We start from the raw sequence: 243,842 nt of genomic DNA, 5'->3' as shown, positions 1-243,842 counted from the left end.
CTTCAAAATATCAGTGCACCAAAACCAAATATATATATATATATATATATATATATATATATATATATATATATATATATATATATATATATATATATATGTAATCAGTGCACAAAGGACAAATGAAGGGGAGGGGAGAGCTGTTTTAGATTAAAGGGATTGAAGAGATAGGTTAATCTCGTGCAATCTTGGATTGGATCCTGGATCAGAAAAAAACTTACAAAACAGCTTACAAAGAACATTTTCTGGACTCAGAAAAATGTGAACAGGAACTGGATATTAGGGAATATCTTTGCACAATGTTACGTTTCTTGGATGTGTTAATGGTATTGTTAAATAGGACACTTTCTTCCTGAATCCCAGCTGAGATATCCTGGGATGAAGGGTCATGAGGTCTGCAATTTACTTTGTCATTCAGAACAAAACCAGGTAACAGGTGGGACAAAGTGTTAACCATGAGGGGATCTTGGTGAAGGGCATGTGGATATTCATTGTGTTACTTCTTCAATTTACCTGTGAGTTTAATATTTTCTGTGCTGATTTTTAGCAACATTGGCAAAAATTGCATGGCAGGTATTTATGACAATATTGTTAGAACCGTTGGGACATCAAAGTATTATATAAAGTTGCATAGACATGTACATATACAAGTAGGCAGGTACCCACGGTGAACGGTCATTACTTTTATCATTCAGCTTCCATTCCACCTGCTTCAACTAGCAGCACCCTTATTTACTTTTGGAGCTTACCCCTCCCTCTCTTGGTTCATGAGGTTTGGATGTGGGCCTATGAACCACATCCATCTGTCCCTGGGGATCGGTGGGCACGTCTTCAGTTAGTCCAACCAGAGCCAATGGACATCAACCCCAGGGCTTTTGCTGGACCTATATGGTAAAAGGAGTACTCTTTTCCACAGAGGTTGTCCAGCTGATGGGATGTGTTGTCATCTTTGTTTGGGGAGTAGCTTCCTGTGAATCAAGCTGACACTGAAGAAGAACTAAGAAGGAAGGAAAAAGATACCAGTTTACAGTGTCGGAATACCTGGATTTAAACGTGCCTGAAGTTAGGTGAACCTGTCAATTTCCTTGTTGCTTATACCAGATAGAGCTCGTGTCTGTTGCTTGAACCTAAGGAGTCCCGACCACTACAGTATGGAAATGCATAGAAAAGCGTACTAGCTTTCTATCTCAATATAACCAATTACCACAAGTCTAGTGGCTTGAAACAACACACGCTCATTGTCTCACAATTGCTGTGGGTTAGGAGTCTGGGCACAGTTCAGTGGGGTGCTCTCTTCTGGGTCTTACAAAGCTACAGTTGAGATGTTGGCCAGGGTTATGGTCTCATCTGGAGACTTGCCTGGGGGAAGAATGTACTTCCAATCTCCTTCAGCTTGTTGTCAGAATTCATTTCCTTGAGGTTGTACGACTGGGGGCCCTGGGTTTTTGCTGGCTGTTGGCTGGACATTGCCCACAGTCACCTGTGGGCTTCCTCAACAGCCACAGCCACTCATTTCATCACCAACAAGGTGAATCCAGTCTGCTAAGACAGACTCTTATATAATGTAATATAATCACAAGGCTGACATCCCATCACCTTTGCCATATTCTATTGGTTAGAAGCAAGTCATGAGTCCCACATGCACTTGTGAGGAAAGAATGACCCAAAACCATAGGCAGCAGGAGGTGAGAAATCACTGGAGATAAGCTTAGGGTTTGTCTGCCACAAAGGGGGTGAGGAGAATCCACTTAACAAGTGCCACACGCCATTAAACAGTTATTTACTATTTATGAGTACTAAAGCATCATGTGTATTAACCCATTTCTTCCTAATTTCACAGTGGTTGTCACTGGAAAGGGGCTGGATGGGGAGGTGCTGAAAGGACACCAGAATGTTCTGTATACATTGGTGCTTGGAGTTTTTGCAATGAGCATGGATTCATTGAAAACAATGATTTCAACTATACCCACTCTTTCTCCACTTCTGGATCTTTCTGCATATACACAAGGGGTGGGGGGAAAGACTGGAAGGAAACAGGCCAAAATGTGAAGACTTATTAGTTTGGAGTGATGGGCCTATGGATAAATGATATTTTCTTCTTTATAGTCTTCTGTTTCTCACTATTAAAGGAATATTATTCTAATGATCCGGGGAAAAAGCCCAAGTGATTTGAATGGTTTTTAGGTCCAATTTTACAGTTAAAAATAACACAAACCCTCTTTGTTTACCTTTTGCAGAAAGGCAATTTCCTGCTTGCGTGGCTGATGGAATGTCTGCTCCTGGAGCTGCGGGAAATAAATCAGATGGCAGCAGGGAACACACACCTGCTTCCTTTCATGCTGATGAAGAACAATTAACTCTCATCAGAACATATCTGGCTTAGCCCCAGGACTAAGTGTTATTTGAAAAAATACGGCAGGTTTTCTCCAGCGACTAAAAGCTCTTGGAAGGTTCTAGCCAAGACGGGAAATGGAAGACTCGATACCAGACAGATTTGGTAAGGGGGCATGTTCAGTGACCAACGAGTTTAACCCCATGGCTGTATGAAAACAAACAAGCAAAAGATTCTATTTGATCTCATGTTTGTAACTACTTGGGAGGACCTTGACAGGTCTCCGAACTCATTTGCTTGCAGGTAGAATGAGAGAATTGAATATGGAGGACCTTCTATCAGATAGCCAACTGCTCAGAGCAGCAATGGCTCAGAGAGGAACAGTGCTTGTCGAAGAGGGGAGGTTTAGTCATTTTTGTGCTCCCAAGAATGGCCTTGTCACCATCTTGCTCTAGGAAACATGGTCAACTGGTTGTCGGCAGGGTTGTTTCCCACTTTCTCAGTCCATCCCAACTTTAAAATAAACACACCACCCAACCAAAAAAACTAACATTTGAATACATCTTCAACTTAGGAAATGCTCTTTTTACCTATGGGGAAATTCCGTATGATTCTTTCCCGTGTCTCCATTCTTAAAGATGTGGGAACTGAAGTCAGAGTTGTTTAGTGGCTTGGCCACAGCCAGGTAAGCAAGCCGGAAAGTAGCAGCATCCAATTCTTAGCTTTGTATTTCTTCGTTGTCACACATCACTGTTCCTCCTGTGTCCTACGCACCCTCCGAGGCTCTGAAGACACCACTGACACAAGACAGGTGTATCAAGCGTGGAGTCCAGCTGGAGCGACGGAAAGTGAAGAGGCAGCTCCGTTCTGCACAGTGTGATGAGTGGGGCCTGCGGTGTGCTATGGGAGCTCGTAACTGGGGGGACACCATGGATGTCTGTTGCCACTGTGACAAATGACCACAAACGTAGTGGCTTAAAACATACAAATGACTTTTTACAGTTCTGGAGGTCAGGAGTCTGAAAGGGGTCTCACTGGGCTAATATCAAGGCCTTGGCAGAGCTGCGTTGCTCTGTGCAGGCTCAAGGGGAGATTCCGTTTCCTTGCTTCTCCGGCTTGGAGAGGTCGCTTGCTTCCTCAGCTCACGGCCCCTTCCCATCTGCAAAGCCAGCAACTGAACCCCTCTGACTTCTGCTTCTGCCACCACATCTCCTTCCGACTCTTCTGCCTTCTCCTCCCATCTTCTAAGGACCGATGTAAGATTGCTGCATAATTTAGGATAATCCCCGTGTCACGATCCTTAACCTACTTGAGTCTGCAGTGTCCCTTTTACCGTAACGTATTCACAAGTTCCAGGGATTAGGACATGGACATCTTTGGGGGGCCATTATCCTGCCCACTATAGGCACCCAGCATCCATCTCTTTTCTTCTTTGGGAGGGAGAGGGAGGGAAGTATTTCTTTTTTTTTAATTTTTATTTTTTTTAAAGATTTTCTTTATTTATTTGAGAGAGAGAGTGAGAGAGAGCGAGTACATGAGAGGGGGGAGGGTCCGAGGGAGAAGCAGACTCCCTGCTGAGCAGGGAGCCCAATGCGGGACTCGATCCCGGACTCCAGGATCATGACCTGAGCCGAAGGCAGTCGCTTAACCAACTGAGCCACCCAGGCGCCCAGGGAGGTGTTTAGACTTCGTAGATAAAGTGGCATTTAAACTGACGGCAGGAGGGACGGGGGTAAGAAGGCAAGTGTCGTAAGCAGAGGGGAGGTCTGGAGGTGGAGAGGAGGCATGGTGCATTGGTGGGTACATGTCAGCCATCACTAGGTTATGTTCCCCAACAACCAACCTCCCAAGTCTCAGGGTCCCACAGAAGCGAAGACTTACTGCTCATTTAAGCTACATGTCCCCTGTGGACACACTCCACGTCTGACTGTGCTCCATGTCATCATTCCAGGACCTAGGCTGAAAGAGCAGCACCTATCGGGGACATGCTGGGCTCACGGCAGAGGAACGAGGGGCAAACCACAAGATGATGCTCAAAGCTCTTGCTTTGGGATGACACATATCCCCTCCACTCACATTTCACCAGCCAAAGAAGTCAGTTTATGGCCAGGGCTGACATCGGCGGGACAGAAAGTAAAATCCTCTCAAGGGAAGGGGCCGTGAATAATTGGGGAGGATCGGACTGAAACGGTCCAAGAGACCGGAGTGCAGAGTAAGATGTGTGATGGGGCTTGAAGCTCAGAGGTGGTGAGGACCAGACCATTCATGGCTCCGATGTGCATCAGTTTCCCTTGTTGGGGTGCAGGCTCCATGAGGGCGGGAGCTGGGTCTCTGCCTTATGGTCCAGCCCAGTGTCTCCCAGCCTTTTCTGTCCTCGTCACTCCCCTCCATGAAATCTCAGTGCCAGGTCTCCTGGTATTCACGGCACGTACACCCGGGCTTTACATATGAAAACAGTGTTTTTGCCCTCCTAAGAACCAATTTTCACCCCCTTGCTGGTGATATCGGCCCGTTAGAGAGCATGTTCTAGCTGTGATTCCATTTAAGGTTTTAATTAATTCTTGAATTCAATTGACTTACACCATATTTGTGAGTTCAAGCAAATTGCTAGTGGCTGAAAAGTGTGCACGCACCAACCTTACTACTTTATGCAAACTTCGCCTAAGCATCACTCCTAGAGGGGAGAGGTCCAGTGGGGAAGAGAGGGAAATTTGGTATGAGGAACAAACCTAATTATATGCAGCTGTTGCTTTGCCGAACTTCCAAAAATTGAACCTGAGTATCTTTCTGCTTTCAGAAGTCTTCTCCACTGTCTTTTGGGAAAGTCCATTAGGCATGACTGAAATTTCCCTGATGATTAAAGCAGCAGTATCCTCGGGTCACCTTTTGGTTTTGTTATTGTAAATACTTACGGCCTTTCTCCTTTTGGGGAAACCCTGGCAACCTGCCCAGTCTGAGCTCTCAGCACTGTCAACGTACCCAGCTAGTTAGTTGCTCGTTTTTGGTCTGGTTTTAGGAACCAGACGCACCGCACGAACGGGACAGATGCTGAGCGAAGGTCTCGAAGCACTAGAGGAAATGTGCAGGAGCTTGGTGCTCTGCCTGATGCAGCCAGTGAAGTTCAGTGAACATCAACTCGAGGCCAGTGATGGGCCAGGAATTGGTCTGGGCACCGAGGATACAACAGTGGATAAAAAAGGGCAGTCCTTGCCGTCTGGGGATCAGAGATGTCCAAAGACATTGGGGTTTCTGAGGTCTGACTGTGCGACAGCGGTGGGGCCAGGAAGTGAGTCCTCCTGCGCTTGGTCAGTCAAACCTGGGACACGTTTGTCTTCAGCTGTACTCTTGGATTTCGTTTCATTTTTGTTTGTTCTTGGCTTGAACAAACATGAGGAGTTAACAGTGAACGTGGAGACCGAGAAGTTGTGGGGGAATGCACAAGTTCATTGATCTGGTATTCTTCGTAACTACATAGGACAATGTAGTCACCCGCCTTGGGTTCAGCCTGTCTTCACTGCAACAAAATGAAATCTATACTGTTCATCATTTGCGTGTGGAGCAATTGTAGCCTGTGGATTTTTAAATACAGATTTTTTGAAGTTTTAAAATTTAGAAAAGAAATTTAAAGGAATTGGTGGTTCAAGGTCAGAGGCGGTTACTAAGGAGAAACAAAAGGATTTCACATTCCAAGTCCTTACCTCGGGCTATAGGTCGCTACCACACTGACCGCACTGCTCTCTCTTCCCTCATTCTGCTCCAGCCACGTTGGCCTCCTTGGCCTCACCAAGCCTGCTTCCATTCCAGAGGCTTTGCCCTTATGTAAGCTATGCCCAGGAAGCCCACTGGGTTGCGCACGGCCCACCCCTGCACTCAGGCCCTGTGCTGGGGTCACTTCTGCAGAGGACTCCCCGGTCCCCTCCCCTACCTCTCTCTGTACCTTTACATTGTTCTTCCCAGCATTTATTATCAAGGGTCATGTTATGCATATGTTTGGTCTGCCTTCCCACCAGGGCAGAGACTTGGTCCCTGCTACTCCCAGTTCCTAGAAGGGATTAGCACACAAGGCACTCATAATTTGAATTACTTTGTAGCCTGATTATAGCTTAAAATAAAACTTGAGCACTCACTTTTTTCTTTGAGATATCTTCTATGAATAAGGCTTTGAAGGTAACACACTTGACGCTGACATGTTCTTATAAAAAAAAAAAAACTTACTTATTTTGAGGTCTTGTGTGTTTGAGTCTTAGAAGTGTGAAGTTCATTTACTCTGTGTTCTTCTCACTCAGGAAAGAGTTAATAGGAGTACTAGTTAAACATGTTCAGCATAACTACTAAGACATTTTTCCTCAATCATTTCTTTCCTCTGACCAATCACAGCCTAAAGAGCCTGCCTTAGGCCGTCAGTCCCTGACTATGCTCTTTGGCTTTAACAGTTCTTTCCTTCTACTTCCATCCTACCAAGGTGCCCATACGGGCCTTTTCCAATACAGCCGGCCTCTTGCCACAGACAGCTAGCACCCAGTGAGGCATATTCGAGTAGTTTGGGTTTTTGCCTCCACAGGGTGAGTTGGATTCTTAAGGCTTCTTAAGCTGAGGCTGGACTGCCCAGCTCCAGACAGCCTATCCCCTCCTCCACCAAACAGGCCGTTTAACATGTGTTTACAAAACCCATGCTTTTCCTTTGATGGTTTTGTTTTGTAGCAACCGAAATGATAGCTTTTGGTAAGCACAAAGTTTAGAGAAAGAGAAATATTCTTATAATAATAAAACAATCTTATTTTCTAACTGATAGCTATAAATACAAAGCAGTATAAGAGTTCTGATAATATATGTTAACATACATATATATAATGTATGTATATTATACACTCTATGTATTATATATATGTATATATATATATAACGTCTTTAAATGAATACACTGGATAGAAAAGGAAAACGATTGGCTCTCATGCAATCCTTTTAATTAGGTCAAGGTTTCGTGCTGAGGATAAATGAAAGGGAACACTTTTTAAAATTCCCCAGTTGTTAGTGGCTAAGAATACTGAAACTGAAACTCAGTTAAAAAGTAACTTTAGAAAAATAATCTTGGAAACACTTTGTCAAACTATTTCCAAAGCCAAGAAAGTGCAAAGACTGAAAAAAGATTTAGAGGCATCCCTACAAAAGCCAGGAGGACACACAGAGATGGGAAGTCTGGCAGGACACGACGATGAAGCATGTGCTGTTTTCCATTTTAAGTTACGTAACCTGGTTTTAATCATTTTCCAGGAATTTTTCCAAATTAGAAGAGAGGAAAAATCACCTTTAAAAGATATCAGTAAGACTAAACTTTTACTTTATCCTGTTTGAGATCAACCCTGGCCTCACAGCTCCACTCTGACAGGCCATCGCACCCGAGTTAAGAACGGTGACATAAACCCGCAGACTGAATAATGCGTCTCTACCCCCAATCTCTCATCTCTACTTTTAGCTGATGTGGCATTTCTGCCTTTTTCATTCACGCTAAGTTGAGAAAAAGCTCAAGCCTACATCAGATGACCTTCAAAACTTCATTTTCTGATGAAAAATAAGAAACATATACATTTCCTAGGGTATCAAAACTTTTGAAGAATGTATAGGTCAGTTGAAGTCACAGTACAGATGTCATTAAGAACAGAAACTCTGGTCAGGTTTTCAGTTGGGCACCAGCAGACGTTTTCAACAACATTCCTGATACGAAGAACTACACCCCTGCCCAAGAACTACATGTATTAATCACACGTGAAGAAAGACCACCAGTAATCAGAGGACAAAATAAGAATTCCGACATGTGGAGGAAAAGGAAAGCCAAAAGAGACATTATACTGAATTAAAGCAAAGAAAATGTCTCTTTTTAGAGAATAACTCTGCAATGTCTTTGCACGGAGTGTCTTAAAAGTGCAAAGGTTGATAAAACAGATTTCATTCCTAAATGCGACAAGCAGGGTTGTCTTGAGCTAACCCAAGGTACAGGCTAGAGAAAAGGAGAAGAGGAGGACAGTGAATGGGTGTGTAAGAAGCAGAGGAAGCTGGTACGGTGGGGATGGGAGGGAGAGGTGCATACAACGGAGCAGGGGCAAAGCACCAGGAATCACTTACACGTGACGCCACTGCTGATTTCTGCTCTACTCACTACAGTTCGTTTGGAAAGGTCCTATTTAATGGGGATGAGAAACTATTACTTTAAAAAAGAAAAATGCGGGCGCCTGGGTGGCTCAGTCGTTAAGCGTCTGCCTTCGGCTCAGGTCATGATCCTGGGGTCCTGGGATCGAGCCCCACATCGGGCTCCCCGCTTGGCGGGAAGCCTGCTTCTCCCTCTCCCACTCCCCCTACTTGTGTTCCCTCTCTCCTCGTCTCTGTCAAATAAATAAATAAAATCTTTAAAAAATAAATAAAATAAAATAAAATAAAAAAGAAAAATGCACAGTAAATTTTATTTATGTTTATACGAAAACTTATACCAATCAAGTCTTTAACATGTAAGAAGTAAATCCATATTTGCAAAGCTAAATATATGAAAATACAAAAGCAGACTGAATTATCAAAAAGAAAACATTTTATTTGTATCACTAAATACAATTAGTTTCCCTGATTATAACCCATAATGCGTGTCACCTAAAATAGGATGGTCTGTACAGAGGTGAACAAACCCAGCAGGTCTATGTGTGTACAAATATACACTGAACCTCTGACTTCAGAAAAAGCAGAGCTGAGCTTATTAAATTATTGTCTGTCTGTTTTAGAAACTCTTACCATTTGAAGGCAATGAGAGGAAGATTTAGGTAGCAGAGCACTTGTATAATAACTTAACGAGTTAAAAGGTTGTAGTGATGAAATAACCTTGTGCACCATTCTCAGCAATTTCAGCCAATGGGTCCTTTTGCAGATCCCAAGTCTGAAAAAAGACAACCAATCACTGAAGTAACTGGGCTCAGTTCATTTGCCATGTGGTTGGTCATGGTGCATTTCTGGTGTGTAAGTCAATAGAACAATCATGACCCAGAGGTGAAGCAAAGCCTAAAGAAAGAGAAAACAATTTACAGATTAGCCAATAAATCAACCTTCACCAAAGGCCCACTGTGTCGTACCCTGGGGGCGGGAACCATGTCTTGTCTTTGCAGTCCTGTGGTTAGCACTGGGTCTCTGCAACCTTGCAAGGGCCCAGTACCTGTTTACTGGATAAATAATGAAGAAACAAACATGCAAACAAACGAGCTAAGTGCAATGGAGGGTAACGGTTTGGATACCTACACAATTCTCAGTTGAGAATTATCAAAGTCGTTAGCACATTCATAATATGCATGGGTACACATAAATAACCAATCAGGTGATTACAATGCAGAGTAGATGCCAGGATTAAAATTGCTAGATATACATGAAGTTGGTTGCAAAGGCTTTTTAGAACAGAGTCATGGTGAGTGTTTTTGCAAAAGGGTTTAGCCATGATTTGGTGAAGAGGAGATGGGAAGACATTCCTGACAGGAATAATGTGTCAGGCTTCAGAGGCTGATTTAGGGTCTAGCACAGGACCTACAGTGAGGAACGTGCCCTAGCTCCCTCACGACAGCGCTGAGTATGACACATGGCACAGGTGTTTGTTATCATCTCCAACACCGGGAATCCACCTGTGTGGCGCCTATTCTAAAACCTTCTTGATGCTGTTCCATTTGTTTCTTTTCCTCTCTCCATCCCTCACTTCTTAAAAAACTTTTTATTTGAAGGAGTAACTCTTCCCTCTAGTGGATCACATAGAAATTTCTTTCTAAGTAAGCTTTTTTCTTTTTCAGGAAGACTGCTTGTCTTAACTCAACTAGATGTCCTCACTCAGAACAGTTAGAAGACTTTTTAGGGTCAAAGGACACATGAAACAGTATCCCAAACCATGGTGACCATTGTATTAGAGCTAAGAAATTGGAAAGAATGAAAATCAGCCTTGAGATCCTTTCAGAATATAAAGCAAAACAAACAAAAATAATAAAAAAATAATCAAAGAAACTTTACATCAACATAAAAATGAAATCAATTGTTTTGCACCATATTTTTGTCATTAGAGGGGCTCAGAAGTGGAGGGAACTATTAAACTGCATTCCAGGTAAATTTATTGTAGGACAAGCCTTTGAGCAATTTATATTTTAGATGTAATAACTATAACTCTACTTGCATCCTTGAGAAAAAAAGTTTTAATGACCAGAAACGAGTTCTATTTTCTTTCAAAACTAATTACTGGACTTTTAGTCAAAATGATCAGCAGCTGAAAAAAACTTGTTAAAAATCAACTGTAGCATTATTTTTTCAAATAAGTTTACTTACCATATATATAATTACAAAAACTCGTGCTATGGGGTATCTCCGGAGAAAAATTCCCAGGCGGATGCTGTGCAAATGGAGGTGAGGAGGGGGGGAGGAGAGAAAACAGTTACACTCAAAGCACATCTTCCTGTGGTCACAGCTAATGATGCTTTTTAGCATTTCTCTCATTTAAACTATTTATGTGGCCACCATAAAAGAAAAATCATTTTACAGTAGATTGTTAAATGACTACTTAAAATAACCATATGGAAACATCACAGTAAATACTTTCTCTACTGTTTGTGGCTTGACTGTTAAATACAATCTATTTCCCTTAATTCTTCAGCTACAACTATAGGAGGCAAACTCTAAATAATTTTTCTTTTAGAGACCAAAAAAGTTAGAAGAAAGAGAAGGCAAGCGTCAACACATGAATAGGAAAAAGAGTCTGTTTGGTTAACAAACTTGCAATAGCTAATCTGGAAGCTGGTGCACCGACACATCTTCGAAAAGGCTGAGAACTACAGAAACTCAAGTAAACACTTAACTAAAGTAAATGTGGGAAGAACATGAAGTCCAGACCTGACTACTCATGCCTCTTTGCAACATTTTTTCCCAGTCAAGATAGATACACACACAGGCAAAACACACCTTTCTTCTAGGCCTTTCTGCTTCTTTCACTGCCATCAGAATAATGCCTTGTATCTAGTTTCTCTAAAAATTATAATATAGGTTGAATAAATGAATAGTTGAAATAAATGTGCTTAATAATCTGGACATAACGACTATGGCATCTTTGGTCCATGGCCTCAAGAACCTAAGCAAATCATCCTCTTGATTTTTAACATCACAGCTCTATTCTGACACAAAAAGAAAAGACTGCTCTATTTTGCAACAATTCATTATAATTGTGTTTAATTATAAACACTAAGAAGCAAAAGAGTTTAGTGGATTATTTAAACATGAAGTTTATCAAGGCAAACATATACTGTTAAAACATTTTCTTCATAAGGTGCATATCTGCTAGTGTAAAGAAGTTACACATATACAATAACATGTATACAAATGATACATTACTTACATAGTATATATAAAGTATATATTAAAACGAATACTGTTTACTTGTACATATTGGCATCTTTTATTGTCATCACATGATAAAGTAATGAAAGAAAATATTCCAATGGATGTATTTACATGAGATAGAGGTTTTCTCACTGAAATTTGTAAGAGTTTACTATAGAAAGAAGAGAAATGTGGTTAGGGAGCAAGACGGCGGAAGAGTAGGAGACCTGGATTTCGTCTGGTCCCAGGAATTCAGCTGGATAGGGATCAAACCATTCTGAACACCTACAAACTCAATAGGAGATCGAAGAAAAGAAGAGCAACAACTCTCTGAACAGAAAAGCGACCACTTTCTGGAAGGTAGGACGTGTGGAGAAGTGAATCTGAGGCGATATTCAGGAGAATAGATGGTGGGGGAGGGGGCCTCCGTCGGCCGCTTCTGGCAAGTGACAGAGCCGCGGAGCACAAAATCGGAACTTTTAGAAGTCGGCTCCACTGAGGCACGTCACTCCAGTGACTAAGCGGGGGGTGGAACCCTCGCAGGACAGTGTGGGCTCAGGACCCTCGGGGTCACAGAAAGACCGGGGGTGCCTGAGTGTGGCAGAGCTCCCAGGTATCGGAGTGGGGAAGCCGGCTGCAGAGATGGAGCCGAGGCGCGGGCTCTCAGCTCGGGGTGGCCATAAGCCGTGATCCACGGCACAGTCGGGCCACTGCTCCTCCAGCAGGGACCCAACAAGTGGCAGATCCGGGGAGACTCCCCTTCCTCCCCCAGGAAGAGCGGCGTGGGAGCACACCACAGGGATCTGCTGGGTTTGGAGATTCCACACGGGGTCGGGTGCCAGAGATAGAAACGCGCAGTCACAGGCTGGGTGAGCACGGAGTGCGGCCGGAGACCGGGGAGACGGGAGTGACTGACTGCTTTTCTCTGGGGGCTCACTGAGGAGTGGGGCCCTGAGTTCTCGGCTCCTCCGAGGTGGAGATTGGGAGGACCGCCATTTTCACTCTCGGCCTCCAAAGCTGTACGGAAAGCTCGCAGAGAACAAAAGCTCCCGAGAGCAAACCCGAACAGATTACTTAGCCTGGACCGGCAAGGGCGGGGAAATTCCGCCTCCAGCAAAGACATTTGGGAACCGCGGCAACAGGCCCCTCCCCCAGAAGATCAGCAAGAACAGCCAGCCAAGACCAAGTTTACCGATCAATGAGAACAGAACTCCAGCGCTAGGGGAATACTGCACATTAGAATTCATGGCTTTTTTACCATGATTCTTTAGTCTTTCAAAGTTATTTATTTATTTTTTTTTGAATTTTTCTTTTTCCCTTTTTCAACCAACATCTTATCAATCCCTTTTTTTTTTTAAAGATTTTATTTTATTTATTTGAGACAGAGAGAGACAGAGAGAGCACAAGAGGGGGTAGGGTGAGAGGGAGAAGCAGACTCCCCACCAAGCAGGGAGCCCGATATGGGACTTGATCCCAGGACTCTGGGATCATGACCTGAGCCGAAGGCAGTTGCTTAACCAACTGAGCCACCCAGGCGCACCCTCTCAATCCCTTTTCTAAAAAAACATTTTTATTTTTCATTGTTAGAGTCATATTCTATCCCTTCATAGTAGTTAGCCTTATTTTTGGCATATATATATATAAGTTGTTCTCTCTTTAAAATTTTGAGATACAGTTTCTTCTAACAGATCAAAATATACCCTAAATCTCTAGTGTATGGCTTTGTTCTAGTCTCCTGCCTGATCACATTTTTTTTTTTTAATCCTTTTTCTTTTTTCAAACAACTTATCTTACCAATTCCTTTTATATAATTTTTTATAATTTTCATCTTTACAGTCATATTCCATCCCTTCATCGTATCAACCCTTATTTTTGTACATATGTAAGTTTTTCTTTCTTTAAAATTTTGGGAGGCACTTTCTTCTAACAGACCAAAATACACCCATAATCTAGTGTGTGGCACTGATCTATGTACCAGCCTGATCATATTTGATCATATTCTGTTTTTTGTTTTGTTCTGTTTTTGTTTGTTTTTATCTTTTTCTTTTTCTTTTTTCTTTCTTTCCCCCCCAGCTTCAGGTCTTTCTGATTTGTTTAGAGTATATTTTCTGGGGATGTTGTTAGCCTGTTAGCATTTTGTTCTCTCATTCATCTAGTCTCCTCTGGACAAAATGACAAGACGGAAAAAATCACCTCAACAAAAAGAACAAGAGGCAGTACCAACTGCCAGGGACCTACTCAATACGGACATAAGTACGATGTCAGACCTAGAGTTCAGAATCATGATTTTAAAGATACTAGCTGGGCTTGAAAAAAGCATGGAAGTTATTAGAGAAACCCTTTCTGGAAAAATAAAAACTAAAATCTAACCAAGTCAAAATCAAAAAGGCTATTAATGAGGTGCAATAAAAAATGGGGGTGCTGACTGCTAGGATAAATGAGGCAGAAGAGAGAATCAGTGATACAGAAGACCAAATGATGGAAAATAAAGAAGCTGAGAAAAAGAGAGATAAACTACTGGATCACGAGGGCAGAATTCGAGAGATAAGCGATACCATAAGACGAAACAACATTAGAATAATTGGGATCCCAGAAGAAGAAGAAAGAGAGAGAGGGTCAGAAGGTATATTGGAGCAAATTATAGCAGAGAACTTCCCTAATCTGGGGAAGGAAACAGGCATCAAAATCCAGAAGGCACAGAGAACCCCTCTCAAAATCAGTAAAAATAGGTCAACATCCCAACATCTAATAGTAAAACTTACGGGTCACAGAGACAAAGAAAATCCTGAAAGCAGCTCAGGAGAAGAGATATGTAACCTACAATGGAAATATTAGATTGGCAACAGACCTATCCACAGAGACCTGGAAGGCCAGAAAGGACTGGCATGATATATTCAGAGCACTAAATGAGAAAAATATGCAGCCAAGAATACTACATCCAGCTAGGCTATCATTGAAAATAGAAGGAGAGATAAAAAGCTTCCAGGACAAACAAAAACTAAAGGAATCTGCAAACACAAAACCAGCCCTACAAGACATATTGAAAGGGGTCCTCTAAGCAAAGAGAGCCTAAAAGCAACATAGACCAGAAAGGAACACAGACAATATACAGTAACAGTCACCTTACAGGCAATACAATGGCACTAAATTCGTATCTTTCAGTAGTTACCCTGAATGTAAATGGGCTAAATGCCCCAATCAAAAGACACAGGCTATCAGATTGGATTAAAAAACAAGACCCATCGATATGCTGTCTGCAAGAGACTCATTTTAGACCCAAAGACACCCCCAGATTGAAAGTGAGGGGGTGGAAAACCATTTACCATGCTAATGGACACCAAAAGAAAGCTGGGGTGGCAATCCTTATATCAGACAAAGTAGATTTTAAACCAAAGACTGTAATAAGAGATGAGGAAGGACACTATATCCTATTTAAAGGGTCTATCCAACAAGAAGATCTAACCATTGTAAATATCTATGCCCCTAACATGGGAGCAGCCAATTATATAAGGCAATTAATAACAAAAGCAAAGAAACACATCGACAACAATACAATAATAGTGGGGGACTTTAACACCCCCCTCACTGAAATGGACAGACCATTTAAGCAAAAGATCAACAAGGAAATACTTTAAATGACACACTGGACCAAATGGACTTCACAGACATATTCAGAACATTCCATCCCAAAGCAACAGATTACACATTCTCCTCTAATGCCCATGGAACATTCTCCAGAATAGATCACATCCTAGGTCACAAATCAGGTCTCAACCTTTACCAAAAGACTGGGATTATTCCCTGCATATTTTCAGACCACAATGCTTTGAAACTAGAACTCAATCACAAGAGGAATGTCAGAAAGAACTCAAATACATGGAGGCTAAAGAGCATCCTACTAAAGAATGAACGGGTCAACCAGGAAATTAAAGAATTTTTAAAAATTCATGGAAACTAATGAAAATGAAAACACAACTGTTCAAAATCTCTGGGATGCAGCAAAGGCAGTTCTAAGAGGAAAGTATATAGCAATACAAGCCTTTCTCAAGAAACAAGAAAGGTCTCAAATACACAACCTAACCCTACACCTAAAGGAGCTAGAGAAAAAACAGCAAATAAAGCCTTAACCCAGCAGGAGAGGAGAAATAATAAAGATCAGAGCAGAAATCAATGAAATAGAAACCAAAAGAACAGTAGAACAGATCAACAAAACTAGGAGCTGGTTCTTTGAAAGAATTAACAAGATTGATAAACCCTTGGCCAGACTTATCAAAAAGAAAAGAGAAATGACCCAAATCAACAAAATCATGAATGAAAGAGGAGAGATCACGACCAACACCAAAGAAATACAAACAATTATAAGAACATACTATGAGCAACTCTATGCCAGCAAATGAGATAACCTGGAAGAAATGGATGCATTCCTAGAGATGTATCAACTACCAAAACTGAACCAGGAAGAAATAGAAAACCTGAACAGACCTATAACCACTAAGGAAATTGAAGCAGTCATCAAAAATCTCCCAAAAAACAAAGCTCAGGGCCAGATGGCTTCCCAGGGGAATTCTACCAAACATTTAAAGAAGAATTAATACCTATTCTTCTGAAACTGTTCCAAAAAATAGAAATAGAAGGAAAACTTCCAAACTCGTTTTATGAGACCACCATTACCTTGATCCCAAAACCAGACAAAGACCCCATCAAAAAGGAAAATGACAGACCAATATCCTTGATGAACATGGATGCAAAAATTCTCACCAAAATACTAGCCAATAGGATCCAACAGTACATTAAAAGGATTATTCACCACGACCAAGTGGAATTTATCCCTGGGCTGCAAGGTTGGTTCAACATCCACAAATCAATCAATGTGATACAATACATTAACAAAAGAAAGAACAAGAATCATATGATCCTCTCAACAGATGCAGAAAAAGCATCTGACAAAGTACAGCATCCTTACTTGATCAGAACTCTTCAGAGTACAGGGATAGAGGGTACATACCTCAATATCATAAAAGCCATCTATGAAAAACCTACAGCGAATATCATTCTCAATGGGGAAAAACTGAGAGCTTTCCGCCTAAGGTCAGGAACGCGGCAGGGATATCCACTATCACCACTGCTATTCAACATAGTATTAGAAGTCCTAGCCACAGCAATCAGACAACAAAAAGAAATAAAAGGCATCCAAATCGGCAAAGAAGAAGTCAAACTCTCACTCTTTGCAGATGATATGATACTGTATGTGGAAAACCCAAAAGACTCCACCCCAAAACTGCTAGAACTCATACAGGAATTCAGTAAAGTGGCAGGATATAAAATCAATGCATAGAAATCAGTGGCATTCCTATACACCAACAACAAGACAGAAGAAAGAGAAATTAAGGAGTCGATCCCATTTACAATTGCACCCAAAACCATAAGATACCTAGGAATAAATCTAACCAAAGAGGCAAAGGATCTGTACTCAGAAAACTATAAAATACCCATGAAAGAAATTGAGGAAGACACAAAGAAATGGAAAAACGTTCCATGCTCATGGACTGGAAGAACAAATACTGTGAAGATGTCAATGCTACCTACAGCAATCTACACATTCAATGCAATCCCCATCAAAATACCATCCAATTTTTTCAAAGAAATGGAACAAATAATCCTAAAATTTGTATGGAACCAGAAAAGACCCCGCATAGCCAGAGGAATGTTGAAAAAGAAAAGCAAAGCTGGGTGGCCTCACAATTCTGGACTTCAAACTCTATTACAAAGCTGTAATCATCAAGACAGTATGGTACTGGTACAAAAACAGACACAAAGATCAATGTAACAGAATAGAGAGCCCAGAAATGGACCCTCAACTCTATGGTCAACTAACCTTTGACAAAGCAGGAAAGAATGTCCAATGGAAAAAAGACAGTCTCTTCAACAAATGGTGTTGGGAAAATTGGACAGCCACATGTAGAAGAATGAAACTGAACCATTTCCTTACACCACACACAAAAATAGACTCAAAATGGTTGAAAGACCTAAATGTGAGACAGGAGTCCATCAACATCCTAAAGGAGAACACAGGCAGCAACCTCTTCGACCTCAGCCGTAGCAACTTCTTCCTAGAAACATCGCCAAAGGCAAGGGAAGCAAGGGCAAAAATGAACTATTGGGACTTCATCAAGATAAAAAGCTTTTGCACAGCAAAAGAAACAGTCAACAAAACCAAAAGACAACCGACAGAATGGGAGAAGATATTTGCAAATGACATATCAAATAAAGGGCTAGTACCCAAAATCTATAAAGACCTTATCAAATTCAACACCCAAAGAATAATCCAATCAAGAAATGGGCAGAAGACATGAACAGACATTTTTCCAAAGAAGACATCCAAATGGCCAACAGACACATGAAAAAGTATTCAACATCACTCGGCACCAGGGAAATCCAAATCAAAAGCTCAATGAGATACCACCTCACACCAGTCAGAATGGCTAAAATTAACAAATCAAGCAATGACAGATGTTGGTGGGGATGCAGAGAAAGGGGAACCCTCCTACACTGTTGGTGGGAATGCAAGCTGGTGTAACCACTCTGGAAAACAGTATGGAGGTTCCTCAAAAAGTTGAAAATAGAGCTACCATAAGATCCAGCAATTGCACTACTGGGTATTTACCTCAAAGATACAAATGTAGGAATTCAAAGAGGTACGTGCACCCCGATGTTTATAGCAGCAATGTCCACAATAGCCAAACCGTGGAAAGAGCCAAGATGTCCATCGACAGATGAATGGATAAAGAAGATGTGGTGTATATATATATACAATGGAATATTATGCAGCCATCAAAAGGAATGAGATCTTGTCATTTGCAACAATGTGGATGGAACTGGAAGGTATTATGTTGAGCGAAATAAGTCAATCAGAGAAAGACATGTATCATATGACCTCACTGATATGAGGAATTCTTAATCTCAGGAAACAAACTGAGGGTTGCTGCAGTGGTAGGGGGTGGGAGGGATGGGGTGACTGGGTGATAGACACTGGGGAGGGTATGTGCTATGGTGAGCGCTGTGAATTGTGCAAGACTGTTGAATCACAGATCTGTACCTCTGAAACAAATAATGCCTTATATGTTAAGAAAAAAAAAAAGAAGATAGCAGGAGGGGAAGAACGAAGCGGGGGAAATCAGAGAGGGAAACGAACCATGAGAGATGATGGACTCTGAGAAACAAACTGAGGGTTCTAGAGGGGAGGGGGGTGGGGCGGATGGGTTGGCCTGGTGATGGGTATTAAAGAGGGCATATTCTGCATGGAGCACTGGGTGTTATGCACAAACAATGAATCATGGAACATGACATCAAAAACTAATGATGTAATGTACTATGATTAACATAACAATAAAAAATTTTAAAAAAAAAGAAGAGAAATGATCAGGGTTAATCATCTTCAGTGAGACACAAGCACTGGCCGACCACATAGAGCATCTCATGAGATTGAAATATCGTGAGAGGAAATAGGGAAATATCACTCTAAATATCAGCTCTGTCTGAAGGGACTCACTGTGACTGAAGCCACCAGCAAATGGTACAAAAACAGCTGACAAATCCCTCACTCATCATTACTGCCCTTGCTTACCTAAACTGGTCAATTGAACTAGCAGCTTTTCGGACTTTTCCATACATTCCTGCCAGATTTGTTTCTGTATCATTAAAAAGAACAGGAACATTTCGGAGCCGTGTGCCTGTTTAAACAAGAAAATAATGAATTAATGTACAAACACCAAAAGCAATGTCCTAACAAAATTATAGTTGAATATATTATTGTATTATAAATGGAAGAAATTCTCAAGGCCAACTTTCTAAGCATTACACAAAGAAGACGCAGCCATAAAGAAAAGACAGATAAATTTGTTATATATTTAAACTTCCATATCCACAAAAATAAAAATTAAAAAACTAAAAAAATCATTTCCCCATGAAATTAGCAAAAATTGAAGTTTACAAATACCAAGTGTTGCCAAGAGTCAATATTAATGAGCACTTTCTTCCTGTGCTAGCAAGAGTGAGGCCAGACACCCTTTCTACAATGCTGATGACTCCCAGCTTTGTATCTCCAGCCTGGACCACCAACTCCAGACTCATCTAATCGTCTGTTTTGTTTCCATCTGGATGTCTAACATCACCTGAAGCTCAGGTGCCCAAAACCATGATTCTGACTTCCTGCCCTCCCTGCCAACCTACTCACCCTGCCATTTTCCCCATCTCAGTACATGACAACATTGTTCCATCAGCTCCGGCCAAAACCCTTGACTCCTTTCTTTCTCTCAAACTGCACAACCAATCTACCCGCTCTCCTTTAAAATAAACCCCTGCAAACCCCAATCGGGTTTTAGCTGCCACCATCCCTCACACACATTAATATGATGGCTCCTCTCTGGTCCCCTGCCTCCACTCAGCTCTCTGCAGTCTATTCTGGACACAACAGCCAGAGGCATCTTGCTAAAATGCAGTCAGTCACCCCTCTCCAGATCCTTCAATGGCTTCCTACTTCATTCAGAGTAAAAGTCCGTACACAGGCCAAAACAGTCTCTTCCAAGTTCTCTGAATTCCCCTTTGACTACTCTCCCCCCTCACTCAGTCTTCTCCAGCTGCACTGGCCTCCTTGCTGTTCCTGCAACATGCCAGCACTGCTCCTACCCCTGGGCCTTTGCACCTGCTCTTCTCTTTGCCTGGAAACTCTTCCTGCAGACCTCCTTCTAGTTTACCATCACCTTACCTCATTTGGGACTTTAATAAAGTGCTTTATTTTGCCTTCTTTGGTGTGTGTGATTACTAGTGAGACTGAACATTTCTCTAATCAGAAATACCATAATTTTCTTCTAGTTTTTCCATGTTTCGATTTAATATTTAATTCTTCAATCTGACAGGATTAATTTTGTGTGCAAGTGAAATGAAGGTTTAACTTTACACAAATTCCCCCCAGCTCACCAGCTAGTCTAGCACCATAATGATTCACTGATTTCTGACAGATTATTATATGTTTAATTCTTATATATTAATTAGGATCTTTTTCTGGACTATTTTGTCACAGACCAGAATTTTTTTGTTTTTGTTTTTTAAAGTAAGCTCTAGAGGGCGCCTGGGTGGCTCAGTTGGTTAAGGGACTGCCTTCGGCTCAGGTCATGATCCTGAAATCCTGGGATCGAGTCCCACATCGGGCTCCCTGCTCAGCAGGGAGTCTGCTTCTCCCTCTGACTCTCCTCCCTCTCATGCTCTCTCTCATTCTCTCTCTCGCAAATAAATAAAATCTTAAAAAAAATTTTTTTAAATAAATAAATAAATAAATAAATAAAGTAAGTAAGCTCTAGAGGTGCCTGGGTGATTCAGTCAGTTAAGTGTCCGACTCTTGATTTCAGCTCAGGTCATGATCTCATGGTTGTTAGATCAAGCCCTGCATTGGGCTCCACGCTCAGTGGGGAGTCTGCTGGAGATTCTCTTTCTTTCCCTCCCTCCCTCTCTCTCTCTTCCCCTCTAATATATAAATAAATCTTTAAAAAAAAAAAATTGATTTATATGAAAAGTTAAAAACCAATAAAACATATAAACATATATAGGAAAAAAGTCTAAAAGGAGATATTCCAAAATGTTATCTGAGGGGAACAGATTATTTGGATGATTTTATTATATTTTTGAGATTTCTTTTGACAGCAACCATTTTATCAAAAAATATATATATAAAATAATAAGTTTTTAAAAAATTTAAAAAAACTTCTATTTATTTTTTTAAAAAGATTTTATTTATTTATTTGACAGAGAGAGAGAGCCAAGTAGGGGGAGTGGCAGAAGGAGAGGGAGAAGCAGGCTCCCCGCTGAGCAGGGAGACCAACGAGGGGCTCGATCCCAGGACTGAGATCATGACCTGAGCTAAAGGCAGATGCTTAGCTGACTGAGCCACCCAGGCAACCCTTAAAAAAACTTTTAATTTAAAGCCAAAGAACTGAGAGATTTGCTGAATGACTACTTTGTAGACTTTATGAAGCTCTAAGATTAAATACCTGATCTGCTGAAGCTTATACTGAAATCTAACATTTTTCTTGATTATGTATTTTGGGAATCTACAGATTTCTCTATTGAAATTATAGAGCATGGATATACTTATGTGACTATTAACTTTAATATTCATAATTACGGACTAGAAGATTTTTAAAACAAATCTTCCTTTAAGTTTCCCCCAAAGCCCCTTTCTGCCAAATTATCTGCCTTGTCATCAATATCTTGTTCAATGTCCTACGTATTTCATTATGATCACTGTTCCTCAGGTCTCCCTTCTCCAAGTCCCATACTTGGAGTCCACTGTCCCGTTTGCTAAAGATCATGTCAAACAGTGCATGGCTCAGGCCTCACATCAGGAGAAAAGCAGTGCTTTGCTGGATGGAGCTTCTTTTCAAATAAAAATGGTCTTTCTGTAACTTTTCAAAGTCATGTCTGAATTAGCAAGGTTGGAAATTAAGGCAATGCAATGTTCTTTTCAAATCCTTTTTTTGTTACCTTCGCCATTATCAACTCCAGACATATTAATGGAAGACCCATTGTTGCTACTTCCACTGGCAGAGTTCACCTGCTGCTCGAGGCGCTCCAGCTGGAAGACCAGAGAGTTCTTCTCTGTGCTGAGACTCTCCAGCATGGTCTGCTTCTGGATGAGAGTCTCTGTTAGCTGATGGAGTCGGTTTTCTAACTCGGACTGACTACTGTTGCTTAAAGTTTTGTTAGTAAGCTGAAAGGCAAAGTGTTCATAAAATTATTACATAAAGTAAAAGTCATACAACATAGAATCTACATCCCCACATGTAAATAAAGTGTAGCATCATTCAATTTCTCAAAACTCACTGTCTACAGAAAAGATTTTCAAACTGTATTAACGGGCCACAAAATCAATTTGGTAGGTCACAATCCACATTTTAAAATAGTGACAGAACAGAATAGGACAGAGAGTACACAGCACATAGTATGTAAGAGTACTGTTCTGTGAAACTTTTGTTTAGTGTTGAATTTCTAAGTACATGTGAGTATCGAGACACAAGGTATACTTTACTTCTTACTGTGGCATCATGGTCAAAGATATTTGAAAGCATCGATCCACAGACAGTGTGAACTTCTGGACCGGGATTCAAAACCCTCCATAACTCAGCAGCTGCGGCACAGTGCAAAGGCCACAAACTGAGGTTTTCACCTCTGCTCAGCAGTTTTCTAGCTATCTGACATTGGACAAATTGCTACACCTCTCTGTACATGATGTTCAGGGATACTATTCCATTCTAGTGAGTATCAGTAGAGTGGTATATCCCCCTGAGGTTTTAATTTGCTTCCCCTGATGACTGATGATTTTGAGCACCAACTTACATTCGTATTTGGCCACTCGTTTATGGGTTGTTATTGTTTTTGGCAATGTATGAAGATGCTGATCTCTTTTTAAAATTGTATAAATCAACTTCCTTTTATGAGACAAAGGTTTTCCTCTGTTCTTAGATAAAAAAATCTTTAAGAAATATCCCTCTAAGATTAATTCTTAAGTAACAAAAATAGCACAATATCTTACGCTTAGTAGGCACTCAAAAAACATTTAATAAATAAGGAATGTAAAAGGATTAAACCAATTGGTGGTTTATGGTCCTTTCTTTTGACTTTCTGCTAACAAGTCATGTTACCACTTAAAAGCACTTCACAAAGGTAGGTGAGGGAAGAATGGAACACTGAAATCAGATGTTCCCAACTCTTACAAAAATTAAAATATTTTAAATTATGGACTACTATGAAGTTTGACAACTTAAAAACTAAAATTATTTGACTTTTTATGTTCAAACTAAGTCAGCAACTAACTAAAAAATGAAGACTCAATTTTTATGTAAATTATTTAAATGATCAATGAGCTCATTATTTAGTAAGTCAATAAATATAAGGAATAAAGGACAATGTGAACATAAGGGAGAAAAGGACAAGCTAGAGTTACAGGGTAAGTGGATGCATGATTTTGTCACAATTAATGATAAGCATTGGTAAATCTGGGTGGTGGGCACATGTTCTTTCTCATGTTTTACATTTTCAGAGTTAAAAAGAAGTCTTGGTGCCTTTATGAAAGACCTATCAATTGTTAATAGGAAGATTTATCATTGGATTTTTCTTAGGAAAGAGAAACGATAATTATGAAACTGGCAATCAGCACAACCAAACGTATGAAATTTTGGGGTAAGTCACGTGTCCTCGGATGGCTCTGGCTAGAAGACACTTCTAGATGAAGAAGCCATAGAATACAGCAAACACAGACTAAAATGGCATTAGATGAAAATTCTGTATCAGATTGAAAGTAACATCTCACTGTTGTAACAGCAGAACTCCGTTGAAAATATGGGAAAAGGTCTTTCTATATCCTTTAAAAAAAATTAGCTTTGCAATGGTATCTTTTCCCAAGTTGTGAACACTCATTCATACCTGATTCCTAAGTTTTTGAATTTCTTCTTCTCGATCTTTAATCCTGCTTTGCAATGTGTTCTTTGTTCGATATAGATCTTCTTCTATGTAGTGGAACTCCTACAAAGTGAGACATGAATAAACAGAAGCGAAATCAGTGTTCCCCATTTCATCCCCAGCACCTACAACAGTTCCTGACACACATGAGGCACTCAGCCAACACGTGCCGCATCTATACTGAATGAACAAGTGAACAGACTTGGAAGGGTCTGATGAACAATACTCCAGCATGATGTGTCAAGTCTTTCCATGGTCAGAGGTCTTCATTTTTCTTGGGTAGATATGTAGCGATAGAACTGCTGGATCACATAAGTGTTATGTCTAACTTAAAGGGAAAAACTTGCCAAATTGTTTTCTGAACTGGTTTCATATCCCTGCACCGTTTTGCATTCCCACGGCAATATGAGAGAGGTCCAGTTCTTCCACATCCTTCCCAACATTTGGTATCGTCAGTCTCATTAAGTGTAGCTATTCCATGGGGACGTCCTGATATCTCCCTGTGGTTTCAATTTGCATTTTTCTAACAATTAATGGTGCTGAGCAGCTCTTCATGTGCTTATTTCTATCAGGCAGTATCGTGAACCTGTTTTGTTCTATCATAGATAAAAGAGGAAAAAAGAAATACCTCCGGGTTCACTAACAACTACACAAACCTGCTGCTGGTTTGTACAATGGATGAGTCGGTGTCAGTTGGAATTTAAGAGCAAAGCACATGCCAGGGAAGAAAGAATAATTAGTTAACTAAGAATCTTCAAAAGCATTATGCTTGGGGCGCCCAGTCGGTTAAGTGTCTGCCTTCGGCTCAGGTCATGATCCCAGGGTCTTAGGATGGAGCCCCGCATCGGGCTCCCTGCTCAGCAGGAAGCCCGCTTCTCCCTCTTCCACTCCCCCTGCTTGTGTTCCCTCTCTCGCTGTGTCTCTCTCTGTCAAATAAATAAATAAAATCTTAAAAAAAAAAAAAAGCATTATGCTTAACTGTGCAGATTAAGTAAGTAAAGGGAGCTGTATGAAGAAGTAAACAGAAGACAGGATCAAACTGCTAGACTACTTTAGAACATTTAGTTCAACCTGTTCACTTCACAGATGAAAAAAACTGAGATAAGTGAGAACAGAGAAAATGAGGCAGTAATTAGGGTAGGAGAACCGCAATTTTCAAAAAGGTCCGCATGATTTCTTTTAAATCTCCAGGCTAGCACCAAATTTAAGGTTGAAATTATTTAAATTAATAAAGAGCACTACAGGACTATTTAATCCCAAGACTAAGCACTTGCACCTAGAACATCTGATGACTAAATAAATAGCCTAGAGCTACATTCAGCTGCACTCGCCTCTACTGGACTCATTTTAAAAACAGGCACTGGCAACAGATGTGGGAAGTCTATCTGCCATAATAAAATGAAAATTATCTCACTATCAAGAACATCAAATTTTTGCCTTTCAATATATAATAGCTCCTGGAATAAATTAAAATGCAATTTCTGGAAGGACAGCCAATTTTATAACTAAATTATCTAAGACAGCTTATGATGTATTCTGCAGGTGGCTACTCAATCGTTTTTCCTACCACTCAGGAAACAGATGTAAGTCGTACCTTCGTACTAAAAACAAACATTTCTGATAACAGATCAGTTTCAGAAATGATAAATCCTAATAAAAAAGATCTTAAGAATATAAATACACAAAGCTAAAAATGTCATTAAGTGATACACTGATCATTATAAAATAGTTTTCTGCAAAATGAAGAGAATACAGATTTTATTGTGAGGATAAAATAAGATCATGTATACTAAGTGCCTATAACAGTGTCATTATTCAATAAGTTACAGATGTTATTAACATAAGATGCAGCATCTTGTTCTGAGAATGTGGATGTAAGCATGGTTAACTGTTTTAATAAGAAAACTATTATGTAAGTATACTAAGGTAAACTAATTTGGTTTGGGGAGCAGACAACTGCTAACTGAACAAAGAAATGTAATTTTAAACATGATTTGTAAGAACAGTCTATAAATATTTCTCCTCAAACAGAAAGAGCAGTCTAATTACAGCACTAATGTTGTATTTAATATTTCTATTAAAAAATATTACTGTTGTCCCTAGAAAGTACAAATGTAATAAAATGTGAAAATCAACGGATGTTTTTAAGTTTTCCATACATACACACTGTGACAAAGAGATATAATAAAACACAGACAAGATAGTAGAAAGAACTCTGGGACAGGCATCCGGGTTCTATTCTATTCTCTAGTTAACTGTGTGAGGTTAGGCAAGTCTCATAGCCATCCTGTGGCTCTATTTTTAACCTGTGAAATAAACAGTGAGGGGGGTAGGTAGTAACAAGACAGGAGGGAACTAGAAGGTCCCATTTATCATCACCACTCCACACCCATTCTGTAAGAATTTCAGTAAGTTGCTTCACTGGAGAGTCTCCTCATAGGACTGCCAGCAAAGCATCTTCCTTGGTAATCATCCAACTAAAATTTTTACCCACAAGGTGCCTGGGTGGCTCAGTTGGTTAAGCGTCTGGTCATGGTCCCAGAGTCCTGAGATTGAGCCCCACATCGGGCTCCCTGCTCAGTGGGGAGTCTGCTTCTCCCTCTCCCTCTGCCCCTCTCCCCGCTCATGCTCTCTCACTCGTGTGCATGATCGCTCTTTCTCTCAAGTAAATAAAATATTTAAAAATAAATAAATAAATAAAATCTTTACCTGCTTCTGTCGCTCCAATTCTGCCTCCAGTTCCTGTTTAGATGCTTTCTGCCCAGCTATTTGGTCTTGCAGATCTTGTAACTGTTCTCTTGCTGATTCTGCTTCACTAACCTGCTGTGCCTCCATATCCTAAAACGATGAGCCTTATATGTGAAAGCAATCATTAACTGTTCATTTCAGCATTAATCAAGTAATCACTGTGCGCCATGAACTGGGCTCAGGAGGCACTAGAGGGAAAAAGACGAGTGAGACATGGTCTCAGCCTGAAAGGAGCACATAAACAGATGCTTCACTGTATGATACGGCAAATGGTGAGAGACACGGACAGGACACCGTAGCCGCCACGGCGCATGAACCATATGGTTGAAGGAGTATGAGTCAACAGCGGCTCATTGGGAGATTATAGCTCTATCCAAAAGCTAACAATTTCCAAAGGAACAGAAACATAACATCAAAAAGATGGCCCCTGGAATTGCAGGTTATAGTTAGTTTTTGTGTGTGTGTGTCAAGTAGGAATATAACTTCTCTCTCATATCACCTGAGGTTAGCCTATTATTTCATTTTTAAAGCTTTATTACCATTACCTGTTTTTATATCTTTATTTCTTACTGCTTCACTTAGTGTCATTACTCTCATTTCTTCAAAAAACCACCTTCTAGATTTCCTGTGGAATCTACTAGTAGCAAAGAACATGACTCTAGATTTCTATATTTACCCCCTGTATGGGTTAACCATGTGTCCATCCATACAGTACTACAAGAGATTAAAACAGCATCTTAATTTGCTTTTTATCTTTTGGTACACTGTTTTATATTCATCTACACAAACTCTGGCATTTCATATACGGTTTGAAAGAACTAAAAATTAATGATACTCCAGATAATAATACCAGTGTGATAGTCTATATAGTCACAACTTTGTGGATTTAGAGGAAAGCAGCAATAAGTAGAATGATTTTCCCCTATCCTTGAGTTTTTGGGGTTAGCAGTAGGTAAACTAATCTCTGTCATCAATTTGACTTAATTAGACAAATTCTTGAGAGGCAGACAGTATGAGCAGTGGTTAAGAACACATGTTCTGGAAAAAAAACAAACAAAAACAAAACACATGTTCTGGAAATCAGACAGACTAAGGTTCTAATCCTGACTGCTACTTCACTATAGTTATAGGAAACTACTTTCCTTCTCTGTGACTGAATTTCTTCAAACTGTAAAATGAGAACATACCATCTCCCTTAGAGGATTAACAGTAGGGAATAAATGGAAGACTGTATGCTGAGAGGTTAGTGCAATGCCTGGCAAGTTAAGTGCTTAGCTATTATAGTCATTAACAATTCTCCCATTTTGCTAGATACACTATAATCCTTACTGTAGATTTTATAAGCTTCTTGAGAAATGGTCAATGTCATCAATGATGCTGGGGTAAGGAAATTAAATAAAACAAGTCATATTTTTTATAATCTCACCCCAAATACACAGATGAATAAGACAAGGTATGAACAGGATTAGCATGTATTCAGTTTCTAAGTTCACAGGACTGAATTCTTTGGCATTCAAAATTAATTATAGGAAAAAAAAAATCCAACCATACAGATTATAAGGATGACAGCCTTGAGGACCAGCTCTTCTACTTTACCAGTAAGAAAGAAATCCAGAAGTAACATTAGCTACTATTTGTTGAGGGCCTAATGCATGTTAGGAACAATGCTTGGCCCTTCGATGCATATCCCTTATCCTCAAGAAAACCTGTGTTTATCTCCACTTTACAGATGAGAAAACTAAGGCTCAGTGAGATGAAGTATCTCGTGCAGGTAACACATCTACTAAGTGCCAAAGACGGACTTCTCTCCATATCTGATATTCAAGCCCATACTCCAGACAAGAAACCCTACCTTACAACTTCCATACTTTCCTTTATAGGTCATGCACATCTTACAAACCAATAATTTGCTGAGTTAACACGTTTTTTTTTCTTTTAAAGAAGGGTTGTCAGCCTGCATTTTACCTTCTCTCGTTCTCAGAGACTCCTCCTATGATATTTACGTCAAAGACTCCATGTTTAATCTAAACAAAAGGTCCAACTTACTTTTGGATTAAAAACTGCAATTACACATAAACTATAAATCATAAGATTATTTGTGAAACTATAATTAAGGGACTGTCCCTGTGTCCATTCCAGTATCAGAAAACATCCCAGTTTTATAGACAAGCCCAAATCTCATTTGTGTTTTAACCACTGGATTGTTATAAGATCCATAAATGTGAAGATTCTGTCTGGTTCCTTGCTGTAACTCCAAGCCTACAAGAGGCCTGGCACATGGCAGGCACAGGGTAAGAATTTAACTAGTGCATCTAGTTAGCTACATGCCTGTTATTGCCAGGACTTCACAGTCCGTCGACAGACAGGAAACCAATCGCCTTAGACGCACTGCTGCATGGTGACCACTAACACCCTGCCCCCAAAATACAGACTCCACCGCCGCTCGCCTGCCAATCGCCGGGGTCAGTGGCTGGTCGTGCAGCACAGCCATACCGAATCTTACCTGTAATTCGGATCTCAGCTGATGTATCTGGCCCAGGAGCTTCTGTATTTCCTCCTTTTGCATCTCCTTTTCGTGCCGAAGTTCTTCCAGCTCCATGCTGTTAGCAGTACTGCTATCGAGGCCTTCAAAACCAGATCCTTCCTTTAAGCTGTTAATCAATTTTTCTTTGGACTATTATAAAAAAAGAAATATCTTTAAGCAAAACAGAGATTAACTTGTACACTGAATAGCATCAATCTTACACCAACTAAGCCACTACGGAAATGGTCCAATTATGTTCTCCATCAAAGAAAGTCCACATTGGGATAAGAACGCAGCAGGGCCTTGCTGTAAACCAGCCTTGGATTTTAGTATCCAAGACTATGTTACTGTTGAAAACTTGTTATTAACAAGATTTCCCTCGTATTTTCTTCTCATCCTTTCTCATGCTTTTTATCTCCATCATATGCTACTCAGCAAATATTTACAGAGCACCTACAATGGGTTTGGCATTATGCTCCGAGTCCCATGCAATGAAGAGGTCTCTCATTTGAGATAGTACCCTCCGCCTTACAAACTGGAGGGAAGTTACAAGAGGGCAATAAACAAGTTGAGAGAGGCATCTGCTAAGATTACTTGCAGAGTTCCAAAGAGAAGCCACTTACTGGGGAAGAGAAGGCTTTACCTGAAAGCAGCAGTTATGCTGATCCTGAAAAATGGCTCGGATTTTAACAGGTGTGGAGAAAACAGGACAAAGCATAAAAATGCAAAAGCATTAGGGCGTGTAAGAAAGTACTGTTGAGATGCGCTCGGACAGTATGTTAGGACCAGTCTGTGGGGGGGGGCTTCAGATACCAGGCTAAAATGTTTGACTTTTATCCTAGTGGGCGAAAACAAACAACTAAAAAAGTAGACAGGGAAGTGATATGAGCACAGATGCATTTAAGGAGGGTTAATGTGGCAGTGGTATAAAGCAGATGTTCACCAACTATGGCTGATGGGCCAGATCTGGCCTGTGGCCTATTTGTGTAGAGCCCACAAGCTAAGCATGATTTTTACATGTTTAGATGATAAAAAAAATAAAGACAAAGAGTATGCGATGGAGACCACATAGAACCTGCAAAGCCTACCATATGTACTATTTGGCCCTTTACAGAAAAAGTTTGTGACCCCCAATGGAAAGGATGAGTTGGGAGAAGAGATTCGATGTGGGAAGACCAGTTTAAGAAGTGCTATATAATTCTAGGCCAGCAGTAAGGACTATCAGCTCTTTCACCTTCAATATGAATATCTGAGAGGCACTCTCCTCCATCAAAAATAGTTTTTCTTCTCATGTGGTAGGATTATGGGTGACTTCGTTAAACTTCTCTGCATGTTTCATATTTTCTGTAACACACATAATTCTCTCTCTCTGCTCCCACATGGCTAATGCCCAGACCCATGGGCTGAGCTTCAGGCCTCTACTTCTGATTGCCTTCCTAAAACTTTTTTTTTTTTTTTTTAAAGATTTTATTTATTTATTTGACAGAGAGAGACATAGTGAGAGCAGGAACACAAGCAGGGGGAGTGGGAGAGGGCGAAGCAGGCTTCCCGCGGAGCAGGGAGCCCGATGCGGGGCTCGATCCCAGGACCCTGGGACCATGACCTGAGCCGAAGGCAGACGCTTAACGACTGAGCCACCCAGGCGCCCCTGCCTTCCTAAAACTTTCACCTTGGTGTCACTCGGTGCAGTCAAATTCTGCAAACTCTTTGTCACTTGTCCTAGTGTCCATCAGTGCTAGCCGGATGTCTTTCCTGTGTCTCTGCTGCACTACCCAGGGCGTATCGCTTACATCTGAACCCAGAAAACCGGAGTCCTCCTAAGGTCTGCCTGCAGTTCCCCTTCCTCCAGTTGAAACCCCAAGTGTCACACATCCCACCTCCTACACGTCTCTTAGCTGTCCCATCTGTCACCCTCACTGCCACAAATTAGACCAGGTCCTCATTACTTCACACCATTAATTCCGATACTCTCTTTACCCTCTCACCATCCTATCCTCACCCATCAACGTCCGCAGCAATTTACTGAGCACCGCCTAAGGGCCTGACCCAGTGCCAACTCTCCTCTTCACCGCAAGTCCTCACGCTGCTCAGTCTCTCACCTCTCATCCTTACCACTACCTAGGAGATAGAAATCAAAACTCCTCTGCACAGGATGCGAGGCCCTCCATGGTCTGGCTTTTGCCTGTCATTGAGTTTTCTCTCCCCGCTTTTAGTCCCTAACCCTTCATGCTCCAGCGGCAGGGAACCAGCTGCCATCCACTAAAGATGCTGTGCTCCCGCAGACCCCCTTTGCTCTGGCACAGCTGTTCTATCTGAAATCTCTTCCCTACCACAAGCCCTCCTACTCATCCTTCAAGTTCCTCTTTATACAGCATCTCCAGTCATTCCTGACATTCCCTGGCAGATTTTAAGGGCTTACTGCATCAATAACTTCATCACGTCGATTACCTCAGTGTCTTTCTGCTAACTGAACGCTCTTTTCAGAAAGAAAACACCCCCCCAGCATCTATCATAATGCCTCATTAGAATAGTTAGGTGCTCAATAATAAATTAGAGTGACACAGCAAAAGTAATCAGAACAGTTTGGAGGAGATGGGTATGCTGTCTCATGAAAGTAGAATCAAAATAGTGCTCACACGCAACAGGAGGCAGGAGATAAAGGAAAAAGGTGGAGTCAAAACGTCATCGTGGTTCAAGCTCTACTGCCTGGGAAGGAGGTATAATATTTACCAAAATTAGAGAATGAAGGAGAAGCTGGTGTGAGCGATGGGGAATCCCACACAGAGAAGCCTGGCAGGCACTCAGAAACCGGGGTCAGGAAGTTAGGCTGGGAGACACGCTGGAGTCACATCGAGGTGACAGACAGAAGCAGAGTGAGTATATGATAACGCCAGGTAAGGAGTGAGAGAGGTCTTGGGACTGAATTTGAGAGAACTCTTTGTCTCCGGAGACTCTGGAGCAGTGAAAGAAGACGCAGAGAGAGGGCAGCTCGAGTAGCACCGGAGGCAGGAGTTTAAGAGGGTAGAAGGGCTAATGGTGTCCGATGCTCTATCCACATCAAAGTGGATGGATATTAAGAAAAGGAAGAAAATACATATTCAGGTCATTAAAGATGTCTGGGAAGACAATTTCAGAAATGTATCAGGGACAGAAATGATACGAAGGAGTTAGAGTTAACAGCTCTAAAATAAGGATGGCATATTTACAAGAATTCTATTAAGTCTGATATTGAAAGAAAGAACAGGGAAATGGATCCAAGTGGTCAAAAAAGACAAAGGATTGTTTTTTCCCTAAGCAGGAGTTCCAAGATCTAGTTTTTGATCTTCCACCCAGCAACCATATGCTCTTGAGTAGGCTGAGCCACAAAAAGGAGGCAGAGTGGAAGAAACAGAGAGAGGACAGACTCAGACTCAGGAGGAAGAGCTTACATACAGCGAAGAGGAACCCTCCTAGGGAAAGATGAAAGGATACCTTTCCCTCAGGAGGCAAAGGACAGAGAAGCCCAAGACTACATGAGATGACACGGGGGAAGCTGGCTGAGGCCGAGACCAGCTGTTCTGAAAAACTCAACGGGGGACCAGCCAGGAAGAATAAAGTGGCTGCTTAACGACAAACGTCGATGGTGCCGTGCTTAAGGTGACAGCTGAAGACCTGAGCTAGGCTGTGGCAGAATGAATTTTAAATAAAAAGAAAGAAAAATGGCAGGAACAAGGGACATTTCGGACTTTTGTAATATCTCTAAGTGCAGGAAGGCACCTGAAGCAAGCCAACCCAGCCAAACACGAACAAATCCTCTCGCAGATCTATATGGAGTCGAAAAGTGTCTCCCACCTGGCAAATCTTAACATCCAAAAGACATTTCATGCTTACTTGGAGTATTCTAGTAGCTTTTTGCTTGTAGTCAATTAATTCCTGCTTAGAGGACTCCAAGTTGGACTTGTACACTTTAATTTGCTGCTGTAGCTCATCAACTCTCTTCTTCTCCTCCGCATATTTTCTTTCCACCAGAGTGACTGCTTCTGCCAAATTCTGACGTTCCTCTTCCATTTTATTAAGGCGTGCAGCAAACTCACTCTGTGACAAATTTTTATATCATCTTTACATCATTTCCTCTGAAATATATTTTACAACCATCCAATCAGATGTCTTATGGGATTTTTTTTTTTTTTTAGCTCAGCCCAACAACATAACAGGGAGGTTAAAAACCAAAACAAAACAAACCAAACACTTCATTTGTTAGGAACTGAAGAATAGGGAATCTAAGGCTGTTGGCTCCCAAATATGGCAATGCATCAGAATCAATTAAGAGTTTATTTTTTATTTTTTTTTAAGGATTTTATTTATTTTGAGAGGAAGAGAGCACAGAGGGAGAGTGAGAGGGAGCAGCAGACTCCTTGCTGAGCAGAGAGCCTGATGCAGGGCTCAGTCCGAGGACCCTGAGATCATGACCTGAGCCGAAGGCAGACGCTTAACCGACTGAGCCACCCAGGTGCCCCAATTAAGGAGTTTTAAACAAATACAGCCACCCAAAGCTGTCCCCAGGCTTACTGAATTGGAATTTCCAAGACTATGCTTGGAAATGGAAATCTGTTTAAGAAATTTCCAAGGTGAATCTGGTCAGCCTGATACTAGCTGATTAATGAATAAAACAGAAAGTCTATCAGAAAGCAAATAAAGGGGCACCTGGGTGGCTCAGTCGGTTAAGTGTCTGACTCTCGGTTTCAGCTCAGGTCACAATCTCAGGGTCAGGAGCTCAAGCCGCATGTCAGGCTCTGTGCTCAGCACGGAGTCTGCTTAAGTCTCTCTCAAATAAATAAAATAAATCTTAAAAAAAAAAAAAGGCAAACCACAGAGATAAGTAAACAGCTACATCTTTTTTAATAGCATGACTAACATTTTCCCTTTATTTCAAATTTTCTAATGAACTATTCAATATAATTTTTTAGCTTAAGAAACTTCCAAAGCACACTCTAGAAAAACACATGCCTATCACTTACTAGCCTAACTAGTTCTGAGAATTATTTATATTTTGCTTTATTCTCAAAAGTTCCCATCACCAGAACACTCAGAAGGTGAGGCAAAAGTCCAAAAGCAAAAGTTCACACACCAATAACTAAAGCCACAAACCTTTGACCCAATATTAACTCCTGCTTTGAATAAAAAGAGCAAGAGGACTATGCTAATGTCTACCAAGCATGTGAAATGTGCCTAATGCAACAAGAATTGAATTTTTCTGTTTACTAACTTTAGCTAATTTTTCTGTTAATTAGCTTTAATTAAACATAAAAATACTTAATTCAGGGGTGCCTGGGTGGCTCAGTCATTAAGCGTCTGCCTTCGGTTCAGGTCATGATCCCAGGGTCCTGGGATCGAGCCCCACATCGGGCTCCCTGCTCAGTGGGAAGCCTGCTTCTCCCTCTCCCACTCCCCCTGCTTCTGTTCCCTCTCTCGCTGTGTCTCTGTCAAATAAATAAATAAAATCTTTCAAAAAAACCCACTTAATTCAATTAATAGATTCATTGGGATATAATTCACATACTATAGAATTCACCCTTTTACAGTGTACAATTCAGTGGTTTTCAGTGTATTCACAGAGTTAGCTGTACAACCATTACCACTACCTAATATCAGGTACATTTTCAGCCCAAAGGGAGATCCTCTACCCACTTCTCCCTTCCTCCTAGCCCCTGGCAATGATTAATCTACTTTCTCTATAGATCTAACTATTCTGGACATTTCATGTAAGTGACATCATATAATATGTGGCCTTTAGTGTCTGCCTTCTTTCACTTAGCATAATGTCTTACAGGTTCATCCATGTTGTAGCACGAATCAGTACTTCATTCCTTTTTATGGCTGAATGCTATCTCCTTGTAGGCATATACCACACTTTGTTTATCCATTCAGCAACTGATGGATATTTGTATTAGTTCCAGTTTGGGGCTATTGTGAATAATGCTGCTATGAACATTTGTGTACAATTTTCTGTGTGGACAAATATTTTCAATTCCCTTGGGTATACACCTAGGACAGAGCTGCTAGGCCATATGGTAACTCTATACCTAACTTTTTGAGGAACTGTCAGTAGAAAACTTCTGAGTATGTTTAGAACAACTGGGCATGTGAATTATTTTTTTACCTCTAAATTTTATGAAATCTAAATATAGATCAAGTATTACATAAGCAAATTTATGACTGAATTAAGTATAAAATATATTTTAAAGTATCAGTTTGCAAAAAAGAATGTAAAATATCTCATTAATGATTTTTATTATTAACTATATGTTGAAATGATAGTACTTTGATTTTGTTGTTGTTTTTAGGAGCCCAATGCGGAGCTTGAACTCATAACCCTAAGATCAAGACGTAAGCTGAGATCGAGTCAGATGCTTAAGTGACTGAGCCACTCAGGTGCCCCAAAATGACAGTACTTTGGATATACTGTGTTAAATAAAATACATTCATAAGATTTTCAAAAAGTCCACATTAACTGATAGTTACTTTCAGGGCTCAACTATTTTCACCTGTTGAAAAGATAATCTGAACCAGTGGTTTTCAACCTCACTGGCTAATAGATACATGTAAATCTTATAAAACTCAAACACCACTGCTTATGCCCTACCTCACACCATGGGATCCGACTCCCTGGGAGTAGAGACCTGGCATCAGAAAATATTAAAAGCTACACAAGTGATTCTAATGTATAGACAGGGCTGAGAATCACTGAACTAGATGCAAAAAAATTCATTTAAGTGTAAAACTCTACATTTTACGTACAATTTCCTCTGGAAATAAATCAATCAGATTGAACTAGAATCAGAAAAAGCTTAAATAAAAAAATAAACAAGATGCCCCACATCAATTTTTTCCCTCATTTGGCAGTGTTTTATTCGAAAGTTTCTCAGCACCATCTAATTTTAAGAAAGAGGACCCAAATCAGCTTTTCATCAAATAATGGTAACGTTGGTTGAAAAACAAAATTAAATAAAGAAATATCTATCTCTACTGAATATTCTATTTTAATTGTATTCCTTTTTTTAAGGGGTGCTGAGGGGCTGCTCCCCTTTTATAAGTATAACACCCCTCCTCTCTAGGACCATTGTCCAACCTGTGCATCGTCCCTTCAAATACCATCTCAGAAGAAAAGCCCCCACATTTCTGGTCAATGCCTTGTTGATCATAGAGGATGTTGACATTTATTTTAATTGTATCCCAATACATAAGATTAAGTAAATTCAGCAAGAATCAAGCTAAATTTTCAAATACTTGGTTTCTGTGACAGAAACAGATTTTTCTGAAATGCACTGCAGAATTTTCTTAAAGAGTAAATGTTATCAAACAGCATAAAGGCATTCTTCCTTTCTAACCTGCATTTGTTTACAGCTCTCCTGCTCTCTCTTCCGGGCGGTGTCCGCCTCATGCAGTCTCTCCTGAAGAGTTTGCAAAGCTTGGTTCTGCAGGCTGCTACCTTCGCTGTGATCCTGCATTATTCTAAAAGAAAAGACATCACTTGAAAAGACTTATTTCCACAGTGTACAAGGTGGAATAATTTTTAAAGCATCGGCTTGACAGCACAAAATAGATGATTTGACTGGGGTGCTTAGGTGGTGCGGTCAGTTAGGCATCTGACTCCTGGTTTCAGCTCAGGTCGTGATCTCGGGGTCCTGATATCAAGCCCCCTGTTGGGCTCCACGTTCAGCACAGTCTGCTTGAGATTCTCTCTCTCCCTGTGCCCCTTCCCCCACCCCTCTCTCTCTAAAATTAAAAAAAAAAAAAAAAAGATGGTTTGACTAAAATATCCTTAAAGAAATCTTTTTGCCTTTTAATGGAATGTAACCTATATTTTTAGGCATCCAAATATAAGCACACACATCATTATATGTCAAAAAATTAAGGACACTATATTCTTCAAATATTTTTAAATTCAGAATTTGCTAACAATGCATCTCAAGGTTCAAATAATAAATCAACTTTTAATCGCACACATTTACAACAGTACCGAAAGATAAATTTGCCCCCTCTAAATTTCAAAAGCTAAGTTTTCATAAGGTAGTATACACCACCACAGTATTTATCATTACTTGCATGGGAAAGAATCTTTCTAGTTCCCTTTCTCATGATCACTAGGATGAGCTACCGTGATTTCTCAGTCTGCAAGGCTTCCAGGGCTTCGGTGCGTGTGGTCAGGAGCTGGTCGGCCTCCTGCAGCCTCACTTTCAGCACAGCCAGCTGCGAGTCCTTGGCATCCACCGCTGCAGTCAGGTCATCTACTTGGGCTCGCAGCTCTCGGGTTATTCGATCACTCTTTGAATGGTCGACATTCCACTTTTCAACTCTTGCTCTTGCTTTGGTTAATTCTTAAAAAAAAAAGAGATTTCTCTCTTCAAGCAGACACACTTTTCTCAGAGCACACAGAGACTCTCCTCTGTATCCCTGTAGTAATTTCTGCCAAAATTAAGAGCTTACAAATATCTTCAAATCATTTGCTTCAAATGGGATACCCATATCTCACGGCCAACATTCACATCTACATCACAGTTAATAGGTTGGAAAGGGCACGATGCCAGCTGCTCCCTACAAAAAAAACTTTTTGAGACCTATCATAAAGCATTTGGGAGCCCACCCCAGTATACAGCAGAGTTCAGAACACTCAAGAAATCAGTGGATTTGTTGAGCTCTGCTGGAGACAGGAAGAATGCAAATACAAATCAAGGGTAGATGGTGTACACCCTGGTATAAGACCAAAACAAACAAAATCAAAACCTATAGGTTTCTCTTGATTACTGTAGCAAAAAGATTTTATTTTTTAAACCTAGGACATTGGTGCAGAAAGAGCAATGCAGTGCAGATTTCCACACCCTCACATATCTATAACAGCAGTTTGCAGGCCAAAAAAAAAAAAAAATTTTTTTTTTTTTTTTTAAATTGAAGCAAACTCTACAGGGTCTCAGGAAAAGCTCTATTTCTAGGTCTTTATTAGTCTGGTAAAGCAAAGCTTTTTCTGAAGTCAGTCCAACAAGCCCTAAACTTTCTTCCTCTTTCACTCTTCTGGGCCTCCATCCATATCTTGGCAAAACTTTTCCCACTGTCCCCGCCCTCCTTTCTAATCACTGCCAGGAACCAAGGCAGAGACTTCTCTTCTCCCTTTTGTTTTCCCTCAGCCCACACGTACATTAAGACTAACATATTCCTCCATCACCTCATTCATGAGAGTATTTACTTTTAAATTACCCATTTCTGAGGAATCTAAGAGTTTTCTACTCTAGGGACACTTCACTGCATATTTCGAGAGTGTATTATTCAAACTGAATTCCGTGGTCACTTTACATCTCCTGGAGCAATACAATACTGTGACCTTGTCTACTGGTATCCACTCCTTTGTTTAATCCCACCTTTGGTTCATGAACAGTTCCCCCTGAAGGTTCAGAAGAGAGCAAATGAACCAGATGACTACTAAGGTTCTTAAATTTCTTAAATTACTAAGTTCTTAAATTTCATGACTCCTAGGGAATGACCAAACAAAGGCAATGTTCTGTTTCAGACTGGTAGGAGGATGACTGGTTCTATTTCTAAATCTGGGCCCTGTATTTCTATGAAAACACGATTTTGTAAGTCTTGTGTTTTGTTAAGTTCCGATGTCCTCAAGTTTTCAGTTTATTTTTGAAATGTTAAATTCCTAATCCTCCACAACTTAAATAAGACTCTACCTTCTTGAGTTTCCTTGGATCTTTGAAGTAATGAGGCCATTTCTTGATTTAAAGACTGAACTTCATTCCTCAACAGTTGATTCTCCAATCGAAGATTAGACAGTTCATGTGATTTGCCATCGTGAGTAGGTGTTGGGTTGTGGTCAGCACAGGCAGCACTTGATGATACATTTTCCTTTGAAGAATCCTCTTGAACTTCATGGCCAGAATCTGAATTATTAGACGTTACTATAAAAAAAGGAAAACATTTTTGTTACACTGGAACACTCACTACATACACATTAGCTGCTTACTTTGGTAGAATGCCTTTTGGCTCAAGTTGACTGCTATAGCTAAAATATCATAAAAAAGTAAACTTAAATTCTCAAGAGATTTCCTTCTGATAAAATTTCATTCTCCTACATGGGAGGCTATAGATCTCTAAGGATCTCAAAATTTGGATATACTGAATGGATGGTGGTAAAGGATAGACACAAGAATACAGTTTTGGAAAGAAGAAAATCAAGAGATAATCTAAGCAGTTGGGATTAGGTAAAAAGGGTTTCAGTCCCCCTTTGTCTCCAAAGCATTTTCTTAAAAAAAGATGAAAGTCTCAACAGTGAAAATACTAGAAAGGCACAAAAGAACAGCTGTGGGTTTCAAGGCAAAAGAGTAATAATAGGTCAGAGCCATTTGTTACATACCAAACTGGAATCTAAAATGCCTTATACAAAGAGAGAGAGACTCATAAATTCAGATTCATCTTGTTTTTGGACTAAATGTGATCCAAATGCATTTTTTAGAAGATTTTATTTATTTATTTGGCAGAGAGAGAGAGAGCACAAGCAGGGTGGAGTGGCAGGCAGAGGGAAAGGAAGAAGCAGGCTCCGCTGAGCAGAAAGCCCAACGTGGGGCTTGATCCCAGGATCATGACCTGAGCTGAAGGCAGACGCTTCACCAACTGAGCCACCCAGGTGTCCGCCCAAATGCATTTTTTACTTACTCTAAAAAAAATTAGGTATGTGCTAAAAAGTGAACTGTATCTAAATGATAAAATGCACTAAGTAACTGTATGGGCAAAAGAGTTGACACTTCACAAAGGAAGATAAACAAATGATCAATAATCTTATGAAAAGGTTCTCAACATCTTCAGTGATCAAGGAAATGCAAATTAAAACCACAATGAGAACCAATACACACCTGCTAGAATGGCTAAAATTAAAAGGACAACACCAAATGCAGACAAAGACGTGGAGCAACCAGAGCTCTCATAGATTATTGGTGGGAGTACAAAATGGTATAACCACTGTGGGAAAAGGTTTCCGCAGTCTCTTATGAAATTAAATATGCACCTACCATTTTGCCTAGTGATTCCCTTCCCAGGTTTTCATTTCCAAGAGAAACGAAAACATTTCCCCACAAACAGACAAGTACAAAAATGTTCATAGCAGCTTTATTCACAATAACCCAAAACTGGAAACAATCCACTGTCCATAAAAGAGAATGGATAAATTGTGGTGTATCTCCAGTAGAATACTACAAAATAAAAAAGAACTATTGATATACCCAATAACATGGATGAATCTCACTAACATGGTGAGTAAAAGAAGTCAGATAAGAGAGTGTACATACTACATGATTCCATTTATATGAAACTTTAGGACAAAAACTAAGGTGAAAAAAATCAGAGCAGTGGTAATTGGGGAAATGGGATGGAAAGATTAACTGGAAAGGGATGTGAGGGAAAGAAGTGTTATCATAAAAGTGTGGGTTACACAGGTATAGCCATTTATCTGTATAGCTAAGGTTTGTGCATTTCAACATACAGAAAAAATTATGAGAAATGGAAATTTGAATAATGACTAGGCACTAGATGATACTAAGGAATTATTACATTTTTAGGGTGATGATGGTATGAGTGTTTCTAAAGCTTGCATTTTGGGGCACCCGGGTGGCTCAGGTGGTTAAGCAACTGACTTCGGGTCAGGTCATGACCTCAGGGTCCTGGGATCAAGCTTGGGCTCTCAGCTTAGCGGGGGAGTCTGCCAGTCCCTCTCCCTCTGCCCCTCCCCCTGCTTGTACTCTCCCTGTCTCTCTCTCAAATAAATAAAATCTTTAAAAAAAAATAAAGCTTGCATTTTTTTAGGGTAATAAAATGAAATATTTCTAGAAGAAATGATATGAGATCTGTGATTTGCTGCAAAATAATTCTGTGGAGGGTAGAGGTAAAGGAGGGATGGAAAATGGGAGGTATAAATAAAACAAGAATGGCCATAAGTGTTGATTAATACAGCCAGACAGGTAATATTGGAGGGAGTCATCAAAATCTACTTTGATATGTTTGAAATTTCCAAAACAAAAATTTTTCAAAAGAAATAAAGTATATATCCAATAAAGTAGTATTTAGAAGGACATCTATAGTCTTTAATATTTACATTAAAAATGAAAGTAAGAAAATTAATGAGTTTTCTATCCACCTTAAAGGCTATAAAAACAGCAGAATAAACCCCAAAGCGGAAATTAACAATAAAGACCAGAAATTAACAAAATAGAAAAGAAACTTGCTAGAGAGAATTAAAATGGTATTCAGAGGGACATATCATTAACATTATGCCAATGAATTTTTAAATGTATACTACGTTGAAACCTACCAAATTGTATACTTAAGTATGTATAATTTATTATGTCAGTTATACTTCATTAACACTATTTGAAAAAAAGGCATTTAGCACAGTGCCAGATACTGATATTTTTCTGGTAGTATCTGTGATCAAGCTTTAGTTTCTGCAGGGTTAATATGAATGATTAGGGTCCAAATGGGCTTGTTTCAGCTGTGACACTTTCATTACTTCCTGAAATTAAGTGAAATAAATATAATCCCCCAAAGTGTACATAGAATAGACAAATTCTTAGGAAAAAATGTAACTCACCAAAAAGAGAGGAAATGGAAAGTCAATGCAATCAATAGTTAAAATCTTCCATTAAGAATACCCCAAGGGCCCAGGGTGGCTGTCTGCCTTCAGCTTGGGTCATCATCCCTGGGTCCCGGAATCTAGCCCCACGTTGGGCTCCCTCTCAGTGGGGACTCTGCTTGTCCCTCTCCCTCTGCCTCTCCCTGCCAGCTTGTGCTCTCTCTCACTCGCGCTCTCTCAAATAAATAAATAAATAAAATCTTAAAAAATAAATAAATAAATAACCCAGACCCTGATGGTTTTACCAGTGAGTTCCAGCAAACAATCAGGGAATAAATAATCTTACATCAAATAATTAAGACAACAGAAAAGGAGGGAGCACTTTGCAAATCATTTTATAAGGCTAACATAACTGTAATACCAAAACCTAACAATATTACAGATCAATCTTGCTTATGAAACAAATGCAAAAATCCTAACCAGAACATCAGCAAACTGAAAGTTAAGTTTGGTTTTAGGTTATAAAAAGTCAATTGATTTGTATACCATATTAATACTAAAGAACAAAAATCATATAAAAAAATACGATATTTCATACATAACAGGAAAAAAATGCTGCTAAAATTCAACAGAAAAACTGAAACTAGATATATATAGAAATATTCACCTGATAAAAAGTACCTGTGAAAAACCTAACAAACACTGTTTGGTGAAACAGTTGAAGCCTTCTATTTAAGACAAAGATACAAAATTGGTTTTCCGTCCAAGCCAATGCAGTGAGGCAAAGAAAAGATTTTTTTAAAAAGATAAAAGGGTTAAGAAACCAAATTGTCATTATCCACAGATACTGTACTGTTGAAAATCTAAATGAATGTACAGAAAAATATCAAGATTAAGAGCTATGTAGGTTGCTGTGTGTCAAAAGAAAGCAAAAATTTATGGGGCACCCGGGTGGCTCAGTTGGTTAAGTGGCTGCCTTCGGCTCAGGTCATGATCCCAGGGTCCTGGGATCAAGCCCCTCATCGGGCTCCCTGCTCAGCAGAGAGCCTGCTTCTCCCTTTCCCTCTGCCTGCCGCTCTCCCTACTTGTGCTCTCTCTCTCTGTCAAATAAATAAATAAAAAATCTTAAAAAAAAAAAAGAAAGCAAAAATTTAAAAAAGATACCATTGGGGCGCCTGGTGGCTCAGATGGTTAAGCGTCTGCCTTCAGCTCAGGTCATGATCCCAGGGTCCTGGGATTGAGTCCTGCAGCAGGCTCCCTGCTCCTTGGGAGCCTGCTTCTCCCTCTGTTTCTCTCTCTCTCTCTCTCTCTGTCTGTCATGAATAAATAAATAAAATCTTAAAAAAAAATAAAAAATAAAAAATAAAAAAATAAAATAAAAAAGATACCATCTATAAGTTTCAAAAAAATATAATCTGATAAAAAGTATGCAAGACCTTCATGGAGAAAATAATAAAATCTTAATGAAAGACATTTAAAAACTGAATTGAGATTATACCATGTTAGAATGGGTAAAACCTCAGTATTGTAAAGACGCTGATTCTCACTCAACTAACTGTCCATATAGAAGCAATGGACTCCCAATAAAAAGACCAACAGAATTTTTGTGAAACTTGGCAAGCAAATTCTAAAATGAATATGGATGTACAAAAAAAAAAAAATTCCAAGAATAGCCAAAACATTCTTGAAGGACCAGGTAGGAGAAATTGCTCTAGGAGATATCAAAACACTATAAAACTACATTAATTAAGATAGTGTGGCATTGGCACAAAAACCACCCAATGAAACAGAATTAAGTGCCCAGAAACAGAGCGATGTATAGATGGATGCTTGATAATATGCCAGGGGTGATATTGCAGATTGATAGGGAAAAGGAAATATTTTCTTTTTCTTCTTTTTTTTAAAGATTTTAATTATTTATTTGACAGAGAGAGACACAGCGAGAGAAGGAACACAAGCAAGGGGAGCGAGAGAGGGAGAAGCAGGCTTTCCGTCTAGCATGGAGCCCAATGCGGGGCTGGATCCCAGGATTCTGGGATCATGACCCGAGTCGAAGGTAGATGCTTAACTACTAAGCCACCCAGGTGCCCGGAAAAGGAAATATTTTCAATGAATGATGCTAGATGCTGAGATAACAGATTTCCAACCCTCTTCTTTTTCACTTGGAAAACTTCTACTCATTCTTTAAGACCCAGCTCAAATTACAGACCCTCTGTGAATCCTTACCTGAAGATAAGAGAGTACACATACTACATGATTCCATTTAAATGAAGTTTTAGGACAAAAACTAGGTGAAAAAAATCAGAACAGTGGTAGTTGGGGAAATGGGGTGGAAAGATTTTCCCACATGGGAAAAAATGGAACGAGATGCCTACCTCACACCATTCATTAAAAAAACCAAAAATTTAAATAACCATATAGATATGACAGGTAAAACTATAAAACCCTTAGAGGATAATATAGGAAAATATCCTAATGATCTTAGGATAGGGAAAATTTTTCTAAGACACAAGGAAACATACCATCAAGAAAAGATCGATAAATTCATCTACATTAAGAACTCTATTGAGACACCGTAGAGAGAGGTGGGGGGAAAAACCAAGGTAAAACTGGAGGAGGTGTAGAAAGAGTTACCATCCGGAATACATAAAGAATATCTATAAATCAGTAAGGAAAAAGACAAATGATCCATTGGAAAAAATTAATCAAAAGACTGAACAGGCACTTCCCAGAAGATGAAACCTGAATAGTTAAATATTTGAAAAGATGCTCAACCTCATTAGTAATGAGAAAAGTAAAATATAACAAACTTTTCCACACCTGATTAACAAAACATAAAAAGTTTTTGAAAATATCCAACCTTGGTGAGAATGCAGAGCAAAAGGAATATTAACCACAGTTGGTCAAGTATAAATTGGTACAACCTCTTCAGAAAACTAGTGTACTTGAACACCGTCACACCCTACAACTCAGCAATTCCATTTAAAGACATTTCTAGGCATCCTCGGGCACTGGTTCTCAACCTAGGGTGATTTTGCTCCCCAAGGGACATTTGGCAATAAAGAAAAACATTTTTAGTTGTCACAATTGGGGATGTCACTGGCATCCAATGGGTTAAGAGGCCAGGGATGCTGCTGAACATCCTACAAAGGACAGGACAGCCTCCTACAACAAAGATTTATTCCACCCAAAATGTCAATAGTCCCAAGACTGAGAAACCTTGCCCTAGAGAAACAAAACTTAATCATTATAACTCCCATGTATTAACTGGTTCTAACTCATTTCCCTGTCAACCAGGTTTCCTTTGATCCATCCTTTACAATTAAATCTAAGTAGTTTTCCCTAAAAGTAGAAAATACTGTCAACTTTCTTTGAAAGACCTCTATTAGCATCACATTACTGGGTCACTGACACTTACAAAGGCCTAGCAATCACTTGGAGAACAACAAAAAATAACATGCCATGGCTCCTTCCCCAGAAAAACCTGATTCAAGAAGTCTGGGGAGGCACTCAATGATTCATTTTTTATTAATCACACAAGTACTTTCAATGCAGGTTGTTCAGGGACCACTCTTTAAGAAAGAATGATGTTTACAAATAATAGGTTTAAATATGTAAACAGAGGCATACAAAGGCAGCTCCCAACTTTCTTTGCTAGTTTCATTTTCTTCACTGCTGTCCATCTCATATGCACTGTTCCCAGGACACTCTACCAAACTTTTAAAGAATCTCTGCATTGAATGCTGTCTCCAAACCCTTTTCTTTTTCACCCGGAAAATTTCTACTCTTTTTTTAAGACCCAGCTCAAATTACAGACCCCCTATGAATCCTTACCTGAATACCTTAGACAATTACTTTCTCCTTAGTGCCTCCACAATACTCTAAACATATCTCAATCGCTATACTTACTATACTATATACTAATATACTATATGTAAATTATCTGTTTACATGTCTGTCTCACCCACCAGACCCTGTTGAGAGAAACTGAGGAGTATGTGTACATAGTCAACAGCTACTGCATGATCTGGTCTTAAATACCCCAAACACTTGTCTCTTTACCACTTTATCTCGAAGATACAAGACATATTTTTATTCACCAACAGCCAAGACTGTGGGAGAAGCTGTAACATTTAAGAAAACAACAAGCTTCCATTAATCATCAACTTTATAAAGAATCTCTGCAAGAACCTATCATGTACATTGTTACTTTAAAATGGTTAGTAAGGGGACGCCTGGGTGGCTCAGTCGGTTAAGCGGCTGCCTTCGGCCCAGGTCATGATCCCAGGGTCCTGGGATCGAGTCCCACATCGGGCTCCTTGCTCAGCAGGGAACCTGTTTCTCCCTCTCTCTCCCTCTGCTTGTGCTCTGTCAAATAAATAAAATCTTAAAAAAAAAAAAAAAAAAGATAAAATGGTTAGTAAGGGGACGCCTGGGTGGCTCAACTGGTTAAGCATCTGCCTTCAGCCCAGGTCATGATCCTAGGGTCCTGGGATCGAGTCCTGCGTCGGGCTCCTTGCTCAGCAGGGAGCATCTAGCATCTGCCTGCTGTTCCCCCCTGCTCATGCTCTCTCTCTCTCTCTCTGACAAATAAATAAATAAAAGCTTTAAAATGGTTAGTAGGTACTTGAATTAGCCACATTACCATGTTAACCTCATTTTTGCGGGTGAGAAGATATACACGTAGAGGTAATTTCACGGCAAATTAAACAATTGAATACCAGAATTCTAAACTGTTACTTCACCACCAGGTCAATGCCTTCAACCCTTCAACTTGGATTCAAGTTCGGTCTCTCAGCTTTACTTCTGAGGGATGCAAGGGGGAAGAAAAACACACACAAAAAAATTCTCACAATCCAGAATATATGTAAAGTACAGCCTCCTATTTTATAATCCCAGAAAGAAATGAAATGAGATAGTCCCAAATCCCAAACTAAACTGTTTTCTTTCCGATTTCAAAACTGTCCTTTTTTATTTTAAAATATCTCAGAAAACCATTCTGGACAGAACTTCTTAGATGCTAGGCTGGGTAAAGTTACCCAACAGACAGCATTTAAAGGTCCCTATTATAACTGTATACTGACTAATAGCATGCCACATCGTCTCCCTGGTTTATACCACATGTTTCAGAGACTGCCTTTACACCAGTGGGGAAAGGTAACAAAAGAGAGGATGGGAAACACTACCAAAACGTTTAGACTAGGATAACACATCCAATTTGCTTAACTCTAAAAGAAGCAGAGGGCCGATTAACTACCATCGCTTTGGCTCCCAGAAGGATTTTCCTCAATGGTTTTGACGGCGGTTATGCTGGTGTTCACAGAACTGACACCTGCTGTCCGAGAACCCTGAAGGACAGGTGTCTTGCTCCTTTCTTTTTTGATTTCCACCCTCCCAGTGGGTTCCTTCTGTGAACTGTTAAGAAAGTCAAACAGCAGCTCATCATCCGGTTCTGACTTTTTTCTTCGAACAAACTGGGATGAAGGCCTAGGAACAGATGCGTTTTCAACAGGATGGGAAGCCTCCGCTGATGTCCTAGATCCTACTTTTACATTTGCAGTGCCAGCTAAGATAGTGGCTTTCTGATTTCCTATGTTATCAGCTGCTGAGGAAATATATGTAGCTTTGGATCCAGTCTGATAAGTCAAATCCGTATTTTGCTGAAGTTCAGGATAGTCAGCATTTTTGTTATATGTGATGTTGCTGCTGTTCTCTTTTCTACTGAGAGCTGTTGCAGCCCCTTGATCAACTCGATTTAAAAGATCTTCTGCCTTTCCAGCAAGATCAGCAAACCAAGACATGATGGTAGCAGAATAATCCTATTGGTGAACCTGTAAAAAGGACATAAAGGGATCAGTATGGCCGAACAGCAGAGCATAGCAGTTAAGACCAGTGAGGTCCTGGACTGAAAGCCTAACCCTGCCTCTTACTAACTGTAACCTTGAGCAAACTACTTCACTGAAAGTGAGAAGCTTTATCTAGAAAATGAGAAAAATAAATGTATTTACATTATAGGACAGTTTAAAGATGAAATAATATATATAAAAAACTCTTTGCAAAATGCCTGACACACAGTAGACACTCATTTTAGTAGTTGCTATTAGCATAATAATTACACCTATCACTACTGTTATAACTCCTATTTCAACAAAAGGCAAATGTTACCATAGCAAAAACATTCAAATAGCAAATCATCAATATGGCAAAATTGCAGTACAGCCAAATAAAAACAATTCCCTGGAGTTTGCTTCAAGGTGCTAAAACTTGAAACTTCTGATACTAAATCCATCTTCATGTTAAAATGCAGCACAATTATGGATAATTTAGGTGTGCACATATATAATCTATGTAAAGTACACCTACAATAATTTAAATACTCAGTACCCACTATGTGCACATTGGCTAAGTTCAGAATTTTTTTTTTTTTTTAAAGATTTTATTTATTTATTTGAGAGAGAGAGAGAGCGCAAGAGGGAGTAGGGTTAGAGGGAGAAGCAGACTCCCTGCCGAGTAGGGAGCCCGATGTGGGACTCGATCCCGGGACTCCGGGATCATGACCTGAGCCGAAGGCAGTTGCTTAACCAAGTGAGCCACCCAGGCGCCCTAAGTTCAGAATTTTAAAAAAAATGACTGCATAGCCATTCATCTGATAAATAGACCTAAGTACTTATGGTGTGCCAGAATGAATAAGAATGATGAAGTAATTAGTCCTTATAGATACAGAAGTGTACGATATCATCAGCCCCAAAACATAGCTCTCTTTCTTTCCATCTAGATTAGGTTTGATCATTCTCTGTTCATATGCTATGCTTTTCCCTCACAACCCTTCATGTTTTATATGGTTTTCTTCTGTCTCATTACCTTTATCACACATAATTTTCACAACCACATTATGTGGTTCGTAGTAATATCTTATTTTCCACAAATGGGGAAAAGATTTAGAAAGATCCCCAAGTTTAGATGGCAGCTGAGCAACTCAAATCTAAGTCAGCCAAACCCACTTTTTTTTTAACCCCTGCCTTTCCCATCTAGCCTCTCAGGATCTGAATAACCTCATAAAGAAATTCATCCTCTAAACCTGCTCCTTACAAAATGGGACTATTACATGGCTGTGTATTTCACAGTTTATGTGTCATCAAATGAAAATGGAGGTGCAATGATCTGTAACATATAAAACTCCCTACAGATGTAAAGTATTATTAAAACAAAACTCCGTGCCTTAATATCGATTACCCAATTTAAATACAAACATGGAGCCTTGGCACTGGCTCCAGTGACAAACTCCAGCGGACTTCAGAGGTACAGTGCCCTCAAGTAATTTCTCAAGCACTGCTCCCAGGAAATGGCCCACACGGCGGTGAAGAGAGGGTGACAGTGCGTGGCATGGGGAGGGGTCCCCGACAGCAGTGGCAGGACCTGCTTCGAAGGCCAAGTGTCAACACAGAGGAAGAGAGGCTGGGGTCAGCCGGTGGGCCCCAGGTAGCCGAGTTACAGACCCCCACTTCGCTCCCCACCCCCCTCGCAGAGCCTCTGGAGCGGGAGGAGCGGCCAAACCAGGCTGGGGAGGGAGAAAGGAGGAGAGCAGAGGGCACTAAACAACACCTGCTGAGGTCCCGGGGGGGCTCCCCTCCCCCTCTCTCAGCTCCCCCAAAGGGGAGGGGCCAGAGTCTCCGCGGAGGGGAGGCCAGCCCCTCGCCTAAGGCCGTTAACACACCACACGGACCCGTCCGGCCCACAGGGCTCACGCTACCGCCTCACCTGAGGACTCCAGAGCGGCTGCACCGCCGTCTTGTCGCCCTCCTGGGCCGCCCCCCACCTCAGCAGCCCGCGGCGATAGGGCCCGGCAGAGTAAACGTGGCCCCCGCCCCGCCGCGGCCCCGCTACTCTTCCGGGAGACGTGGAAGGGCGGCGAGGACCCCAAAACAGAGTGGCTTTCGAGTTGCCTGAGCGGCCCGGACCAACAGCAGCCACCTGGAGGCGACTCAGGCGGCGGCGCCGGCGGCTGCGGGGGCCTCGCTCCTGGCCACGCCCTTCTTCCGCCTGGTGCGTGTTGACGTAGCTCTCTTCCCGTGGAGGCGGCCTGCACAACACTGTAGGCCACGCCCACCAGGGGGCGGGACCCCGCTGCCGCCAGCTAGGGTGACAGAGGCGGTGCCCCGCCCCCAAGGAATTGGAGGTCAGTGTTGGGCGGGGCGTGAGACCCAAGTGGACCCGACAGCCTTCACCTCTCCCTCTTCCTCCTTCGCCTGCCAGTTTTACGGATGAGAATGCTGAGGACCCAGGGAGATGGGAATACAGAAAACAAGATCCCTGATTTCACGGAGCTTCCTTTCTAGTGGCAGAGACAGATATTAAATAAACCAGTGATGGAAGGAGTCGATTTTAAGAGGTGGGGGAAGCACTTTAAAAATGGTGTGATCAGGGAAGGTCTCTCTGAGGAGGGGACACTTGAGCTGAGACCCAAAAGATGGAAAAGACCTGTAAAGGGGCTTTCTATCCAGCAATACTGTAGTTATGTTATGCATACAGTTCATTGAATATTTGGAAATTAGTCTAAAATCCACATCAGTAATTAAAATACTCAGCTCCTACTATGGTGCACAGGATCAGGCTAATTTGGCTCTGATGGCAAGCCCACAACATAGTCCCAGGGATCCCCATTTTCAGGTTGATGAAACTAATGCTCAGGGAGGTTAAGTAACTTGTCTAAGATCATCTGTCTTCGTGAGGAGTCCACATTACTCCAAAGCCTGCGCCCTTAGACTCAGTGTTTTATTTTCTCCAATTGAATATTGGGAGTGATTAGAACTCCTTTTTCTCTTCTCAAGTCAGGTTTTAGCCCAGTTTAGTGAATGGGAAAACTTTCAGCAGCAGCAGGAAGTAATAACAATACTATCTAATAGTTGTTGAGCCCTTATTAAGTGCAGACAACTGTCACACACTGGGCGTGCTTCACCTCATTTCATTCTTACAGCAACTGTAAGGAAGGTGCTGTTATTATCCTGTGATAGGTGGTCTTGTTCCCAACCAGTAAGTAGCTCTTCCTGTTAAGGATTATACATCACTACCTGTTGCCAGGCGATTGCAATGCCTCCTATAGGAGTGTCCTTTCCAGCCTCACTGACGTCAAGCTTGACCATGTGACTTGCTCTGGCCGTGGAATGGGAACAGAAGACCTTCCACCACATCTGAGCAAGTGTTAAGAGCTATTCTGTATTTCCATCAGCTTTCTTGATCTTCTTCCTCTCTCATGAGAATGGCTAGTCCAGATAGGGCTGCTCCCACCCCCTGGGTCCTGGAAGGAAAAAGAAATGCAAAGCAGCCCACATCTAGCAGGTCACAGGAGTGAAAAATAAATCTTTGCTTTTAGATGCCACTGAGATTTGGGACTGTATCTTACACAGCCTTACCTAATGAAATATGATTAATACATCCCCCCCCCCCCCCCATTTTACAGGTGAAGACACTGAGATTCAGAGAGGTTTAGTTACTTTCCCATGGTCACTGTATGGTACACACTGGATAGCTAGTTTGTGCAAGCATACCCTGAATGCCCATGTTTATCACTATCTTGAAAATGTAGAGATCTTGTCCTCTGACTATATTCCTATCAAGCAGAATGTGCAGTAGAATGTGTTGTTCAGTGTTCAAGTTCAGGACCTGGGGGCAGCCAACCCAGAGTGTCTCCCTTGTAACGAAGAGTGTCCAGGTGGCAGGCCTCAATCTCCTCGGTAACACTGGTTGTGCAAAGAGGGAAAGGGCCACTGATAATTGCTAAGTTAAGTTGCTATGATATAAAACTCGCTGCATGTAGATCCCAGCAGTGGATGCTTTGTCTGGTCAGTGGCTCCTGGACTCCCCATACATAAGTTATCCCAGTAAACCTACGTCTCAATCACTGTCTCTGGGTCTTTTCTCTGACCTCCCCAGACCATCACCCACCTTAGCTTAGAGTCAGCTAGGGTGCAGCTGCATGGGCATGCAGCATGTAAGCAGTACATCTGGGATTCAAACCAGGTTAGTGTGGCTACAGAGACAATGCTCTTAACCACTGAAGGGGTGAGGATGAAAGAAGCTGAAGCAGAGCCGAAGCTCCATGTCAAATATATTAGCAGTGGGCAGGCCCCCAAAAGAATGTTTCCAGAATTTTCACATATACTCCCTAAGAGAGTCAGCATATAGAGATCTGCCACCCTGAAGTCACTGGGGCCAGGCTGGATTAGCCAGAGAAACAGCAGAGCCAAGAGACAGAGGCTACAACCTTGTCCAATAGGTAAGAAAATGTACTTTTTTCTTTTCCCTTCCTCCCTGTCCTCATGCCACCAGAGGAATTAACTCCTCAAAAAAGAGAGAAGGTATGTGAGGACCAGATGGAGAATCCAGCCTCCACTCTGTCTCTAGTGCAACCAATAGTCTGCTCCAGGGGCCAGGGGGGAGAACTTTGAATAGAGCTTAAGAATAAAATTTTAGGGATGCCTGGGTGGCTCAGTCAGTTAAGCATCTGCTTCTGGCTCAGGTCATGAACCCAGGGTCCTGGGATCGAGTCCCACATCAAGCTCCCTGCTCAGTGGGGAGCCTGCTTCTTCCCTCTGCCTGCCGCTCCCCCTGCTTGTGCTGTCTCTCTCTCTTTCTCTCTCAGACAAATAATAAAACCTTAAAAAAAAAAAAAAAAAGAATACGATTTTAAACAAACCGGGCTGTATTATGACTTTTGGAATGGCAGAGTGAGGAACTCAGCAAATCCTCTCCCCAAATAGCAACGATGAGACTGGACAAAATTGTGATTAAAAAAAAAACCATTTCAACTCCCTGGAGTTGATCCCAGGCATAACACCAATTAAGAAGCATTTATTCGGGGTGCCTGGGTGGCTCAGTCATTAAGTGTCTGCCTTCGACTCAGGTCATGATCTCAGGGTCTTGGGATCGAGCCCTGCGTCAGGCTCCCTGCTCAGTGGGAGGCCTCCTTCTCCCTCTGCCTCTTCCCTCTGCTTGTGCTCTCTTTCCCTCTCTCTCAAATAAATAAAAATCTTTAAAACACAATTTAAAAAAAAAGAACAATCATACAGCATGATTCTGGTTAGTAAAAGAAACAAACCCGGGAAAAATAAAACAAGATGAAATCAGAGAGGGAGGCAAACCATAAGAGACTCTTAAGCATAGGAAACAAACTGATGGTTGCTGGAGGGGAGGGGGATGGGGGGAGGGGGGAGGGGGGGATGGGGTAACTGGGTGATGGGCATTAAGGAGGGCATGTGATGTAATGAGCACTGGGTGTTCTATGCAACTGATGAATCACTGAACTCTACCTCTGAAACTAATACACTAAATGTTAATTAATTGAATTTAAATAAAAAAAGGAAACCCCACCTCCCAAAAAAAGAGAAGCATTTATTCAAGAAAAGTTACTAAGCTTTGAGTAGGAACAATGAGAGTATATGACATTTTATCCCAGAGCAATTCCCAATCTCCCCCTCCAGTTTCACGGAAATTGTCCTACCAGGGCTGGGACAGCTGGGAAACCAGCAGCTTTGCTGCCTGAGAAGGTGACTTGATTTGGAGCGGAGCCAGAAAATCCTCATGACCGAGGGGAAGCCTCCGTTTGGAATGCCAACATTGCAGCTGCCCGAGGTTGCCATATTGGTTGGGTCAACAACCGACGAGAAGGCTTCCTAGAAGTTTAGCAGGGAGATCCCTGCTCAATGAGACAGTTATTATAATGGACTTTGATAAGCTCCCACATACTTTGGTGGTCTGGGAGGTTGTGTGCAAGGCTGTGTAAACTCAGGAGACTCTCGAGAGAGCCCTAGTCATCTACTCATCCTGTCTCAACATGAAGCCTTACACAGATACAGAGGAGACACTAGAAAACCCAGTAGAATAAAAGACAGGGCAGTCTTGTAAACTGCTTGACTTCTGAATGACTCATCACACACAGGGCACAAGAATAAAAGCTGATGTCACGTCAGGAATAATGGAGATGGCAGTGGAAGAGAGAAGGCAGTGGAATGGCATATTGAAAGTGCTGAAGGAGAGAAAAGCTGTCAAACAAGAATTCTCTAATAGAATGATCCCTCAGAAATGAAATCAAGATAAAGACATTCCCAGAGAAACAGACACTGAGAGAATTTGTGGTTAGTAGATCTGCCTTATGAGAAATAAATAATATATAATAATAAATATAATATATAATAAATATTCAAGGAAATCCTGCAACCTGCAGGGAATGATACCAGATGGTAACTCGAATCTAAGTGAAGAATTAAACAGAGCTGAATGTGAAATACCAGGACAAGTCTGTTCTAATAACTGAAAGTGGCTGAAAGTTATAGAATCAGACAGATCATCTCAAGGAAACTATCATTCAAAGGAAAAAAATGGATCTCCTACAAATCAAAAGTAGAGTTGAAGAGAATTAATGGAAGAAATGGAATTATTTCCTGTTGGTGCCCCCAGTGAGTTGGGACTTCCTAATAAACTGGTTACACTAACATATCAGAGTATTTGCCTCCCCCAGCAGTAAAAATGTAAGATCCATGTGGGGAGTGACTCCTCTTCTGTGTCTCCCACTTGACTAGCATCCCACTTGACTGGCATCACACAGCTGTTATACTCTTTCTTCCACCCTATGCTGCTTCTTCATAGCATTTACATAAGTGTGATTACATGAAGGAAGACAGGGACTATCTTTCTTGTCGTGGCTCTATTAGCAGAGCTTAGGAAAGTACAAGGCATGGGCAGATGCTCTGCCATATTGAGTAATGAATGAATGATAATGTACAATGAATTGAGACAGCATGGTAAAAAGGCAGAAATTGGATGATCTGGATTCTTATTTGGCTGTCAATTAGTTTCAAGTGCCTTAATCTCTCTGACCCTCAATTTTATCAGAAAAAAAAAAAAAGACTATAATGAACTAGAATATATTTAGGCTGAAAGTAAGAAAACCTTGGTTCTGATCATAGTTCTAGTTCCTAGCTCTGTGAACTTGGGCAAACCGCCCCACTTCCTAGGCCTCATTTATGAAATGAATAGTTGAACCAGGATTAGTGGTCATAAATTTGCGATCTCAATTAATTGCTTTTGTTTTATTTGTTTTGTTTTGACCACAGCCAAATGTTTAATTTTAAAAACCCACAAACATACACTCATATTGTGTTGGCAAGAGTGTGGAGAAATAGGGGCACTTGGGTGGCTCAGTTGGTTAAGTGTCTGCCTTCGGCTCAGGTCATGATCCCGTAATCCCAGGATGGAGACCCAGGATGGAGTCCCGCATCAGGCTCTCCACTTAGTGGGGAGTCTGCTTCTCCCTCTGACCCTCCCCCCTTCTTGTGCTTGCTCTCTCTCTCTCATTCTATCTCAAATAAAAAACCAAAATCTTAAAAAAAAAGTGTGGAGAAATAGACATTCTTATGTATTATTAATAGAAATGTAAATTGATACAACCTCTATGGGGGGCAATGTAGAAAGTATATCAAAATTTAAAATGTACAAGCCCCTTGCTGAGTTTGATATCCACATGGGAAAAAAATGAATCTTACCCCCTTGCTATAGACTGAATGTTTGGGTACCCCCAAAATTCATATATTGAAATTCTAATCCCTAATGTGATGGTATTTGGGGTTGGGGCCTTTAAGAGGTGATTATGGCCTTAAGGGTAAAGCCCTCATAAATGGGATTATTGACCTTATAAAACAGTCCCCAGAGAGATCCCCTGCCCCTTCCACCATTAAGGTTATAGTGAGAAGACAGCTGTCTATGAACCAGGAGCAGGTTCTCACCAGACACTGAATCTGCTAGTGCTTTGATCTTAGACTTTCCAGGCTTCAGTACCATCAGTAATAAATTTCTGTTATTTATTTATTTATTTATTTATTTATTTATTTTTAAAGATTTTATTTATTTCTTTGAGAGAGAGACAGAGAGAGCAAGTGGGGGAAGGGGGCCAGGGAGAAGCAGACTCCCCACTGAGCAGGGAGCTCGACGCTGGGCTCAATCCCAGGACGCTGAGATCATGACCCGAGCCGAAGGCAGATGCTTAACTGACTGAGCCACTCAGGCGCCCCAATTTCTGTTATTTATAAACCACCCAATCTTTGGTATTTTTGTTATAGCAGCCCAAATGGACTAAGACACTCCTACTTACACCATACATAAAATCAGTTCCAAAAGGATCACAGATCAAAATGTGAAATGGAAAATAATAAAGCTTCTACAAGAAAACAGGAGAACATCTCTATGACCTTGAAGTAGACAAAAAAACCTTTTACAAGACACACACAAAATATTAACTATGAAAGAAAAGATCGATAATTTGGGCTTTGTTAAAATTAAGGATTGCTTTCCATAAAGGAAAAAAAAATTGAGAGTGAAAAGTTAGCCAAAGATTGTGAGAAGATATTTACAATACAAATATTTGAAAAGGGTTTGTATCCATAGTAGGTAAAGCTCTTTTACAAATAAATAAAGAAGGGCAATCAACCTAACAAAAATGGACTAATAAATAAGCACTTCACAAGAGAAAATATATAATTGGTCAAAAGCACATGAGAAAGCTATTAGTCATCAGAGAAATGCAAATTAAAATCACAATGAAATACCTTTATACATCCGCCAGAATGGTTAAAGTGTAAAAGGATGGTAAATACAAAGTACTGGGGTGCCTGGGTGTCTCAGTAGGTTAAATATCTGCCCTAGGCTCAGGTCATGATCCCAGGGTCCTGGGATCGAGCCCCACATCCTCCGCATTGCGGGGGGGCGGTCTCTGCTCAGTGGGGAGTCTGCTTCTCCCTCCACCTCTGCCCCTCCAGCTCGTGCTCCCTCTCTCTCGCTCTGTCTCAAATAAATAAATAAAATCTTTAAAAAAAAAGAAAAAAGAAAATACCAAGTACTGATGAATTCTCGAAGCTGCTAAAACTCACAGGCATTTCTGACAAGAGTGTAAGTGGTAGAACCACTTTGGAAAATCGGGATCTATTAAAACTAAATATAGGCCTGTCACCAGCTAGCCCCCAAGACCTGACCTGAATGCCCACCTGCTTGTATTCACTTCCCTTTGTCTTACATTTTCCCTTAAGCTCTTCTTTCCAGCTTACCTCTAAACTCAGGCAGTGAAACCTGAAACACCCCTCAGGTGATAGTGACTATTTGACAAGACCTCTGGCTGGCCCAGACCACCCAGAGCTTTTGAGCTAAACCACTGACTCACTCACACCTATGCGGATGGACCATCTAGTGACCCCTGGAATGACCTACAATTACCTTTACCTCCTTATAATACTAAAATCTCCACCCAAGGAGGAGCCTCAGACCCATTTACATAACATACAATGTGTATATAGGCATGTTTTCTTAAGGCGCATGCACGACCTTATGCTCATCTCTACATACGATGACAAGGCTTCCCTAACTAAATGTTTATCCTAATCCTAAACAAGAGGTACCCATTCACCTCTCAGGGAGTCACGGCTTTGGAAACTATTCCCTGTGACCTCCTTATTTGCTGCAAGTGAAGTTTACTTTGTATGACCACTCCACCTGGTGTATCTGGGACTCACCAAAGAATGAACTCACGTTGGTTCAGTTACAGGTCTGGTCTATAACTGGGCAAAAAGCCAGTACAATGAAAACTAAGAGACTGTAACTACATGCAACAACGTGGGTGAATCAGACACAACTGAGTTAAAGCCATAGTGTTGAGTTAAAAGAAGCCAGTTCAAAAGACTACATACTTACAATTCCATTTACATGAAGGTGAAGGACACATACAGCTAAACTATGATTATAGAAGTTAAATAATTGTAGTTACCTTGGTGGAGGGGGGCAGATGTTGACTAGAAGTGGTCACAGTGGAGGCTCCTAGGGTGCTCATAATGTTCTACATCTTGAGTTTGGTGTTGATAGGAGGTATGGATACATATGTAAAATTTCATTAAGCATATACTTAACATTTATTAATTTTTTTGTATCTATGTTCTATCTTAATTAAAACAATTAAAAAATACACACTCTCTTTAAGAAGGCAATTTCACTTTTAGGAAATTATACTACAGCTACGCTTACACATAGGCAAAATGACATATAAAAGTTATTAACTACAGTGTTGCTTATATAATAGCAAATACTGGAAATGAGTTAAATGTTCATTGATCTAAACATCTTGGTACATTCAACCAATGGAATGTCATGCAGCTGTTTAAAAAAAATCACAGAAGCTCTTATGTAGAGATAGGAAATGAACTCCAACATCTGAACAATCGATGTTAAGCTGAAAAAAAATGGTGTTCATGTATGTTATCATTTGTTTAAAATATCATTTATGGGTAGAGTCTATCTCTTGAGGGGCACTTTCTTAGCCTCCTGGGAGGAAACATGATTGGGTATCAGGGGTGAGAGGGAGGTCTATTCTTCAATGAATCCTCTTCTGTATGTACCCTTTGCATTCTGTACCATGAGAATCTATTATTTTTTGAAAATAAATAACTTTAATTTTTTTTTAAACTTGGAATACCCTAGGAGGCTGAATGTATTCCCCATGTCCTTGTGGTCCTGCCTCTTGGAATCAAATTATATTCCTCATTTCCATCACCTGCCCAGCTGGTGTAGGCATCCCTTAGGAATTTTGTGACCCTCATTTGAAGATTCCATGTTCCTTCAGCTCTTGGGTTCTGTGGTTGTACTTCCTGGTTGAACAGATCTGAAGAGTGAAATTTGTGCATTTTTATCTTCCAGCAGTAGGAGGCACTGACTACTTACAATATACATATGTGTGTCTGTATGTCTGTATATTCTATCTGGATTGACAGGCAAAAGGGGTATTGCTGTATCCTTTTGTTTATGGAGCACAGCATGCAATCTTTCCATGAACTGACCCTGAATGATGCACAGGAACTCATATTCCCATACTTGTTTGGAAGTTCCTCCGGATGGGGCAGACCAATTCTGTGTTTTCCATGTCATCTGGAATGCTATACTGCTCCGAGCCCCTGATGAAACCTCCTAGGCCCCCATCCATGCCACTCCTTAGCCCGTCTTTGTCCTTGCTGAGAGGTCCCTAGCCCCCATATGACCCCATATTGGCCGTGAGGCTGGGTAGAAAAGAGGCTATGTGTCCTGGAAACAGCCCATGCCTGGGCATCAACAAATAGCATTTTGCGCCTTGCTTTGGCGTCATGGACAGCTCCCTTGATCTCTCAGGGCCTCCTCAATTTCTTCATCTGTAAAATGGGTCATTAGTAGTTTTTAACATTATGTGAGTGATAGTTATGCATAGAATTCTTTCTTTAAAGGAAATCTTATGTCTATGCCCCATATATAAAATGTGTCACAGTGGAGCAGTCCTGATTGAGGATTGTGGATGAAGAGGTTAGGAGTGGGGAAGAGGGTTAAGCAGAGCCCCACCCAATCATTCCCCACACCCCATCAAGAGATAGCTCAGAAGAATCCCAAAGGAGTTAAATGTGTTTGCCCTCAGTCCCTTCCAGCTCTGAGATGCTGGGATTCGGTGGACTCAGGTGAAACTTTCTCCCTCCCTCAGTTAAATAGAAGAATCTAAATTAAAGGCCTTTCCAAGAATAAAGGTTATTACCAGAGATAAATGTTATCGGAATGACCTATGTGTATGGGAGGGCAAACATCTAATTACCTAATGTCTGCTTTTTTTTTACTGCCTCATGAGGTGCATTCCTTCCCTTGAAGCTCCAGACCCCTGCCCTTTTCTTCTTCCTTCAGGATGGACATACAGACCTCATTTTGCCTGACCATCTTCGGAATTCCCATGTCTGTGTGGATTCCCCATACATATGAAATTAAATTTGATTTTCTCCTGTCCATTTCTCAAGTCAAGTGGATTCTTAGCTTAGCTAGAAGGACCTTGTAGGAGACAGGAATTCTTGCTCCCCAACAGAACTGAATCGTGTGCCCCCATGAGTTCATATATTGAAGCCCTGACCTCCAATGTGACCGAATTTAGAGATAGAGCCTATAGGAAGGTAGTTAAGTGAAGTCATAAGAGTGGGGCCCTGTTAAATAGGGTTAGTCCCCTGTTAGGAGAAGATACCAGAGAGCTCTCCCCTCCCCACCAAGTAGGAACACAGTGAGAAGCCTGCCATCCCTGTTTCTCATCCAAGGTTCACCTGCTGAATTTAGCATCCATCGATGTTTCATGCCTGAATTAATGACTGCCAAATGATGATTTTACGATTCCATCACTCCTCTCACATTTATTAGGTAACATTCCACTGCAGGAAGTGCTTTTCTTTCTCCTCACTCATCCGTTCATTTGTGGATATCAATGTAGACTCATGGATTCCTGTGTCATTCAATGGAGCACCATCTGTCACTCCCACTAACTATGGTGATGTTCAAATTGTCCTAGAATCTGGCTTCTTTGTCCCACTGGCATGTCACCCTCATGAGAACACCTCCTTGATTTCTGATACCACAGCATGTTTCAGATTTATTGTATACTTCCTGTGCCTCATTCCTAGAATCAGTAACTTCTCCAAAGGTCCCTTGTTCACTTGGCTAGAAAAAAAAAATGGCATTTAGAAACCAAGGTCTGAGTGCAGGGTTTGTTCATTGTTACTTGCTGTCTATTTCTATAGCTATCTTTTATTTTGAGGAACAGGAGTTCAGCAATACCTCCAATGCCAATCCAACATCACAGGTTTGTTCTAGATTTCTCCCTTATAAGATTTGGAACTCCCGGGCACCTGGGTGGCTCTGTCAGTTAAGCATATGCCTTTGGCTCGGGTCATGATCCCAGGGTCCTGGGATCGAGCCCTGCATCAGGCTCCCTGCTCCTGGAGGAGCCTGCTTCTCCCTCTCCCTCTACCTGCCATTCCCCCTGCTTGTGCTCTCCCTCTCACTCTTTGTGTGTCAAATAAATAAATAAAATCTTAAAAAGAAAAAAAAAAAGTTTTGGAACTCTCTCCCCTGACATTGAGAAATCCGCCTCCCATTATCCATTATCCTCAATATATTTATGTATTTGCCCAATCCCACTTCATGTAACTAATCTCCTAGCTCTGCTGTGTCACTGGCCAACTCGGCCACCTTCCTTTCTGAGACCCCAACTGCCAGGTCGCTGACCTGCTGGGCCTCTTACCTGTCTGGGTTCTAACTGCTGCTGAGGCACCTCCAAACCTGGTTGTCTTCCTCGTCTGGACCTGCCCAATCAATTTTCAGCTGGACTATTAGGGAACTGAACAAAGAAGGAACATGGGGAGCCCATATGAATATCTCACATAAATATAAAAAAATTTAAAAAAGAAATCCCTTAAATCAAAATAAAAAATGAAATAACATCTGTGTATTGAGTTGTGGCATTACCACACAAACGGAAACTATTTCAAGTGACTTTAAAACAAGATAATTTGACTGCACATTCTCATATATACCCTAAGAACAAAAAGAGTTGCAAGAAAACTTAAACAGATTTTAGTAATGACCCAGAAATTCTACTCCTTAGTGTATACCCAAGAGTCATGAAAAAATATGTCCACACAAAAACTTGTACGCGACTGTTTATAGCAGTACTATTCATAATAAACAAGTGGAAACAACCAGAATATCCATCAACTGCTGAACGGATTTAAAATGTGGCATCTTGGGGCACCTGGGTGGCTCAGTTGTTAAGTGTCTCCCTTCGGCTTGGGTCGTGATCCCAGGGTCCTGGTATTGAGGCCCGTGTCGAGCTCCCGGCTCGGTGAGGAGCCTGCTTCTCCCTCTCCTGCTCCTGCTTGTGCTCTCTCCCTCTCTCTCTCTGTCAAATAAATAAATAAATAAATAAATAAATAAATAAATAAATAAATAAATAAATAAATAAATAAATCTTTAAAAGAATGTGTCATATTCATACAATGGAATATTATTCAGCCATAACAAGGAATGAAGTATTGATACAAGCTACAATGCAGATGAACCTTGAAAACATTCTGCTAAGTGCTTAAAAAATCCGGACACGGGTGCCTGGGTGGCTCAGTTGGTTAAGCAGTTGCCTTCGGCTCAGGTCATGATCCCAGGGTCCTGGCATCGAGTCCCACATCAGGCTCCTTCTCAGCAGGAAGCCTGCTTCTCCCTCTGCCTGCCACTCCCCCTGCTTGTGCACTCTCTCTCTGTCAAATAAATAAATAAAATCTTGAAAAAAAAATCCGGACACAAGGGGCACCTGGATGGCTCAGTCGGTGTGGCATCTAACTCTTGATTTCAGCTCAGGTTGTGACCTTGGGGTCGTGGGATCAAGCCCCGAGTTGGCCTCCACGCTCAGCCCTCTCCCTCTGCTGCTCCCCCTGCTCTTACTCTCTCTCTCTCTAATAAATAAATAAAATTTTAAAAAAATCCAGATACAAAAGAACACATATTGCATGATTCCTTACAGCTGACCCTTGATCAACACAGGTTTGAATGGTGCAGGTCCACTTACACACAGATTTTTTTTTTTATATAAATACAGCACAATACTATAAATGTATTTTCCCTCCCTTATGATTTTCTTAATAATGTTTTCTTTTTTCTAGCTTACTTTACAAGAATATAATATATAATACATATAACATACTAAATATTTAATCGACTCTTTATGTTATCAGTAAGGCTTCCAGTCAAGAGAAGTCTATTAGTAGTTAAGTTTTGGGGGCGTTAAAACTTATACATGGAGTTTCAACTGCATGGGAGGCCAGCCCCCCCAGACCCTGCATTGTTCAAGGGTCAACTGTATGTGAAATGTACAGAGTAGGCAAACATAGTGACAGGAAGTAGATTAGTGTTTGCAGGGGGTGGAGGTGGAAGAGATTGGGGAGTGACTGCCAATGGGTATGCGATTTCTTTCTAGGGTAATGGAATTCTATCTAATTCTGGAATTAAATAGTGGGGTGTTGGTTGCACAACTTTGTGAATATGGTAAAAACCACAGAATTGCATATGTTTCAAAGAGTGAATTTATTGTATGTGAATTTATATCAATAAAGCTGTTACTTGAGACGTCTGGGTGGCTCAGTTGGTTAAGCGCTCACCTTTGGCTCAGGTCATGACCCCAGGGTCCTGGGATTGAGTCCCGCATCAGGCTCCTTGCTGAGTGGGGAGCCTGCTTCTCCCTCTGCCTGCCACTCTCCCTGCTTGTGCTCTCATAAATAAATAAATAAATAAATAAATAAATAAATAAATAAATAAATAAAATCTTTTTAAAAAAATAAAGCTGTTACTTAAAAAAGAGAGAGGTAACCAGGCATGAGGTGCTTCCTGAAGAAATATTCTCCTCAAAAATTAGAATCTGAATCTTATTAAGCCTTCAGGGAGGAACATGTTAACACCATAGAGATATAATCAGCAAAATCCAAAATGAGAGACTCTATAGGACAAATTGCTTCCCTCAACAAACACATTTGAAAATAAAAATCAGAAACTATGACAAAAACAAGAAGGAGAGACAGAGATAGAGAGACCTACAGATTCATATGTATCTATGTATGGATCTTACTTGGATATTGTTTCAAACAAACAAAAAGAAAAAGAAATAATGGGAAATTTGAACAATGGCTGGATTTTGGTGATATTAAGGAATTATTCATTTAGGGTGATAATAGTGCTAAGATTATGCTTTTATTTTTTTTCTTGAGAGAGAGAGAAAGTGTGAGCGGGGGAGGGGGCAAAAGGAGAGTAAAAGAGAGAACCTTAAGCAGGCTCCACACTCAGTGTGGAGCCCAATGTGGTGCTTGATTCCACAGCCCTGAGATCATGACCTGAGCCGAAATAAGAGTTGGATGCTTAACCGCCTGAGCCACCTTGGTGCTCCAAGATTATGTTTTCTTTTTTTTTTTTTTTTTTAAGATTTTATTTATTTATTTGAGAGAGAGAATGAGACAGAGAGCATGAGAGAGGGGAGGGTCAGAGGGAGAAGCAGACTCCCTGCTGAGCAGGGAGCCCGATGCGGGACTCGATCCTGGGACTCCAGGATCATGACCTGAGCCAAAGGCAGCCGCTTAACCGACTGAGCCACCCAGGCGCCCCCAAGATTATGTTTTCAAGAGTTCTTTTGTGTTGATGAGATAGTTCTGTATCTTGAAATTTTGATTGTGGTGGTGGTTACATGAATCTATACATGTGATAAAGTTACTCCTTCCCTGAATGATATAAGGGAAAGTAAGGGGCCCCAGGAGTTTATTCTCATAAAGTCTCCTTAAGAGAATGAGCTTTGAGTGTATTCGTGTACTCTGCATAACTTTTCATTGAGTCAGGGCCTGTCCACTCATCTATGAATACATGAAGGTGTCTGAGGTCTTCTTCTTAAATACAGTGCTTTGTTAGCCATTTACTGCTTCCTGTTTTGATTTTTTTAGCTGCTCAGTCAGCAGTTTCTCATTTAACCAAGTGCTTTACTGTAGAGAAAGAAGGAAAAAGAGGAACTCTGGCCTCCTGTTAACTAGTTTTATTTTTTGAATTCACGTTAATTATTGTCTCTGTGTTCTGCTGAACATCACAAGCCAGCCTTACTATTTATGCAATTCAGCCCTGGTTTGGGGAAGTCATGGGTTCTTCCAAATCTGCCAAAGATAACAGTGGCTTTTGCCAATGTCTTTTCATGCTCACTGAGGGCTGAAGATAGACGATGTGAAAAGAGATAATACTGATAGCATTTCTTTGATTAATGAACCCTAAAATTAAAAAAGAAGCTTTAGTTGGGAGAGGAAGTATAAGAAAATGAAACAAGGTGATACTGGGAACTTGATTCGGCAAGTCATTTTGAGGGCATGACCTGAGATCAGCCCATTTAGTCCAGTCTTACTCTTTCACCTGTCGCAACATCTAGAGAGGCATCTGGGCTGAAAAACAGAAGAGCCGTGTTCAAGTCTTGCTTGGTGGCCAACTTGCCGCATACTCTTAGGTGTCATGTTTCCTTCAGTATCCCAGTTCCTTTATTTGCAAAACCAGGGTCCTGGGCCATATCACCTCCAAAGTTATTCCAGTTCCAAAATTTTATACCCAAGGGCAAAAAAGGGTCTTCATCTATTCTGGAAAGAAGATCACCAGAAGTTTGAACCAGAGGTCTCTTCTGGTCAGCTCCCATTCATTTATTTATTTGGTATTCAGCCAACATTTGCTAGGTGCTTAAGAATGTTTTGAGGGACTGGATTAAAACACATAACACATTGCTGTCCATGGACGAAGCAGTGATTTCTGAGCCAGATGTGCTGGAAGGGACTAGAACTGCCAAGAGCTTTTTGGAGCTCCAACGTCTTCCACAGCTAGGAGCTTGGGCAAAGCATTCTTCTCAAAGATAATTCTCTAAGGAGGGGACTTTCTTGAAGCCTTTAGCTTGAGCTCTAGGGCAAACTTGGTCTTAAGAACTTGGAAATTTTAGGGTGCTTTGGTGGCTCAGTTGCTCTGCCTTTGGCTCAGGGCATAATCTCATGGTCCTGGGATTGAGCCCCAAGTCAGGCTTCCTGCTCAGCTTCTTCCTCTGCCTCTCCCCCTGCTTGTGCTCTCTCTTTCTCTCTCTCTCTCTCAAATAAATAAAATCTTTAAAAAAAATTTTTAAAAAGAACTTAGAGATTTTAATTGGCTTGCTGGGAGGAAGAAAACATCTTTTGAAAGGTTTAAGTAGATTTTTCATTTCACCTCTAGGACAGGTTATTATTATTTACTTGGTTTGGGGAAGACCACGTGAGTAATGATAAGAGTAAATTATTCTGTGTAGTGCTTCCCACATGCCAGATGTTATACTAAGTCCCACTCAACTAATTCATTTAATCCTCATAACAGAATGCAAGGGTGGTATTTTTATTAACTCGATTTTATAGATGGAGCAGCTGAGGAATGCACAACCTTGAAGAACTTACTCAAGATGGCATACAATAAGTAGTAGAGCTGGATTTGAACCATTACACCTGGCAAATTGTGCTCTTAAGCCCATCCACCAATGTGTCCCTAAATGAGTCTGTAACATGAAAGTGAAGCTAGGATTACCTTACGATCCAGTGTGTTGGTTTCCTATGGCTGCTGTACCATTAACGTGACCGTTGAAAATAACAAAAACTTATTCTCTGATAGTTCTGAAGGTCAGGAGTCCAAAATGGGTCTCACTGGTTTAAAATCAAGGTATTGGCAGGATTATATTCCTTCTGGAGGCCCTAGGAGGCAACTCCTTGCCTTTTCCAGAGGCTGCCTTCACTCCCTGACTCATGGCCTCCCCCCATCTTCAATAGCCAGCGCCAGACGAGTCTTTCTCATGCTGCATCACCTGACACTTTCTTTTATCTCCCCTTTTCCTTTACAATGACTCTGTGATTACATCGGGCCCACTTTGATAATCCAAAATAATTTCCTCATCTGAAGATCCTTAATCATGTCTGCAAAGTTTCTTACCACATAAGGACACACCCAGACCTGGGAGTGTGGGTGGGAATGGGGAGTGACTGCAAATGAGCATAAGGGATCTTTTGGGGGTGATGGAAATGTTCTAAAATTAGATTGTGGGGATGGTTGCACAACTCTATACATTTGCTATAAATTATGGAATTGTGCACTTGAATGAATTGAGGGGCGCCTGGGTGGCTCAGTTGGTTAAGTGCCTCACTCTTGATCTCAGGGTTGCGAGTTCAAGCCCGGTGTTAGACTCCATGCCCATTGTGGAGCCTATTTAAAAAAAAAAAAAAAGGTTTGATATGCAGATTATATCTCAATAAAGCTGTTTTTTTTTTTAATGAGGAAGACAGAACCAGTATACAGTACTTATGCTGAAGTCTCTTTTCTTAACAAGGACTGTCTTTCATCCTGAGATGATTTTTTCCCTACTTTTTTAAGTTAATGTATCTTTCCTTTCTGAAAATGATGTGATCGAAAATGGCAGTAATAATAATAGTTTTTCATTACCCTTCCTTGTAAAGTAAAAAGTAAACACCGTGTCAATTCTTCTTTTTTTTTTAAGATTTATTTATTTTAGAGAGAGAAAGTGCATGAGCAAGGGGAGGGGCAGAGGGAGAGAGAGAGAAGCCCCAAACCGACTCCCCGCTGAGCATGGAGCCCAACACGGGGCTTGATCCCAGGACCCTGAGATCACATGATCTAAGCGGAAATCGAGAGTCTGCCGCTTAACCAACTGAGCCACCCAGGCGCCCCTAACACCCTGTGTCAATTCTTGAATGTTTGTAAAAACTGTGCTGATCTGTGAAATCCAAGAGTTTGGGAAGCCCTGGACCAGCTCATCTGTTAAAGTAGGAAGAGGTCTGAGGGATCATTGAATTCAACTCTCTCATTTTCAAGATAAGAAGGTATTGAAGGGCGGGGGCACCTGGGTGGCTCAGATGGTTAAGCATCTGCCTTCGGCTCAGGTCATGATCCCAGGGTCCTGGGATCGAGTCCCACATCGGGCTTCCTGCTCCTTGGGAGCTTGCTTCTCCCTCTGCCTCTCTCTCTCTCTCTCTGTCTCTCATGAATAAATAAATAAAATCTTTAAAAAAAAAAAGAAGGTATTGAAGGGCTATGGCGGTGGAGCACCCTGTGCAATGTTGCCTAGCCAGCTTCTGGGTCCTTCGTTTGTTTCCACTCTTACTGCATCCCCCACCAGGGGCCTTTTGATTCCGGAAGCCTAAGAACTCTTTGCCAATCTGCCCATCAGCACACAGTGAGGTATGACATTCTGGGCAGGTCAACATGTTGAGCGGCTTTGCCAAGGACACAGTTTAAAGGAAATGCTTGGCTCCACTGGGTGGATTCATCTGAGTAAGTCACCTGACCCAGACCAGTCCACAGCATCACATGGCAGTCAAAGGTCCTCAAGTGCATCTGCCAAATGACTAAGAAGTGCTTACTGGCCCAAAGGAGATGTTGACTGTGTGTGCTGGTAACGGAGGGCACTTCCCCAAGACGCGCAGCAGAGTGCGACATGTGACTTGTAACCCCTGGGGATGGACCCCAACGTGACATTCTCAGTTTCTCTCTTGCTTCTGAAAATATACTGCAAAGGCACCTGTGAAAATCTCCGGACTCCCAAGGGTCAAGGCACTTGGGGAACGTAAAGGTGAATCAGATATTTCTGTCTTTGTCTTTTTATTTACACCCAGTCTTGTTCCAGAAAGGACTGGAGGCAGTTTTGAAGGATGCATAAAATACAGGGAGCATTAATGAGATGGAGAGTGATACTGAAGTTATGTAAATATGGAAGTCCTATTCTGACCTGAAACCCAATTTTTTATTAAAAATGTCTATGGAAAATATTCAGCTAAAATTTGTATACCGGGGTAGCTGGGTGGCTCAGCTGGTTAACCTCTGCCTTCCGCTCAGGTCATGATCCCTGGATCAAGCCCTGTGACTGGCTCCTTGCTTGGGGGCAGGGAGTCTGCCCCTCCCTCTGCCTCTGCCCTTCCCCCACCCCGGCTCATGCTCTCTCTTGCTCTCTCAAATAAATAAATAAAATCTTTAAAAAAAAATAAAATAAAATTTGTACACCTCTTAGCTCTATAGCACAAACTTTAAAAAAGTAACAATTTTATTATAATTTATATAGCACAAAAATCACTCTTTTAAAGTGTAAAGTGGCTTTTAGTATTTCATAGTTGTGCCTCCATCACCAATATTTAATTTTAGAACCATCTCCCAAAAGAAAACTACATGTTAATGGTCACTCCCCATTTTCTCCCAGCCCCTGGCAACCACTGTTTTCTAACTCTATGATATGCCTAGTGGACATTTCATATAAATGGAATGAGGCAATATGGCCTTCTGTAATTGGCTCCTTTCACTTACCATAGTGTTTTCAAGGTTCATCCGTGTTGAGCAAAACACTTTTAAAAAATATAAATAAATCAAGAGAATGAAAAGACAAGCCATAGACTGGGAGAAAATATGTGCAAAAGACATATTTGATAAAGGACTTATCCAGAATACACAAAGAACTCTTCACATCATTTTCTCAGCAATGAGAAAATGAACAGCACAATTAAGAAAAGAATGGTCAAGGGGCGCCTGGCTGGCTCAGTGGGTGGGGCATGCGACTCTTAATCTCAGGGCTGTGGGTTCGAGCCTGAAGGGTGTGGAGATTACTTAAAAATAAAATCTTTAAAAAAATGGTTAAAAGACCTGGACAGACACCTCACCAAAGGAGATACAGGGATGGTATATAAACATATAAAAAAGATGTTCAATATCATGTGTCACTAGGGAATTGTAAATTAGAACAACAATGAGATACCGATACACGCCTGTTAGAATGGCCTAAAGCACAAACACTGACGACACCACGTGCTTGTGAGGAGGTAGGAGAGAACGCTCGTTCATTGCTGGGGAGGATGCAGGATGGAACAGGTACAGCCACTTTGGAAGACACCGTGGCACTTTCTTTCAAAACTAAACACACTCCTGCCATAGGATGCAGCAATTGCACTCCTTGATATTACCGCTGCGTGAAATCTGCACATGGATGTTTACAGCAACTTTGTTCATAACTGCCAAACCTGGAGACAACCAATATGTCCTTGAGTAGATGAATGGATAAACTAACTGTGGTCCATCCAGGCCATGGAACAGTATTCAGCACTAAAAAGAAATGAGCTATCAAACCGTGAAAAGACATGGAAGAAACGTAAATGCATAGCACTAAGTGAAAGAAGCCATTCTGGGGTGCCCAGCTGGCTCAGTTGGTGGAGTGTGTGTGACTCTTGATCTGGGGGTCGTGAGTTCGAGCCCCACGTTGGGTGTAGAGATTACTTAAAAAAAAAAAAAAAAAAAAAAGAAGCAGCCGGAAGTGTGAAAGGGCTACATACCAGAGGATCCCAACTATATGACATTCTGGAAAAGGCGAAACTGTTATAGAGACAGTAAAAAGATCAGTGGTTGCCAGGGGTTAGAGGAGGGAAGGGATGAATAGGCAGAGTACAGAGGATTTTTAGGGCAGTGAAACTATTCTGTTTGATACTAAAATGGTGGATACATGTCATTATACATTTGTCAAAATCCGTAGAAGGTACAACACCAAAAGTGAAGCCCAATGTGGACTGTGCACTTTGGGTGATGATGATGTATGAGCGTAAGGTCATTGATTGTAATAAACGGACCAAGATGTGGATAGTTGGGGAGGCCGTGCGCACGTGGGGGATAGGGGACATATATAGAGACTCTCTGTACTTTCTGCTCAATTTTGCTGTGAACCTAAAACTGCTCTAAAAAAATAAAGTCTATTAAAAGCAAATAAACAAACATAACAGTACAACCAGCAAACTATTATACATACCTGACTTTAGTATCACACGTAAGTTGTGATGGTCCCAGTGTAGTGGGTAACTCTTGGTGCCCTGCTCCGTTCCCACTCTGCCATTGGCTGAGGGAAGATGTCCCCTGCCAGGAGAGGCCTGGGAAGTCACCCTTTTCATGGCCAATGACTGGCTGATGTGGGAATGAACAGCTCTAGTCCTCTTGCCTCTGGGTAGAAAAACCTCTATGGTACAGTTGTGCTTCAGGGTTCTTGATGGGATCAGGCTGAGGTCTGCTTCTTCCTGAACCCACATCTTTGCAGAGCCTCTTCCTTTGCCCTGTCCCCATCCTACACTCTCCTCCAGGTTTGTCCCCAGAGTGTGCCCTCTACAGCTTATTAGCACAAGAATCGTCTCTCAGGCTTTGCTTCTAGGAAACTAATCTATGACAATTCCTAGGGACATCCCTGTCTTCCTAGGATATTCTGATGGAAGGTCATCTTAAAAGGGTCATGTAATTCATTGTCCACAGTGTTGCCTGCCACAAACAAGACGCCTTTACATATTTTTTCCACATTCATGGCAAGCGCCTGAGATACACAGCATTGCACCGGAACCTGACTTTACAAAATCAAGTCTTTTCTTCCCAGGCACCCATTTTTACATTAAAAGAGTAACTTTGGGGGTGGAGGAGAATTAAAAGTAAAAGAAGAGAGAACAGTGGTGGTGACATACAATGTGGCCAGAAATGAATCTGAAAAAGTGTGGGTTTCCTTTGGGTGGGCCACAGATTTTGCCATAAGCCTTGTAATTATACACACACACACACACACACACACCCCTGCTCATTTATACAATTCACAGTGTCTTCTACTTAGGAACCAACTGTATTAAGGCCAGTCAGAATTTCTGCCTTGGTCCTTCTGAAAAGCATACCCCACCAGGTAATGAAACACAACCTTGACAGCAAACCTGGGGGAGAAAAGTCCCAGCTCAGCTTGATTCTTGAGCCCTGCTCTCTGGGTTTATTTCCCTTCCGAACTTTGGGCCGCCTATTTAATTTCTCTGAGCCTTCATTTTTTTCATCTGTAAAATGGGAATAGTAATAGCCCTACTGCATAGATGTTATTAATTAATCCTTTATTGAGAACTAAGTGATAAAATAATAGTCTGCTAACAGGTCTTGAGTGAGGGTTAAGAAAACATGAAAGCTTTAATGCTAAAGGGGAAAAAGACATTTAAAAATTGGGATTCTGAGGTCCTTGACTTTATTATTTTTTAAAGATTTTATTTATTTGAGAGAGAGGGAGAATGAGAGAGAGAGAGCACAAGGGGGGTGGGCAGAGGGAAAGGGAGAAGCAGGCTCCCTCCTAGGACTCTGGGATCACGACCCCGAGGCGAAGGCAGCCGCTTAACCAACTGAGCCACCCAGGCGCCCTAGTCCTTGACTTTAGACCTGTTTCTGATTACCTTAGAACCTCTTCCTCCTCTATCATTGCCTGGCATTTACTGAGTCCTCACCAGACCTCTGGAGAAGGCTCACATGCCTCTCGCTAGATCTGATACTCTATTTTGGGCCTGCTGTTACCACTTTAATATATCCTATTCAGACGTTTCACCCATCCTGCAGGAGGAGGAGATTATACATGCGTGAGGGTTCTTGGGGGGCCATTCTAAGAATACTGCCTACCTGTTAATAAATAAATGCTTATTGATTGCTTGGAAATCCTTCAAAAACAACCAGGAAGAGATGGTGCCCCTCCCCTCCCGAGTTTAGGACCACAGCAATCTTTATCGTGCCATATCGTGCCAGGATGTCATCTCTCAGGAGCTGCGTGACTGGAAGAGGAAGGATGTGCCAGGAAGAGGGACTTGCATAGGCAGACAAGAAGGCCACGAGGGCTGGAGCGAGTGAGTCTTGTGACAGGAAGTGAGGTCATGGGAATAAGCAGGAGTCAGCTGATGTTAGCCAGGTAGGAGTTTATTCGAGGAAGGACGGAATGATTTTTAAGATGATGAAAAGTTTTAGAAGTAGATTCGTTGCACAATAATGTGAACATGATTAATGCTACTAAACTGTACATGTAAACATGGTTTAAGTGGCAAATTTTATGTTATATGTATTTTACTATGTCAGGGAGCAAGAATTCTGGTCCCCTCAAAGATCTTTCTAGCTGGACTAAGAATCAAATTGACATGAGACCGGTTAACAGGAGAAAATCAAATTTAATGATGTACGTATGGGGAATCCACACAGACATGGGCACTGCAAAGACAGGTAAAATGAGGTATATATGTCATCCTGAACTAAGGAGAAGGGGCAGGGGTCTGGGACTTCATAGGAAAGGAATGCACTTCACAGGGTGAGAAGAGGAGCTGATGTTTGGTTATTAGATGTTTGCCCTACCATGCAGTTGGGTCACTCAGATGAAATTTATCTCTGTTAATAACTCTTATTTGGGGAAAGGCCCTTAATTTAGATTCTTCTGCATTGTTAAGGGAGGGATAAAAGTTTCTCTTGGGCCCACAGTGCTTTCAGCTCAAGACAATCCACGTGCCAAAGTGGCACAATCTGGGGGCCTGTCCTGGACCCCTTCATTTTCAAAGCTGGTCTCCATGTGTGTTTGAGTCTAATTGACTTCTGGCTGAACGTTCCTCTCTTTACATTCCCTGCCCACAAATACAACCTACCCCAAACCCTCAATGCGCTCGCCTGTAGCTTGCAACAGTCTGCTTATCTCAAATTGCAATTCCTCTGCTCTTCCCAAATAAACTCCTCCTTTTTGAGCTTGCCTCAGTTTACCCCTTTATTTAGATCAAGAATATTACATATTGCAGTTGAAATATTTTCATACAAAAGGTTAGTGTGTCTGTGGTGGGAACAGTTGACTGCAGGGATCCTCAGGGCTCGGGTTAGTGCCTAGCACTTCCCATGCACTCGAGAAATAGCTGACACCTGACCAGAATCTGTTCTGAGTTCGTTCATTATATATCAATTCGTTTGAACTTTACAACAACCCTATGAAACACAGATGAGTGAAGACAGTGTCCAGGACCCCACAGCCAGGAAGTGTCAGAGATGGAGTCAAAATCCAGGACGTCTGGAGAGAGTCCATGCCTTTGACCATCATTATCAAACAGAATGAATGAATGAATGAATGAATGAATGAATGAATGTTGAGTCCTGAGAACCAGTGGTTCTCACCATGGAAGGGGGGGCGGGGTGTGCATGCAGATTTTGCCCCTCCTTCCCCCAGAAGGCTTTTGGCAATGTCTGGGGACATTTTTGATTGTCACAACTTGAGGGAAGGGAGCTCCTGGCATCAGGTGGGTAGCCCCCCAGGGACGCTGATGCCACTAGATGTCCTATGAGGTGCAGGACAGCCCCCCAACTTCCTTCACGCAACAAAAAACTACCCAGCCTCCAAATGTCAGTCATCCTGAGGTGCAGAAACCTGCTCTAAACTTAATCAATTTCTTTTCCTACTCTCTCCAGCGCTTATTGCTTTATGATCTGAACCTCTCACTTAGTCTCTCGCCATTAGATAGAAAAAGACGGAATCTGAAATGGCTCCTCAGGGCTCTTATCTCTGGTGGTTGGGTTATCTGCCACAGTCTTGTGGTATCACAGATTTGTATCTGGCTTGAGCCTCACTAACCTCTGAGCCCCACACTGTGACTTTCCTGGTGAGAATTTCACTGGGGACATTTGAGGGGGGGGGGCTGTCCTCATGCCTATATGTTTACAGGGAGCCTGCCACCCTCCTGCCGCCCTGGGGTTTTTTCTGGTGCCTTGGCTCCTGGCCCCCCCACTGGTGCTGCCCTTCCCACACCATGCCGCCATTCCATTCTGTGTGTAGTCTCAGAGCACAGCAGTGCCCAAGGTCAGAGATTCCTATCTTCCTTTTCTCATCATGCTCTTAGCCCTGCAGGTAGCTGCTATTCATGGGGCACTTACTAGATGCTAAGCAGTGTGTTTCATTCAATTTACCGAGAGAAGTAGGTGCTGTTCTATTTTACAGTTGAGGAAACACAGGCACTGAGAAATTAAGTAACTTGCTCAGGTCCCACAGCTTGTACGTGCTGGAGCTGGGATCGGAATCCAGGTAGCTTGATGGCAGAGCCCACCATGTGCACCCACTTCTCCCTCCAAGCCCCTCTCATCTCAGCCTCCTCCTTGTGGCTGGCCTACAAGTGCAGTCTCTTCTGAACTAAGGAGAAGGAGCAGGGGTCTGGGACTTCATAGGAGTCTCTTCTGAGGCTCTCCTGAGTCTCTTCTGAGGCTCTCCTGACCATTACCACGGGAACTCCCTGCCAACTCCCAGCCACCCACCGGTCCTTATTTTTCAGCCGCCTTCTCTTGTCCCATACTCTCAGCTCTCAGCTCACCGTGCTGCTGAGGGAGTCTGAGGGGGCTATCCCTGGACCTCATTTGCCTAAACATGCCTGGCATCAGGCCACCACTTCTGTTCCATTTCACCTGTGAAAACCCAACCAAAGGCCACCATTTATTCTGGGTGAATTGAGGAAGTGGTTAAGGACACCCTGTTCCTCTCTTATTAGACAGTGAATTCCCAAGGGAAAGAACAGAATCCCACTTCTCTCGGGACACCTGGGTGGCTCTGTCGGTTAAGTGTCCGACTCTTGATTTCAGCTCAGGTCATGATCTCAGGGTTGGGAGACTAAGCCCCATTTGGGGCTCTGCACTGAGCGTGGAGCCTGCTTGAGATTCTCTCTCTCCCTTGCCCTCTGCCCCTCCAACACTGCCTCCCCCCGCTGGCTCTCTCTTCTCTCTCTTAAAAAAAAAAAAGGAATCCAATTTCTCTCAATAATCAGCTGCACTTGGCACATAAGGGACATCCACTAAATGTGTTCTTGAATAAATGGTTGAATGAACTCCTACCACTCCCCACTGAGGAAGACTGTGAAAGTATACTGGTCATGAGACTTCGCTATGGACTTGGACAGAGGTGGGTCTGAATAAGACTATGGTCACCTCCCAGCTAAGAGTGTGGAGAAGAACTTAACTCAGGGTTGGCAACTTCTTTGTGTAAATGGTCAGACAGTAAATATTTTCGATTTTGTGGGCCAAAATCTTGTCTCTTGTATAACTACTCAACTCTGCCTTGTTGGTAAAAACAGCGAGAGATAATACCAAAACCCGTGGGCATGGCTGTGTTCTCACAGACGTTATTTACAAAAATAGGGAGCAGGCTCAGGGCAGTATGCTCTCGCTTGACCTACTGTAAAAAAAAAAAAAAAAAAAAGAAAGATTATAAAAGAAGATCAAGTGAGACAACCTGTGAATGCAGCCCTTACATCTTACACTTGATGTGCTTGGGCAGGACGGCACTTAATTCTCTCACATCAATTGCACTCAGTTCAATTTACTGTGCTCTACCCCACGGCACAGATACGTATAGTTTCCCCATTTCCCTGTGAGATAATAATACCAAACATTTGAAAAATAGCATTGCATAGGGATGAAGAGGACAGGATTCTGAACTAGATAGACTGCCTGGGTGTGGGTTCTGGCCCCGCCACTTCAGAGCTAATGCGGTCTTCCGAAGATTAATTTACTTTCCACGGCTGACTCTCCCTCAGTCGTCCTAACTGTAAAGCAGGGACCACAATAAGAGTGCGTATTTCTCATAAGGTTGTCTCGAGGATTAAATGGACCTGCACATTCGATCACCGGGGGATCCTTAAAGATTCCAAGACCCAGAACACGTGCAGACCAAGGAACTCACCGACACAGGGACATCGGGATTTTTGAAGTTTCCCTAGATGATTCCAAAGTGCTACAAGTTCGGAAACCAGTGGGTTAAAGTGCCCCGCGCGCTGATTTTGATCCTTCGGTGGACACTTCTGGAATTGCTGCGTTTCCAGGCAAGCCCCACGTACCCCGGGCCCCCTCACCCGCATTTCATTGCTCAAGCGGCTCCCAGGGTCCGCAGGGCTGTGGGCCCAGAAGCTCTGGCTCTTGCATGCTGGGACTTGTAGGCCCTCTGGCTCGCCGGCCCCGCCTTGCTCGTTCTCCCATTGGCTTTTGCAGATGCCCGCCCCGAAGTTCCACCAATCAACGCAGCGCCCTAGGCCATTAAGGCCTGGAGCCAGGGGAGGCTCCGCAATCACTGCAGGGCGGACATCACGAGGAGGCGCGTTTGAGGCTGCGCGTCGCGACGAGTTCCCACGGTCCTGCCGCCTCGCGCCGCCGCCGCGGTCTTCCGCCACAGGTAACCGCGAGCCCCAGCCGGGGGTCCGGGCCAGGGCTGCCTGTGTGCCGCGGCTCTGGGCCTCACCGGCGGGGTTTTCAGCTCCCGCGGCCCTGAGTAAGCCGCTTCTCACCCTGCGAAAGAGCATTCCGGGAAACGGTGAATCCCAAGGGAAATGCTGCGACCTCTCAGCCCGCCCTCCCGAGGGGTGGTCGTGGGCTGCTGGGGGCTCTCTTCTGTTGGCGCGAGCTCGGGCTGGAAGCCCAGGCGCTTCCTCCGCGCGCAGGGGAGACGGGCGCGGGGAGAGGGTATTGGCTAAGGTCCCACCGCCAGGGCGTGCCGGGCAGGGTCTGGCGCTTGGTTCCGACCTTCACAACCTAGGAGCAGTTCAGGCTCTAGGTGCTTGTAATGTGTAGGATTGCACCCATTTCCACTCAGTCCTCCGTAGCCAAGGGGAAAAGCAGGTAACTACAACAGCAGAAGTACCCAAACGTGTAAAAAGATCCCTTCTGAGAAGTTAGGGATGCTCTAGTTCTCAGAGGCTTGAGCTGGTGGGACTCACAGGGTGATTCACTTAAAGCGTGAAAGTGAAAGTTTGATTAGGCCCCCTGCCCCTTAACTATTAGAGGGGAGGTTAGATGTACATGGGTTATTCCATGCCAAGAATTGTAGAATCTGGGGCCTGGAAGAAGGAACTTTGTATCATGGGCTTCATTTTATAGATGAAAATAAATGCCCGGAGTTTGAGACTTGCCCTGTGGTACGTAGAGAGTGGAGGAGCTCAGCTTTTTTACTGTAGGGTTCCATTCGTTAACAAATGTTCATTGAGCCTTACTTACTGAGCTGGGGTTTTTTTAAAGGGGAGAGACAGTCTATAGAGAATCATTCCAGTTACAGGTTTGCGCAGGGGCAGCATCTAACCCTGTTGGAAGCATCTAATCCTTATTTGTGGGAAGAGGTAGAACTTTGCAGAGAAGCGCCTGAATGGAGTTTGAGGGATGGGAGGAGCTAGTGTGATGGAGAAGAATGTTTCACCTGGAAAACAGCATGGTGAAGGCATGGAAAGAGCCACTGATTTTGGACCACGGTCTTGGAGCCTGGTTGGAACAAGGGATTTCATGTGGGTGGTGAATTTCATGAGCTCTCTTTCATAAGAATAGAGTGGTGCATCTTGCAGGGCCTTCTGTGCTGCTGTAGGAAATTTAGATTTTGTCCTGAAAGCTTGGGAAGCTGCATTTATTTTTTTAAAAATATTTTTATTTATTTACTTGAGAGAGAGAGAGAGCATGAGCAGGGGTGGAGGCTGCAGAGGGAGAAGCAGTCTCCCCACTGAGCAGGGAGCCCGACTCGGGGCTCAGTCCCAGGACCCTGAGATTAGGACCTGAGCGGAAGGCAGACGCTTAACCGACTGAGCCACCCAGATGCCCCCGGAAAGCTGAATTTAGTAGATGTGTATCTTAGGTAGTTGTGTAGTGTGGAAAAGTATTGGAGAGAGGTCCCAGTAGGGAGCACCTGCAGTAATTCCCAGGAGAATTGCTGAGCCTTTTAAAGGATTTTAAAGACGTTGCGGTGGGAAAGGAGAAGAGAGGAGAAAAAATTTTGAACTGTTAGGGAGATAATATACACCATACCTAGTATTGTTCAGTAAAAGTATATTGAAGTGAATACTGTTTTTCTGACCTATGACTATCTTTTGAGGAACTGCCCAGCACTTTTTTTTTTTTTTAACTGCAGAAGTTGCTTTGTAGACCATAATTCAAATCCCAGATTATGATGGGGGTAATTGTCACATGTATTGAGGTGTTGAAATCTGAATGGTTAAGCATATGAGAAGACTCAAATTCTCTTGTAATCCAGGAAATGCAAATTGAACCCATAATTAGGTCACTTTATATCCATCAGGTTATGAATTGTAAGTTCCATACTATTAAGAGATGATAGGTATTTGAGGAAAAGATTCACTACTGGTAGAAGTGTATCATAGAACTATATAGCTACTAGCAAAATGGGTATGTATAGGGGCGCCTGGGTGGCTCAGTCAGTTAAGCTTCTGCCTTTGGCTCAGGTCATGATCCCAGGGTCCTGGGATCGAGCCCCACATCAGGCTCCCTGCTCAGCGGGGAGCCTGCTTCTCCCTTTCCCTCTGCCTGCCGCTCCCCCTGCCTGTGCTCTCTGTCTGTCAAATAAAATCTTTTAAAACAATGAGTGTGTATATCTTAGGATCAAGTGGTTCCACTTCTAGAAAGTAGCCTAGAGAAACAGAGACATTTGTTTGTGAGGAGAGGAGTATTAGGATGTTTACTGCAACGTTATTTATAATGATAAATTTTTGAAACTGCCTAAATGTCCCTTAGAAGGAAATGTTTATAAAGTGGACATATATGTTTTAAAAGTATAATAAAGTGAATGAAGAGAAATGCTAACTTATGCAGCTCTTTCTGCCCATGGGTCCTGTCCCCATGCTTTAATAAAATCACCTTTTTGCACCAAAAAAAAAAAAAAAAAGAAAAGAAAGAAAGAAAAAGAAATGTTAACTTATTTTTTTTTTTTTTTTTTTTAAAGATTTTATTTATTTATTTGCAAGAGAGAATGAGAGACAGAGAGCATGAGAAGGAGGAGGGTCAGAGGGAGAAGCAGACTCCCTGCCGAGCAGGGAGCCCGATGTGGGACTCGATCCCGGGACTCCAGGATCATGACCTGAGCCGAAGGCAGTCGCTTAACCGGCTGAGCCACCCAGGCGCCCAAGAAATGTTAACTTATGATCATGGTTATTTTCTGGTGGTGGGGAGAATGGGACGGGGCATGGGAAGGAATTTCATCTAATATTGTATTTGTTTTATGGGGAGAGAGTTCTCAGATTTGCAAAATATTAACAGTTCATGGGCTCGATGATAGGTAACAGGTGTTTTACATTGTACTTAGTACATTTCTATAATTTGATGTTTACCTTTCAATTTCTTGAATAACTTATAACAAAATTTAGCTTAAGAATTCACATCTAGCTAGAAAAGTCATTCAGTCATTGTGGGAAAATATTACAAACTACATTGAAACCAGGTTTCAAAAATAGTAATTGTGGTAAAAGGGATTCAAGTGTCAGATAACTGAAAATAAAAATGTGGAAAAGCTGTTTACCACTGGGCAAATTTTACTTTGCTAGATTCCAAAATTCTTCTAACCATTAGGAGATTTTAAAAGTGTTTATCGATTGTGTCTATTTGGAAAAATGATTTAGTTACTTATACTTTTTGTAATGTTAAAAGATAATTGTAAAAAGATTTATTTATTTAAGAAAGAGTGAGGGGGAGGGGCAGAGGAGAGACTCTTCAAGTAGACTCCCCGCTGAGTGTGGAGCCCAACCCCAGGGCTTAATCCCATGACCCATGAGATCATGACTTGAGTTGAAACTAAGAGTCAGTGCTTAACTGACTGAGCCACCCAGGCGCCCAAAAGATAATTTTTAAAAAAGGTAAAGCCATCACTCGATACAGGTATAAAAGTGAGCAAGTACTAAAGATTACATTTAACTTATAATGAGGAAATGTAGTGTGATGGTTGCAGCCAGATCAAAGGAGACTCCAGGGTCAGAAATAATGAAATGAATGGGCAAATGGCAGGCAAAACTGGCTTCTTTCTACAACCGGAAATCAACCCAGCCTCCGCTTTACAGAATTCATTTGTATGTCTTTAGATAAGAATTGTTTGCATTGCTGTTACCCAGTTTACAGAGATGTAAAGAAAAAAATTGCATAGAGTCAAAATTAGGTACCTTAAAGGACATGCTATAATCTAGAATCCAGTTTGCCACTGAATCAGAAATTTTCCCTGTAGGAAAAATATTGATTAACCTTAATAAAATAGTTTTCATTTGCGATAAGAGCTAGTTGGATTTTGTTTTTCCTTTTTTTTTTTTAAATTTTTTAAAATTTATTTTTGTGAGAAAGAGAATGCGCATGGGCGGGGGGGTAGAGAGAGAAGCAGATTCCCCGCTGAGCAGGGAACTGGATGCGGGACTCGATCCCAGGACCCTGGGATCATGACTTGAGCCGAAGGCAAAGGCTTAACTGACTGAGCCACCCAGGCGCCCCTGGATTTTGTTTTAATCTCAGTCGTAAAACAGGAAGTTAAAAGGTTTGAGAACTGAATCTGCCCTTAATAATTCAGTTCTACCATCCCATTGCACAGACAATTAAGGCCCAGAGAGGGAAGGGTCTCCCCTGACTTAGCTGTGTGTCCTGTGTTAGAGAAATTGCACTAGACCCTTGTTAAAAACAGCAAGACAGGTTTTATTCCAGCCATTATATTAGGGACAGATACTTCAGTGTAGATCTGAGTTCAACTCCGAATACAGCAAGGATAGTTGGGATTTATGGGCAGGCTGAGAGGGTCAGTGGATGGAAAATTACAAGGGACCTTGATTAGATATCAAAGGTGGGCAATTCTCATGGGATTCTTGGTAAACTGAACTTAGCAGGCCAAGACCTACTTGAGATGGGGGCTCAGAGGAGCTTGACTCAGTTGGGTCAAGGAGGGGTCCTTATCATCTCTCCTTGTCTCTCTTGCATGTGGTCAGTCAGGGTCCACTTATGTTGATCTTATTGTAAGCCCCTGGAGAGTAAAGAGCAGGATCAAAGACCTTCAGGTTTGGAAGGCTCTCTTCAGATGTCATTTTCTAGCTAGCTGCTTTGCTCGGCTTTGATGGATCCCTGTTCCCAACCCAGAACCAGTAGCAAATCAGGACTGGCAGTGAGAGTTCACACCTGATGGTAGTTAAGATATAGGCTTTGGTGTCAGACCTTGGTTTGAACTTGACTTTGATAGTCCTGTGATTGGGGCCTCATTACTTGTATTGCTGGTGACAGTTTATCTAGAATGGGCATTCTGTCCCAAACCTCTCAAATGAATTGAACCTCACTTGCTAGCATACTTCTTTAAGTCAAGTGGAGTCCTTTAATGGAATTACTGACCTTGTGTAGCCCTGTAGCCTGAGAGGGATGCAGGACCAATGGGAACAGCAGAGGACTTGTCATTGGAGGCTGGCAAAATTCATTCGTAAAGGGTTGGCCGTTGATCTTGACTTGTGTGGTTCAGGTTTTCCTTTGAAGGGCTCTTCTAAGAGGAGAGCTCTTTATACACATTGCACACAAGTGCCTTAAAATAGTAGGGTGGCAAAGAGCCTGGTTGGGGGGTGGGGGGGTGACCTGCTGGAGGAAGGGTTTGGGCCCTGAGTGGGGCGTGTTGTGTGCCCACTTTTGGTTACCTGGTCTCGCAGACCTTCACATGAACAACTCTTTTTGTGACAAGCGAGGGGGTGTAGTAGAAAAAGCAGTCTCTGGAACATTTCTGTGTGTCAGCCCCAGCAGTTACCAGCACATTTCTCTCTGCCCAGACTCTCTTTTCTCAGCTCCGTGAACAGAGCGATGAGGCTGGCTCACTGGCTTCTGTGAGGATTGTGTGAAGCATACATTGCATGGCTTATTGCAGAAACCCGTGCAGCATATCAACACGCGTTGCTGTGGGGGACACCTTTTCTCCCCTGGTTAGGGTCACACCTGTCTGTCATTTTCTCCCCACAAATGGTTAGCAGACTCGGCATACATACTTTACAGTCCCCTTGGAGATCTTTCCACTCTCGGCACATCGAGATCCACCTTGCTCTTCTTAAAGGCTCCACAGTGTCCCATCATAAGGGTGTACCATAACTGATTTAGCTAGACAGCCCTCTGTCGATGACCATGTATATTGCTTCCAGCATTTTGCTGTTAGAGATGGGTGGGCTTCCTCGTCTCCTTCAAGTCTTTCCATTTTGAAAAATGATGCCTCCCACTCCTACTGGACGACTCCTCCTGCCTTATATTTTTCCTTAACACTCATCCCCTCTGACAATGTGTGGATTTAAATGGTGTGTCTCTTCCCGCTGGAATGTCAGCTCAGTGAAGGGTTCTGTCATTTGGTTCCCTGTTGGGTGCCTGTGAGCACCTAGTGGGTGCTCAGGCTGTGTTTGTTGGATGTTGGATGGATGGGTGGGGAGACTGCAGAAATAGCTATCCCGAAGAGCTAGCTCAGCAGGAATCACTTACTTTGTCTTCCTGAACTTTTCTCTTTGATAGAACAAGAATCAAAGGTATGTTATGTTGCAAGATTGTGATTTTGTTTTGAGGCTTTGACTTTGCCAAGAATATTGCTGATCAGGAAATGGCTGGGTGAGGCTGCTTGCTTTGAGACATGTTCTTGCTGAGGGCAGTGGAAAGATTGTATTACTTTCACATCTCAGCTTTACCCCAGGCCCCAATGTTTCCCCAAATGGTATTAACATATGTGTTTTTTAAATTTCATTTATTTTGAGCGGGCTTCACACCCAGCGTGGAGCCCAACACGGGGCTCGAACTCACGAGATCAAGACCTGAACTGAGATCAGGAGTTGGATGCTTAACTGAGCCCCCCAGGCACCCCTTAACATATGTGTTTTTTAAGTGACATTTTGCAATCAGTGTCATACTGTGAGGCTTTTTACTTGCCATTCTGTTCAAGGAACCGTACTCTGTGTTTATAAGAAAAAAAAGGTGATAGACAGGAACCATTGCCAGACGTTAACTGAAAGTATCATTTGTGTTTTAATAGGCACTTTTCCTCACTGAGGGGTAGCATGCTAGCATATTAGTAGAAGAATGACAGATGAATTTGAATTTGTAAAAATAACCTGGCGGTGCTTTTTCAGTACCTGCTGTGGTGTTTGCCCATTTAGGCAGTTAGGCTGGTGGTGTCCTTTCCGTGGTTCACGGTCAGGCCAGCTTTGTGATTCTGGTGTTTTATGTATTCTTTTTGTCCCTAAGTAGGAAGGGGGAAAGTCACATGGCAGGGCCTCCCCAGTAATGAGCCTCTTCATGATTCAGTCACATGAACCAAACTCAGAGACTGGTATGTAAACCAGGGAGCCCGTATAATGATTGCTGATGGAAGATAAGAATCAGCCAGGCTTTACTGGTCGCGTGGGCTGAAGGCATATTCTCGCGCCCTAGGGCGGGCCAAAGAGACCACCTGTCCTGGCCCCACCCACTGGTTTACCTGTGGTCTCCGGCTGCTTTCACAGTACAGCGGCAGAGCCAACAGTCGTAAGGGAGATGGTGTGATCTGCAGGGTAAAATATTTACCGTCCAGCCCTTTAGAGAAAAAGTGTGCCAACTGCCGCCCCAGGGGAAGGCTTCCCAGGGAGGTTCAAGTGCCGTCAGGAGGCCGCCGGTGAGCTCAGAATCAAAGAGCTGCTGGTGGGGTCACCTCTGTAGTCACTGTTGCCCCTGCTGTTACCTCCGAGTCCTACGGTGAGCCCCGGTCACATCAGGAGGACTTGGGAGAGCGTCCTCAGGTGCACGTTAACACGTTAATTAAGGCCAGCTGGTTCTGGCACCGGGGTGGCCTGGGCAGTCCACTGCCTTCGTCTGTTCCCTGACCTCATCTGTCCTGTACTGTACTAAAAAACAAAACACAACAAACAAAAAGCATGGCCATTTCAGAATAAGCTTAAGAACAAACCTAGGGTACCTTATTGTAGTTACCCGTTCATCCATGGGCAGTCTTGCAGTGACGCCAAAGAAATGTGGGTATATATTATACAGTAAGAAATGAGTTCCTGGGTGGGGCACCTGTCTGGCTCAGTGGAGCATGTGACTCTTGATGTCAGGGTCGTGAGTTCAAGCCCCACATTGGGCGTGGAGCCTACTTAAAATAAAAATTTTAAAAAAAGAGTTGCGTTCCTAAAGGGGGTATCGGAGGCAGGTAAGGAGTAGTGTTGGCTCGTGGGGCTTTGGACCAGAGGTGAACAAGAGCCCGCCAAGGTTAATGGAGAGCCCTGCTACATCAAAGTTGAGTGCTGGGCATCGCCTGTAGCCTGTTGGAAATGCAGAGTCTCAGGCCCAGCCCAGACCTACTGGATCAGAATTGCATCCCCAGAGGATGGAGGTCACAGTCGGTTTGGAGAAGCACTGGCCTAAGGCGCTTTTAGGTTTTTAAACTTTTATCAGATTCAGGGCTTCCTGTTCCCTCACCTTTGGGGGGAAACCCACTGCTCAGTCCATTTTGAGTTGGAGCAGTATTAGGCACAGGATGCTAAGGATGGTTTCTTAAGCTTACAGGAGGTTCATCCCTTAGCTGGCTGTGTGCCCGCTGAGGACAGAGGCTTCGTCCTGTCCCTATCCTGTCCCTACTGCGTTCAGAGCATCCAGCGTGTTTTCCGGCAGGAGCCTCTGGCTGGCTGTGTGAATGAATAAGCCAGTGAGTGAGTGAGCACTGTTTGACAAATGACAGAAGAGTCTGAGGTCAGCCTCGTGGACTTTGTTCTGCTGAGTCCCTACATCTCAGAGACTGTTTTTCCTCTTAATGTGACAGGCCTAGCATCTGTCACAGGAAGGCTGTTTTTTTTAGAATAACATATTCAGGATGCGGGGCAGGGTCTGATGTGAGCGATGCAAGGAGGCCAGGACGCGGCCTGAGGACTGCCTTTGTGCTTTAAAACTTGGGACGTTTGGGCAGCGGAGTATACAGTTGGGCATGTGCTTCATTAGGAATGAAGTCTCAGTGTAGGACCATGCAGCAGAAAGACCGAGCTGAGAATTCAGAAGACATGGGTCTCTGACCAGAGCTGGCTAACTGGATATCGGACAAGTTAGCTTCTCTTGCTTTAACCTCCCGTTCCTGTAAAACAAGGAATAAAACTTGTGCTCTGCCTGCCGTGTTAACTACGTGTAGATGGGTTACAAATGTACAAAGACATTAACTTGGGCTGCCACTGTTTGCCTAGAGCGCATCCAGATAACTCGCTTACAACCATGGAATCGCCCCTCAGTATTTATATTGGACACACATAGAATTTTTATACACTTTATTGTGTAAGTAATATCTGTTAATGGTGGTAAAAAAAAATAGGAAGAAATCATCCTGAATTCCACCTACCACCAACCAATAACTACTGTTAAATTTTTATGTCTGCCTTCCACATTCTGTATGCACACATTACATGTATATTCTTTTCTTGCAAACATTTCATACAGTGTGGTAGACGTTTTTCCAATATGGTGAATTTTGTTGGTGAGTTTTATCTGCTGTATTCCAAGCTGTGACAAAAACTTGTTAAAACCTTTTAAGGATGGGACGCCTGGGTGGCTCAGTCAGTTAAGCGTCTGCCTTCAGCTCAGATCACGATCCCAGGGTCCTGGGATCAGTCCCGCATTGGGCTCCCTGCTCCGCGGGGAGCCTGCTTCTCCCTCTGCCTCTGCCTCTCTCTCTCTCTCTCATAAATAAATAAAATCTCTTAAAAAAAAAAACACCTTTTAAGGTTGCCCAAAGACTGTTGCCAGTATTCTTTGCTTTATACCCTTAACTTCAACCTGTAGTGAGAGAGAGCTGGGTGGATTCTTCTCCCCCCTAGGGAAAGGGGCTGCAGAGCCAAAGATAAACTTGTGCTCTGTCATCATTTTTATCCTTAGGCTGTTCCATCTGATAACTAAATGGCCTTATCTTTTTGACCCGTGGGCTGTGATTATAATCTTAGGGGCCAACAGTATTCTGTTTCTGTCATTCCTTTTTTGCTCAACTCTGCTTTTTTCTTCCCAGATTTCTGCCGCTGGACTCTGAGGCTTGGAATGATTTGGCAAGTAGCCGTGTTGCTCAGCGTGGTCCCGGGGGTCGGTGCTGTTCCTGTGGGTGATCCCGAGGATGGGGGCAGGCACTGGGTGGTGATTGTCGCAGGTTCCAACGGCTGGTACAATTATAGGCACCAGGTAAGACAATGGCTAATGCTTTTCTTTATGACCCTGGTATTCTGTAAACAATCCAGGGCATTGTCCATAGAACAGACTTTGTAAAAAGCCATTCACACTCCTGAAGGCTGGCAAAAGTATGCGAGGGGCAGGGATGTGGAGAAATGCGGAGATCATGAAATGGCACGGCCACTTTGAAAAACAGTCTGGCAGTTCCTCAGAATGGCCCTATGGAGGCACCTCAGTCTCACACAGGGTTCCTCAGCCTTGGTGCTATCGGCATTTGGGCCCAGGTAATTCTTTGTTATGGGGGCCGCCCTGTGCATAGTAAGATGTTTGGCAGCATCCCTGACCTCCACGCACTAGATATCTGGAGCATCACCTGCCCACTGTAACAACCAAAAATGTCTCCAGCCTTTGCCAGATGTCCCCAGTTGAGACCCACTGGCCTAACGCCCTCATTCTACAGGTAAGGAAACTGAGCCGTAAATACAGGAGGAGGCTGGCCCTGGCCGCACCGCAAGCTGTGTGCAGACAGGACTGAGGCCCAGGGCTCTGGTACTAGCATCACATGAGGCATCTTTGTTTCTTTTTTTTTAAGAATTTATTTATTATTTAGAGAGAGAGAGTACACAGTGGGGAGGGGCAGAGGGAAAGGGAGAGAGAGAATCCCAAGCAGACTCCCTACTAAGTGTGGAGCCCAGTGCAGGGCTCAATCCCACGACCCTGAGATCATGACCTGAGCCGAAATCAAAAGTCTTACCCTTAACCCACTGAGCTGCCCAGGTGCCCCCTAGCCACACTTTTTTTTTAAGTAAAAAGTATCAGATGAAATTAACTTTGCTGGATCTTGTTTATCCCAGTGTAGGCAAGCTATCATCATTTCACTGTAATCAATACAGAGTTAATGATGAGATCCTTTATGTTTTTGTTTTCACTAAATCATCAAGATTGGGGGCGCCTGGGTGGCTCAGTTGGTTAAGCGACTGCCTTCGGCTCAGGTCATGATCCCGGGGTCCTCCCGGGGTCCTGGGATCGAGTCCCGCATCGGGCTCCCTGCTCAGCGGGGAGCCTGCTTCTCCCTCTCCCTGCCACTCCCCCTGCTTGTGCTCTCTTTCTGTCAAATAAATAAATAAAATCTTTAAAAAAAACCCCAAATCAAGATCGGGTGTGCATTTGCATTCACGATGCATTCGGTTTGGACTGGCCACACTTGGAGTGTGCAGTTGCCACGTGTGGCCGGAGGCCGCCGTATGGGACAGCGCAGGCCTGGAGTCCACGTGACAGCACCGCCTTGCGTGTTTCCCTCCTGGCTGGTGGTTTCCACACTTGTTAAGTAGGGGGTTGGTTTAGAAGAACTCGCTACCAGCTCTAAAATGGGATGATTGTTGAATGACCTATTTCATGTTCGTTAGCTGAACAAGAGATTTGACTTAATTGAAAAGTTGTTGTCGTGGCAAAACGGTCCCTTTACTGTGTAATACTTACCCACAGACCTGACCCGTTTACAGAGGAGCAAGCTGAGTACATAGCTGATCATCTCTCGATTTTCTCCTCCCTCTCTAACCACGAGTTCAGAAGATAAGGTATTAAATACAGGTCACCGAGAGTGAACAGGTTGAGTCAGCAGCTGCGTTGGTTTGTACACAACCGACTTTAAAAAAATATTATTTATTGATTAAACATTATTAAGTATAGGACTCCAGTTACCCTTTGCTCCCAGAAAACCTTTTTTTTTGAAGTGTTGCTAGTTTCCCCGGGTGAAATAATATCAAAATCGATTGAAGGGAAGCAAGGCAAAAGAAGTGGCCCTAGAGTGAAATAATCATCCCGGAATAAGAATGAAGTACTCATCCCAGCCTCCGCGCGGAGGAACTGCGTGTGCTGAGTCATCGCTGGCCTTGGCCCGTGGCACCGCTGACTGCTTCTGTTCTTAGCTGCTGCCAACCTTTCCTTTCTTGACTTTGGAGGCTAATCATTAAAAGAGCATTGGAAAGAACTTTGCTCGTAGAACCTTAACTTAGGTTTTTATGGAGGTTTACCTTTTCCTTGGATTAACATCACTCATTATCACAAATTTCTTTTGTTCAGGGAGGAGAGGTACACCGGGCACAATTAATTTTTTATTTATTTATTTTTATTTTTTTTTAATGTTTGGGCTTTTCAATTTGTTGTTTGTTGTTGTTTTAACATTCTGTTTATTTGTGAGAGAGAGAGAGACGGCACAAATGGGGAGCGGCAGGCAGAGGGAGAAGCAGGCTCCCCGCTGAGCAGGGAGCCTGATGCAGGACTCGATCCCAGGACCCTGGGATCACGGCCCGAGCTGAAGGCAGGCGTTTAACCGACTGAGCCACCCAGGTGTCCCCACCAGGCACGATTTAAATTGCTGCTGAGTGCTTTGTTCTCTGCTCGATGATGGTTATTTGTTTATTTATTTTTAAGATTTATTTATTTGAGGGCGCCTGGGTGGCTCAGTCGTTAAGTGTCTGCCTTCAGCTCAGGTCACGATCCCAGGGTCCTGAGATCGAGTCCCGCATCGGGCTCCCTGCTCTGCGGGGAGCCTGCTTCTCCCTCTCCCACTCCCCCTGCTTGTGTTCCTGCTCTCGCTGTCTCTCTCTGTCAAATAAATAAAATCTTTAAAAAAAAAAAAGATTTATTTATTTGAGACAGAGAGTGAGCGTGCACGTGTGCCTGCCCGTGTGCATGAGTAGGGGGAGGGGCAGAGGGCGAGGAGAGAGAATCTAAAGCTAACTCCCAGCTGAGCGTGGAGCCTACCACGGGGCTTGATCCCAGGACCCTGAGATCATGACCTGAGTGGAAAGCAGGAGTCAGACGCTTAATTTGCTGAGCCACCCAGGTGCCCTAGGATAGTTACTTAAATCATGTTTTGTCTTGATCAGATTGGGTTTCTCTGTTTTCCATCTTTGGCTGGGATTAATGGATGACCGCGATGGGGGTTGGTCTGAGGCTCGGCTGGTGGATGCTTTGCATCCAGTGTCCTGGGGTGGGGGGGAGGTGGTGCGGGGCAAGGCCTTGGGAGGGCAGCTTCCTGCAGTGGCCAGGGCAGAGGAAAGAGGGAGAGGTCCCAAAGTGCAAGCAGCATCTGGGGACAGGCTTGTCCCCAGGCTGCCAGAGGAGGAACTGGGGTTGGAGGAGGGTTACTTTCAGGACAGAGGTCTGAGCATGTGGAGAAGGAAGAGCTAAGGTGGAGCAGCAGGGGCAGCTGCTGAAGTAGATGGCTGGTGAAGTTCACTGTCACACGGGGTCTTTGGGGGTGACAGGAATGGGGAGGAGTGGCACATGTGAGCCAGGGGTCACTGGGAAGCTGGGGGTTGGGAGGGTTTGAGGCCGTGGCTAGCAGTAGGGTTCCCAAGGAGAAGGTTCTTTGCCGTGTGTTGGCAGGGGTGGGAGCTGCAGGATGCTGATGCCCCCCCCCCCCGCCCGGTCTGGAGAGAGAGGGGGCCGCCACCTCATTCTGGAAGCTTTAAGAATACCGTCCTGGGGACCCAGAGGAGGAGAAGTGGGTTTCAGTTGAGGTGGAGAGGGAGAAGCCTAGAAACCCGCACTTGTTAGAATTGGGGGAACAGATGTGATGGAGAGCCAAGTGGCAGAGTCATCACATTTCTGGAAGACCACCTTTCATTTTATAGATTTTTAAAAAGTGTGTGCAGTCAGCACTTTTTAAAAACAGCTTTATGGAGGCATACATTCACATGTCCTACAATTCACCTGTGATAACTGTGTCAAACTCTGTGAGTTTGAGTAAATTTATGCTGTTTTGCAAGCATTGCCACAGTCCAGTTTTAGGATACCTCCATCATTCTAGAAAGTTCCCTAGTGCCTGTTTGCAGTCAGTCCCTGCTCCTCTCCCAGCCCCATGCAACCACTGCTTTCTGTGTCTCTCTCCCCCGCCCCATCTCACTTTAAACCTTTGATTCTCCTGTGGAACATTTGAGTTGGTGGTGGGCTCAGGGAGGCAGCTCTACAGAGAACCCCTGCCTCGCCTCACAGTGCTCAGCACGCGCCAGGAAGTGATAATACGTGTGTATCTGTCTGTGAGCAGACCGTGAGGCCCCCTTCTCAGATCCTTACCTGGCTGGAAAGTGGGCCCCTTTACGGTGACCGTGACCCGAGTGTGGCGATTGAATTTAAGCTTGGGTCCCAGGCGGTTGTCCTCATTTAGCTGATGGTGGGCCTGAGGTGAAGGCAGCAGAAGACAGGGTCGGACAGTGGCTGACATCAGGGGGTCACGGGATGCTTCCGCACGCCCGTCCGAGCGCCTAGCGCCGGCTGTGAAACAAGCTGACTCACAGCAGCGTCTGTTCCCTCGTCCAGAGGGCTTTGCCTTCTTTGTAGTCTTGCTCAACACCCTCTTCCCATGCTGCCTCTCGACTTTTCCCTTGTAACGAGGAAATACGTATCGGCCAGATGTGTTCAAGAGAAGTAATTCAAGGGACCTTTAACACTGTTTCTGAAGTATTTGACTTGGTTTAACCCTACTCTTACTTGTTTTGAGTGCCAGTGAATAGAATTGAGTCTAACAAAGAACCCCTTTGAGGTCACAGAGTTAGAGGCTACCTCAAGTACCTCCACGGACCCAGGGGAGAACCATGACCTGACTTTGAGAGTGCTGCTTGTGGAAGAGGGCACAAGGCGTGGTCGGGGTCAAGAGACCCGTGTCGGAATCTCTGAGCCCTTCCCGAGTTTGTCCCCATTTTCAACACGGAGATAAAAGCATGTGCCTGTCAAGGTTGTGAGGAGTCCAGATAGTGGAGGAGAGCGCCAACACAGGACGCACTGAACCTGCTCTTTCTAAAATATATAGCCTTACCGAAGCATATTTTACATGGCTTATGTAATTCACCCATTTCAAGTGTACAACTCAATGATTTCTTAGTAAATTTACCAAGTTGTGCAAAGAGCGCCATAAATCAGTTTTAGAACACTTCCGTCTACCCAGTTAGATCCTTCCAGCCCCTTTGCAGCCCCCCACCCCCAGCGCCAGGCAACCACTAAAAATATACCTTCCATCTCTGATTTGCCATTTCTGAACATTTCACATAAATGGAGCCATTTGGCATGTAGTCTTCTGTTTCTGTTAATACAATGTTTTTGACGTTTATCGGTGTCGTAGCGTGTCAGTACTTTGTTCCTTTTTATTGGCAAGGAATATTAAATAGTATGTATGGACCACATTTCATCTGTCCATTTACCAATTGATGGACATTTGGGTTGTTTACATTTTTTGCCTATTATGAATAATGTTGCTAAGAACATTTTTCTGTAAATCTTCGTTCGGATAAATGTTGTTTCTCTTGGGCAGAAAGAATAGAATTGCTGGGTCTCATGGTAACTTTATGTTTAGACTTTTAAGAAGCTGTTAAACTGCTTCCCAAAATGGCTGCACCATTTTACATTCGCACAAGCAGTGAGTGGAGGAGGTTCCTCGTTCTCACGTCCTTGCCAACACTTGTTATTGTCTGTCTAGCTGTGAATTGGTGTCTTATGGTTTTAATTGACATCTCCCTAATAATTAATGATATTGAGCATCGTATGTGCTTTTTAGCCATTTGTGTACCTTAGATGAAATGTTGTTCAAAATCTTTTTGATTGGGTTGATCGACATATTGGGGTATTATAGTTCTCTGCACATTCTAGATACAGATTCTCTCAGTACATGTTTTGCAAATGTTTTCTCTTACTCTGTTACTTGTCTTTTCATTTTCTTAATGGTGTCTTTTGAAGCATTCAGGTTTTTAATTTTGCTGATGTCCAGTGTATTAATATTTTTCTTTTATAAACCATGCTTTTGGTGTCATATCTTCAACATCTTTGGCAGTTATAACTCAAGGTCCTGAAGATTTTCTCAGTTACCTTCCAGAGTCTTATTGTATTAGCCCTTACATTTAAGTCTGTGATGCATTTTGGTTTAATTTTTGTAAATGGTGTGAAATGAAGACCCAAGTTCATCTTCTTATGTGGATTTCCAAATGGTCCCAGCACCATTTGTTGAAAAGATTGTTCTTTCCCCAATGTACAGGTGACCCTTGAACAACATGGGTTTGAATTGTGCAGGTCCATTTATATGCGGATCTTTTTCAGTAAATAGAGTACAACACTGTAAATATATTTTCCTTACAATTTTCTTAATAATGTTTTCTTTTCTCTAGCTTACTTTATTTTAGGAATACAGTATATAATGCATTCAATATATGAAAGGAAGTGAAAGTCCTTCAACTTTTTCAAACTGCCTTTGGCTATTCTGGGATTTTTGCAGTTTCCTGTATGTTTAGGATCATCTCGTCCACTTCTGCAAAAAAGCCTGCTGATACATTTTTTTTTTTTTTTTTAAATATGGAACGCTTCACGAATTTGCGTGTCATCCTTGTGCAGGGGCCATGCTAATCTTCTCTGTATCGTTCCAATTTTAGTAGATGTGCTGCCGAAGCGAGCACGATACATATTTTTTTAATTTTAATAGTAATTAAGTCTTCTGATCCACGAATATGAGGTGTCTCTCATTCATTTGAATCTTCTTTAATTTACCTTTGCAACATTTTCGAATTTTCAGTGTACAAGCCTTACACTTTTATTAGATATATTCTTACGTGTTTTTATTTTTTTTAAATGAATGTGGCTTCTGCCAAATCAGTAACAGGATGACTTGTTACCATGGGGAGTGGGTGGGTGTGCCTGCTCACTTCCGCTTTCGTCATAAGGGTAGGTGAAGTCTGACATATTGGTTTGATTTTTTTTTTTTTAATGAAAAACAAAGCAAAGAACTGTGTATATAATGTGTGTGCAAGTTCATAATAAAATGAATTCCTGTGTCAGACTAAAAAACAAAAAAAGAATATGAATGACTAAGGCCTTATCCCCTATCTGATCCAGTCCCCCTCCCTTCCCTCCAGAGGGTGAGGGCCTAAATTTTGTCAGTCATTGCTTTGCTTTATGGTTTCACCATATGAGTGTTTAACTGTAAACAACATAATGTTTACCTTAGCCTGTTTTGGCCTTTATATAACTGTAATCATATTGAATGTATTTTTCTGCGACTTACTCTTTTTCTCATTATGTTCCTGAGATTCATCTGTTTTGAAACATGGATTGTATTTCATTCATTCCTCCATCCACTTCTGTGAGCTTTACGGTATCCCATTATATGAGCACATGAGTTTAATTTTCCAGCTATTGATGGTCCTTCGGGTTATTTCTTGTTGTTTTTTGTTTGTTTTTGTTTTGTTTTGTTTTTTGCTGTGAGTAATCCTCTACTGCGCATGAATTAGTTGCTCTAGGGTTCCGCTAGGAGCGGAATCACTGGGTCGGCGGGGATGAGCTTCAGCTTGATTGGATAATGGGAAGCTGTTTTCCCGAGTGTAGTGCTAATCCCAGTAAACTTCCGTCATTGGATTAGTTTCCTATTGTTGCTGTAACAAATCACTGCAAGCTTCTTGGCTTAACACATTTATTATGTTACAGCTCCGGAGGTGAGAAATCTGAAATGGGTCTTCCATATTAAAGCAGGTGTCAGAAAGGCTGTGTTTCTTTCTGGGGTAGAGGAGGTGCCATGTTCTTACCTCTTCCGACTTTCAGAGGCTGTCCTCATTCTTTGGCCCATGGCCCCTTCCGCCGTGTTCAAAGCCAGCAGACAGTTGAGTCTTTTCTTACATCGAATCCCTGTGACGCCAACTCCTCCTTCTGCCACATGCAAGGACCCCTGTGATCACGTGGGGCCCATCCGTCATAATCCAGGAGACTATCCAGGAGAATAATCCAGGATAACCTCCCTATTTTAGGGACAGCCGATGAGCCATCTTAAATCCATCCACTGGCTTAATTCCCCTTTGTCACGTGGCGTAACCTAGTCACAGGCTCTGGGGATTAGGATGTGGACATCTTTGGGGGCTGTTTCCTTTCCTACCACAGTTGGTGTTGAGGGTTCTCATTATTCCACGGAAATGGAGATTTAAACTTTCTAACAATTTGTGTGTATGTGAAATACTTAGTAATTATTTTAAAATGACTTCTTTAGATTTTCAGCTGCTCCCTCTCCCCAGGCTTCTCTGACTTTCATGATTTCTCTGTGGCCCCCGCGTGAAGCCGTGTCAAGTTCTGGAGTCACAGTGCCGGAGATATGTCACTCTGAGCTGCGTGATTCGGGCCGGTCACCTCACCTCACTAAGCTGCAGGTTCCTTATCTATAAAGTGGGGATCATTACCTTGACCATGTGGGGTTGCTGTGAGAATCAGATGAGATAATGCGGAGAAAGTCCCGGCCCAGTGTCTGACAAGTTCTAGGAAGTTGACACATGCATGAGTTTTTATTATTTATTCAGTCATCCACTCATCCAGCAGCTCCTGAGTGTCGGACCCTGGACTCACCCACCCAACATTCAGTAACTGCCTAGTATCACCCCTTATGGCTGTGAAGTCCATGTGTGTTGCCTGGCTTTAATGCTTGATGTGCTTTACTGCCGTGTTAGGTGATGTGTAGGATGTAATGGGTGTAGAAGGTCCAGTTCCTAAAACTCTCTTCCTTAGAGAGATAGATAGCTGGGCTCATTATTCTCTTCATGTTTGTTTATGTCTTTGTTCTTTTTTTTTTTTTTTTTTTTAAGATTTACTTATTTATTTTAGAGAGCACACAAGCAGAGGGAGAGGCAGGGGGAGAGGGAGAGAGAATCTCAAGCAGACTGCGCTGAGCATGGAGCCACATCTCACGACCCTGAGATCATGACCTGAGTCAAAATCCAGAGTCGGACACTTAACCGACTGAGCCACCCAGGCGCCCCTTATGTCTTTGTTCTTGAAAGACATCATTAAACAGAAGCAGAAAATTGGGGGATATTTTTCCTTTTGTCCTCAAATGATTCCCATGTCCTGGAGTACACCGCGTGTCATCTGAAAAAGGAAGCGAAGAATGTCTTCACCCTTTTATGGACAAGGAGTTACATTAACAATGTAATGTCATGCTCAGGTCATGCTCTCAGGGTCCTGGGATCGAGCCCTGAGTCAGGCTCCACGCTCAGTGGGGAGTCTGCTTGAGATTCATCCCTAATATTGTCACCCTTGTGGTGATTGTTATTTTTTTAAACTAAAGAGTACATTAGTACATTCCTCCTTTCAATTCCTGAGCTGAACTTCCGAGTTTTCACTCAACAGCAGCTTTGGCAGCCAAAGTTATTCGAATCAGAAAAATCCTGTTTGATACAGAAGTAAGCTTTGAATCTGCAGTTCATCATTCTGTTCTTGGGACCCAACTCAGTGCTTTCAGGAGACTTTTATATGCTGTGGAAAAGGGAAATAAATTATCCAGGACCTTTTAAGGCCCTGGTCACCCAAGTGGTGGTGCTGTGTGTGTGTGCATGTCTGAGTATAGTCTACATCCACACCAACTGCCGGATGAATGAGAGTTTGGGTAATGGGCGGGGTGGGGAGTTTTTAAAACTCTGAGTTGAAAAAATACTAATGTATGTGTTTTAAAACAATTTAAATACCTGGCCCATAGGGAATGATTCAAAGCATGTCTTCCATGAGAAAGAATGTGTTGCTCCTTAGAACTCCAAAATTGGCCTCCTTCTGGGCAACATCTAACCCTTGACAAAATCATTTCTCCCAGGCGGATGCATGCCACGCCTACCAGATTGTTCACCGAAACGGGATTCCTGATGAACAGATCATTGTGATGATGTATGATGACATAGCCAGCTCTGAAGAGTAAGTAGGCAGCGTTTTGGACTGGTGGTGGTGAATTCAGGAGATATATATATATATATATATATATATTTTTTTTTTAAGATTTTATTTATTCATTTGAGACACAGAGACACAGAGAGAGAGAGACAGCATGAGCAGGGAGAAAGGGAGAGGCAGAGGGAGAGGGAGAAGCAGGCTCCCCGCTGAGCCAGGAGCCTGATGCGGGGCTCGATCCAGGGACTCCGGGATCATGACCTAAGCCGAAGGCAGACGCTTAACCATCTGAGCCACCCAGGCGCCCCCAGGATATATTTTTTTTAAAGATTATTTCTTTTAGAGAGAGAGTGCGCATGCATGAGTGGGGGCGGTGGGGGGGCAGAGGGAGAGAATCTCAAGCAGACTCCCCACTGAGCGTGGAGCCTGACTCGGCTCGATCCCAGGACCCTGAGAGCATGACCTGAGCCAAAACCAAGAGTCGGACGCTTAACCGACTGAGCCACCCAGGTGCCCCCAAGGATATATTTTTTTTAAATGCATACAGACTCACAGGGATCTTCAGAATTCGTGTTAGAATGCAGACCTTAGAACGTAAAAAGACTCGCAGACGAAATCCCACAGGGCTGCTTCATGTAGAACTTGGAACATAGCTCGGGGCACCTTGCCAGTGGCGGTGGCATAGGAGTTGAGTGCTGAAGGGTGTTTGGGGCCGGTGCTTTGGAAGAGTTTAAAGTGTAAGTTGCTTCTGGGCTTGGAGAACTCACCACTGAGTTCTGCAGTGCTTGTTCCTGACCTCCGAACCGGCGGGCGGCGGCAGGGGGGGGTTGCCTCTGTGGCCCCGCGCCTGGGAGACTCTTCTCTGTAGCTTAGGTCCAACGACCCTTCTTTCTGCGCTTATTTGCTTTTATTATTTGTTGAATTCAGTTTTACAACCAGTTCTCTCACGCCTGCTTCTCTGATTTCTTTTTTTTTTTTATTCTTATGTTAATCCCCATGCATTACATCATTAGTTCTAGATGAAGTGTTCCATGATTCATTGTTTGTGCACAACACCCAGTGCTCCATGCAGAATGTGCCCTCCTCAATACCCACCACCAGGCTAACCCATCCTCCCACCCCCCTCCCCTCTAGAACCCTGTTTGTTTTTCAGAGTCCGTCGTCTCTCATGGTTCGCTGCTTCTCTGATTTCTTAAGGAAATCGGGGGCAGCAGGTTGTGGCTACTACACTTTACTGGTGTGAGTCTCTCCACTCCTTGTTTTTCACTGCTGGAGCCAAAGAGGGGTGATTCCATGATCACCTCATAATCCCTTCTGAGCTTTCACGCCTAGCTCTCGTATCAAAGTCTTGTCTTTTGTCCTGGCTTTCTCTGTAAGTAGTTTTGCTCTGGGAGGTCTTTTGCTCAGATCTTGCCCCCAGGATGCTTTATGGTTCCCACAGGAGGCCAGGCACACCTGTCCTCAGTTTCCGGGACCGCCCTTAACCGCTCCCGCCGAGAACTCGAGGCCTGTGGGCTGCCTGAGACCCCCCAGCTCTAGAGCCCCTGGCACATGGGTGACCGTGCGGGAGATGAGACACGTCTTTGGCAAACACAGTCGCTTATTACTTGTGTACATAACGGGGGCATGTTTTTGAAGACAGATTTCAGAGGCATGTCACACTGCATGCTTCAGAGGTGTCCTTTGGTTTTCAGCAACCCCACACCAGGAATTGTGATCAACAGACCCAATGGCTCGGACGTGTACGCGGGGGTCCTGAAGGACTACACCGGCGAGGTGAGGGGTGCGGGGCTGGAGGCAGCATGGTCTGTTTCCATTCCAGGGATGGCTCTCCCCTCATTCTTGCATTTCCAGGGTCAGAACCTCACTAGACTGGTCTCTGGTCATTGCTTCATGTTTCTAGTAAGATTCGTGCTTGAGGAGTAATTTCTGAGAGTTTTGTAAGAAAGCCAAGGGAAAAAAACGGGGAAAAAAGTTAGAAATAAGTTGTAGTCTACTGATTTTTAGTTTCTAGTCTTCTTATACATTAAGCCTGATAATAGATTTCCTTCAGTAAAACCCGATTTTCTTGAGGTCTTGGTGCTAATCCAATTATAGATCTGTGCTTTTTTTTTGAAAATCAATTTTCTTAGCACTGGCCCTGGTGCAGAGCATCCCTGGATTTCGCTGAGATCATTTTTCATTAATTGTTATTATTGTTTATCACTTCCAAATTATATCCCTCCCAGTCGATTCAAGCTGTATCAATTAACACATTTTTTAAAAACCCTGTAATGCCTTGTGGTTTACACCATAGTCTCTTTCCTGATTTCAGAGAGGTCGTGTAGGAACTAATATTCCTGGTGGTAAAGAAGCATTTATCTGAAATTCAGCAATTCTTTCAGTTTCTTTTAAATTCAAGTACACTTAAATTGAACGCATCATACGTGTAATATCGATGATCCAATTTTTATGAAATTATTTTTATATAGTGAGACAAGGAAATGTCTGGAATCTTAGGTGGTAGAATTTTTGGTGATTCCCCCCCGCCCTTTATACTTTTCTGTTTTGCTTTTTTTAAATGATCAGACATCAATGTTATCTTTTTTTTTTTTTAAGATTTTATTTATTTGACAGGGAGAGAGAGCATAAGCAGGGGGAGTGGCAGAAGGAGAGGGAGAAGCAGGCTCCCCGCTGAGCAAGGAGCCTGACGCGGGACTTGACCCCAGGACCCTGAGATCATGGTCTGAGCCAAAGGCAGACGCTTAACAACTGAGCCACCCAGGTGCCCCCAATGTTATCTTTAATCTTTAAGGACATCAAGTGTCCTTGGGATTTGACCTTGTAGGCAGCATATTGAACGCAAAGGGAGGCCCAGGGCTGATGCTTCTCCTCCCTCTCTGCTGTGCCTCTGTGGGGCTTCACTCTTCCTCTGCTGTTTGTCCCTACCTTCCAGCACCCTTGGGTTTCCCCACATGGACTTCGTAATGGTCAGAAAGGAATGGCAGGCTTGCTAGTTGCCATCAGCCAAAGGCAAGACAATATTTGACAAGGGGTCATGCACAGGCCCCAGAAACACTGGCCTTGCTTTGGGTCTTACTTGGTTCCAAAGTCTTTGCTGTTAAACTTGGAGCCTTGAAGACGTGTGGACCGCTGGCCCAGTTCTGCTACGGACTCCGCAAATCCTCGGATTTGGAACGACAGCTGCGTCTCATTTTGACTTCCAATTCTTTGCAGGATGTCACGCCACAAAATTTCCTTGCCGTGTTGAGAGGCGATGAGGAAGCGGTGAAGGGCAAAGGATCTGGAAAGGTCTTGAAGAGGTAATGGCAGTTTTATGGCTGACACACTTTCCTGAATGACTTGGCACCCGAAACAGTGGTGCTCTTTACTCTTGGCCTGTTCCCTGCTGAGAAGTGACAGAGCCAGGAGCTTCATCCTGACTTCAGACGGGCTGCGCAGAGCTGGTGGCTATTTTGGGGAGCCCGTTTCTGTCCCGAACTCACCCGAGGAGCCAGGGGTCCCTCATTATTGTTAATGAAATGTTCCCTGTCACTTAAACCCACTGCTTTTTTGCTGTCCACGGATCCTCGTGCTGGTATGTTCCACCGCCGGCGGGCTGCACCGAGACAGGCACGGAGCCCCGCAGCCGGTCAGGCTGGAGCCGGTCAGGTTGCCGTGTTCAACGTCAGCCCAGTGGGGAGAGGAGCGCATTCACACGCACAGCGCGAACCTTCGGGCTGGGGAAAACCAGCCCACTGCTTGCCGCTGGCTGTGGGTTAGCGATGTGGGTTAGCGATACTGCAGACCGTCTCAGATGCTTGGCAAGTGACGCCGTTCCTCTGCGGCTAGAGGGCAGGGGCAGGCGTGAGGAGGCGTGTGGGCAGGTGTGCAGGCTGAGGGGCCCGGAAGGGAAGAAGTCTGAGCTGAAGGACTACGTTCCTCTGTGTGTCCTGGCTTCCTTCCTCATTTGGGGGAGATCTGGTTGGAGAGGGTGGCTGCCGACGTGAGGCCCGATTACCAGAGGACCCCACTATTTGCATCACACCTGGTCCATATGACCAGCTACCCAGCAGATGTCCCCTCCTCCCTGGCCATAGTTCATAGCTTTGAAGCTCTCAGTGTGCCTTGTGGCTCAGGGTAACCCTCAGCGGGAGCGGAGAGCAAGAGCTGACAGCAGGTCCTGTGTTCCTCTTTGTGTCTGGTTGGGAGACTGTCGTCCTTGAGCCTCTTCTTCCAGCAGCTTTTGAGAGAAATGGAAATGGGAATAGGAACTGGTCAACTTTGACTCCCCTTGCCTGTCACCCTCTCTCGGCAGCGGCCCCAGGGATCACGTGTTCGTTTACTTCACCGATCACGGAGCTGCTGGTATACTGGTGTTTCCGAATGACGATGTGAGTTTTCCTTCCCATTGTTTTTTGTGTTTTTTTGTTTTTTTTTAACATTATTTATGTATTTGACAGAGAGAGAGCACAAGCACAAGCAGGGGGAGTGGCAGGCAGAGGCAGAGAGAGAAGCAAGCTCCCAGCTCCCTTGCAGGGAGCCCGATGCGGGACTCGATCCCAGGACCCTGGGATCACGACCTGAGCCAAAGGCAGATGCTTAACCGACTGCGCCATCCAGGCGCCCATTTTTCTTAACATTGTGAGGACAAAGTAGGAGAGTGGCAAACAAAAGCTTGGTGTTGATATTCGGCCTGTGATGTGTATTTCTAATGTTCTACCAGGGTTGGTTTCTGTGTGTGGCAGGCGAGTGTAGGGGCCACGCTTAGCAGCTTGAAATCTATCCAGAAGCATCTCAGGTTTTGCCTACATTTCTCTTCATATCCCGGCCTCAGTAAACTGTCTCCAGACTTGGGTACGTGGCACTAGATGCAGTAATAGAACGCAGCCTCTGAATGCTCCAGACAAAGTTATGAATGAGAAGGCTCATTCTCTTCCCCCTTTTAAATATTTGAATAAAACACATGAGGCGCCACTTTGGGATAATGCTCCTGGTTACCGTGATTCTTTCTAAGGGCCGATAACTAAGAATTTACAAAGCAGCATTAGGGCTTTATTAGCGTGTTATCTAGCAAATGGTTTCTCTTGATATGTTGGTCCGAATGTCGATATTCTTCCCTTGCAGCTTCACGTGAAGGACCTGAATGAGACCATCCGTTACATGTATGAACACAAGATGTACCAAAAGGTAACGTCAGCACTTGGGGTGGCCTGGCAGGGAGGAGTGTGAGGAAGGTGGGAGATGCAGAGCCTACCACCCCATGACCACCCCCAACTCCAAATGGCTGTTTCTGGAGAGTGTCCTTGTGATCAGTCTTGCCCGCTGGTTTTCCAGGATTCACCTTTAGTGATTCTAGGGCATTAGCTATTAGTGAGCTCAGAATCACTAGAGCTCTTGTTAAAACAGGGTGTGGACCCCACCTCCAGAGTTTGACTCAGAGGCCCGGGGAGAGGCTTGAGAATTCGCCTTTCTGAGTGGACACCGACGCTAATGATCTAGGGACCACAGTTTGAGGACCACTGTTCTTAGCATTGACTCCAGTATGGGAGCCACTGGGAGGAAAATACCACCATCTTATTTCACTTTGGCCCTTACCCCCCCCACCCTCCAGCCCCCCACCCCCCGCCTTGGCAGCCTTTATACACACTGAATGGCCTGAGCACGTCCGGGATAGAAATGTACAGATTGGCCTGCCGCACTGTCTCCTTGTGTTGGACGGTGGAGCAGTTCTCCTTAGCATTATCTGTGGCACCATTTGCCCTGCATCATGTCAACTGATAGACCATTTTAGTCTGTTAGCGATGAATAGATTGGAGTCCTTCTGGTTTGTATGACAGCAGCTTCTGTAGCCTTCCCAGCAGAGATCTCCCCCAGAAGCAAGAGTCAAAGATCCTTAAGAATGGGTGGGGAGAGTGGCCAGAGCCAGACTGACGTCCCTGTGCGGTCTGTGCCTGGCCAGGGTGTGAGGTCGCCTGTCTCGTTTGCCTCACAGATGGTCTTCTACATTGAAGCCTGTGAGTCTGGGTCCATGATGAGGCACCTGCCCGCCGACATCAACGGTAGGTGGTGGGAGCACTGGCCTCCGAGCCAGGCTGGGTGAGCAGGTTGCTTGGCGGCACAGTTGGTCATTCTCCGATTCTGCCAACGGGAAGAACCAAGTGGTCTATATAAGTAGGGGCATAGGGCAGCCTCGTGCACAAAAGTGGGGGAGAGGGCTTATCTGTGGGCAGCTCTGGACTTCCTTTCAATATTAGTGGTCCAGGAGTAAAGAATCTGATGGGAGCCTCGTGGCCCTCTTCCAGGTTTTGGTGAAGCTACTTAAGTGCAAGGTCACGTGGTCTTTGGACCAGCTTCGGTCCTTTGCGATGCATTGCTTGCTGGCTGTCCGATCATGGGCAATACCCTCTTGGACCCTCCATTATCCCCATCTGTGTAATGGGGCTAAAGACAGTGCCTGTCTGTGGGGAGTGGTGCATTTTAAGTGCTAACATTTGCTCAGCACGATTCGGAGTCCATGGTAGTTAGATAGAAAATGGTAGCTATTATGTATGTTCAAAGTGTTCGTTCAGTACACAAACCGGGGGGCAGGGGCAGGGCCTAACCCTTGCGATGGATGGTAACTTCCTCTGGAAATGAAATTAGGTACATGTTCTTTGAGTTTCCAGAGCTATTAAAATCTCTCCGTGTTATTCTAAAATAGCTTGGCATCCTACTGAGCATGTGTGCTTGCGTATTACTGCAGAAAGTGTCTATCAACCAGCTTCTCTTTCTTCCACGTTTAATTTTAGACAGTTACTGTAACCAAATTCACAGGGCTGGGTACAGTTGTGCCCCCGTGCCCTCCCCGTGCTGGTAGCTTTGATTGCCCTAGGGAAGAGGGAAAGGCTCACCTGCAGGTGGGACCCACCCACAGTTCCCACAGTGGGGAACAGAGCGTGATGGCAAGGTGTCTTGCATCCCTACTAGTTTATGCGACCACCGCTGCCAACCCAACGGAGTCATCCTACGCCTGTTACTATGACGAGAAGAGATCCACGTACCTGGGGGACTGGTACAGCGTCAACTGGATGGAGGACTCAGATGTGGTGAGCCCTCAGGGGTCCGGCTGCACTGCTGAGGCCCAGCCGTCAGCTCTGATGGTCAGAGGACTTCCATGTTTTCCTCTCTGCAGGAGGATTTGACCAAAGAGACCCTGCACAAGCAGTACCAGCTGGTGAAGTCACATACCAACACCAGCCACGTCATGCAGTACGGGAACAAGGTGAGGAGGGCAGCCCCCCGCTCCCGCTGATGGCAGAGCCCCAGGCCGACTCTCTGGGAACGTGCGTCTCTCGGTGAAGAGAGGGGGGTGGCTCTGCATCCTGGGCACTATGCCCGGGCTCTGGAATCAGACCTTGCCAGCTTCACTCTCGCACAGTTGTGAGGTTTGGGACAAGCTGCTTCTCTAAATCTCCATTTCCTCCTTGGTCAGAGCTTTAGCATGCAATTAAAGAAGGTCGTGCATCAGAAACCCTGAGCAGGCCTGGCACATGGGTTACCTTTACCTTTGGGCTAGAATTTAGGGACTTCCACCCCACCCGCCAACTCTGTTCAGAAGGGACCTAGGTGGTTAAATGGGTAAGTTTATCAGGGCTGTTTGGACAGAGGTCACAGCAGGTAGCTGCTGAAGGCTTGGGCCTCATGTGTCACCATGGGGGGCAGGGGCTAACCCTTATGATGTGCAGAGGAGGTGGTTTGTGCACCTGTCCCTGTGACCAAACGCCATTCCCCAGGCGGCTTGCCACCATCTGAGCTCTCAGCGGCTGAAATCGGTTCCTTGGATGCAAGCATTGTCCTTCTAGAAGACCCTTGTGAGCCAGTCAACCCTCCAGCTCTTCAAGGGCAGAGTGTGGACTGGAGCCTGGGAACCAGCAGGGCAGGCACAGGCCATGAGACGTGCCCTCAGGATGCCACGGGCCTGGCCAGGCCTCTTGAGTGGTGGTGGGGGAGCAGGGAGCAGAGAGAAGGCGAGGGAAAGGTGACTCGGAGGAGGCAGGATCAGAGGTGGCACGGCCCTGGCTGCGTGGGGGCGGGTGGGGGGGTGGAACTGAAGTGGGAGAGAGCACCTGGCCGCAGCTCTTTGCCCTGGGCTTCCTGTGCGCCTTGTGATTTCTTCCGCACTGGCTGTTCCTGGTCTTGGTTGACGAGCTATGATGGATCTTTTCCAAACATTACATGTTGCTCTATATTTGTGTGTATTTTATTTTTTGTTTTAGAACTTTTTGATTATTGTTGGTTGGTTCATTCATTTTTTTTTTTAGATTTTATTTATTTGAGAGAGAGAGAGAGGGAGCATAAGAGGGGGGAGGGTCCGAGGGAGAAGCAGACTCCCCGCTGAGCCGGGAGTCCGATGCGGGGCTCGATGCCAGGACTCGGGGAATAATGACCTGAGCCGAAGGCAGACACTCAATGGACTGAGCCACCCAGGTGCCCCAATTGTTGTGTGGTTTAAGAACAGGATCGCTTGTAGCATTTCTTTCCTTCCGATTGGGGTCCAGTCTGGAGTGACCAGCGCGGGCAGACAAAGCCTGGCTGACGTGCCTGTTGGCCCTGACCGTCAGCCAGCCCCACTGTGGCTTTAGCTCTGTGTCCCGCTCAGTGGACCCTGACCGCAACTCTAAGCTGTGCTTTGCGCCTTCCTGCTCCCAGGCGCTGGGGCCCGGCAGGTGAGCACGGGTAGGGCAGCACGACCCAGGGTCGCCCCTGGCTGAAACAACCCTGGTCCAAGCTCTGCGTGACTGGGGAGCGGTGATTGCCTTCCGGAGGTGACAGAATTAGTGGTTCTCCTGCAAAGGAAGCCAGGTATTTTCAAAGTTCATCGTTGGTGGATTTCAGGTGCTTGGATGTGTTTTCTTGCCCTCTACTGAGGGCCAGGTGCATGTTTCCAGGCTGCGCCCGTGGCCCTTCGGTGGTCCTGAAACCACGTGGTGTGCACTGTGAGCTTCGCACGGAGAGGCAGGACCCAGGACACATTTGGCACGTCTGCAACTCAGTCTGGCTCTCTCCTTCTCTCCTCAGTCCATCTCCACCATGAAAGTGATGCAGTTTCAGGGTATGAAACACAAGGCCAGCTCTCCTATCTCCCTGCCTCCGGTCAAACACCTTGACCTCACCCCAAGCCCTGAGGTGCCCCTCGCCATCCTGAAAAGGAAGCTGATGAGCACCAATGATCTGCAGGAGTCCAGGAAATTGGTGGAGCAGATCCAAAGGCATCTGGACGTAAGTAGCGGTCCAAGGAACCGTTTCCCACGACTGCCCCCAGCCTCACCGGGCCACGTGCGTGGCCCTGGTCTCTGCCTGCTGGCGGTTACCCAGCACCGCTCGGAGCTAGGTGACAGCACTCCGGGGCCACCCCTCTTCCTGCCACGTGGGAGTCTGTGGGAAAGGGGACTAGCCTTTGTGCTCCGTGTAACAGAGAAGCAGTGAGCAGAGCAGTGGCTCTCTTCGTTCTCCATTAGTCAGCTGACCTTGACCTCTTTGGTAGCAGGCACCAGAGGACTGGGGGCCGTCTCTCGCCTGTATCCTGCCAGCAAGTCGTGGCATGTGGGCGTTGCCCTCTTTCATACCTGGTTGCTTAGGAAACATTTTAATATTGCCGCTTGGTGAGTTACTAGCTAATCATGGTTTAAAAAAAAAAAATGCAACGCACAAAGTTTCTGCGGCCTTAGGAAATCATAGTCATAGCCTAAAATTCTCCCTTAAAATGTTTGAGCGATCTTTTACGATTACTGAGTTTGTTTTCAGTAGCTCATCCGATTGTTTGGAACTGGCAGAGTCTCGTTTCCAGTTCTTGCTGTGCATCTAGAAGCACCCGGAGAGCGAGCAGTCGGTGGGCTGCCGGGCGGAGGCGGTCTCCTTCAGCGGAGCCCGCTCTGTGGTGACTCGTCAGCCTCACCAGCACAGCACTCGGGCTTTTGGGAGCATTCAGCTGCGTTTGCTAGGAAAGATAACACATCTCTGTGATCCGGTTTAAATTCCTGTCTCTAATAATCCTGGCAGTTGGTGCCCCACGTCTGGTATTATATTTTTTGCTGGTCTTAGTATAATACAGAGGTCCTCATACTTGTGAGTCTGTTAGTCGGGGACCTCTTCATATTCCTACTAAAATTTTGATTCCAAAGCACTTTTGTTTATGTGGCGTTATGGTGAAATGTGCTGCATTAGAAATGACAGTGAGATTTTAAAAATATTAACTGATTTAGAAATAACAATAGTGAACCCATTTTGTAGTGGGGTATTTTTTCACTCATCGTTTGGGAAGGAAACGATGCCCCCCTCTGTGCCCCTCTTTCTGGTGGTTTCTGGAATAGATAGGCAAAGGTGCCCGTGAACACACAGCACCAGTCAGGGGACAGCAATCTACTTTGGAGCTCAATTTCTACACCCACCCCTGTTCTCAGAGTGGGCCAGGGCTGCTCTTCAGGTGGTTAGATTTAAATGTTTCCACCGTGTCAGAAGACCCCGAAAAGGCAGGCTATTTCTAAAGGTTTCTGGCTGTTAGAAAAGTCTCTCCCGCACCTCTCTTGCCTCCTGCAGGATGCCTCTGTTGGCATCTATTTTATCTTATTTTATATTTTGAAAGATTTTATTTATTTGAGAGAGTGAACAAGCAAGCGAGCACGAGCAGGGGAGGGACAGAGGCAGAGGGAGAAGCAGGCTCCCTGCCGAGCAAGGAGCCTGACGCGGGGGCTCGATCCCAGGACCCTGGGACCATGACCTGAGCCGAAGGCAGATGCTTAACGACTGAGCCGCCCAGGCGCCCCTGTTGGCATCTGTTTTAACACACTGGGTTAGAAGCCCGTGAAGAGATCACTTTGAACGAGCTTCTGACTGATCCAGGGTTCCGAGAGAGGCTGCCTGAAATAAGGTATATTTTGAGAAGATGCGCGTCTCCACAGGCGAGGCACGTCATCCAGAAGTCCGTGCAGAAGATGGTCTCCTTGCTCGCGAGCTCGGATGCCGAGGCGGAGGGGCTCCTGTCCAGGAGAGCCGAGCTCAGCGCGCACGCCTGCTACCAGGCAGCCGTGTCGCACTTCCGCTCACACTGCTTCAGCTGGCACTCCTCCACGGTAAGGCCGGGGCCCGGGGCCACTGGCCTCCGCACGCCGCCTTCCCCGGGCCCACGGAGCCCCTCCCTGCGTCTTAAACCCCCAGAGCTAAATTAATACCAGCCGCTGGAAATCACACGTGCCCGGCCTCGTAGAAGGTTCCATTAGGCTCCGAAAACCGCGCACTCATTCAGAGGCCTTGGATGGGGACAAGAGGAGGAGGGTCAGCCAGACTCACGGACCATGAATCCTGGCCCCAGACACACTCAGTTGTCCGGTGGGTAGGAGCTTACCGGTCATGACTCAACTGCCCTGCCACACGCCATCCCTCACCCCGGTCTCTTCTACCCCTCCCCAGGATTTACTGTTGAAGTCAGGCCCTGGTAGGAAGTCAGGTCGGACGGTGTCTGTGGTCAGCGCCGTGTGATGCCGGGAGCCTTCTAGGGAAGGGGTCAGCAGACTGGCCCCCAGGCCCGATCCTGCCCACAGCCTGTTTTTAGAAATCGTTTCATCGGAACCCAGCCATGCTCTAATTGTGGCGTAGTTTCTATGGCCGCTTTCCCACTCTAGCAGAATCGAGTAGTGCATGCAGCCCGCAGAGCCAAAAATATTTCCTGTCTGGCCCTTCTCAGAAGTTTGCCAGCTTCTGCTTTAGAGCTGTGCTCTTCCGTACTGTAGTTACTCGCCTCGAAGGGCTGCTTGAATCCACATTTCAGGTGTTCAGTAGCCACACATGGCCATCGGCTACTGAATTGGAGAATTTGATAGAACATTTCCATCACCGTAGAAAGCTCTATCGGGCCGTGGTCTGGTCGTGCTTGAGTACTTCCAAAGATGGGGTACTGGGCACTTTGGAGGTGGCTCTCCAATATTTGGAAGCTCTCGACTGTATTTTTTCTTTTATTTAACTTTGTAAGGAAAATGCTTTTCTTAGGTGAAAATAAAAAATGTCCCCCATATTTAATCAATGCTTTGTCTTCCGGTGTTAACTCTTTAGCCCTCTGGAATCACACAAAGTGGATCTCTTCCTTCTTCCCACTGAGAGTTCTCATATTCCCCTGGAGGGTTTGCAAGATAAACATTCTGGGTTCTCTCAGTCTTTGCCTGGGGCCATCTGGCTTGGCATCCACTTCCCATCCTCTCTCCTCCCTGTGTCCCTCCCAGCATGGGGTTCCCAGAGCCAAAAGCCAGGTGGGCAAGGTTGGGGGGAGTCCTAGGTAAGAGAGGGGAGCAGGGTCACGGTGGGCCCTCAGTCAGGAGGCCTGAGCTGGCAGCCACATGCTCTAGGAGGCTTGCCAGCCCCCAGGCGGAGGGGCCTTTTTCACAGGAGGGAGCCCATAAATCTCACCAGGTTACTGAAAGGTAGGGAGGGGGAGTCCCTGAGCCAAAGAAAGTCAAGAACCACAGGTCAAGGTGCTTTACCCCCGTAACCATGAAAGTAGGATATTCCCGAGTCAAGAGTGGTTGGTGTGGTGAGATGTCTGACTGTGTCCTTCTGATTGTTCGCCCCTAGTACGAGCACGCTCTGAGACACTTGTACGTGCTGGTCAACCTTTGTGAGCAGCCTTATCCGATTGACAGGTAAACGTGCACGCGGCCTGCGGGCCCGGGGTCCTTTTGCAGGCGGGCGGGAGCGGCATTTCTAGCCCTTTCTGCCCCCGGACAGCATTCCTCCCACCAGCGGCTCCCTCTCGCGGTGGACGCATTCAGACTGGACGCAGCCTCCGTGATCCCCGTTGGGCGGGTCTGCCCTCAACGACCACCTGTTCTGGGTTGGATTAGGTTTGGGGTCATTTCTTCAGATGGGACGCGGTTCACCAACTTCTTGTTCCTGCTTCTTACAGAATACAGTTGGCCATGGACAAGGTTTGCCTTAAGTACTACTGAAACACGCCTTCCTGATGCTTTGCCACGTGTGAACACTGTCCCTCACAGTGTGTGCTCATCCCAGTCGCACGATGGGGAGCCGGCGGGGGCCGCCCCCAGGGGCTCCGGGCGCTGCCGGGGGGTGCGGTCGGGCCCCCCCCGGGCCGCCCACCCTCCAGGGCCCTTCCCTCCTCCCCCAGCCTCCTGCAGGTCCTGTGTGCCACTCGAATAAAACTACACATTGGCCTGGGTAAAGCTCAGTGTTGAGAAAGGTAATATTTGCTTTTTGAGGAGGTTTTTGGGCTCATTCGTTTTCCAGGAGCAAGAAGCTGACGAGGGGCTTCCGCGGACAGTGAGGGGTTCTGAGGAATTGGAAGCTGGAACCTTTATCGAGGAGGGAGGGATGGAAGCCCCAAATGGAGAACTATTTTTAAGAAATACTATGATTGTTTTTGTATCTTATTTATCAACAATGGGCAAGGCTTAAAAAAAAAAAATAAAGATTTATCGCTGAACCTGAGCATTAACTTCAGGCCCCTGATTTGGCACCTGATGCTCCTGCCCACAGCAGTCCCCCCGCCCCCACCCCTGCTTCTTGCTCCTCTGCTCCTGGACTTTTCACCCTCCTGTGCCTTTGCGACCTGCTGGTCCTCTCACCCCCAGAGTGCCTTTCCCTTCATGGGATAGATTCTCAGGATGTGTCTGAAGTGCCACTTGCCCTTGTACCTTCTTCAGCTTCCTTTTGTCCCCCCCCCCACCCCATGGAAAGTCCTCTCCCCCATGTGTCTGCATTGTTTTGCATCCGTCATGGCTAGTGTCAGGGTCTGCCTTTCCTGGGTCGGGGTGGGGGGTGTCTCAGCTCCTGGGGGGCAGAGGCTGCCTGGCTGGCTGTTTCCCTCGGCCCAGTGCCCCACATGGGAACGGACTCACAAGGGGCTAAAGACGTGTCAGTAACACGAGCTACATCCATGCAGTGGAGTATCCTAGAGAAATACAAGGAACGAAGTGCTGATGCCTGTTAGGACATTGAGCCAAGTCACCAGTCACCGGAGACCATGCATTCTAGGATCCCGTTTACAGCTAATGTCTGGAATAAGCCAGTCTGTAGAGACGGAGAGTAGCTGAGGGGCGCCAGGCAGTGGTGAGAGTGGGAAACGGGGAAGCAGTGATTGCTGAGGGCCATGCAGATCTTCGGCGGTGATTGAAAGTGTTCTGAACCGGATTGTGGCAATGCTTGCACAACTCTGAATACACAAAAAGCCACCGAATTGCACACGTTAAGTGGAATTATGTGGTTTGCTCCTTTCGTTTCAGTGATGCTGTTTTTAAAAAATAAGCCATAGAGCCCGATGCTGTTTAGATAGATAGATAGTGACAGAGAAAGCAGGTCACACCACCTAAGCGCTCGCCCTGATGACCGCCTGTCTTTACGTCGTGAAACGTGTCTTTAGCAGCGATCGATGCCTTTGACGTTTGGAGTTAAGGACTAGAAGTTGGGACACCGGCCAGTAGGGTTATGGTCTGTGACAAATTCCAGCTGGTACTTTGGTTTCTAGTGGGTCCACTCTTCATCACAGATTATCCTTTCTCAGTGAGGTGGGCCTTCTGGCTGATCGCATGACTTCAGGGAAAAGAACGCTTACTTGTCCTAGAGACTTGGGGGAGCTCTAGGGTTTTAGGTGACAAGTACAAGAAGCCTACTGTGTGTTATCACTAATGTTCAATGATGGGCGAACCTGAGGGCTGGCTGATGATCAAAGAAAAGCAGGCACTGAAAAGGAGAATTGTGAAAGGAAGCCTTTCAGGAGGCCTCCAGGTACGGTGGCAAAAAGCTCTGGGCCTCTGTTCTTACGAATTGTTAATGACCCTTGTGATCCTGCTTCTCTGGGTCCTCTCTGTAGAATGAAAGTATACTTATCTGTTTAATAAATACAGAAGCTTGAATATTCATGGTTCTAAAAGTTAAGAGCAGCTGTGTTTTGTTTCTCAAATAAATGACAATTTCCTAAGTCACAGTGCCCTGGCTTTTCTTCTCGTCCCGTGGTTCCAGCAGGCCCCCAGTGGAAGTGGGTTCTCTGTCCCTCCTATTAAGTCCTCTTCTGTTCAATTTCTAATCAGGTTGATCTTTCCATGTGTGTCACAACTTGGACCAGCATTTTTTTTTCTGTAATTCTATCCAAAATGTACAGACGTGCTCTCGCACAAAGTCACAACACAGAAATATTCAGAGCAAAACGTGCACATCTCTTCTCCCCGTAAATCCTGAATATCAATATGGTATTCATCAAGAACCCCCTTTTTCTACATTAACATACCTATATGCAAATGATACTTTACTTTTTTACCTTTTCATTATAAAAACAGAAAACCATGCAAAACATACATGTTGCTTAGTGAATTATAAGGTGAACATCCTTGTAACTATCCCCAAAGTCAAGAACTAGAACTTTACCAGCTGTATTAGGTCAAGGTTCTCTGCAGAAACAGACCCAATAGCATGTGTGTACCTATATATATTTGGAGAGATTTATCTTCAAGAATTGACTCACATGACTGTGGAGGCTTAGTTAAGTCCAAAGTCTGCAGACTGGAGACCTGGGTTGGGGGGAATTACAGTTCAAGTACAGAAGCAGTTTGCTGGTAGAATTCCTTCTTGTTCCGAGGAGCTCAGGCTTGGCTCTACGCAGGCCTTCAACTGATTGGATGGGGCCCACCCACGTTATGGAGGATGACCTGCTTTACTCAAAGTCCACCAATTTCCATGTTAATCCCATCCAAAGAACACCTTCACAACAACATCCAGAGGAATCAACCAGATATCGGCACCATGGCTCACTGCACTTTGACACCTAAAACTAACCACACCAGCCACCAGGAACCCCTCCTCCGTCCCAATCACAGCCTTGCCCCTCTCCCTCCGTCCCCATACCCACTCTGCCTGTGTTCTTTGTGGCTTTATCACATGTGCATCCCTAGACACTGGTTCTTAACAAAAATGGTAATGTCTTTCACATGAAAAAATGCTCAAAATCACTTGGCATCAGGGAAATACAAATCAAAACCACAATGAGATACCACCTCACACCTGTCAGAAGGACTAAAATGAACCCAGGAAACAGCAGGTGTTGGCGAGGATGTGGAGAAAGGGGAACCCTCCTACAAGGTTGGTGGGAATGCAAGCTGGTGCAGCCACTCTGGAAAACAGTGTGGAGGTTCCTCAAAAAGTTAAAAATAGAGCTACCCTACGACCCAGCAACTGCACTACTAAGTATTTATCCAAAGGATACAACCATAGTGATCTGAAGGGGCACCTGCACCCCAATGTTTATAGCAGCAATGTCCACAATAGCCAAACTATGAGAAGAGCCCAGATGTCCATCGACAGATGAATGGATAAAGAAGATGTGGTATATATATACAATGGAATATTAACTCAGCCATCAAAAAATTGAAATCTTGCCATTTGCAATGACGTGGTTGGAACTAGAGGGTATTTTGCTAAATGAAATGTCAGAGAAAGACAAATACCATGATTTCACTCATATGTGGAAGTTAAGAAACACAACAGGAACATAGGGTAAGGGAGGGAAAAGTAAGACGAAATCAGAGAGGGAGACAAACCATAAGAGACTTGACTACAGAGAACAAACTGAGGGTTGCTGGAGGGGAGGGAGGTGAGGGGATGGGGTACCCTGGTGACAGGCATTAAGGAGGACACGTGATAGGATGAGCACTGGCTGTTATGTGCAACTGATGAATCCCTGACCTCTACCTCTGAAACTAATATGCTACGTTTTTTAAATTGAATTTAAATAATTTTTTTAAAAAACAGTAATGTCTTTTCAGCTCCTTTAACCTACAGGTTTCCTCCCCATCTCTTTTCTTTCCGATTTCTATTGAAGAGCCGGGGCTGTTGACCCGTGGAGTTTCTCAGTCTGGGTTTTGCTGACTGCACACGATGGTGCCGGTCAGCACATTCCTCTCCGTCCCCCCCACCGTGGGGGCTCCTACAGATCAGCAGCTGGGGCCAGAGGCTCCAGCGAACTCGGATGGGCCCCTCTCTGCAAGGTTGGAAGTGGGCTGTGCTCTCTGCTCAGGAGGTGGGCTGGCTGAGTTTTGCTCCTTTCTGATAGTACTTGTTGATGCTCAATGCCTGGATCCATGAATTCGAGGGGCTGCAAACTGGTGAAATTCTAATTCTAGCTGTTCTCATTTATTAGCTGCAACAACTTCAGAAGGAGTCACTTCCCCTTGCCTGCTATCCCCTTGGCATAGCTCATGTGGGAAAGGCAGGAAAAAGACTCCCTCTGTCCTCTTATTTACCTGGTTTTTGAATTGGTAGAAGGTGACCCAGGAAGCTTTCTAAAGATCATTTTGGAGGAGCCTGGGTGGCTCAGTCGGTGAAGCCTCTGCCTTTGGCTCAGGTCATGATCCCGGGGTCCTGGAATCGAGTCCCGCATCCGGCTCCCTGCTCAGCGGGGAGTCTGCTTCTCCCTCTCCCTCTGCTGCTCCCCCTGCTTGTGCTCTCTCTGTCCAATAAATAAATAAAATCTTTAAAAAAAATAAAGATCATTTTGAACTCATGGATGTAAACACATCTAATGGGCTTCATCCCACTGTGCTCTGTCGAAGCTGAGGCAGTCTGGTCCCCCTCAAGCCCGCGTGCCCCTCGATCTCAGTGGATGGCACGTCCCTCCAGCACCGTGTTCAAGACGAAAATCCCTTCACACCCTCCACCATATCCTGCTGCCTCTACCCCCTCAATGCTTCTCAGGGTTCCCCTGCCCATCCCTGAACCCTCCCAGTTCAGACCTCACCTCCTCTCTCCCAGGTCGCTGCGGCAGCTTCATAGTCCCCCTGCCTCCAGCCCAGCCCCCTCCAGTTCCGTTCCACGTTGCGTGGAGACTTTCCAGACTCCTTGAGCTGCCAACCAGGACTATTCAGGGCTTGGCCCGGCCTCCTCTCTCACTTCTCCTTGCTCAGACTAACTCTTCAAGCCACCTTGAAATGACCCGTTACCCTGCACACTTCTATTTCATTTTTCTGAGACTTCTCACTTTCTTTAACCTCCTTGTCAAGAACTGCCAGGGCCTAAGATTTTTACCCCACTCGCAGGCTAACAAGGTCACCTACCACAGTTTCATGGGCGCTGGCAGGAGATCTGAGACCCCCCGGGACAGAGACAAAGCCCTCGGGATGCATGAGCCTCACATTTGCTTGGGGGGTCTCCCTATCCATCATGTGCCCGGAGGGGGAGGTGGAGGCGGGCCCAGGTGGATCCTGGGCACACCCTGGGCTGGGGGCTCGGCCAAGGAACCTCAAGCCTAGGAAAATCCGGATCTTTTCAAAGAGGATGCTAGCAAACCTGCCCAACTTTTGCCCTGAAGGGAGACACTATCTTCTAAGGTGAGAGAGATTATTTCCTTATTCTGGTCAGGAAGAAAAAAAATTGGCCCTCTTCCCGGGAGGGAGAAACTGTATCTTCTAAGGCTTTTCAGATAGTCTAGAGTAAAAGCTGTGATGTTCACCAGGCATGCAGAAACGCAAGGGCCCATGGGCTGTCTCCCCGAGGTCTTGCAGGTGTTCTATTCCCTTCTGGTCTTGGCCAACGCCTTACCCTTCAAGACCCAGCTCAGACATCCTGGCTCCAGGGTGCCCTCCTTGCTTCATCCAAGTGGCTTACCCTCCGCTCCCTCAAGCCCCACAGCCCCCTTGGCCTACTGTTGTTGCCACGCTGCTCACACTAAGCTGAAAATCGGCACGTGGCTCAGCAACCCCCAGATCTGACCTCACCTGTACTCCCTCTAGACTGTAGAATGCCTTCATACAGATTTGGAAAAGGTGCCCCTTCTTCTGGGTGGACACGGTCCCGTGCCAGGGAGCAGCCTTGACGAGGGGAGCCCAGGTTGGATTTCAGTCCACTTATCACCTTGGCCGTGCAACCTTGGCAGTGAGCGACCTCCCGGCCCAAACGTGCAAGCCCTGAATTTATTTACCTTTTCAAGAAGATCTGAGGCTTCCCCTACCTGTCCCCATCCAAGAGTTGGCATGGTTCCTGCAACAAGCCTGGGAAATCGGGGTAGAAATACTCATTTTAAGAGCAGGGAGAGGGAGGCCGAGATGTTCCGGGACTTGCCTAGGGCTCCCAGCTGGTCTGGAGCGCAGGTCTCGCGCCTGCTACTGAGGTTCCTCCCGCCCGATTGCGGAGCAGGTTTTCTGACTTGAAAGCCACACAGACGTCAGAGGTCCCCTCTGGCTTAGGGGATGGGCATGGGCTGAAAGAGTTGATTCCTGGAGAGCCTTCCTCGGAAAAGAATGTTCCCCGCAAAGTGCGTCCCAGCTGGGGACGAGGGGGAGCCTTTGCTCTGAGTTGGCCCTTCTCCCCCCAGAGCCCTGCTCCACGTAGCCTTCCTGCGGAGGAAGGACCTGCTTCCTGCCACAGCTGCTCCCCACGTCCCCCAGCCAGGATGACACCGCCGAGCAGGGGGCGCCTCGGGTCCCGGAATCCGAAGTGCATGGCCAGTGACCGCATCTCCCGGTGCGTGCAGCCCTCCCACCACACCCTGGGTCTGCCCCGCGGGGTGGCTCTAGGTCTGCGAGCGGGGACGGGCGGGGGTGTCGCTGCTGCCCCCAGACGGCGCTCCTCTCCTCTCCCTGTCTCTCCTCCCTCTCCAGGCCTGTCCCCTGTGCCCCCAGCAGAAAGGTGCGCATAGCGAGGGCAAAGTGGGTTCCCCGCATTAAGGTGTTGGGAGGCCACCACGGGCCAGACGTCTTCAGGGCCCGTTTGAGATTTTTCTTGATGGGCAGGACTGGCAGACCACGGGGATGGAGGAGCAGAAGGGCCAGGGCATGACCCAGTCTCTCTGCGGAAAGCTGGTGGCTTCCCTCATCTCAGCCCTGCCAGCTGCAGCTCCAGCCTCAGGCCGAAGGCTTGCAAACGGAGGGCAGAGGGAACCAGCCTGCCAAGGGGAGGGGGGACAAACGCCAGGGAGGGGACACAGATGAGCCCCTGTCATATGTCACAGCCTTTGTCCCTGTCACTCTCAGACACGCACATACGCACGGTTGCCCAGCTCTGGACTCCTGACCCCTTGCTCAGGGCCCACGGAGAAGCCAGGCCGGTTCAGCCCCATCTTGGGCCTGTCTGCCTGGCCAGCCCTGTGATGCTCACTGCGGCTGGCTGCCTCTGGCAAGTTCGCCCAGAGCTGGGGCCAACTAGGCAAGGCTTAGCTGACTCTGGTTTTCTACACAACAGGTCAACTGGGATGCTGTGGGGGATGGGAAAAAAGAGCCTTAGCTTTTGGTGTCGGTCAGCCCTGAGTTCAAGCCTCACTCTGGCCTCTAACTGGTGCATAACCTTGGGTGAGTCCCCCCCCCTGCCCCGTTATGAGCTGAATCGTGTCCCCCGAAGTTCCTATGTTGAAGCCCTAACCCCTAGTATCTCAGAATGGGACTATCTGGAGACGGGGCCTTTAAGGAGGGGATTAAGGCTAAATGAGGTCAGGAGGGTGGGGCCCTGATCTAGTAGGCCTGGTGTCCTTATAAGCAGAGACACTGGGGTGCTCAGGCAGAGGGAAAAAAGTCAGATGAGGACACAGCGAGAGGCAGCCCTCTGTGAGCCCAGAAGAAACCAAACCCACCGACACCTCCATCTCAGACTTCCAGCCTGTAGAACTGTGAGGAAATAACTTTATTCTTTAAGCCCCCCCGCCCCCCCTCCCAGTCTATGGTATTTCGTGAGGGCAGCCCTAGCAGGCTAATACACCCCCTTTCTCTGAGCCTCCATGTTTTCATCTGGGGACTGTTTTGCTGATTAAAGAAAATAATGCAGGGAAATGGATCACCAGTCGCAGGTCCCCCCCTACCCCCCAGGGCTCAGCATGTGTGATACCCTGTTTTGTGGCCCTGGGTGTGCTGTCCTGTCACACCTCCCCAGGGGCAGAAACATCCAGACAAGGGGCGGGGGGTGAAGCAGGTAGCCCCAACCCTCCTGCCTTCTGGCCTCTGCTGGGTGGATCCCTGCACTGGCCTGAGGATGGTAGGCCCGAGACACACACACACACACATACACACACACACACGTATATGTGCTGATCAGCCCTCTGGCAGCTTCTGCCCACTTCCTGGGAGCTGGACATGGGCCCGAGACACACACACACACACACACACATACACACACACGTATATGTGCTGATCAGCCCTCTGGCAGCTTCTGCCCACTTCCTGGGAGCTGGACATGGGCCCGAGACACACACACACATACACACACACGTATATGTGCTGATCAGCCCTCTGGCAGCTTCTGCCCACTTCCTGGGAGCTGGACATGGGCCCGAGACACACACACACACACACACACACGTATCTGTGCTGATCAACCCTCTGGCTGCTTCTGCCGACTTCCTGGGAGCCAGACATGGGACCCCAGGGCTGGGCTGGGGCCCAATCCACCGTCTGGATCCCAAACCTGCCCCAAATTGGGGGCCCCACTTGGGCAAAAGGCCCCCTCTGACTTTCCCCATCTGTCTCAGGCCTTGCGGGAGGCAGTGGGCACTTGCTTACCTTATGGCTGGGGGTACCAGACTGCATAGCAAGCTCAGCTCAGGGCTATGGGGAGCACTGGAAGCCCAGGTGGGGTGGGGGGAGGGGAGGGGAGCCTGCAGTCATGGCTGGCTCCCCTCAGTTTCTGGGTGTTGGCCTACCTACAGCAACCCGCGGCCTGGGAAGTCCTGCTGCCGGCTGGCCGCATCTCACAGAGGACTGGCCTGGAGCTAGAGACAACAGCTGTTTGCTGACTGGCTGGATGGGCTGGTTGATGGCCAGGGGCTTCATTCAGGAAAGCCCAGCCGCCCTGCCCTGGGCACACTGCTCATCGCCATTCACTGGGGCTCCATTTGAACTTTGTGTTGTTCTCTGCTGTTTCCCGGGGCCTAGAAGAGGGCTGACATTTAACAGGCACTTGACAAATACGTGTTTTTAGTCAATGCTGAGGACACAGACATGAATAGTCCAAATCTGGAGGACAAAGCAGAAGTATCAACAGACAACTGCCATTCGATGAGATGTCTCTTTGTGAGGACATGTGGGAATGTGTACAGGCACTGCCTGGCCGGCCGAGGAAGTCAGAGAAGGCTTCCCGGAGCAGACAGGCTTTGAAGGATGAATAGGAGTCAGACCAGGCAATGACTACGGGGAACGGTATTCCTGGGATAAGCAGCAGAAGCAGGAAGGTGTGAGAGCATGCTTGAAAGGATACAGCGGCGGGAAGGACGGAACCAAGGGCGGTGGGGAGGCAGTAGCTGAGCAGGCTGAGGGGCAGACCGGGGCCAGGACCATGCGAGCTGAGTGGCTGATGGTACCCTGCAGATTCTGTCAAAGGACAGGGCCCTCAGCAGAAAGGAGGGGGGCCGGTCTTCTGAGCCCCACCTGGGAAGGGACTTAGGCATTAATGCGGGGTCTGGCTGGCTGAGCAGAGCTCTAGGCCCTTGAGGAAAACAGAGGACATTTTTAAAAGAGCTTTTATTAAATTCTCCCCACACAGCATCTCTTGTCCCATTGCCACAGCCCCGGGGTGTGTCCACCAGGGAGAGGGCTCCGTCAGTGTTCTCCGGTGGCTGGAGCTGGGCTTGTCCATGCAGGTGCGGAGCTGGCCTTGCTGGGTGGTCCTGGTGTAGGAGGGGCTCAGAAACTGCGGGGGAGGGTGGATGATTGTGGGCACTGGTAGCTGAGGGCAGTCTCCCCTGTCGGGATGGGGGGGCTTGTCTCCTCAATACACACCCTGAGATGCTCCTGAGATGCTGGGAGGGTCCAAAACACCCCAGCTCCATGGGGGGAGGGGTGTGGGCAGATGTGGCCAGGCCGCTCCTCCGAAGGACAGTCCTGGGGAAAGGAGCCCTTCCCGTGAAACAGGGAGGAGTGGGGGGCAGGGGGGTGGGGCGGAAGGACCGGCCTGCAGGGCTGTGAGGGAACAGGGGCCAGGCCGGGGCTCTGTTTGCTGCAGCTGGTGGGAGAGTCCCTTCCCTCTCTGAGCCTCATTTCCCTTTCTGTCTAACGAAGAACTTGGCCTCTGGGTGCTCTCACTCTCCTTCATGAAGGACGCTGCGCCTGCATGCTTCATATTCTCTTCTCGAGTGTTCTGCCCTGATTGTTCTGCCCGCTTGGCCTAGGCACACTCAGGATGTTGCAAGCAAGTGTGACACGGGGGCATGCCCTCCATCCCACCCACCTTGGGACTGTGTGTGTGTGTGCGCGCGCGCTCAGATGGGGGGCTCCTGCAGGCTTGCGGGGGGGGGGGGGCGAGGAGCGGGAGCCCCGTCGGCCCGCTTCTCGGCTTCGCGCGCCGGCCAGTCTTGACATGCGGCCCCCCGAGGGGCCGGGGGGCGCCCGGGCCTCACAGGAAGTTGGGCTCCCGCACCACGAGGCAGGGCGGGCCCCCGCTGCCCCCGCCGCCGTCCAGGGGCCGGTACACGAAGTGGAAGTCGCGCTTGGGCTCGCTCCGCAGCAGGTAGCCCTTGATGCGGTGCGGCAGCGCCTCGTCGGCCAACTGGAAGCAGCGCCCGTCCACCAGCACGAACAGCCGGTGCTCCTGGGGCCGCGGCACCTCGAACTTGTCGGCGCACTGCGCGCACAGCGCCTCGGCCGGCGTGTCGGCCCGCGACGCCAGCGTCCGCGACTGGTGATCGGGCTCCAGGTACGACACGCAGATGAAGTCCTGCGGGGCGAGGCGGAGGGGGCTGGCGTCACCGCGGGGCCCAGCGGGACCCCGACCCTGCGAGCGGGCACCGGGGGGGGGGGGGGAGCGCAGTGGCCTTGGACGAGCCCATTGCCCTGTCTGGGCCCTGGGCTCTTCTCTAGGCACACAGGGGACGGCAGGAGCGGTCGTGGGGTGGGCAGTCGGGGCCCCTGCGGCTGACCCGGCTGTGTGACCCAGGCCGGGGTGCTTCGGTCTCTGAGCCTCACCTCTCAGAGGGCCGACCTTGCGGGGTGAGTCGGCGGGGTTCTCGGCAACGAGGAGCGAGCGCGCCCCCTGGTGGCCAGTCGGCGGCCTCGCCGCCAGTATTCCTCCGTCACCCACTTCTCAACAATTCCTCCCCACGGTCCCCCGGCACCCCCACCCCAGGCCCAGCGCTGGGGCACCGAAGCTGCATAAAGAAAATCGAATGCGCAGACCCCAGGCCGAGCGGCCCACGGTGCAGCTGGGGCTGCTAAGGCTGGCGGAACTAGGGCTGGAGAAATCTGGGGATGGGGCTGGGGGCTCCGAGGAGCAGGGGGGCAGGAGGGGCGGGAGGCTTAGTGAAAGGGGCAGGGGAGCTGGGCCTGAAGGCGGGTTTCGGACGGATGGAGAGGGGCACCGCAGCAGCTAGGCGGACAAGGGTGAGGCCCTGCCTGCGGGGCTGGGGCTGGGAGCACACGCACAAACCTGAACAGCACCTACACCGGCTTCCACCAGCCCCAGAGGGAGGGCCGTATGGTGGAAGGATGGGCCCTCCAGTTCCTGCCTGGCTTTGAATCTGCTCCCACCGTGTGACCTTGACCTCCCTGAGCCTCCACTTTCTCCACTGTAAACTAGGATAACACCAGCCCTTGCACCTTGGCTGCGCGGAAGCAGACTAGCTCCCGTCCCCGGGGCCCCTGAGGGCAGGCAGGAGGCCGTGTGTGCGGGGCTGCCCCCTTGTGGAAGGCTGGTAACAGCACAGCTGTCCGACACGACCGCCGCTTAAGAGTGATTATAATTAGGGGCGCCTGCCTTCCACTCAGGTCACGATCTCAGGGTCCTGGGATCGAGCCCCACGTAGGGCTCCCTGCTCAGCGGGGAGTCTGCTTCTCCCTCTCCCTCTGCCCCTCTCCCTGCTCGTGTTCTCTCTCTAATAAATAAATAAAATCTTTTTAAAAAAAGAGTGATTATAATTATGGCTACAGAGTGGTGAGTGCATATGAGGCGCTGGGAGGAAGCAGAGGGGTGGTGCCCCCCGACTCCAGAGATAGCTGAGGGGGTTCCTCGCCCCCCATCCCGGGCCTCTCTCCTAAGCTTTATCTCCCCAGTGAGCGACCCCGATGCCCTGCCTGGCTTAGCACTGGGAACCTACAAAGTAGAAGCAAGAAGTGAGGAGTCCCGTGGTCAGGCTTGGATCAAGAGTGCCCATATTGTCAGAGTCGGTGGAGGGACACGTGTCCCAGGAGGGGATGGGCAGCGGTGGTGGGCTGGAGCCTGCTCCTCCCAACTTATGCTGGCTCATAACCAGCTTGAGAAAGCCAACTGTGTACATCTCTTCCCAATCTCAAGTTCAGTGATGCCAAGTTAGTAGCTTGAAATTGGTCATGGTGGGAGTATTTACACCATGGAAATTGACAGGAGATCGGAGCTGCTTTTTTTCTCCCCAGAGAGCCAGTTACTAACATTATCAAGACACCACTGAGTAGAGGAGGGGGGCATCATCTTGGTAGCCTAGAACATGTATTGGGGAGGCAGCTCATCTGGTCCCCAGTCGACCTATGCTGATAGGAAAACTGAGTTCCAGAGAGGGGCAGGGACAGCTCAGGGTCACAGAGCAAGCTAGTACAGAGCTGGGTCCAGACCTTCAGCCTTTTGCCTCCCAGACCTGGGTTCTGTCTGTTACAGAGGGACCATCCTGAAAGCCAGGAGTGGGGTTCAGGTCCAGTGTGTTCTGGGTGCCAAGGGAGTGAGACTGAAGAGCTATTTCCAACTCTGGGTTGCTGCCTGGCTTGATGTTTTAATTCTCTCCATTCTGCACACAGCCCAATCCCACTCTGTCCCAGGCCCTGGGTGTGGGGCCCCTGGGACATGTGAGCCACAGGCCCTCCCTTCCAGAGCAATGGCTCCATACTTAGACAGTCATGATATGGTTAGATATGTGCTATAATGGGGGAAGCAGCAGCAAGAAGCACAGAGGAGGGCATCTAACCTGGGCCGCAGGGAGTGGGGGACAGGTCCGGGGAAATGGTTCGAAGAAGGCTTCTCAGAGGGTCTGTCAGACCAACTGAGAATGGGCAGTGGCAGCCAGTGAAGAAGAGATTGAGCAGCACGGGCGGAGGCTGAACACCAGGGACTTGAGCTCAGCATGTTCGGGGAACTGGGGTAGCTTGACGGGATGCAGTGTAGGGGTGTGGGGGATGATGAGAGGGTAGGAGGCAGGAGTCCAGCCACGCATGGCTTGAATACTGAGTGTGTCTAGGGAGAGGTGGGGCGAATGGTGGCTGGATTGGAGGGGCAGGGGACGCTGGCAGCTGCTGCATTTGTCCAGGGACAAAAGGGGCAAGGCTGTAGGTCAGCTCACGGGCTCCGCAAAGGGGAACTGGCAAGACTAGGTCCACATCTCCAGGCATAGTGGGCACTAAGGAATGTGGGATTAAATTATCATCCCCCCCCAAATCCGGTCTTGTCTGCTCAACTCAAATACCCAATGTGTCTGTGATACTTTTCTAAAGCCCTGTCCCCCCCAACCAGCCGGCGTCAGGCTCACTGAGCTGGGGGGCCACGGGACTGGCGGCCCCCTCCCGCTCCGCCAGCCCGCGTCCCAGGCGTCACCTGCACGGAGGAGCGCGAGGCCCGGGCCTTGTTGAGCGTGCGCCGGCGCTCCCAGCGGTGGATGGAGTCCTGCACCTCCATGCTCAGCTGCCGGGTCACCGTGATCTTGTCGTAGTTCTTGATGTGCTCCAGGGCCCCGTAGGTGGTGGTCAGGTAGTAGGACCCTGCGGAGACCAGGGAGTGGAAGCTGAGCTGGGACCTCCTCGCCCCGCCCCCTTCTCCAGGCTCCACCCACCGCCGCTGCCCAGGGCACACCTGCCCCTCGGTCACCTGCACATTCGCAAACTTCCTCAAGTCCAGCACCCCCCCCCCCGCCCCAAAGATGGTCTTTGGCTCCCCTTCAGGATGGAACTTCTTTTTCTTTTTTTTTTTTTTTTTTTAAGATTTTATTTATTTGACAGAGAGAGACACAGTGAGAGAGGGAACACAAGCAGGGGGGAGTGGGAGAGGGAGAAGCAGACTCCCCGCTGAGCAGGGAGCCCGATGCGGGGCTCGATCCCAGGACCCCGGGATCATGACCTGAGCCGAATGCAGATGCTTAACGACTGAGCCACCCAGGTGCCCCTGGAACTTATTTTTCAAATAAGTTTTGGAACGCCTTAAAATTTATTTTTTTAAAAGATTTTTAAATTCATTTATTTGAGAGAGAGAGAGAGACAAAGATAGTGACAGAGAGCACAAGGGAGGGAGGTGAGCGAGCACACGAGTGGGGAGGAGCAGGGAGAAGAGGGAGAAGCAGGCTCCCCGCTGAGCAGGGAGCCCTATGCGGGGGGGCTTGATCCCAGGTCCTGGGATTGTGACCTGAGCTGAAAGCAGAGGCTTAACTGACTGAGCCACCCAGGCGCCCCTGTTTTAAAATTTAAAGGTCACATGAGAAACTGATAATCGTGGATGTCTTTAGCGTGGGGGAAAGGGGTGGCTAGGAGACTTCTCATCTCAGAGTGATATGTGTGTGTGTATATAGACAGACAGACACACACATATGTTCTAGTCTAAAAAGTACTTTTCAAAAGTTGTAGAAAAATGTTAGTTATGGTTAATACTTTTACACACGATTTTTAAAGATTTAAGAGAAATAAAAAATTCAAATTCTTCATTTCTCCACTCCTTTTTTACTTACGTTAATTCACATGTGTTTCCTAAGGTAATTTAACCGTTCAGAGACTTGGACTGCAAAATTTACATGAGGTTTTAAGATAAAAGACAATCATTTGCACAGATGCTTACAAGTTCACTCTTCTTAGCTTGCTAGGGGTTTGAGTTAAAATGTTAGTGAAGCACTGACCTCATTGAGCCTTGTCACTTTATTTATTTATTTATTAAAAAAAATTTTTTTTTTTAAAGATTTTATTTATTTATTTGACAGAGAGAGAGACAGCGAGAGAGGGGACACAAGTAGAGGGAGTGGGGGAGGGAGGAGCAGGCTTCCGGCGGAGCAGGGAGCCCGATGTGGGGCTCGATCCCAGGACCCTGGGATCATGACCTGAGCTGAAGGCAGACACTTAACGACTGAGCCACCCAGGCACCCCGAGCCTTGTCACTTTAGAGAGATGGAGGGTACAGCTCTTCCCTGGGCCTCCCTCCCGAGCCCTTTAGGGGCTGGGACAAGGATTTCTCCTCTTGGTTTTTTGTTTTGTTTTGTTTTATTTATTTATTTATTTATTTATTTATTTATTTATTTATTTATTTATTTGCTGGAGAGTAGGGGGGAGGGAGAGGTTATTTATTTATTTATTTATTTGCTAGAGAGTAGGGGGGAGGGAGAGGGACAAGGAGACTCTGCGTGGAGCCTGATGAGGAGTCTGATCTCAGGACCCTGACATCATGACCTGAGCCAAAATCAAGAGTTGGACGCTTAACCAACAGCCCTGCAGGCACCCCCAGGACAAGGATTTCTGACATGAAGCTGATTCTCCTAGTGACCTGTGCAAATCCCATCTCCTCTTTTTTTTTCTGAATAACTGAACTTGACTTTTGGGGGGAAGGAACAGTTAACTAAAAATGCTCACTTCCCAGACTCTCCTGCAGCTCGGAGGGCAGGAGACCCCATTCTGGCTACTTAGATGCAAGTGGAAATCTGTGGTGGTGGGGGGACCTTCAAGGAAAGGCTTCTGAAAGGGTTGCTAATAGCCTTGGGTTTTTGCCTGTCCTCCTTCCTCCTGCCTGGAACACGGAGGTGAGCCCCGAGGCACAGCCGCTGTCTGCAGATCAGAGGTGACCAGCACAAAGACAGAGGCTCACATCCTACAGAACAATGGAAAGAGATGGGTCTGGGATTTCCTGATGACAGGGCTAAAAACTGCCATTATCATCAGTTGCTTCTCCTAGGTCTTCTTTTCTTTTCTTAAGATTTTTATTTATTTATTTGAAAGAGAGTGAGAACGAGGGAGATCACAGAGGCAGAGGGAGAAGCAGACTCGCCGCAGAGCAGGGAGCCCGATGCGAGGCTCGATCCCAGGACCCCTGAGATCATGACCTGAGCTGAAGGCAGACGCTTAATGACTGAGCCACCCTGGCATCCCCACTCACTTTTAAACCATTATTAGTTACATCGCGAGTTATCTGCAGCCCCAAGCATTCCTGTTAGATTGGATGACGCTGCCTCCATATGCCTACAAATTTCACACCGATATGGAAAGAAGCTCACAGCCTGGCTGGGGAGGGTGTGATGCTCATGTCAAAGCTGACATAGAACTTGGGTTGGTATCCCTTATTGGAGAAGAGCCAGCTTCTAAACCACTCATGTGTCTCCCTTTCCAGTGGAGCTTAAAGCTAGCTGTGCCAGGAACCCTTCCCTGGCGCCGCCCTCCCTGGCGGTCCCGAGAGTCCCTCTCGTCCGGCTGGCGTGCCTCCCAGGCCCTGTGTCCCAGCCGTGATCAAGTCTCCCGGGCTGCTGATGGAGGAGCTGAGGGCAGTGCACGGGCTGACCGAGAGCGTTCAGTTTTGGAGTCTGTGTCCTTCAGCAGCCAGCCCTGGGATCTCGGGGGAGTTACCGTCCTCTCTCTGCCTGTTTCCTCATTTGCTTTTCTGAGGATGTTGTGAAAAGTAAATAAGATGAATACTGTCAAGTGCAGGGCTTAGTAAGGTGTGAGTAACGCAGGTGGTTAGGTGACCTAAGACAGAAAGATGCCCCGGGGTGGCGGGGGGCTGGGAATCTCACCCTCTTTGAGCCAACTTCCCTTTGACTTGGGGGGGGGGGGGGCCATCATGCCATGCAGTACCTGCCAGGACCACTAGGTGGCAGGCGAACCCTCCCACCATGAGTTTGGGAGCTGGTAGTTCCCTTTGGGGAGAGTGTTGTCCTTTGATGAAGAAAACTCAAGACCCCTATTAAGATATTTGTACAGCATGGCCAGCCATCAGTTAGGGTGCAGAAGGGACATGGGCAAAGATGTGCAGGAGGGTGCTTCTAGGAGAGGTTTGGATTTTGAGCCGGCTCCAGCCAGGTGCCCAGAGCTGCCTGGGTCTCCCCGTCTAGCTTTTAATTGCCCAGAGTGGTGGGAGCTGCAGAGAGAGGCTAGAAGGGGGCCTGGGTCCCATCTGCCCAGCCTTCAGGCCCCCTCTACTTCTTCTAGGAAGTCCCTGATCTTCCATGCCTGATAAGCCCATTGCAAACAAAGTGGGACCCGATCACTGGTCTTTTACCAAATTAGCAGCACTCGGAACCAGCTGAAAGAACATGAAGGTCTCAGAGGGCACAGAATCAGACTGTCGAATGCAGAATGCTGGAGCGCCCAGTCAGCTTGAAAACCTCAAATCTAGCCCAGCACATGCACTTTCCCAAGCCAGAGAAGTTAAGTGACTTGTCCAAGGTCTCCAGCCAACTGGAGGCAGCACCGGGATGGAAATTCTGCCTGCAAACCGCTCTTCTTATTACACCTGTGTTAGTTCTGTTAGAATGGAGCAACTGAAGTTCTCTTGAGTGAGGACTCCCCGAGGGCCGGCCCTTGCCCCAGGCATCTCTGAGCATCTCAGAGCACCAAAGGCAGGCAGACTCTTCTTCTTAACCGAGCCTCAGGTGCTTTGGGGATGGAGCACCCTGTGTGCCACCAGCCTCCTAGGACAGGAGGCAAAGCTGGGAAACTCAGGAACATTGTCTCCCCCCCACCCCCCGCCCCGCTGTACCTTGTGCTCTGTCCTTCTGCCCCTAAGCCCAGATACTTCTAGATGGAGATCTGCTAGCTGTCAGACTTGACGGGTGGAAGCCCCTGCCGAAGCTAGAGACCCCCACGTCCTCTCACTACTGGGGGGCCAACACCTGTGAGGCTGGGCCTGTTCTGGGTGCTGTGACTTCCCACTTTGGCTCTCAGGGTAGGAACAGAGAGAGGTGCAGGGAGGCCTCCTGGTTTGTGCTCCATGATATAAAGTATGTCCTCTGGCCCTCAGAGCTGCCATGGGCAGCGTCTGTCACCGCTGTGGCGGGGGGGGGGGGGGGGGAGGAGGGGGCAGGGCTGTGGGGAGGGGCCATGTGCAGTGCCTTGCAAGATACTGCCCTGCCCGCATCTTTACTCCCAGCAAACACCTCGTGGATTCCTTAGAAATCTTCCCATGGGGCCAGAGGCTGACTCCTTGAGTTTGAAAGAGGCTGCAGGGTATTCAGGCAGCCCTGGCTCAGAAACTGTGAGCTAAGACCTTTACATATTTACTTGTACTTGGCTTGTCTCAAAAATGCTCAACATAGGCCAGACTAGACCAGCACTCCTGCCTGAAGGACCTCGGCTTTCCCACGCAAACCCTGTGTAGGCTTCAGGGACAGGAAGAAGATCCTGGGAGGCCATGGCAGGATGGGGGTGGGGAGTGCAGGTCCATAAGGAGAGGGTAGTTGGGCCAAGGATGTCCCTGCCCTGTCCCTGCTCATCACTGTACCTGGCCCGGAGCCCCATTTGGCCACAAGAATTCAGGCTGAGGATGGAGTAGGAGTCACCGTGGCCAGGATGTGACAGACCACCGCTGGGAACAAGCCAGCCAGGCCCATGGCAGAGCCCCATGGTCTCGCTCCACCCCTCAAAGGGCTTTTGTGGACATTGTCTCTAAGACCCTACAACAACCTATGGGGGTTGAGGACAGTCCCTTAACAGGATTTGTTAGTGATTTCTTCCCAGGGAGATCGGCAGCAGTGCCCACTGTGGAAAATTTGAAAAATCAGGAAAAAAGTAAAGAGAAGGCACTCTTTGCTCTGTGCTCTGGGCCTTCCATGGTTGTCTGAGCCATGTCCTGCCCCACTGCGCTATCCCATTAGCCTACTTCATTTCTTCTCAACATCCATCAGATGTGAAATATTTTCATTTGCTTATATGTTTAACTTATTTAAAGTCTGACATCCTCTCTCCACCAACTGGAATAAAGTTTCACAAGAAAGGACACCTGTTGTCACCTGGCATAAATTAGAAGCTCAGGCAATCTCTGTTGAATGAATGAGTATATGGCCTTTTCCCAGGTAACTACTGAGTCTAAGTGCTTTTCTTATTGACTTATAAGAACTTTTTACATATTCAGGCTATTAATTTTTGGTGTGCTAGTTTGTAGAACACTTTTCTCTGGTTTACTGTTACTATCTTATTCTATTATGATAATTTCTGACACATAAAGGTTTTGCCCTTTAGAGGTTACGTGTATGGTAGCCAGACGACAACAGCTAATATTCCTGCTGAGAGCTCTGGGCAGGCTGCTACACTACTCAGGGGCTAGTCCTAGGAAATAGGGTGCTCAGGATTTGGGGCAGGAAGCCAATTCTGCTCACAGCCCCCTGACCCTCCTTGCCTCCCATTCCCTTCTATTTTTTCCCCTTAGACTGTGGGAGACAGATCACTGTTGTCTGGAGGCCTCTGCCCACCCCTTCAGCCTTGTGGTGCTTTCATGTGCATGCTCAGGGCTGGATAAATCAAGGAGGAAGGCTCAGGAAGGCCTGAGGTAGAGGCTCCAAAGTGTGGGGTTCAGAATGAAGCATTCATTCATTCTCATGAGAATATAAGCCTCGCCTGCCTTGTCCTGCATTGTAGCCCAAGTGCCTGGGACACAGTAGGGACTCACTGAGTAGCTACTGAATGGATAGATGAATGGGTGGGTGGATGGATATATGGTAGATGGATGGCTGGCTGGGTGGGTGAGTGGGTGGATAGGTGGATGGATGGATGGATGGATGGATGGATGGATGGATGGATGGTTGAAAGGGTGGATGGATGGGTGGGTGGGTAGGTATACGGGCAGATGGATGGATGGGTGGGTGAGTGAGTGGATGGATAGGTGGCTTGATGGATGGATGGATGGATGGAGAGATAGATGGGTGGATGGGCGATGCATGGGTGGAGATGGATGGATGGATGGATGGATACCCTGGGCAGCAGATAATAACTGCTGAAGGAAGCCTGGCTTCCACTGATTTCCTACATTCTCTGGAAGACAAGTTGTTCTAGCTGCAGAAAATTTTTAACTAACGAGGAGAAAAAAATAGTTCCAGAGGTCCCAGAGCCCAGACAGAGTTCTATGTGGCAACAAACTTCAAGGCTTTACACTCTCCCCTCAGTTTCCAAGAACTCACAGAACCAGCCTCGTCACACTATCACCCCAGAGACTGATACATGCTAAAAATGCAAACAGATGCAAAGAAGACCAGCTTATCTCAAGAACCACAAGGCCCAAAGGGGACACTCGAGCCCTGAGAGTCTCACTCCGTCCTTTGGGGCTGACATCTCAGAGGACAACTCGGGGCCTCCTCGGGGCTGAGATCTGGGGGGGGCCGTAGCTCAGGGATTCTCAGTGGAGGCATGGCCAAGGCTAAGTGGGTGGGGGGAAGTGGTGGGAAGGACGAAAGGGGAAGGGAAACTGACTGGGGTGGAGCAAACCACACCTCTGTCATCATCCTATTGGTGAGAGCAGTGCTCCTTGTCCATAGTATCAAGCTTCTCTTGCTGACAGGGGACCTGGCCAGGGCTGACCGAGCAGGGGGCTGACAGTTCCCAGGACCACCCCTGTCTAAGAATGGATCATTATTCCTTGCTTAGACTCCTTCCCATACATCTGCCCACTGCGCCAGCCTTATCTTTTGTGCTGTTCCCTCTGTGAAGTAATGCCTTTCCCACTTCTTGAACTGGCTGGCTCCTAGCCATCCTTCAATGCTCAGCTTGGGGGTCACCTCCTCCTGGAAGCCTTCCCTAACTGCACAGCCTGGGCAATGTGCTCCCATCCGCTCTGGGCTTCTCATCATTCCAACATTTGTCAAGCAGTGGTGACAGGGTCTCTCTATTGGCCCAGCTCCCCTTCTAGTCCATGAGCCCCCCCCCAGAACGGGGCCTACGTCGGACCCTGAGTCTTGTCCGCAGGGCTCAGTGGAATCTGGCAATCCAGGAAGTGCTTATTGGGCTATGCAGTGTGCCCCGGGTGTGGCTGAGGCCAGTGGCATGCATCGGGCCCCAGTGGCCCAGAGCCAGGCCCGGGCTGGTGACTCACCCTCCCCCAGCTGCAGGGCAGGGTCCATGAGCTCCATCATGTATTCCACGTTGAGGAGCATCTCTGTGAGGTTGCTTCGGGCCAGCACGTACATGAGCACGGGCAAGAAGTCGTCTGCCCCGTAGGGCTTCCCTGGGAGGAGAAAGGATACAGAGGATGGTGAGCATGAGGTTCTCAGTTCCCTGCCCCGGGGAAGAGCACAGTGGTTTGCTGGGTGGGGGATGGTCACTGCTGTAAGAGGAACCTTGCCACTTTCTCGTGACTCAGGACAGGGGAGACCTGGGATCAGCCCTCTCAGGAAGGTATGAGACACGGTCCAGGTTTAGGAAGAAGGAACCAAGAGAGACACCCTCCCCTGGAGTGGGCAGGAGCCAACCCCCCCCCTCTTCCCCAGCTCTTTCCCCTCAATGCCCCTTGCTACTTTTTTTTTTTTTTTAAAGATTTTATTTTTAAGTGATCTCTACACCCAATGCGGGGCTCGAACTCAAAACCCTGAGATCAAGCCTCGCACGCTCCAGCAACTGAGCCAGCCAGGCGCCCCTGCCCCTCCTTGCTGCTTATTTGACAGTCAAGTTCACATCACACTGATTCACGGAGCCACCCAGAAACAGTTGTCTTTCTTTCTTTTTTTTTTTTTAAAGAGTTTATTTATTTATTTGACAGAGAGAGAGACAGCGAGAGAGGGAACACAAGCAGGGGGAGTGGGAAAGGGAGAAGCAGGCTTCCCGCCGAGCCGGGAGCCCGATGTGGGACTCGATCCCAGGACCCTGGGATCATGAGCTGAGCCGAAGGCAGTCGCTTAACCAACTGAGCCATCCAGGTGCCCCGAAACAGCTGTCTTTCTAATAGTGATGTATTCTGGGAAGTTTCCCTGTCCCTTTAACCACACATCTCCCTCTCCACCTGCAAAACAGAAAGCCCTCCCTCAACCAGTACTATGTGGTTGGAAATTCTACCATTCAACCTTCACTCTATTGGGTTAAGCAGGGCCCTTTCCTGAGGGGTTCTTTTAAAATGTAAATACCTCTGAAAGGAATAACCCATCACAGGGCACCTGGGTGGCTCAGTCGGTGAAGTATCTGCCTTCAGCTCAGGTCATGGTCCCGGGGTCCTGGGATGGAGCCCCACGTGGGCTCAGTGGGGAGCCTGCTTCTCCCTCTCCCCGCCTCCTGCTTGTGTTCTCTTTCTCTCAAATAAATAAATACTTAAAAAAAAAAAAAAGGAATAACCCATCATTTCTGCTTTTGTAGGAGACGTTCACATGGCTTAGAGCATTCTGACGGTCATAGATGCCTTGGGGAAGAGAGGAGGGTGGCCGGTGAGCCTAAGAGATGCCTTCCCAGTGTGGCTCTGGGCTGGCTCTGGAGACTGACTGACTGGCAACATAAAGTCAAAGGCTCGCCATGGAAGGGAAGAATTCCTACAAGGACAGAATCCCCTGGAGTCCCTCAGTTGACATCTTGGCATGCCTCTGAGTGCACTGGGGGGAAGGAAAGCTTGGCTGAGCAGCTTTGCATGGTGGGGAATGGCCAAACGGGGTCCCCAAACTCAGCTGGAGGTGACTGTGCCTTTAGGGCCACAAACTTGGCCTTGAGTTTCCCGGTGGCCAAAGTGAAGAGGAAAACAATCAGTTACATCCTTCTCATTGTCTGCGAGAAGAAAACACACCAGTTTCTCAGGGGCACCAAGTCATTTCTCTAATGCTTAGGGCTAATAGAGACATTTCCCCTATGGCTTCATGAGGGGGACACCATCGGCAAGTTCCTTTGGCACACGTGGGGGATTAAGTTGACTTCACGATTTTCATTGCTTTGCCTCGAGATGCCGCTCAGGGGGAAGCGCTTCCGGCATAGAAGCGCGAATTTTATAGCTCATCCTGCAGGCTCTCCTCCAGTCCTTGTAACTATTATGTGAACTAGGCGTTGTTTTGCCCATGCAGAGGAAAAAGCCCTGAGGACGATGAAGGGACAAGAGAGGATTGAAGTCACACCAGGCTGCAGGTACCTAAGAGAAGAATCAACTCCGTTTTGTGTAGATCACTGGTGGGAGCATGTGTGAAGAGCAGTCTGGGCTGTGTCCTAACGTCTACAGAATGTGAGGTGCAAAACCCAGTGGAAAGTGCTCCCAGTGAGTGGTCAGAACGGCTTGGCCATGGCCCACCTGATCGTTCATTCACTCACTCATTCATTCCCTCACTCATTCATTCATTCATTCATTCATCCATCCATTCATCCATCCATACATTCATTCACTCATTCACTTAAACCCTCTTACTAACCACCCTATTCTTTGGGTGTTACGTGCCCAGGTAATAAGATCTGAGTTTTCTGGATTCTGGTGAGGACCAGAACAATGCAAGTAAGAGAAACAGTGTGAAAGAGGTTTTGAAAGGAGTGGGCGAGCTCCATGTTGAATTTAGCAGCTCCTCCAGTGGCATTTGGTCTTGCTGCCTGAGCCCGGACAGGTAGGCACCCTCACGGGGCGCTGGGTCACCCCTGAGGGGTGCGATCGAGCACCACTTCAGTGGGTTCCACGTGTCCACGCCTCTCCAGCACAGGCCAGGCCAGCCCCTCCTCCTGCGTCCTCCGTGGTCCACCCCCATACAGCTGCTGGCACCGCGGGGGCCTCCGATCATGTCTGTTCAAGGGGTGCCCCTTCTGCTCACAACTCATCCTTGCTTGGTTTCCCAGAGAACAGTGTGCCTCGTGGCCTGCTTCCTGGCCGCACTCAGCTCCTACATCTGCAAAATGGGGCCAGCAACACCAACCCTGATGGCCTTTCAGGGTTTTCAAGAGAATAAGATGAGAAAGTACAAACGCATTCCGTCCCTGTGAAGGGCTATGGAAAAGGGAGCTATTACCGACATCTCTGTTCTGCTTTCTCAAGTGGCCTCAGTTTTTCCATTGTGAAATAAACAGGCTGGAGGGGTTGGTAACACACAGCCCTGAAAAGCAGCGTCAGACCCCGAGCATGAGCCTCGGCGCACTTCTTACCAGCTGTGTGACCTGGGGCTAATCGCTTTACCTCTCTGAGCCCGTATTTCTAGTCATGCATGATGTGACACAGATCACGTGACATGCTGTGGGATTTTGGTGAGAATTCTATATGAAGATTCACCCAGACTGCTCCCACATGCTCCCACGGAAAATGCCTGCTAAAAAACATCCATATTTTCCATGCCAGTTCTGTGTTCTGAGGCTCTCTGCTTATTTGTTTCAAGGTTCCTGTCCCTACCCTGCACCAAATGAGTCTGTTTTAAAAAAAGAAAGCTTTGCCCCAAACCTTTATAAGCCTGAGACACAAATTAAGGGTTCTCGGGGCAAGATTTTGTGCCGAGAGTTGTTCTTCATGTTGATAATTTAATTATTAGAATCCTGGCCCACAGGAGATTCTTCTCTTGTTGGAGTTATGCGTTGAGAACTGATGGGACATAGTCCCGTGCCTTTCGGAGTAAGCCTATAACTCATGCGCTGGCTGAGAGCTCACTGAATTTCACTAGGCCTCTAGAACACCAATTTCTTCTTGCTGTTGTGTTAATAACTCACCAAGGAATACAATCAGGCAAGCTAACAGTGCGGTGTTGCCCTTCAGGGGTCACTGGGCCGTGTCTGGAGTCGCTGTTCGGTTGTCACATTAGAACAGGGGTGTTACGGGCCCCAAGGCCAGGGATGCTGCTGAGCAGCCTACAATGCCTGGGACAGCCCTCCATCCTAAAGATGTATTCAGCCCCAGATGTCTACAGTTCCAAGGGCAAGAAGCTCTGCTGGAGGGGACACTGACTTTCAGCAAGAAGGAGGGTCCAGCTCTGGCCCTAGGTTTGGGACTCAGAGGCCCTCTGGACTGTGGCTGTGTGCCTCGTGGGGATGCACAGTCATTCCTTCTTCTCCCCATGCTCTTCCTGAGAATCCTGGCCGACGTTCAGGAAGGGCTTTGGGCCCATCTCCTTGGTTTGCACACATTCTGTTCAGCTACCTCACTGCTGGGCTCCCGTGGTCCCACGACTGTCCCTCCAACTACCCGTGAACATCCCCTCTTTGTCCCTGCAGTACACAGTGGCAGGGCACAGCAAAGGTGAGCAGGAAGCTGAGCTCCCACCACGGTTCCCCGGCTCCGGTGGATCTCTACAGAGACCCTCGAGTCCTTCCCACACCAGGCCCAAGCCAAGTGTTTCATTGTTTCCTAGAAACCAGCCCTTGCTGGGAACCTTCCCAATTCTGTCAAGGAGCCCCCGCCCCCAGTCCCAGGATGCAAGGCCTGGAAGTAGTCCCTTCCTCTGGGGCTCTCTGTTCCCTGTGGCCAGGCAGGCCAGAGCCCCAGGGGAGTCTGCCTTCTGACTGCTTCCTGCCCTCACCCTTGGCTTTTTCCAGCCCTACTCCCCTAAGCCTGTCCTCCCAGCAGGGTCTCTGTCCTTTGATCCATTCTGTCCACTAACTCATCTCCTGGGAGTACGACTCTGATCATGTTGTTTCTCAAGAACCCTCAATGGCTCCCCACTGCTTAGAGAATCAAGTCCAGACCTCTTCGCCTGATGTTTAAGGCCTTCCCCAGTTGCACCCATAAACACCTGTCCAACATGATTGACTCTACCCTCTTCCAGCCACACCATCTAGTCAATGGCCTCAGAATGGGTCACCTGCCTTCCAGGCCTTTGGGATTGGCCACAGTCACCTGGCTGGCATGGCTTCTCCTTGCCTTCCACAGGCCTGAGCCTTCCATCTCCCATCCAGCACCAACATTTGTGGGACACTCTAAAAATGCAAAGCATATTTTATAAACATTTTATCAGTGAATTCCTAAAACAACTCTGTAGGGTGGATTAGATTCATTGTGCCCAGATGAGGGAAGTGAGCCCCAGGGAAGGTAAGCTACTTGCCTAAGGTCACATGGCTAGGATGCGGTGAACCAGGACTTGAATCCGACTTTTTCTTACCCAGGATCCCATGTTCCTGGTACTTCAACATTCTTCCTTCATGTTCCACCTCCTCCACGAAGCCCTCCTGGGCTGCCGTTGCTACTGGTGCTTATTCTACACTCTACTTTCCAACTTCCAACTCAGAACGACATTCTGCCTTCATCACCTTCCCACATAACTTTCCTCCGTGCTGAATCATGGGCCTTTCCCTGAACTCCAAAGGTACTTTCAATCCTTGTGTCTTTGCACACGTAGTTCCCTCTGCCGGGGACATCCCCCCCTCCCGCCCCAACTTTCCCTTACAAACTTCTCCTTGCCCTCTCCCACATCCACAGGCACAGCTGGACACTTCTGGCTCCAGCTTCCAAACACCTTGACTAGTTGAGAGCCCTTTTCCTTGGACTGTGAGCACCCCGAGGGCAGGGACGGAGGCTGGGTGAGCTCAGGCAAGTCGCTTAACCTCTCTGAGCCTCTGCCACATCACTGCCTTTCTAGTCCCCAGCACAGGGCTTGGGATGTTAAGACATTAACAACGGACTGAACTGAGCCACGCGTGTGTTCCCCCTGGCATCCACTCTGTCTTGCCTGGGGCTGGGGCCATGGTCAAGGAGACTAGGATCCACTGTGGGTCTTGGACAGTGGTGTGCTGGGAAATGCCCAACAACTGGCTCTCCGAAGGAAAAAATAAGCTCTGATTTGCAGGGCTTGCCAATGCCTATGGTCTAAATATTTCCACAGTGGCCCATTTCAAGCTACCAGCATGAACATGGAGGGGGAGAGAAGCACACGATTAGCTCTCGTGACACGACCACCGGACTCAGCACACCAACGGCCTTGGATTCACCAAACCCCATCTCACCGCGAGCAAACAGAGGTCCAGAGAAATTTCCTCAAAGCCCCGCAGCTGGAGTCCCAGTAGTGGAGGTGTGATGAGAATCTGGGTCTCTCCTCCCTGATGTAGGTGAGAAATGTCCGCATGGGCTCACGGGCTCTCTGACCTGATAGCGACTTCCGGACAAACAGAAGCTTCAAGCATTTTTGCAATGCACTGGCTCCTCCCTGATATTCCAGGGGGAGTGAGGGCCGCATTCTCCTTCCCGTGAAGCCGGCAGCCCGAGGCATGAGCTCAGCCCTGTGGACAGCAGGCACCAGGCAGGGCCACTGCGATGCGGAGGCACAGTCCCAAAACGACTGTCCTGGGCTCGGAACGCCTGGCTCGCATGGACCAGAGACCATGTCCGTCAGGCCATGCTCCAAAAGCCCTACGGGGCTGTAGCCGACACGTCCTGCTTTCTTTTTGGCCAGAATTGCATCTGTTTTCCATCTGGAGGCATGCGGGGGGCGCCGATCACACTTTCAAGAGCTGGCCGGGCGCCTTATGCCTCTTTCATTGGTGGGCAGGTTTTGGAGGAGAGTTCTGATAAAAAAAAATGAGCTGAACGTGCTCGCTGTGGTCACGCGGGCTGCGAGGAGCACTGCATTAGGAGGCCCCCAACTCTGCCAGCTTCGTGATCTGGGGCCACTCACTCTGAGCCTCAGTGGTCTCATCTGAAAACTGGGAGTAATAATAAAACTCACTCAGAGCATCCCGCGGGGTTGTGGTGAGCATCAAGTGAGCGGCTGGATTAAAAATTAGGTTTTGGGGCGCCTGGGTGGCTCAGTTGGTTAAGTGACTGCCTTCGGCTCAGGTCATGATCCTGGAGTCCCGGGATCGAGTCCCGCATCGGGCTCCCTGCTCGGCGGGGAGTCTGCTTCTCCCTCTGACCCTCCCCTCTCTCATGCTCTCTGTCTCTCATTCTCTCTGTCTCAAATAAATAAATAAATAAAATCTTAAAAAAAAAAAATTAGGTTTTGTCATCTAGGAAGAATTACCTAAAAAGAGGAGTTGGCATATGTTTCTGGAAAGGGCTAAGTAGTAGTGGGTTTTTTTTGTTTTTTTTTTGCGGGCCACTCCATCTCCATCCCAACTACTCAACGTGGCGGTTGTAACAAAAGCAGCAACGCACACCGTATAAGTGAGTGGATGAGGCTGTTTCAATGAGTTTATTTACAAAATCAAGGTGCGGGGGCCAGAGTTGGCCCACAGGCCGTAGTTTGCAGACTCCTGATCTAGATAGAGGAAAGGTGTGTCCTCTTACTGTAATTGCCCCTCCAAATCTATTGATTGGGCTCTTATTGAAAGCGGCGGCTGATGCAACAGTCCTGGGGCAGACAAGGCTCATGACTGCGGTGTGCTTTGGTTCTTATCCTCCTCTGGGATTCCCACTTAGAGCCGCTTCCTTCCTCCAGGATGTATTAACCGAAGACCCCCCACTTCCCACCAATCAGGTTAGTGCCCTCATGATGGGTTTCCCCTGCCCTGTCACTGCATAATGGAAAAACAAATACTCTCCATTAACTCAGAGGGGCCTCCCCAGACCTCCCAACACAGAACGGAGAGCTCCTCTGATACCCCCCAGCCTCTTCACCTGGTCTGATTCAGCCCGCCTGCTAGCAGGTTTCAGCATCTGATGACATAGTTTAAACTTCTGTCTTCTGATTTATTACCTGCCTGTCTTCACCAGAATGAAAGCTTTGTGAGGGCACGGGCCCCCCTCATGTGCACCATTCCTATGCAGTCCTTCCCCAATGCCCGGCAAGCAGTTGGTGTTTAATAAATGTATCTGCTAAGTGAATTTGTGGATATCATTTGTCACCCTGCATGACTGACACTTGCTTCGCTCTGTGTTCCCACTCAAATTGTGACCATCTTAAAAAGAGGGACTTGGGGGGGGCACCTGGGTGGCTCAGTTGGTTAAGCGACTGCCTTCGGCTCAGGTCATGATCCTGGAGTCCCAGGATCGAGTCCCGCATCGGGCTCCCTGCTCGGCAGGGAGTCTGCTTCTCTCTCTGACCCTCTTCCCTCTCATGCTCTCTGTCTCTCATTCTCTCTCTCTCTCAAATAAATAAATAAAATCTTAAAAAAAAAACAAACAAACAGGGACTTGGGGGACGCCTGGGTGGCTCAGTCAGTTAAGCATCTGCCTTTGGCTCAGGTCATGATCCCAGGGTCCTGGGATCGAGCCCCACATCGGGCTCCTTGCTCAGCGGGGAGCCTGCTTCTCCCTCTGCCGGCCACTCCCCCTGCTTGTGCTCTCTCTCTCTCTCTGACAAATAAATAAAATTTAAAAAACAACAACAACAAAATAACAGGGACTGGATTTTCCTGTTGACATCCCTGTTGTCCAGAAAGGTTAGTCGGGACTGTTGAATGAATGCATTTATTCGCTAGAAACACAGGATGGGAGGAAGTCGAGAGCATCGATAACAGGAGGTTTTCAATGTAGGTTTCCAGCTCGAGCCTTTCATGCGGGGGTATTTTTTACAGAACTTGGCTTCTCTGGTTGATTCCCAGTGGGGGCAGCAGGGCTGGCCTGAAAATGGCCCCCAGCTAGGCTTGTGGCCTCTAGAGAGCTCTCTGCAACCAGATTGCAACCCACTGGTCTGGTCTGACCTCCTGGCAGTGCGGTTGGAAGGGCTGGAGCCCACGGAGCAGCGACGATTGGGTGGAGCACCCCACTTGCAGTTTGTGGCTGACATGAAGTGAGAAGCCAGCCATCCACCCACAGAGCCCCCCAGAGCTACCCTCTTGGGTCATTTGGGCTGTCTGCAGATGCTGCCCGAGCGTCAGTTCTGCTTTGAGCAACACCGCATCCCGGAGGAAATCACTCCAGCTCCCCAGGTTCCTCTTTGGGGAGCTCAGCCTACAAGCCAGTCCAGCCCCATGGGCCGTGGGCTTGGAGCCCTGCAGCCAAAAGTCCCAGCCTGGCTGGAAAAGGCATGAGGCTGCCTGTGACTTGGGTCTGACTTCCCTGAGGTCAGCTCTGCCCCCGGATGCCCCAGGGAGGCAGGACAGCACAGGGGTTCAGCCCAGTACCTGGATCCAAGTCCCAGCTCTATACCACTCCCCGGCTCGGGTATGACCCTGCGTGTGCTGCCCGATCTCGCTGAACCTCAGTTTCCTTGACTATACAATGGGGACAATAGCATCCACACCTCGTTAAGTGGTTGGGAGGATTCAGTGACAAGACAGATGGAAAGAGATGAACATGGTGTCTGCCGGGCTCCTGGCATGTGAGAAATGTCCGACACGGCCTGATTCGAGACAGGAGGGTAACGGGTCTCCTCATCCTCAGAGCACGACATCTCAGAGGCCCTGAACCCTATTTTGGGTGTGGGGTATAAAAGCAAGATTATGCAGGGTGCCTGGCTGGCTCAGTCAGTTAAGTGTCTTGACTCCTGATTTTGGCTCATGATCTCAGGTCATGATCTCAGGCTAGTGAGATCGAGCCCCATGTTGGGCTCTGCTTGGGATTCTCCCTCCCTCTCCCTCTATCCCTCCCTCTGCACATGTTCTCTCTTTCTCTCTCTCAAATAAATAAATAAATATTAAAAAGAAAAAAAAAGGGCAAGATTATGCTTTGCTTCCAGGCCTGGCCCTTATGTTCTCTCTCTCTCTGTCACCTGGATGTCAATGCCCAGGAGGATTTACAAAGCCTCCCTCAGCCTGGATCCCTGAATGACTATATGGAGCAGAGCCCAGGCCCACCCCCACACTCCTGCGTTTGACTAGACTGACATGAGTGAGAAGCAAACTTTTACTGGATGAGACTGCAGGGTTTATCTGTTAGAGCAGCAAGTATTTTCCTTAACTAATTATCTCCTTACCTACTTATCTATAGCTATTTCAAAAAGAGCAGAAAGAAATCCACCAAAATACTAATTGTCTTTTTCAACAATAAACATTAGTGACTTCTGTTATCAGCAATCAGGTTAGACTTTTTTAACACAGATTTTTAAAAAAACCAACAGCCTGACTTCCCTCTCCGTCCTCCTGACCCCTGGTCAGTGTCTCAGGCCCCTCGGGGTCCATCCTCCACCCATTCAACTCCCAGCCTCTGCCCCCACCTGAACCACAAGCAGATTCCCAGCTGGCTCTGTGGAGTCTGCCAGGGAGGTGAATGGCCAGGAACCCCAGGGGGCCCAGGACCCTGAGCCCACCAATCTGGCCCTCAATCTAACCACCTGCCTGCTGGGCCCCCTCTCTCCCGAGTCAGGAGCCAGGTTCCCTCTCGTCAAGTGTAGCATCATGGTGTTTACACCAACTCTCGAAGGCACAGAATAAAGGCAGCCCGTTGGCCCTCACTGTCCTCCTCCCATTGCCTGCCCTTTATCAAAAGAAGGTTCTTTATGTTCTTTTAGAAAGAACCCCACATGTGTACCCGCCACACTCCTCCTTCCTTCTTCCCTCTTGCACTTTCGGGAGGGGTTCCCGGGCTTGACTCTATTTCTCCCCAACAGCAGGGCCAGCCCTGAACGTCTGCTCTTGGACACTGAGAACGTGGGAATGACTTGTCTGTGAAAGCAGTGGGAGAAACGATTCTAGAAGTTCTGACTGCTCTCCCCAAGCCTCATGAAGTCCGTGAGCAACCAAGCCTGTCTGCTCCTTGCTGCAGGAGGGAGGGCCAAGCTCCCCCAAAGCCACATGTCTCCGCAAACACCCACAAACACCCGCACTGCCTGACACAGGCCCCTAAACCTGCTACCGTGGAGGAGGGCACCCAATGGGGCTTCAGGAACCCTGAGAACTGGGTACAGTCATCAAAGCATAGGCCTTGGAGGGAGGAAATCCTTTTGTCTCCTGGGCACAGAGAGCATCCGCCCTTCGGGGAAAGACGGCCCAGCCAGTGAACTCAGGCCTGGGTCTCCGAGCTGAGTGCTTTGCTTAGTGCTCCAGCAGGGCTTGCCAGCAGCTAGGCCACGGGGACACCACAGGCTGCTTTCGCCAGCGTCACGTAATGGCTCAGAGGCATGCAGGTGGAGCATCTTCCCTGGAAAGAAGGGGGCTCGTGGGGGTGGGAGTGGGAGGGAAGGGCTGTTTTCTGCTTTAGGTGGGTCAGTGGTAGAGGGAGGCAGGACCCAAGCCCGAGTTCTGCCTCTCCACGGGGGCGCGGATAGCTCCCAGGCCTGCTGGTCTGCGGACCACACTTTGAGCAGCAAGTCACTGGAAGCGTCTGGCAGAAGGGAGGTGTGAGCTGAAGGCCTGGGGTAGAGGACCTGGCCCTGAGATCGCCGAACGTCAAAGTCAGAAGAGAATTTGAGTCAGTCGGTGCCTTCGGCTCAGGTCATGATCCTGGAGTCCCGGGATCGAGTCCCGCATCGGGCTCCCTGCTCGGCAGGGAGTCTGCTTCTCCCTCTGACCCTCCTCCCTCTCATGCTCTCTGTCTCTCATTCTCTCTGTCTCAAATAAATAAATAAAAGAGTCAGTCGGGATCAGGCTGAAAATGCATAACCTCAAACTAATCACACGGAAACATCTGACAAACACAAAATGAGGAACTTTCATCAAAAAGAACCAAAGGTGGGCGGTGGGGAGGGAAACCTGTATTCCTTCAAGATAGCAACGTCATAAAAAACAAAAGCCGTGCGGGCGCCTGGGGGGCTCAGTTGTAAAGCGTCTGCCTTCGGCTCAGGTCACGGTCCCAGGGTCCTGGGATCGAGCCCCGCATCGGGCTCCCTGCTCCGCGGGGAGCCTGCTTCTCCCTCTCCCACCCCCTCTGCTTGTGTTCCCTCTCTCGCTGTGTCTCTCTCTGTCAAATAAATAAATAAAATCTTAAAAAAAAAAAAAAAGCCGTGGAAATGTTTCAGATTAAAGGAAGTAAAAGACACCTGACAACTAATTGCAACACCTGACCCACGCCTGTTTCTCGAACGGGAGGAGGAAAACACCAGCAAGACCCTTATTATCTCCAGTGACAGCCTGGAATACAGATGGCGGCTTGGGTAAAAATATCGTATCAACGTCAACTTACCAAGTGGACAACGTTCCTGTGGTTATGCAAGAGAATATCCCTATTCTTAGAAAAGTGTTTAGGGGTAAAGAACCCAGATGCATGTCATGCACCCTCAGACAATTCAGGAAAAAAACATTATGTATGCATAGAGTGTGTAAATGATAAAGCAAATGAAACAAGATATTAGCAATCCACATAGGGTATGTAGATGTTCCTATTTTAATGCAGTATTTCTATTCTTCAAGTTTGTGAAGTCTGAAATTATTTCTAAATGGAAGGTTTAAAAGCTAAAATATTCATTTACGGGCACGCCTGGGTGGCTCCGTCGGTTAAGCATCCAACTCTTAGTTTCGGCTCTGGTCGTGATCTCGGGGTCGTGAGATGGAGCCCTGTGCTGGGTTCCACGCTGGGTGTGGTGCCTGCTTTAGATTCTCTCTCTCTCCCACTGCCTATGCCCCTCCCTACCCCCTCCCTCAATTAATTAATTAAAAGCTAAAATATTTAGCAGCAGAATGGGTTATTTCAAACAAAATCCCATGTGGAATTCCATGTGTCAAACAGGGACAGGCAGGGGTGTGGCCCAGCCTGTGTTGTGTCCCTATGGTGGCCCCAGGGGTACCTCTGGGAACCCAGCATGGAAACCGCTGAGTGGTGGGGAGGCAGCCGATCCCGCATGCTCACATGTTAGACACTCACACACATTTTGGTTGCATCTGATCCTCGAAACATCCCTGAGAGGCATTCCCAGGCCCATTTTGAGAAAACCAAGGTGGAGGAGATTCACACCTCCTGGGGGCCTCCACCGACCAGATGTTTTCTATGTGCTCTCGCACCTCCTGATGAGCAGGTCTTATCCCCATTTTACACACCTGCGGAGGCCCGTGAGATTCATGTCCAAGGCTACAGCACTGAAGCTGAGGTTCAAGCCCCGGTCTGTGAAGGAGCCCCAAGGCCCCTGCTCTTCTTGGCCAAAGCTGCTTCCTCACAGGTGAAGAAGTTGAGGCTCTGAGTTGGGCATCCCCAGCCTGCTCATGGCAGCAGTGAGATGGGAAGCCCTTGGACTCACAGTCCAGTGCTCCCCCAGCAGTGGGAGGGGAACACAGTGTCCCTTGATGAGACACCCATCTGTTCCCAGTGGGGAATCTTCCCACTGAGCCCTGGCCCCAGCCTGAATTTCTGGGCTGCCTTCTGAATCAGCAGAGAGAGTCCAGCCTCCCTCCCTCCTGCAAGGACAGGGAAACGGAGCCCCCTTGTTCATCTCTGTTCTTTCCTGGTCTTCGCTTGTGCACATCCGCTCTAGGACTGCCTTGCCTTCCTTTCCTCTCCCTCAAAATGAGCCATTCCCTCCCCTATTCCCTGCTTTCTGCTAAGTTTTTAATAAGTCAATTCACCATCAGCAAGAATCATGGTGTTTGAAGTCACTGCCAAGGGACTGGGTGTTTAAAAGAACTGCAGGGGCGCCTGGGTGGCTCAGTCGGTTAAGCATCTTGACTCCTGGTTTTGGTTTACGGTCCTGGGATCAAGCCCCGTGTTGGGCTCTGTGCTCAGTGTGGAGTCTGCTTGAGATTCTCTCTCCTTTTCCCTTTGCCCCTGCCCTCACTCACACACACAATCTCTATCCCTCTCTCTCTCAAACAAATAAATTAAAAAAAAAAAAAAAAAAGAATTGCATGAAGCCCAAGGCTTCTGAGTAAACTAGGACTTACTGAGAATGGAATTGTCCTTTTAGGCCCCAAACTGTCTCCGTGATAATGCCTCAGGGTCCGTGGAGCCCTTGGCCCGGCATGGCCCCAGAAGAAAAGATTCCCCCAGTTAGAAGTTCAGATAGGGAAGGTAAGTGTCCAGATTAAGTACCAGCCGCTGGGCTAGATGCAAATTTGCAGACTCAATTAAATCTCACAATAGCTCCATAAGGTGGGCATGGCTGTGCCCATTTAAGGGGGAAACTGAGGCTCCCCGCACCTAAGTAACCAGAATACAGTCACATAGCTGGGAAGGAAACCTGGATCTTTCCCTTCCACATCCCTCTGAGGTCCCCGGCCAGCCCGTTTGATGTCTCTCTGAGGCTGCTTGCAGCAAAGGGTCTCTCGGGGTTCTGTCTCTTGTCTGGCTCGATCTAGCTGCTCCCTCACTGCACTGTGCAGGACGTCCCGAGCTCCCCCCACCCAGCTGCTGCAGATCTGGCTTGCCTCTCGCTCTCAGAAGGTCTGGAAAGGTCCTGGCCAGCCCTTTGCCACACCACCATAGTGTCTTAACCTTGAGCTTCCCGCTGCTGCTGGGAGGCATGCCGGATGTTGCCCCAGGGCTCCACACCCCTGGGACTGAGTGTGTCGTAAGAGCTTGGGGTTCTGCAGGCTGCTTGAGGCCCCTCATCTTACTTTCTTAGGGGTTTTTAAGGAATATACTTGGCAGTGGAGTTCACATGCTGGACGGCTCTCTGGGGTCCAGATGGCATAAGACCCTAGGTCACAAAGCCTTACATCCGCCCCATGATAACGAAATCTCCACTTCCCCACCCCATCTCCCCTACAAGGCTCTCTCTCCCAATCCATTTCCAACATTCTGCTAAACGGTGATTGGGAAGTTCTAACTTAACATGGGATCTGCTTTCAGGGAACAATGCTCCTTCTAAGACTGCAATCGGATGCAGGTCAGCTTAACCCAAAAGAGTGACTCCAACCTGGAACTGTGGCCAGTACCAGGCCTGTGAGGGAGCTTTCCTGGGGGAGGGGGCCTTGCACCATCCCTCAATTGCTTTTTCCTGGCCTATGGTCAGACGGGCCTGCTCTTCTCCAGGTCAGATGGACAGAATCCCTTGCCTAAAACAGCCAGCATTGGTTGGGCCTGCCATGTACTTGCATTGAGGTTGACGTTTTACATACGTTGCTTCTAATACTCACAAGTGACTAGTATGGCTTCTGAACCATTAGGGGTCTGACTGTCCCCTTTGTAAACAGCTTCTTTAGGTGAGGAAACTGACCTTTAAGGGGTTAAGTAAATCATTCGAGGTCACACAGATAGTGATAGATCAGGAACTGAAACCCAAGTCTGTGTGGCAACAGACGTCACAATCCTTCCACTCTCCATTGCCATCGCTGCCATGTACAGTCACACAGGTTGCTCACCAAACAAGGGCATCCGGCGGAAGAGGTGATCGGGGCATGAAATCCAGCCACCATTCTGTTCACTAAGGTGTGCACCATGGGGCAGTCAGGCCTGTTCTTGTCTGCCTAGAGGAGCCCTGTGGTAAATGGATTATCAACGGTCCCAGTGATTCCCTTCCCTACATCGGTGCCCCTTGCGATGTTAATTCGCAGCTCTTCCCATCAAGCAAGGTTAGTTTCTTGCCCCTTGAATCTGGGCTGGTCTTGTGAGTAAAAACGCCAGTGAAATATGTCCGAGTGTCATTGTGCCAAGTCAAACCCAGGCCTGAGGAGGCCTTCCGGGCTTCACTTGCCCTCTTGGACCCCAACCATGGGTACAGGCCCAGGCTAACCTGCTGGAGAAAGAGAAACATGTGGCCCTGTAGCCCGCATTCCTGGCCAGTCAACTGCCAGGCAACCACCCAACATACGAGCAAGGCCCTCCTAGCCCAGCCTGCCTCCAAATAAGCCCCTCCGGCCGCGGCCCCGCGAGCCAGCCCAGGCAAGCTCAGGCGCAGACAAGCTCAGGCGTGCCTGCCCGGATCAGCATCACTGCCACACCTACAGGGGAGCAACAATAAATGCGGACAGATTTGACCGGAGCTGGAGTGGCTGTTACGCGTTGAAGTGTTTGCCTCTGAAATTCATAAGTTGAAGTCCGAACCCTCGGTGCCTGGGAATGTGACCTTATTTGGAAATAGGGTCATTGCAGATGTTATCAGTTAAGATGAGGTCATACTGAAGTAGGGAGGGGGTTCCTAATTCAATATACCTGATGGCCTCAAAAAATGGGGAAGTTTGGACACAGACACACACAGGGAGAATGCCCTGGTGTTGCCACAAGCCAAGGAACTCCCAGAAGCTGGGAGAGAGGCCTTCCCTCGAGCCGTCTGAGGGATTATGACCCTGTGACACCTTGATCTCCCACTTCCAGCCTCCAGAAGTGTCAGACTATCGATGTGTGTTGTTCCAAACACCTGCTTTGGGGTACTTTATTACACCAGCCCTCAGACACTAATAGAGAACCTTCTCCGAATCAACACGACCGCGCAATGTGCTTGGCCTTCCTCCAGTGTGGAAGCTAATCACGGCCCTTCACCTGATCCCCAGGTAACCCCAGAGAGGTGCGCAGGAATTCCACCCCACCATGCCCCGTCCTGCCCCAACAGGCCTCGGAACCTGGAAAGCCTTCTCTAGTGCCTTCCAGGGGCTCCGGAGTCCTTGCTGGGGAGGGGTCACAGGCCCATTCGATATTGCTGTTCCTAGAGAGAGCCCCTAGCCCAGCCTCCTCCGGCTGCCCGCCTACCTGGGTTGCCGAGGGCCATGGAGTCGTAGATGAGCTTACAGGTCTTGAGCAGGATGGCGATCTTCTTCTCGGGCGAGTAGGCCTTGTGCATGCTGGTGAACTTCTGCAGGATCTTCTCCATGACGGGCACCTCCGGCACGCTGGTAGTCACACCCAGGTCCGTGGTGGTGGTGGCCAGGATCACCAGCTGGTTCTCCTTGAGCTGCTGCAGCGAGCCATCCTTGCTGTGGATCTCATGCAGGCATGAATTGATGGCTTCTTTCAAGGGCTTTAACACACACTTGTACAAGGCCGACTCCACAATGGCTTCTGTAGGGCGGCAAGAGTGGGAGGGTGAGGAACCCAGGCACCCAGCTTCGGTGTCCAACAGTGTGGTTGTCCCCATCTCCCGGTCCCCGGAAGGATATACTCAGTGCCCCAGTAGCTACACCTCGTAGTTCTGACACAGGAGGCCCTGCAGTACATTCAGCAGAAAGCAACGCACAAAGACACGGGTACAGGAGCCCTCTGGGACTGAAACATTGCGTCCTAATGCTTTTCACAGGGCCTGGAACTGATGAAAGCCTCACAGGGCTGCCTACCAATGCATAACTTCAAAGGGCACTATTTACATGGTGTTTGTGCAGTATACAACCTGCACAGTTGTACATGCAGGGCCCGGGTGCCCAGTAAATGTTTGGTAGAATGATTCTTGATGTCTCTCTCTGAATTCTCAAATCCACTTGCCTCGAGGCTCAAGAATACAGTATATCCACAATCTGCCTTCTCACCACTTCCACGGCCACCACCTTGACCTGGGCTGCCATCATCTTTTCCTTGAGTTATATGAGAGGTCTCTTGCCCTGGCCCCTTTTCATCTATTCTCAGCACCCCAACCAGCATAATCCTGTTATGGCATGTTTGACCATGACATTCATAATCCAATGTGCCCAGAATTCTCCAGTGGCTCCCATCTCATGCACAGTAGAAGCCAGAGTCTTCCCCATGGCTTATAAGGCCCCCCCTTGTAGTCTGTTTTCACTTATCACCTTGCCTGCTCCCCTGTGTTCATGCTGCTCCAGCCACCCTGGCCTCCTTGCTGCTCTGTTCCTGCCGCAGGGCCTTTGCACCTGCTATTCCCGTTGCCTGGAGAAGTCACTCCACAGCTATATACATGACCTCTTCCTTCGTTGTTCAGATGTCATCTTATCTGAGAGGCATCCCGATCGGCTAGTGGAACGGGATTTAGTCGGCTTCAATCACACGGCAACTCTGCAACCCACATGCCATTATCCCCACTTTACAGATGGACTAACTCAGGTGTGGGCCTCAGCTAGGTGGGCATGAACAAGAATGTGAACCCATGTCTACCTGACACCATGGTGATACTTGTCCACTTTGGTTGACAGTAGGGAAATGTTCTTGGGAAGTTTTTTTGGCTCTATTCCATCCCCAGGGCAGGGCACAAGTGCTGTCCCTATAGGGACACCTGAGCTGCCCTATCCCTGGGGGGGTAAGGGGGGGCCCATGCTCCCGTGGTTGAGTCTCAGTAGAGATCCAGATAACGTTCCCCTGCCACGCAGGCCTGGGCTTGGCCCACGTCCGGGTTTGGTGCCGGCCCTCCCTGTCCCAGGTCCTCATCCTACCGCCTCCTTCTTCCCCTTGGTTTCTCCAGCCTCTGCAACAGGAGGACATGTGGATGCCCTCGTCTGCCTCAGCCCACCCCCACCCATCCTTCCAGGCCCATAGCCTGACCCCACTGCCCTCAGAGCCTCTGCAGCGAGAGGTGCGGCGACCCGAAGGCAGGGACTCGTGGTTAGTGTCCCCAGTGCCTCTGGCTCCGTGACCTTGGCCAAGTCCTTCCCCCTGACAGGTCCTGTTTCCTCATCTCCAAAGGGAGGGGGCTGCAGCCTGTGCCCTCCGGGGGGCCTGCATCTCTGAGAGCCCCAGGAGCTGCAGAGACCGCTCCGGCCCTCCGCAACCACGCACGGTGGTTGGTATTTCTTTTACCTCTAATTGCTCCCTGCGAAGTGTCTCCCTAATGGAATCAGTAGCATCCTGGGCAGGAGGGGTCGGGGAGGTCCAGCCGGCCTCGCCTGGGGTTGAGGTTCCTCCACCATCTAACTGGCCCAGGGACGAACTTGGAAGTAAGTGGCCGCACAGCAGAGGGGTTCAGTTCGTGGGAAAGGGGGATTTCCACTTCTGGAAATCACCCCTCCCTCCTGCCCACTCCCAGCCCCTCCCCCCTCCCCCCCGGGCCCCAGACTGACCCAGCTCGTCCTCGGTGTGCAGGGCAGGGTCCACCAGGGCCTTGAGCTCGGTGCTCTGCAGCAGGTAGCTCTTGAGCTGGGTCATCATGGTGCGGATCTCCTGCAGCATCTCTGTGCTGGAGGTCTGGCGCACCATCATCTCCAAACTGTACACCTTGTAGTCCTGCACCAGGTTGCCGAAGTACGAGGCCTTGTCCTGCGCCAGTTCCACCACCCTCTTGGACAGCTTGCGGTTGTTGGAGAGGAGCGCGTGGAAGACATTGGTGAAGCTCACGAAGCTCAGACGGTGGCGCGCCTTGCCCAGGATCACCGAGGACTTCTTCTTCCCCCCAGGGCCGCTCAGCTGTTCCAGCTCCTCTTCTGTGCTGCTGGTTGAGTAGGAGTCCTGGTCTGTGGCCGAGGCGGGCACTCCCAAGCTGTCCGAGAGGGAGGCCAGGGAGCCCTTGAACTCTGCCGTGCTCTGGGGCCGGGTGCTGGACGGGGCGTGCGGGCTCTGGGGCCTGGCTTGGGAGGCAGGGCTCTGGCCTTCTCTGGGTGGACCGGGCGTGGGTTTCTCGGGGGCTCCCTCCTTCGTGGACGACTCGGTGCTCTCCAAGGGGCTTGGAAGGCCTGAGGCCAGCTGTTGGGAGATCCGTTTCCTCCTGGGGGGCGGGATTGGGGGTTGTCGGATCTTCCTCGGCGGCTCTGGCAGGCTGCCCGGCTCACTGGCTTTGGCCGCTGCTTCCTGACCTTGTTCTGTTGTCCTCTGAGGCCTGTCCCCAGGACTGTCTGAGGTCCCCTGGGGAGGCAGGCTGAGCGGGGATGCCCTGGAAAGACCTAGCTGGTCCCCCTCTGCGGCCATCCCCCTGTCCACTTTCCCTGCGCTCTGGTCCTCCAGGGAGACCTTCTCAGAGATGCGGCGTCTGGGAGGAGCAGCAGGGAAGTTCTTCTTCCCTGGGACTGGAGGGGCAGGGGTCTGTGGCAAGGGGCCAGGAAATGCCCCTGACTTCATCTCTTCCTCCCTGAGGGGGCCCAGGCCTGTGGGCTGTGAAAGCCTCTCACAGGCTGCCATGGGTGGCTGGCTTGGATGGTCGGGGGGGCCTGGGGCATGGGGTGCTAGACGGGGGGCGGACACCGGGGGTGTGGGAGGAAGGACCTCTGGAGGCAGGGGAGCAGCCACTGGGCGGGTACTGGGCAAAGGACAGGCCAGAACAGGAGAGGGGGGTGGAGGAGGCCGGAGCGGGCCAGAGGGTTGGAGCAGGGGTGCCGGGGGAGGGGGTGCTGGGCGGCGAGGGGCCCACTTGGAGGTGGGTGAGGTAGCAAAGGAGGTGGGAGGCAGCAGGCGCGAGGGGCAGCTTCCAGGGGGTGGCTGGTCGGCAGGCAGTGCACTGCCGCCACAGTCCTCGATGAAAATTGGATTCACAAACCACAGGCGGTCATTTCCTATGGACAGCTCAATTTCACACGAGCAGTTCTCGTAATGGGCGCTGGACCTGAGGCTGGAGGCTGGGGGTGCTCCCGGGGCTGGGTCTCTTGGGGGCTCCGTGGGGCTCCCACCACCTCGCCGGGGGTTCAGTGAGGAGTCCCAGAAGCCTGTAGAGACAAGAGAGGAAGAGGCTGATCAGTCCCCAAACCAGGTTCCCTGCTGCCTGCCCGGCAGGGTGGGGGGGGTGGGGGTGGGGCTGGTGATTGTGGGAGGGGTGGGGGCAGGGCTGTGACCAGCGTTTGCTTCACTGCTCTGAGGGTTATTTCCCCTCTCAGGCTGCTTTAAACCTCTCCCACCACTTCCTGCCTGGAGAGGGGAAGCCCCGTTTGATCGTCTGGGGCTCTGCGGGGGTGGGGCTGGGACCCGTGGTGACAGGGTCAGCTCTAGCTCTGCCCCTTGGCACATGAGAGCTCATCAGAAGGGCACCGATGGCTTGGGGGGGCTGGCAGTCACGTGTTGGGGGGACAGAAGGCAAGGGGTTCTGCAGCTGATCGGCTGGGTGCCCTGGGGCAGGTGACTTGACCTTTCCAGGCCTCCGTCTCTGGTCATCTCTAGAATGGGGATCCCCACAGGGAAAGGTGCTTTGGACCTGTTTTGGCCACCACGGTGGCTGTGTGGGGGAGGAACGAAGTATGCATGTGGCCGGTGAGCTCAGACCTGACCATCCAAATGGGGAACACCAGCCCCACTGCAGAATGCCCTGGACTGTCAATCTCTATGTTAAAACAGGCAAATGTCCCATGCCTCCCGTGTGTGTGTGTGTGTGTGTGTGTGTGTGTGGTAAAGGGGGGTGGGTCAGAAAGTGGGGTAGGAGGACCCTGCACTGTTGGCTCTCGGTTCTAGCACAGACCTTTCTCCTGACCCATCCCTCACAGAGAGCCCACGGCTGTGGCCACCAATGCAGGCCTGTCCCTCTCCAGACAAGCTTGGTCAGTGCCAGGCTTGTTCTGGGTAAGGGCCATGGGACATTCCAGCTGAAAGGGCACAGGTCGTTGGCTAGCTCAGGAATTCTTGAGCTCCTGACCTCTGGGTACCAAGTACTATTGAGGAGCTGATGGCAGCTCAGGATCCTCCAAAAAGGGCGAAAAGTTTTTGCGAATCATTTCTTTTTTCTTTTTCTTTTTTAAAGATTGTATTTATTTATTTGACAGAGAGAGAGATCACAAGTAGGCAGAGTGGTTGGCAGAGGGAGAGGGAGAAGCAGGCTCCCTGCCGTGCAAGGAGCCCGATGCAGGACTCGATCCCAGGACCCTGGGATCATGACCTGAGCCGAAGGCAGATGCTTAATCGACTGAGCCACCCAGGCGCCCTTGTGAATCATTTTAGATGGTGTATAGGCCACCCTGGGCTCACTCCAGCAGTTCCTCCTAGAGAGCAGCAGGGACACCAGTCTCCTCAGCTTGTTAATTTTAGAGACTGATAGTGCAGGGTCCCTTGTTAACCATGGGGCCAGGCCTCCAGCCTCTCATCCTGAGCTCCTTACTTCTGGGAGGGATTCGCCACTAAGAAAACTGCCAAAAATAATGTCAGGAACAAACACGCATTGGATTCTGACTGTGTGGGCAACTTGCTTTACATGGGTCATCTCATCGACCCCTGACCACAGGCCTTTGGTGTAAATCCTAGTATTGTCCCCAGAGGACATGAAGATTAGAGACCCAGACAGATTAAACAACCTGCCCAAGGTCACAGGTTGGCGAGTGGAGGAACCGGGATTTGAACCCGGTTCTAAAACCTGTGTGCTCAGCCCCCAGGTTCTGTGTCTTCCTTCATAGGAACTTGCAACACTTCCCATCCGAGTTGCTTTCCCAGGGTCGGAGTGACAGCGTGGTGTGCGCCCCAGAACTGGGGATGTTGTAAGAACACCATAGGCTCTAGACGTTGAAAGAAAGGGAACATCACAAGATGGTCGACCCCCAGAGATGGGGGCCTTTTCCACCTTGCTGGCCAGGGGTGGCAACTTCAGTCACGGGGAGCGGGGTGTAATCCAGGACGACGGGGCTGCTGGGACACTGACTGAAAGTGAGTGTGTGCATCCCCTCCCCCACTCCGCAGTGTGTGCCCCTCCAGGGAAGGAGAGTGGGGCCACCGTTCAGCCCTGTCCTGGGCAGAGCCCCTGTGTGGGGCAGCCTGGGGCAGCTGGCCAGTTGTTTCCATAGTAACAAGGATGACAAACTTTCACGTGAACTGTTCCAAATTCGCAAAGCTCTGCGTGCCTCACAGCCCCTGCTTGTGGACGTGCAGAGCCTGGCGTGGGAGGGGAGCCTCTGGGCTCTCTCACGTCCAGAGCAGACTGTTTTTCAGATTGTCCGGGCCCTGCACTTTGCTCTCTGGGGCAGCTACTGACCTCTCCATGACTGATCCACTCTCCCAGGTGCTTCACACCAAGCACACAGATGTTCTGGGCCCAAGGAGTAAGCACCTGAAGCACCATCTGCCCTGTCTACACAGGACCAGTACCAAGTTGTCTCCTTGGAAGTATTCCCAGCAAGGAGAAGCCAGTCTGACTCAAAGGTGGACTGGCAGCAGCCCCATGTGTGAGCCGAGGCCCCTGATGCTCATCTCCAAGTTCTCTTAAAACCTTCTTTAGGGTAAAGATGAAGTCATGGGGCAGATGATGAGAGGAACTGCCCACCTACGCCTGGACATTCTCATTGCTCACTTAGACCCTGGCCTTAGCCTGCCCACACCCCCATCCAGTCTCCTCCTCGTGATGCTGCGCACAGAGTAGACCCTTGGTTGCTCTTTGTTCAGAGTCAAATCACTGCCAACCTTTTAGCCTGGCATTCGAGGCCTGTGGGATCTGGTCCTGCACATCTTTTCCAGCTTCACCTACTGAGTAGTTACCTACTCATTCCTTCCTGAACATGTCATGGGGCTGTCCCACCTTAAGGTCTTGGCTAATGCTGTTCCCTCTGCTTAGACTCCTTTTCCTACCCTCTCGACCTGGCAAACTCTTACTATCTCTCACAACCCAGGTCAAATGTTACCGTTTGGTGGAGCCTTGCTGACACATTCAGACCTCCCGTATACTCCTCTGAGTTCCCCCAGCTCTGGGGCACACCCTGACCCACGTGACTAGCCCTGGGACTGGAATTCTTGGGTTTTGTCTGACTCCCTCCCACCCCTTCCAGGCTGTGAGCTTCCATAAGGCACAACAATGCTTCATTCATCTAAGTATTTGCAGAACCTAAGGCATTCTGGCCCAGAGCAGGAGCTCAGCCCCTTGGCTCACACGAGTGCATGAGCTTCACCAGAGTGGACAGTCAGGTGGAGTTCTGAGCAGGGACACTTAGGCAAGGGTCATTTTGATGGTAACGTGGGTATGACCTGAACCAGGGAAGGATGGCTACAGGCAAGAAGAGACAAAAAAATGGGAGGAGGAGGGCAAAAAGAGGGCCGAGGAGCTCCAGCCAGCCCCACAGCCTGCCTCAGGATAGCAAGGTGGGGCCATCATGTACAGAAAAGAAAAAGAACACGTTTTCCATCGCTTGCATGTGGCTTCTGGCAGGACCAGCACAAACAATGGGGTTCAGAGCAATGGCCCGGGGCCTGGGTGACTAGGAACTGCTCCCCGGCCCCTAAGATAAGCCTGGTGGTTATGTTCTGGCAGGCACAGCCTCAAAGCCAATGCCACTCTGAGGGGTGGGGGAAGCTGGGACCGAGGAGCTGCATCCTAGGATCTGGGGACCTGTCAGGGAACCACAGTGGCAGTGCGGGCCTTTATGCTTAAAAAAAAAAAGGGGGAAGTAGGTAACTTTCTCTGCAGCCTGCAGTATGCCAAGGCCAGGGGAGAAGCGGAACCCAGTCATGCAATGCTAGTGGTTGGCAAAGCGGGGGACGCCCGGGCCCACGGGCATCACGCCAAGCCTCGGCTCAGCTGCCGGAGACGCCCAGAGCAGCCGTGTCTTCCCTGCCTCTGCGCTGTCCCCAGACCGAGGCGGACGTGTCACTGGCCCGGCAGCGTCCTGCAACTCGGCCGGGGATGCCTCTTGCCGGGTGTCCGCTCCTACAATCCTTGAGGGCCAGGGCCGGGCCAGGTACTAGACTGTGGGCTCGGAGGGCCAAGGTGATGAAGGTTTCACGCTTGGGGAGCCCCGGGTTAGCGGAAGGGACAGAGAGGGGATGAGTAAATGCAGCCAAGTATTCCAGATGCCATGGAAACAGCTTGAAAGTCCAATGAGTTTAGTGAACATGTATTTTTGTGGCATCCCAAGGACGGGCAGTTGGACCCTTGAGTTGTCATTCACACTTGGGTTGTCGGTGGGTGTTTAATAACTAGGAAAATTCTCATTGTAGAATGTAAAGGAAAAAGCAAATTCCATGCAAACTGGCTACAGCTGCAGAACAGGTGCTTTCTCCAAACATGTTTTAAACATATTAAGCGTATATATACCTCCAATGCATCTGAGACCCTCTGCAAATCTAACCCTTATTTACCATCGCTTTCTCTACGTTCCTCTTGCACTTAGAATCAACTAACTGCATGTAATTTCGTGCTGGATTGCTCCCTGTGTTAGTTTTATGGCCCCAAGATGATACCTCTATAGAGTGCCCCCTGGAACACTGGCTCCCCAGGGCCAAATCTGGACCTTCTGAGGTCCGCTCATGAGCCATGAGCAACCCCTCTGGGTTATCACATGGTGCTAACCCTGCAAAGAAATATCTCTGTTTCAGCAACATCATCCCTGCCCGAGCACCCAGGCTTTGCAATGATTTGGATATTTATTACATTCTGCTCGTTTTGTAAAAAGTGAGTAGAATGCCAGAAAAAGTAAATTGCAGACACTACTGATAGACACATAAGCTTCACAACTTATTCCAAGGGCAAGGTCAGCGGGTGGGGTGGGGCTGGCTTTAGAGCCGGGAGGGTGGGGGCGGAGGGGAGCGGGGCCGGCAGTGGGGGGGGCGGGCGGCCGTTGCTACCCACAAAGCCCGGCTGACCTTTTGCCCTGTTTCTTGGAGATTCCCCAGTGTCCCTTCACGAAGTCCCCTTTTATCTATGCTAGTTCGAGGGGGTTTCAGTTCTTTGTCAGGAGAACGCCTCGTCTGGAACAATGAGAGATGCGCAGGGCACAATGCCTAGTGTGTTCGGGGACCCTGGGCATATTTTCTTTGCCTTTGCGTATTTCCTATCAGTGCTATAGGTGAAGGTCAGTCCAGGGACACCTGCCTGTAGTATAATCCCTCCCAGTTTTTTTTTTCTTTTTGTTATGCAAGTGACTTAAGCTTTGATGGAAGAGGCATCCTTCATTATCTTGAATAAACATGTTGCTAGTCCCAAGACTAGATTACGGCAGGCTGCCTTCCTCCACCAAAGCTCCTCTGCTTTAGAGATCTTGGTAGGTTTAGATTAACTGACCATTTGGGCCACTTGTTGTTGTTGTTGTTGTTGTTTTCCTCTCTTCCGGCATATTAAATTCCCCTCCCTTGTTTTCAGTTCACCAACTGAGAGTGAGCCTCCGAAACCCTAGGTCCCCACTGTCAGCCCCAATAAAAGCAGAACCCCAGGCCCGCACGATGAGGGAGCAGAAAGCAGCTGAGGACAAAACACAAGCTGACACCCTGCAACCCCCTCCCACCCCTGCACTCCCAGGTGGGATACGTGAGACAATCCTCAGGCCCTCCCAGCTGCCCTAAGACTAAGGGAAGGGAGAAACAAATGGTTCACGGGTCGAGATCACAGTCCTGCAGGACAGGAGTCTCCCTCAGTTTACCAATGCCTTACTGATTTACAAGGAAAATGCATTCCTATCAGTAGCCTAACTTCCAGAGACCCATAGACTCAATTTCCTGGAGCCCTAACCTCCCTCTCCCTTCCATGAGTGATGTGGGAAACTGAGGCAGAAGGGAAAGGAAACAAAATTAATTTCTTTATGACCTGCAGCCCACTGCCTGAGATAGGCAGAGCGTGACATGCCTCCTGGAAACTCCCAACTGTTTAATGTTAGTTCCTTACTAGAAGGAAAAACCACGTTAGCTTGACAATAGCCGGGCCCCCAGGATCCTGAGAGTCTACTTTAGCATATGAAAATCCTTTGGGACGCCTCCCTGTGTCCTGACCTCCCCCAACTCTCAAGTATATGATTAGTCACTCCTCATATCCCCAGTGCGGCAGCCCCTTCTGCCCAAGGATCCTGTCCCCGTGCTTTAATAAAACCACTTTTTTGCACCAAAGGCGTCTCAAGAATTCTGTCTTGGCCGACGGCTCTGGATCTCACCCACATTCCAGAACTATACTTGCGCTTTCTCCCCGCGACCTTACCGTGAGGCCCCAGGGGGGCTGTGTAGTTTCCAGGTCGTGTGAGCAATAAAACTTTATTTTTTCAAAGTCTCCTGACGCTTGTTGCAAACGTAGGCCATCTTGCAAACGTCATAAGAACCACGAGGGCCAGTCCAACCACAACATCGGGCATTGATGGGCTGAGACCAGCACACAACACTGCCTGAACCCCATGGCGGGGCCAAGGGCTGAGGCAAACAGACCCCTCCCGTCAGAAGTAAACCTCCCCAGACCCCTTCCCAGACGGAGCCCATGCATCTCAAGTTCCCGGCTGACTTGGCTTCAAACTGGCCCCTGACCTCTGCAAAACAACAGAGAAGGTTGTGAGGTGTAGCCGAGGGGCAGCGGGGAGGCCCTGCTTGGTGTCAGAAAGCCCTCGGCGCAGATCTGGCCCACCCTGGACACGCTTCTCAGCTGTGCTCAGACGTGATTTTGTATATTGAAAATGGGGACACGAGGATGACACAAAGACAATGCCAAGCAAGTACGAAGCACCAAAAGTATCATTATGCCACTTTAGACCTCAGGGGAGAGGTCACTGGGGCTGCGTGAGTTACTAACCCATCCCTCATCCCATATCCAGTTCACAGTCATGTTCCTGTTGCTTTTCCTTCTGACGAGGGTGGGACTGGAGCCAGGGCTGGGGTCGTGCTGGTGCCCGGCTCTGGTCAGCGGACAAAGACCTGGGGGTTCCGCTCAGCCTTTCCCAGAGCCTCGGCCCTGCATTAGGTCAGCCTGTGCTGGCCCTGACCGGCCCCCGGTTCCTCCAGACCCCTCGAGGCTGTGCGTCAGACCTTCTGGGTGGCTGTAAAACGTGCCCCTTTGAAAACTGGGAGCATCTCCGGGCTACAGGGGCTCGGCAGCCTGGGGAGGGAGACGGTGGTCCCGCAGGAGCTGGGACTCAGCCCGAGGGGCTGCCCCTGCTGGTCAGCAGTCCTGAGGCCCCACGTCCTAAAGCCCTGGCCCCTCCCCTGAATCTCGGAGGGGACTTACCCAGGCCCAGGTTGGAGATGGTCTCGAGGTCTGTGAAGCTGCTGGCCTCAAGGATGGCCTGGGGCAGCCTTAGCGTGAAGGGCAGCAAATCTCTGTGGAGACAGCAAAGGCCGGAGGTCATGTCGGGGAGAGGGACCCGTGTGTCCATTCCCTGGCCCCTGCAATCCTGCTGGCTGCTGGGGTCTCCAGGCAGACTGGAAACTTCTCTGGGGCTGAGGGGCTGAGCCCTGTGGCTGAGGGAGCAACCAGTCAGATCTAGTTCTGGGCCAGCACTGAGGGACCCACAGAAATGGGAGACTCTTCTCCCTGGCCCCTGGTTTTCCTGGCCCTCGGGAAGCCTAGGTAGCTACCCTAGGTAGCTTCCTCTAAAGGTGCCATTCTGGGTAGAGGGCCCTTCCTGCCTGCTCCACATTGCTACTCCACACTGAGCCGGGCAGGGAGTGCACCGTCAGACTTCCCGGACAAGCACACAGTCAGACTTCCCCAGGGAAGGCTACCAGTCGGCCCTTCCAGGCTGGTCAGGCCCAGACCCAGACTGCGCCCTCAGCACTCATCCCACCTCAGGCCACCACTACCTCAATCTCTAACTTTGCAGGATGGTATGATTTAGTCCCGTGTTGCCTCAGTTTACCTGGTTGGCTGTCTGGCCTGCCGGCTGGGTTTCCAGTGGCTCCTGGGTCTCTGTGTATGTTGCCATGGGCAGTAGGGTCACTCAGCTCCTCTGCTGCCCACCCCTAGCCACCAGGACCATCCCCCACACCCCCTCCGCCACCTGCTCCGTGCGCTGGTCAAGACGCTGCTGCAGGGCTGGCTGGGGACTGGTTCCGGCCGGGACTGCTGTATCCAGCGCCTTCCCGGGCCTGGCCCCTGCTCTGCCTCTCCCGCCAGCTCCTCCCTTCTGCCCCCTTAGACCCTTCCCTTGCCCTCAGGGGCCTCCCGGCTGCCTCCCCAGACAGCATGCTCATTTTCCTATAGTGCGTGTGCCTTGCTCATTCCCACCTCGGACGGAGCTCATCCCTTCTGACGACATCTACTTAGATTCTACAGAGCCTTTGAGGCTGCACCAGGGACCTCCTCCTTCTCCATGACCCAGTTATGTTCAAGGATTTCATCTGTCCCTGCTCCCTGCCGCATCATCCAATTCACCACTTCATCCAGGGGCCGCCTCTTCCGATCCAAGGGAAAGTACCCACAGGAGGGGGTGTTTGCTGGGCAACCAGTATGTGCCCAGGTACTGGGCTGGGTGTTTGCAGGCCTTATGTCACATTTTTAAAGCTTTATTTATTTTAGGCGGGGAGGGGCAGAGGGAGAAGCAGACTGCTGAGCAGGGAGCCCCAACTCGGGGCTCGATCCCAGGACCCTGAGATCATAATCTGAACTGAAATCCAGAGTTGGACACTCAACCGACTGCGCCACCCAAGCACCCTGATATACAGTAATCAGCTATTACTATATCGCAACAACCCTATCGGTAGGCATCAATACCTTTGTATCACTTAATTAATTCCGGATCAGAATCCCATGGGGGAGCTGCTAAAAATGCAGATCCCCAGAACTATGCACGTAGGTTCCCAGGGTTGGGTCTGGGGGTGGGCCAGGAATCCATATTTTTCACCAGCTCTCAGGGGGATCCTGATGGACACAGCCTGGGATGGGAATCACAGCCCCGAAAGCAAGGGCTATCGATAACAATAAAAATTAAGGATCTCTCCAGGTGTGTGTGTGCGTGTGTGTATTCTCATATTTATATTCTCATATACATACATACATATATATTCTCATGAATATGAGAATATATATAATATATTCTCATTCTTCTATTTTTCTTATGTTATGGACAATTAAGTCCATTAAAAAACATTCACAAAAACAGAAATTTGTAAAATGGAATATTGCTCCAATGGAATAAGAATGAATGCTCTAACATTTGCCCCCCCACATGCTGGTGAGTGGGCTTGTGTACCTCCCGGGGTGGGAGATGCCCCTCCCTAGAGGCCTCTGTTCTAGCCAGTGTTTTTCGAACCTTTTTGACCATGACTGCCAGTAAGAAACACATACATACTCTCTCACACACACTCATACACATAACTAAAGCAAGAGTTTAGCAAAACAAGACTTATTCCACAAAACAAGACTTATTCCAAGTTACATGAGACACATTCTGATATTTACCAGTTTAATAAAAATTTTCATTTAAAAGGAAAGCAGTCATGGGGCGCCTGCATGGCTCAGTCGGTTAAGCATCCCACTCTTGGTTTCGGCTCAGGTCCTGATCTCATGGGTCGTGAGATTGAGCCCCGTGTTGGGCTCCGTGCTCAGTGTGGCGTCTGCTTGGGTATTCTCTCCCTCTGCCCCTTCCCCTCTGTGTAAGCTTGCTCTCGCTCCCACCCCCCTCAAATAAATAAATAAAATCTTAAAAAAAAAAAAGGAGCGCCATCATGATCCATTAGACTGACGTTATGACCCCCTCCAGGGTGTTTTCTAACACTAACCGTCAATTCTCCGATTCTCCGCACACCAACAGGGTGTCCCACAAGTTCATTCAGTTCTGGTGCTACCTACCTAGAGTGAGTGCAGACCCCACAGGCTCGGGACTCCGTCCCCCCTTCAGATGCCTGCTGCAAGTCCCAGCCCACCCCTACTTCCCCCACGGACCCCTCCTCACATTTAACTGTTTGCCAGAATGGTGCACAAAACTCAGGGGAACACCTTCCTTACATCTACCGGTTTATTATAAAGGACACGCCTCAGGAGTCAGTGTGAAGAGGCGCGTAGGCAAGGTAGTTTGCATGCCTCTCTGGGTGCGCCATGCCCCCCCTTCACCCCGCACCTCAATGTGTTCACCCAGCGGGAGGTCGGTGGGTGGGGCTGAAAGTTCCAGCCCTCTAAACACCGGGTCTCCCTGTGACCAGCCCCTCCCGAGGGTGCCTAGGGGCCCTGCCTGTGTCCATTCTGGCACTAACTCAGGTAGCTCATTATGACTAACAACCCCCCCAACACTCAGGAAATCCCAAGGGGGTTTTAGGAGCTTTGTGTCAGGAATGGGGACAAAGACCAAACCAAATATAGTTTTGTGTTATACTCCACTCACTAATTGGCTTTTACCCAGGATTGAAAAACACCACATACCAATGATACTCTCTAGTTAATGCTCGTTCTCTCTTCCCCTGAGGGCTCAGCGACCCCACCCGGAGGCTAATGGCCCCCAGTTCACAAGGCTACTAATTCCTGACCCCTGGGTGTGCTGAGGATTTGTCCTCACAATCTTTCTAAGGGGCTTAGTAGAGTGCCTGGTGCTTACTAAGTGTTCAAGAAATGATCAAGTGCGTTCATGCCTCTGTTGCTGAGGAAAGCAGCCCCAGCATCTCCCTGGCTCCTCTGTTCCCCCACTCCTCTCTGCAGTGGCTGTCCCCACCCCTCTTAGTTCCTCCAGCCACTGCTGAGGCAGAGGCCTCCTCATAGTGCCGGCATGGCTGCTGTGGCCCCGGGCTTGTCTCCCCTCTCCCCTTGTCTTGCTTGATTCCACCCCCTGCTGCAACCATGCAGCTCTGTTACAGTGCACACGGACAGGGAGCAGCAGTGCGGCTAATAGTAGCTGAGGAACGATGTCCCCACAGCTCCTGGGCATGGCATTCAAGGCCTCCTCTCTCATCCCTGCCCATGTGTCTGGTTCTCCCCGTGCTGCCATGCCCGAGCTTCCCGCCACTAAGTGCTCTTTCCTCTACCTAGAGTTCTCTTCCTGCCCTTCCGTGCCTGGCTTCCGATGGCACCTCTTCCACAAGAAGGCCCAGAGCCTCCCATACATGGAAGGGGAGGGCTGCATGGGAACAGCACGTGCATCGTCTTAGCCCCAGGCCTGTACAGGGGGCTGGGAAGAAGCAGCCGGGGCTCTGGAGTCCAGACAAGCTTGGGTTCAAATCGACTGAGAACTTAGCTGTGCGACCCGAGCTGGAGACACCCCCAGCCTCAGTTTCCTTGTCTGTAAGAACACACGTGATGGCTATTGGAGTGCTTACTTCATGCCAGGCCCTCCGGCAAGCCCCTTGCAAGGATCTTCGTGTCCAACCCCTAGCACAACCTGGGGGCAGGGGCATCAGCCCCTGAAGTGGGTCTCCAGATGAGAACACCTGCCCCGCAAGGCCGTGGTAGGGGCTAGAAAGGACTCGGTGGGCAGAGCGCAGACCAAGCCAGACTCAGCACAGACGTCGGGTCAGGGAGAGCTGATTTTTGCAGTCACCGCCGCTGCCCTATCCGGACCCTGGATGCCTCTTACCGGCTCTGCCCACCCACAGCCCGGCCTCAGCCGGGCTTGCTCCTGAGGGCCTCAGTGGCTTGTTCTGGCATGCTGGAGCCTCACTGCCTGTCCCACTGGCCCTAGGGAGAGCCTCAAATGCCTCTGCCGTGGGAGCTGGCTGGCTGGCCGGCTTGGGGGTACAAGAGCCCAGCCTCGTTGGCTTTAATGACCCCGAGGTCTCTCTTATGCTCCTGAAAGCCCCCAGGGACCCTGCTGAGGCTGGGATGCCTCCTGCAATCACACCCTTTCTGGGCTTCTCTCCCTGGCCCATCCTGCTCCCCCTTCCTCTCCGCTGCTCTCTCTTTGGGGGCAAGTCCTCTCAACTCTTGCCCCTAAGAGTGTCCCGGCTAAGGGGCTATTACTGTGCACCACCCCCGAGCTGCTGAATCAGAGTCTCAGGGGTGGGGGGGCACGGGCAGGAATCTGTATTTTTAACCAGCTCCCTGGGCGACTATGGGACCCTGTCTGGTCTGGGAAGCCCCTCTAGTCCTCACACCGGACTACCATCCAGCCTGGAGCATTAGGGTGAGCACCCTGAAGCAGGACCTGTATCTTCCTGAGCCGGGGGTGGGGGGTAGGGGGTGGGGGGGGAGGCATGCCTCCAATGAGCGCTCTGGAGCTGTGTTGTTCCTTCTTGGCTACCATCCCTTTGACAAGTGAGGTAACCACAGGCAGGAGAGGCCAGCTGACAGCCAGGTAACCGTCTCCAGCTCCTAGCCTGGGGTTCTTCCTCCCACGGCACCTCACCCCTGACAGATGGCATTGGCACTGACACCAAATATAACATGTTGACACCCAAACACATGGGCTCTGTGCCCTGTGATCTCCTCGTGGGTTCCCTGAGCAATCGAGGGCGGGCAAACAGGTACCTGCTTCTCTGGAACGTAGAGAAATAGCCTCCAGAGGCGGAAAGATTGGGAGGTGACGGTGTGAGCTTGGTGAGTATGGCTCCAGATCTCCCTGGACAGACAAAGTCACTACCCCCCATGGAAACGGAACTAGGACACCTTCTGGCTGGTGGGCAGCATGCTGCTTCTTTATCCTCTCTTTCCCCAGCACCTGTCTAACGGGTATTATTTCCATTTCACAGAAGAGGAAGTTGAGCCTCAGAGAGATTAGGTAGCGAGCTCAAGTTGTGGGCTCTGCAATTATGTCATCATTCAATTTTTTTTTTTAAAGATTTATTTATTTGACAGAGAGAGACACAGCGAGAGAGGGAGTACAAGCAGGGGGAGTGGGAGAGGGAGAAGCAGGCTTCCCGCGGAGCATGGAGCCCAATGCGGGGCTCAATCCCAGGAACCTGGGACCATGACCTGAGCTGAAGGCAGACGCTTAACGACTGAGCCACCCGGGCGCCCCTGTCATCATTCATTTATTCATTTAAAGCACCTGGCGTGTGCCAAGCGCTACGCTGGGCACCCCTCCTGAGATAGGAACCTCTAAGAGCAGGAACGGGCCTGTCTGCCTGAGAGCTTCGCATGTTGCAGGACACCACAGCCCTGGGGGCCTCTCGGCTGCTTTGCCTCGCAGGCCCGGAGGAACATGCTACGTCATCCAATTATCGTGGGAGGCACACAGTGGGGCGGTCGTAGCAAAGCTCACGGACCTGGGAGCTTTACGTACTTTGAATCTCTACCCCATCATTGGCCAGCTGCACAACCTGAGCAAGTTCCTTCTCTTAGTCTCAGCTTCCTCATCTGTGAAATTGGAACTTTTGCAAGATTTATGAAGGTAATGGATAGCACAGCGCTGGGTACCTGCGAGCCCTCGACAGGCGTCAGCGGCTAGCAGCTGCTGTTCCCAGCATCACCCTTCCAGCCCGTCCAAGCCCAGGAGGGTCCCGCTAGGTGGGAGGGCTGTTCTGGGATGAGCACGGTTTTCACTGAGCGGCAGGAAGGATGGGTCTCTCTGGAGCATGAAGACGTGGGCCTGGAGCCCTGAACCCCGAGACACCCCGTCCAGCCCTCATCAAGGCCCTGCAGTTTAAGCCATTATGGCACCAGGGTGTATTTTTACGTTCCTGTTGACCTGAAACCATTCTGAGTAAACAGAGTGGCTCTGAGGGTGGCGACCAGTCACCCACCCCACCCAGCAGCGACTTAAGAATCACAGGCTCTGTCCCGCTGAGGGGTATCAGCCCTTCCTGTTGTCCCCACAGGAAGTGCCATCTGCCTGCAACAGGGCAGGTCAGGTCGGCTCGGTCCCCAGCTGTCCTGGAAGCTGGGGTGAGGGGCAGTGAGAGCAGGGGTGGGGGGCAGGTGGTGATGAGGGAGGGGCCCTGCATGGCCAGACCAAGATAGCCTCAGAGCGCACACCTCCCCTCATGGTTACCAGGGCAAAGCCAGGGACCGTCCCCTCTCTCTGCATCCTCTGGGCTGCACCTTTCCCTCTGGGGGCCCCTGCCCTCGCCCCCATCCAAGGGTGCAGGAACATCTGTTGCACCCCGATGCCCTTCCATGGGGCCAGGTGTACTCACCTACTGACACAGTAGAATGCAATCAGTCTGAAGATGTCCTCAAACACAAGAACTGAGCCTTCCAGGTACAATACTGGGGAGAGATGACAAAAGCCTTGGATGAGTGTCCCTGCCAGACAGAAGGAGGCTCTCTGCGGGTGGGGGCTGTGCCTGCCATCTTCATGGTGGGTCTTGGCATCCCAAAGCCCCCTACACATGGGCTGCCAATCAGACTGAAGGGAAGTGGGGACTGAACTTCTATGGTGTTAATCCACTGAGATCCCGGGGGATTATTATAGCAGCTGGTGTTATCTTTAATATACAGTCATCATTTGGGGCAAAATGACACAGAAGACTCCAGATTGTAAAAGCAGAATTAAACATTTAATGGATCGGGGTCATCTCGGCCTGACGAGGAGCTGTGAGGGACCAGCAGGAGGCAAGTTGCCCAGATCTGTCTTGGCCTCCAGGAGATGCGGGGATGCCGGCCCAGGGCCACTGGCTCTTCACCCAAGAACCCTTGGGCCTATTAGAACCTTACTTGATTTGGCTGCATGGGTAACCCAAGAGTGAGGGTGACCCCGATATTTTCCAGCTCTCACAACAAAGAGGGATCAACACATTTGCCCAAGATCTCATCCCATGGTGGATATGGCTCCTTGGAGGGGTAGGGTGCTGGACTGTGCCTGAAAGGGGAACATGGTACCACACCACACCCTGCTTTGGACCCTCAGGGCAAGGGGCCCAGAGAAGCTAAGCGGTTTGGTTGAGGTCCGCTGCCCATCTTGGCTGCCACCCACCCTCATGACTCCTGTCATCCCAGGGTTCCATATGCCCAATAGGTGAGGCTCCCTGTGCTGGGGACGCGCACAGTGAACTCTCTTAGGCATCGGAGCCACTGAGAAACTGAGGGTGTCACACTTCAGTTCCAATTTCCTAAGGTTCTTCTCGCATCCGTGTGGGGGAAGGGAAGGCAGGACCTGGGTCCCAGGCATGGCTCCAACCATGAGCTCAGTTCCTCCCCCTGCAGAAGGAAGTAGCCTTTCCCACCCTAAACACGCCTGTATCTAGTTGACAGCAGGCTGTTCTGCTTTCAGAGCCCAGGACAGTATTTCACTGCATCGGTGATCTGCGAGATGGGCATACACGAACCAACATGTTTTGTTCCAATCGCTTTATTTTTATATTTGCCTTCTTTCAACATACTACACTGTGCTCAACAGTTAACATGATTTTTTTTTTTTTTTTTTTGACAGAGAGATACATAGCAAGAGGGGAACACAAGCGGGGGAGTGGGAGAGGGAGAAGCAGGCTTCCCACCGAGCAGGGAGCCCGATGTGGGGCTTGATCCCAGGACCCTGGGATCAGGACCTGAGCCGAAGGCAGACGCTTAACGACTGAGCCACCCAGGCACCCCAGTTAACATGATTTTTAAAAAGAAGTTCACATTCATCATCTATTTATGGCAAAGATGTAATGGTTTCCCATTAGGGTAGATATAAACACTTTAAAAGGGAGTTTCGTCGATTACAGGACCAGTGGTACTTGGAAAAGTCAGAAACATCAGTTCAAGGAATTAGCACCCTCTGCGAATGAATAGCGGTGGGGCGGCCCACAGCGCCACCTAGTGCTGGCATTTGGTGCCTCACTGACTCTTTCAAGAAAGTGGGCCAAGGGAGCCTGGGGCCAAAAAGACATCCTGTAGCCTCTAGAGGTAGAGAGAGCTCCATCTATAAAGTGGGATCCCTCAAGGCAGGGTTAGTGGTGATGCATGCAGGAAGCCAAGCCTAGCACACTGGGAGGCCGTGCTCAATAGTTAGCCGCTTTCGGGGCACCTGGGTGGCTCAGTCGTTAAGCGTCTGCCTTCGGCTCAGGTCATGATCCCAGGGTCCTGGGATCGAGTCCCACATCGGGCTCCCTAAGCAGGGAGCCTGCTTCTCCCTCTCCAGCTCCCCCTCTGCTTGTGTTCCCTCTCTCAGTCTGTCTCTGTCAAATAAATAAATAAATAAATAATCTTTAAGGAAAAAAAAAAAGCCACTTTCGCTTGCCATGGGGACTTTTCTGACCTTTGCAGTGCACACCTGAAACCTTTAAGATAAAGTCAGCCACTCCCCCTTCTGTGCCCCAGGCACTTTATGTAAAGCCATACCTCCTTTAAACTCAGTTTACCAACTGTCCCCTTGCTGGTCTGCAAATGGGGTGCAGGCACCAGAGCTCATTCCTTTTTGTGGCCTAGGGCCCAGGGTCTAGACATAGTGGCCCAGTCACCTTTTTACTGTTAAACTTGCGGATCTGTAAAGTCATGAGCAATGATGAAAGCTCTTGTTTGTTTCTTTAGAACCTGACCTCTTCTGCCCCAGCCCCAGGCGCCTGCCACATCCCTCCACGCTATACATACACTGATGATGTGACCTCATTTGGAAACAGGGTCTTTGCAGAGGTCATCGAGTGAACGTGCAGTCAGACTGGATTGGGGTGAACCCTACATCCCATGAATGGTGTCCTTATAAAAACACGTAAAGACGTGGGACACAAACACACAGAGAGGAGAAGCCAAGGAAAGACGCAGGCAGAGACTGGAGTGAGGTTGTCCCCGGCAGCTGGGAGAGAGGCGTGGAACGGATTCTCCCTGATCTGCAGAAAGAACCAACCCCGCCCACACCTCGATTTCAGATTTCTGGCCTCCACAAGGGCCAGAGAATCGATGTGTGTTGTTTTTGGCCCCCCAGCCTTTTGGCCCTTTGTCACAGCGGCCCTAGGAAACTCACGTGCCCGCTCATAAGCAATACTCATCCGCTGGAGCTGCTAGAAGGTGCACAGCACGCTCAGCCAGCGAGGATACAGGATTACCAAACCCTAACTTTAAACAAGTAAGCCACGGGGCGCCTGGGTGGCTCAGTTGGTTAAGCGTCTGCCTTCAGCTCAGGTCATGATCCCAGGGGTGTGGGATCGAGCCCCCGCATTGGGCTCCCTGCTCAGCGGGGAGTCTGCTTCTCCCTCTGCCTGCCACTCCCCCTGCTTGTGTTCCCTCTCTCTCTGACAAATAAATAAATTCTTAAAAAAACCAAAAAAACAAGTAAGCCAGTCATGGCGTGAGGTAGGCATGTAGCTTTGGCTTGGCATTATTATGGCTCCTCAATAGAAAATTTGTCCCTTGGAGGGGGGGCATTTTCCTCACTTTGTCCCTGTCAACGCAGTCCACATTCCACCCTCCAGGTGTTTGCTCGTGCTCTTTCCCCATGGACGAGGACCCCCTCTTTGACCTTCACTGCCTTTAGGATCCACCTTCCGCCCCAGAGCCTTTCCCGAGTATTCCGACTTCTCCCCTGGGAAAGCTGCACACAGGAGGTGCTCAAGAGAGCACACATTTTCCCAGCAGGGAAACGCCGTCTGGGTGCTCACCTTGTGATCTGAGGCTGTGAGACTGTGGGCCCACTGGGAGCAGGAACAGGTCTCACTTTCCCTGTCCCCAGCACCGCACCCAACCCTGTGCCAGGCACACATGAGGACCCCAAAAAGGACAGGTGACCCAGCCCTCTGGGGCCGGGATCAAGAGTGGACCACATTTACGGAGACAAAAGTAGGTTAGTGGTGCTTAGCACTGGGGCTTTGGGGGGAGATAGGGAGATGATATTAAAGGTATGGGTTTCTGCTTTTTTATTGTGTTAAACTATAAAAAACATATAATTTAGCTTTTTAACCATCTTAAAAAGCCACTCCCCCTTAAAAAGCCACAAAACTGCTGTGGACATGTGCGTACAAGTTTCTACGTTTCAACTTAATTCAGTAGCATTAAGTACATTCGCATTGTGCAGGATGGGGCTTCTTTTTTGAGGTGATGAAATGTTCTCGGACCTACTATGGTGAGGGATGGGCCACTGTGAACGCACCAAAAGCCACTGGTGGGTTTTTGCATCCTAAGTGGGTGAATTGTAGGATATTGAATATATTATATAAATACCTCTCAATAAAGCCATTATTTAAAAAAAAGAGAAACCCATACACCAAGAGTGGACTGAATTTCCCTGCCTATAGTATGTTTATCTGGGATTTTTATAATGAGCATATATGACTTCAGAAAGCAGAGAAACTCTAAAGCGTCTCTACATTTTTCGCTAATCTTCCAAAAGTCTCGGTAAATTTTTCTCTAAAGCTGATGGGTTGCCAGTGTCCTCTCAGCTGAGACCACTTTAGAGACCGGGCACAGCCGACAAGCCCCTGTGCCATCCACCACCAAGGGGACCACGCTGCCCCTTCCCCTGCGAAGCCAGCTTCAGAAAGAGCCTCAGGAATGCCTGGCAGGTGCTGTGCCCTTGGCAGCAGCTGGTGGCCGGGAGCCCAGCCAGGGGGCCCCCTCTCAACAAAGATGCTGGTTCCAGCTGGTCACCTTGGACAAGCGCCAGCAGCGAGCCCTCCACTGTGTACGGTCTCCGGGGTCCTCAGCTGCAGCCTCGGTGGGCACATGCCAGACCCGTCTAATGCGTTTCTCCCTCAAAGGGTAAGACAGGAGAAGGGGTCCCCGTCAGTCACACCTGGCACATCTGGAGGTGACAATAGGTGACAACGACCGGACACCACTTCTGCCTAGAGAAAAGGAAATATTTTACCTAACCACTCACCATCAAGATGGGACAGGATAGAGATGCGGGGTCCACGCACGCCGGCCCGGCCTCTAGCATTTACAACCTCAACATCAAAGTGAAATAGTCACCAAGACCAGAAAACTAGCAGAAGATTTTTTTTTTTTTTTTAAGAAATTCCATTCATTTGAGATTGGCTTTTTCCTAGCATAATTTCCTCTAGGGTCCTCCAAATTGCTGAGTGAATCAATAGCCTGATCCTTTTCACGGCTGAGTACTATTCTTTGGGTCGGGCGGACCAGTTTGCTTGGCCATTCACCCACTAAAGGGCTTCTTGGCAGTTTCCAGTTTTTAGTTACTTTTTTTTTAAAGATTTTATTTATTTAGGGGCACCTGGATGGCTCAGTCATTAAGCGTCTGCCTTCGGCTCAGGTCATGATCCCAGGGTCCTGGGATCGAGCCCCGCATCGGGCTCCCTGCTCGGCGGGAAGCCTGCTTCTCCCTCTCCCACTCCCCCGCTTGTGTTCCCTCTCTCGCTCTCTCTGTCAAATAAATAAATAAAATCTTTAAAAAAAAAAGGAAAAAAAGACTTTATTTATTTGACAGAGAGAGAGAGTGCATGAGCATGAGTTGGGGGGAGGGGCAAAAGGAGAGGGAGAAGCAGACTCCCCGCTGAGCACGGAGCCCCGACTCAATTCCAGGACCCCCAGATCATGACCTGAGCCGAAGACAAATGCATAGAGCCACCCTGGCACCCCTCCAGTTTTTAGTTATTATGCACAAAACTGCTGTGGACATGTGCGTACAAGTTTCTATGTGAAAGTGCATTTTCCTTTCCCTAGGGTTCCCAAGAGAACAATTGCTGGGAATATGGTTAAGTCCATCATCACGTTTCAAAGGAACTGCCAAACTATTTTCCTGAGTGTACCATTTTACATTCCCGCCAGCAATGTGGGAGTGACCCAGTTTCTCCCCATGCTTGCCAGCTTGGTGTTTTCACCGTTTTTTATTTTAGCCGTTCCGAATGGTGTAGAATGAGATCTCACTGCCGTTTCACTTTGAATTTCAAAAGGACACGAAACATCCTTTTGTGTGATTATTTGCTATCTGTATATCCTCTTTGGTGAAATGTCTATTCACGTCTTTGGCCCATTTTCTAATTGGACAGGTTTTTTTTTTAACGTTGAGGGTTTTTTTTTTTTTTAACTGCTTTATTAAGAGATCATTCACATACCATACAATTTGCCAATTGGAAGCGCACAATTCAACAGTCTTAGGGCATTTAAAGAGTTGTGCAACCATCACCACAATCAATTTTAGAACATTTTCATTACCCCAGAAAAGAGACCCTGGACCCACCAGTGGTCACTCTCCACTCCTCCCTTCCCCGTGGCTCCTGGCAACCGCTAATCTAGGTATCTGTCTTTATGGATTTGCCTCTTCTAGACATTTCATGTAAGTGGAATTATACAGTGTGTGGTCCCTTGCGTCTGGCTTTTTTCACCTAGCACAACGTTTTCAAGGCTTGTCCATGTGGTAGGATGGGTCAATGCTTCATTCCTCTTTATGGCTGGATAATCTATTGTTTGGATGGACCACATTTTGTTTATCCATTCATCACGGATGGGTGTTTGGGCTGTCTCCACTTTGTGGCTACCACAAGTAATGCTGCCATGAACATGTATGTACGAGTTCTTGTGCAGACATACATTTTCATTTCTATTGAGTCCAGACTTAGAAGTGGAGTTCAGGGTCATGCAGTAACTACGTATGTTGGAAGAAACTGCCGACTATTTTCCCAAGTGACTGCACCATTTTACATTCCACTGGCAACATACGAGACTTCCAATTTCTCCATCCCTTTGCCAGTCCTTTTTGATTACAGCCATCCTAGTGAGGATGAAGTGGTATCTCATTGTGGTTTTGATTTGCATTTCCCTGATGATTGGTGATGCTAGTCTCTCTCCTTGGGCTTACTAGCCTTTTGTGGAACTTCTTTGGAGAAGTACCTCCTTACGTCCTTGGCCCATTTTTAAATCAGGTTGTTTGCTCTTTTGTTTTGAAGGGCTCGATCAGAGTCCCTCTTTAGCTAGGACATTTTCATTACGTATTCATTTATTGACAAATATTTATTGTGCTCATCATCTTTTTTTAAGATTTTATTTATTTATTTGAGAGAGAGAGAATGAGAGACAGAGAGCACGAGAGGGAAGAGGGTCAGAGGGAGAAGCAGACCCCCTGCCGAGCAGGGAGCCCGATGCGGGACTCGATCCAGGGACTCCAGGATCATGACCTGAGCCGAAGGCAGTCGCTTAACCAACTGAGCCACCCAGGCGCCCTATTGTGCTCATCATCTTGATAAAAAGGGTAGACGGATATAGAAATTGAGAGGAAGCCTCACAGGTAGAAGGGTGACAGGGAATTTGCCAATGGTCTGGCCACAGGACCTATCTAGGACATCCTGCTGAAGGATAGAGATTCAAACAACCAGCTCATTCTCTTTTGATGATTCAAAGTTTGGTTGGGTGGGGATGGGCGAGGTGTAGTTGATTTTACCTAAGAGAAAACCTTGCATGTGGCAAGGCCTCAATATGCGTGTTTATGGAATGAGCATTGGATGGATGAGAACTTCCCCAGGAGGAAAGTGTCCCCAGAGGAAGGCAGGAAGGACCCTGGGTTGGCAGGAGAGGCAGAGTCACAGACCTCTCCCAGGGCTCACCCTTGGAGAGAAAAGGCCATCACTTCCGGCCGGGGGGGAAGCCAGGAAGTGGCCCTCCTCCCAAGCCTTATGTGACACTGCTAAGCCAACCTTCCCTGAAACCTATCACCTAGAATGGGCTGGAAGACTGATCCTAATGGATTCTCATCCTGCTTCCTAAAAGGCACACTAGATCGTCAAACTGGGTCCCCAACAGGAAAGGCCAGGGGTGCAGACCCTGAGAATAAAAAGCCACTGTGCCAAGAGGCTGGGGAGTGGTTCACAGCTGGGCAGCAGGAGGGTGTCAGCTGCAGGCCTGGCAGGTGCAGCCGGGCCCACCTGTCCAGGGGCCTCCCACCCCTCTCAGCTCCTTCCCCTCTTGGGAGGTCACAGTAGCCTTCTGGTGGCCTGGCCCCAGTCCGGTTGCCATGGGAACCCCCACCTGGCCCGGTTGCAGCTGAGGCGGGAAGAGGACTGTTTTCTGTCCAAAGGCCCAATTTGCTGCAGTGGATGAAAATGATCTCCCCTGTTCCCGGGGCTGAAAGTGGGGGGAAATAGCAATTTCTCAGTCTGGGGGACCCCGTGGTTCCAGGCCCAGCTCTGGCAACCCCCTGCTTCCAGACGATGCTGCAATGCAGCTGCCTCCCCTGTGAAATGGGAGAAGAGCCCACTCCCTGCCTGAAGGAAGGATGCTGCTAGACTAGGGCTTCAGGAATGGCTGGATCCAGCAGAAGGAGAAGCTGCCAGGAGATAGAACAAACAATCTCCTGCTGGGCAGCAGATCTCCTGTGCTCTCTGGGCAGCCCTGTTGCCTGACCATACAAGGACTGGAGTACGAGGTGGTGCAAACTCTCCGTCCTGCTCCAGGCAAAGCCCAAACGTGGACAGTACCGGCCAGGCACGGGCTCCTGGTTCCAGCGGCCACGTGCCCAGAGTCCAAAGCCCTCTCTCTCAGAGACTTGCTTTCTCTGTCAAGTGAGCATGAGATACCTGAGGCCCTCCTTGGCCCTCTGGCTTCTCGTGCAGAGGTTGGTGCCCCACAGCCCCTGCACCACAGATAACACAGAGTCTGAAGGTCTGTGGAGGGAGGGCGGGGACCTGGGAGAGGACGACAATTTGAAAATGTGCTGGAGACAGATCCCTTTCTCTTTCCTTGGCTGGCCGGGGTGGTCCAGGGTGGACACCTTGGTTTCTGGCTCACTGGCTGGCCTGGAGCCCCTTCACTGTCTATTTACCAGCCTGCTTGAGCCTCCCTCTGTAAAACCCCCAGCCCCCCTAGCCCCGAAGTTTCTCAGTGTAAGATCATCCTCCCTTAGCTGCCCCCACACATCTCCTCCATCAACCACAGGCCCGCAGGGGGAGCGTATGAGCTGCAGGGAGGCTGACAGGGAAAGGAGCAGGAGGGCCTGCCAGCCATGGTCAGGGGTCCAAGCAGAGGGCTGCTTCCAAATGCTCCTAATGCCCCACTATAGGATCTCGCAAGGGAGCAGAGAGGTGTCTCCTCTTTTAGGTAGCTGCAGCCCTGCACTAAACTGCGCAACTTGACAAGCAGAACACCAGCTAGACTTCAACTCCCATTCAATTCACCAATGAAGCACTTTTGGGCAGTGCACAAGCTATGCAACGGTCCATGGCAGCCCTGGTTATGAGTCATGGCCATCTTTGCTGGTTGCGGTTGGCATAAAGAGCAATTTCCTCTTGATTTCATCTTAAGAATTTTAAGATGAAAAAAGTACAGCAATGTTCTTTTACTGAGTTCTATACCACACCCCAAATTTGCTTAGAGACCTGACCTACCCAAATGTTCCTCCTAGTGGATGGGGAACCACTGAAAGCCAGAATGGAAGGGCCCTTAGAGATGACACTGGTCCAAACTTCCTCATTGCTTCGATGGGGAAACTGAGGTCCAGAGAAGGTATGTCATCATGCTGTGAGAGAGATTAATTTGGGTGCTTTCCAGAGTTTAACTGTGGTGCTCTCTGGAATCTAGGTTTTGATTCTGATTACTGTCATTCTGCCCCTTTCTCCCAAATTCCCAGCACAGGCTTTGAGCCTCCTGATTAATAATGGAAGGGTATTGTTTTCAAGGTTTCAATAATAATAATAATAGTAATAGTAATAATAATATTATCTACCATTTATTAGGTGCCGACTGCATGCCAGCCTTGGACAAACTCCATTATCCTCCTTTTATAGGCAAGAAAACTGAGGCTCAGGGAGGTTAAACAAGTGGCCCACAGGCCACAGTCACGACGAGGTGCCAGCAGCCTGGGAACCTGGTATATGAGGCACCTTTTGTTCCAGAGAGGTGGCGTGGGATGGACGGAGGGCATCCCAGTACTTCCTACTGGAATGCACTCAATGTGTCCCTGCTTTAAGTAAGTCAGCTAGCAGAGACACCTTCCCACGGGCCACAGATCCCCACCCCCCAATCACCAGGCAGGCCCCATGTCACCCTGGGGGAAGCCTTCCCAGGAGCAACTACGGCCTCCCTCCCGGTGGCCCCGGCTCTGGGTTCACACTCCGCCAGAGAGCATCATTCCACCACATCCTGCTATGTTCCCAGGCCCGACTCCAGCCCAGAATGAAGCTCCCGGGAGGGCGGGAGTCAGGTGTCCCTTCTTCTCGCCGCCCCAGAGCCAGGTCCTTGCCGGGATGATAGGACACAATTAGCAGGCTTTGTGAAGAGCACTCCCTCTGAGCCCCAGCTGCATCCGCTGTAATGACGCTGTCCAAGCTGGAATGAAAGATTCCTTTTCTTGGAGGGTGCTCTTCCAAATTTAGCAACTGTGTGGATGAGGCTTTAAGTCTGGGGAAAGGAATATCGCCCAACTGTCACAACGCAGATGGGACTTTGCCTGGAAACTATGTGTAGGTTCAGATGCCAAAACAGAAGGGGAGACATTAGACAGATGAGTGAACTGCCAAGTGTCAGGGGAGACTACAGAGTAAGCAGACAGGGAGGTGTTTGGGGAGAAGGGGCAGGGAGGGGTGGGTGGAGGAGAGTGGAGCAGAGGCACGGCTGTCCGCCATCAGGGGGTCTAATTACTCCCCCGGAGAATGAGCTGCAAGTCTGGAAAAGCCATGGCCTGTTCCTCTGCTCACACTCAGGAACAAGGAGGTGTCTTTGACGGTCCCCATCAAGAAGAAAGGCTTGGAAGAAAAGGAGGTGGCCCACGGCACCACCCTGCTGGTGAGAACAGTCCCGAGTTCAGGAGAAGGACCCATCAAGAAACAAGCCAGCTCAGAAAACAACCAGCTTCGACTTCAGGATCTTACCCCTGAGTCTGCAAACTTTCATCTAAGCTCCAGAAGAAAAGTGACCACCACTTATGGAAGCGGGGAGGCCCAGAGAGGTTCGGTGGCTTGTCAGAGGTCCCAGAGCGAGGAAACGATACCAGGATGTGACTCTGCAGTCCATGCTCTCACACAGCACACACCCGTTGGTTCTCCAGACCAATGCACACGACATGTGCAATTTTAAAGTTTCCCCCAGTCACATTAGAGATGGTAAACAGAATCAGATCACACGAATCCTAATACTATATTCTATTTAACACAAAATATCTAAAATATTATCAGTTCGACAAACCATAAATATAAAAAATTACTGGTGGGCTATTTTACTTTTTTTTTTTTCATACTACTCAAAATCTCGTGTGAATTTTATTTTTCTTCTTCTTATTTTTTATTTTTGAGAGAGTACAAGCAGGGCGAGCAGAGAGGGAGAAGCAGGCTCCCCGCTGAGCAAGGACCCTGGGATCATGAACTGAGCCGAAGGCAGACGCTTCACCGACTGGGCCACCCAGGAGTCCCCAAAATCTTGCGTGAATTTTAACTGACAGCCCATCTCAATTCAAACTGGCCACCTCTCACGTGTTCCACAGCCACGTGTGGCTCATGGCCCCCCCATGGGATGGCAGAGCCAGAAGCAGTGTTCTCAAGCGGGAGCAAATTTGTCCCCCAGGGCACGTTTGGCAATGTGTGGAGGTACCTCAGGTTGGCACATCCCGAGGGTGGGGAGGTGGTACTTCAGACATCTAGCGGGGGAGGCCAGGGATGCTGCTCAACCCCCCACAGAGCATGGGACAGCGCCCCCAGCAAAGAATGATCGGCTCCAAATGTCAAGTGTGCCGAGTTTCAGAAATCGGGCTGCAGAGGGAGAGGCAGTCCGTGCTCCCGGAACGACTGGCAGGAGCCCAGGGGCGCTGTGGATGCCTGCACCTAGCGTGCTGCCGGGGGCCCGACATCCGTGCTCGCAGTGCAGCGGAATGGAAGACAGGAGTGCCCCCTGGGACTCTGAATCACAGGAATCACCCCCCTATCCTCTTCACCAGCACTGCCACAAACTGAATCATGGACTCAAGAACTAGGGACCAGTCTCAGGGCAACTGACATTTCACTCGCTTCCAGATGCTTCGAGTGAATACCGGCTTGCAAATACCCAGCCCAGGGCTCAGGATGTCACTTACTTCTCTGCTGTCCCTGGGGGAAGTGTCCCGGGCAGCCTCAGCCCTTGCCAGGGGGAGGCCTACAGTTCTGGGGAGCAAATTCAGTGGGGGTGATACGGCACTGGATTGTGGCTGTAGGTCAAACTACATCCCCAAATCAGTCCATCAGTGGGCAAGTGGGTGTTCTTACCTTTTCTCTAGCTCCTCGCTGGTTCTGAATGTGGGAGTGGAAGAAAGGGGTGTTTTTATAGACCTCGCAGCCCTCCAGAGACATAGGGCCGGGTGCCCTCCTGAATCACCATAAATGCCCCTGCTCAGGACAGGGGACACACTTGCGGCACAGAGAAGAGTCTCTGCTGACACAGGGAAGTTCCTATGACCTCCCAGGGATCAGGGTTCCAAATTCTCAGGCAGTTCCTCTAGCCTTACGCTCCTCCAGCCCGACATCTCATTCAGATTCTCCCTTAGCTCCCAGCTGGCAATTCTACAGCCCAGTAAGAACAGAGATGGAAACGGGCACCTTGACCAAAACAGAGGGAGCCTGCAGAGTTACCATCTCATGCTCCAGAGACTCTCAAAGCTCTACCTTGGGCTCTGCCCTCCCTCCTGAGTCCTGGACCCATGGGTTTATTCCATTTTCATTCAGCAAATATTTGCTGAGCAGCGACTATGTGCCAGGCACTGTTCCAGCCACTGGGGTGATGGCGATGGGCTTCTTTGTCCCAGGCACGGTGGCTCCCCGTGTCCCTTGCTGTCACCCCCACCAACCACTCTTGCCCTGGACCTTGGGTGACGCTGCCACAGATCCCTAACACCGGGTGCCTACCGGCCCCTTTTCCTTCTCAGCCATTTCTGCCAACCTGTGATGTCAGTCCTCCTCCTAAGTATCTCTATGCCTCCTCCTTCTACACCTGCTGTAGGAGCTGGGTGCAGGCCCCACCGTGCTGCCCCTGGATCAAGCCAAGTCCCCTCTGGTCGTCATCCTGGGGGGTCTCCCCTGCACTCCAGCCTCCACACTGCCCTCCAGCAGTGAGGAGCATCTGTCTGTCTGTCTATCTATCTAAAGATTTTATTTTTAAGTAATCTCTATACCCACTGTGGGGCTTGAACCCACAACCCCAAGATCAAGAGTCACATGCTCTACTAACTGAGCCAGTCAGGTGCCCCAAGGGGCTTCTGTTTAAAAGGCCCATGAGAGCATGTCCCCCCCGTTCTTTTTTTTTTAATTTGCGAGAGAGACAATGAGAGACAGAGAGCATGAGAGGGAGGAGGGTCAGAGGGAGAAGCAGACTCCCTGCTGAGCAGGGAGCCTGATGTGGGACTCGATCCCGGGACTCCAGGATCATGACCTGAGCCAAAGGCAGTTGCTTAACCAACTGAGCCACCCAGGCACCCTGTCCCCCCCATTCTTAATGTCCCTCTGTCAGAGGTTCTTCCCCATGGCCTTCTAGATAAAGGCCAAACATCAAGACCTGGGTGCACACTGCCCTGGGATTGGCTCTGGTCAATGGTCCGCATCCTGCGACTCCATGTCCTTGCTCGTACTTCTTGCTGCCTCCCGTGATCTTCCTCTCTCACCCAACAGGACTCACTCACATGTCCTCACTCCTCGGAGGCATCCCCATGGGGTTTCACTCACCCTCCAGTGTTGGGGATCTTTCCTAATTGCAGTAAAATCCTAACACCTTCTTAATAACATCGTCTGTGTATCCCTATGGCCCCGTGTCCTTAAATCGAGTAGATGAGTAAGTGCATGCCTTCTATAATTCTCTAATTATGTAGTGTGCATGATCTTTGCACCCCAGAGTAGGTAGAAGTTTCCTTGAGAGCAGAACCATGTTTTCAACTCAAGAGCAGTACAGCCTAGTGTGAAGAACACGTGCTAGGGAGCCAGGCTACTGGGTTTAAACCCTGGACCCACCACTTACTAATGCATGACCTCAAGCTAGCCACTTAGCCTCTCTGTGCCTCAGTTTCTTCATCTGTAAAATGAAGATCATACCTGTCCTGGTTATCTGTGGCTGTATAACAAACTGCTTGCAAAATTTGCTGGCTTAAAACAACCATCTTTGTGTAGCTCATGGTTTTATGGGTCAGGAATTTGGGCAGAAATCTGCTGGGAGATTCTTCTGCTCCTCATGGCACTGACTAGGTCACTGGCACGCAGCTGGGGACTGTCCTGGCCCAGAGGATCCAGAAGCCTTCACTCCTGCCAGTGCCTTGGCAGGAGCAGCTGAAAGGCTAAGCTCAGCTGGGCCCTCTTGGGCCTTGCTCCTTCTCCATATGGTCTCCAGGTGGTCTCTCCAGTATGGTGGTCTCAGGGTCATCAGATTTCTTACATGGCAATCCAGGGTTCCCAGAGCCCAACAGAAGCTGCCAGTTCTCTTAAAAGCTACATATGGAACTGGCAGAGTGCCCCTACTGCTTTACTCTGTTGGCTGAAGCCATCCCGGGCCAGCCCAGATTCAAGGGGAGCAGCTGTAGCCCTTGATGGGAAGAGGGTCAAAGAAAGTACCGCCATCTTGAATCTGCCACAGGGTAGTGTTTCTATCCTAGGGTTGATCTGCACATTAAATGAGTTAATTCACATAAAAAGCTCCACAAATGATTTCTATCGGTGTCTTACATCTGTAGTCTCTTCCTCAGTAAATATTTTGTGTCCCCACTCAGTAGAGGAAGAGGCACATGGAGAACATTCTAGGTTGGGCGGCAGAGAGGGAGCTTCTTGTACCAGCTGCTGAACCACATTCTGCACACCAGGGGTCCCCTGGAGTCCTAAGACTGCACAGTGAAAATGGAGTTGTGAGGGAGCATGAGAGAGCAGAACCAACACCAACCCAGCGCACAGCTACGTGGTCCAAGCCCCCACAGGCCCCTCTCTCAGGCGCCCCCCAAACCCATATGTTACAGATGAGGAAACGGAGCTCAAACGGGCTCCGGGGCCTGTCCAAGTTCAACCAGGTAGTGAGCGACAGGCTTCAAATCCAGGTCTGCTTGTCTGTCGGCTCTTTCTACTACAGCCAAGAAAACCATGGACTGATGGGACTTCGGTCCTGGGGACCCTGACTCCTGTAAGAAGGAAGCTCTCAGGCTCCCACTAGAAGGTACCTCATGATTTCAAACGCTATCCCGTGACCAGCTGACCGACTCCCATTATCCATGCGGTTTCTCTGGGAATCCGTGTCACACCTGTAGTGTCCACCCGGATGCATCGCCTGTTTCTGCAAATGTCCAGCACACATGCACCCGCCTTTTTAAAAAAAGACACAGCTCTTCATGTAAGCATTGTAAGCGGTTACACGTAAATACACACTTCATATCTACAGGCACACACATCAAGCTTTAGTTGGCAAGACATGTGCATACATACATGTCAGCTCCCAGTGGTTCTGGAAGGGAGGCACTGGAGTCCCCATTTTATGGTTTTGGAAGCTGAGCCTCAGCGTGCGGCTCCCCTTGAATCTGGGCTGGCCTGGGACTGCTTTGGCCAATAGAGTAAGGCAGTAGGGACACTCTGCCAGTTCCATATGTAGCTTTTAAGAGAACTGGCAGCTTCTGTTGGGCTCTGGGAACCCTGGATTTCCATGTAAAGAAATCTGATAGCCCTGAGACCACCATACTGGAGAGACCACCTGGAGGTACCACCTGGAGACCATATGGAGAGGGTATGGTAAACGTGTAACCATCAGCCCCCCAGGCAGAAACCTCGATTTCACAGCCTTTGCCAGCTTCCATAACGTAAATACTCCTACCACGCTGGTTTCAAGCGCCGAGCTGGGAAGAGATGTGAGCGCCCTGGTCTCACGAGCTGGAACGAGCTGGCTCCCGCACGCCAAAGCCACTGTCTGATGGTCATTAGGAGGCAGAACCATCAAAAGGCCTGGGACTCACGTGACCCACTGACCCCATCCTCAGCACAGCTGTCCTTGCTGAAAACCACCTACTCCCCGTCTGCTCCCTTTCTGTAGGCTCTGGGTCTGTGCAATGAACATGGAGCGCTTGGATATAACTTAGCTCAGGCCTCAGATTTGGAGGGTCACTCCAAAGTTCCTAAGTATACTTGATGATTGTCTGCTCCTCCCTTCTTCTCCTCCAACTTCCCCTGACTTGGAGAGCCACAGGCCTGAGGACCATGGGAGACAAGACAAGAAACAACCTGGCCCAGGTGAAGGTACCGTGAACTTGGAGTTGACAGCCTAGGCCCAACCCCAGCTCCATCCTTGGGCACAATTTCCTCAGCTGCAAAACGAGGGTCCCAGCATCTGCTTCCTAGGGCTGTGGGGAAGGCAAGAGGAACAATTTCTCTCTTAAAAAAAAAAAAAAGATTTTATTTATTGATTTGAGAGAGAGAGAGAGAGAGAGAGAGATGACATGACTGGGAGGGGCAGAGGCAGAGGGAGAGAGAGAATCTCAAGCAGACTCCACACTGAGCATGGAGCCCGATGTGGGGCTCGATCCCAGGACCCTGACATCATGAAACCAAGAATCGCAGGCTTAGATGACTGCACCCCCCAAGAGAAACAACTTCTATGAAAGCTGATGCAGTGACTGGCACACAGTGAGTCTGGTACGGTGCCCGGCACATGCTGTCCCTAATAACTGGGGGCTAACAGCTATATGAGATTTCTTGGGTAGGGCCTCATTATTGGGGAACTGGGTCTCACCTGGGGGCTGCTCAGGGCAGTCTTGGACTGGGAACAATGACTATATTAAAGAACATTCCAGCAGGGGAAGTTGTGCTGGGGCAAGTTCCTTAAAAGTTTCCACTGTGAAAACCAAGACCAAGACAAACAAAAAGCACAACAAAACATACTCGATAGGATCAGGACTGCTGATGAAAGCAGTGCAAATGATTTGTTGATTCTCGACAGATAAAGGGAGATGGACACAAAGAGCCACGGAAGACACCAGTCCATTTCTATAGAACTTTCCAGAAGGTCCCACCTCTGACTTCTTCCTTAAATAGTTTGGGCAGAAAGAAGAAGTTGGTGGGACAGGCATAATCACGTGGCTTCCCAAGAGGCCTGCCCGGCTGCTTGGACACTGAGCGGCACGTATCTTCCTCAGCTGTGGCGAGGCTTTATAATCCAGGTGCTCGGGACGTCTGGGGTCAGGCAAATAAAGAACAGCACCTCCTCTCTACGTGGGGCTCTGCCCTTCCAAGGTATTTCGTATCCATCTCATGCCAGGTGAGGTGAGGGGTCCCTTCTCCTAGCAGTCCCAGAGGCACTGAGTGACTTGCTTAAGGTCACACAGCAAGTTACTGGGGGAGCCAGATTAGATCCTGGTTCAATGACACCCACCCATGGCTTTGCACAGGCTCACACTGGCCCTTTAGCTGCTCCCTCTTCCTAGGGGTGAAGACGCCTGAGAACTTGCAGAGGAAAGCAAATCTAGGAGGTGCTCCAGAGGTGTTCAGAGGTAGCGACTGGCTTTCTCTTTCAGGAGAAAACCCCAAAGCTTATAGGAGTATCTCCTTATAAGTCCTGAACATGGGATAAACCTTCCAGAGCAAGCCAAGCCTCTGCACTGGGTCGCTGGGAGAGCCACAAAGCACTTGCAGAAGTACTTTGCTTTGTTTCTTCCACTCTTGCCCCAACGAATCAGCTTCCCCAGTGATCCTTTTAAGAGCAGAATCTGGGGCGCCTGGGTGGCTCAGTCGTTAAGCGTCTGCCTTCGGCTCAGGTCATGATCCCAGGGTCCTGCGATCGAGCCCCGCATCGGGCTCCCTGCTCAGTGGGGAGTCTGCTTCTCCCTTTTCCCCTGCTCATGCTCTCTCTCTCTCAAATAAATATATAAAATCTTTAAAAAAAAAAAAAAGCAGAATCTGGCCTTATGATGACCCTCAGTAGATGCTAGCTACATACATACATGAATGAATGGATGGACAGATGGACAGTCCCTCTTGCATTCCTGCCTGGTGTTAGGTATGTTCACATATGTTTTCTTATCTGTTCCTCATAACAATTTCCTTAGAGGCACAGTTCACTCCATTTGTGGTTGAAAGTGAGGCCCAGGAGTCAAACATCTTGCTTCAGTTCACAGAGCTAGTTAAGTGGGAGAATGGAACACAAATCCAGATTTTCTAACCCTAAGACCCAGGCCAACGGGGAGGGCAGGCAGTCAGGGAAGGGGGAGGGCAGTTAACTTTTTGTGGGCACCTCCTGTGCATAGTTCTGGTTCACCATCACTGTGAACCCATTTCACAGTAGAGAAAACCCAGGCTTAGTGAGGCCGAGTATTGAGCAGCATTGCCAAGACTTCACAGCTGATGAAAGCACAGGGGTAGGATTTGAATCTGGGACCACTGGGTTCCAAAGCCCAGCCTCCCAGTCCTCCTGGGACCAAGCCATCTGTCTATTCAAGCGTAAGGTGTTATAAAGCAGTTGATCAATGGCCCCGTGTTTGCTGAACACTTGCTATAGCCTTGCCCCATGCCAGGCTCTGGGGACCACAGATACTGTATCACAGCCTGGAAGCTTCCAGGCAGCGGGGTGGGGGGGTGGCTGGGTGGAAAGGAGATAGGAAAACATGGAACAGACAATGAAGGCCTGGAGGAATGGGGAGAGCACCCAAGCATAGGCAGAGAGGGCTGAACCTGGTGAGTACAAGGGAGGGGGGAGAGTAGAGGGCGGGGCGGTTCCAGATGGGGGTGCAGGGATTAGTGCTCTTCTGAGGGGGCTCCACACTGTGATAACCTGGGGGAAATTGCCCCCAATAGGCAAGATCAGGCAAGGGCACACTGGGAAACTTCACCGTCTACCCAAGTAGAGGCCCCTGGTGAGCGGTGGGCCTGGGGAGAATGTGGACAGTCCGAACAGGTGGGTGCCTCCTCCCCTGCTATTTCAGGGCAGCTGGGACAAACGAACGGCCACTCCTTGCTGGCTGATGCCTGACCCTCCCCCACTGTCGCATCAGTGCTATTGCTTTTATTCCTCTTGAGAACTGCGATGCGCACCCTCATTGCATACTTTACGGTGCTGTTAAGTCTTTCACATGTTAGTATAAATCTGTTTATTGGCTAGAGAGTTTCCAGACAGCAAGTCGTCATGGAAGGTGGCAGAGGGAGGCAGAAACAGCTCAAAAGGACGGCGGAAGCCCCAGACGCAAATGTTGAGCTAAGATAATCCACACCTCCTGCTCTCCAGTGACGGAAAGCCCGAGACACCGGGGCCTGGACCCTGCCTGACCCCTGACACTTCTGTAGTCACCCCTAAAAGAGGGAGGGCTGCACAGAGGCCCCTGGCTCTCTGAAACACTTGAGTTGGACTGTTTTCCCTTAGACATATTTTTGGAAGCTGCCCCTGAAGGTGGCGGTCCCTGGACACACAGGCCACCCACTCAGGCCTGCCGCTGGCATGGGACCCTCACCCCCACAAACCCATTTCCCGCATCTTCCCCTTCTCTTGCCGCCAATGCCCTGTGTTCTAGATCTTTCTCCCATCTTTGTCAAAACTTCCCCTGTGTCCTACTTGCTCAGGGCAAAACAAACTCCTGGCAGTCCCTGTGTTCCCGCGTCCCAGAGAGGTGGTACAGCACCCCCACCTCCTCGAAGCCTCACCCACTGAAAAGGCCTCCCCCCCTTCCCCTTTTCTTGGCCTCGCGGGCCTGTCCCAGATCCCCCACCACCGAGACCCTTCCCTCAGGCAGGTCTCCCAAGCCCTCCCTCCTCCTGCTCGGGGATGCTCCTGGCAGGGCGGACAGTCCCATCCTCACCAAAAACAGCCAGCAACCTTCAAAAGCACCAGTCTCGCCAGAGCACCTCCTGCTCCAAGTCCCGTCAGCCTTCCCCGGACACTGCAAACGAAGTCCCTGACTCCTGGAGGTGGTCAAGGCCCTCGGTGACCCAACCGAATCCCACCTTCCCAGCCTCATCTTTGATCTGGTTCCCCACCACCTCACACCCAACACAGCACCCCCCCCCCCCGCACCCCCCACCGATTCTCCTTCCTGCCTCCGAGCCCGATGCATCCTGTGGTCTCTGGTAAAGAGGACTTGTCCTGTTTCTTGTTCTCAATGATTTCCCAACCTCCACGGCCCAAGGAGGTCTGGATGATCTCCTTCAGTCAAAAGTCATCAACTTTGATGCCCCCAAAGCACACACTTAACATTCGAGCACTTATGACAGTCTGGCTTGCACTTCTGGTGAGGTGTGTGTGTGTGTGTGTGTGTGTGTGTATCCATCTGTCTGCCCTATGGATCCAACGTCAGGAGCCATGACTTATAGAGCCCATCGTAAGTGTCTTCCTTCAGAACCAATTGGCACATATTCCGTTGGTTGCAAAGTTGTCAAAATGTTTAATAACTCAGAGAAAGCTCATAATAAACTGCTTAAATAAATAAAGGGAGGCTAAAAACTATATGCACCACCATGATTCAAAATACACTGGGGTGGGGGCGGGCGAACTAGGCGAAGGGGATGAAGAGGACACTTACTGTGATGAGCACTGAGTTATGTATAGAATTGCTGAATCACTATATTGTACACCTGAGACTAACATAACACTGTATGTGGACTATACTGGAATTAACATTTTTAAAAAATGCATTAAGAGAAAGGAAGAAATAAAGAAAGAAGAGAAAGAAAGAAAGAAAGAAAGAAAGAAAGAAAGAAAGAAAGAAAGAAAGAAAGAAAGAGAAAGAGAGAAAGTTAGTTCACCTGAGTTTTACAATAAAGTTCTTGGAGTTAAATTATCCGACGGTGTATTTTTTTTCCTGGGCCAACCCCAATTCTGGAGGCCAAAAAGGGAATGGCTGAAACCAGAAAGAAACAAACTGTGGTTAGCTTTTAGCCCAAATCTCCCTGGGTAACAACCACTGCTCAATAAGAATGAATCAGCTTGTTAGCAGAGTTCTCTGGGAGCGAGGCATTGCAGGAAACAATGGTTTTGAGGTGTAAGTTGGTGTTACTCAATCCCCATAGCGAATTATAACTGCTGGTCTTTCCTGAATGCTTCTTCCACGCGGACGTGGGGATAGGTTTTCCCCAGAAAAGCTATCCCCACGTCCAGGAGACAACATGATGATGTTAGGAAGTTACTCCAAATCTCGGTCCAGGAGACAACATGATGATGTTAGGAAGTTACTCCAAATCTCGGTCCCAATGCGTCTTTTCCCCAACAACACCAAGCAATTCTCCTCCACCAGCTGGGCAGCCATACAATCCACCCCCATCCTGGCACCATCCACCTGCAGGTAGTGTGGACCTCGCAGGTTAACGGCTCGGCCCCACAGGATAGCCCCCTGCCCCTGCCCCTGCAGATGCCAATTGCAACTCCGGTGGTCACCTGCGCTGGTGACCCAACAGGGAGAGGTGGGATGTTCTGATGACTCCCTTCTTGTGCTCAATGAGTTTGCCAGAGCAACTCACAGAATCCAGAGAAAGGTCTTACATACTAGGTCACCAGTTTCTTATAAAATGATATAGATGGAAGGGGTTGCCCAGGGCAGGGGACGGGGAAGGGGAGGGGAGCTTCCCCACCCTCTCTGAGCATCCTACTCTCCCTCAACCTCTACATGCTTACCAACCCCAAAGCCCTCTGAAACCCATCCTTTGGGGTTTTGTGGTGGCTTCAGTATGTGATGTGGGTATGATTGACCTTGGAGGTTGGTTCACCCTCCAGCCCTTCCCGGCTCCCTGGAGTCCAGGGTGTGGGATTGAAAGGTCCAACCCTCGAGTCATGTGGTTGGTTCCCTGGGCAACCAGCCCCCCCCCACCCCCCGCCGTCCTTGTATGGAGTCTGGTATGGTTCAAAGGGGTTTGTCATGAGTATCGAGACACCTTTATGGCTCCTACTGCTTAGGAAATTCCAAGGGTTTGGGGAGCTCTGTGCCCGGAACTGGAATGGAGACCAAACATATATTTCTTTTTTTTTTTTTTTAAAGATTTTATTCATTTATTTGAGACAGAGAGAATGAGAGAGACAGAGAGCACATGAGAGGAGGAAGGGTCAGAGGGAGAAGCAGACTCCCTGCCGAGCAGGGAGCCCGATGCGGGACTCGATCCCGGGACTCCAGGATCATGACCTGAGCCGAAGGCAGTCGCTTAACCAACTGAGCCACCCAGGCGCCCCCAAACATATATTTCTTATTATAAATCATGGTAACACAGTCACGACGCTGTTGAGTGCTTCCCACGCACCAGGCAATACTGTCCCCTGTCCCTGCCTGTATTAGCTCTTCTATCCTCCAGCAGTGGTGCTGCAGGTGTTCCCGTCTTGCACAAAACCGATGCACAGATAAGTCGCTTGTCTGATGTCGCAAGGTGACAGAGACAGAAGAACGCTGTAGGACTATCTGCCTTCCCAAAGCACATGCTCTCAAAAGAGGGTTGCTTTGACCAGCGTGTGAGACTCACCACAACCCAGCACCGCCTCCCTGCTAAAATAGCAAGAGCTTGTCTTGTTCGCTCTGACCTCGAGGCTAGTAATAACTGTTCCTTACCTTTTTATGGACTTAATAAATACACTGTGGCCCAAACCCAGGAGCAGCAATGCAAATCTCCTGTGTGGACCTCAAAGGCATTCTGGGTGACATTCTGACCTGCCCATACATATGGATCTCTGCTGCCCAGGAAAACTCATCTAGAATATCTCTCCTCCTTGGTGTAACAGTTCCCCCGGTCCAGTGGTGATAACCATCAGCACCAATTAGCATGACACCCACCACATTTACCCATGAGGTGGGCTCCGCTCCTAATCACAAGTGCATCTATCAGCTTCAGCTACCTGGCCTAAAACCTCAGACCTCAAACTGAGAGAGCTGCTCAGGGCAAGAAGAAAGAGCAACTGAGCTCGGCAGGCCAGCTTTTCTAAAGCCAGGGGGTCAGCCGGGGTGGCAGGGAGTAGGCAGGGAAGACGGTGGGGGCCGAGTGCCAGGCAGTCACTTTCTGCAGGGGCCACACCACATTATGTGTCACTGTCTGATGGTTCCCCTTCTGGAGATGGGGCCAACTGGTTTTCTTTCTTTCTTTCTTTTTAGCAGCCAGCAGAGAAAATGCCATCACGTGACTGTGTCCATGTCACCATCTTCAAGGGTGCAGATGAATGAAAAAGTAGCTCGCGTCCCCTCTGCCGGGTGGTTAACTTTGGCCATAAAGGGGCAGCTGGCCTAGCCTCCATCCATCCTATGCCCTGCTCCTTTGTCCCCTGGGTCCCCTACCCCAGGGCCTCTTCTGCTGGCTCTCCGCCCCCACCTGCCACACACAAACATCTGACCTCTGAGGGTCCCTGTGAAGCTAAGTGGCGACCCAGACCCTGCAAAGCCGTCTTTTCTCCTCCGTGCAGCAAGAGGAGGGCTGAGGATGTAGCAGCTGGTGACGCTCATTCAAAGGGTTGGCTGCCCCGCCCTGCGGTCCCCCAGCCGAACAGAGGACAGCACTGCAGTTCAGGACTGTTTGTCCCCACAGCACCAGTAGCCCCAGCTACCGGTTTGGTGTTTGGCAAAGAAACTCTCAACAAGGAACCAGAGGACCATCCAAGCACACAGAAGCACAGAAGGGGCTGAAGTGAGCCTTTCTGGTTGAAAGCAAACAGAGCAGGGCCACAGATGAGGCTGACCACCCACATTCGGGGGATTCCCTTGTCTCCCTCCTTCGCCCGAGTGTGGGGGAATCCCAACAAAAGGCCCCAGGTCCAGGCCTGGGCCTTCCCCTTGCCCACTTCCTCTCAGGCTAACCCCCACTGTGGCCACCACAGCCACAGGGGACTCAGAAGGCTGGTGGCTCCCTCTTCACATAAGGGTCTACAAGACGGGTGCACACGGCGGTTGGGATTTACCCAGAGCCTGGAACCCTCTGTGTAGGCTCATTCCACTCTTCCTTTTGGCTTCATCTTGCAGAAGGATTAATAATAGTATAATAATAATTATAATAATAATAATAAAAACATAATTATAACCCTCTGTTGTGCTCCAGGTACTGTCCTAAGTACTTCATTGTTTTTAAAAAATATTTTATTTATTTATTTGAGATAGAGAGAGTGAGCATGAGCAGGAGGGGGCGGTAGAGGGAGAGGGAGAAGTCCCAGGACCCTGAGATCATGACCTGACCTGAAGGCAGACGCTTAACCACTGAGCCACCGAGGTGTCCCTGTCCTAAGTACTTAGACACACTAACTCCTTCAAGCACCATAAGGGAGAGACACCATTATCCTCTGTATCATAGAGGCCTGGAGAAGTTAAGTAAGGCCTAGAGAGGTGACACAGGTGGTAAAAGGGAGAGCTGGGATTCAAACACAGGCAGTGTGGCTTCCACAGTCTGTGCTCAATCACCATGTGAAGGAGGAAGGTATGGAATGAGGAAGAGGGAGCAAACAGGTCAGAGCAGCGAATCAACATGGAAAAAGAAACACATTACCTGGTACTTTCTTGATGTTGTCCGGGTTCAGGGGTCTGAGGTTTGGGGAGCAGTGGAATAATATAAAGAAAGAGCAAAATAAAACACATGCAAACTTATAGAGAACATCTGTGTAGTCACAGGGAATAGACACGAATCGTGATTGAAAGAGTTACATTACATCAAGCAATTTTGGTTTGAGTTTTGATGGTCTTTTCAGCAAGTTGAGCACTGAATGTTTAAAAGTTTAAAAGTGGGAGGGGCACCTGTGGGTGGCTCAGTCAGTTAAGCCTGCCTTCAGCTTGGGTCATGATCCTGGAATCCTTGGATGGAGTCCTGCATCCGGCTCCCTGCTCAGCAGGGAGTCTCCTTCTCCCTCTGCCCCTCATCCAGCTCGTGCTCTCTCTGTCTCACTCTCTCTCTCTCAAATAAATAAATAGAAATCTTTACAATATAATTAATTAATTAATTAATTAATCAAAAGTGGGAAATGAGATTCTACCACATGGTCCTGGGAGGAAGATATGCACGGGGGAAGTAAGCTGCCTCCATGACCAGGTGCCCTGGGTTGTCCCCTGGGCTCCTAATTGGAAATGACGCACTGCAACCAAACACGAAATCCTGGTTCCACTGGGTAGGACTTGTGCATCCTTTCTGACCAAGTCCCGAAAGGCCAGGGGGTGTATTTGGGTTGGAAAGACCTAGAAGTGATTGCCCTGGAGTCTAGGATGGGGAAGTGGGACAGAAGCGTGGGGCAAAGGAGAAAAGCACATCTTCCACACGTTCTGTCAGTCCAGCTTGGTTCCCTTTTCCTCCGGGAAGCCTCCCCTATCAGCCTGCCCTTGAACAAAGCTCCCTCCTTGCACTTCTAGAGCATCTGTGGATGCATGCTCAGCAATCACCACTGCTTACCTTTAGCTACTTGCCAGAGGCTGGTGTTGAAATTCACGAGCACAACTGGCCCTCAGGTTTCTAAAGGGACTGTAGGTAAGTAGGGCCTGGGCAGGCAGGTCTTTGAACCTGGTTGATGGCCAAACTTGCACCCAGGGGTCTGTGTATCCCCCAGGCACCTGCTGAGAACGTCTGAGAAAGGGCCCAGGTTCTTGGAGAGCACTAGGCGCCCCAAACAACCTCACCCTTCTGCAGTCATTAGAGGGCGCTGTATATTGGTTTGGGAAAACTATGACCCTCCTTCTTCTTTGAGATACCTACATTTTCTTCCCTGCTGGACACTGCAGGTCAGGGATCACTGAGGTTTGCTGTCTAAAGTAACAACCCCACATACTCTACCGCCTTACAGACTCGCAACAGTTCACCGGGATCCAGGTCCTCTGCTTCTGCCTGTGCACAGGCCTGGACCACATTTCCCAGTCTCCCTTGCAGTTGGGTGTGGTCATATGACCGAGTTTTAGCCAATGGAATGCAAGCACAGGTGACACACCCACTTCCTGGACAAGACCTTGGTAAGACCCTCCCACAAGCTTCCGGCCTCCTCTTGGCTGGAGCCCACCCTGGGAGCCCGGAGTCCACCTGCTCAGCCGCAGAGCCACTGTCGGCCAGGGTCCCTGGAAGAGCCCTTCCCACTGATGAGGAATCTTGCACAGGAGCAGGGCACTAGCCTTTTCTGGGCTTAATCCATGACAATTTTTGTTATTATTGTGGCAACTAGCTAATCGTCCCACTTCCACGTTCTGCACAGCGCGATTCTTCATCTCAAGGTCACCCTGTATTGTTACTTTTTTATTGTCTCCTCCCTCCACCTGAATGTGAGCTCAGAGGGGCAGGGGTTGTGTCCCCAACGGTGGAGCAGCTCCTGACACAGGGGTGGCACTCGGCAACTCTGTGCTGAACACACAATGAATCAGGGTCTCTATGGCAAGGCCCCCTTATAGCAAGAAAAGCAACCTGTTTCTGCTTTCACTTTCTCGTCCACCTCTGGAGCTAGAAGATTCACTTTTCACTGAACGAATACCCACCCTGCGGGACCCAGCCTGTATTCCCTCCTCTTTGAGGCCCTCTTGGAATCCTTCCCGCTGTGGTCGGCATCCCCTGTGTCCCTCAGCCAGGGGTCCTTCTGCAGTCACACTTGTCACACTGCACAGCAAGTACTGATGTCTGTGTCTCTCCCACCCCATCATGTCCCCCCAGCTAGACTGGGAGACCCTTGAGGCCAGGGCTTACTCTTCTGTGCATCCTCCCAGTGTTGAGCCAAGTGCTTCCTGAGAAACAACTAGTCCAAAATATTTAATAAATATCGCCAAAGTATTTATTGTATTTATATGTGATATGAATATATAATATTTATGAAATACTTAATACATATTTTATCATCTTCTTTAACTCTTTTCACTCTGCTTCTAACTAAGGGTAAAAAACTTCCCATAACCCCATGGATTTATAAGAAAACCTAAGCTGACGTCTGGAATGTTCTATAGATTCTTCTAACTTCTAGGCTTTTTGGAGCTTAATACTTTAATACCCCTAAGAGGCCCGGATCTTTTCATTGCATATCAGTACAAACCTGCCCTTGATCGGAGGCCCCCAAACATTTTCCCACCGGGGCCCAGGCCTGCTCCTGGCAACCCTGTGCACACACGGGATTTCTGGCTTCCAAAGTGCTTTCCTGTTTGACCCTCACAAAGGCCCTGTGACTCAGGCAGAACAGTGACTACTATGTGCATTTGACAGATGAGGAAACAGGCTCAGGGAGGTGGAGTGACTTGTCCAAGATCACGGTTTGCGTGTGTGCTGAGCTGTCTCTAGGACCAGGGACCCAGACAGTTCCTCTCCTTTTCTTCCTTTTCTCCAGCCTGAGCTGATAAGAAGAAACTTCACAGAGACCACGAGGAAGCAAAGCCACCACGCCATGACATGCGTGAGCGGAAGCTCATACTGACTTGGCTGATAAACTGAGTTCACAACAGATCTGGCCAAATAACTTCGGGGGATTGAAAGCTCCCCGCTTCTTCTAATTTTAACCCCTCTGGCCTGCCGGGAGTGTCTGTGGCTGCATGGCATAGCATCTTCTGCTGCTGCTGCTGTGTGGTCGGGGCCAGCACAGGAAGACAGGTACTTACTCGATTTTTCTTCTTTAACGGTGTATTCGAGCACCTCGGACGAGCCCTCGTTGAGGGAAGGGAAGTGGACACAGAGCACCAGGTGCTTTAAGCCGCTGTCCCGACGGACCAGGAACGTCTGCAATGGAAGAAGGGGGGCAACTCCATGAATCAAAGATTTGGGTGAAGGTTAGAAGGACAACAATGGGATGGAAGTCATCCAGAACGTTCCAGAAACAAGGAGGCAGTGTCGGGGAGTCAAGCATTCCTCCGGAGATCTGGGGATTCTGCCCCGAGAGCCATGTGTCACCTGGCCCATGTCCCCTGGCTCCTGAATCTCCATTTCTCATATGCCCACAGAGGAGGTCCAACTACATCAATGCTTCCCAAAGAATTCTGTGTCATAGACACAGAGTTTGGCAGGGGTGTTTAACAGGCAGGTTCCCGTGCCCCAGCCGTGGGATGCTGTTGGGTGGGTAGGGCCCAGAATCGGGGGATTCTGATATGGGTAGTGGTCCTGCATCCGCACTTAGTAAAGCTCTAAGGCATGGGGAGTCATGTTGATTTTCAACTCACACCCCAGCATGTATGCTCACCTCTACTCTCCCCCCAACCCTGGAGTCTAAGCCTCTCCCATTCAGGCCCCAAGTACCTGGGCTGGAGCTGGCTGGCCTCTCCTTCAGGGGTCCAAGGTCAAGCTGCCTTCTGCCCCCTAGGCCGGTGGGAACCAGCTGTGTGTGAGGGAACGTGAGGGTGAGTCTGTGCATGGGGGTGGGTGAGTGTAGTATAATAACAACTAGATCTGGTCTTTGTCCCCGGTTCCTGGCACAGAGCTTCAAAAACCTTTGGAATTTCCTGGGTGATAAGTGTCTTTTATTATTCATAATGAGCTGCTTCTGACCATACCTGAGTTCACACTAACAGGTGACTCATGGTGGGCCCCTGGTATCAAAGGAAGGTCTGGCCACAGAAAAGCCAGCCAGGAGAATAGAGGGTTGGAACTCGCAGGCCCACCTGGACCTCCTCCGCTGGGGAGAGGAGCTGGAGCTGGGATGGCCAACAGGTTAGTCCATCACGTCTGTGAGATAAAACTCACTGGAAGCCCTGGGCACTCAGACTCCATTGGAGCTTCCTCGTTGGTGAAAACACAGACGTGCCCAGAATCTGCCAGGGGAGGGTGTGGGCGCTGTTTGCCCCTTCCCACCCCAGACCTCACCCCTCTTTGTCCCTGTCATTGGCTGCTCTTGAGTTGAGCCCTTTAGAATGAAAGGGTCAACAGAAATAGTGCTTTCAGGAAGTTCCCCGAGTTATTCTAGCAAATTGTCAATCCTGAATGGGGGTCGTGTTTGCAGCCAAGTTAGAAGTGTGAGTGTGGGTAGCCTGGGGACCTCACTTCCGTCTGGCACCTGAAGTCCGGGCAGCCTTGTTGGGGACCCTGACCTTTAACTTCTGGGGCCTGCACTTACTCCAGGTAGTGTCAGAATGGGGTTGAATTGTGGGACACCCCACTGGAGTCGGAGAATTGTTGTCGGAGCAGAGTGAGTGAGTGTGTGTGTGTGGGCGGGCGGGGGGGGTGAGTATGGATTGAGTGAACGCTGGGCTGTCCCAGGGCCTCCCACCTGGAACTCTGGGACAGGAGGCCTGAGCTGCAGCTGGTGGTGCCCCTAGGAAGGCCGACAGCGCAAACCCGGATCCTTAATCCTGAGCTGGGGTGGGAGCTGAGGCTGGTGCCCCAAACTGAAACCAAACTGGGGGGGGGTGTCTGTCTTTGCAGGGAAAGCACACCCTTTACACATGTGGTGCCTATGTGTGGGGACACCTGCCCAGTAGGTCCCTTGTTCAGAGGCCATGCACGTAGCCGAGCTGCCTCTGTCTCGACCTCGAGTGTCAGGAACGGCACAGGAAGGAGGGCCTGTGTTGCTCAAGCCGTGGGTCATGACCCATGGGTGCAGATGCCACCCACTATTTTTATTTTTTCAAAATAAAATAGAAGAGAATCGAAGATGAGAAGGATGCTTATGAGAAGGATGGACTCTGTCAGAGAGTGAGAAAAAGAGAGAGAGAGAGACCTACAAAGGGCCAGGGCCACAGTCCAACGTAGATTTCTTTCTTACTCTGCCGGCCTGGCCTTCTTCCTTGACTCTTTTGAACTGCACTGATCTCTCCCTAGGTTGACTGCGATGACCAAGCATGGTTGCTGGCCTCAGCCGGGGGCCTCCTTGATGCTGCTCTGCAAGCTAATTGGCTCTTGCATACCCAGCACGCACTTATTTCTAGATTTCTTCACTCTGCTGACACATCGGTGTTGTGTTCCACCCTCACCGAGAGAAAGAGAAGACAGGAACTGCTCCAGCTGGGAGGAGAGTCAGTCTGTCACAATCTGTATCTTTCTTGGGCTCCCCCAGGGCCCCAAGCAGCCAGTCATGAGCTCCATGGCCCTGGGTAATTCTGTGATTTCCCTGAGCCTCAGTGTTCTGATCTGTCAATGGGGATAACAACACCAGAACACCCAGCAGACACAAGAACCCAACCACAGCCCCGCCTCTCCGTGTTGGAAATCCTGGGGTCGCACAGGAAAGCCCCCAGTGGGATAATCGGGTCTCCACTGATGCTCCCTGAGGATTCACTCTCCGTTTGCCCCCCGCCCTCCCACAGCTGGGGTTTGTTCTTCAGTCTCCCGGTCTCAGGCTCCCTAGCGAACTGGGGATCAGTCTGCTATTCGTGTTAATTGTGAAAAAGAACCAGGAGGGATCTCCTTGGGAGAGTGGTTCAGCTGATGCTAAGGAGCTGGAGGCTGGAACAGTGGCTCCCACCTGTGCTCTGGCCGCACTCCTTCCTTACATTTGGCCCCACTCACTCCTCACCGCAGCCCCGTGAGGTAGGGACTTACTATCTGTCCTTGACGGGGGAAGACTCAGGCCATAGAGAGGCCTAACACACCCAGGGCCATGCCGATGGGAAGCGCCAAAGCAGGATGCAGACCCAGGTGTCACCGGGAGCACCTCGCTTCTTTATTGCTGTCATGTCTGTGTCATCTACTCATTGGGGGGTAGGGGTGTGGACAGGGGTGGAAAGTCCCCCAGGCTGGGTTCTGACCAGTCCCCAATGCTGAATGCCCAACACGCACCCTTTCTGCACGGCCACAAAGCCTCACGTAGCACTTCCTTCTACCATGGCCAAGTCCTGGGGCTCTTATCTGAAAAGCCAAGATAAGGCACTGGGGGAAGATGGGGGGGTGGTGGGAGAGGTTGTGAGCTAGTGGGGGCAGGTTGGGGAGGGAAGCTGGAGGAGACCTCTGACCCTTCCTGCCTAGTTAGCCAGGAGGGAGGGGGACACAGACAAGGGTCTGCCTGGGCCACTGTCTTTTGGAACAAGAGAGTCTGTTCCATGTTCCCCTTTGGGGAGGCTTAGCTGCTCAGCTAGTCACAGGGTCTCTTTTGGGAAAGATCCCCAGACAGCACCCCAGACGCAGTGTTGTGTGTAGCAAAGCGAGGAATAATGCATAGTGACCCCTGGCTTTCTAGGTCATGGGGAATCTCCTATGCTCCACCTCGGGGTGGCCTTGGCCTATCCCCTAAGGAGGGTCTGTCCACAATGGTGGTTGCAGATGAGTGCACAGGAGGCTGAAGGGCTGGATGGGCCACCCAGCGCTCTTGCTCCAACACCCTTGGGGGTTCCATGTGCAAATTCTTCAAGCCCCCTTTGCTTCTCTTTCTACACCCGGCAGCTAGCTTTTGAGAGATGCAGGGGGACCCAAATCCCAGCTCCACTATGCACTAGCTGTGGATCCACGGACAAGCTGCCTTTAGTCCTCCGGGTCTCAATCTCTTCATGTGAGTGTGAGAATGATAATATCCATCTTTCAGGGTTGCTGTGAGAATTGCTGACTGTGTACGTCAAATGCCTGACACCGAGTGTGCACTTAATAAAAAGTACTTACAATCTTTATTATTGGAGTAGACTGCTCTCATTTACTGAGCACTAAACCACATGCTAAGATTTTTATATGCATAATCTCATTTGATAAATAAGTAATTATTAGCAAGATGATTACTATGTATCTTTTTCCAGAGGGGGAGATAGGAAGAAGAGACTCACGGACCATTCTCCTGTGTGGTAGATTAAAAATGGCCACAAATTCCTTGCAGCTTCTCGCATCAAATTTCCCCACGCCTGGAAAGGGTAGCCGTGGGACTTGCTTTGACCAAAAGAATGCAGCACATAGGGCACTGTGGGGTTCTGAGCCTAGGCTGTAAGAGGCAGGTCAGCTTCCACGCTCACCCTTTGGGACCATAGCTGTCACGTGAGGACCCCGGAGTGAGTCTGCTGGAATCACGTGGCCCAGCCAGCAGCCCGCACCAGCCGAGTGAGTGGGCCCACCTCAGGCCAGCCAGCCCCAGCCGAGCTGCCGGCTTACTGCGGCTGCATGGCGGACCCCAGGTGAGACCAGCAGAACTGCTCAGCAGAACCCAGCCCAAACTGCTAACCCACAGAATCGTGAGCAAATCAAATGGTGACCGTTTTAAGCCACTGAAGTTTGAAGTGATTTGCTCTGTAACAGTCACTAATGATAGAGCCACTGGGTGTATGGACATGGGCCCCATCCTTTGGGTACCTGCTCCTCTCTTCCTTCTAGGAGGTGCTGTGGGCGGGTCTCCAGAGCTCGGGGCGGGGGGAGTTTGAAAGCCAGTGATGTGCCCAGCTCCCCACTCTCCAGCCAGAGGAACCAAGATCCAGAGATGACAGAGACCTCCTGAGGCCATGTCAGTCGTTAGTGGCAGAACCAGGACAAGAACGCAAAGTCAATGACCTTCAGGTCACGGTTGTGACCATTGCAGGTCACATCCTCCAACCCAACCCACCCATGAGTGTCAACTGAGCATGCGTTCTATGCCAGGCATCAGGCTAGATGTTTTAGATACTTTGCACCAACTCTCAGCCTGGGGCTTGGAGTATTTTACCCATTGTACAGATGGGAAAAGTATGGGGGGAGGAGCAACAGAAAGAGAGGGAAAGGGGAATGCTCAGAGCAGTGGGCCTTGGGGCCCTTCCATGTACGACTTTGGCCTGCAGGCTCTGGAGTCAGATGGTCTGAGTTCAGTCCCTAGCTTGGCTACTCTGAGCTGTGTGGTCTCTCTGGGGCTGCTTCTTCCTCTGGAAAATGTGCTCGTAATAGTTTTTGCCAGGGACAGTCGCTATCAGCTCCCCAAGAACTAGTCTTTTCCCTTTCTTGCCAACTGACTCCAATTCTGGATGCAATGTATCCTGCCGCAGGAGGATTTGGTCAAAAGCCAGTCATGGTTATTCTGCTCCTTTTTGCCATTCACCCCCTTTCCCAGCCTCCCTTGCAGTTAGGGGGTGACCAAAATTGCATCTAAAAAAAATATTTGTTTCCTGACCAAAAGCCTGCTAGGAGAAGAAAGCCTTTTGCCTGTGACCTCTCGCCTTTGAATGAGTGATATGGCTGGGGCTGCAGCAGCCATTTTGTCACCATTAAGTGACAAATCAGAGGCCAAAAAGCCAACGCCTTGAAGATGGGGAACAGAAAGGTGAAAACACCCTGGGTTCTCAGGATATCACTTAGCTGCTAAACTAACCCTGGACCCCAACGTCCAGATTTCTCATTAGATGAACACTAGTGGCTTTATGGCTGAAGCTACCATAGGCTGGGTTTGTTGTTACTTGAAGCTGAAAGCATTCCCAGCTGACCCAGTTGCCTCGAATGATTATTTTTTTTAAAGATTTTATTTATTTATTTGACACAGAGAGACACAGCGAGAGAGGGAATACAAGCAGGGGGAGCGGGAGAGGGAGAAGCAGGCTTCCCGCCAAGCAGGGAGCCCGATGCGGGGCTTGATCCCAGGACCCTGGGACCATGACCTGAGCCGAAGGCAGACGCTTAACGACTGAGCCACCCAGGCGCTCCTGCCTCGAGTGATTATTAAAAGACCTGCGCAGGTGCCTTCAGCAGAATGTCGGCTACATAATAAGCCTCGGTATATGGTGCCTCCCCTCCCCAGTGCTCCTCTACCTGCCTCGAGTCCTGAGGACAAATGGCACAGAACCCCCTCCTGCAAGAAGGTAGCATTCCTATCTTCAGCAGTTCATGGACGGCTCCATGAGTCAGAAAGGAAGCACGGTGAGACACCAGGCACCCAGGATAAGGACAGATATCCTCATTAGCAGCTCCAGACTTCAGGCCTCCGTGTAGAGTGAAGGGTTAAGCTCAAGGTGGGGAGAGAGGGACCAGGAGGTGACAAGTGCAGCCGTGGGGGCCTTTTTTGTCCCCCTGCAGGGGCTACCCAGGGTGATAAGGAGTGGAACAGTTCAGTTATTCCCCCACCCTCCCCCACTGCTCCTAAAAGTCTTCCCCGATTAACCAGGCTACCAACAAACCTTGCTGTGCCCCAGTGTCCTCACTCAGCCTCTCCCCTCTATGGGAACAACACAGTCTGGTGCCTTGTTGAGCCGACATCTGAGTCATCCCACTCCTTCTATTCCCTCTTCCCCGCATCTCCCCCCCCGCCCCCGCTTTTGTCAGCTTCCCCAGTGCCCTGCATTAGAAACTCTCAGAAAGCAGAAGAACCCTCTTCCCGCAATTGTACAAACTGACTGGGCCATGCCCACTCTGGGGGTCCAGTTTTCTTTGAAGAGCTAGGATTCTCCTGTCCCCACCCCCAAAACAGCTGTGGGGTAGCCATCAGAGTGCAGGGCTGAAAGGCAGGACACTTGGTGGCCCTCCTAGTTCTGCCCCTGGTTTGCTGTGTCCTTTGGCAAGTCACTACCCCTCTCTGAGCTGGCTTTTCCAGTCTAGTGAGGGGCTGAAGGGTCCCAGGACTCCTTTCTTCTCGAAGATACTCTCCCAGAGCAGCATCCTGGGGTCTTTCCCAGATCCTGAGAGGCTGGCACTGAGTTTCCCAGGGAAATGACTGCAGTCCACGAGGTTGGAAGAGCCGGCTGTAGGAACCTCGCCCTGCCTACCCTTAGCCAGAGTGGGTTTTTGGAAAGACAAACTGATTTCCATAACAGCTGGGACAGAATACGCTCAGGGAGAGAATTATGCAGCCTCCGCATGCCCCTCCTCCTCTCCAAATAAATATATAATAACCCAAAGCCCAATACACCATAATGATTTTACTGCTACTATCCATTTTTGGCCTGGACACTCCAGAGCTGTCTGCTTTTCTACTTTGGTTATTTTAGGACTATTTTCCAGCTGCTTGGGGGAAACTTTCCAATCATGCCCATCGGAGCAGTCACAGAAGTGGCTGGTTCTTCCCAGAGGCCAGAAGTTCGGGGGCTGCCTGGCCTCTGGAGGCCGGTGGTCCAGTGGGTCAGTGGCCAGAGCCCACTCTGGACACATGTGGCCCACCTTTCCCATTACTTCTACTGAAGTGGTAGCCTGGCACGGAGGGGAGTTTCTCAATTACCTAGGGAGTTTTTTGGGTTTTTTTTTAGATTTTACTTATTTATTTGATAGAGACACAGCGAGAGAGGGAACACAAGCAGGGGGAGTGGGAGAGGGAGAAGCAGGCTCCCTGCTGAGCAGGGAGCCCGATGCGGGGCTCTATCCCAGGGATCATGACCTGAGCCGAAGGCAGATGCTTAACGACTGAGCCACGCAGGTGCCCCCCTAGGGAGCTTTTTAAAACATGCTGATGCCTGAGCTCTACTCCCAAAAAAAAAAAAAAAAAAAAAAAAAAAAATCAGCATTTCTGGGAATGAGGCCGAGACATTTTTAAAGCCTTTGAAGGCAGTCAGTTGGTAAGTTCAAGTCACACTTCGGCATTTAGCAGCCGATTACACGGGCAGGCTCCTTACCATCAGAGCTGACTTTGCTCACTTATAAAATAGGAAGCCTGCCCCCTGTTCTACAGGGCTGTTGGAAAGATGAGAGAGGGCGCTTAAGGCACAACAGACCTGTGGGAACTGTTGACCGTGCTTCTTTCCTTGCCCCGGAAGGGACAAGAGAGGGGCTGCACTGATGCTTTTCCAAACGAATCTTGAATGGAATTGGCATTCCTTGGGCTCACACCTGGGGAAGGTGCCTTGAACCACCTACACAGCTGGTCCGTATCACCACACAGGCTACTCCGACTCTTGAGCTAACCCCCCACTACAAAAAGCAATCTTACGAGAGATTTCTCTCATTAAAAACTATCTGTTGTCCTCCAGGCCGTGGCACTCCGTACTCCAAACCAGTAGCAACAAACACACATAACACCCAGATCTTGCTTCCTAATATTATTCTCTAATAAAAGGGACCAGAGCTCCTTGGAGAAATGGCTGATTCTAGGATTGGGACAAGGAATATACAAGACAATCCTGGAGAATGCGGTGTCAGGAAGTAAGGAAGCACTCCAAAAACCAAACACACACATACACATGCAATGGTGGCCGTATGTCAAAGGGACACGGGAACCAACTGAAGGAGCTCCCGATGGCCAAAGCTGGAACAATCTGAGCAACAGAATCATTAAAGTAGTATTGATTATAACCCAAAGCAGAAAGGCAATATCCACAAGTCCATATTGCTACAAGTAAATGATGTAATAAATAAATGAGTGAAGATGAGACTACGTCTCTTGTGCAGAAGAACTCTTATGTAGATAGTCAAGGAACTTCCTGATGATGGGCTGTGCGTAGTGACTTCCCTCCAAAGAGGGCAGCATAAGGGGAGGAAAGGTTCACTTTACAGAGGGGAAAGCTGACAAGCACCTCGGCCAGGTGATCCAGGTAAACACGGATAGTAAGTGATAAGTCATGTTGATAGTAGGTACTTCTGACATGATGTGATGAGAGAGGCACTTTACTTCTGTGTCTTCCGCCCCCAAACTCATAACCCTAGTCTAACCATCAGATAAATCCCAAAAGAGGGACCCCCTACCGAATACCTTAAAATACCTATATTCCTCAAACCTGTCAAGGCCACATCAGAAACAAAGAAAGTCTGAAAAACTCTCACAGCCTAGAGGAGCCTGAGGAGACACAATGACTAAATGTAAGATGGCGCCCTGCCTGAAATGCTGCAACAGAAAATGGACATTAGGTAAAGCCTAGGGGCTTTAGTTCATATGAATGTATCAAACTTGCTTCATTAATTGTGACAAATGTATCCTACCAGTGTTAGATGTTAACAGTAGCAGAAACTGGGTGAGGAGTATTCAGGAACTCCCCATACTGTTTTTGCAACTCTTCTGTAAATCTAAAATTTCTAAAATTAAACTTAAAAAAAAAAAAAGCACCATTTGGGTGAAGAATGAATAAAGGCGGCTTTTTGATTGCCTTGTTTCTGGATACACACAAATCAAAAATGGGCCAGTATGTTCCCAATACCTTATCAGAGAAGCAGACTGCAGAGAGGGGAGATGGGGAGGGGTGGAGGAGGTGGGGCACGGTCAAGATCACAGAGATATTGGGGGGTGGGCAAAGGAGCCAGATGCCTGGTCTCCTGACCATTCGCCTCTGGACAGGAGGAAGCATCCTCCTCATCAGGAGAGGTGGGGTCCAGGCGATCTCTGAAGACCCTTCGAGCTCTCACAGCCTGGGGCCCACCTGTGGTGTCTGCACCATTTTTTCCCCCATTTTTTAAAGTACTTAAAAAAAAAAAGATTTTATTTATGTATTTGGGAGAGAGAGAGAGTGCATGAGCAGGGGGAGGCACAGAGGGAGAAGCAGACTCCCCGCAGAGCAAGGAGCCCGATTCGGGGCTCGATCCCAGGACCCTGGGATCATGACCTGAGCTGAAGGCAGACACTTGACCGACTGAGCCACCCAGGAGCCTGTGTCTGCAGCTTTAAAAATGAGGAAAGCATTGCGCTGGCTGAGTTTCAGTGCTGGGATGAAGTTACCCAGCTGAAGGTCACACCCCGTAGACTCTGTTCTCACTAGTTGTGTGGCCTCAGGCAAGTGAGTGAGCCTCTCCTCACCTTTACTTCTTCAGTGGGGAAATAAGGGCACTAATAATACCAACCACCTGACAGAAATCATGGTGGGGATAGATAAGACTGTGCAAAGAACAACCCTGGGTAAAAGTTGGCCAATTGTTCTTATCACAGCATGCACTTCGGGCTTTGCTTCTGCTTGAAAATACAGATGTGAAGAGTCAGGGATCAAGGCAGAGAGGGAGGGGGCAGGGAAGGCAAGAGAAGGCGCATCTGCTCCAATTCTGTTGTCTTCAGCGCTGGCTCGGAGACCCACCAATTCTCCAACAGACCCTCTCTGCTCCCCCATCCCAGTCCTGCCCATCCATCCTGCAAGACCCAGCTCAGCATCTGCCTCCTCCAGGAGGTCTGCCCGTATCACCCCAGAGCTCGACATCTCTTTCTGGCCACAGCCAGATCTTCTCATCCTCAGGGCAGAGAGGAGGTACTGGAAGACAGATCCTCACACCCCACAGCCTTGAACCAATGGCTCTCAGGAGTCAGTGGACAAGGAGCTTGCTAGTTTCTTGGGTGGGATGGCCTTGAGATATGTGTTCCACACTGGTTCACAGAATGCTCCAGCAGGATCCAGCAGGATCCAGCTCCCCTTGCAGCCTGTGGTAACTTGCATGATCACATACCTTTTATTAGCTGCCTCCCTTCCCTGTCTTATTTCCCCTGCCGGCTTCCCTGGCATCACCTCTCAAATTAACCACTTGAACTCAAATCCTTGTCTTGGGGTCTGCTTCTGGGGAAGCCCAAACTAGGGCACTCCTCTTAGCCTCAGTTTCCTTATCTGTAAATTGGGGATAATGGCAGATTCAGAGGCCACCCAGGATTATCACAAGGATTCAATGAGATGACATCATATAGGGCTTGGCATTAATGCTAGTACAGAGCCCCGCATCAAGAAGCAATCTTCACATAGAGCCACTCTTGTTATTTTGATTTGGGCTTATCTTAAACTTTTTGAAGACAGGGCTGACCCCTGGGGGCAGAGCAGTCAGGACTTCGGCTGGCCCAGCCTGCCCTGGAGATGCACTTGCCTCTCCCACGAAGGGTCCTTACTGTCTTGTCCACCCGCATCTACGTCCATGCCCAGGACACATCTCCCCTAGTGACCAAGAAAGGCCCAGAAAATGGCCATCCCTCAGCATCCAAACCTTGCACTTGGGCCTATTTTTGAGCCGCATCCCCCCAGGAAGGGTGGGAAGTCCCCTCAGAAGCTAACAGGGAAGTGGGTGATTCTTTGGTTGACTGGACATGTTGGGAAGGTTGACTGGGACACTCGCTGGCGTAAGTCCCCGATATTATTTTCAAAATAGAAAACCTTTTGGTGGGGAGGGACGAAACAACAGAGCTTGTTTTCTTGAGGACGACAGTCAACCTGACTGCCCCTGGAGCCCCCTCCCAGCTCCCCCCTCTAGAGGGATCTGCAGACTCCCGGGCTGCCCCTGGTGCTGCAGTGGGGCTGGCCTGGGCCGCAGGGTGCCTGCCACCATAACCCAGAGGAGACCCCCCCTTGGTCTCGGCAGGATTCTGCTGGGCTGTCCGGCCTCTATGGTCCCCACTCCCCCTGGTAGGGGCTCTGTGGCAAGGGGAGGTTGGAACTTTGTTGGAGGGCCCATAAGTTCCAGTAATTCCAATTTTCAGGTACAACTGCTTACTTGATGGATTTTTATCTCGTCCTGAGCCCCATGTATGTGGAGCTTGGACTCTTCCCCAGATGCAGCACCCACAGCACGACCTACCGCACTGAAGGTGAGCCCAGCGGCTGAAAGGTAGGATTCCCTTTGCACATGCAGATACGACATAGCCCGGGAGCAGCCAGACTGCCTGGGTTCAAATTCCAGCCCTTGTTCCCTGAGTCACCTGGGGGAGGTCACTCAGCTTCTTTGCATCTCAGTTTACCTCTTCTGTAACATGGGCCTGATTGCAATGCCCACGTCAGAGGGCTGCCGTGAGCACACACGTGCTGATTCGCGTGCATGCCCTCGGTGAGTGCCTGGGACATAGTGCTTGACGGACCCCAGCTGCTGTCACCGGGGGACTCTGAGGATAATGCCTGCAGAGACAGACCATGCGCTTGGAGCAAACACGGTTTCCGCAGCGGACTGGTGACTGCCGGGGCCAGGGGAAGAAGGCCCGGCTGCTTTAATGGATGCGGGGCTTTATGTCGGGGTGATGAAATGTTTTGGAAGCAGACAGCGGTGCTGCTTCTGTGAACAGACTAAATAGTGTGCTTGAAAACGGCTCATTTTCTGTGATGTGACTTTCACCTCAATAACAAACAAAACCGAAAAAAGACTTCTGGGAAGGAGGTGAGGGGAAAGAGAACAGGTGGCAAAAGCTTTGAGAAGACTCTTCACTTCTGTCCAGCTTGATTTTTTTTTTTTTTTTTTTACAGTGACTACACATGTTTGCCACTTTTATAATTAAACAAACTCAATGTTTTTTAAAAAGGAAGTGGCGTGTAAGAGAAAAACGCGTGGGGTGGGTGGCATTTGATGGGTTCTGACTCACATTTTGCTATCTACCTATCTTCCTTCCCCTGTGATGCTCATACTACCTGGACCAGAGTACCTTCACTAACGGCCCCACTTCAAAGTGAGAAAAGTGAGCCTCAGAAAAATCTAAGCCCCTTGGCTCAACTCACAGAGCCTGGCTGCAGAAAAGCTTTTGCCTCCATCCCACAGCCCCTGCTTCTCATACGTCAACTAAGGGGGTGTGATATGATTTCTCAGGTACCTCCAGCTCTGATCCCCTCTGGTCCCAGATGCGTGGCTGACTTCTCCAAGTGTGAGTCCTGCCTCTTCAGTGCCCCAGTGCCCACACAGCCCACGCCAGCCACACAGTCCCCTGTTCTCCAGGGGGGACACCTGCTCTCCAAAGCAGGAACCAGATGTCCCGCCAGTCTCTCACTCCTTTGTTCTGGAAAAAACACCCCAGTCGAAAAGCTGACCAGCCCAAGAAAGGAAAGCAGAGGCCAGCTGCTTAGGTGGGAGCCCGGCAGCTCCTTGCAGCTGTGTCCGCCCACCATCGGCCACAAGGCAAAGAGACCCCAACTTACCCCAGCCGCCTCCTGCAGCAGGATCCTGGCTGCCTCCGCCCGGCCCAGACTGAGCTGCAGCCACACAGGGCACGTCTTGATGAGCTTCTCCAGGACACTGATGCCCCGCTGGAGAAGGCAATTCTTCGGGGCGACCGGCGGACAAGGCCCGACGCCATCCTCCTCCTCCTCTTCCTCTCCCTCTCCTTTGCCAACATCTGGAATAGGACTGAGAACAGAATCAAATGATCAGCCCCTCCTGCAGCCAGCCCACAGAACTGTGTATAACAGATGCAGATTCAATGAAACCATCGATGGTTTAGCATCGATGAACCCAGCAGTCCTCTGGGGAATTAAAAAATAAACAAACCATGATCTTCACCTTAGGGTGCTTATAAGAAAATGAGTTGGATCGACACAGAAGCAACCAGCTGAAGCAGAAGATTGGGATAAATATAACGGGAGCACCATGCAATAGAAGTAGCTAATTCCAACCCAGGTTCCCCAAGGGAAACACATGGGGCGTCGGAGCAGAGCTCTGCAGAGGGTTTTTAAAAAACTTTCAAATTGAGGGGCGCCTGGGTGGCTCAGTTGGTTAAGCGACTGCCTTCGGCTCAGGTCATGATCCTGGAGTCCCGGGATCGAGTCCCGCATCGGGCTCCCTGCTCGGCAGGGAGTCTGCTTCTCCCTCTGACCCTCCTCCCTCTCATGCTGTCTCTCATTCTCTCTCTCGCAAATAAATAAAATCTTAAAACAAACAAACAAACAAACAAACAAACAAACAAAAAAACTTTCAAATTGAAGTGTAACTTACAGTGAAACGTACAAGTCGTTAGTATACATCTAGACAGATTTTTATATTTGTCTATACCCACGCAACTACCACCCCGAAAGAGATGGGCTGGCCAATAACGTAACCACTAGCCACATGGGGGTACTGAGCTCTTAAAAGTGAGTTGACGGAATTGAGACCTGCTGTGAGGGTAAAATACGCACAAGATCTGAAGTCTTGATACGCAAAAAAAAAGACTGTAAAAGAGCTCATTAATAATATTTTACATTGATTATATGATGAAATGATAGTAGATTGAGTATATTGGGTTAAATAAAACATTATTAAAATTAATTTCACCTATTTCTTTACTTTTTTAATGTGGCTACTAGAAAATTTAAAACTACATTTGTGGCTTGCATTGTATTTCTATTGTGCTGATACAGACATTTCCAGAAGGCTCCCTCGTGTCCCCTCCCAGTCAATACTCTCTGTCCCTCCCCCCCCGCCCCCCCCCCCCGGGTTAAGGACGTAACAGTCAGGGAGGGGGAAAGAGGACAGTCACAGGCCTGAGAAAGAGCAAAAACCCAAAAAGAGGTCCAGTTTAAGAGATCTCGGACCCTCCCCCAAAATGCTCACTCCACTGGACCCCCTGCACACACTGGCAGGTCAGTTTTGATTCCGAGGAACTAAATCTCTCAGGGTATCTGCAGGGGTGAGAACCTGCATCAGACAGAGAGAGGTAGTTACACAGGTAGGAAGATGTGGCTGCTGCCTCTCTTTTGCCTGTGTCCCTGGCTAGCAGTTGCTGTAAGGAGCTGCTGGGGAGTGGGGGGAGAACGAGGCCGGGATGAGCCCCGTTAAAGGCACAGGAGAGTGGAACCGGGTGGTAGGGGAGAAGGGGTAAGAGGCCTGCAAGACCCAAAAGTCCTGAGGAGGGAACAGCAATTCCTGAAGGGAAGGACTGGGTCCTGGCTAAAAGTCCCTCCTGACGCCCCAATCCCGAATCCTCCGAGAAGCCTTCCTTCTCACGGATGTTGTGTGTGCACGGATACTTGTGGATTTCCCCGCCGGGTCCACACTGAAAAGTGTGCCCGGTCACCAGGACAACAGGAATGTCTGAGGCAGCTGCAGGCACTGTGGGGCCGGGAGGGGCAGTATGGCGGCCCCATGGATGTCCACAGGCTGTGGAACGGGGGCTCAGTGGGCCTCACTTGGAGTTCAAGTCCAGGGCAGCCCAGCTGATACTGCCGCAAGCTCTTCCCAGGCCCTGAAGTACACGGTCATAGCATCTCCTCCGGGGGAAAGAACTTAAGAGGCTGGAGGCCAGAATTACCCAGAAAAGAAGCACCCTGGGGCCTGTTAGTTTCCTCTAACCCCCACCCTTGGAAACATAAAACTATCTTCTGGCACCAAAAGGCTTCCCGATCATCTTTAAACCTCCTCACTTGGCCGGGGACCTTTCCCCAGGGGCAGATTAGGGCTCTCATGGAGGCTGGGAGTGAGAGCTCCCATTTTCTCTCTGCCACCAACTAGGCTTAGGCCTTGGCGAGTCCTTTCCCTCCAAGTCTGTTTTCTCATCTGTGCAATGGGCCAGGGGTGGCCTGGAAGATTCCTCCATTTATTGGGTGCCCCTAGGCAGGGCCTGGGCTTTGGGGACAAATGTCCTTATCTTCTCCTTAGAACCAAAGCCATTATCAAACAAAGAGGCTCTGGGAGAAAGGAGGGGTCTGTCTCCCACTCACTTGTACTATGGATATTTTTCTGAGGGCCTGCAAGCTCCAGATGTTGTTCCAGGAACTGGGTTAGAGCAAAGAACAAGAGTAAAAAACAAACAAAACCAAACAAAAACAACAAAACTCATCTCTAGGAGAGGAGCCAGATGACAGACAAGGTGACTGAGTGACCTAGAGTGTGTCAGGTCGTGCTGAGCTATAACAAGGATGCAGATATTTGGGAAAGAGCAAAGGCCTTTGAGCCACCTGACTCAGAGAAACCTCGAGGAAGCCTGGGGGCTGGCAGGTGCTGGGCCTAGGGGGTTGGGGCGTGGGGAGGTCAGAGGGGGCAGTGTGGGGGTCCACATAAGGATGCTGGAACCACTGGCAGAGTTGACTCTAAGTCCATGTATATGAATGCCTTCCCTGGGCTGCTGGTTAGTAACTAGGCCACACCAACATGCAAGCTTCCTCAGCAAGAAATGGGCCCACTAAGACCTCATGGGACCTGGGTTGCTTCTGGGCCCACAGAGAGTCTTCAAAGATCCATAGAGATGAAGCCGCTCCCTGGCCCCAGTTCCCTGGAAGTCCCACCTGCGTCCTGAGGACAACTTGACCGAGGAGAAACTCCTTCCAGGCTCCAGTGTCAGAGGGACCATGACATCTCTCCCTTATGATCATGTCCCTTCCTGCTCTTAACCCTTCAATGGCTCCCACTGCCTAAAGGATCCAATCCAGTCTCCTTATTGAATGCATTCACTTTCTGAGCCCCACCCTGCAATGTAAACTCCCCGACAAAGGGCTGCCCTCCATCCCCTCAGCAAAACTTGCATTTCCCCACCTGGTGCTCCTGAGGCTCAGCCTGCTCTATCCACCTGTGATTCCTACAGGTTCCCTGGTACCAACATTTTCTCCAATGGGCAGGCCAAAGTTTAGTGGATTGGACCAGAAAGCAAGAACCATAAAAGGAAAGATGGATAAATTAAACGTACCAAATTTAAATTGTGCCATCAAAACACTTCATGAAGACAAGGAATACTCAAACCACAGGCGGGGAGAAAATATTTGCAAAGCATACATCTAACGGAGAACAAGCAAGTTCGTTCTTAAAAATGGGCAAAAGATTTGAAAATACCTCCAAGACGACATCTGAATGGCCAATAAGCAGGTGAAAGACTACTCGACATCATCAGTCATTAGGGAAATGCAAATTAAAGCCACAGTGAAATATCATGACACAACCACTAGAATTTCTAGGCTAAAATTAAAAAGACTGACAACATGGGCGCCCGGGTGGCTCAGTTGGTTAAGCGACTGCCTTTGGCTCAGGTCATGATCCTGGAGTCCCGGGATCGAGTCCCGCATCGGGCTCCCTGCTCAGCAGGGGGTCTGCTTCTCCCTCTGACCCTCCTCCCTCTCATGCTCTCTGTCTCTCATTCTCTCTCTCTCAAATAAATAAAATCTTTAAAAAAATTTTTTTTAAATAAATAAATAAAGTAAGCTCTAGAGGTGCCTGGGTGATTCAGTCAGTTAAGTGTCCGACTCTTGATTTCAGCTCAGGTCATGATCTCATGGTTGTTAAATCAAGCCCTGCATCAGGCTCCACGCTCAGTGGGGAGTCTGCTGGAGATTCTTTCTCTCTTTCCCTCCCTCCCTCGCTCTCTCTTCCCCTCTAATAAATAAATAAACCTTTAAAAAAAAAATAAATAAAAAATAAAAAGCCTGACAACATCACATGTTGGTGAGGGTGGGAAGGAACCAGAACTCTCCCGAGTTACTGGAGAGAATGTAAATTGGTACCATCACTTTGGAAAAAGGCAGTTTTTTATAAATCTAAACATACACCTATCATATGACCCAGCCATCCCAGTCCCGGGTACCTATCTACCCAAGAGAGATGAAAGTGAATGTCCACACAAAGACCTGTACGTGAATATTCTTCGCAGTTTTACTCATGATAGCCTGCAACTGGTCCAGGTGTCCATCAATGGGAGAATGAACAGCTGAAGCAGTGTATCACCCAATACAATAGGAAGTGCTGATCCACACAACCACATGGATGAGCCCAGAAACGTGCTGAAAGAAGCCAGGTGCACAAAAATACATACCGTCTGAACCCATTTGTATGAAGTTCAAGTGGTACACTGAGATACGTGTATTTACATTTTATCATCTGGAAATTTTACAGCAAAACAATAAAAAAGAACAATAAATAAACACTGAACTCTAGTTAATGATACATATACTAACATATTCGGGGGTGCCCAAAACTGTCTTTGAAATGCATTAAAAAAAGTAAGATGGGGATGCCTAGGTGGCTCAGTCGGTTAAGCGTCTGCCTTTGGCTCAGGTCATGATCCCAGGGTCCTGGGATCGAGTCCCGCATCAGGCTCCTTGCTCAGCGAGGACCCTGCTTCTCCTTCTGCCTGCCACTTCCCCTGCGTATGCTCTCTCTCTGACAAATAAATAAAATCGTAAAAAAAAAAAAAAAAAAAAAAAGGTGTTCCCTGCAAAATTCTTTCGTCTCTTCTGCACGTTTAAAATCTTTTATAGTACAGGGCGCCTGGGTGGCTTAGTTGGTTAAGGGACTGCCTTCGGCTCAGGTCATGATCCTGGAGTCCCGGGATCGAGTCCCGCATTGTGCTCCCTGCTCAGCAGGGAGTCTGCTTCTCCCTCTGACCCTCCCCCCTCTCATGCTCTCTCTATCTCATTCTCTCTCTCAAATAAATAAATAAAAATCTTAAAAAAAAATCTTTTATAGTACAGTGTTGGGGATAAAGTTCTCCCCATCCCTTAAGACCCATCCGGAAGAAGCCTGTCTGCTGTATTAGAAGCCCTGGTTTCGAACCTAGGTTGTGTGACCTCTGGCCAGTTACGTTACTTGTCTGGGCTTCAGTTTAACTGTCTGTAAAAAGGTAAGAATAACCCTTACCTAATAGTGAGACAGAGAGGTGGGTTGAGTGCTTCGCACAACTCATAAACATTAACTATTGTTTTTCTATCATTCCAACCCTCCAGTTGCGATTCTTCGCATTACAATTTTTCCACTTCATAGCCTTGATTTTAGGACTTAGCACACTTGATAAGAGCGACCGGGTAGATGTCTGTGTGTTGCACTTGGCTGGTACCCAAGAAAACATCTGGCCCCAGAGGTAACTCGCAAGTTCAAGTGCTGTGTGGGCTCAGCGACAGTCCCCGGCAGTTAGAGCGGCTGTGGCCAGGCGGTTCCATAGCAGTAATCACAGCAGGAAACAAGGCCTGACACGGTGTCGGCTCTGGGTATATCTCCCTCTGCCATTATGCTTATGCCCTACAGCCCAGCCCCAAGATCCATCATCGGCACGGGCATTGTGCAGTCCCAAGTGGGCGCCCAGACAGCTCAAGTGACCCAAGGCCCAATGTCAGCAGGGACTCAGGCATCAGAGGGTCTGGCCCCATGGCCCTTCTTTGGCCTGGTCATAGCAGGCACCCTTGTCACTTTGTCCCTTCAGGGCTCTTGTGCTCCCGTGACTCGGAGCAAGGCCCAAATCTCCCCCAGCCTCAGCTGCTCCTTCTCAAACTGGCATCTGCTGGCAGAGCAGGGGACCCAGACATCCATGTCCTCCCCCTCAGCAGCCAAACTCCAGCTGAAGGCCCCGCAAAGGCAGCCGCGGGAACCTGGGGTAATGAATGGGACCGTTAGCGAAAAGTAATGAGCCTCAGAAACTTTAGAGCAACTCCGCGGGAAAGAGAAATTGTTCACGGCCAGTTTCCTCCTGCTCGCTGGTGGGGAGGAGAGCTCCACTCAGGGCAGCTGTCCTTGGACACCAGGCTGAGCCCCCCAGGGGCGGTGTGGTCAGACACTCGGGAAGACCCTTCCCCTGAGCTGCAGGGACCCAGCCTGGACGCAGCAACCGGGTTCATCTAGGGGCACTTTCTTACCAGCTCCCTGGAGGAGGAGTGAACTGGTGCGTCCGCAATCCCCTGGCCTGGTGTGTGTGTCCTCGTCACAGGTGCAAAGAGGAAAGCTCTGCTCTGGGGCAGAGAGGCTGCCCCAGGGGGCTACCCGAGTGTGGGGTCAGAGCGGGGAGGGTGACAGCTTGGGGTGTGGGGCATGGCTCGCCACTGCCCATTTGGAAGGAAAGCATGGATGTTTCCCAGCTCACAAGGGCTCCCGCAGCTCGGGAAGTTCCAGTTATGCCTCCTTGTGAGGGGAACTGACTTAGCCAGAACTCGAGAGGAATATGGGATGGAGAGAGAGGACCGGCAAAAGGCCACCTTGGTCCCACCCATGATCCCAACCCCAAACAGCTTCAAGACCAAGCAGGTCTATCAAGATGGAAAGCTGTGGTCCCCGCCCTCAGGGGCTCTCAGGCCTGCAGGGACCAGATGTGGCTCCAGGGGTAGAAATCATGGGCTGGCCCGATCACTCTGTACCTGGTGCGTGGGCACACAGGCGACGCGGGAGGCCGGATGGGAAGGGGCCCTGGGAATGCAGGGCAGCAGCCTGCCTGTTTGATGGACAAGGAGCCCACAGCATGACCACATGTGGGTCTGTTCTAAGTACTCCACACAGTCCCCTAACTCGGCCGACCTCACACCTATATGCCTGGGTTGCACTGTGTCCTAAAAATGTGACCTTATTGAAAAGAGGATCTTTGTAGATGTAAATAAGTTAAGGATGAGATCATCCTGGATTGAAGATGGGCCCTAAATCTAGTGGCAGGTGTCCTTATAAGCAGAAGGAAAGCCATGGAGAGATGCTGGCAGGCCACGCGATGGCAGAGGAAGAGACTGGATTAGAACATCTCAAGCCAAGGAGCGCCAAGAGCCCACGGCCACCACTAGAACCTAGGAGAGAGGATGGAATGGATTCTCCCCCAGAGCCTGCAGATGGAACCATCTCTGCCGACACCTTGATGTTAGACTTCCGGCCTCCAGAAAGGTGAGAGGATAAATGCCCGTTGTTTCAAGCTGCAAGGTCTTGGTAAAACACCACAGTCTTGGGAAATGAATGCCCGACATCAAAGAGTCCCATGTAAAGATGAGGACACGGAGGCACAGAGAGTCCAAAAAGCTCACCCAAGGTCACACAGCCATTAAATGGCAGAGCTGGGTTTCAAACCCCAGGCAATTTGGCTTCAGAGTTTTGCTTCAAACCACTATCCTCTTCGAGCTCGTGAAGAAATTTAAAAATGTTCCCATATATCTGTATCCTTGTAGTACACAGCAAAGAAAGCGTGTTCAATAATGTTTGTTATATCGGGGCACCTGGGTGGCTCAGTCGTTAAGCATCTGCCTTCAGCTCAGGTCATGATCCCAGGGTCCTGGGATCGAGCCCTGCATCGGGCTCCCTGCTCAGTGGGGAGCCTGCTTCTCCCTCTCCCACTCCCCCTGCTTGTGTTCCCTCTCTCGCTGTGTCTCTCTGTCAAATAAATAAATAAAATCTTAAAAAAAAAAATAATGTTTGTTATATCATCTGGAATATATACAAACAGACACAGACACATATAAAAATATACATAGAAATAACTTTCAGAAGGTTACGTAAGACATCATTAAAGACAGAGAAGTTCATGGGATTTGTTTCAATTCTTTATACTGATTAACCATTACTTATATGATTAAAACCCATCTTAAATAATGTGTGAAAATAACCCTGTTTGTCACATAAACGAATACAGAGAGATAGAGAGCTGTTGGCTTTGGGGATCTTCCAAGCCAGGCTCGTATCCCGGTTTTGCACATACTCGCGGCTGGGGCTTGGACACCTTATCCAACCACTATGACCTCTAGTTTCTTCTTCTGTAAAATAGGGAGCAAGTACCACCAGCTGAGAGGATTTCTCTTGGGAGCAAAGACGAGGTGGGCAGGTATGTGGTATGAAGAGGGCACTCTGTGCACGATGATTATCATGGGACTCGTTAAGAGTTAACCTCTAAAAGCCATAATTGAATTGCTGAGCAGATTCCAGCACCCACCCTAAACTTCCAAAGTCCAAAGCCCCCTTCCTCCCTTTTGAAGTAGCCCCTATTTCTCCAGCTGGGACAGGATTGTCTAGAGTTCCTGGAGGGGAGTTTCCCTGTCTGTGACTCTGGTGGCCCTGAGAACCAGCCATGCCTCAACACTCCAGGGTGAGACAGGACAGTTGCTCATTGTTGCTCCCAACACCCCATCCCTTTCCTTGTCCTCCGTGCAGACTGCTCATCGGGGAAATGACTCCTGCACAGACAGCAAGGGACTGGAAACACAAGGACAGGTGTGTGGGAGGTGGGAGTCATTGCAGGAAGGGACATCAACCTCTCACCGGTGCCCTCTCTCTACAGACTCACAGTTAGAGGGTCAGCAGACATTTCATACACCCTGCACAGTGCAAGAGTGAAGAACTAGGGCTCAGTCAGTCTCTGTCCCAGCCCCTGCCGCGCCCTGGCCAAGTGACCAAGGGCAAGGTATTGAACCCCTATGGGCCTCAGTCTTCTTATCCGTGCAATGGAGCTGGTAACACCTGCACATGCTTAATGTGCATCAAGCAGCACCTGGAACATGGTGACACTTCAAATAGGTCTTTATTCTAGCGGGGGTAACCACGTATGAGGTCACACCTTCTTTCTCCCAGGGACACCTGTTGCTATGGCAGCAATGCGAGAGATGGCTCGAGATAAGCAAGAAACCATGGTTCAGCCCCCTAAAAGCCACCGGAGCACCGAGAGGGTAAAGCACCGCCGAGAATGAGGACAGGTGCTCCTGCTCTGAAAATGTTAAAATCTACGAGAGACAGGGATGCTGCAGCCCAGGCCCAGCAGCCCCTCCCAGGATGCACATGGGCACAAGGAGACAAGGACGATGGAACTACATGGCGTTGGCAGTGATCAGGACATGGGAATGACCCATGTCCATCCATAAGAGAACGGTTGCATGGGTTGTGATCCCAGCCACCCTGGACTATCACACAGCTGCTAAAAGGCAGGACCCAAGGCTACTTAATATCAAAATCCTGTTCATTCCCCAATTTGGGTCCCCATGCTGAGGTTAGGTAAGAGAATATCCCTTTATTTGCGAAACACCCACTAAAATATATGGGGGTAAAGAGGCACAGTGTCTGCAACGTGCTCTCAGAAGGTTCAGGAAAAAAAATGAGAGAGATGTGACAAAACGTTAATAATCGGTGACTCTGGGTGAAGAGTGTACATACAGGACTTCGCTGTACTCATCCTGTAACTTTTCCGGGAGTCTGAAATTACAGTAAAAGTTTTAAAATTCTACAAACCTGATGTGGGGTGCAATAAGCAAATTACAGAGAGAATGGAAACAATTAGGTGTAAAAACATACTAACTGCACACACACCAGCTCCTGGGTGACGGTTACTGCCCGGGGAAGCGGGAGGCAATGGGACCAGGGAGGGGTGTGAAGGTGGCTTCAGCCTGCTCTGTAACCACTGATTTACTCTTAGGAGCTCTGAAGCAATACGGCAAAATGATAGGATTTAACAAAACTCAATTATGGGTACTCATGGCGTTGTTATGTTTTTCCCTAGATTTCTGTGTGCTTGAAATAATTAAAAAATACACAAAACTCCCACACCCCTTCCCCCAAGATCCCAGCACCTGTCATAAGCTGAGGAGATATGGGGTGGGAGGTCTCCAGGCACCTAAGCCTATTCCTTCTGCCAGAGCAATTTATATGGGACACTCCAGCTTTTTTTGATTATATATTTATATGTATATTTTTTGGTGTTTTTTTTTTAAAGATTTTATTTATTTATTTGAGAGAGAGAATGAGATAGAGAGAGAGAGCAGGAGAGGGGTGAGGGTCAGAGGGAGAAGCAGACTCCCTGCCGAGCAGGGAGCCCGATGTGGGACTCGATCCCGGGACTCCAGGATCATGACCTGAGCTGAAGGCAGTCGCTTACCCAACTGAGCCACCCAGGCGCCCTATTTTTTGGTGTTTTAAAGTCAATTCTGGAGCCTGAGGGCCAGTGCTGAAAGGCAATGAAGATAAGCCCAGCCTGGGCGTCCACCAGTTGGTCCAAAGAATCAGGCCCCAGGAGACTTTTGGGGAAATCCTCTGACAGCTGCCCCAGGGTCACTAGAGAAGAAGCCAGAGGTCATTGGGGCATTTCTCTGGCAGCCACAGGACTTAGGCCAGGAGAAGCAGCTGATGCCAGCAGGAACGACACTCTGGCTGAGCAAAGCCAAGCCACTCGCACGGCTGAGCCTCAGTGCCCCCCTCTGTAATCAGGAAGATGAGACCAGCTACCTAACGGTGGTGTGAGGATCACACGGGACAGCATCAGGAAAGACTCCAGCCGCAGCTAACACCTAACAGGTGGTCACTCCTAGAGGGGATGGGGCGTTTGGGGACCACGCGGGAGACGTCCGGGTGTGCAGGGAGCGATTTCCGAGGTGGAAGTACTGCCATTGCTGGTAACAAGCCGCCCGCAGAGTTCCTGAAGAGTTACCCAGAGGCCTTTGTGAGCTTCCAAGCCACTGCCCTCTACCTCCGATGGTCCCTGACACTGGAGTTCTCTCTGTAGCATCCCCAGGACAGAACTGCTCTATCTCTTTGAAGACCTCTAATGACAGGGCACTCACGACCTCCCCGGGCAACCCATTCTGAGAAGCAATTCTCAACTTCTTTTGAGATGAAACGTGTTCCTCGGAAGTCTTCTCTCTTGTTGCTTTCTCCATACTGTACAGGGCCTTGGGGACAACTCACCCCGCCCCCATAGAGCTCTTCAGCTGTAGGCAGGGGGCTGGCACAGCCCCTCCCCCACGTCTTCTCCTCTCTGGGATGAACAGCCCCACTCCTCCACAAGGCCACCCCAAGGTAACATTATCAGCTGCTTCCCCCATTGGCGGGCACTGAGCTGGGTGAGTTACACACACTGTCTCCGTGAATTTGCATATGGAGTGATTTGTTTTTCAGTAACATTTTAACGTATACAATTCAACGGTTTTTAATACAATCACAGAATCATGCAGCTATCAGTACAATTTTAGGATATTTTCATCACACCAAAAGGAATCCCGTACCCATAATGCCATCAATTATTTCCTCCCAATACCCCAGCTGGTGGCAAACACTAATTTACTTTCTGTCTTTATAGATTCACCTTCTGGATATTCCATATATGGAATCAGACCATAGGTGGTCTTTTAGATTTGGTTTCTTTCACTTGGCATATATGTATTTTTTAATTCCCGTGTAGTTAACATACAGTGTAATATTAGTTTCCGGTGTACAATAGAGCGATTCAACAACTCCTTAGATCACTCAGTGCTCATCAAGATAAGCATACTCCCAATCCCCATCACCTCTCTCACCCATCCCCCCACCCAGCTCCCTGCTGGTAAACTTCTGTTTGTTCTCTACAGTTAAGAGTCTGTTTTCTTGTTTGTCTCTGTTTTTGGTTTTTTTTCCCCACTTGGCATAATTTCTAAGGCTCAACCATATTATCACAGCTCAAAGGGTGTATGAGTACTTCATTTCTTTTTTCTTGGCACATAATATTCCATCGCATGGGCACACATTTTACTTATCCACCAGCTGATGGACACTTGGGTTGTTTCCATTTTTTGGTCATCATGAGTATTGCTGTTAATTCTCATGCGCAAGTTTTTGTATGGACATTGTTTTCAATTCTCTTGTATATCTAGGAAAGAAATTGCCGGGACATAGGGCCATTCTATATTTAGCATCTTGAAGAACTGCCAGGCTATTTTTCAAAATGGCTACACCAGTTTACATTCCCACTGGCAGCCTATGAGGGTCTCCATCTCTCCAAATGCTCATCAACACTTGTTATTGCCTGTCTTTATTTTATAGCCATCCTAATGGGTGTGAAGTGGTTATCTGGTTGTGGTTTTGATTTGCATTTCCCTGATGTATAATTAGGTTGAGCATCTTTAAATTATTGACTCTCTCTATATATTCTTTAGAGTAACATGTCTTCAGATCCTTTGCCTGTTTTAGAAATAGGTTGTCTTTTTCTTATTGAGTTTAAGTTCTTTATATATGCTTGATACAAGTCCCTTATAAGATATATGATTTGCAAATATTTTCTTCCATTCTGTGACCATCTTTCATGTTCTTGGTGAAAAGCTGAAGGTATCCTTTGAAACATGAAAGTTTTTAATTTTGGTGAAGTCCAATTTATCTGTTTTCTCTTTTGTTGCTTGTACTTTTGGTTTCATATTTAAGAAACCATGACCTAATACAAGATCATGAATTTGTCTTCTAAGAGTTTTATAGTTTCACCTCTTACACTTAGGTCTTTGTTCCATTTTTAATTAATTTTTGTGTTTGCAGTGAGGTAGGGGTCTAACCTCCTTTTTTAACATTTGGATATCTTCTTGTCCCAGCACCATTTGTTAAAAGATTATTCTTTTGAATTTTCATGGCACCCTTGTTGAAAATCAATTGACTGTAAATTACAGAGCGGTTTTGAGCCCCCCTCATTACACTGTTTTTTTATCCTTCTGGTGGGGCATGCTGAGTCTCCTCTGTCTTTGTATTTTTGAAATGTAGAGTCTCAAACAGGGAAATGATTCCCTAGGTGTGCCCTGAGCAGCAAAGAAAGAAGCATAACCATCACTTCCCACAATCTAGATATTCTATTCTATTAACGTGACCCGAGACAGCATCCGCTTTTCTCCAGCTACCTATGCAACACTCTGGGGAAATGGTGGGAAATTTTTTTTGTGTGTTCTGAGGTTGGGATCACATTGTGGAAATGAAGGGAGATAACAAGTTTATGAGATGAATAGTGACATGACAAATGCCGTATTCATCAGGAGAACAGGTATGATATGAAGGAAGTGGCACTGAGCTCACACTCAGGAGGCCACATTCTCCTTCTGTTGATAACTATGTGACCTTGGGAAACTCACTTCCCCTCTCTAGGCTCAGCAGCCCCTTCAGTCAAATGAGAAGGCTGAGCTAGGTCTGGGATGGCAAGGAGGTTGGACGTCCACACGAAGCCAGTCGACCGGCAGCAGCTGCCTAGACTGGGAGGCTGAAGGCTCAGCAGAGAAAGAATGCTGGAATCTACTATGATGTCTGCCATGGGCTCTGTACTGGAGACACGCAGCAGCTGGGCTGTGCATTTACTGACATGGATCAGGCCGGGGACTAAGGTTCCTTCCAGCACTATGCATTCCATGATTCTGGACTCAACTGACCCTTGGCTAGATGCCACTGGAAGGCTTCTCTTAGCCGGGCTGGCTCTGCCCCAGCAGACAGCCTGAGAAAAAGCAGGCGGCCAGCCCAGCTTCTCTGTGGCTTCCTTTCTGCCAGAGGCTTTTTCCTCGATGGGTGGAAGCTGAGCCGCAGCTGCTGCCTGATTTCCCCCTTTGGCACAGCCCTTGGGGCACCCGGGACCCAAAACACGGCTCCAGGCTGACCATGGCCGTCACAGGGGGACCCTTGGCGGGTTAGCCCCAGGGAAGCTGGGATGAGGCTCTGTGGGCCCCTGCCCACAGCCATTCAGAGGGGAAGTCAGCTTAAGCAGGTCTTCCGGACCCCGGAAGTGCAGAGAACGGGTCAGGCTGTCTGAGTTCACACGTCACAGCCCACATCAAGGGGACTAGCAGGTCAAAGGCCTTCGAACTTTCCACACCTGTGTGCGCTGCAGACCTCTATCGCCTGGTGTGTGTCAGGCACCACCAAGCTCCCAGGCCTGCCTCCCAGGCTGCCTGCTGGCTTCTCCGCTGATCCCGAGGGCTTCCACCTGCTCAGACCGAGCCCCTCCTGGGCCCTGGTGGAGCCCACAGGAGGCACCTGGCTTCCATGCCCCTCGGCTGGCTGCTCCCACTACCAGGCCTGCCCCTGGACCCTGTTTCTCAGAGGCTCTGACTGCTGGCTCAGAGCTTCCCAATGCTTGGCCTTTGGCCCTGGCCCATCTGTGCTCTTGAGAGCCTTGGGCACCCACAGCCTCCTGGGAACCTGGGTCAAGTTCTTCCACCCTCCCTCTGTAACTTCCTCTGGCTCACAGGTCCCAGCCCCTTTCCTTATCCCAGCCAGCCCCTGGAACCCAGCCGAAGCTGACTCAGCCTCCTGGCCTTGCTGACAGCCTCCCCCCACACCAGTCTGAGGCTAGGACTGTCCACTCCCATCAGGACCCAGCTCACGGATGGTAAGACCAATTCTTTCCACAGTGCTGTGTGCAGTAGGTTTTGAGTGACAACAAGGGCTGTGTTGACTAGTGGTTTAAGCATGGGCTCAGGGAACAAGACAGCCTGGATTAGAATCCCACTTGGTGAACTTGACAAGTGACTAAATCTCTCTCTGCCTCAATTTTCTTACGCTTAAGATCGGAAATATAAGCATTACTACATTACGAGATTCCTGTAAAGAGTTTAGGATAGTGCCCAGAATACAGCAAACATTCATTGATGTTAGTAGCATCCATTCATTTATCCAGTGAGCATTTACTGAGCATCTACTATGGACCAGACAAAATTCTAGACTCATCATAATAATGATTACAAAAATAATCATACAAAGTGAAAGAGCAGCTGACATTTCCCTCCCTCCCCTCCAAAAATTCTTAGAAACTTCACTGAACATGGAGATGGCTACTGGTGAAGACAGGACTTGGGGGACAAACTTCCTGCCTGGGACTGAAGCTGGAGGCAGGGGGGACACAAGAACCCAGGTCACCAAGGCCAGTGGGCATCTGTGACATATGTATGTTGAGATGGGCTGAGGCCACCTCTGTAAAGACACAGGAGAGGGATGTGGTGGTGCCCTGGGTGAGGGACTGGGAGGCTGGGGGTGGGAGGGAGGTGCTTCACTGCATACCTTTCTGTACCTTTTGAATTTGAACCATGTGACTATATCACCTGTTCAAAAAATAATTAAAACAATTTGTAACTTTCAAAAAGAAAAGTTCTCATTAAGGGGATTTTAGATGTTGAACTGAGTGCGGTTCTGTACAAGCAGATCTAGAGAACACCGCTTTCTTGTTTTGGCTAAGATGGTGCATTGTAGGTCATTTCCCTTCTAGAATCTATCTCAAAGAGATATTTTAAAAGTATGAGAAGGGCACCTGGGTGGCTCGGTCAGTTAAGCGCTGGCCTTCGGCTCAGGTTCTGTTCCCAGGATCCTGGGATCGAGCCCTGTATTGGGCTCCCTGCGCAGCAGGGAGCCTGCTTCTCTCTCCCCCTCTGCCGCTCCCCCTGCTTGTGCTCTCTCACACCCACTCTCTCAAATTAATAAATTTTTAAAAATCTTTAAGAAAAAGTATGATAAAGCTCCATGGACAGAGATGTTTACTGCAACGTGACTTACAGACATCAAAAGGTGGAATCAAATGGCGAATAATACCGCTTGTCACTGCCCGTCTCCTCCCCTCCCCTCACTCTGTGTTCCAGGGCGGGTCATATCTACTGCTGTGTGCCCAGGCTCAGCACAGAATAGGTGCTCGATGAAATTTTGTTAACGACTGCATGATTGAGGAAAGATTAGTACTGTTGGCAATATCCAATTATCTTTGACCTACAAAGAAAGCAATTTTTAAAAAAGATTTTATTTATTTATTTGAGAGAGAGAGAGAGATCATGAGCAGGGGGGAAGGGTAGAGGGAGAAGCAGACTCCCCATAAATATTTATTTATTTGAGAGAGAGAGAGATCATGAGCAGGGGGGAAGGGTAGAGGGAGAGCAGGGAGCCCCATGTGGGACTCGATCCCAGGACCCTGGGATCATGACCTGAGCTGAAGGCAGACACTTAACCGACTGAGCCACCCAGGTGCCTCTGAAAGCAATTTTAGGTATTCAATCTAATACAAGCCCTCCGACTGAGCCACCCAGGTGCCTCTGAAAGCAATTTTACATATTCAATCTAATACAATCCCTGGAATCATATATCTATAAAGATATAGTTGCACGTGTGCAAAATAATGAATAGACAAAGATACTCCCTGGGTTCACTACAGCATTGTCCGCAACTGGGAAAAGACTGGAAACAATCTAAACATCCATCGTAAAGGGGTGACGTAAATAGATGGATATCAGGCAATGGTTAAAAAAAGAATGGAGAGGCCCTCTGTATACTGATATGGAAAGGTTTCCAGGATATGTGGTTAAATGATAAAAGCAAATGCAGAACTATACATTTATCATGCTCCTTTGTTGGAAAAAAAAAGATTATTTGTATTTGAATAAAGAAACTCTGGAAGAAGATAGGAAAAACCAGTAACTAGTTGGGCAAGGGTGGGAACAGGCACACAGGGAATAAAGGTGGTAAGAATTTTTCACTATACATCTTTTTAAAAATATACTTTTATTTTGAATCCTGTGAATGTATTACATACTCAAAAATAAACTAATAATGTTTCCAGAGATGTCTATGCACCAGGCATTGCTCTATATTAACTACATCAATCCTTTAAAATAACCCTGTGAGATCACTCTGGTTATCATTCCCATTTTACAGAGGGGGAAAACTGAGGCACAGAAGTTAAGCCATTCACTAAAACTATGGAATTAGTAAGCGGCAGAGCTGGGATTTGAACCCTGATGGTTTCTGAATCTATAGTCCACGTTCTTAACCCATTCTGCCAAACCCCTCCAGATTCCTGCTTATAACATGAAACAGTAAACATCATAAACATATAAGATGAGAACAGATGGAAGGACAGATCTTGTCCATGGAATGCCAAGGTATGAATTCTACACACACTGATCTAAAGAATCAATGCAATTCCAGTTAGATTCCCAAAGGTGTCCCATGAAAAGGCACGCAGAGATGCTAAGGGCCAAGGTTATCCCTGACACACTTGAAGAACGGGGTAGGATTTTGTTTGCCAGGTACCAAGACTTATTCTAAAGCTACAGTGATTAAGATGGTGTGGTATTGGTGCAGGATAGACATGTAGGTCGGCGGACTAGAAGAGTGCAGAAACAGACCGACACACACATAGTCCCTTGATTTATGCCCGGTCACAGTAGGACATTGAGGAAAGGGCAGTCTTTGCAACAAAATGTGCTGAGACAACAGGGTATCCACATGGGCAGAAAAAAGAAACTTGACTCTTCTTCATAGCATACAAAAATCAGTTCCAGGGAGACTCTGTCCTGACCTAAATGTGGAAAGCAAAACAAAAAGCTTCTAGAAGAAAATAAAGAATATCTTCATAATCTGATGGAAGAGAGAGACTTCTTAACCAGTACACACACACTGACCTTAAAAAAAATGGATACATTGGATTGCATTAAAATGAAGACTTTCTGTTCATCAAGATGCCATTAAGAGAGTAAAGTCAAGTCCTCAGTGGGAGAAGATACTGGTAACTCGCATAACCAACAACAGGCTGATACCCAGCTTAAGCACAGAACTCCTGCATATCAATAAGGAAGAGGCAAGACAAATAGAAGCAGATAGAAAAATGAGCAAGACACTTGAACTTCACACAGAGGACTTCCCAATGGTCAACAAGTGCATGAAGATTCTCAACAGCATGAAGAATCTAGGAATCTGGAATGACAACTCCAAGAGCCCACAGGAACAGCTATCACGAAGAAGACCTGCATTACTGAGCGCCCGGGAGGATGTGGGAGAACCAGAGCCCTTCTGCTCTGTCGGCGCGAGTGTGAACTGGTCCAACAGTAGTTGTTAATCCTGAAATTAAGTGACTTCTTTCTCCTTCTTTACCCTTGACTGTACTCTCTTATGAAAATGAGAAGACAATAAGTGAACACTTCAGGGGCATGATAAAAATGGAGGAATGGATGCCTAGGAGCAAGTCTTCCCGGAGACCATCTGCTCATCTGTGTCTCCCTGTCACAGATGATATGGCACCACAGGCGGGGACTCGGATAGATCACTGCGGTCCCTGCCTGGTCGCAACTCAGCCACCCGGGACAAACCAAGGGGAAGGGCTTCTGTTCCTAGGGACAGACCTGACCCCACCCTCCCCGTACCTGTGGCCCTCTTGCCTTCTTCCCATCTGGAAAACATGGGAGATAACATCCACATACCCACAGGGCCCAGGAGCTGGGCAGGCCAGATGGAATTTTGTGGGAGGAAAGGTGGATACCCCAACATACGTAACACAAAACAGGTCCAAAGGAACCAACCGGATTCCAAAAATGATTTTCCAGCCAGGAGAGTTCTCCCAGCTTATGGTGTGGTCAGTGCTGCCCCCAAGAATGGTGGATGATGATGGAAATGTTCTATGCCTGCCCTATCCAGTGTGGTCCCCATTAGCTGCCTGTGGCTATGGGGGACTTGAAGTATGGCTGGTGAGACTGTTATTTCATTTTATTTTTTTAAATTTATTTTTTTAAAGATTTATTTGTCAGGCACCTGGGTGGCTCAGTCGTTAAGTGTCTGCCTTTGGCTCAGGTCATGGTCCTAGGGTCCTGGGATCGAGCCCCGCATCGGGCTCCCTGCTCCGCGGGAAGCCTGCTTCTCCCTCTCCCACTCCCCCTGCTTGTGTTCCCTCTCTCGCTGTCTCTGTCAAATAAATAAATAAAATCTTAAAAAAAAAAAAGATTTATTTATCTATTTTGGAGAGAGAGAGAGAAAGAGAGAGAGAGAGAGAGAGAGAGCGAGCGAGCACCGGGGGAGGGGCAGAGAGAGAGGGAGAGAGAGGCCCTAGCTGACTCCACGCTGAGCACGGAGCCTGATGTGTTGGGGCTTGATCTCACAACGCTGAGATCATGGCCTGAGCTGAAACCAACAGTCGGATGCCCAACCCACTGCACCACCAGGTGCCCATGTTACTTCATTTTAATTGATTTAATTTGTAAAACAGCTCTATGTGGCTAGTGGCTAATGTATTAGACAACACAGGTCTAGACTTTTAATACTGTTTAAATCTTTTCAGTGTGTGTGAATTTGTGTACTACGTGGGGGATTTGTTTTTAATTAGAAAGAAGAAAGAAAAAAGATAAAAAGGAAAATTATATGCATGTTGAGTTAATACCATTTGCCATTACCCTGTTCAGAAAGCTCTTCAAGAGGAAGATTCTGCTCTTGGTCACCTGTTCCAGTGTTTAAGGGCCCCTTCTCTAGGGGGCTGGCTGCAGGTCCGGTTTTGCTCACGGATCCCAGCCCACCACCCCTTTCCTGAGCTTCTACAAAACTCCCAGAGTCCTTGCCCACCTTTCTGCTGCCTTGTCCTTCCTACGGGCAGACCCAGCTCGGAAAACAGGGCTCAGACAGCTCTAAGAAGGCTGCGTCCTTTGCCCCTGCCAGCCTCCTTATCTCTAGGAGCACCCGCAATGCATGGTGGCCCACGTGTCCCACCGTGACCCTGGCCTCTGGCCCTGCCTCCTGCTTACTCAGTGGTTCCCCAACATCTGGGGGAAAAAGGAAGGAGCATGCGGTGCTCCCTTCCCCAACTTGACACTGGGCCAGGGAGGGAGAGGCAAGGGGGAAGATCAGCAGCCCATGGTGGACATGACTCAACCTAGAAGGAGAGACAAGGGACCTCTGTGCCTTCAGGCCCCTCCTGCTGGATCTCTGCTGGGATTTCTCTTTTCTCGGCCTGACCAAATTCCACTCTGAGCCTGGCCTTTCTTTCTTTCTTTCTTTTTTTAAGATTTTATTTATTTGAGAGAGAAAGAGAGAATGAGAGAGAGAGAGAGAGCATGAGCGGGGGAGGGTCAGAGGGAGAAACAGACTCCCCGCTGAGCAGGGAGCCCAATGTGGGACTCGATCCTGGGACTCCAGGATCATGACCTGAGCCGAAGGCAGTCGCTTAACCGACTGAGCCACCCAGGGGCCTCCTGAGCCTGGCCTTTCAATGTCCGTAATATGAGAGCGAGAACAGCACTGACCCTGGGAGGGCAAGATAGACTACTTCATCTGGAGCTTAACAAGGGCTCAGTAAATGGTTACCGGTGACATTACTCATCCTGGACACCTGAGTGGTGCAGAAAATGCTTTGTTGGGGAAAGGGAGCCGGGGTCTATTCTAGCCTCTCCTACAGGCTTGCTGTGTGTCCTTGGACAAGTCTCCCTCCTTCTCTGGGCCTCAGTTCTCTCAGTAGTGAAATAAGTAGAAGAATACTACCCCCCACCCCACTACTTCAGGGGGTTGCCAGAAGGGTGAACCATGACCAGACGGTGTGGGGATGTGCTTTGACAAAGTGAGCCCCATTCTAAACTGGAGGTGGAGTCGGGCACGGAGCCGACCCAGGGCCCTGCGACCAAATACAGTGCTGATGGCCGCCTCCCCTCAGGCACTGGTGAGAGCAGGGTGAGGCTGCAGGCTGTGGACAACCGGCCCTGACAGCACCTTGCAGGAAACTACTTCAGTCTCACGTTCCTTCCACCCCTGGTGACACTGAGTCACCCTGTAACCCACCCAACAGTTGTTGTGACCACATTTCCTGTACGGGGGGTAAGCGAGTCATGTGAACAAGCCAGCCTCACTCGTCCTGGTGCTTCTCGGCAGCTGCTGTCTCCTGGGCCCGGGCCCCTACCTTGAAATACAAACGGGATGCCGCACTCCCTGCCTGAAATCCCACCTTCCGGGCGCGCATCTTAATATTTAGGCTTTTGTTCTCTGCAAGCAGCGATGCCCACCTGTCCTCGTCAGATTTTACAGTGTGCTCAGTCCCTGACGCCTTAGCATGAGGGAAGTCACTAGCGCTGAGTTTTCCAGAGCGGGGGGCTGGAGAAAGCCCAGGAAGCGGGCTCATTAACTTCGGGGGCTGTGGGGAGGTATTGGGGTGCACAGAGTAAGGAGCTATAGGGAGCCATCCTGAGGCCTGACAGGCACACGCCAACCCACCCTGGTTAGACTGTCTCCCTGTGACTCCAGGGCCAGGGGTTCCAGGGTGGGACTTTGCCAGAGGATGACAAGGGAGACACTAGCAGGTGGGACCAGGCTCGCCCATCCGGACAGGGCCAGATCAGGGAAGGGGCTCAGAAGGCTCGGGGGGCGGGTGTCCACAGCATTCCTTCCGGGATCCAGGCACACCTGGCTCTAGGAGAGGCAGCAAGGTCCCGGAACCTTGGGATGCAGGGAGCTCGGGGGCTCAGGACGGTGGCTCTGGACTGAGACGATGCTGGATCCAGGTCTGGGCTCTTCCACTGATTGCTGAGAGCTCTGACTGAATCACTTGTTATGCCTCCCTGTAAACTGGGCACTGTAATCCCAGCCTCCTGGGGCTGTGATAATGAACTCAAAAAAAGCTCTCAGGAAAGGGGCCTGATGTAAACCCTCCAGACATAACTGCTGTAATTATTAGGGACACACCTATGAGTGCCAAGAATCCTCGCTTTTATTTGCCTTGATTGATATGCTGCTCCCTGCAAAGATTTCTTTTTTTTCAAGATTGATTTATTTGAGAGAGAGAGAGAGAGAGAGAGAGAGAGCACGCATGCATGAGTGGGGGAAGGGGCAGAGGGAGAGAGAGGATCTCCAGCAGACTCCCCACTAAGCACAGAGCCCAACATGGGACTGGATCTCACAACCCCGAGATCATGACCTGAGCCGAAACCAAGAGTCTGACGCCCAACTGACTGAGCCACCCAGGCGCCCCGTAGAACTTTCTATTACAATCACAGGATATGGCATCCTAGCGCTGACCACTCCCCTTCTTGGAAACCTTCCAAGTCTTGAATTTCAGGATAGTGCCTATCCCAAGGATTTGTGCATTTGAAGGAGGGACCATATATAAAAAGGGCAACTTGTTAATCCAGAGGAATGAGCTGCCAGCAGCGGAAGTGCAGAGGGTGCAGGGGAGAGACCTGGGGCCAATTTACCTACATGATGTAGATACAATCAGTTCTCATTTTTTGTGGTTGTTATGTTCTGTAAGTCACCGTGAGCACTGAGTTAGCGAATACTGAACCACTGCGTCCAGGGGAAACAGGGTTAGGTGAGGTTCCTGTGAGCTGCTAGTCACAACATTTTCGTCAACTGGTCAATACATAACCTTCCTTATGTGCCTTTCTTTTTAAAGACACTTTACTTAATATATATTCTCGAAGCATGGATATTGAACTCACAGCCAATAGCGCATATACCTCGTCTGAATGAAGCTTCTCTAACACACACATTTTCTTGCAAGGCCATCACAGTGTTCTTGCATTTAGGAGCGCTAGAAAGCACTTCAGCTCTGTGGTCAGGGGACACTGTAAACAGTGAAATCACCAACAAAATGCATTAAAAATGTGAAAACCATGGCACTCAACAGACCACGACAAGGGCCCTTGTTTGAAGGATAAGAACTGAAACAAGAAGGCAGCGTCTAGCCTTATCTGGCCTCAGGTGGGAATGCGCGTGTCAGAGGGTCCCAGTTTTTCACCATTCCAAGCATGTCTGCAAATGACTTCTGAGGTGCTACCATTTGGGGGTTACGAATAATTTTAGCAAGTAGAAGAACGTGCAAATAGGGGATCTGTGAGTCCTGAGGATTGACTGTAAATGTTCCTTCGTTAGGCCAGCACCAAACATGACTGGGACATGAACCCTGGTCTCAGAGCCAGGCTCTCCAACAGACTTCGGGAGCTGCTGTGGTGTCTGAAAAACGACCTGCCACACCTCTCCCTGTGGAGCCCAAGCCAGGCACTTGCTCACCTCCAACCGGGGTGGCCGCTGCGGGTGACACCTGGGTCGTTCTTGTCAGGGGGGGAGGATGGATTTGGGAGGACAACAGGAGGATGAGATTTGTGGCAACTACAGGGGAGCCTCCTCCAGTCCCCAAACCTGAGGGTGCCCTGAGAGTCACTCACCTGGGCCTCCCCACAGACTGTCATGAGCAGGTCACCTGCATGTCCTTTTTTTTTTTTTTTTAAAGAGAAGAAGCAGGGAGAAGCAGGGGGAGAGAGAGAACCTTAAGCAGGCTCCACGCCCTGTGTCGGACTCTGCACAGGGCTTGATCTGACGACCCTGAGATCACGACCTGAGCTGAAATCAAGAGTCAGAGGCTTCACCGACAGAGCCGCCCAGGCGTCCCTCACCTGCACGTCCTTACGAAGTTCATTCTGTGTGTGGCCACCTTGCCGCACGCCATTCTGCACAGAGCCGGGCACATGGCAGGGCTTCGTCCCTCCACACGGTGTGAGGGGAGGCAACAATGACCAGAGAGGTAAAGGAGGCAGCTCAGGTTCTCCCAGCAAGTCAGGGCAGACCTGGGACCGGGCCCAGATGACTGTCATCCACGGCCCCACAGAGCCATAAGAGGTACCACAGGCTGGCTTGTGGCCAAAGGGATGAGTGGAATAGACGAGAGGGTGCGGAGCCGGCTACTGACCATGGTTCGGGTTTCGTGCACACCTACTATGCATCACTCTGTTCAAGCTCCTTACAGGTAATAAGTCACATAATACGACAATGGCTCGGTGAACTGGGAACTACTCGTATCCCTGTTCTACAGACGAGGAAACAGGCGGAGGGGAGAACGGGAATCCTGACAGTGAGCGCCAGCGTCCACACGCCTACCCGTTACACCGTAGTGGTCCACTGTCAGCAACCCAGGTCCACACTGCCGCGCTGAGCTTCAACAGCCACCCTCCCCCTGGGGTGGGGGGCGGAGGACGGGCCTCCACACTGGCATGGTTCCCCCCCAGGGCCCCCCCACCGGGCCCCGTGCACTCTACCTTCCAGTGGGCCCACTTCTCCCCAGCCCCGGTGCCAAGACACTTGTCCAGGCCACCATCACTGCTGGCCTAGACCCCGGCCGCCACCTCCTTTGGCCTCCCCACATGCTGTTCCCCCACCCCATGTCCTTCCTCAGGCGGCATCCCGAACTCAAGCTGGCCCACTGAGTTCCCTACCCCAAACCTATACCCTTCATGCAAATGCTGGCAGTGGCTTTTTGTGCAATCGCCAAAAACCGCAACGACCCAAATGTGCTGCCGTGGGTGAGCGGATAAACCAACGGTGACACGTCCAAAACAACGAGATCCTCTCAGCAATAAAAATGAACACAGTACTGAGATGCAGCCACGGCCGGACCGCAGATGCATTCAGCTAAGTGAAAGAAGCCAGACTCACAAGGCAGTGTGCATATGACATTCTCGAAAAGGCAGAACCGTAAGGACCCAGAAGAAATGAGTGACTGCCAGGACTGGGGGGACGGAGGGAGGGCAGGCTGACTACAAAAGGACACAGAGGAATTTTGGACAGCGACAGCCCGTTCCATATCTTGGTTGTGGTGGCACACTACGTGGGCCAAAATGTATGGAAATGAACACAAAAGAAGGTGAATTTTACCCTACGTAAATTCTAGCTTGTTACAGATTGAACTATGTCCCCCCAAAAGATATGCTGAAGTCCTAACTGCCCGTACCTCCGAACGTGACCTTATTTGGAAAGAAGGTTGTTGGAGATGTAATGAGTTGAGATGAGGTCATCCTGGAGCAGGATGGGTCCGAATCCAGTGGGACCGGTCTCCTTGTAAGAAGAGACTAGACAGAGACAGACACACAGGGAGCAGATGGCCGTGACACCAGGAAGCCGAGCCTGGAGCACAGGTTACAAGCCCAGAGACTCAACGGGACTGCCTCGGGCCCCCAGAAAATGGGGAGAGCAAGAGGGGGTCTACCCAGTCTCAGAGGGAGCGTGGCCCTGCTGCCACCTGGATGTCAGACTCCTGGCTTCCAGAATTGTGAGAGAATAAATTTCTCTTGCTTTAAACCCCCTAGTTGGCTCTACTTTGTTACAGCAGCCCTGGGACATGAATACATGGCTCAGTTTTTAAAATGGGGAACACACCCGTCTCCATCTCCATGGCCTTCAGGATACAGCCTAAGGGCCTCTGCTGTCTGGTCCCCTCTCCTGCACAGCCCATCCTCCAACCGTGCAGAGTGCAAAAGGCAGGCACGCTGAGCCCGCAGCGCCCCCCAACATGGCCATACTGGTTCCCTCCCCACGTTTACCTGGGAAACTCCCAGACATCGCTCAGCGTGGCTCTGCCTTCCTCAGGAAAGCTCTCCCAGACACCCCCTCATCTGAGCAGGACACCCCTCAGCCAGTGGGGACCCCAGCACTCCAGGCAAACATCCCGCATCCTATAGGCACAGCACTGCATGTCCCTCCCGTGTCCCCACAAGACAGAGGGTCCTTGTGGCAAGGACGAGCCGTTGGGCCACTGCTGGGCCAGCGCTGCGCTCCAGGACCCTGTGCTGGGTGGGCGTCGAAGGGCCCAGTGCAGGCCCTGGCCCTGCAGAGGTGGGGTCAGGGGCTAGGCCGGGTGTGCCTGTGGGCCCCCGGTTTCTCCAGCCCCAGCCTTTGCTCTTAGGGCCTCCTACCCAGAGGGGGCCCCAATGGCTTGTCCAGTCACCCCCTTATTCTACTGGTCCCCACTGGGATTGAGTGGGTGGGCTGCCTTGACAGGCTGAGCAAGTGTCCCTGGAAAGGGTTTGAAAGATAGTCAGGGGTCTTCTTTTTACAGGCCAAAGCAGCCCCCATCCTTGGCTCTAGCATCATCGTCAGCTGTCAGAGCTCAGGGTTGCTCTTGAGGCCCCCAGTCCAGCCCCTGCTTACAGATGAGTCTACAGCAGAGAGAGGGGAATTGATTGTCCTGAGGTCTCGCAGCTGGACCCAAGCTCTTTCCAAGGCCCTGTGAAGGTGCCTGGGCCATTCTTTGGCGTGAGGCATCGGAGATGGGGGCAGGGGGGACTGGCACATCAGTCTTCACGGAATGCCTCTCCCTCCAGCCTCTGGAAAATGTGAGCTCTTTCCTGCCTCGGAGACTAAGCACACAGGCCCCACCTCCACCTCCTGCAAAAAGCCTAAGCTGCAGGCCTCCTGGTGGCCCCCTTCCTTCTCCCAGATGCCCTCTGTCCTGGTCAACCTCCCCTCACCTCTCTCCTTGGCATTAACCTGCCATATATTCACTCAACAAACCTCTCCCAAGCCCTGAGCTGGACACTCCTCCCCAGCCCTCCCAACTCTTGCTCAGCATGCGTGTTCTGGGAGTTGAGCACTGGCCAGCAGAGTGCTGGGCCGACAATGACACAGGACAAGAGGAATCCCTCTTTCTGCCCTGGGGAGCTTGCTGGGGCCACGGACAAAGAGTACACTGTGCCGGGCACAAGGAGCAAGGCTTTGAGGGTGCTGACGGGTCTACTGCTGTCCAGGGTCCCTGCTAGCCCGTGCGGTTCCTCTGTGTACATTAGAACTTGGTGTCCTTCCTCCCCATGAATGCAGGCAACCCTTCACCACCACTCCCTCCCCCTTCACTGCTTGACATCATACATGGCATGGCAAGAGAATGAAATTTTAGCCCCCTCTGGTTTCTCTCTCAGGTGCCTCTGTGCAGTGAACAACCTGCACAACTGTATGCAACAGCCCTGGAGGCTAGACAGCCAGGAAGGCTTTTTGCAGGAGGTGGAGGTGGGGCCTGTGTGCTTAGTCTCCGAGGCAGGAAAGAGCTCACATTTTCCAGAGGCTGGAGGGAGAGGCATTCCGTGAAGACTGATGTGCCAGTCCCCCCTGCCCCCATCTCCGATGCCTCACGCCAAAGAATGGCCCAGGCACCTTCACAGGGCCTTGGAAAGAGCTTGGGTCCAGCTGCGAGACCTCAGGACAATCAATTCCCCTCTCTCTGCTGTAGACTCATCTGTAAGCAGGGGCTGGACTGGGGGCCTCAAGAGCAACCCTGAGCTCTGACAGCTGATGATGCTAGAGCCAAGGATGGGGGCTGCTTTGGCCTGTAAGAAGAAGACCCCTGACTATCTTTCAAACCCTTTCCAGGGACACTTGCTCAGCCTGTCAAGGCAGCCCTGAATGGGCAATCCTGGGCTGTGCAGGTCAGCTCAGAGCAGGCTCTTATAGGCTCCAAATACGCCTGTGCTATTCTGGGGAGGGGAAATCAAAACCCGGGCATTTCAGGACAAACCTCTCCCTAGGCCAGGCAGAGAGGTAAGGTGATCATTCAAGACCTCCAGTGGCCAGTGTTCAGCACAAACCCATCGTGGTGCCCAGGAAGTGCTCAATAAAGAGGCAGTGGCAGCGGGGGAGGGGAGGAGCTCCCTGGGTGGTGTCTGACTTTTGATCTTGGCTCAGGTCTTGATCTCAGGGTCACGAGATCTCAGAGCTCCACACTGGCTGGGTGTGGAGCCTACTTAAAAAAAAGGGGTGGGGGTTGCCTGGGTGGCTCAGTTGGTTAAATGTCTGACTCTTGATTTTGGCTCGGGTCATGATCTCAGGGTCCTGGGATTGAGCCTTACGTTAGGCTCCCTGCTCAGCCCGGAGTCTGCTTGTCTCCCTCTCCCTCTGCCTGTCTCCCTGCTTGAGTACTCTCTCTCTCTACAGTGAATAAATAAATATTTAGGAAAAAAGAGGCAGTGGATGGATGGATGAATGGATGGTGGTGGCCAGCAAGGACAGAGGCACTGCTCAGACTGGGCCCGGGCTTTCTGGTGCTGGGGTGACAGGAGACTCCATTTCAGAAAGAGCTATAGAGGGTCAGCCCAGAGAGGGTCAACCTACGAGAGTTCTCTGTCTATGGCAGGGATGGGGAAACTGAGGCTGAAAGAAGAGACACAGTTGCTCAGCTAAGTTTAGCCTCCATCAAGGCCCAGAATTTGGGAGTCAGAACTCAAACCAGAATAATGCAGCTTCTGGTGAAATCTAAAACTCACAAACACCCAAGAGGAAGACAGTATTTGCAATCTAGTCTTTGAAATAAGAGCCTTGGTCGACACAAAACTGCCTTTTCTCTCTCCTCCTCTTCCTCCTTCCAACTTCCATTAGGAATGAAGACCTGCAGGCAGCCCTGCAGAGCAGCTTTATTATTGTTGACATAATCTGGGTACTATGTGACAAGAAAGAAAACTTTTTATGTTAGTTAGGATTAAATTTGTCTGTGTCTGAAAATCTAAAATAACAGTGATTTAAATAAGATAGATATGTATTCCTCCATCATATAAAAGTCTGAGTAAGTAGTCCAGGGGTGGGATGATGCTCCAACATGTCGAGGAACCTCTAGTCTCAAATTCACCTCAGAGTCCAAGATGCCTGCTTCAACTCCAACCATCACATCTGCATTCTGGCCAACAGGAAAGAGGAAAGGAGAGAAAGGCATGCCCCTTCTCTTTAAGGACATCTGCAAGCAAATTACACTCCCCACTCAAATTTCACCATCTTGAACTTAATCACATGGCCACATGTAGCTTCAGGGAAACTGGGAAGTGTTCAGCTAAAATTTTCACCCAATTAAAATTCAGGGGCCAATCAACAGGCTCTGCTTTACCCTTGAATTCAAGTACTCCAGGATGGTGATACTTCTCAAGGAAATGGTCCTCCAATCCTAGACCCACAGAAATTTTCAGGAGCTTCATTTAAAACAGAGGGGATTTGGGGTGCCTGGGTGGCTTAGTCGTTAAGCGTCTGCCTTCGGCTCAGGTCATGATCCCAGGGTCCTGGGATCGAGCCCCGCATCGGGCTCCCTGCTCAGCGGGAAGCCTGCTTCTCCCTCTTCTACTCCCCCTGCTTGTATTCCCTCTCTCGCTGTGTCTCTCTCTGTCAAATAAATAAATAAAATCTTTAAAATAAAATAAAATAAAATAAAATAAAAATAAAACAGAGGGGATTAGAAAGAAGTTGACACATGTCAACTCCAACCATTAAAATGGTGATAATATGCTGAGGCCATCCAAGATGATATGTGTGTGACGTATGGCCACAGCACGGCATACAAAAATTCGTATAGGAAACACGCAGTAAAAAAAGAGGCACACGGACTAACACATACATGCAGATCAAACTGTGCCCACAGACCCAAATTCAGTAAACACGCGCTCAGACTGGGTGTAGCTTCAAAGAGAGAAAAATGTTTGATGCTTTAAATGTTGCTATTTTTGTGTGTCCGTGTGTGCCTTTTTTCAGGTGTATAATAAGCCTTGGACGGAAATCAACAGTGCACAAGTGTGCACTGCCCACACCCACCATACACATACGGGTAACAGCTCCCAACTAATCTCAGCCCGAACAGCTAGACCCAACATCCTCTCATGTAATGGCGACAACAACCCTAGGAGGCATGGATCCCTCCCTGCTCCACATGGCGGAGAAGAAGGAGAAAGGTGTCCTGGCAGGTACAGGATTGTCCTGCTCTAAGTAGGGGAACAGACCTGTGGTCTTCACCACCGTGGTTAAATCCAAACTCTTCCAACTGTTGCCAAGCAGACCCAAGTCCCTCTCTAGGTTCATTACACACAGAACTCTTCCTCCCTGCCCCCAGAGGAGGCTCTTGAGGGCTCCCCCACGCCATTTGTCCTTCCCTACCTTCCTGCTTTGTGCTTTTCTTCGATCTGGGATGCCCTTCTCTGCATATGCCTGATTTCCGCTGTTAAAATCCTACTCATCCTTCAAGACTCAATCCAGATGCCACCTCTGCCAGAGAGTCCTTCCTGCTCACCATAAGCCAGGTGTCGTAGAACACAGGCATGATTTTATATAGTGCCCTGTGATTTAATTACGTGCATATTTCTCTTATTTTCCCTAATAAACTGGAAACTCTTAGATGTCCAACAAATGTTCAGTAAATGGATAGATGGATAGATGAATGGATGGGTAGATAGATGGATGGGTGAATGGACTAGTGTTTGGATGGGAGGATGGATGGATGGAAGGCTGGATGGATGGATGATGGATAGATGGATGGATGGGTGGATGGATGGATGAGTGTAAGGATGGTAGGATGAATGGGAGGATGGGTAGATGCATGGATGGATTGATGGGTGGAGGATGGGTGGGTGGATAGGAGGATGGATGGGAGGATGGGTGGGTGGATAGGAGGATGGATGGGAGGATGGGTGGATGGATGGGAGGAGGTGTGGATGAGTGTATGGATGGATGAATGGATGGATAGATGGGTAAGGATGGATAAAGAAGATATTAGTCTAGAAAAGAATCTCTGAATATATTTTAGATGGATGCACTGTCAAAAATGTCAAGAACAGAAAGAAGCAAGCATAGTAAATGAATAAATGCTATCATCAGATGCCATCTGCAGAAAGCTAAATCCTTGCTTTGAATTGCAATATCCCTAGAGAAATTTACAGTATCCATCTGATATCGATTGAGATTAAGGAAGCTGGAGACTTGGAGGCTGGAGAGAAAGGTCCCTGGTGAGTTCCTTCTTGACAGCTTGCTCCTTTAGCCAGAGATCATCAGATTGTGAATTTCAGATGCAGAGTCCTTTATTTCTTTATTTTACACTTATGGACCCAGGGAATAATTTAGCTCTGGGACACCTGTGCGGAAGGAGAAGGCTTCTCTGCACCGATGTGGTCCCCTTTCCTCCTCCCGGGCTGTCCCTCTCCATCCCCCCTCTCTCCTCTGTCCATCTTGAGAAAACAGGCTTTTTCATCAGCCCTGGTGTCTCCTCTCAAATGTCAATCAAGGAGTTGGGTTGGTGTTGACAGCTCAGGTCTCATCTCTTAATTAGGGATACAAATTTCGTGGCTTTGACAAAGATCCCAGAGTCAGTGAGGAAATGGGGGCCACCTTCATGGGGGGGAAGTGCCCCCTAGGACGGCCCCCTCCAGGGCAGCCTCTCACCGTTTGGCTCAAAGATCCCCACCCTGGCCCCCCTCTCCTAGAATCTTTACCTCCCCTGGGCTCCAGCTTTGTGGGTGGAGCCAGGCTCTGGGGGAACCGTCTCTCTGCCTGGTACCAGGACGGAGGGTGCAGCGGGGCCCGGCCCCGGGGCTGGTGCCCTTGGCCCCTAGGATGTGGCCTGAGTGTGTGTCGCTGCCGCAGAGCACATACCAGCAACAGGCCTTGACCACAACCGCTCTCTAGGCCGTTTCTTTTGAAAGGGAACTGACATTTCACAGCAGGCTGGTTCGTTCCTTCAAACAAGTACAGACTGGGGTAGGAGCGCTCCCAGGAATTACCGGCAAGATGGGGGCAAGGAGCTCTGCTGACCGCCAGAGTTGCTTCTGACCGCCAGAAGTTTCGACCACCAGAGCTGTTTTAGCCACTGGGGCAGCCTCCTCAAGCTCCACCGGCCGCGGACAGGAGATGGGCCTGAGGCAGCAGGTGGGGAAAGCCGGCGGCGGCGGCCATGATGGTGGCTTCCAGATTCTTCTGTCAGAGGCAGAGGCTGACAGCCACACAGGTACGGAGTTAGTAAGGCCCCCCCCGGCCCCCACTGCCCTATGGACACTTAGGCAGAGGGGAGGGTTCCTCTGTACCCACCGAGCGCTTTTTCCTCCTTCCAGGCCCCGCTGACGGAGGGAAGGGCCTGGGTTCACTGTCTACCACTGTGTGGGGGTGGGGGGTGCAGGGGAGGCACACTGTTGTCACCTGCAGCCCCGCCCGCACAGGGACGGGCTGGCCACCTCAGGGCAGCACTGGGCCTGCTATCCGGCCTGCCCCGCGGGGAGCCCCCTCTCTCAGGGCCTCATCCCTCTCAACCCCTGACAGGACAGCCTTCCCACCAGGAGCTCTGTGACATGAGGCTGCCTGCGACCCCCTCAGCATTGCCTCAGCTCGTACACAAAATGGTGAGAGCCGGCGCCACCTCACGAATCCAGTCACGCTCAGAGACGCCACCCCAACGTGACCTGTCCGACCCACCGTCCAGCCAGCAAGTCCTACCAGGAGACCAGGGGCCCAGCCCCAAAGTGGGCTTCCAAAACCGATGCACTTTTTTAAAAATGGCTTTTCAAAAATAAACCCACAGGAGTGAAAAAGCATTTCCTTCCAGGCACTTGGGTCAGGGTGATGACCCAGAAGTCTCCTTTCTGGGTCTTTGTTTCGTATGAAAGTGTACGCATATGTTCTAGAATGTTCCACAGGCTGCCTTCCAGCCGTTAGAAGGAAGAAAGGCTAGTTATCTCCAGCTGGCACATCAATCCCGCCAGCTTCTGCTGTCTTTCAGCTAGTATTCGGGCAATCCCTGAACATCGGACCAAGCAGGGACCTAGAGATCACTGGGTTCATTTCTCAGACGGGGAAAACGGTGCCCAGAGAGAGTTAGAGACTTGCCTCCTAGAGTATGCTCCCAAATCACCACAGGGACGGGACCCTAGAGACATCCGCCAGCCCCACCGACGTCTGGCAGCGTGCAAGCCCCCAAGCATCTTCCAGATCAGCAGAGGACAATACAATTAGCTCGACTCTCTGACTGCCAGGCGTGGTGGGGCGGGAGTGGGCGTGAAGGGGGCACAAAAGGGATAAATCCCACTGAAACGACTCGAGCAGCACTGCTCAGCCTTTCCTTCCGCAATCTTTTATTTTGCCGTAAAGACATGAAAGACTAACAATCACCATTAATTTACCCTGTCATTTCATAGAAGAAAGGAGGCTTTATGTGGCAAAAACAAACAAACAAACCCTAATCTCAGAATAAAAGACAGTTCTGCCCAGGAAGAGATGGTTTGGCAATCTTGGCTGATACACACACACACACACACACACAGACATACCACCACCACCACAACCCGATTTTCCTAGTTTCTCCATGGACCACAGACCTGCACCTGGGACCCAGTGACCCAGCCTGGGGCCCCCAAAACCTGTACACCCAGCTAACTCCAGCCTTTTTGCTGAGGATGCAGTATCTATTGGTGATCCAGAGCTGGCTTCAGCTTCTCCCGCCCTCTCTCCTCTGGAAGCAAGGGAATGCAGCTAGAATTAGGGGAGCCCAGCTGAGGAGGATAAGATAAAGAGATTGGGGGCTACACAGGGTCCCTACAATCTTGTTCCAAACTGGTGGCCTCAGGGGGTCACCACCTGCTGCAGAAGGGGAGTTGGGCTCCTGACCTCCCAGTCCTGGGCCCCACTCTGAGCTCTGCACTGCCTTAACAAATAGTTCCAGAAGGTCAGGTGCTTCAGGACACAAAAGAGAAGGCTGCAAGGCAAGTTTTAGAATCCTGTTCAGTATATCAGTGTCCCCGAGCATTTATGGAGTGCCAGCTCTGTGCAGGACAGAAAGATCTGGAAGTAAAAGATGTAATCCCTTTTATTTGGAAGTCTGTAATCGAAACAAGAAGATGTGACATCAAAGGGGTTTTGGTGTCTTGCTAGGCAGATAAGTAGTTCATGCAAAAAGTGTTTTGAGTATTCAAAAAGGAGAAATGTCCAAGAGCTGTGTGGCTGGAAGGCTTCATGGAGGAAGTGGCAGCATCCCAGCAGGACGAAACTTTGTGGGCAAAGGCAGGAGGCTATGGTAGCTGTCCATGTCAGGGAGGACAGAAAAAGTATAAGCTGTGCATTGGCTTCATGCAGGACTGGAATGGGGTATGGAGGACAGGGAGTCCTTGGCATCTAATGGTGATTAGGCATTATGGGTGTCATGTTGTTTTCCCCACCCAGCCTAGGGACCTCAGCGTGGCTGGGTGGCTGTCTTCAGTCTCTAGCAGCAAGAACCATTGGGCGGTAGGATGAGATCAAGGGGAGATATACAGTTTAGAAAAGTCACTGGGTAATAGTTGTAGAGCCAAAAGTTCTAGAGCTGGCCACCAGAGCACTCACTGTCTCTAAGCCAACTTGCCAAGGACAAGATGACTCCTGGGCCCTCACTCCCTTCTGAAGGTGACTCCTGAATGGGGGCAGACAGCTGGGGGCAAACAGGAAGTCTGGGACTATTCTGAGTCGCTTCCCCCAGGTTAGGGCTCTTTCTGGGCATACAGGTGCTTCAAACCCCTAGAGCAACCCAGGCCCTGGGGATGGGCCCCCTTCCTACGCCAGGTCGTTTCCCTTGTCTCCCAGTCAAGACTTACCTCCCCTGTTCTGATAACCGAGGGGTAGAGCCTCCCCACAGAGAGCCCCCCCTAAACTTTCCCACCTCTAAGCTTTGCTCAGACACTTCTCCTCTTCAAACCTGGCCTCCCTCTTCAATGCTGCCTACACAGGTCTGCTCATTTGTCATTGCCTGGATGGCACGAACTGGGGACGACCCTCACTCAAGGGACAGATGGAATCTGTGATGGGATGGGAAGGACAGAGTTTGTGGCCGTCTATCAACATCCCTCCCTTCTCTCCGCTCTGGCTCCTTGGCTGGGAGTCACTGCAGGCCAGCTCAGATGCCTGTCTATAAAATGGAGCTCCAGGGAGGCCTGAGACTGCAGTGAGGGGACCGGGGTGGGTCTCCCCTTCAAATATCATACCTAGTTTTGGGTGGGTCTCCATCTTTTATTTCTTATCTCCTGGATTAAAATGCAGGTGTCTTCATTTTAATGAAGAATTTCAGCTTTCAATGTTTTCAACTTCAGTAAAGATCACTACACAGGGACCCAGGCCCAGGATGGGTCCTGTCACGTGGTAGGGGAGATGAGAAGGGGGGTCTCGGGGACAAATGTGCGGGCACCCCCCTGTCCCAAGCAGACCCTGAGCCCCCACCCCCTACATGCTTCCTAGCTGGTGCACTGGGGCTTCTCAGGGCCCAGAAGGGCAGGCTTGAGCCTCTTTTAGTGTCTAGAAGGGAGTGGGTTTCCCAGCTGAGCGCCAGCAAGGATCACCTGGGAGCTTAGCCCCTGAAAGCAAGGAAACAAGGAAGCCCAGGTCAGTGAGCAGAGCTGAAGCTGGGATCTGGAACCCTGAATCCATCACTGCTCTGGGTAGGCCCCAGCCTAGAAGAACCTCCAGTCTTAGAGCCTAGAGTGCCTGAGGGACTCTCAAGGGGTTCAGCAGGACCCCTGCATTATGTCAGTCATGAGGCAGAAATCCAGGGCTCTCCGGGGCTTGGCCCAGGCAGCCCCTTGCAGGCTCAAGGCTCAGGAGACCCGATTTCTAGGCCCAGCCCCACCTCCAGCTCCTAAGACCTTGGCTAAGTCACTTCCTCTTTCTGGGACTCTTTTCCCTTGTCAAATTAGGGGATTGGATTAGATCCAAGAGTGGAATCCTTTTTCAAATAAAATCTTAAGCAGACTCTCAATTTACTGGACATATAAAAGTGTGGGCTCTGAGTGTCCACGTCCTCAGTGACCCCTGCACAATTTGACACCTGGCCTCTCGGCAGGTCACAGCTTCGCCAGAGATATCCTCAACGCCTCTCCCGCTCGCACCTCACCTCCAATTCATCAGCAGATCCTGCGGCTCCGGCTTCTTCCCTCACTGCCCAGCTGCCCAGCCCACAGCCCTCTCTCCTGCCTACAGAAGAGCTTCCTTCCCTGCAGTTTCCCTGACTCTGTTCCCCCTACAGTCTGTCTGCAATAAGGCCCATCTGTGCAAACCCCACCTGTGGCCCCCAGCACTCTGCAAAGCCATTACCCCACCAGACCACCTTCTGTCCTCATATCCACACTCCAGGTTCCCGGGCCTCGAGGTTCCCGACATGCCAGCAGCATCCCCCAGGGACTTGCCTTACTCTCCCACTTCCCCCGGGCCTCTCCCAAATGCCACCTCCTTGGAGTAGCCTTCCCGGACCACCTGCTCCAGAACAGCCCCTCTGGGGTCCCCACACCCCTTACCCTGATTTTCTGTTTCTTCTGAGAACATCAGCTGCAAGCAGGCAGGGGCTTGCTTTAATGCTGCCCCCCTCCTCCCAATGCAGACACTATTTGTCGAACAGAAGGAGAAAAAGTATATGCACTGAGGATACTGGGCAGCCTGTCTGCCTTTTCTTTCTCCCCGGCTGACATTTTCAACAAGAAGTAGATAGAGCTTAGCTGCCAAGATCCTCACACTCCTCTTCCAGGGGGCTGACACCCAAGTGACACCATCCTAGCTCCCAGGGGGATGAGGGTAGCAGGCATTCCCCTGGCTGTCTGAACGTCATCTCCGGCCAGTGAGAAGGAGGGGGCTTTTGGAAGCCAAGCGGAAAGAAGAATCCTCAGCCTAGGACTCAGATCTCAGCCCTGAGTGGTCAGCAGGGTCTGGGGGTGGCCTGGGGGTGAGGAGTCTTAAATGACTACTCCTCATCATCTTTGGGCTGAAACACAGGTGGAGGTGCAGCCCAGGGAACAGGGGATGTGTGGGGGTGCACCTGAGAACTGCCTTATAGGACTGGAGAGTCAAGAAGGACGGGGCTCCCGAGGGGAGAACAGGGTCTCATATGGTAGCAGTTAGTGGGAGGCAGACCGCGACTCAAGTTCAGGAATTTCTTGCTTAGGTATGTGCCTGTTAGAAGGACTGCCACAGTGGTGGCAAGTTCCCTGTCCCGGGAGGTATGCAAGTACCTTCCAGGAATGTTGTCAAAGGGATTCCTGTACCAGGCCCAAGGTTCAGTGAGATACTATTTAGGAACCCTTCCAACACAAAAGGTCCTCTTAAATAAAGTGTTTTTAGCAACAAACCAATATTCCTTAGAATGTGCCCTCACTGTTCTAAGCAGGCCTGAGCTGGTGTGTTAACCCTTAGCTGCCCATAGGCAGCTGCTTAAATAGTAACTCATTCAAACCTCATAGCAATCCTATGAAGCGGGTGTTATTATTATCCCCAATTTATGAATGAGGCAAAGGCCAGGTCTCTTGTCCAAGGCTAAATAGCTAGTAAACAGAGATAACTACTATTATCAAAAACAACTATTAAGAGTTTATAGGCAAATGTGCAAAACTTTTTTTTTTTTTTTTAAGATTTATTTATTTTTAGAGAGAGAGCAAGAGAATGCACAAGCAGGGGGAGGAGCAAAGGGAAAGAATCTCAAGCAGACTCCCCACTCAGCGGGGAGCCCCAGGCAGGGCTGACCCAGGGCTCCATCCTGGGACCCTGAGATCAGGACCTGGGCCAAAATCAAGAAGCAGATGCTCAACCAAATGAGCCACCCAGGCGCTCCAATGTGCAAAACTCTTTATGCATTATCTCATTTAATCCTTAAAACGACTGTGTGAGGGCAGTTACTATTACTCATCTTCATTTTATAGATAAGTAAACTGAGGCATCGAGAGCTTAAGTAACTGACCCAGTAGTGAACAAAGAAAGGCAAGAGGAAGTGGGCGAGGCAAGGTCATTCCTGGGGGGTGGGGGGGTGGGGAAAGGGAAGCTGGAGAGGTCAGGACCCTGGCCCCCCACCTCCCCTTCCTCCCTGGGAAACTCCTCCTAGCTCCTCCCTGCAATACTGGATGTGGTAGACACTTGCCCCTAAGGGGCCCCTTCCCCAACATAATTTCCAATTCTTCCCACCGGATGACATTTGTCTTTGCAGAGGTCATTTCCAAGGGAAAGCATCCAGGCAGAATTTCCGGGGAGGGGCAGCGATGGGAGAAGAGGGAGGAGGGAGGCATTCAGATGCAGTAGAGTTTAAGGGCCCTCCATGCCACCCTTCCCACCAGAGTGCGAACCGGTCACCTCCAGCTGTCCCCCAATCCAGGACTGCACAAGATCAGCCCATTCCTCTTGCTTTACAGAGTAGAGAACTGAGGCCCTGGGAGCTGAGGTCATGAAGCTAGGCCAGGCAGCAGCTGGGTGTCCATCGCAGAAGTAGGCCCGGGATTTTTAGACCAAAAAGCCAGAAATGGCAGCTCTGGGGGTGGGGGTGGGGGCGCCCATAAACCTCGGCACCCAGAAGGTTCTAAGAGGCTTTCCCAAGAATCTGCCTCCGGAATTGGAGCCTCTTGTACCCCCTAAAGTTTCCCCGGGACGCCCGCCGGGCTGGGCAGGGCAGGGCGAGGGAACCTTCTCCCCAGACCGCAGCCCTTAGCAATGTCCAGAAGCAGCTTCGGGTTCTTAGGTGGAGGAGGGGGACCTAAAACGAGGCACCAGAGACCGCTCCTGAAAGCCAGTTCCCAAACTTCCCAAAAAGAAGTTCAGCTTCACGCACGCCAAGCTGTGCGCCCTCTCCCCGGGATCCCGCAGAGCCCCGCGCAGCCCGTGCGCCCTGGACCCTCCCCAAGCACCAGGCTCGACAAAGGCCGGTCCAAAGATCACCGACCCCGGACCCGCCTGAGGGACAGGGGAGGGGATCCCGGTGGGTCCGCGGTCTAGGCGGACCGGTCAGCTGCCTGGCGGCGAGCACCCGAAGTTACGGGGACCCCGGTCCCCCACCCCACGCCCGGCTGGGCTTCAGCGTCCCAGGACGCGCGCGGGGGCGCAGGCGGAGCGGCGGGTGCGGGAGGCCGACGGGATCCGGACCCCAAGCGGTCGCTTCTGCAGTTCAGGCGGGACAGGAGCCCGGGAAAGGGGCCACGTCCACGCAGTCCCTCCGCCCCGGCTCTGACAGGTAGAGACGCCCTTCCAGCACCCGCCCGCCTGGCCGCCTAGCCGCCGAGCGTGCCGGCTGTCCTTTCCAGGGAGCAGTGACGTCTGCGCTTCAAAGTTTAGCCAAGTCCCCGGGTCCTGCAGCCACCAGCGCGGCCCCGGTCCGCGCAGAACGGGAGCCCGGCCTTGGGGAGGCGCTCGGTCTCACCCGACGCCCCGAGGCCGGGTTGGCCGGGGGGCCGCTCCCGGAGCTGCGAGCACTCCCGGGGGCGGGGAAGCGGAGGGGCGCCCGCCCCGGACTTACCCCGCGGGGTCCCCGCGCGCGGGCGCTCCGGCCCGTCGGATCATGCCGCCGGCAGCTCCGGGACGGTGGACGCAGGGGCTCAGGCGCCAGGCGGCGCGGGCCGCCGTGGCCCGGGCGCCCGCATGGCCCTGGCGCTGGCCCTCGGGAAGGGCCCGGCCGGGCGCCGCCGCCAGCCCCGCGCCGAGTGGGAAGCCGCCGCCGCCGCCGCCGCCGCCGCCGCGCTCTCGGGCGCTTGCTCGCTTCCACTTCCTGTATCGGAGCGAGCGGGGCTTTCAGGAAGAGGCTGGCCTTGGTGGTCAAGGGGGTTTTGTCAGAAGCCTGGCGGCGGCGGCGGCCGGCCCGGAGCCCCCCTGGGCCACACGGAAGCCGGCGGCCGCGCCCCCCCGGGGCCGGGCCTGGCGGCGGGCGTCCAGCGGCGTGAAGCCGCCTCCTCGCGCTGGGGCTGCGGCCCGGGCGGCTCCCGGAGCGCCGGGAGGGAAACTTCGGGAGAAGTCTCCGACAGGGCGAAGCGTCGCGTGGGAAGGAAGGCGCTGCCGGCTGCAGCCTGCTCGGCCGCCGACCGGCAGGTGGGGCAGCCAAGGGCTCTGGGCGCGGAGCCCTCTGTCGCCCCGCAGGGAGCCACAGCCTTGCCTCCCGCCTGCAGGAGCCTGACACTCGCTCCGGGGCAGCCCCGGACCAGAGGCGGGTCGCCTCCTCCACCTCCCTGACAGGTGACCACGGAGCTTCCTGTTGGATGCCTCCACTGACGGTGAACTCACTACTTCACAAGGTAGTCTGCTCATCTATCAAGCCAGGCATGCAATTCACCTGTCCTGGGTACCACACCTACCTGGGATCAGAGTGGGAAAGCCAGTGAGCTCACACAGATACGACAGCCACAGCAAGTCCTGTGCGACAGGAGGCCTCTCTTCTAAGTGCCTGGGCACTCACAAATGCCTCCTGAACCCTAACTGCCCTCAGAGCATTTCACAGTGACTGCACAGGACTGGTGGACCTTACAGGGCCACCTCTGTCTCATGCAGGCAGGGCTTCTCCCCAGGATCCCGCAGACCCCCGCGCACTATCGACATTTGGGCCCAGGTAATTCTTTGTTATGGGGGCCGCCCTGTGCATAGTAAGATGTTTGGCAGCATCCCTGACCTCCACGCACTGGATATCTGGAGCATCACCTGTCCACTGTAACAACCAAAAATGTCTC

The 243,842-nt window shown here is 48.6% G+C and overlaps 3 protein-coding genes, 1 long non-coding RNA gene and 1 other non-coding gene across 9 annotated transcripts; 1 reads left to right on the top strand and 4 right to left on the bottom strand.

Moving 5' to 3' along the window:
* Nucleotides 1-8,891: 8,891 nt before the first annotated feature.
* Nucleotides 8,892-50,086, bottom strand: GOLGA5 (golgin A5). 3 transcript variants are annotated; one of them, XM_045901426.3, is made up of 13 exons: nt 49,846-50,080; nt 47,345-47,918; nt 39,197-39,424; nt 37,627-37,846; nt 36,857-36,980; nt 33,360-33,563; nt 29,469-29,639; nt 26,927-27,055; nt 24,182-24,280; nt 22,244-22,469; nt 19,332-19,437; nt 10,664-10,727; nt 8,892-9,370 (listed from the first exon to the last, which is right to left on the bottom strand). In XM_045901426.3, the coding sequence occupies exons 2-13, from the start codon at nt 47,886-47,888 to the stop codon at nt 9,290-9,292; spliced, it is 2,196 nt and encodes a 731-aa protein (XP_045757382.1). In that variant the 5' UTR covers nt 47,889-47,918; nt 49,846-50,080; the 3' UTR covers nt 8,892-9,289. The 3 variants fall into 3 exon arrangements, with proteins under 3 accessions (XP_045757382.1, XP_064427573.1, XP_064427574.1); XM_064571503.1 differs by lacking the exons at nt 8,892-9,370; nt 10,664-10,727 and adding an exon at nt 11,135-17,817 and having other exon boundaries at nt 49,846-50,083; XM_064571504.1 differs by lacking the exons at nt 8,892-9,370; nt 10,664-10,727; nt 33,360-33,563 and adding an exon at nt 11,135-17,817 and having other exon boundaries at nt 49,846-50,086.
* Nucleotides 50,087-53,530: 3,444 nt separating this feature from the next.
* LOC123861880 (uncharacterized) lies at nt 53,531-76,274 on the bottom strand. Its single transcript, XR_006795149.3, has 6 exons — nt 76,019-76,274; nt 61,703-61,849; nt 61,193-61,288; nt 60,219-60,609; nt 57,893-57,967; nt 53,531-53,756 (listed from the first exon to the last, which is right to left on the bottom strand). It is a non-coding gene; the product is annotated as an uncharacterized LOC123861880 (long non-coding RNA).
* An 85-nt stretch (nt 76,275-76,359) lies between these two features.
* On the top strand, nt 76,360-110,869 carry LGMN (legumain). Of its 3 annotated transcripts, none has more exons than XM_045901429.3 (14): nt 76,361-76,504; nt 86,090-86,256; nt 95,855-95,952; nt 97,620-97,701; nt 99,142-99,227; nt 100,223-100,298; nt 101,032-101,094; nt 101,900-101,966; nt 102,874-102,992; nt 103,079-103,168; nt 104,965-105,165; nt 106,845-107,015; nt 108,508-108,575; nt 108,839-110,869. In XM_045901429.3, exons 2-14 carry the CDS (start codon nt 86,119-86,121, stop codon nt 108,879-108,881), a joined length of 1,302 nt encoding a protein of 433 aa, XP_045757385.1. In that variant the 5' UTR covers nt 76,361-76,504; nt 86,090-86,118; the 3' UTR covers nt 108,882-110,869. The 3 variants fall into 3 exon arrangements, with proteins under 3 accessions (XP_064427575.1, XP_045757385.1, XP_054369819.1); XM_054513844.2 differs by having other exon boundaries at nt 76,408-76,504; nt 86,090-86,126; XM_064571505.1 differs by lacking the exons at nt 95,855-95,952; nt 97,620-97,701 and having other exon boundaries at nt 76,360-76,504.
* On the bottom strand, nt 92,584-92,690 carry LOC123862549 (U6 spliceosomal RNA). The gene has a single exon (XR_006795253.1). It is a non-coding gene; the product is annotated as a U6 spliceosomal RNA (small nuclear RNA).
* A 7,495-nt stretch (nt 110,870-118,364) lies between the features above and the next one.
* On the bottom strand, nt 118,365-242,962 carry RIN3 (Ras and Rab interactor 3). The gene is made up of 10 exons (XM_064571502.1): nt 242,645-242,962; nt 203,898-204,105; nt 190,926-191,043; nt 163,807-163,879; nt 157,037-157,128; nt 148,296-149,867; nt 146,047-146,355; nt 129,853-129,984; nt 122,407-122,570; nt 118,365-119,571 (listed from the first exon to the last, which is right to left on the bottom strand). The coding sequence occupies exons 1-10, from the start codon at nt 242,686-242,688 to the stop codon at nt 119,251-119,253; spliced, it is 3,033 nt and encodes a 1,010-aa protein (XP_064427572.1). The 5' UTR covers nt 242,689-242,962; the 3' UTR covers nt 118,365-119,250.
* Between the last annotated feature and the right edge of the window lie 880 nt (nt 242,963-243,842).

The sequence above is a fragment of the Mirounga angustirostris genome, unplaced genomic scaffold (assembly GCF_029215605.1).
Source record: "Mirounga angustirostris isolate CCGP_5_RB_7025 unplaced genomic scaffold, mMirAng1.0.hap1 SCAF_9, whole genome shotgun sequence".
In the NCBI taxonomy this organism is placed as follows: Eukaryota; Metazoa; Chordata; class Mammalia; order Carnivora; family Phocidae; genus Mirounga; species Mirounga angustirostris.
Note: the sequence above shows the minus strand (reverse complement) of the source record. Positions and strands in the feature narration are given on the sequence as shown.

Coding starts and splice junctions, on each gene's coding strand:
- RIN3 (XM_064571502.1), bottom strand. CDS start 242,688: ATGATCCGACGGGCCGGAGCGCCCGCGCGCGGGGACCCCGCGGG. Junction 204,106..242,644: donor GCGCGCGGGGACCCCGCGGG/GTAAGTCCGGGG, acceptor TTCTGTTCTCAG/TCCTATTCCAGATGTTGGCA. Junction 146,356..148,295: donor GCACACCGAGGACGAGCTGG/GTCAGTCTGGGG, acceptor GCCGCCCTACAG/AAGCCATTGTGGAGTCGGCC.
- GOLGA5 (XM_064571503.1), bottom strand. CDS start 47,888: ATGTCTTGGTTTGCTGATCTTGCTGGAAAGGCAGAAGATCTTTTAAAT. Junction 22,470..24,181: donor TTCAAAAACTTAGGAATCAG/GTATGAATGAGT, acceptor TTTGCCTTTCAG/CTTACTAACAAAACTTTAAG. Junction 19,438..22,243: donor TGGAGTTGATAATGGCGAAG/GTAACAAAAAAA, acceptor TTGTTTAAACAG/GCACACGGCTCCGAAATGTT.
- LGMN (XM_045901429.3), top strand. CDS start 86,119: ATGATTTGGCAAGTAGCCGTGTTGCTCAGCGTGGTCCCGGGGGTCGGT. Junction 97,702..99,141: donor TGAAGGACTACACCGGCGAG/GTGAGGGGTGCG, acceptor AATTCTTTGCAG/GATGTCACGCCACAAAATTT. Junction 107,016..108,507: donor TCAGCTGGCACTCCTCCACG/GTAAGGCCGGGG, acceptor GTTCGCCCCTAG/TACGAGCACGCTCTGAGACA.